We start from the raw sequence: 247,245 nt of genomic DNA, 5'->3' as shown, positions 1-247,245 counted from the left end.
GAGCTGGAGGTGTGATACCGGAGTCTATGACCTGACTGGAGGCTGTAAAAATATTTTACAACCTTGCAGTGATTAATTTTTATAGCTTTGATAAACCCCAGCAATAAGTCAGAGACTTAATTTATGATTTCGATTTTGAGGACATTGGTCAAAGATTTTAAAAGGCTCAAAACATTTGATCAAAACAAGATAATATTCATTGTAAAAATAATAGTTACTCATTTAACCAAACTGATAATTAAAGACTTTAAAGGCAATTCAGAAGGTTACCTGGACATAAAAACCTGAACCCTTTTAAATCTCAGTTTTTCTAGGCAATTAAAAACCCATTAAAGAGAGCGTGGGAATTATCTTGATAAAACATAAAAATCTTGTTTCTTAAGTAAGTTACTACACAGGCAAAAAACCCCGTCTGCTGTGTGACTGCTTCTCCTTATGGGAAGACCATGTAGCTAACCTGAAAAAAGTGCTTGAATTTAATCAGACACAAGAAGAGTGTATTCACGATTATGAGTATAGCAAGGGAATACATCACTCTGAGCAATTGCGTGAGAAGTTTCCTAATTACAATGAAAATCACACATATCAAGAAAAGCTGGGAGTACAGAATCAAGTTATATTGGAGGAAAACACTGCTTTTATAGACTTCTAAGATAAAACATTTCAGCATCAGGCCCCAACAGTTAGAATCAGAGGAAAAAAAATTAGAGGAGCTGATGGAAAAAGTTGAAGGAGAGCATCCTTTTCAAAGGGAGGAAAAAGCTGAAAACAGCCAGACACAACAAAAGTTGAACTTCTGAGATATGAATCTGAGAAGTTTTGAAAAAAAATAGGTGATAGAATTAAAAAGCAAAATTTCCTTTAATTTCATTAAGAGTAAACCAACACCTTAGGAAAACCTTATTTAAACCTAGGGAATCATTCATTATTTTTATTTTTATTTTACTTTAAGTTCTGGGATACATGTACAGAACATGTAGGTTTGTTACATAGGTATACATGTGCCATGGTGGTTTGCTGTACCTATCAACCCATCATCTAGGTTTTAAGCCCCACATGCATTATTTGTCCTAATGCTCTCCCTCCCCCTGCCCCCCACCCCCTGACAGGCCCGGGTATGAGATGTTCCCCTCCCTGTGTCCATGCGTTCTTATTGTTCAACTCCCACTTATGAGTGAGAGCATTTGGTGTTTGGTTTTCTGTTCCTGTGTTAGTTTGCTGAGGGTGATGGTTTCCAGCTTCATCCATGTCCCTGCAAAGGACATGAACTCATTCTTTTTTTTTTTTTTTTTCTTTTTGAGACAGAGTTTCACTCTTGTTGCCCAGGCTGGAGTGCAATGGCGCTATCTTGGCTCACCGCAACCACTGTCTCCTAGGTTCAAGCGATTCTCCTGCCTCAGCCTCCCAAGTAGTTGGGATTACAGGCATGTGCCACCATGCCTGGCTAATTTTGTATTTTTAGTAGAGACGGGGTGTCTCAATGTTAGTCAGGCTTGTCTCGAACTCCCAACCTCAGGTGATCCGCCCGCCTCAGCCTCCCAAAGTCCTGGGATTATAGGCATTAGCCACTGTGCCTGGCTGAACTCATTCTTTTTTATGGCTCCATAGTATTCCATAGTGTATATGTGCCACATTTTCTTTATCCAGTCTATCATTGATGGGCATTTGGGTTGGTTCCAAATTTTTGCTATTGTAAATAGTGCTGCAATAAACATACGTGCGCATGATTTATAATCCTTTGAAATGATTTATAATCCTTTGGGTATATACCCAGTAATGGGATTGCTGGGTCAAATGGAATTTCTGGTTCTAGATCCTTGAGGAATCGCCATACTGTCTTCCAAAATGGTTGAACCAATTTACACTCCCACCAACGGTGTAAAAGCATTCCTATTTCTTCACATCCTCACCAGCATCTGTTGTTTCCTGAGTTTTTAATGATTGCCATTCTAACTGGCATAAAATGGTATCTCATTGTGGTTTTGATTTGCATTTCTCTAATGACCAGTAATGATGAGGGTTTTTTTTTTATACGTTTGTTGGCCCCGTAAATGTCTTCTTTTTTGGGACTGCAGGCGCTCACAACCACACCCGGCTAATTTTTTTTTTTTTTTTTTTTTGTATTTTTAGTAGAGACGAGGTTTCACGGTGTTAGCCAGGATGGTCTTGATCTCCTGACCTCATGATCCGTCCGCCTCAGCCTCCCATAGTGCTGGGATTACAGGCGTAAGCCACCACACCAGGTATAAATGTCTTCTTTTGAGAAGTGTCTGTTCATATCCTTTGCCCACTTTTTGATGGGGTTGTTTTTTTTCTTGTAAATTTGTTTAAGTTCCTTTTAGATTCTGGAGGTTAGCCGTTTGTCAGATGGATAGATTGCAAAAATTTTCTCCCATTCTGTAGGTTGCCTGTTCAAGCTGATGGTAGTTTCTTTTGCTGAGCAGAAGCTCTTAGTTTAATTAGATCCCATTTGTCAATTTTGGCTTCGGTTGAAATTGCTTTTGTTGTTTTAGTCATGAAGTCCTTGCCTATGTCCTGAATGATGTTACCTAGGTTTTCTTCTAGGGTTTTTATGGTTCTAAGTTTTATGTTTAAGTCTTTAATCCACCTTGAGTTAATTTTTGTTTAAGACATAAGGAAGGGGCCCAGTTTCTGTTTTCTGCATATGGCTAGCCAGTTTTCCCGTCACCATTTATTAAGTAGGGAATCCTTTCCCCATTGCTTGTTTTTGTCAGGTTTGCTGAAGGTCAGATGGTTGTAGATGTGTGGTGCTATTTCTGAGGCCTCTGTTCTGTTCCATTGGCCTATATATCTGTGTTGCTATCAGTACCATGCTGTTTTGGTTACTGTAGCCTTGTAGTATAGTTTGAAGTCAGGTAGTGTGATGCCTCCAGCTTTGTTCTTTTGCTTAGGATTGTCTTGGCTATATGGGCTCTTTTTTGGTTCCATATGAAATCTAAAGTAGTTTTTTCTAGTTCTGTGAAGAAAGTCAATGGTAGCTTGATGGGAATAGCACTGAATCTATAAATTACTTTGGATAGTATGGCCATTTTCATGATACCAATTCTTCCTATCCATGAGCATGGAATTTTTTTTTCCATTTGTTTGTGTCCTCCCTTATTTCCTTGAGCAGTGGTTTGTAGTTCTCCTTGAAGAGGTCCTTCACGTCCCTTGTAAGTTGTATTCCTAGGTATTTTATTCTCTTTGTAGCTATTGCTAATGGGAGTTCACTCATGATTTGGCTCTCTGCTGGTCTATTATTGGTGTATAGGAATGCTTGTGATTTTTGCATATTGATTTTGTATGCTGAGACTTTGTTGAAGTTGCTTATAAGCTTAAAGAGTTTTTGAGCTGAGACAATAGGGTTTTGTAGATATACAATCATGTCTTTTGCAGACACAGAAAATTTGACTTCCTCTCTTCCTATTTGAATACCCTGTATTCTTTCTTTTGCCTGATTGCCCTTGCCTGAACTTCCAATACTATGTTGAACAGGAGTAGTGAGAGAGGGCATCCTTGTCTTGTGCCGGTTTTCAAGGGGAATGCTTCCAGCTTTTGCCCATTCAGTACTATATTGAGTATGGGTTTGTCATAAATAGCTCTTATTATTTTGAGATACATTCCATCAATACCTAGCTTATTGAGAGTTTTTAGCATGAAGGGATGTTGAATTTCATTGAAGGCCTTTTCTGCATCTATTGAGATAATCATGTGGTTTTTACATGGTTCTGTTTATGTGATGGATTATGTTTATTGATTTGTGTATGTTGAACCAGGCTTGCATTCCTGGGATGAAGCTGACTTGGTCATGGTGGATAAGCTTTTTGATGTGCTGCTGGATTTGGTTTGCCAGTATTTTATTGAGAATTATCACATCGATGTTCATCAGGGAGATTGGCCTGAAATTTTCTTTTTCTGTGTTGTGTGTCTGCCAAGTTTTGGTATCAGGATGATGCTGGTCTCATAAAATGAGTTAGGGATGAGTCCCTCTTTTTCTATTGTTTGGAATAGTTTCAGAAGGAATGGTATCAGCTCCTCTTTGTACCTCTGGTAGAATTCGGCTGTGAATCCACCTGGTCCTGGACTTTTTTTGGTTGGTAGGCTATTAATTACTGCCTCAATTTCAGAACTTGTTATTGGTCTATTCAGGGATTCAACTTCTTCCTGGTTTAGTCTTGGGAGGTTGTATGTGTCCAAGAATTTATCCATTTCTTTCTAGTTTATGTGCAAAGAGGTGTTTATAGTATTCTCTGATGGTAGTTTGTATTTTTGTGGGATCAGTGGTGATATCCCCTTTATCATTTTTTATTACATCTGTTTGATTCTTCTCTCTTTTCTCCTTTATTAGTCTTGCTAGCCGTCTATCTATTTTGTTAATCTTTTCAAAAAACCAGCTCCTGGATTCGTTGATTTTTTTGATGGGTTTTTTTTTTTTTTTTTTGTCTTGATCTCCTTCTTTTTTGCTCTGGTCTGAGTTATTTCTTGTCTTCTGCTAGTTTTTGAGTTTCTTTGCTTTTGCTTCTCTAGTTCTTTTAATTGTGATATTAGGGTGTCGATTTTAGATCTTTTCCGCTTTCTGATATGGGCATTTAGTGATATAAATTTCCCTCTAAACACTGCTTTAGCTCTGTCCCAGAGATTCTGGCATGTTGTCTCTTTATTCTCCTTGGTTTCAAAGAACTTATTTCTGCCTTAATTTCGTTATTTACCCATTAGTCATTCAGGAACAGGTTGCTCAGTTTCCATGTAGTTGTGCAGTTTTGAGTGAGTTCCTTTTTTTTTTTTAAGTATTTATTGAACATTTCTGGGTGTTTCTCGGAGAGGGGGATGTGGCAGGGTCATAGGATAACAGTGGAGAGAAGGTCAGCAGATAAACACATGAACAAAGGTCTCTGGTTTTCCTAGGCAGAGGTCCCTGTGGCCTTCTGCAGTGTTTGTGTCCCTGGGTACTTGAGATTAGGGAGTGGTGATGACCCTTAACCAGCATGCTGCCTTCAAGTATCTGTTTAACAAAGCACATCTTGCACCGCCCTTAATCCATTTAACCCTGAGTTGACACAGCACATGTTTCAGAGAGCAGGGGGCTGGGGGCAAGGCCATTGATCAAAAGCATCCCAAGGCAGAAGAATTTCTCCTCCCAGACCGGGCGGCCGGGCAGAGGCGCTCCTCACTTCCCAGATGGGGCGGCCGGGCAGAGACGCTCCTCACCTCCCAGACGGGGGTGGTCGGGCAGAGGCACTCACTTCCTAGACGGGGCGGCCGGGCAGAGGTGCTCCTCACCTCCCAGACGAAGGGCGGCCGGGCAGAGGCGCTCATCACCTCCCAGACGAAGGGCGGCCGGGCAGAGGTGCTCCTCACATCCCAGATGAAGGGCAGCCGGGCAGAGGCGCTCCTCACATCCCAGACGATGGGCGGCCGGGCAGAGGCGCTCCTCAATTCCCAGACGGGGCGGCCGGGCAGAGGCGCTCCTCACTTCCCAGACGGGGCGGCCGGGCAGGGGCGGCCGGGCAGAGGCGCTCCACACTTCCCAGACGGGGCGGCTGGGTAGAGGTGCTCCTAAATTCCCAGACGGGGCGGCCAGGTAGAGGAGCTCCTCACTTCCCTTGAGTGAGTTTCTTAATCCTGAGTTCTAGTTTGATTGCACTGTGGTCTGAGAGTCTGTTGTCATGATTTCCATTCTTTTGCATTTGCTGAGGAGTGTTTTACTCCCAATTATGTGGTCGATTTTAGAATAAGCGCTATGTGGTGCTGTGAAGAATGTATATTCTGTTGCTTTGGGGTGGGTGGAGAGTTCTGTAGATGTTTATTAGGTCCGCTTGGTCTAGAGCTGAGTTCAAGTCCTGAATATCTTTGTTAATTTTCTGTGTCATTGATCTATCTAATATTGACAGTGGGGTGTTAAAGTCTCCCACTATTATTGTGTGGGAGTCTAAGTCTCTTTGTAGGTCTTTAGGAACTAGTTTTTATGAATCTGGGTGTTCTTGTATTGGGTGCATATATATTTAGGATAGTTAGCTCTTGTTGTGTTGATCCCTTTGCCATTATGTAATGCCCTTCTTTGTCTTTTTGATCTTTGTTGGTTTAAAGTCTGCTTTATCAGAGACTAGGATTGCAACCCCTGCTTTTTTTTTGCTTTCCATTTGCTTGGTAAATATTCCTCCATCCCTTTATTTTGAGCCTATGTGTGTCTTTGCACGTGGGATGGGTCTTCTGAATACAGCACAGAGAGGTCTTGACTCTTTATCCAATTTTCCAGTCTGTGTCTTTTAATTGGGGCATTTAGCCCATTTACATTAAAGGTTAATATTTTTATGTGTGAATTTGATCCTATAATCATGATGCTAGCTGGTTATTTTGCACATTAGTTGATGTAGTTTCTTGATGATGTTGCTGGTCTTTATATTTTGGTGTGTTTTTGCAGTGGCTGGTACTGGTTTTTCCTTTCCATATTTAGTGCTTCCTTCAGGAGCTCTTGTAAGCAGGTCTGATGGTGACAAAATCTCTCAGCATTTGCTTGTCTGTAAAGGATTTTATTTGTCGTTCGCTTATGAAGCTTAGTTTGGCTGCATATGAAATTCTGGGTTGAAAATTCTTTTCTTTAAGAATGTTGAATACTGGCCTCCACTCTCTTCTGGCTTGTAGGATTTCTGTAGAGAGATCTGCTATTAGTCTGATTGGCTTCCCCTTGTAGGTAACCTGACCTTTCTTTCTGGCTGCTCTTAGCATTTTTTCCTTCATTTCAACCTTGGAGAATCTGACGATTGTGTGTCTTGGAGTTGCTCTTCTCAAGGAGTATGTTAGTGATGTTCTCTGTATTTCCTGAATTGGCATGTTGGTCTGTCTTGCTAGGTTGGGGAAGTTCTCCTGGATAATATCCTGAAGTGTGTTTTGCAACTTTGCTTTATTCTCCCCGTCACTTTCAGGTACCCCAATCAATCATAGGTTTGGTCTTTTCACCTAGTCCCATATTTCTTGGAGGCTTTGTTCCTTTTCTTTCTTTTCTTTTTTTTTTTTTTGAGATGGAGTTTTGCTCTTGTTGCCCAAGCTGGAGTGCAATGGCATGATCTTGGCTCACCACAACCTCTGCCTTCTGGGTTTAAGCGATTCTCCTGCCTCAGCCTCCTGAGTAGCTGGGATTATAGGCATGTGCCACCACACCCAGATAATTTTTGTATTTTCAGTAGAGATGGGGTTTCTCCATATTGGTCAGGCTGGTTTCAAACTCCCGACCTCAGGTGATCTGCCTGCCTTGGCCTCCCAAAGTGCTAGGATTACAGGCGTGAGCCACCACGCCCAGCTGTTTGTTCCTTTTCTTTCTTTTTTTTTTTTTTTCTAATCTTGTCTTCAAGCCTTATTTCAGTAGTTGATCTTTAATCTCTGATATCCTTTCTTCTGCTTGATTGATACTTGTGTATGCTTCGCGAAGTTCTTGTGCTGTGTTTTTCAGCTCCATCAGATCATTTATGTTCTTCTCTAAACTGGTCATTCTAGTTAGCAGTTTCTATAACCTTTTATCAAGGTTCTGAGTTTCCTTGCTTTGGGTTAGAGCTTGCTCCTTTATCTCAGAGGAGTTATTACTCACCTTCTGAAGCCTACTTCTGTCAATTCATCAAACTCATTCTCCATCCAGTTTTGCACCCTTGCTGGAGAGGAGTTGCAATCATTTGGAGGAGAAGAGGCATTCTGTTTTTTGGAATTTTAAGCATTTTTGCGCTGTTTTCTCCTCATCTCCGTGGATTTATCTACTTTTGATCTTTGAGGCTGATGACCTTTGGATGGGGTATTTGTGTGGAGGTCCTTTTGTTGATGTTGATGTTGTTGCTTTCTGTTTGTTAGTTTTTCTTCTAATAGGCCCCTCTTCTGCAGGTCTGCTGCAGTTTGCTGGAGGTCCTCTCCAGACCCTGTTTGCTTGTGTATCACCAGCGGAGGCTGCAGAACAGCAAAGGTTGCTGCCTGTCCTTCGTCTGGCAGCTTCATCCCAGAGGGGCACTGGCCTGATGCCAGCTGGAGCTCTCCTGTATGAGGTGTCTGTCAACCCCTGTTGGGAGGTCTCTCCCAGTCACGAGGCACGGGGGTCAGGGACCCACTTGAGGAGGCAGTCTGTCCCTTAGCAGAGCTTAAGCGCTGTGCTGGGAGAATGCTCCTTGTCAGGATCTGCTGCACTCTTCAGAGCTGGCAGGCAGGAATATTTAAGTCTGCTGAAGCTGTGCCCACAGCCTCCCCTTCCCCCAGGTGCTCTGTCCCAGGGAGATGGGAGTTTTATCTATAAGCCCCGATGGGGCTGCTGCCTTTCTTTCAGAGATTCCCTGCCTAGTGAGGAAGAATCTAGAGAGGCAGTCTGGCTACAGCTGCTTTGCCACACTGTGGTGCGTTCTGCCTAATCTGAACTTCCTGGCCTCCTTAGCACTGTTGGGGGAAAACCGCCTACTCAAGCCTCAGTAATGGTGGATGCCCCTCCCCACACCAAGCTTGATCATCCCAGGTTGACATCAGACTGCTGGACTGGCAGTGAGAATTCCAAGCCAGTGGTTCTTAGCTTGCTGGGCTCTGTGGGAGTGGGACCTGCTGAGCGAGAACACTTGCCTCCCTGGCTTCCACCCTCTTTCCAGGTGAGTGAAACGTTCTGTCTCGCTGGGGTTCCAGGCACCACTGAGGTAAGAAAAAAAAAAAAAACTCCTGCAGCTAGCTTGGTGTGTGCCCAAACAGCCACCCAGTTTTGTGGTTGAAACCCAGGGCCCTGGTGGTGTAGGCACACGAGGGAATCTCCTGGTCTGGGGATTGGATTGCAAAAACCGTAGGAAAAGCATAGTATCTGAGCCAGATAGCACAGTCCCTCACGGCTTCTCATGGCTCAGGGAGGGAGGCCCCTGGCTGCTTGCGCTTCCTGGATGGGGTGATGCCCCACCCTACTTTTGCTCGCCCTCTGTGGGCCGTCCCCACTGCCTAACCAGTCCCAATGAGATGAACAGGATACCTCAGTTGGAAATGCGGAAATCGCCCGCCTTCTGTGTTGGTCTTGCTGGGAGCTACAGACTGTAACTCTTCCTATTTGGCCCTCTTGCCAATCTCTGGGGATCATTCTTTAGAAAGACTATTGTAAACACTTCCTTTTAAATTATAGCTAACTTGGCCGGGCGCAGTGGCTCACGCCTGTAATCCCAGCAATTTGGGAGGCTGAGATGGGTGGATCACGAGGTCAGGAGATTGAGACCATCCTGGCTAACACGGTGAAACCTGTCTCTACTAAAAATACAAAAAATTAGCTGGGCGTGGTGGTGGGCACCTGTAGTCCCAGCTACTCGGGAGGTTGAGGCAGGAGAATGGCGTGTACCTGGGAGGTGGAGCTTGCAGTGAGCCAAGATTGTGCCACTGCACTCCAGCCTGGGCGACAGAGCCAGACTCTGTCTCAAAAAAAAAAAAAAAAAAAAAAAAAATTATAGCTAACTTAATCACACACAAAATTCCTTTGATAAATTCTCCTTCACTAACCTGTCATAACTTACACGTAACTACGACATGCTTGGGGTTCCTAATTTGTCCTCTTTCCTAAATAATCAGTCATTTTGCTTTAGGACAAAAATTTACCATACAAGATCCTTTTTCATAAAAACTATTCTCTTTTCTTTATAGCATTCCTTACCAAAAATATGCCATAACTTTTTTCACATCTCGCTCCCCTACTTACTGATTTTTTAAACTTCTTCCATAAATAACTTTCAAATAACCTCCAAATGACACAATTTTTTTCAATAAGAACACAACTTACAGAAGTGTATATCAGCTAGAATACTTATCCTTTGAAACCTTAAATTTTAGTGCAGAAAACCCTGAACTGTCTGATGGATGTTAGCATTTTATAGATGAGACCATTCCACAGTTTTAGAAATATGTTTTTCTATATCATAACCTTTTCTTAATTGAAATTACCCAGACATTTAATGAGAATTTATTACTTAATTCAAAATAATTTAAAAATTTAAAATTATACATAAAGTCCACTTATAAGCATTTATCTTACTTACATGTACTCAATTTTTTCATTTTAACAGTTTCTCTAGATTACTTGTGAAAACCGAGATATTATACAAAACTAATTATTATTTAAAGTTATTTCCCAGTTAATCATTTTTAAAGTCGGAATAGCAGGTGAACACTTAAGTAAGAACCTTAAAGTTAAATGCCTTTTGCTGTTAACTCAGAAGATTCAGCTATTTTCATTGAACCAACAATATTAAATTAGTCTTCTTTGACAAAAAAAATCACACAAAGATTATTCTGTTTTTGGCTGGGTTTATAGTCTCACAACCTTTGTGACAAACCCTGACATCTTAATATAGAGACAGAGACAAATATAAAATCATTTGTTCAATAAACTCAGACAAAAATGTATGCTGACAATTCTGATGACATTTCTATTTTTACCAATAATTTTTTTTGAGACAGAGTCTCACTGTTGCTCAGTATGGAGTGCAGCGGTGCAATCACAGCTCGCTGCAGCCTTGACCTCCCTGGGCTCAGGTAATCCTTCCAGTTCAGCCTCCCGAATAGCTGGGACTATAGGCATGTGCCACCACACCTGGCTAATTTTTCTATTTTTTGCAGAGACTGGGTCTTGCTGTATTGCTCAGGCTTGTCTAAACTCCTGGGCTCAAGCTGTCTTCCTGCCTTGACCTCCCGAAGTGTTGGGATTATGGATGTGAGCCACCATGCCTAGCCTATTTTTGTCAATAATTTTAAAGCCAGTTTTATTTACCAAAGATTCATGTAAATTTGAAAAGCATTTGGAGTTAATTTATGAGTACCCATTTACTTTTAAGCCTATTTTGTAGCATGCTAGACACAACATATAACATAATACATGTACATACCCATAAACTTATCAAAACATATATACATACATGCACAAAGATCCAATAGCTTTTACCTCAGAACTCTAGCCATAAGACAGCAATACAAACTCACCACTTTATAAAAGATAGCTGAATCCAAATTATTTTTCTGATGAGATTGGAACCTGTTCACATGGCTAAAACCTGATAGGTAATCTAAGGAAAGCTGTGGACCAGAATTTGGGTAAAGTAGTTTTCATGGCAGTTTTGATTTTAAAAACATCTTTTACCTCTTTTTTCTCTGTCAGTTTCAAACGAGTTTCTAATGTTTCCATTTTAGCCAGAACTGGCTGATGTGTATAAGAAAAATGAAATCTCCAAGTAACCTTGAAACAGTAAGTTTTATTTCAACACCAGTAGCTTAATAACAGGTTCAAAGTAGGCCGAAAAGAAAATAAATTGATAGCTTTAGAAGACTTCTTAACTTTATAGTTGCAGGCTAACCATTTGAACTCTGAATTTTCCTTAGTATAATTTGCCCATTAGTTAAAAATGTGCACAAAAACTGGCAATAATATATAACCAGCTGGAGTCCCAGATAGTCTAGGAAAAAGTTCACATGCTTCCCCACTACATCCCCCAAAGCTTGACACAGTTACAGGAAATACTCTGGATTCCCAAAAAGGATGACAATGTCAGGGGCCAGGAAATTGAAAACTGTTTCTCCCCAAGTGAGGACAGAAGCAGCCTATCTTGCTGCCTTCTGACAAGCAGATGAGACTGGTCTTATTGGGTGGGACAGAGACTGCTAAAGTACTCTTGGAGGGAGGGGTAACAGTAAACAGAGACACAAACACAAACAGATCTGATGTAGACCCAGCATTCCAAATTGATCCTAAAGAGGGAAGACTGGAGAAAAGTCCTGAGATCTTGTCTGAAACCCAGGTGGCACCACAGAGTGACCTGCATTCAGTCCAGATGTCACAGAGGCCTACACAGCACCACAGATGACCTATACCAGGTCCAGTATAAGGGACACACGAAGGCGAGAGAAGGGAAAATCCCCAAGACAAAAGTAGTCTTGGCAACTGCTGGGAATTCCCTAAGGTCCCAGCTGTGAGGTCAGCTAGCCATGAGAAGCTGGAGTTTGTAAGTGGACTCTATCCTGCCTGGTAGCGTGGGTGGGTAAGCCCTGGTGCACGCCACAGCCAGTTGCTCCACTCATTGGAAACCTGGTGTACAGGTTGAGTCAATCAAAATATACAGTTCCTCACCTGGGGCACCAGATTTGTAACCAGAATGCCCTTTGGCCATTCCCCAACTTCTAGCATTAGTTGCTAATGCTAAAGTTGCTCTTCTTTCACCACACCTTGCTTCTCCTGTATTTGGCCACTGAGTGCTGAGCAGTGGGACTTAAGCCAGTCACACTATGACCATGAGTGTACAAATATTCTTTTATTCCCTGCCTTCAGTTCTTCTGGGTAGATGCACAGAAGTATAACTGGGGAGGCATGAAGTTGAAGGGAGTTCTAAATTTCAAGATAATCCAACACTTCCACCTCACCCATCAATAAACCAATCTTTAGTGTTGTTTTGTGGAAATTATACAAATTACCCAAGACCTCTTTTACTTGTTCTGAATTATTTTTGTTCTGGTCTAGTTTCCGTCTGTCTCTTGTTTCTTGGCTACATTTGCTCCTTATTATTTCACTCTTGCTCTTTGGGCCAGAAAGCAATTGTGGGTCTCCCTAACTTTATGCTCAACTCTCAGACTACCCTATTTACAATTCCACTTCTGCTTCTTTTTGGGTGTATACCTTGCCCCAGTGATCCTTTGAGGATCGAAATGCCAAATCTGACCCACAAGGCCATGTTCCTGCCACACCTGAACTCTAGTGAGGGAGGGACTTGTACATTTTATTGCAAATTCCTCTTCCAATACCATGCCCATTGCTATAGCCATACCACACAGACAGGATAACAGCCTTACTTTTGTCACTGAACATGAGAAATGCTGCAGAAGTATGGGAGTACAGGGCTCTGCAAGAAGGTGACCCCATTGGTCCAATAATAGAGGCAAGGGCAGAGCTACTGTACTTTATCTGGCCAGTACCACTCACATAGCTCCTTTGAGTCATGTCCACACATCCATACCATACCTGTTAATGCCACCTCTGGAAAAAATTTTCAATAATTCAAAATGCAAATCTTTATAGAAACTTATAATCTATGGTGGGAAACATAGATGGAAAGCATTTCATGTCCTGTACTGAATTTATTAAGTATCCTATTTTACTCCTTTCTCTTTTCCCGTATGGTCAGTTTTGAGCTCTCAGAGCTGGTTTTTTTCCCCTATTGCTGCCAATGAATGGCTGGTTTTCTAGGACTTAGGCTTGAAAAACCACAGGCCTTCATAATTATGGTGAAAAAAATACTAACAAGATAAGGAGAAATGTTTAGTCTTCTCCAAGAAGGTCAGTAAATAGATACTAGTTTGTATCATAAAATTCTCCTTGTAAATATTAATTTTAATTAAGAGTTTTGTAAGACACTGTGACTTCAGAGATTGTTGCTGTGGCCTCTGAAAGTAACCTTTAATATCTAAAATTCTGTAATTCTGGTTGGTTGTCTTAATAATTTCTTGTCCTGGTAATAATATTTTAATTGAGTTCCCTATTTTCTAGAAGGTTTAAATACACATTATAGTAGATTGAATTGTGTTTCCCTAAAAGATGTGTCCAAACTATAACTCCCAGTACCTGTGAATGTGGCCTTATTTGGAAAAAAGGTCTTTGAAAATATAATTAAGGAAGAGATCTTGAAATGAACTCATCCTGGATTAGAGTGGGCTGTAAATCCAATGACAGATGTTCTTATGAAACAAAAGAAGAAGACATACAGGGACACACAGGAGAGAATGTCATGTAAAGATGGAGGCAGAGACTGGAGTGGTGTCTATAAGCCAAAGAATGTGAAGGATTTCCTCTAGCCATCAGAAGCTAGAAGAGAGGCATGGAATGAATTCTGTCAGAAACTCCAAAGTAACCAACCCTGCTGACACCCTGATTTCAGACTTTTGGTCTCTATAACTGTGAGAGAATAAATTTTTGTTGTTTTAAGCCACACAGTGGTAATTTGTTACAGCAATCCTAGGAAACTAATATATACATATAAGGTTGATTTCTCTAAATGAAATGACAGGGAGTATATGGGAACTTTCTATTCTTTCTACTCAATTTTGCTGTGAACTTAAAACTTTTCTTAAAAAATAAAGTTTTTTAATGGTTAAAAGTCATCTACATCTTTCATTGATTGCTTAATGATAATAACATTATATTCGCCTAAGTAAAAATGATATAATTATTACTCAAAAAAGGTATTATAGCATTTCTTTTTCAAACCAAAAGAAGACTGTTGGCTCTTCCTGCTTCTTTCACATACCTTGGGGGAAAACTAAAACCAACGACTCAGCTAGATTTCTTTTTAAACAAAAAGTCTGCTATCTGTGTCTAATTCTAATGAAAAGAGAAAGACTCCTTGCCAGCTACCCCCATGACCATCACTGCTGCTGCCACCACATAAAAGGAAAAATGGTGATAGCAACATGGTAGACACCCAGAGGGTCTCACAGGCTTTACAGAGATGAGAATGAGAATTTGGCTAGGGATCTTACCAGAGGAGTTCACTGCAACTTCAGGAAGTGCCAAAGTGGTCCTGGAGCTGAGGACTCCAAGGAGCATTGTCTAAACATGGGACAACATGGGTGGTACAGCTCTGGGGAGGTATGAGATCTTTATCACCACCATCACCAGTATGATGAGGGAGGTTTGCCAGATCCTCAGTGAGCCTAGAGAGGATGGAGCAAACTAGCCCAAGAATGGATTCGGACCAGCAACACCTCCACAAGGCTAGGGTTGGGTTGAGACAGAGGGGCACTCTTCACCCCCAACACCAAACATCCACACTCCATCACAGATTAAAGCAGGGAAAAGAGAGGGAAATCTGAAAGACTAAATCATACATAAGAATCCTATTCACCTTAAGAGACTGTTCAATTACTTAATCAGTCCAAATTTATCAGACTCAATTAAAAGCTAGGGGTTTTTTCCCCATATCACCTAATGGAGTGGGTATGGGGGCTCACAAGAAAAAGCAAATTTGTTATAGAAAATCAGCTAAAGTTTCTTTGCACATCCATGTGCTGAAAGTAAATTTGTGACTCCACTGCACACATTTTTACATATTGATCAAAATTTTTCAGTATGCTTGTGAAAGATTTGGAGCAAAATAGATGAGAACCAGTGGAGTGAATGAAGAAATGTTAGAGATTAAAGTAGAATTTCTCAACCCCAGCACTATTGACACTTTAGACATAACAATTCCTTGTTGTGGAGTCTGTTCTGTGCATTTAAAGATGTTTAACACCATCTCTAACCTCTACTCACTAGATGCTAGTGGCATTTTCTTCCAGCCATCACAATAAACATGTCTCACAAAATTACCAAATATTTTGTAGTGGGCAAACAAGCCCCCATTTGAAAACCCCTAGGCTAAATGTTACTTTCTGAGAGTCTTATAGTTTTAGTTTGTACATTTAGGCTTCTTATCCATTTTGAGTTAATTTTTGTATATAATATGAGGTAGTCAGTTTGCTGCCAAATGAGTTATAAAAAAGCTTGAATTTTAATATATTTTTTGGATTTTGGAAGTATATTTAAGGGACTGTGAGCTTGTATTATCCTGTCCTCTGGTCACAGCTGGTGAAAGCAGACATGGACAAATCACCTGAGCTAGAAAGATTGTCATTTTAAGGACTGTAGGTTATATCTATATTGAATAATGATGCTTGGAATTGTATATAGGTATTTTAGTCTTCTGTTTTAGTCTTGGAGATGTTGAGTGTATTAGTCTGTTCTCACATTGCTATAAAGAACTACCTGAGACTGGATAATTTATAAAGAAAAGAGGTTTAATTGGCTCATGGTTCTGCTGGCTGTACAGGAAGCATGGCTGGGGAGGCCTCAGGAAACTTACAGTCATGGCAGAAGGCAAAGAGGAAGGAGGCATGTCTTTCATGGCTGGAGCAGGAGGAAGGGAGAGAAGGGAAGTTGTTACACACTTTTGAAAAATGAGATTTTGTAAGGGATGGGCCAAAACAAAGGGATGATCTCTGGCTAGTTATCTGCAGCAGGAACATGTCCTTAAGGCACAGATCGCTCATGCTATTGTTAGTGGTTTAGGAATGCCTTAAGTGGTTTTCTGCCCTGGGTAGGCCAGGTGTTCCTTGTCCTCATTTCAGTAAACCCACAACCTTCAGCGTGGACATCATGGCCATCACGAGCATGTCACAGTGCTGCAGAGATTTTGTTTATGGCCAGTTTTGGGGCCAGTTTATGGCCAGACTTGGGGGCCTGTTCCCAACATGTTCCCCCTTTTGATTTTTGCAAGATGATAAAAGCAAAGGCGGCTTAAAAAAAAAAAAAAAAAAAAAAAAGAAAAAAAAAGAAAATGAGATTTTGTGAGAACTCACTCACTAGCATGAGAACAGCAAGAAGAAAATCTGCCCCCATGATACAGTCACCTCCCACCAGGCCCCTCCTCCAATACTGAGGATTACAATTTGACCTAAGATTTGGGCGGGGATGCAAATCCCAACCATATCATTGAGTGATGAATAATACTATTTAATGTTTTGGGGAGGGCCCTGACAGTGATAGAAAACAAATTAATATGCCTCCATTTTAGATACATGTTTGGGTTAGTAGTATGAATTATGTGCATCTTTTGCCTGCAATTTCATCTTTTACAGAACTGGCTGCCTACAAAGTTGATTGTTTTCTTCAAATTCCAGACTTAGGCTGCTCTATGATAGACTATAATCATTATTTTCTTTGGGAATTGTGTGTATCTTTGGTTTAAATATTTGCTCAGGATGGGCGCAGTGGCTCATGCCTGTAATCTCAGCACTTTGGGAGGCTGAGTGAGGCAGGTAGATCACTTGAGGCCAGGAGTTCAAGACCAGCCTGGCCAACATGGCAAAACCCCATCTCTACCAAAAATACAAAAATTACCTGGACGTGGTGGCGCACACCTGTAGTCCCAGCTACTTGGGAGGCTGAGGCAGGAGAATTGCTTGAATCTGGGAGGCGGAGTGAGCCAAGATTGCACCACTGTACTCTAGCCTGGGTGACAGAATGGGACTTTGTCTAAAAAGAAACAAACAAACAAAAAATCACTCAAAAGAGATTGGAAGAACAGACCAGAAGAGAAGCATGCAGATCTGAAGTCCTTTTCACTGTAACCTGGAGGACAGTGTGCGAAAAGGAACTATACTGTGTCTGTCATAACAGTGCCTAAGCAGGACAGTCAGTGAACAACATGGTCCTAGTTAAGGATGAATAAATCAGACTTTGGGAACTGTACTGTCAACTATAATGTATTGGCTTCCTGGAGCCAGGGTCCATATCATACTTTGCATTGCAGGAAATAGGAGTGCTTTCCTGAATACAATGCACATCCCCACTGTCAATCATCCTCAAGGAAGAAATGTGGCCCATAGGTAGAGAAGGACAGACTTTTCTCTGGCTGGGTCTGTGAGAAAGATAAACTATGGTTTGGGGAGGAAAAGGCAGCCTTGAAGGGACTTCTGCTGCTGTAGTCCTGACCTTGAGAGGGAAGCTGTATTCTATAATTCTGTGACCAACTGAAGGGTAAAGGGAAAGATGACTGCTGAGAAACCCTCTGGAGTCAAGTATGGCCAGTAGATTCTAGAGTAATGATAGCTGTGTTTTGTTTTAAATAATCATCTTTCCTGTGTTATTGTAGTTCTTTTATCTTGAAGTCAGCAGTTAAATTTATAACACTATAGCCTAACATTTCCTGCACTTTGGGATTTTAGGGAGATGTCTATGTCTATACTTGGGATAAGGTATTAAGGGGATACTTCTGTCAGGATGGAGAAATGACTTTGAGAGAGTAGGAAGAGATATTGTGAGAAACAAAGAGGTAGTCTGGAGTAAGAGATTGCAGGAAACAGTAAGAGTATGTCTGTGGAAGATGTAAACATTTCCCAGGGAATCTTAGAAATGATTCTTAGAATCTTAGAATCTTGGGGAGTAGACAAGACTCCCCGAAGTTACATAAGATGAGGGCTTAGACTGTGTTAACAGAACCTGGGCAACATAGAGAGACTCTGTCTCTACAAAATATTTAACAATTAGCTGGGTGTGGTGGTGTGTGCTTGTGGTCCCAGCTACTAGGGAGGCTGAGGTGGGAGGATCGCTTGAGCCCAGGAAATTGAGGCTGCAGTGAACTGTGATCATGCCACTGCACTCTAGCCTGGGTGGCAGAGTGAGACCCTGACTCAAAAAACAAAACAACAACAACAAAAAGACTATGTTAATAGAACATTAAAGAGAAAAGCAATCCCCTTGATTCTGAACTTGTGGGATGCTTGAAGGTTATACTTGTAACCCAAAGAAATTTGACTAAGGTATACCAAGATATGTTAGGACCTTTTAGAGGGCAAAGATCTGGGGAAAACCCTTGATTTGCCAGCCTTGGCAGGGTAGACCTGAATGTGGGGAGTGAGGAGCTTCCCCTGATTCCACATCTTTAAGCTAGTCTGGCATACATGATAATGTTAGCTGTAGACAGTCTAATGCTGCTTGTGTCCTATCCTCTCCCACTTTTCACTATTAGTTAAAATACATCTAACCATATTCCCATTTGACTCTGATTCTTGGCTTCATCTCTTGTTTACAGTTCTGCTGCTGTTCATTGGATCAGCATTCATATTTGATCTTCCCTGTTGTATTCTTGGTCTTTTCCCAAGGAGTTGTCTCAGATCCACCTTAGGACTTCAGGTCTCAAAATCAAGTTGTGTTTGGGTTGATAAAAATTCTCTAAAATTAGATAGTGGTGATGGTTGTACAACTCTGAATATACTAAAAAACACTGAAACATATATTTTATCATATACTTTATTTTATTTATTTACATATATTTTTTGAGACCATCTCACTCTATTGCCCAGGCTGGAGTGCAGTGGTGTGAACTTGGCTCACTGCAACCTCCACCTCCTGGGTTCAAGCAATTCTCCTGGCTCAGCCTCCCAAGTAGCTGGGACTACAGGCGTGTGCTGCTATGCCTGGCTAATTTTTTGTATTTTTAGTAGAGATGAAATTTCACCATGTTGGCCAGGCTGGTCTCGAACTCCTGATCTCAGATGATCCATGTGCCTCGGCCTCCCAAATTGCTGGGATTACAGGCATGAGCCACTGCGTCTGGTCTGAAACATATAGTTTAAATGTGTGAATTTCATAATATGTGAATATATAAGTATGGTATGTAAGTAAAACTGTTAAAAACATTAAGCTCTGGATCACTGGCCAGTGTACAATAAAAATAATAGTAGTTTACATAGCATTCACTGTACACAATATAATGATCTAAACTCTTCATTTATAATTCTCGCAACAGCTCTATGAGGTAGATATTATCATTATCCCTACTTTTACAGAGAAGAAACATGAGATGCAGTGAAGTTGTGTAATTTTCTCTAGGTCTTACAGCTTATATGTGCTCAGAGCCAAGAGAAGAGCAGGGAATCTGGCTTCAAAACCAGTTCTGTTTACCACTATGCTATAGCGTGCTGTTAGGAAAGTGTGGGAAGTTAAGTGTGTCTGTTTTACCCATCAAAAAAGGAGATAAAGTTAGGTGCTAAGAATGAGAGTAGGAGCAGTCACTGAACGATGCAAATGTTTAGAATAATTACTGAAGTGAGTCAGAGGGTGTATCATTAATCTATTGTTGCATAATAAACTACTCCAAAACGTAGTGGCTTAAAACAAAAACCATTTATTTTGTTCATGAACCTGCTGGATAGTTTTGGTCTGGGTCAGGTTCATCTGATTCTGGTTTGTGATTGGTTGGTTGGCTGAGTCTAGTTGGTCCTGGAAGGATTCACTCACGTCTGTCTGGTGGTAGGCTGGCTGTCAACTGTGGTGATGAGGGTGACTGAATCATGTGTCTCTCATCCTGTATCAGGCTAGCCCTGGCTTGTTCACATGGCTACAGGATTACAAGATCATTCTAAGTTCCAACATGCAAGTGTTTTTAAATCTCTGCTTGCTCATGTATGCCAACATGTCTCATTGGCCAAAGCAAATCTTGTGGTCAACCTGCATTCAAAAAGTAGTGAAATATTTATTATTATTATTATTTCAAATCCCCTACTTTAAGAAGCATGGTGTGGAGAAATAAATCCCACTTCTTTAGGGCAGGGAAAGAATGCATGGCCATTTTTGCAATCTGCTTTAGAAGGAGAGGTAACAATGGTTAAAGATTAATGAGGGGTGTTAAAGGTCTAACTAAAATTAGAAATTATACTTTTGCCATAGCACAGTCCCTATGATTTTACATTTTCTATAGCATGGCTCAGCTTCTTAAAGGCAGATTGTGGTACTAGAGGTGGAAGAGAGTGAGACCTTTGGGAATTAGTCATGGTGACCATTCAAAGAAGGTGGCAGTGGACCTAGGGATATGGTATTTCGTGGATAGGGTGATACCCACCTGATGTGGCACTGGTGCTTAACAAAGGCAGTCCCATGCAGTAGAAGGTAGCGAATAGAGATCACTATTTTAGTGAGATAGACGAGGCTAAACAACAAGAATTCCAGATAATTTTTGACCAGTCATTTTTGTTGTCACATGTTATGCATTCCTTAGAACATCCGTAAATATGAGTGTGGAAGACAGGTGACTTGAAGAGAGAGTGAAGGCAAAAGCCAGAGATACACTAAATCTTAAAATTCTGTACACAATATAAACCACAATTCCCAGGAAGAGAGTGGCTTCAATTTTTAATAAATTGGAAAGTTGGGTTAGATAAGCATGCTTACTTTATTTTTTTTCCTTTCTTTTTAAAAATTTGTGAGTTATTTGTGTATGTGTGAGAAGTACCGGCAGGGTTATACTTTAGCTTTGTTACTCCTGAATGGGTTCATAGTGATGGTATAGTCAAATTTCTCTACTGGACTGATGCCAAGGCTTCTGCTTTTCCATTTGCAAGGTTGTATATGTTTTTAATAAAGGTTTATAATTGTAATTTCTAAACAATGTGAACATTTTTCAGATATCACTAGACATTTTTTTCCCTGTAAAACATGCTGTAAGGTGAGGTGCAGTGGCTCATGCCTGTAATCCCAATCTGCCTCTGGAAGCCAAGGCAGAAGAATTGCTTGAGGCCAGGAATTTGAGACCAGCTTGGGCAATATAGCAAAGGCCCTGCCTCTGCAAAAAAAATATACGTAAGAATAACTGGGCGTGGTGGTGTGGTAGCTACTGGGAAGGCTGACGCAGGAGGATTGCTTGAGCCTAGGAGTTCCAGGTTGCAGTGAGCTATGATTGCACCACTGCACACTTACCTGGGTGACACAGCAAGACTCTCTAAAATAAGTAAATAAAATAAAACATAAAATGTGCTATAGGGATTCTTTGGTGAATTTGATTTGATGACACATCTTTGTTAAATAAGATGAAAGTAGTAAGTAGTAACAAAACTTAAACCTACTATCTCTACCCAAAAAGCACAAAAATGTCTTAAATAATAACAATCACAACAATAATGAACATTTATTGAACACTTTATATGTTTTAGGCATCTGATAAGCATTTACAGGTATTTGCTCATTTATTCTTCACAACATTTTATGAAATGACTACTAGTAAAGGGTATTGGTGTGTTTTAAAACTTTCTAAAATGTTCTTCAAATGTAATAATGGTAAGTTCACTCATACTAATCAACTATTAAATTAGTATGAATTTAAAACAGAGAAGCCATCCTTGACCAAAAGGGATTCAAATTTTTCAGTTTAGATATTCCTTAAAAACTATATGATAAAAATCTGTTGTTATGCCATCTTATCAGTAATATTACTCATATTAAAATAACAGAACTTCTTTGAATTGATTTTATTCTTGATTTCCTGTCAGAAGATTCCCCTGGTATTTACTTTTTAAAAATGTCCAATTAAGCTTTACTTTCAGAACATTAACCATTTAAGTAATTAATTTACACAGTTTTATTAAAAGTTTAAAGTATTACTAATTTCATTCAACATTATTGTTTAGTATATTCATTGAAATTTAAATGACCATTGACATACAGAATACTTAATCAGATTTTCTTAGCCATTTAAAATTCACTCAAGGAATAATATATAATATAATTGATGGAAACATAGTGGAAATTCTATTCAATTGTTAAACAATTATTTTGGGCCAGGTGTAGTGGCACATGCCAGTAATCCTAACACTTTGGGAGGCCAAGTGGGGGGATCACTTGAGACTAGGAGTTTGAGACCAGTCTGGCCAAGGTAGGAAGACCACCATCTCTAAGGGGGAAAAAAAAAAAGCCGGGCATGGTGGCACACACCTGTGGTCCCCAGCTACTCGAGAGGCTGAGATGAGGATTGCTTGAGCCCTAGAGGTCAGGGCTGCAGTTAGCCGTGATCACTCCAGGCTGGGTGATAGAGCAAGACTCTGTCTCAAAAAAGAAAAAAAAAATTCTGAATTATCTAGGAGAAAGAAATACAATGTATGCTTAAGCTGTAGACAACACAACTGAGCCATTTACTTAGATTATTTATGTTAGTGTTTCCTTGGGACTTCAGTGCAATCTCAGAGAATTTCTTCAGAGAATCTAAAGACCTTTTATCTTCCTATGTTTAGTTATTGAAGAAATGCTTTTTCTAGCATATCTTGGATAAGCAAGTATCCTCTGAAACTCTATCACTCTCATGGAACAGAGATTCATTCTAGGTTTAAACCCCTCTAACTCAGTTAGTAGTTTTGAATAACTACTTTATGAAACTTGACTTGGTTTATCGAGCTAAAAATTAATGGGGCAGTTCCTTGGCCTTTTGGGATTTGCAAGATACACATGGAATTCTGTCTCTAGCTACTCCTTTTTGCCCATTTTCATGGTCTTCTCCCTGATGGATGGTTGCATGTCCCAGTAGATGAGACCTAAATGCTAGTCTTACATTTATGCCATAGTTCTGCCCTGGTAGCACTCACTCTGCCAGTTCTTTCGATGGTCTTGTATGAGATGGGCCATGTTCAAGGACAAGTCAAGAAGTCCCAACAGGTTACTCCTAGAACATGAGGATTATGATTTCTATGTTAGGCCCCTTTCTTTCCTGTGGTCATCTGGCCATACATATTGTGATCAGTGTTTTGAGAAGAATAGTCCAGTTCATCTCCCGTGTAAATTTATTTCTTCTTGAACCATTACATGAGGTTAGAAGTGTATACATTTTAATTGTATACACACCTACCAGCTATGTGATGATGGAAAAGTCATTTAACCTTTCTGAGCCTCAGTTTCCTCATCTGTAAAATGAGAATAACACAGTACCTGTGTAATGTGGTGCTTGTGAAAACTAAAGAGGCAATATGTAGAAAAAAACAATTATAGTGCCTGGACCATAAATAGATTGTACCAGTCTGTTTGGGATGATTGCAAAATTAAACAGCACAGAAAATTAAGCTGTGGAACATGTCAGTTTATTAAGAAATGACGGCTGGGTGCAGTGGCTCATGCCTGTAATCTCAGCACTTTGGGAGGCCGAGGCGGGGTGGATCATCTGTGGTCAGGAGTTCAAGACCAGCCTGACCAACATGGTGAAACCCTGTCTCTATGAAAACTACAAAAATTAGCCAGGCATGGTGGTGCATGCCTGTAGTGTCAGTGACTCGGGAGGCTGAGGCAGGAGAATCGATGGAACCCTGGAGGTGGAGGTTGCAGTGAGCTGAGATCACACCACTGCACTCCAGTCTGGGTGACAGAGCGAGCCTCCATCTCAAAAAAAAAGGGAAATGACTCAGTCGGGCACAGTGGCTCATGCCTGTAATCCTGGCACTTTAGGAGGCCAAGGCAGGCAGATCACTTGAGGTCAGGAGTTCAAGACCAGCCTGGCCAACATGGCAAAACCGTGTCTCTACTAAAAATACAAAAATTAGCTGGGTGTGGTGATGCGTGCCTGTAGTCCCAGCTATTCAGGAGGCTGAGTCATGAGAATCACTTGAACCCAGGAGGCAGAGTTTGCAGTGAGCTGAGATCATGCCACTGCATTCCAGCCTGGGCAACAGAATGAGACTCTGTCTCAAAAAAAAAAAAAAAAAAAACCTCAATGAAAACAATCCTATGGTGAGGCAGAAGTAGAAAAACTGACCATAGTACTGGAAGCATGAGTCCTGCTATGATACTCTTCAGGCATTGCCACAGATATCACCTTACTCTGTACAGTTATCCGTTCAGATTCCTGGGAAGTCTCTGCCCAAAGTGCCATGTAGCAACTGCACCTCTTAAAGGCAGTTCATCTGTCTGAGATTGTTAGAGCCTTATGCTTTGGACAGCCCAAGTACCAGCATCCACTAAACATCTTTTGTGCCTTAAAATGGATAGTAGGCCAGGTGCAGTGGTGGGTACCTGTAGTCCCAGCTACTCAGGAGACTGAGAAGGGAGGATCACTTGAGCCTAGGAGTTTGCTACTGCAGAGCTATGATCTTGCCACTGCACTCCAGCCTAGGTGACAGAGTGAGACCCTGTCTCAGAAAGAGAGAGAGAGAGAGAGAGAGAGAGAAAAGGACAGCAAAACATGCCATCAAAACATAAGACTTCTGCTTCCAACCTTCAGCCAAAATGGGGTAACCAGGACTTGATTTATCCTCCTGCCTGCTTGATTGTTTTGAACCAACTAAAAAATTGCACAAAATATATGTGCAACAATGATTTTCAAGACAGTGTGCATCAGGTAGCACTGCAAAGTGATCCTGAGAGGGTAAACAAACAAGGTGAGGCCTGTGATTGCCCAACTGACAACCTAGAGAGAGATTCCAGGCACGGCACGGAGAGGAGCTACACAGGCAGAGCCTAGTGGTCTCCCTGAGTTGAGAAGAAACTGGGGGTCTGAGGGAGTCCCAGGTATCCCAGAGTTCACAAGTCAGAGTACCAGAGAGGAAAAAGCTTCAGTGAGACCAAGACAGAAAGCAAGAATGAGTGAGAGAGAGAGAGTGAGCTCTGGAGATATTGACAGAGCTGAGTTTAGGGTGAGGCAAGGGAGATACTTAGACAACAAACTGTAAGGAGACACTTATATTTGAGTACTTGCTTGAGCACAAGCAGGTGAGAAAACTGCATGAGGCTGGACAAAGACCACTTAAAAAGATTAGAGGGAACCATATTTGAAACTCTTGAAGCAGAGACTAAGGGAAATGTATTACTCTTGTAAACCAAAAATAAAATTCGAAGCCCCCCACCATCTGAATGGACCCTCCTTTTAGCAAGGGTATTCCAAAGTTAACCTGAAAAACTAGTTCAGGCCATGATTGTAATGGGGAGCCAGACATGCCTCATTATACTCCTTTTCCTTTTGAAATTACTGATAGAACACACTCTTTAAGTTTGATAAGAAATATTTACAGTTTATTCTCTTTGAAGCTTGCTGTCTGGACGCCTCATCTGCATGATAAGCCTTGGTTTTCAGAACCCCTTAGCATAACCCAGACATTCCTTTCTATTGATAATAACTCTTTCAACCAATTGCCAATCAGAAAATCTTTAAATCTACCTGTGACCTGGAAGCCCCTGCTTCAAGTTGTTCCACCTTTCTGGACCAAACCAATGTACATCTTACATGTATTGATTGCTGTCTCATGCATTTCTAAAAAATATAAAAGCAAGCTGTACCCTGACCATCTTGGGCACTTGTCATTAGGATCTCCTGAGGCTGTCATGGGTGTGTCCTTAACCTTGGCAAAATAAACTTCCTAAATTGATTGAGACCCATCTTAGATACTTTTGGTTTACACTCTCTACAGTAGCAATAGCCAGAGTATCAGCACTTTTGCACTGGTTCCCCAATCCATAATTACCAGAGGATGATGTAAAGTGGGGCTAGGTGACACAAGAACATGTAGTGGGTTTGTGACAGGAGAGAAATCCAGAGCTTAGGAAACCTGAATCTTTTTCCTAAGGCTAGTGAGCATGTCTCCCTTTTGGTATGGAGGGAGACACTATGTCATCTTTGAGGGCTGTTTGCTATTCAAACATCTTTGAAAAGATAGTATGAATAAAGGGAAGTAAGTGCAGAAATGTGTAAGATACTTGGAGAATTGTCTCTCAACAATTACCTTCCTCTATTATTACAAAGGCACACTATTCCCTTATGGGAATTGTAAACTCAAAGGACCAAGGTGAGGGGTGGGGTGCATACAGGTATTATAAATAAGTTTATTGAGCTAAGTGCTAATAATAGGGAGTGGCAGGCTCTGTGGTGAAGATAAATTCAAGAAAGCATGCTCCTCCCTATCCCCATTTCCTGAAGACATTTAGATTAAACAAACTTTAAATAATAGTGCTTGTCAAATAAAACTATTGTCACTGTTCACACTCAGTGATGAGCGTGACCGCTTCCTTACACATTTGTATTTGTGTACCCTCTACAAGAATCTTGAAAAAGTATGTATCTACATATATATGTGTATATATATGTGTATATATGTATATATGTATATGTATGTGTATATATGTATATATGTGTATATATGTGTGCATATATATGTATATATACGTGTGTGTGTATATATACATATATGTGTGTGTGTGTGTGTGTGTGTATATATATGTATATACATAGTTTTTTTAGACAGGGCCTCGCTGTGTTGCCCAGGCTGGAGTGCAGTGGTGTGATTATAGCTCATTGCAGCCTCAACGTCCTGGGCTCAAGTGATCCTCCCTCCTCAACTTTCTGAGTAGTTGAGAGTATAGACACATGCCACCATGTCTGGCTAATTTTTAAAATTTTCTTGTAGAGATGAGATCTCACTATGTTGACCAGCCTGTTCTTGAACTGCTGACCTCAAGTGAACCTTCTACCCCAGCCTCCCAAAGTGCTGGGATTACAGGCATTAGCCACTGTACCTGACATCTACTGATAATTTTTAAGTTGTCCTCAATGATTTTTCAGCAGACATTTAAATAATTTTAATTTTCGTTAATATTAAGTAGAAAATAAACATTTTATAAGATGAGAATTGACTAACTGGAATAAACATTTAATTATATGATTTGATAAATTTGGTTTTAATGCCTAATTGAATAAAGCACACCATGTATTTACAGATTTTAGTCAGTGCATCTGAAAAAATTCGGGAGTCCCACAAAATATTCCATTTATATTGAAAAGAATAATCCTGACAAATATACTTGCTTTATCTGTTCTGAATTCATGTGCAATGTGGACCAAAATGCCCAATCTCTAATGCCAAGCCTTATAAAAAAGATAGAAAGCCCTAGGGATTAGGTGCTTTGGTTCATTGTTAAGAGAGATTTCTTCCAAACCAGTATTTTCAGGTATGCTCTTGTCTGATACTCTGGAGGCATAACCTAGGAGAAAGCAGCATGTTAAGATTTGGGTTGGATGAGAGGTATGCATTTATTTTGGAAAGTAGGAGAAAGACTTTTATGAATATAAGCATGTTATCAGGAAGATCAATTGTAGAAAAATGTTTCCTGTGGATCTAGAGGTTGATTTCTCAAAAACATCATTGGATGATATAAGAAAGTTTTCATGTGTGTCCAGGGGTACCAGTATCCGAGTTTGGAGACTGCTGCCTTACATTTTGTCCCCAAGAACATGCTTTCTTTTGTGAACAAATTCACTGGCTGTCTGGATTCTTCAAACATATTTTCCACCTTCCCTTTTCTGAAGCTTGACTTTCCTTTGATGATAGTCCTTTTGAACACTCTCAAGAGGACGTTGCTGTCTTTTGGTCTCGTACTGTCTCATAGTTCCAGGAGATGAGACAATCTAATTTAGTCACTGATCTGGCATTTTCATTCTTGCATTTCAGTCTGAGATCCCTTAAAGGCCAACTCAAATGTCTCTCATTCTTCAGATCTCAACTCAAGCATCCTTCACGAGGGAAGCCTTCTGCAACCCTTCAGTTTTGGTTAGATTCCTTTATTACATGCTGTCACAAAGTTGTGTTTTTTAAAAATATTTATTTCATTTATAATTACATATTCATCAGGGTGCTTGGGAGATTACTTTCTCTTTTCCCACAAGGCAGTCATTTCCAGTAGAGACAACAATTTTTTTTTTTTTTTTAACCATTGCTCCCTAGCACCTGCAGAGTGCCTAAAAATAAGCAGGAACTCAATAAATAAATAGAAGCAATGAATGGTGCTCTTTGGGCCCCTTGATCAAATACTCTTATTTTGAATTTGAAAGCTTCAAATTTGATTCTGATGTCCAACCAGGTTTGGGGATCATTGCTGTCATATGTGATAGAGGATTCTGCTTAATACTCTGGGCTGGGTCAACATGTGGAAATATAACAGAAGAAAAGCCAAGTACTTATTAGTTATTAGTTGCTGTGTCTTCCAACATTGTTTGTTGCTAGCTGTAGAAATAAATTCTGGTGGGTTTGAGTGACGGATTATTTATTTTAAGGATATTGGGTTTCCTACAGAATTATTAGGAAGACTGGAGAATCAGGTTACACTTGTGCAACTAGGAGCAACATTCAAAATCATGTTGCAGGCCAGTGTAGTGGCTCAAGCCTGTAATCCCAGCACTTTGGGAGGCTGAGGCAGGTGGATTACCTGAGGTCAGGAGTTCAAGACCAGCCTGGCCAACACTAAAAATACAAAAATTAGCCAGGCATGGTGCCACACACCTGTTATCCCAGCTACTTGGGAGGCTGAGGCAGGAGAATCGCTTGAGCCCAGGAGACGGGGGTTGCAGTGAGCTGAGATCATGCCACTGCACCCCAGCCTGGCCAAAAGAGTGAGACTCTGCCTAAAAAAAAAAATTATGTTGCAGAGCTGGTCTAGTGAGGACATTGCAACCACTATTCTCATCACTAGATGCTTCAGCTTGCTCTGCAAGCATTGTTTGAAAACAACTGCTGTAGTTGCTTCAGGAACTTTATTTGTAATTGTAGTTACTACCACAGAGAGAGTTTTGTGGAAGTTTTTACTACTGGGCAGAGTTGGGGGTGCAGTTTGGTCAGTTGAGCTTAAATCATGGGATGGGACTATGCTGTAGCTTCAAGAGAGGATGGAGGCTGGGCGCAGTGGCTCACGCCTGTAATCCCAGCACTTTGGGAGGCCAAGGCGGGTGGATCACAAAGTCAGGAGATCGAGACCATCCTGGCTAACACGGTGAAACCCCGTCTCTACTAAAAATACAAAATATTAGCCGGGCGCAGTGGCAAGTGCCTGTAGTCCCAGCTACTTGGGAGGCTGAGGCAGGAGAATGGCGTGAACCTGGGAGGCAGTGAGCCGAGATCGCGCCACTGTACTCTAGCCTGGGCGACAGAGTGAAAACTCTGTCTCAAAAAAAAAAAAAAGAGAGGATGGGAAAAATCACATTTTTAGTTTTCATAGTGGAGGCCGGGCTCTGCCTTACCAAGAATCACAAGGTGAGGGAATTTTACAAACAATGAAGTTTCAGATACTAGGTATCTAGAAAGTATGATTGATGTCAATTACAAATGTTTATTGTGGCCATACTAATTATTTCTCCTTTCGCTATGTCCTCATAGTTCTTTGTTTGCATAGTACTTATCATGTTCTATCCCGTGTAGTATTCCTTGTATACATGTCTTCCCACCTGGAAAGGACTTACATTGCATTCATCTCTGTGTTCCTTTAGTGGCCAGTGAAGTGCCTGGGGTGTAGTCATGTGGCAAGAGGTTTGGGGTAGCCATTAGTAGTTGTTGAGAATCTACTATTGAGGTGTGTTGTGAATAGCTGTAAATTGAACTAAATTAAATTTGTCATTGGGGGTCTGCTATCTCAATACTCTGATCTGAAAATTCATGAATCTAGAGTTCTTATGTAATGCATAATAAATCAGTTATTGGTACTACAAATTCTTTAAACTTTGTTCTTATTTTCTTTCTTTCTTTTTTCTTTTTTTTGAGATGGGGGTGCCACTCTGTTACCTAGGTTGAAGTGCAGTGGCATGATCTCAGCTCATTGCAGCCTCTGCCTCCCAAGCTCAAGTGACCCTCCTACTTCAGCTTCCTGAGTAGCTGAGACCACAGGTGCATGCCACCATGCCTGGCTAATTTTTTGTGTTCTATAATCTTGAAATACTGATGACTAAATGATAATTGTAGTGAATATTTCTAAAATAATTCCCTGACACTTAAGTTACACCAACCATAAGTGAATAGGATTACATTAATTGACACTAAAACAACTATGAACACCCTCTTTATACTAATGCCCTTACTCTTGATCACATTTATTCTTTTCAGGCTAAAGAGAATGGGTCAATTTTTCACTCTAGTTTTTAGTGTTTGGTTTCAGCTTGATAAAATACTGAAATGTGTATTCCATGAAAAATGAAGTTGTTAAAGGTTAATGCTTTGGTGCTTTTAATAACTATCAGTGCCACTTCTGCATCTTGTCAAAATGATAAAAGTTTATTCTGGCAGGATCCAGAAGAGTTCCTAACAAAGAATTACTTGATTTAATTAAAAAACAAGAAAGAGCAACCATCCTTCTCCATAGATAGTCTTTAAAATACCCATTCTAATTCTAGAACTAATATAAGGAGAAGTGCCAAATAGTCATAAACACTGCATTAAAAATGTGAATAACTTTTTACCCTTACAATTAGAGCCCGAGCTGGTCTGTCAGTGCCCCATTACACAAAACAGACTGACAACGACAATGAAACGGTCTCCACATATGATGTGTATTTCTATAATATTATATCAAACATATGATTGTTTGAAGAAAGGGGGATATAATGAAAAAAAGTCTTAGAGTATTTAATTCTACATTTTAAAGTGCATTTATACAAAATAACTGACAGTCCAAAATCAATGGTGAAATTTCCAGGTGAAAGTTGTCAGGGTCATAAATGGTGAAACCACAAGTTCTCCTTTATATTGTTCAGTTCTTTAATTCATACAAGGGTGATTCACCTGGCCATTTGACCAGGTGTTTCTTCTCCCTACTCCCCATTCTCCAGAATAAGATCCTTAACAGGTGCTCATATACCTTGACACTTTGGAGAAAAAGTACTATTTCCCCAGAAGATTTTGACTGGCATTATGGAAATATATTGGGCAGTATTGTTTTCCAAATTATCTAGATAGGAAAACTGTAACTAGAACACTTTAGAAAATTTTCTTGCCCTTGAAATTGAGATTGTCATGAGATTTTATTTATTCATTGGTGATTTTATTAATATGATTTTTAAAATGTAGTGCTAATCAGTAAGATTTAGAAAATATATTAAAGTTATACATGGATAGAAATGCCTCTGTCATTTTCTATAGATTTCTGAATTCTGAAGTCTGTACTACACTAGAGTACTAGAAACAACATAAAATGAAGAGAATATTTTAGAAAAAGTATCAACCTTGGACTCAATAAACATCTATTAAGTGTCTCTTACATGCAAGTGACCATATTAAGTACCAGAGAAATAAAAGTAAAAATGACCACTGCTTGTAAGCTATACACAATCAATTGGTTATATACATATGAATGAAAGCAATTACAGCCCAGCAAGATAAAGTACTAGTAGATGCATAAACAAATTGTAAACTACTAGTGCTCAGTTTTTCTTCTACAAAATGAGAATAAGTCTTGAATTCAAAATAGAAGGTGTAAGATAAAGAACGCCTTGAGTGTTCTGACTTTCTTGAATCCTAGAGGCATCTCAGTTGATTAACATAGCCATTCATTCTTGATCATTTATTCACTTATACAATAAATACTTATTGAGTACCTATTGTGAGCCAGGCCCTGTGATGGCCCTGGAGACACAACAGTAAAGAAGATAGTCACAGACCAAGAGTCTAATGGAATGATAATGAAAAAAAGATCATGAATTGGATCATCAATCACAGATTAGAGCCTTTTCCTGTTTCACAGCTACAGATTGATCCCTTTAGCTAGCAAAGTGCAGCTGTGAATTGCAAAAAGTGCTAGAAAAGCAGCTCAAAGAACATATTCAATTGATGACCAGTCATTGGTATCATATGTATATAAAGTTGGCATCCCATGATTATTCTTTATATTCTGATTAACATTCTAGTTTTTTCCCTCATCTTCCTAAATTGATAATACTCTCAACTCCATAAAATGTGAAACTTTGGAAAGAAAGAATTACAACAGTGCAATATATTTTTCTATAAACCATTTAAAACTTTCTGGCATTCTCATTAAATCTCGGTAAATAATCTTTTAAAATTGGAAATTTAAATCTAATTTTGTTTTGGGGTACACAAATTGATAATTTTGCTTGTATCATCTTACACCATGTATTTTTTTTTAAGACAGGAGTTTTTCTATGTTGCTCAGGCTCGACTAGAACTCCTGGGCTCAAACAATCCTCCTGCCTTAGTTGCTTGAGTAGCTGGGACTTCACGTGTCTGGCACAGTAGTGTGGAAAGAAATATATCTTATTTATTTATTTATTTATTTATTTATTTTTGAGACAGAATCTCTCTCTGTTGCTCAGGCTTGAGCGCTGTGGTGCCATCTTGGCTTGCTGCAACCTCCGCCTCCCCGGTTCAAGTGATTCTCCCACCTCAGCCTCCCTAGTAGCTGGGATTGCAGGCACCCGCCACCGTGCCCAGCTAATTTTTGTATTTTTAGTAGAGATGGGGTTTTACCATGTTGGCCAGGCTAGTCTTGAACTTTTGGCCTCAAGTGATCTGCCCATCTCGGCCTCCCAAAGTGCTAGGATTACAGGTGTGAGCCACTGTGCACGGCTGCAAGAGATATATCTTAAACTGAGAAATGTATCTTAAACTCTGTCCCATGCCTTTTCACTCAGTCAATTAAAAATTAAGTAGAATAGAAAAAAAAAGTCTCTAAGGGTGTCTTGATTAATAGGAAACTTTAAAAAATAACTTAATAGACATAAATAAGCAGCTGAAAACTCAGCTTTTCACATTAGTGGATAAAAGTACTATTAAAATAATTACCCTTGTATAAAAGAATTCAGATAGATTCTAGAAGAGCTATGCCAAGAGAAATGCTGTAGGTCTCTAGGATTTTATCACAATAAATGGAAAACAACAGCAAAATAACTTGAATAATCTTATAATTAGTGGTAGTAGCTTTTAAAGGGTGGTCACTTTGCCCAGATCCTGTTTTTTGTTTAGACTTTGTGTGACAAGTGTTTCATAAATGATTAGAAGAGGTGGTTTCTGTGTCATTAATGAGGATGATAATGGTTAATTACTAAACTGGAATAAACAGTCCCAAACCAGAACACAAATGAAAAGCCAATTATGTAGAAATCCAGCTGTATTAAATATTATTTACCTTTCCTGTTATGAACCTTAAATATGTTTTAAACTACTTGAGAAAAAAACCACTCAACCATCTATCTTGTAACTATAATTTATACTGCTTTTTTGGGGGACTGAAAGCTATATCTAGTTTAGTTTTTAAATTCAGTGAAATAACTCCAAAATATGAAATAGAATTCACTTGATCTAAACATAAAGTGAAAATCAGTACTTTAGGAGACATTATTTCTGGTTGCATAATATGAGTTCCATCTGTAGGGCCTAGCATAAAAAAAATCAAGTGAGAGTCATATGACATAGAATTACCATTTCAAAGTGAACAATTCAGTAGCATTTAGTACATTCACCATACCGTGCAATTACCATCTCCATGTAGTTCTAAACATTTCATCACCCCAACAGGAAAGCCCATACCCAATAAGCTGTGTACTCTCCATCCTCAAGTCCTGGCAACTACCAATGTGTGTTATGTCTCTATAGATTTACCTATTCTAGATATTTCATACAAATAGAATAATATAATATGTATCCTTTTGTTTCTGGCTTTTTTCACTCAATGTAATGTTTGTGAGGTTCATCCACATGTATCAGTACTTCATTTCTTTTTATGGCTGAGTAATATTCCATTTGATGTATATACCACAGTTTATTTATCCATTAATTTCTTTTCTTCTTCTTCTTCTTCTTTTTTTTTTTTTTTTTTTTTTTGAGATAGAGTCTCACTCTATAACCCAGGTTGGAGTACAGTAGCTCGATCTTGACTCTTTGCAACCTCAGCCTCCCAGGTTCAAGCGATTCTTGTGCCTTGGCCTCTTGAGTAACTGGAATTACAGGAATGCACCACCAGGCCCACCTAATTTTTGTATTTTTAGTAGAGACAGGGTTTTGTCATGTTGGCGAGGCTGGTCTCAAACTCCTGACCTCAAGTGATCCGCCTGCCTCGGCCTCCCAAAGTGCTGGGATTACAGGTGTGAGCTGCCATGACGGCCTCCATTCATTTCTTGATGGGCATTTTATTGTTTCTGTCTTTTGACTACAGTAAATAGTGCTGCTATGAACATGTGTTTCTTTGAATACCTGTTTTAAATTCTTTTTATTATGGACCTGGGAGTGGAATTGCTTGATCATATGGTAAATTCTATGTTTAACTTTTTGAGTAGTCATGAAACTTGTTTCTACTGCATTGAACCATTTTACATTCCCACCAGGAGTGCGTGAGGTTTATATCTTTTCTACATGCTCACCAGTACTTATTTTCTGTTTTTTTTATAGTCATGCTAGTGGGTGTGAAGTGGTACTTCATTATTGTTTTGATTTGCATTTCCCTGATGGCTAATGATGTTGAGCATCTTTTCATGTGCTTTTGGTTATCTGTATATCTTTGGAGAAATGTCTGTACAAGTCCTTTACCCATTTTTAAATTTAGTCTTTTTGTTGTTGGGTTATAAGAGTTCTTTGTGTATTCTGGACACTAGACCCTTATAAATATATTATTTGCAAATATATTTTTCCCATTTTATAGATTGTAGATTATCTTTCTACTTTCTTGGTAATGTTCTTTGATGCACAAAAGTTTTTAATATTGATGAAGTCTAATTTATCTATTTTTGTATTACTTGTGCTCTTTTAATGTCATATCTAAGAAACCATTCCCATATCCAAACTTGTGAAGGTTTACCCCTATATTTTCTTCTAATAGTTTTATGATTTTAGTTCTCATTGACACATTTTGAGTTTACTTTTTTCATATGGTGTGAGGTAGGCGTCCAACTTCATTCTTTTGCAGGTAGAGATCTATTTGTCCTAGCACCATTTGTTGAGACTATTCTTTCCCAATTGAATGATCTTGGTACCCTTGCCTAAAATCAATTAGCCATAGATGTATGAGTTAGAATCTGACTTTTAAATTATTGCAAAACTAACTTGACTTTTTTTGTTTTGTTTTGTTTTTAGAGACAGGGTCTTGCTATGTTGCCCAGGCTGCTCTGGGCCTCCTGGCCTCAAGAGATCCTCCCATCTTGACCTTCCAAAGTCCTGGGATTACAGATCCACTGTAATCCAGGGCATTCAATGTGCCCTGACACCAAGTGGACATTTTCATCTTACTACAGAGATGCTCAAAAATTTGACTCCAGTGAAGGGGTGGGTCGTCCCTCCAAACCTGTGGGTGTTTCTCGTTAGGTGGAACGAGAGACTTGGAAAAGAAAAAGACACAGAGACAAAGTATAGAGAAAGAAATAAGGGGACCTAGGGGACCAGCATTCAGCATATGGAGGATCCCCCTGGCTTCTGAGTTCCCTTAGTATTTATTGATTATTTGTCGGTGTTTCTCAGAGAGGGGGATGTGTCATGGTCACAAGACAATAGTGGGGAGAGGGTCAGCAGACAAACACGTGAACAAAGGTCTTTGCATCATAGACAATGTAAAGAATCAAGTGCTGTGCTTTAGATATGCATACACATAAACATCTCAATGCTTTGCTAAGCAGTATTGCTGCCCGCATGTCTCACCTCCAGCCCTAAGGCGGTTTTTCCCTATCTCAGTAGATGGAACGTACAATTGGGTTTTATACCGAGACATTCCATTGCCCAGGGACGGGCAGGAGACAGATGCCTTCCTCTTGTCTCAACTGCAAGAGGCATGCCTTCCTCTTATACTAATCCTCCTCAGCACAGACCCTTTATGGGTGTCGGGCTGGGGGACGGTCAGGTCTTTCCCTTCCCACGAGGCCATATTTCAGACTATCACATGGGGAGAAACCTTGGACAATACCTGGCTTTCCTAGGCAGAGGTCCCTCCGACCTTCCACAGTTTTTGTGTCCCTGGGTACTTGAGATTAGGGAGTGGTTATGACTCTTAAGGAGCATGCTGCCTTCAAGCATTTGTTTAACAAAGCACATCTTGCACAACCCTTAATCCATTTAACCCTGAGTTTGACACAGCACATGTTTCAGAGAGCACGGGGCTGGGGGTAAGGTCACAGATTAACAGCATCTCGAGGCAGAAGAATTTTTCTTAGTACAGAACAAAATGGAGTCTCTTATGTCTACTTCTTTCTACACAGACATAGTAACAATCTGATCTCTCTTGCTTTTCCCCACACTCCAGATTAATAGGGTATGTAAGAATTTTCCAGATACATATTTTGGTCTCTTGACTTTGTTCTTATGATAGGATACAGTAGGGAAGAAGCATTCTATAGTTGAAATAGCATTCTCTCTAGGGTGCCTAGAATCACATCTGTGAGTTTGCTAGTCATTGACCCCAGCCAAACAATAATATCTGCCTTTATAAGAAAATGTCTAGGAGTTTCTTGTTTGAATTAATCATCATGGTGCTCATTATTACGTGTTGTCAAAAACCTCAGGCATGCTTCTGAGTTTTGCTTTTTACTGCAATGACAACTGGGTGAAGATGGATGTCCACTAGATTATTTTCTCCATGATAAAGCATATTGTGGAAGAAAGAAGTTTGGTGTTTACTTTTCTATTGTACATAATGTTCCCCCTACGCCCTTCTAATCAGTGACGCAAACTCATACCAGTTGTGAAAGCTGATTGTGTACACTTTTTTCCAACTCTATATTCTGTGACATTACACTGGTAGCTTGAAATTGGGCATGGTGGGAGTATATATAGCAGGAAATTATCAAATGCTACAGATAAAGTTTGATTTTTTCCAGTGAGCTGTTTTGCCAGCACACCACTGCTTCTCTTCCTTCCTTGTCTTACTCATTTTTAATAATTCTTTAAGACTTAGTTTAAATAAAACTACATTTCAGAAGCCTTCATTCACCTCTATAGGCAAGTGTCCCTCTTTTCTGCTTTCATAGAAAACAGGACATAACTTTATTGCCTTTTCAAGGACTTTTCAGGGACCAAATTCTGTTATCAGTTAGGGATCAATTGGAGAAGCCAAACCAGGGATTTTAAGAGATTTATTACAAGGCATTGGCTTATGCAATTGTGGAGGCTGTTTAAGCAAGTTGAAAGTCCATAGGCTGGGGGTCAGGAAGGGATCACAACTGAAACCCACAGGCATGAACCGTTTGGAGTCTTCTTTTTCATTCTGTTGCCTCCCTGCATCATTAGTCTTTCCCCCTCTTCGCTACAAAACAATTTCCATCATCTTACAAACACAGCCTACTGCTTCATGTGAAGAGAGGCAGAGAAGTGGAATGCTATCTAGATTGAGTTGTGGGGTCTGGGGAGATTTTTTGCTTATTTTTTTCACAAACTTCTGGTCAGATAGATAGAAAACATTTCTACCCATTGTGTTTCACTACTTCACCTCGCAATTACTCTTATTAATCCTTAGAATCTGATTTCATTCTCACCACACCAGTAAAGCTGCTGTGATCAAGGTCATCAAAGAAGGCACTTTTGGTTGTTCAAATCATCCAATTCCAGTGCATTTTTCCCTTGTCCATTTTCATTGTAGAGACTGGAAAAATTAAATGGTCTCTTTCCCAGAGCTTCCCTTGCAGTTCAGGGTGGTCATGTGACATAGTTCTGACTAATGAGATGTAAAAGCATTCTGGGGGTAAGGGCTTCTTGGAAAGTTGTTCTGTTTTCTTTTATTAGTTTATTTATTTTAGTTTATTTTACTTTAGATGTTTATAGATAACTAACTTTACAAATAATTACCATATCAAGGTTCTAAGTTTTAAAAAATTTCTTCCATTCAAGAATAGGTTTAGAAAACTTATTCTTAGACCAAGATTCGGTTCATCTTTAATGTGTCCATGGATGAAGAACCTAGTGAAGGATGTAATGTAACTTCACTTGTGTATGATGTTGTTCAATTTACCTAACACTTTATGGGACAAGCTAGGCCTGAGTATTAAAGGTTATCATTCCCATGTATTACCAAACAGGCTGGTGCTACTTCAGCTGCCAAAACAATCTCGGCATCCCCTCATTCAGGACATGATCACCCTTGGGGTCACTGTACTGATCTGAGAGGGCAGACCCTCACACACGGGGCTAAAACTGTACTGATCTGAGAGGGCAGACCCTCACACACGGGGCTAAAGCCTCAGAAAAGAAGAGCTCTGGACTTTCCTTCTCCTACTACTCAGGATTAGTTCCATGTGGATTCATGTCAAGTTTTTCTATTCTTGATAAAGGACATATGTTGCTGATACCACACCTTTGCCTTTTTTTCCTGCCTTGCACATAGATGTGAGTCCAGAGCAATGACACCCACCTTGCAACTAGTAGAGAAAGTCCAAGGAAATCCCAGAGAAGCAGGCCCTGACATTCAGCTGCCAACCAACGTCTTTAGCTGCTTACATACAGACGTTTTGTTGTGTGGGGATAAAACAGCAGAGCCCTATTTGGGTTTAACTGGATTTTTGTTTCTTGCTTCTGAAATAAGTTCTAATGAATACAATCATCAGTAACTTTCATTTTGCCAAATCCAATAGGAAATTTTTTTCTTCATTTTATTTAGCTTCTCAGTAGCATTCCATACTGTTGAGTACCTTCTCCATGAAACATATGTCCCTTTTGATTTCTCTGATACCACTCTATTGTTTTTTTCTTTTACTTTTTTAGCTATGCAATGTATTTTGTGAGTTTACTCTCAGACTAACATTTAAATATTGAAGTTCCTCAAGGCCATGTCCTACTACTTCATTTTAATCTCAACATGTCCAAAATTGAATTATTGATTTCCATTAAAAATCCATTGTTATTCAAATCTTATTTATCCTTACTAAACTGTAAATTGATCCAATAATCCATCAATGCGAAATCTGGAAGTCATCCATGATTCATTACTCTGCATCATTCCTACTGTGATAGATACTATGAACTGGCTCACCTGATGTTATTGTAATAAACTTTCTAGGGGCTGGAAAATGAAATACTAATTTTCTAGCCTCCCTTGAATCTGAGTGGTTAATAACATACTTTTGATCAAGGAGCTATTGATGGATGTTTCTAGAAGTGCTTATGTTTCTGGATAAAATCTCACCAAAAGAAAATCTTTGTAACTCTCCCTCTATCTTCCTCACTGGAACTCAGCAGTGGTGCCTGAAAGTATGGCATTTATCTTGTGACCATATGTTTGAAAGCCATACCTAATGATGAGAGAGCAAAAGATAGAAAGATCTTATGACATTGATGACATCATAGAACTACTATACCAGCCCTGGACTACTCAGATTCAGACTCTTTGTTAAATGGGAGAAACACTTCTCTATTTATTCTTAACATTTCTCTATTTATTCCCTATTTATTTCTACATTGTAGTAGAATTTTCTATTATTTGCTGCCAAATGCCATTTCTCATTCTAATCATCCAATCATTAGAAAAACCTACAGATTCTACAGCAAAATGTATCTTGAATCTGTCAACTTATCTCCATGCCCTACTTCAAGTCACAGCCATCATCCTAGTTTTATACACCGTGATAGTCACCTAACTAGTCACCTCACTTTCTCTCTTTCTCTCCTTCATTCTAGTCCCCATATAACATCCTGAGTTATTTGGAAATTAAATTCACTCAGCAAGTTAGGAGTAGAGGAGAATTATCTCAATTTGATAAAGAGCATGTATAAAAATCCTACAGCTAACATCACTGAATGAAAAACTGAATGCTTTCTCTCTAAGACTAGGAACAAAGCAAGGATGTCTTGTCACACCATTCTTATTCAATATAGTTCTGGAAATTCTAGCCATTGCAATAAGTCAAGAAAAAGAAATAGAAGGCATATAGATTGGAAGGAAAGAAAACTGTTCCCATTTGCCAATGAGATGATGGTCTGTATAAAAAATTCCAAGGAATTAAAAATTATCTCTGGAAATAACAAGTAGGTTCAGTAATGTTGCAGGATATAAGACAATACAGATATAGATATAGAAAATCACATTTCTATATACTAACAATGAACATGAAGAAACTGAAATTAAAAGCAGTACCATTTACAATCACTCCAAAGAAAATGAAATACATAGTATGTACTTAACAAAACATATACAGGATTTGTATTCTAACAACTATGAAAAAATAACTCAAAGACGACCTAAATAAATGGAGAGATATATCACGTTCATGGGCTGGAGGACTCAACAGAGTAAAGATGTTAATGTTCCTCAAACTAATCAATAGATTTGTGAAAGGAAGATAAATCTTAGGGCCCCAAAATCACTAAGCTAAAGAGAAAAGTCAAGCTGGAAACTGCTTAGGACAAACTTGCCTCTTATTCAATTCAAAGTCACCTCTTTGCTCACTGAGATAAATGCATATCTTATTGCCTCATTTGGACAGGCTAATAAGAAACTCGAAAGACTGCAACCATTTGTCTCTTATCCATCTATGACCTGGAAGCTCCCTCCCCACTTCAAGTTGTCTCACCTTTGCTTTGAATTGCCCCACTTTTTCTGGACCAAACCAATGTTCATCTTACATATGTTTGTCGTGGGAAGTCAGACACCCCAAATGGAGGGATTTGCTGAAGTCATGGCAGAAGAACATAAATTGTGAAGATTTCATGGACATTTATTAGTTCCCCAAATTAATACTTTTATAATTTCTTACACCTGTCTTTATTGCAATCTCTGAATATAAATTGTGAAGATTTCATGGACACTTATCACTTCCCCAATCAATACCCTTGTGATTTCCTATGCCTGTCTTTACTTTAATCTCTCAATCCCGTCATCTTTGTAAGCTGAGGAGGATGTATGTCGCCTCAGGACCCTGTGACGATTGTGATGATTGCGTTAACTGCACAAATTGTTTGTAGAGCATGTGTGTTTGAACAATATGAAATCTGGGCACCTTGAAAAAAGAACAGGATAACAGCAATGTTCAGGGAACAAGAGAGATAACCTTAAACTCTGACTGCCAGTGAGCCAGGTGGAACAGAGCTATATTTCTCTTCTTTCAAAAGCAAATGGGAGAAATATCAGTGAATTCTTTTTCTCAGCAAGGAATATCCCTGAGAAACAGAATGCGTCCCTGAGGGTAGGCCTCTGAAATGGCTGCTTCAGGGGAGGCCATCTCTTATGGTCGCAGCTGTAGGGATGAAATAAGCCCCAGTCTCCTGTAGCACTCCCAGGTTTATTAGGATGAGGAAATTCCCACCTAATAAATTTTGGTCAGACCAGTTGTCTGCTCTCAAACCCCGTCTCCTGATAAGATGTTATCAATGACAATGTGTGCCCGAAACTTCATTAGCAATTTTAATTTTGCCCCAGTTCTGTGGTCCTGTGATCTCACCCTGCCTCCATTTACCTTGTGATATTTTATTACCTTGTGAAGCATGTGATCTCTGTGACCCACTTCCTATTCGTACACTCCCTCCCCCTTTGAAAATCGCTAATAAAAACTTGCTGGTTTTGCATCTGTGGGGCATTACAGAACCTACCGACATGTGATGTCTGCCCCGGACACCCAGCTTTAAAATTTCTCTCTTTTGTACTCTTTCCCTTTATTTCTCAGACCAGCCAACACTTAGGGAAAATAGAAAAGAGCCTACATGAAATATCAGGGGTGAATTTCGCCCGATATCTGGCTGAATTTCCCCCGATATATGTTGATTGATGTCTTACGTCTCCCTAAAATGCACAAAACCAAACTGTGTGCTGACCACTTTGGGCGCATGTCATCAGGACCTCCTGAGGCTGTGTCATGGGTGCATGTCCTCAGCCTTGGCAAAATAAACTTTCTAAATTAACTGAGACCTGTCTCAGGTATTTGGGGTTCACAGATTTAATACAATTCCTATAAAAATCCCAGTGAATTTTTTTAGCAATAGATAACCTTATATTGAAAGTTACATGAAAAAACACAAGTCCCAGAAAAATTAAAATAATCATGACAAAGAAGAATAAAGTGAGAGAAATCCCTCTACTTAATGCTATGGCTTACCATATAGCTATAGTAATCAAAACAGCAAAACAGTATAGTGCTGGTGGAGAGACAGACACATAGAACAATGGAAGAGAATAGAGAATCCAAAAATTGGCCCACATGAATATTTCCAACTGAATTTTGACAAGGGTGCAAAAGCAATTCAATGGAGGAATGATCACCTTTTCGATCAATGATGCTGGAGCAATTGGTTGGATACCAATAGGTGAAAAAAAATAAGAAAGGAAAAAGAAACTTAAGACTCACTCTCACTCTTTATAAAAATATTAACTAAAAATGAATCATAGACTTAAATGTAAAATTTAATATATAAAGCTTTTGGAAAAAAAATCAGAGAAAATCTTCAGGATTTGGACTAGGGAAAGAGTTCTTAGATTAAACATCAAAAGTAGAATCCATAAAAGAATAAATTGATACATTAGACTCCATAAAAATGAAAAACTTTCATTTTGCAAAAGACCCTTTGAAGAAGATGAATAGATAAGCTACAGACTGGGAAAAATATTTGCAAATCATATATGCAACAAAAGACTAGGAACTAGAATATATAAAAAGGCAACAGTAAAAAGATAACCAATTAGAAAATGAGAAAAAGACATGAATAGATATTTCCCCACAGAGGATATATAAATGGCAAATAAACACATTAAAAAATGTTTAGCATTATTAGCCATGAGAAAAATGCAAATTAAAACCACAACCTATCAGAATGGCCAAAATAAAAAATAGTGATAATACTGAGTTCTGGTAAAGATGCAAAGAAACTGGATCACTCATACATTGTTGGTAGAAAGGTAAAATGGCACAGCTATTCAGGAAAAGTTTAGAAGCTTTTTATAAAATAAAATTTCCAATTACCAATAAAACCCAGCAATTGCACTCTTGGGCATTCATCCTAGAGAAATGAAAACATGTATTAACACAAAAACCTGTACATGAATGTTCATAGCAACTTTATTTGCGATAGCCAGAAACTAGAATGAAATAACAAGTCCTTCAATGGGTGAATTTTAAACAAACTGTGGCAAACCCATACAATGGAATATTAATCAGTAATGAAAAGGAGTGAGCTCTTGATATATACAACTTGGATGACTCTCCAGGGAATTATGCGGAGTTAAAAAACCCAATCCTATTTGCACTGAAAGGGCTCCTAGTTAATAAAAAAAAAGCCATTCATAAAAGATTACGTAATGTACTAACTTGGAAATAACAAAATTTTAGAAATGGAGGACTGTTAGTGGTTTCCAGAGGCTGGAAATGGGAAGATGTTGGAGGAAGAAAGGTGTGGTTTAAAACGGTACAACATGAGGGATCCTTGTGGTGTTGCAACTGTTCAGTACCTGAACTGTGGCGATGGACACATAAACTTGCAAGTGACAAAAATCTTATAGAACTTACACACATACATAACTGCAAGTAAAACTGGGGAAATTTGAATAAGATAGGTGGTTTGTACCAATGTCAAAGTCTTGCTTGTGGTATTGTACTATAGTTTTGCAAAATATTACCATTGAAGGAAACTGGATAAAGTGTAAGAGAGATCTCTCTGTATTACTTCTTATAACTGCAAGTGAATCTACAATGATCTCAATGAAAATTTCAATTAAACAAAACAACAAGAGAAAACAAAACAAAAAATACGCTTCAGATTGTGTGCCTTCTTTACTTAAAACCCTTCAATGATTTTCTATTACATTCAGAATAAAATTCAGACTCGTCTGTAAGGCCCTATACAGTCTGGTTCCTATTTTCTCTCCAGTCTCATTTTGTTATCCTGTCTTTTCTCATTATTCACCACACTGGACTTCTTTTGGTGTTCACACAGGCCAAACTCTTTCCATACTTACGAACTTTGTGTGTGTTGTTCCCACTAAAACATTCATCCCTCAGTTTTTATTATGCCTGTTTTTTCTCATCTTTTAGATCTTGGCTTGGATGTTTACCTCCTCAAAGTCCCTTCCCTAATGACAGTCAGTCAGTCAAGAAAAAATAATAAATATTAAACATAAATAAATAAAACAAGTGGATTAGATCTGTAACTCTTTATATCATTACTGATAAGGCAATAATGTTAGTATTTTTAAAATTTTAAATGGCATATATCTATCTATGTAGGCTACCTGTGTATTGAATGACATTATAAAAATGATAAACTGTAAGAGATTTCCCCATTCATGCTTGTTAAGGAACGCCAGTGAAATGTGTGATTACAAATAAAATGCTCAGGTGATAGTAGCCTGTGCAAAACTTAAAAATATGTTCTATTGGCCAGACGCGGTGGCTCATGCCTGTAATCCTAGCACTTTGGGAGGCCAAGGTGGGTGGATCACAAGGTCAAGAGATGGAGACCATCCTGGCCAACATAGTGAAACCCAGTCTCTACTAAAAATACAAAAATTAGCCGGGCATGGTGTCACATGCCTGTAACCTCAGCCACTCAGGAGGCTGAGGCAGAAGAATTGCTTGAACCTGGGAGGCGGAGGTTGCAGTGAGCTGGGATTGTGCCACTGCATTCCAGCCTGGCAACAGACCGAGACTCTGTCTCAAAAAACAAAACAAAACAAAACAAAACAAAACAAAACATGGTGAGGCTCCATCTCTGCAAAAACTGAACAATACAAAATATTTTTTTAAAAAAGAAACAAATTTTTTTAAAAAAGAAACAAATGTTTCTGATAAGTACTTTAGAAATTAAGCATTGCTTTAAAAAAATCAAGTATTTTGATAAAAAATATCAATAGCAAAAGAATGAATTCTTTTGCTATTCTTCAATGTGAGGTTGCCAGTAGAGTGTCACTTCTTTTAAGGCATAATTTGGAGCCTATTTTTGGAATATTTTTTAATCAACACAAATGAATTGTAATGCTATGATTTTTTTTTTTGGCTCACTGACTAAAATTCACAGGCACAGGCCCTATTATTTTAAAAAGCAAACAAAACTCCATGTAACATGACTTACAGGTTTTATCATAAATTCTACCCTGTGTAGATGAGGACCCTTGAAAAATTCAACATGAATATAGTCGTTGGGAAACCAGAAACAGGATGAGGGCTAAGATCATATGCCAGGGAAAGTCGAGGCATATACTGAAGCAGTGTGTTGTTCCTATAAACGTAGAATTGGGCAGGACTGAGACCAAACTCTAGAGTCAGATAAAAAAGGTGAGTTGGCCGGGCATGGTGGCTCATGCCTGTAATCCCAGCACTTTGGGAGGCTGAGGCGGATGGATCACGAGGTCAGGAGTTAGAGACCAGTCTCAAAAAAAAAAAAATGGTGAGTCATCAGATCAGAGAAGATGTAACCAGGAGAGTCAGAGTTTACTGGCTGAACCTGTTTGAAACTTTGCCTCTTAAAGGGATGAGACTATGAGCTTAGTATCTAACACACTTTGTATTGTAAGTGATATTAAAAAGAAATCATGATCAAGTTATTTATATATTCTGTACAACTGCTTGGATTTTCATTGATTCTCATTTCTGCTACTAATTAGCTATGAGAACTTGAACAAGTAGTAACATCTATTCGTGTTGCAATTTTTCTTAGCCAAAAAAAGAGCAAGTTGGATTAGAATGTACATATCTAACATTGTATCAATCTATGGATTATTCATATTTCTCTTTTTTCTTCTTCATCTTCTTTTTTAAAATTTTTTTGAGACAGGGTCTCACTCTGTTGCCCAGGCTGGAGCACAGTGGCCCAATGGTGGCTCACTGCAGCCTTGATCTCCTGGGCTCAAACGATCCTCCTCCCAGCTCAGTCTCCTGAGTAGCTGTGACCAGGCACATGCCACCATGCCCGACTAATTGTTTTTTTATTTTTTGTAGAGACAGGGTCTTGCCATATTGTCCAGGCTGGTCTCAACCTCCTGGGCTCAAGCAATCCTCCCACCTTGGCCTCCCAAAGTGCTAGGATTACAGCCATGGCGCTAGCCAAGAGATTAATTTTTTTTTTTTTTTTTTAAGACAGGGTCTCTCTCTGTCACCCAGGCTGGAGTGCAGTGGTGCGATCTTGCCTCACTTCAACCCCCGGCTCCGAGGTTCAAGCGATCCTCCCACTTCAGCTCCATGAATAGCTGGGATTACAGGCCTTACCACCACAGCCGCGCTAATTTTTGTGTTTTTTTTGTAGAGATGGCATTTCGCCATGTTGGCTAGGCTGGTCTCGAATTACTGGGCTCAAGTGATCCACCAGTCTCAGTCTCACCAAATGCTGGGATTACAGGTGTGCACCATATATTTCTAATTGGTTGAAAACTTTATTTGTAGGTAATGCAAAGATAAACATCAAGATGAATCATTTTAGCATCTGTACTAATGAAGTTTGAATTAATCAGGGTTTGTTTCCCCTTCCTTTGTATTTTACTCATCAGTTTGTAGAGATCTACTGTTTTGTAACCAAAGTGGAAGAATGTCAAATTCAATAAAGAAAACAAAGTATTTGCATTTCTCTGATGGCCAGTGATGGTGAGCATTTTTTCATGTGTTTTTTGGCTGCATAAATGTCTTCTTTTGAGAAGTGTCTGTTCATGTCCTTTGCCCACTTTTTGATGGGGTTGTTTGTTTTTTTCTTGTAAATTTGTTTGAGTTCATTGTAGATTCTGGATATTAGCCCTTTGTCAGATGAGTAGGTTGTGAAAATTTTCTCCCATTCTGTAGGTTGCCTGTTCACTCTGATGGTAGTTTCTTTTGCTGTGCAGAAGCTCTTTAGTTTAATGAGATCCCATTTGTCAATTTTGGCTTTTGTTGCCACTGCTTTTGGTGTTTTAGACATGAAGTCCTTGCCCATGCCTATGTCCTGAATGGTAATGCCTAGGTTTTCTTCTAGGGTTTTTATGGTTTTAGGTCTAAGGTTTAAGTCTTTAATCCATCTTGAATTGATTTTTGTATAAGGTGTAAGGAAGGGATCCAGTTTCAGCTTTCTACATATGGCTAGCCAGTTTTCCCAGCACCATTTATTAAATAGGGAATCCTTTCCCCATTGCTTGTTTTTCTCAGGTTTGTCAAAGATCAGATAGTTGTAGATATGTGGCGTTATTTCTGAGGGCTCTGTTCTGTTCCATTGATCTATATCTCTGTTTTGGTACCAGTACCATGCTGTTTTGGTTACTGTAGCCTTGTAGTATAGTTTGAAGTCAGGTAGTGTGATGCTTCCAGCTTTGTTCTTTTGGCTTAGGATTGACTTGGCAATGCAGGCTCTTTTTTGGTTCCATATGAAATTTAAAGTAGTTTTTTCCAATTCTGTGAAGAAAGTCATTGGTAGCTTGATGGGGATGGCATTGAATCTATAAATTACCTTGGGCAGTATGGCCATTTTCACGATATTGATTCTTCCTACCGATGAGGATGGAATGTTCTTCCATTTGTTTGTATCCTCTTTTATTTCATTGAGCAGTAGTTTGTAGTTCTCCTTGAAGAGGTCCTTCGCGTCCCTTGTAAGTTGGATTTCTAGTTATTTTATTCTCTTTGAAGCAATTGTGAATGGGAGTTCACTCATGATTTGGCTCTCTGTTTGTCTGTTGTTGGTGCAAATCAAAACCACAATGAGATACCATCTCACACCAGTTAGAATGGCGATCATTAAAAATTCACAACAGGTGCTGGAGAGGATGTGGAGAAATAGGAACACTTTTACATTGTTGGTGGGACTGTAAACTAGTTCAACCATTGTGGAATTCAGTGTGGCGATTCCTCAGGGATCTAGAACTAGAAATACCATTTGACCCAGCCATCCCATTACTGGGTATATACCCAAAGGACTATAAATCATGCTGCTCTAAAGACACATGCACACGTATGTTTATTGCAGCATTATTCACAATAGCAAAGACTTCGAACCAACCCAAATGTCCAACAATGATAGACTGGATTAAGAAAATGTGGCACATATACACCGTGGAATACTATGCAGCCATAAAAAACGATGAGTTCATGTCCTTTGTAAGGACATGGATGAAATTGGAAATCATCATTCTCAGTAAACTATCACAAGAACAAAAAACCAAACATCACATATTCTCACTTGTAGGTGGGAACTGAACAATGAGAACACATGGACACAGGAAGGGGAACATCACACTCTGGGGACTGTTGTGGGGTGGGGGGAGGGGGGAGGGATAGCATTGGGAGATATACCTAATGCTAGATGACGAGTTAGTGGGTGCAGCGCACCAGCATGGCACATGTATACATATGTAACTAACCTGCACATTGCGCACATGTACCCTAAAACCTAAAGTATAATAATAATAAATAAATAAATAAATAAAAAGAAAACAAAATATTTATTAAGTAAGCAACAAGGAACTCTGGGAGAGTGTAACCTGGAGACTCCAAAGGCCTCTATTCCTGATGATCTGGTTATCTGATTTACGTCAGCTTGTAATTGTCCTTGTTTTGACCCAAGAGATGATTGTGTGGGAAGTTTGTCTCTGAGAGCTAATGCATGGCTCTGCAGTGTGTCTGGAGTGTATGAAGAGTGCTACCTCTCCATGCCTTCTAAAGAGAGAAGGACTTGTCTCCTCTAGCTGGAGAGTGACATTCTTTGCTGACCACTGGTCAGGAACCCTGTACAGGGACAAGGGTATGAGGCCACTCTCCCCACTGCGCTTTTATTGACTATGCAAGTTGAGCTTGACTCCTTAAAGGGAAGAATACTCTTCCAGTCAAAGCCTTGATAGAACAACCAGTTTCTCTAATTGGGTTTTGTTGCAAAAGAAAAATAGATTCTTACTGCACTGATGCAAACAACTATGTTGCCACAAGTTAAGAACACTCACAGATAGTTTCTGAATTAGAGGAAACAGGCAGAGAGAAACAAACATGTTCCAAATTTTGTTCACAGAAGTATACCTTACTCAATTATTAAAGGCTGTACATAGTTCAAAATAAGTTTCCTTGACTCTGAAAAAAACATGGATCAGCAATATTCCAAGCAAAGGTGAAAAAGATTTGCTTCAGTTTCTTGAGTTCAGTCCATTTAGTTAACTCTTGTTTTCTTGATATTTGTGAACATTTTAGCTCTTCATGAGTCTTGTACATTTCCCTTTATTCCAATGTTATAATCTCCAAAAATTATCAAAAACCAAACCTGTATTTGAGAGTACCTGTTACAGTTCTATAGCCTATTATAAACCATCTTTGGAAAAGGATTACAACAAGACAACAATTGTCTGTGAATTACAAAATGTCCAGGGTAGTTACAGTTAGAAACCCAATTGACAAAGAAGTTTGGTTATCTCTGTGGTTTACAACAACTTAATGTAACAACCTTAATTATGATTGATAGCATATACTCAGACATTAAAATTTTAGAAATCCCATATAATTTTGGGACATATATTAGTATTTTTCACCAAAATATGACCTAAATAAAATTGAACATCATTTTGGCAATCTCATGTAACTAAATATGTCAAAAAATCCTTTTTACTTCTTTTCTGGATGTTTCAGGGGCCCTCTAATCCACCCAAAAAGCCAGACAATCAGGAAAGACAATTCTGAAACTGAAGTTTCATTTTGGGAAGGCTGTTAAAGATGTTTGATTTTTAAAATACTTAATGTTATGAAATAGAATTTAGATTATAATAAGTTATTTATTTTGCCAAAATGATGACTCAGAAATTGTAAAGAGACAAAAACCTTTTATAACCCTTTACAAGTTTTGCTAAAGAGCAGATTCATGCCTAAAGAGTACCTTTTTGTGCTTTCATTTTAATGCTCAATTTACGGAAAAACCATATAATAACTTTTTTGAATTTACTCAATATGTTCACACAGAGGACCACTTCTGCAAGATTAATTTCCACAATCCTTACACTACTTTTGTTTGAACCTTCAGCTTTATCATATCTGATGTAAAACAATCTTTTAACCCTAGGCAAGAATTTATATTTCCATGCCTTCTTATAACCTTTTATAGAAAAACACATTTTACTGTTCTTACACATCTCACATGTAAATCTATTTTCAGTAGTTTCAGTTACATGTTATAACGGTAATTCCTGGCAATTTTTAACCTTAATGTAAAACCTGGTAACTTGTTTAATTGTGTGCTATGTGCAGCCAGGGTTTGACTCCTTCCAGCATAATTAAGGGCCTGTTTAGTTCTACATGTCCCCAGGCCTCACCAATTATGAAGCCAGCAAGTCAAATAGTTCTTAAAACCCAGAAAGTAGTTTGTAACACTTAGCAAACCTTGCATATGACCTGCATAATTTAGTCCACCTATTTACATATATTTGACCTGCATAATTTAGTACACCTATTTACATTTACATTACAATTTAGTACACCTATTACACCTATGACATCTGCTTTTTACCAATAATCTTAAAGGCTGCTTTTATTTCTCAAAGATTAAAGTCATGTGAACCGAAGGGTACCACAGCTTTTATATTCCCTTTAAAAAGTACTTGATCCAATTGCTTGTCTTCTTTTAGGCCAATGAATTAGAGCTCTTTTTACAGACATCACACACAGCACACATATTGCTACACAAACAGGCAGAAGAAAACCCAGTCCCCAGGTAGAGCCCTTTAAGAGACAGGGCTAGGAGAATATGCAGATATCAAACCAGAAAGGATTTATTTCCTAAAGCAAGATTGCTAAAGAAAGCCTTGCCACGGGTTACAGGCCACAACCGCAGGATGTAAAACAAGATGAAGGCCTGCAGTGAAGTTTGCTATGACCCATACAGACATGCAAAGCACACCAGATTGTCTACAGCTTAAGACCAGCCTCACAAAGCCTTTTTCACAATTAAAACTTTGCAGAGAATATAAACAGTGATCCTTATCATTCCAGCTGAGTAAAACACCTTCTAAAAGGAAAAAAACTTTAACTGCTGATGGCGTAGGGAAAAGGATTCCTGGGGGGAACAACCTCTTATTCTTATGCAAGTGGTTTCCCCACTGGGGAGAGAAGCTTAATTACTGTCCAATGGAGTTGAACCCCTTGGCCAGGGAAGGAGAAAGTCTCTGGCAGTGAGTGGCAGGGAATGCCAGGTAGCTGGTCGTTCAGGGCCCTTGGGCCATGGGTTTCAGCCCTGGCAGGGAGGGGAAGGTGAGGGGAGGAGGAAGTAGCTGCTGGCCTGTCCATCCCAAAAAACGAAGGAAAAGACCCTGGAGACTGAAGATGACCTTCTCAACCCCCCAGGAGTGATGGGGGTGGGGTCACAGTTTCCCCTACCCTCAGAAGTCCGAGGATGAAAAGGCTTAGAAACAAGAGGGAAAAAGATTTTTTTTTTGGTTTGCATCTCCTTCACCACTTCTCGAGCCCCAAGTTGGGTGCCAAAGATGTTGTAGGACTCTCTCCTTAGTTTAGCTAAGAACTGGGTCCTTGTCAACACGGCCATGAAAAATTAGGCTTGCAGACAATTTGAAGGTTGAGACTAATGGAGTTTTTTGGACAAAAAGGAAAAAAGGGAAACAGGGACTCTCCGCAAAGCCAGAGTCCCTGCTAGTGTGCTTCCCACCTCACAGATTGAACCCTGGGTTTCACCCAGGTAGAGGTGGGGCCAGGCTCCTCCCCACTGCAAATGGTGTGAAATTCTGTGGCTCCACCCCAGTGCGCACTCCTCCCAGTGCACGGGCCAGTTGGATTTCTGGAGACCCCCTTACACTTGGCTGTTTCAGTAAGTCATAAGGAGCTGTCAGAGCAGGGGTTCCAATTAGTGTATGTCCCAGCAATGTTGCCAGCAGACAGGGGAAGGTTTGGAGGTCATGCAAACTGGTAGGGTAAAAACAAGTATAAATCTCAGGGGATACCTGCAAGGGAGCCTGTGTCTTTGCTGCCACATAAACACAGTAAGAGCTGCGGGACACAAATAACAGGGAGTGTGTGTTTAAGAAGCCATGTGGCATGCAAAGTGAAAGCAAAAGAGGCAAACTTGCCCCTGTGGTGGATGGTCTGGTGGGTGTGTAAGGTCATTTCTGAAAACACACAGAGAAAATACGAAAATAGGCAGTATGGGTTCTTGGAAAGAGCTGATTTTAGTTGAAAAGGCAGAAGAAACCCCAGACATTGCCCTGTTTTAGGCTTTAGCCCTCTCACTCTTGAGAGTTTCCTGTCCAGAAGGGCCGTTAGTGCCTCAGTTCTACTTGGTGTGGACCCCAAGTTCCTTCCCATACCCATGAGCCACCCCATGAGCCAGGGTGAACTGAGAGATCAGCACGGGGAGCAGACCACTGTGGCTGAGAGGTACAATTCTGGGTGTTAATTAGTAAGCAGGAGAGGGAAAGGAGAGAAGAAAACAATGTATGGGGGTTAAATGCCTCCAGGTGAAGAAGGCAAGGCATAGAGGTGTCTTACCACTGGGGAATGTACCCAAGTCACGTGGCACCAAATGTGTTAGCAACAGATCATATCCGAGTCACACAGCACCAAAGCATACCAGTGGCGGTGAATTTGCATGGGTCTGCAGCAACCTCAGTTCTTGCCTCCTCAGAAGAAGGAATTCAGCTGAAGGGCATAGGGTGGAGGAGAGTCTGAGGCAAATTTTAGAGCAGGAGTGAAAGTTCATTAAAGAGCTTTAGAGCAGGAATGAAAAGAAGTAAAGTACACTTAGAAGAGGGCCAAGCAGGCAACTTGAGAGATGCTGTTTGACCTTTGACATGGGGTCTTATACATTGGCATCCTTCTGGGTTCTTGCATCCCTTCTCCTCGATTCTTCCCTTGGGGTTGGCTGTTTGCATGTGTAGTGGCCTGCTAGCAGTTGGGAGGGGAGCATATGCAGTGTGTTTACCAGAGTTGTATGAATGCTCAATTGAGGTGTTCTTTCCTTACCAGTTGAATGTCCCTAGAAGGTCATATACCAGTTAAACTCTGCCATTTTGCCTCTTAATTGCATATGCTTGAGCCCACTCACCTAACTCCTGAGACCTTATTGGAAAGCTGCTGATCAGTAGATTCTCCTGCCCTGCTCATATCCGCCTGACTATCTACTGTAACAGAATTAAATAAATTGGTGTTTAGAGATGAAAAATTCAACATTTTCCCAATTAAAGTGTAAATATGAATGTCTTGTATAAATTCTGCTAAATCCTTAGTTTAAAAAATAGCATTGTACTTTCATCAAACCATACTGATTTAATAACCATACTTTCAAATAGTCTGCAAAAATTTTATTTCCTTCATGTTTTACTCTGAAAAGCCCAGCATTGACTGAAATGAATGAAGCAGTGAGAACTGGACCACAGAATGGTAAATACTTATGTCACTGCATCTGATAGGTATTGTCTTGCTGAACCAGTCAGTGCATTGCTATGATATGTGACAAAAAACTACAGTAAAAAATTGTTAATAAGACTTTTTTGTGAGAATTATGGTTAATTACAGAGATTTAAAAAATAAATTAACAAATGAACAAAAGACTATAAATTATTCTCTATGAAAGAAAATAATTAACTTCAAAAATCAATAATACTAAAATATTGTAAGCCAGAATGAAAGGTAAGGAAGGAAAAGCACAATAGTCTAAAATTGTATTCAGTTTTAAAAAAGAGAATTAACATGCAAATTTGAAGTTTTTTTATGGGTTGGCTCAAACTAGTTTTCATGCAATTTAGTAAATGCAGTTCGCAATAGCTTTTCACATGCTTGACATTTTAATCTTAACATAAGATTCTTATGAAAGGTAAAGAGAAAGAAAACAGAATACAAGAGAAACAGCAATTTTTTTGCAAAAAGACTAAGATTCTAATATAAATTTAATCTTAAATGCAGCTTTCTTTTATAGTTTGAACTCTGATTTCCATGCCAACAGAACATCAGCCAGTTTTCTACTGTAGTGAAAAAGAGACAGTCTTTTTTGACAGTCATCCAAGAAAGGTCCTCTTCTTTTTTTTTTTTTTTTTTTTTTAAAGAAAGCTACATTGTTTTACTGTTAACCTTTTTTCTTATATAAGGCTGTCATTTGGTATTCATTCAACATTTAGCATTGCTTTGGGTACTGTAAGATTGTAAATGATTTAAGTAAATTAATTAAAATTATGATGTTTACCAATCTTGGTGGCAGAATTTTGAGGATAAGAATAAGTCTAATCATCTAATGATTCAGCACCAGGGGAAGCACACATATTAAAGACATTGAACAATTAAGTATTCCTGGATCCTTCTACAGCCAATTTTTAAATTTTAAATTTAGTAATTCTCCTGAAAGCAGGAAGTAAGTTGGTGTTTGGGAGCTTCTGATAATAATAATATACATTATGTATCATTTTATAGTATATAAATGCTTTTAATTACATATAGTCATGTGTCACTTAATAATAGGTGCTGCTTACATACGTTCTGAGAAATGCATTGTTAGGCAATTTCATCATTGTGTGAATATCATGGAATGTACTTACACAAACCTAGAGAGTATAGCTTACTACATACCTGGGCTCTATGGCCTAGCCTATTGCTCCTGGGCTAAAACCTGTATAGCATATTACTGTACTTAATACTGTAGGCAATGATAACACAATGGTAAGTATTTGGTAGATTATTCTAAACACAGAAAAGGTTCAGTAAAAATACGGTACAAAGGATAACAAATGATACACTTGTATAGGGTACTTATGAATAGAGCTTGCAGGACTGGAAGTTGTTCTGGGTGAATCAGTGAATAAATGGTGAGTGAATGTGAAGGCCTAGGACATCACTGTACATTACTATAGAACTTATAAATACTGTATACTTAGGCTACCCTAAAGTTATAAAAAATTATTTTCTTTCTTCAATAATAAACTAATTCTAGCTTACTGTAACTTTTTTACTTTATTAACTTAATTTTTTTAGCTTTTTGACTCTTTGGCAATAATACTTTTCTTAAAACACCAATACATTGTACAGCTGTATGAAAATATTTTCCTTATATCCTTTTCCTATTCTTAACTTTTTTCTATTAAAATTTTTTAAAACCTTTAAAACTTTTTTGTTAAGGACAAGACACAAACACATACATTAACCTAGATTTACACTGGGTCAGAATCATCAGTCATCTTCCATCTCCATATCGTTGTCCCTCTGGCAGGTCTTCAAGGGCAATAATGCACATGGAGCTGTCATCTCCTATGATAACCATGCCTTCCCTGGAATACCTCTTGAAGGACCTGCCTGAGGTTGTTTTACAGTTAACCCTTTTTTTTTTTTTTAAATAAATAGGAGCACACACTAAAATAATGATAAAAACTATAGTATAGTAAATACATAAACCAGTAACATGGTTGTTTATTATCATTATCAGGTATTATGTACTGTACATAATTGTATGTGCTATACTTTTACATGACTGGCAGCATAGTAGGTTTGTTTACACCAGCAGCACCACAAACATGTGAGGATGGTTATGTTATGACATCACTAGGTGACAGGAATTTTTCAGCCCCTTTATAATATTATTGGACCACTGTTGTATGTGTGGTCCATTATTTACCCAAATGTCTTTATGCAGTGCATGACTATATTTCATTTCATTCTTACAGTGACCCTGTGAATTAGGTAAATTTACTCAGATAAACAACAAAATTAAAAAGAAACTAGTAATTTAAATCTGGCTACAAATGGCAATGAAGGGCATTGAGATATAGCAAATGAAGAGTTCAAACAAAATTTTTCTTTTGTTTGAAATAAGCAGATAACTGGTAAAAGTGTATTTTAGTTTGATTTTTTTTGCGAGGTAGTGAAATAATTTATTAATTCATATTGTTCTTGACCAGAATACACTGAAACTAATTGTATCCACAAGGGAAATGCAGAAGGTGGGGAAAACCTTCTGTTCCAAACTCTAGGACATATTATTTTTCACTTGAGGGAGAATGGATTGGTATGTAAGCTATGAGCAATGATTACCCCTTCTCATAGCTCCTGAGCAACCTCTGTGTACCCCTGGGATGGTAGCATTTATCATGTATCAGTTGTTTACTGTCTGTCCATCATGCTGGACAGAAAGCTTCTGGGATGTAGTGGATATGTTGAACTAACTTTGCTTTTTGAGCATTAAACACTTTGAAATTTGAAAACAATTAGGAAATTTTGACTTTTTACCATTTGTTCTTTTTCATGTTTTAAAAACTAGATATTTTACCAGAACAAATTAGTTATCAGCTGCATGACACTCATTTTCAAAAATCACCTTATTGCCAGTATTCTACTGCTCAGTTTCCTCCAGTTTTACAGTCTGAATCTTTACAAAGTCATTTCAACACTTATAGATTGGATCCACAGGACAGTGATGGTGGACAGTGTGGATTTAGTTCCTGTGAATTAAATAAACCACTTATGTGGTTGCTCGTGGTGCTGAAGATGGATACCCTGGAATAAAAAGGTCCAGACCAACCTATTCTTCCTCGAGAAATAAGGGACAGGAAGAATTCTGTGTAGTTTGTGGTGATAAAGCATCAGGATATCATTATAATGCACTTACTTGTGAAGGTTGCAAAGGTAAGGATAAGATTAAAATAAAATTGAAATCTTAGTACAAAATTTTAGGCATGTAGGAATACTCTTACTTTTTAAAGTATGAGAGTTAAAACCAGGGAGAGCCATGCTGTGTTTAAATGGATCAATCTGTGGGATCAAAGACATGAAAATGGAATGAATGTAAAGTTTATATGTAGTGTTTTTTTCATTTTTCATGAGGACTTTTACATTTAATTGTATAATTTGATATTTATAGAGTAGAAGGTTTCCATATTCCTAGATCAGTCTCATGTTGGAAGAGAAAATGATGTTTTAAAAGATCTGAATGTTTACTGTCACATCTTTTTATGTGGTTGCTATAATTCATGCATTTGGAGGAAATTTGAATTGAATGACTTATAAGATTCTATATTTTTTAATACTTTGCAAAAACAAATTAAAGGTCTGAAAGTGAAGACCATTGCATTTTCCAAGAATGAAACAGTCCTTGATAAAATTTGAGGTTTTGAAATACTCCTGCATGGCTTTTATTAAAAAATGCAGTTTGGGGACAGAACTTGCGAATGATTAGGTCAATATAGTAGGAAAACATGTCTTGTAGAGGTTCAGAGTGAAGTTTCACTGTTAGAATCTTACAATTCACCCCTTACAAAGAATAGCTAAATGAAGACTATAGGAAATGAAGTAACAGCTTTGTGAATAGAATAGCTGGGCACATGTTTGCTTACTCTTGAAATGCAGGGCCTTGCTATTAAAACTAGATTGACAAATGAGACATAGTTCTGGAAAGCAAAGTTGAACTTTTTACTCTTTTTGTTGAATCTAAATCATGAAACTCCCACTCTCAAGTGTCTATGGAAAAAGATGATATGGCTGGACTTTAAGAGGGATATTGACTAAGTTTATTGACTTCACTGCTTGGAATGGAAGAAAAAGATAGCAGGGATTATTGCATAAGAACAGGAATTGAAGGAGAAAATATGAAGAGGAACAACTATGCATGGATTTAGAAAGTGAGAGAGAGAATGTAGACCTCCCCCTCCCCCTGCCAAACATAGCACCCTCAATGTCTCAGTCCAAATAAACTAACAACACTTTCTCATCTGGGAAAGTGCTAAAAAAGAGACATACGTAGGGAAGTAAGTTTGGAAGAATACTTCTTTTGTGGATTGAGTGGAAATGTGAGAGAAGAAAAAGATTTTCTTTACAGTTTTATTTTACATGACCACCTATTCTTTAAAGGAAGTCTTGAGAGTTGCTTCATGAAATCTTGATATTCTGTAAAACATGGTTTTAAAAATGCTTTTAGCTGATATAACCACAGTAAAATAGAGAGTTGACTTTATGTAATAGAGCTATTGATTTTAATTTTCAGCTGTGATTACTGAAAGGAATAACCTTGGAATAGAATACATGAATCAGGAGATGATTAAGACAACTATCCAGATAAATGTATATCAAACGATCTTATTGAGAGAAAAAACATTTTATTGAAATAATTTAGTTAACTTGATTAATATGAAGACATATATTAATAAAAATAATTAACTAGAAATACCTATGGTAAAAAATTTTAAAACTTTTTAATTAGGTTTTTTTCAACGTAGCATCAACAAAAATGCAGTATATAGTTGCAGGAATGGTAGTCACTGTGAAATGGACATGTACATGCGTAGAAAATGTCAAGCGTGCAGACTGAAAAAGTGTAAGGCAGTAGGAATGTTGGCAGAATGTAAGTGCCATGTGTTTTGCTTTTTTCTGAGGCGGATTTTGATTTTTTTTTACCTTACTGAGAACTTAATGGATTCTTCAGGTTGTCATTTTGAATGTCTACTTATTTGTTTGGATTTAAGCTATTTCTCTAGCAGACTACTCAATTTGGATGGCCAGTTACGAATGTAAGTAATTATTTCCATAGACCCTGCTCCATACTATCTTGCTCTAATTTTGGAAATAATCACATTTTCTTCTCAATTGAAAATCCTTGTATTTTCATGTTACTTAACCTAAAGTCATGTATTACACCTAGAAAGAGCACAATTTTAAGTCAGTAGTTTCCAAAAGCTTACAAGATACCTAGTTATGTAGCATCTGCTGGTAATTAACACACAAGTGTTAAAACTCAACTCTATAGGCAGAAGAGTATGTAATCTTTTTGAATCCCTTCTATGTTCACTGTGTTTTTTGCTTAGATTATATGATGTTATTTAATCCTTACAGTAGTACTACAATTTTGACATAATTTCCTCAATTTCTCCTATTCCTTGTGGCTTAATTTTTAAATTAATTTTTTTCTTCTTTCCCTCCTTCCCTCTTTTTTTTTTTTTTTTTTTTGAGACAAGGCTTGCTCTGTTACCTAGGCTGTGAGTGCAATGGTGCAATCACAGCTCACTGCAGCTTCCACCTCAGGCCTTAGCTTCTCGAGTAGCTGGGACCACAGGCACATGCCACCATATCTGGCTAATTAAAATAAAATTCTTGTGTAGAGATGAGATCTTGCTTTATTGCCCAAACTGGTTTCAAACTCCTGGGCTCAGTGATCCTCCCACCTCAGCCTTCCAAAGTGCTGGGATTACAGGCATCCCATCATGCCCAGCTAATTTTTCTTTAAAGAGTACTATTAACGTTTTCTTTTCATGTCTAATCTAGCCTTGTTCTAACTCTTATTATTTTGCATTTATGCTATTATATTAGTTTCCTGGCCATTTCTTCATTCTCTCTTTTTGGTCAATCTATCTTTAGCTGTCATAATAATCTTCATTTTTTTATTAAGCTATACTCTTGTTCAATAAATGCCCATGCAATATTCCTCTTATTTCATACTGATTATTATTGCAAAACCCAATCTCTTTTGTCAAAGTTCTTCATCAAAAGGATTCCTATTACTTAAAATTTCAGATATGTTATAGATCTTAAGGTTTTCCTGTCCAACTAGCCTGAATCCTTTACTTTAGCCCTGTTTTAGTTAGCTTGAGCTGCCATAAGAAATACCATAAACTGGGTGGTTTAAAAAGAAATTTATTGTCTTGCGATTCTGGAGGCAGAAGTCTGAGATCAGGATGCCAGCACAGTTTGGTTCTGATGAGGACTCCCTTCCTAGCTTGCAGATGTCTGTCTTCTCTGTGTGTCCTTACACAGTGGAGAGAAGAAAGAGCAAGCTCACCAGTGTCTTTTCTTAGAAGGGCACAAATCCCATCACCAGAGCTCCACCCCTCATGACCTTATCTAAACATAATTACTTCCCAAAGGCTCCATCTCCAAGTTCCATCACATTGGGGGTTAGGGCTTCAATATATGAAATTTGAAGGATACAATTCAGTTCCTAGCAATCCCTGGTAAGTTGTCTTTTAACCTATACCTGAAAACCTATGTGAAACGGAACTCATTTTCTTCCAGGACAATCCATAAATGAAATCAGTCCTCCTTTCCTCTAAACTTGAAGGAATTATTCCAAAATTGAAAAAAGAGAATCTATATGAGTGTGGCTGTCATGGAATAGGAATATAAACATTATTCAAATGTTATTTATATGCTTTCCAGTCTCCCACTGCATCTTTCTATGCCTCTCTCTCTCTCTCTCATTTATCCTTCTACATTTGAATTCCTGGCTGTCTGACCCCATATTCTAGGTAAAAGGAGTTTTCATCAGGAAAGCCCTGGATTTTTATGTGGCTTGGTTTCATTCCATAAGCATACAACTGAAATGATGGAACTGGAAAAAGATGAACCAAAAGTATTAAATACACAGTACATTCCTATCTTCATAGAATACAGGAGTCCCAGTAAAGTAATCGGCATATCATTAAAACTTTGTGATTCTTATGGAGTATACCAAGCTAGTACACTTGCTTCTCAAGCATTTGGTGCCTATTTATCTGAGAGATGTGTTCACCGAACAATGTGCATATCTCTCTAGACTTAGGTCTGCTTAAATCTATATGTGTCAAATAAAACACAGAACAATGGAGATATTTTATTTGACAGGTGCACTGCAAGGGGGGAAGGGACTTTTGCAATAGGGCAAGCGGGACTACTGCAATAGGAAGAATGCTGTAGTTAAAAGATATACAAGCAATTCAAGAGTTAGGCAAAAAAGTTTTATAGAAAGGAATAAATAAAGCTAGAAAGAACTGATTACAGAGTAGGATAAAAAGGTGATATGATCAGATAATGTATCAGAGAATGTTTTACTCTGAGTCTAGCCTAGTCTCAGAAAGCTATGTTTGCTGGCTCAGGCTTAGGGTGGATCAAAGTTTCAGGGCCTGGAGCAAGAAATGAAGGTTAGCCGAAGTTTGATTAATACATATTTTGTTTTGATTGATCAGTGGGGATAAAACAGTTAAGATAATCATTCAGGTAGCAGAGAATGTGAATTTGCATGGTCTGTGTCTGGCTTTGTCATAGGTAAACAAAGGGGCATCCATGAGTCTTACCTAAGTCAGATTGGGAAAGGTAGTTCTTTGCAGGAAGCCATTTTCCAGAACATAAAAGGATGGGAAGATTCCTTTAGCTTTCGCTATTTTATAGGAGCATGGGACTCAGGTAAAATTTGAAATTGTCAAGACCTAGTGATTTGAGGGTTGCCCCATGTTTGCCCTAAAGTAATGCGTGACTTTGTTTTTATGATCCTGCCACCATTACCATAGATATTCGTACTACACTCACCATTAAATTGAACTAATATACTTTTTTTTTGTCAGTTTCATAAGTAGTTATAGAAGCCTGTACAAACAGAGCCTGTACAACATTACTTTCTTTCCTTTGGAGTCCTAATTCCCTTGCCATATGATGATACTTTAACTATCTGAATATAGCTATCTTGTTCCTCATGAATTCCTTTCTCTCATTTTAAAGTATCATGTCCACTACCAAACATGGTAATCAAACATATGCAAAGCAGAGTGGAAATCAGTCTTTCTAGGTACTATGGGTTAGGTATATTAATATAGTTTAAGAACACATTGGCTTTTAAAGGTGGCTGCACTATAGATCTCTTTTTCTCTGTTTTAATCTCAGCTCAATCTTATTGGCTGCTAGTAAGTCTGGACCCTGAAACTATCATCTCATATTGAGCTAAGAGCTGACACCTCCTTTTGCTTGTACATGTATTGCTATTAATTTACTGTTATTAACCAGTTCACTCTACAAAGTTCAAAAGTTGTATGCCAAGGACAAATGTGATTTATTAGCAAGAGTGTGCCCTAACCACACTCTGAGGTATGATTACCGTAGGATATCCCAGGTAGTGGAAGTCATTTGAAGTCAGACGAGTTGTAATGTCATGGTTCCAGATTATTAGTGAATTAAGATCTCAGCCAAAGGTTGCAGACATAGGAGACCAAGTCCTCTACTTTCAGGGGAGCTGGTGAGATCTAAGAATGTTTATAGACCACTAGAAAAATAGGTTAGGGCTCAAGAGAAGGTTTCACTCTCACTGGGGAGCTGAACAGAAAGCTAATAAAAATAAAAAATAGAACCTACCATTTTCCACATGTCTTACTTAATTCTCACTATAACCACAATGAAATACGCATTTTATCATTCCATTTTATGGATGAGGAAAGCAAGTCATAGAGTCACATAGCTAACTAGGTGGTAGAGCCAACATTCAAACCCAGGCATGCTGACCAACTCCAGTATTGGTTATGTTAAACATTATGTGGTGCTACAGTCAGAAATACAATGTGTGTGACTGTGTCCCCCTTCATGTTACTCAAGATTGGTTCAAAAACATTGCAAAGCCGACCTTGCAGGTTAAAGATACTAGCACTTCCTGCTAAAGAGCATTGGAAAAGTCAGGGACTGACATCACGTGCAGGTCTTAATACCTATCCTCAGTAAACTTTTCCTTTGTTACATTTCAGCATAATATTCAGTCTGAAGAGCTTTTAAAATTATTTTTTGTCATATGATGTTTGGGTTATTTCTTTAAGATAACATTGACAATTTGATCCACATTGTGGTTTAAAATATTGTCTAGAACTAGATGAAATATGAAACCTTATGACTTACCATTAAAAATATTCTTATAGACTGGCATTCATCTATTTATCAACTTTCTTTGAATATGGTTCCTCAAGTAGTTATTACTTTACACTAACAATCTTGAATCCAACCTACATCTCAATTCTGGCTCTAAGCATATATTAAGAGGACTTGTGAAATGATGTGTTAAATTCCGTATATACTTTGTCTGAAGTATTTCCTTGATCTTCCATTCTAAGAATCCTGTCCAAGACAGAATTGAAATTAAGCTGACATGATTAGTTGTTCTGTTAATTTATATTGGGTTTCACTGATTATTGCTTTTCCTTTTGAGTTTCCATAAACAAATTGTTCAGGTGTAGTTTGTATGAAATTTATCTTTCTGCCTCTTTTTGAAAATCATTATGAAGCCTTCTGACTTCTAATGACATTTCCCTTATTATCTGCTATTCCTCCAATATCAGACTATAGTTCAATTCTATAGAAACTAATGTTTTTCATTGTTCAATTCCCATCTGTTGTGCACATGTACCCTAAAACTTAAAGTATAATAATAATTAAAAAAAAGAAACTAATGTTTTTCAGTTGAAGAGATATAAATGCATTAAGAACACTTGCTTTTAAAGAATGTTTTCACCAATTTAGATGACCATTTTATTTTGTGCTGTCCAAAAAGGTTGACTTGTTTCCTTTAAGTTGTCATCAGTATTACATACAGACACCAAGCTGTGAGTCTCACTTCTTGCTTTGAATGTAACTAAAAACATGCCCTTTTCCCATATATCACGGACTCCATTTTGACATGGCTCCTTATTTTTTTTCTTTTTTCTTTTTCCTTTTTTTTGAAACAGGATCTCACGCTGTTGCTCAGTCTGTGGAGTGCAGTGGTGTTATTACAGCTCACTGAAGACCCGACCTCCTGGGCTCAGGTGATCCTCCCACCTCAGCCTCCCGAGTAGCTGGGACTACAGACACACACACCACGTCTGGCTAATTTTTATATTTTTTGCAGAGATGGGGTTTCTCCATGTTGCCCAGGCTGTTCTCAAACTCCTGCATGGTTCCTGTCTTTAAAGGAGTCTATAATTTCTCTTTCCAAACAGTTAATTCTTGTTAATTTGAAATCTTTCTGTAGTTGAAATTCTTTACCACCATTTCTTCTTCTGCCTGTGTAAGATTTTATGAATTTATTTTACACCCTTTCATGACTTATCTTCACTTCTCGGCCATTCCCTTTTCCTTTAGGGTACTCTTCTTTCTCATAACTAAAACCTCTTTCAAATATACCCCTTTAGTAAGCCTCCCCACAATTAATTCCCTCTAATTCTAATGACTCCTTTTCTTTATATAATTTTTGTATTTGTGTATTCAGTTCTAATTGTTTTAATATTTGATATTCTTTAAATGGCTTCATATTTTGATATATTCTCGTTTCCCAACAAAATAATGAAATAATTTAGAAAGAGGCTAAGGCTTTTGTTTTTTTTTTCTACCTCAGCTCCTGATATACTTTTTATGTGATTGGTATGTTTTAAACACTTATGAAAAAAAGACGAACATAATAAATGATAAAGATTAATATTTGGTTAGTTTTAGTAGTTATTTACAACAACTGTTGCTCTTCAGGTAGAAGTTCTAGCTGAAGATTCAAAGATATGTAAAGGTGGCAAGCCAAAAATAAAAATTGTTCACTTTATAAAGAGAGTCCACTGCCTTGACTTGATTATAAGAAAAAAATTGACTGAGCTGATTTTGAACATCACAAGATACTCTCTTGACCGTATGATGTAAAAATCAAAGATAAAAGCCTGTAGCTAAGGTAGTTCAACGGCTTTATGAGTTGATATTTTATGTTGTTTCCAAAATATAATACATGTGAAAATTGTTCTAATATTAAAGATTCTAAATTTATAATTTGGAGATGCAAAATTAATGTATAATTTATGTCTAGGATCACTGTGTACTTTTAAGTAGACAAGATAGTTGTGGAATGAAAAGGAGAAAGTAATGTAGTAAATGTAATTGTTATGTACATACTTGCCCAAAAGAAGGATTCTTTGTAAAAAGACAAGTCTATGATGATATATGTATATATACGTGTACAATATAAGAGAATTTTAATCCTATCATGTTATCTGTCATACCAAAAACATTTTATATGAATTTTGTAATAACACAGGTTTGCTCACAGAAATCCAATGTAAATCAAAGAGACTTCAAAAGAACTTTAAGCAGAAGAATCATTTTTACTCTAACATCAAAGTGGAAGAGGAAGGAGTAGACAACACATTTCTATCATCCACCACTAGATCCGGAAAAGTGGCAAGGCTTTTCTTATAAAATTTGTTTCTTTAATTATGGTGTTTTGTTTAATAACTATGAATTCCATATTTATAATTTTCCTCCTATATTTTCTTATAGATTCAGGAAAGCATGGAACTATCTCAAGAGGAACATCAGCTCATTAATAACATTGTGGCTGCTCATCAAAAATATACCATTCCTTTAGAAGAAACAAATTTGTATGTGTTCATTACTGAAAGAAATAATGTATAATTATGTTAGGAAACAAAGGCACAAGCATAACAGTTTAAAATTTCAAAAGATACTTGAAAAAATAAAATTCATTATTGAATAAGATGAATAAAATTCATCTTATTGCTTTTTTATGGGTTAGCTGCAGGAACATGCAAATCCTGAACTGAGCTTTTTGCGACTCTCAGAGACAGCAGTCCTACACATACGTGGGCTAATGAATTTTACCAAGGGGCTCCCAGGTAATTAATTACCTTTTGGAAAAATTAATTTAATATTTGTTAATTTTATAAAAAGTTCCCTGTTTTAAGGGAAGTGGATATTTAAGGAAAAGGAAAAAACCCTCTATTTTTTCACCAATGTTTTGTTTCTTTTTTCTTTTTCTTTTTTTTTTTTTTTTGAGATGGGGTCTTACTCTATTGCCCAGGCTGGAGTGCAGTGGCATGATGACGGCTCACTGCAGCCTTGACTTCTCAGGCTCATGTGATCCTCCCACCTCAGCCTGCTGAGTAGCTGGGACTGTAGGCATGCACACCATGCTCGGCTAATTTTTGCATTTTTTGTAGACAGAGGGTTTCACCGTTTTGCCCAAGCTGATCTTAAACTCCTGGGCTCACAAAGCTGCCTCTCAATGCAAAAACGTGTTTATTTTGTCTGCTTTAATCAGATGGGTGAAAATCTAAATATTAAAAAATACTGCTCAGAGAGTAGAATTCAGATAAAAGAGGCTAGGAAGAGTAGTGTGGTGAGGGGAGTAAGGATGGTTAATGGGTACAAAAATATAGTTAGAATTAATAAGATCTAGTATTTGATATCACAACATGTTGATTACAGTCAACAATAATTTATTGTACATTTAAAAATAACTAAAAGAGGCTAGTGCAGTGGCTCACACCTGTAATTCCAGCACTTTGGGAGGCCCAGGCAGGAGAATTACTTGAGCCCAGGAGTTTGAGACAAGTCTGGTCAACACAGCAAGACCCCATTTCATCAAAAAATTTAAAAAATCTCAGGCCTGGTGGTGTGTGCCTGTGGTCCCAGCTACTCAGAAGGCTGAGGCTAGAGGATTGCTTGAGCCCAGGAGTTCGAGGTTACAGTGAGCTGTGATCACACCACTGCATTCTAGGGCGAGAGAGTGAGAGCTTTGTCTCTAAACAACAACAACAAAAAACCCCACAAAACTATAACTAGAATATTTGTAACACAAAGAAATGATAAATGCTTGAGGTGGTGGATACCCATTTTCCCTGATGTGATTATTACACGTTGTATACCTGTATCGAAATATCTTATGTACCCCATAAATATATATACCTATGATATACCCATAAGAATTAAAAATAAAAAAGTGAAATTATTCAAATGACTTCAAAGACTTGAGAGTTAAGACAAACAAAAGGTTAATTGTTTATTTTTGGAAAATGACTTTTGTTTGTTTCTATAAAGCATGTAACAAAGAAAATTCCCTGTACAATACTGAAAAATCAAACCACTGTTGGCCAAAACTTAGCTATCTATTTACATGTACAGATATCTCATTGTAAACATAAATTCTTCAAGGCTAAATCAACTACGTTTAATTTGCTCTTGCCATAGGAAGAATATTATTCAGTTCTGATAAAAGTGCCCCAAAATATTACCATGTGGAATCAAGAATTTATTTCAAATTTGAAATAACATATTATGATTATTCTAAGGGAGCATTTAGGATTCATACTATTATATGAATAATTTAAAATGTTAAAATACTACATCTGAAAATTATCTTTTGATTATAGATTTCAAACAATTATGTGATCTTCTCTTTAAAGGATTTGAAAATTTGACCAATGAGGATCAAACTGCACTAGAGAAGGGATCAAAAACTGAAGTGATATTTCTCGATGGGGCCCAACTTTACAGTCAGAAAGAATCAGCCTCTGAAAGTAAAAATGGATTTCTTTCTAACTTTAATGTTAATAGTTACTGTTAAATTTAGCAACAAATTGTATAACATTGAGCTATTTTTTATATTAATTTTGCCAGTTACTATAGGCAAAAATACTTCATAATAGCTCTTCGTAAGTAGTTTTATAAAAAGCTATTTTTTATTATATAGTGTCATGGAAAACACATTTTTGGAGGGTCTCTTATACAATCTTTCTATAAACTAAAAACTATTAATTTAACTTCACGTTTCAGTAATAAAAATTATAAATCTATCATTTGCTGGGAGTATTTCTGATCTAACAACTATGCTGGATTCTGAAAGATTGAGTTTAAAGATTAGAAAAAAAATCAGACTTTATATTTTTCCTTTTTACTAGGTTTGTGAGAATATTAAATCATTCAGATTATACAACAAATTGTCACAATAGGAGTGGTGATAGAAGTCTTATTTGTTCTATGGAAAAATTTTACAATGAAGAATGTCCTTCTATTACTCTAATAGGTAATATGACTCAATATGAAATATTATATTGGATGGAAAAATTAGTATATAATGTTTCACTTTCTTATACTGCTTTGAGATACAATGATAATTTCCATATGTTTGATTCTACCTTATGTTTGGATGAAAATACATTTTCGTATCAGTTTTTTGGGTGTTACTGAAGAATTTATTACACACTGTTTTACTTCTACAAAAGAATGAGCAAACTTGATATAACTAATACTGAATATGCTCTGCTTGCAGCAACAATTGTTTTTTCAGGTAAAAACTTTTTTTCAGGTAAAAACCATTCAGTGGTAAAAATCTGTATTAAATTTGGCATGAAATGATGAGGTTTGAGGTTACTAAATTATTAATTACAGCCAAATGTGCCAATTTTGTCTTATCACAATTTCCTTCTCTACAGGAGCATTCCTTTAAGCTTATATACATCTATAACTTTTTGCAACTTAAAAAAATGCTTTCTTGACCTCATATCCACTTTCATCTACTCTTATTTCTCTGTTCCAGTTTACAGAAAAAAAATTCTTTAAAGGGTTGTGTATACTCCCTTCTCCATTCCTTTTGTTAACTCCTAAACCCTCTACAGTAAGATTATGTCCTCTCCTCTCCACATCACCATAACTAGTCAATATCTTTAGGATTTTGGCATTGCTGATTCCGGTGGTCAATTCCTAGTCTTCAGCTTACTTGACCCATGAGCTACATTTGACAGAACAGATCACGTTCCCTCTCTTAGAAGACTTTCATCACTTGGCTTCAGTTGATCACTTCTTCCTTCTTGACATGCATTTTTTTTCTTGATTTCCAAGACCCCACACACTCTTGATTTTTCTCCTTAGTGGTTGCACTTTCAGTTTATTTTGTTAATTCCTCTTCATCTCCCACAGTGACAAATGACAAGAATATTCCAGGGCTCAGTTCTCTTTTTTCTGTACTCACTTTCTTTGCAATTTCATCCTATCTCATGGCTTTGAAGGCCATGTATATGCTGACCACCCCTAAATTTATTATATATACCAACCTGGAGTGCTCTCTCAAACCCCATTAAATGGCCTATTCAAGATTTTAACTTGTATATCTAGTAGGCATATCAAATTTAACATGCTTGAAAGTGAATTCCTAGTTGCCTCCCCCTCCATCCTTCTATATTTGTTCTCCATCTCTGCTAAATGGTATTTTCCATCCTTGAAGTTGTATAAGCTAAAATTTTTTTCATCCTTAACTTCTTTCTTTCTCTTATACCCATATCAAATATACAACAAATCCCACTGGCTCTGCTCTCAAAATATTTCCGGAACTTAACCAGAACTTACTATTTCTATCCTTACCATCCTAATTTAAACTACTCTCCTAACTGGCTTTTTCTGTTTCTGCCCTTGCCTCTCTACAGTCTATTCTCTATACAGGAGCCAGAGTAATTCTTCGAAAATGTAAGTCAGATCATGTGATACACCTCAGCTCATAACCCTTAAATGGCTTCCTATTTTACACAGATTAAAGCCAAAGTTCTTTTCATCATTGCCTATTACTATTCCTTTTGCTTATTCCATTCCAGCCATGCTGTTTTTGATGCAGATATTCCTAGAAAATTTCAAGCAGGCTCCTGGTTAGTGTATTTGATAAGTCTTCTGCCTAGAAACCTCTTTCCCCAGATAGTCACATGACTCCCTCATTCACCATCTTAGATTTCTGCTAAATGCCATTTTATCTCTGATTCGCCTTTGAAAAATTAGTTACCACCCCTTACCCTAAATTCTTATCCTCCTCCCTGTTTTTTTTCCTCTATAACACACCACTCTGCTATATTACGTTATTACTTTAAAAAATGTGTATATGTCTCTTTCCTCCCCGACTCCTCTCAGACCCAGAATATAAACTCAGTGAGGGGAGAAAATTTTGTCTGTTATGTTCACTGCTGTATCGCTAGCACAATGACTGGATGGATGAATGAATGCTGCCTAAACATTAATAAATTATTGATTGGCTCTTATATTTTACAGCTGGATACTTGAACAGCTTTGCCTTTTATTTACTGTTGACCTTGGGAAAATTACTGAATTCTTTTAAGTTTCAAGTAAGCTCTTGGCTGCTTTTATATTCTTTTTTTTTTTTGAGTCAGAGTTTCGATCTTGTTACCCAGGCTGGAGTGCAGTGGTGCAATCTCGGCTCACTGCAACCTCTGCCTCCTGGGTTCAAGTGATTCTCCCGCCTCAGGCTCCTGAGTAGCTGGGATTACAGGCATCCACCACCACACGTGGCGGCATCCACCACCACACGTGGCGGCGTCCACCACCACACGTGGCTAATTTTTCGTATTTTTAGTAGAGATGGGGTTTCACCATGTTGGCCAGGCCGGTCTCAAACTCCTGACCTCAGGTGATCCACCAGCCTCGGCCTCCCAAAGTGCTAGGATTACAGGTGTGAGTTACAGTGCCTGGCCCGGCTGCTTTTATATTCTTATAACTACTCACTGACCCTTCCTTCCTATGTAACTTAGTGGAAATTACTTAATTTTCTAAGTTTCAAGAAGCTCATCTGGAAAATGGTGGTAATAATAGAACTTACCTCATACAGTATTGTGACTACTCCATAAAATAATAGAGGCAAGTCACTTAGCATAATGTTTAGCATATTTTAAGGGCTCAGTAAATATTTGTTTTTTGTTATTTAAAAGCTGCATTGTTTTAAAAGATTATTTATCTTTTGCTACTTTCCAATATACATTAAGATAAATATGATGATATTTTTCAGATCGTCCATGCCTTAAAAATAAGCAATATATGGAAAATTTACAAGAACCAGTTTTACAAATATTGTATAAATATTCAAAAATGTATCATCCAGAAGATCCACAGCATTTTGCTCATCTCATATGGAAGCATACTGAACTGAGAACTCTGAATTATAACCATTCAGAAATACTTAGCACTTGGAAAACAAAGGACCCCAAATTGGCTACTTTACTCTCTGAGAAGTGAAATTTGTATTCTTGCTGAAATTTTAGAATGTTGTAGTTTGTTTTAAACTTCCTAAATCTGAATTGTTTACTTTATCATATAGGATGACTGATTTGGACAACATGAACGGTATTGCTGTGTTACCAATATATCACCGTAAAATGGACATCATCAATGCTCATCGAAATTTTATGAAAATTTTGTGGAATATAGAACTATCACTGAGGGATATCTAGGATTCTTTTTATGATTGGACTCAAAAGAAGCAAAAGTTGTTTCCTCATGGTTCCTTCAAAAGGAGCCAGAGAGTTATTACTTGAAGAAGCTTCACTTTTTTCATTCAGTAAAACATTGAATGAAAATACATAAATTTATGGATATAAGAAAGGCTAGCTAGTGCAAACAGTTGTAATAGAAATAAAGAGAGTTTGGTCGGGCATGGTGGCTCACACCTGTAATCCAAACACTTTGGGAGGCTGAGGCAAGTGGATCACCTCAGGTCAGAAGTTCAAGACCAGCTTGACCAACATGGGGAAACCCCGTCTCTACTAAAAATACAAAACAAAATACAAAAATTAACCAGGCATGGTGATGCGTGCCTGTAATCCCAGCTACTCCAGAGGCTGAGGCAAGAGAATGGCTTGAACCCGGGAGGTGGAGATTGCAATGAGCCGAGATCACGCCATTGCACTCCAGCCTGGGCGACAAGATCGAAACTCCATCTCAACCACAACAGCGACAACAACAACAACAGAATAAAGAGAGTTTGTGACCTTCATTAACTAAAGCCAGACTGGTGGAATAAGGAAGTAACATTTTAAACCTATTCCTGTTACAGCATTTTATGAATTATTAAAGACAAGCAAAACGGTTCAAATCTTATCGTTTCTTAATGCCTTAAAAAAAGAGATGCTTTATAAAAACAAAGTAGGAATTTTGTGATGGCAAGAATAATGAAAAATTAAAATACAAATTATTAAAATATTTTAACATATATTAGGAAATTAAACATAATTTCCTTCTCATTCTGGCACAGAATATTTTAACATTTTTGCCAACATCTTTTGTGGAAAAAACCGAAGTTCTTAAAACCAGAAATCTTTCTACAAATTTTTAAGTCCTTATATGGACAGGATGTTAATATGTTAAATTAAATTTCATGTGAAATACATGGAAGTGAGAAATTCTATGGTGGCACTATTGCTTTGAAAGACTGATTTTAAGTAAATAAAATATGGTAAATTTAATATAACACTAGAAGTAGCATTTTGGTTTTCAATAAAGAAAAAAGTGACCATAATTGAAATTTTCACTGTTGTACAACTTTTAAAAATATTGGGATATTAGATTTATAGCCTCAATTGAATGAAAATTTTTAATTAGATCAATTATTGCCTCTGGTGGTACTTTGTGTATATTCTTAGTATCATCTCTCTGAGGGAGTATCTTATCTTTTTCAGAGTATCTAGACTCACTTTCCTTAAATAGTAAAATGAAGGAGTTAAACTGGATCATCCTGTACTGCTCAAAAATTTTATTTTATCGGGAATGATTGTTTCTGATTACTTTATACAAAATGAGCTATTAAAAATATTGCTAAAGTCCTTAGAAAAAGCATCAATTATATTATGATGCCCAGAGAAAGTTGGAAAACAAAGTCAATGATATATTCAAAATGGAGCTCATTATTTTATTGCTCAAAATTAAGTAACTTAGCACTAGGATAATGATAATAGCTAGTTACTCAAGCCTGAAACCAGGTAGTCATCTTAGACTGCTCCCTTTCTTTCACTGCTTACTATTAAAAAGTTATCAAATTCTACTAATTTTACTTCTTAAATATCTTTTACATTTGACGCCTCCTCTTCACTCCACTGTCCGTGTCATAGCTCAGGTCCTCATGTCTCACCCAGGCTATTAAAACTGCCTCGCTACTCTGGTCTCTTAAGCCTAAACCATTCTTCATACTACAAGTTTTCTTCTGAACTCGATCGTGTAATCCTTCCTGCTCAAAATTCTTCAGGATCTCTGTCCACAAAGTCAAAAATCCAGACACTTTTCCGAGGCCTTTCTATAATACTTGCTCTTTCTTTTTTTTTTTTCTTTTTTTTTTTTTTGAGACGGAGTCTCACTCTGTGGCCCAGGCTGGAATGCAAAATGGGGCGATCTCGGCTCACTGCGACGTCTGCCTCCCCGGGGGTTCAGGCGATTCTCCTGGCTCAGCCTCCCGAGTCGCTGGGACTACAGGCGTGTGCCACGTGCCTGGCTAATTTTGTATGTTTACTGGAGACAGGGTTTCGTCATGTTGGCCAGGCTAGTCTCAAACTCTTGATCCCAAGTGATCCGCCCTCCCTGGCCTCCCAAAGTGCTGGGATTACCAGAGTGAGCCACCGCGCCCGGCTAATACTTGCTCTTGAAATCTCTAGTGTCATCTCTTGCCATTTTCCCCACTTAATCCTCACACAGAACGCTTCTTGGACTTAGTTGTACTAATCTCTCAAACAACTCCAATGCCTTTGCTCGCCTTCCGTCAGCCAGCAAAACTCTTTCCCCATTCCCTCTCCCTCTCCCCCTTCTCCCCGCTCTCCCCTCTCTCCCGTCTCTCCCCTCTCTCCCCTCTTTCCCTACTCTCCCCCGTTTCCTCCCTCTGCCTCCTTTCTCTCCTCTCTCTCTCTTTGAGACAGAATCTGGCTCTGTTGCCCAGACTGGAGCCAGTGGCAGGATTATTAGCTCACTGCAGCCTCTATCTCCAAGACTCAAGCGATCTTCCCGCCTCAGCCTTTTAAGTAGCTGGGGACACAGGTGCGCGCCACCACACCCGGCTATTTTAGGAGAGGCGGGGTCTTACTACGTTGCCCAGACTGGTCTTGAACTCCTTCCTGGGCTCAAGCAGTCCTCCCGCCTTGGCCTCCCAAAGTGTTGGGATTACAGGTGTGAGCCACCGGCCCACCTAGCCAACTCTCCATTCACTCATTCTTATGTGAAGCAGTAACAGAACCATACCACATCTGTGGAGCTTCTCCTGACTCCCGAAGCCACCCTAAGAGCCACTTTGCCTACGTCCTTATCATAGGAATTACCCTAAATGATTATACGACATTGTGATTGTTTGCCCATCTGTTTCCTTCCTAAGATTGTGACCTCTTGGAAGGCAGAAATGGATTTTTCACTGTCAGCTTCAGTCTGTCATAGCGCCTGACAGTTTCCCTAGCATTCTTTGACAATAGCAGAAGCCTAAAGAACTTCCACTCCAAGGAAATACAGAATCCGGGAAAGAATTGTTCCTAGCGATTAGGGAAATCTCGCGAGATTCAGGTCCTGGGAGCCTGGCAAGCCTACGCAGCGACGGTTATTTAGCCGTTGAACTGCCAGCCACCCGGGGCCCACGCGCTCCGGGGCGCTCAGGCTGAGCGATTTCCCGCCTTTTCTGAGGTTCTGAGGCGGGAGCTATTGGTTCTTTCTGTTGCCCTCATAGACCGTATGTAGCAGTTCGCGTGGGCACAGAGCCCATGGTTTCCCGCTAGTTCTTCAAAGGTGAGGGCAGGTGCCCCGAGTTCTTTTCCTGGGGACTGATCCCAGAGCGGGGCGATATTGTGCTACTGCACCACCCCGCCGCTGCCCTCCGCCGTTTTCTTTTGGGGAGTGGTCCAGGAACTTAAGACAGTTCCTCCTGGCGATGTGATGGAATTTAATGGGACAGGAGAAGGGAACGGGCTTTTTTTTCAGGCCAGCGTGGCAGCGGGCGGTGGGGCGAAAGGGAGAAGGAAACGAGGGTTTATCCCGTTGCCCACTCCGCGGTAAGCGACGTTGTAGGGCTCCACTGTAGCGAGAGCCCCGTGGATTCCTTTTTTTTAGCCATTTAGTTTGTAAACATCGCTTTAAAGAATACATAGTGTATTCATGACACACGGTGAAAAAAACTTTCCTTCCCCTCCCGTCCCCCGGGGCGGTAGATATTTACAACCGTAACAGAGAAAATGGAAAAGCAAAAGCCCTTTGCATTGTTCGTACCACCGAGATTAAGCAGCAGTCAGGTGTCTGCGGTGAAACCTCAGACCCTGGGAGGAGATTCCACTTTCTTCAAGGTAAATTTCCATGTGACTCTTAATTGGACTCTTCTTAACTTTAGGGAAATGAAGAAAAGTGTACTTTCTTCCTGGTGGTGTTTTATAATTATTTCTTCTCAATAAATGGTCTCATTTACCCAAGAATTTTGAATCCCATTGCTTTAAATGAACAGTGAGCATTATTGTGTAGGCATCATTCATTTAAATAATGACTGCTGCCATAGAACTCTGCATACATAGTAGAACCTGCTTATTTTAATCCTCCTTCTTTCCGTATTTGATTCGTGGCAACTTACAGGACAGATACTACGAGATAGTAGAATATGTTAGGAGAAAATTAGGAAAATTATCAAGAAAAATGAGGACTATTTGGACAAATGCCTATATATGAGTAATAATTCGTGTTGTGACTGAGCTTCAGATTTGGCTCTGAGCTTCCTAGTGGATAGGGCAAAGAGGGAAATTCATTTATGTAATGGTGTTATCATTGGATAGCAGGAATTATACCAAGTTTCTCAGGTGAAACAGAGCTTTAAAAAAATTATTTAAAAAAACTTATCATGTGGATCCTTATATTGGAGATGCGATGAAGCAATAAATATTTTACTTGTATATGCTGTAAAACAATTCTTGTGGCTGCTATAGGCAATAATATATTATTAAATGCTATTCAATAAAGACAATCTTTAATTCTATCAAGGGAAATCATAAACTGAAGAAATCTACTAATATTATTCTATACTACTAGTTAGATTTACTATTATTCTTGAATACCTACAAACCCATATATTGCGTAATTTATAGTTTAGCTTCATCTTACAAGTGGATATATCTAATTAGAATTTTTTCTTTGTTTATATAGAAAAGGCATTTTATATTTTAAACATTGTATGTACATAAAAGGATTTGCAATTATAGTAACCTCTTTAAGCAGATGTATATTACATATGTATATATTACACTATTAGTATATCAGAGTGGTATGAAACAGCATATTTAAGAACTTCTTTGTGTCTCTAGAGTTTCAACAAATGTACTGAAGATGATTTTGAGTTTCCATTTGCAAAGACTAATCTCTCCAAAAATGGGGAAAACATTGATTCAGGTAGGAGCCTGGAAAAGCAGTGTATCAGCTTATATAGAAACATTGTGTTATATACATCGATAGTTATTGAAAATGTAACATAAGTATTATATTAGTATTCTTGACACAAAAGCTAGATATAATACTTAATATAAAAAATAAGGCTGGACACGATGGCTAACACCTGTAATTCCAGCACTTTGGGAAGGAGGCTGATGGAGGGGGATCACTTGAGGCCAGGAGTTTGAGACCAGCCTGGGCAACATAAGGAGACCCTGTCTGTACAAAAAAAAAACCAACAAACAAACCCCACCACCCCCAAAACTAGCTGCACATGGTGGCATGTGCCTGCAGTCCCGCTACTTGGGAGGCTAAGGTGGGAGGATCATTTGAGCCCTAGAGATGGAGGCTTTGAGGCTGCAGTGAGTCATGATGGGCTCACTAGTCCTCTAGTCTAGGCAAAAGAGCCAGATGCCCTCTCTCTCTCAAAAAAAAAAAAAAAAAAAAAGAAAAAAAAAAGAAAGAGAAAAAGATGTTGGCATATTTAATACCTGTTGTCTTTTATCTTGCAGATCCTGCTTTACAAAAAGTTAATTTCTTGCCCATGCTTGAGCAGGTCAGTTAAGCATAGTATGTGTAGATATAATCTGTTTAGGTAATGAACTGCTTATCTGAAGAAGAAAAAAGTCTTTAGTTACTGCATTACTAGTCTTCTGTATTTAATTGTTATTATTTAGAAGCTCTTATCAGAAGTATTTTCTTATAGAAACATCTATCTTTTTAGGTTGGTAATTCTGACTGTCACTATCAGGAAGGACTAAGAGACTCTGATTTGGAGGTCAGAAGATTTCCCATTCATATTAAATTTCTTGTAATTGGAATATAACTTATTACCTATATGTATATTTCTTTTGAAGCTTCAAAAGGATTATTATTTGATTAATGTTTTAAGATATATCCTTTAAAACCTTCTTTTCTCCTTCTGTATTTTTTGGGTTATGAAAGTTCCATTTATGTAGAGGCAATTTAATTTTAAACCATGAAATCAAGAAGAGGGGAAATGGGTACTATATGTGAAAAGTATAGTATCAAGAGAGTATTTTACAAAATCATCCTTTAATTAATAGATGAAATTGACTGGTTGACTGGTTTATTGTATAAGGAATTTGTAGGACATGCTATATACTTTTGATTTTAGTTATAAAAATATTTCTTATTTATGGCATATAGATGTCTTTAAAATGAAGAGAAATTCCATAGCCTGGTAAGGTACTGTATGTTTGTTGCTGTGATTATGGTATCACAGAATTTAAAATATATATAACTTATTTGTGTATTTTTATAAGAAAAAGTTGTCAACCCACAAAAATTGATGTGATTAAAAATCTCTGATATTTACAATATAATGTGGATTTTAAAAAGGCAGGAAATCTATATAAAAATCAGACTTGATGAAAATTATGTCTTGTGTTCACTTTTATTTTTCTTGTCATTATATTTTAAACTTCATGTCCCTTAGTGAATCTTCAAACTGTTTGTATAATCAAAGTGTTTCAAAACCATTGTTAAGATTTATAGATTTCTTATAGGGTGATTTATTTTAGCTTTTAACCAGCCAGATTCTCTCACTAACTAAAATATTTTTATGGAGCCATTTCATTTTATTCAGCAAGGTATAATTTAGTCAAGTGACCAATAACTTTAATGAAGTAGTTAATATTGCCTTCGTAGTTTAAAAGAGTTAATGTGGCTTTCAGTATGCTATTAGTGCTTAAATTGAGGAGACATTTGGTCTCAACTATTAGTATATGGATATTTTCAGTAGGCAGCCGTAGTTTGGTTATATTAGAATTTTGAACAATTAATTTTTGAAAACCTATTTTAATAGAATTCAGAGGGATTGAGCAGAGTGTATTCAAAACTGTTTAAGGAGGCTGAAAAGATAAAAAAATGGAAAGTAAGTACAGAAGCTGAACTGAGACAGAAAGAAAGTAAGTTACAAGAAAACAGAAAGATAATTGAAGCACAGCGAAAAGCCATTCAGGAACTGCAGGTATGACACAATTTTGAATTGTAAACATAGTATAGTAAATCTTATCATAATACTGTTGAAAGTAGAGTATTATTTGGGATAAATTGGATTGATCTTGTTTTTGTGATGAATATTTTAAGGATAATGCTTTTTAAAAGTTACATCAATACTGGATACATTTTAACTTTAAGAATGAGCATAGAGGACAAGTTGTATAACGCTTAATGCAAATGATTAGGGAAATAATAAATCACTTTATATAAAAATTGATTTAAAGATTCTAATTTATTATAAAGAGTTTCAATTTTTATTCCTATCGATGTTTTATATAAATATATTCCCTTAGAATACAATAATTGTAGGTAACACTTTAAATTTGAAACTGTGTAACTTTATTTTTTTTATTTATTTTTTTGAGACATAGTCTTGCTCTGTCACCCAGGCTGGAGTGCAGTGGCACCATCTCGGCTCACTGCAACCTTTGCCTCCCTGGTTCAAGCGATTCTTCTGCCTCAGCCTCCCAAGTAGCTGGGACTGCAGGCGTGAGCCACCTTGCCCAGCTAATTTTTATATTTTTAGTAGAGATGGGATGCCACTATATTTACCAGGCTGGTCTCGAACTCCTAGACCTCGTGACCCGCCCGCCTCGGCCTCCCAGAGTGCTGGGATTACAGGCGTGAGCCACCGCGCCCAGCCGAAACTGTGTAACTTTATGTGTAGCATAAAGTGAAAAAAATGTTGAGAAAATGTGACATTGTGTTAGGACAAAGAGAAAAACACTACTTCAAAAATATTTAGAGAAGATAATATTGCATTAAAATATTGTTGAATGTTTTTTGGAGATGATTTAGCCATCTTTATTTTAGATTGTTGAAGGCCATATTCTTAAGGGAAATCATAAGCTATTACAAAAATGTTTCCTTTTTATATGGAAAGAAAATAATTCTTTTAGATTATTGTGCATTAGTAAAGAAATACTGCTTAATGATTATATTCATGTTTATTTTTGCTAATAAGCAAAATGTGATGAACTGTTCTGTTTTATAAATTAGTTTGGAAATGAAAAAGTAAGTTTGAAATTAGAAGAAGGAATTCAAGAAAATAAAGATTTAATAAAAGAGTAAGTAGTAATTTAATGAATTTGTTCTTTTTCACATTTTTTATTCCAAATTTACTACTAAAATAATTTTCAAAAACGTATTGAGCACTTTCTGTATGTTATATCATATGAATTTATAAGTAGAATTATATCTGAGTGCTATGGAAAAAGGAAGACATACATTCTTGTGTTTGGCAAACTGTGGTCACTGACTAATAGCTTCACTTTTTAAAATGTCAGGCATCAGGAATAAACATTCCTTGGTATCAAAAAAGATGCCTGATAATTCTGTATCTACAACTACCTATGTATGTTGTCTGTTTCACTGCTGCCTTGAGTACAGTACTTATAAAATAGGGCTTAACTTAGTTCCAAGTTAATTCTTACTCAAATTCCTGTTTTTGAAAATGTAACAGTTTATTTCTACAGAAAAATGATAAGTTAGAAAATTAAGTCTGACTGCCATATGTGTTAGTAACTTCAAGATAGCCACAGGTCTCATCATTCATATAATGAATGCCTAATCAGAAAGTTACCTTATTTTGTGTTTTGAAAGTTAGACATATATTAATTTGTTAATGAATGGCCCAACCTATTCTCATTATTTTTCCTTAGGCAAATCTAGACCTGTTTACTGAAAGTTTATTGATAGCAACTTGGGTAGAAACTTGTTAAGGAGCTGTCACTTTTATTTGTTTATTTATTTTAGTGGCCAGTTACTAGAACTTTTAACTTTTAAAGGGAGGCAATTACTAAATCATCTTTGCTAGTAGTACAGTTAACCCACTGTTTCTTCGTATAGTCATTTATGAATAATGTGATATATGCCAAATATTATATTTTTAAAATTTCTTAAAAATTGTAACAATATATTTCATAACTTATATATTGTGATTTTGCTTTGAGATCAGATTACACACAGGCAAACTCTTTCCTTTGTTTCAGGAATAATGCCACAAGGCATTTATGTAATCTACTCAAAGAAACCTGTGCTAGATCTGCAGAAAAGACAAAGAAATGTAAATATCTTTTTTGTTTTATGTGATTTTATCAATTTATTTTACTGGTAGAGGTGGAGAGGGGAAGAAATTGTCTTTTTAATTTTTCTAACCAATTTGATTTGAACAAATTACATGTGCCTCAGACTATTTTTATATAAGTAATAAGGGGAGTCACAGTTCTTTGACTTTTGAAAGCTCAAAATTTTTTGAAAGGTAATATATGTCAAAAGGTATATTCTTGATATTTATAGTTAATCCTGCTTTCAAGTAAGGTATGATTTTGAGACTAACCTCTATCTGGAACAACTAGGAAATTCAATCAAGAATAAGATACATAGCCATGCTCGTAATAGAAAATACCAGGAGAGGCTTTGCTAAAGCCATTGTATTTATGAATAGTGGTGCAATGTTTATTTTCAATCTAAATAGAATTCTCAAATTTTTCCTAAAGAAACATTCTTTTAAAATATTCTAATATGGTTGTGTTGTATATGTGAAAGAACAGTTTAAAAAAATTTAAGCATGTTTTCGTTTTTTTAAATTGTAAAGTAGGATTTTTTCCCATTTTGATGAAAAATAAAAATGTGTGATTATAAAATATAACTCTTTATTTTTGCTGTAATTTGACACTGGCTTTACTTTGTTTCTGCCAAGAATCCACTGGGAAATACTGTCTACCTGCTTTTTCAGGATATTCTCTATTTTTCTTAGCTAAAAATTTTAATTTGTATCATGCAGCTTACTACTTAACAACTTGGGCTTAAGGATTAGATAGCCTATGCTCAAATTTAGACTTTCAGTTTCTGTCCACCTAGGGAGCTTGAATAATTTGAGTAAATTATGTAGTCTCTTTGTCACTCTGTTTATTAATTAAATGCCTCTTAGTATTGTCCTGAGAATTAAATGTTAATAAATATGCTTAGAACAATGCAAAGTGCTCAATAAATGTTGGGTATTTTATTATTATTATTGTCATTATTTCTAACATTGACTGTTAGGATTTTTTATTCTTTTTTTTTTTTTTTTGAGATGTGGTTTCACTCTTGTTGCCCAAGCTGGAGTGTAATGGTGTGATCTCGGCTCTCTGCAACTGCCGCCTCCTGGGTTCAGGCAATTCTCCTTCCTCAGCCTCCCGAGTAGCTGCGATTACAGGCGTGCGCCACCACACCCAGCTAATTTTTTGTATTTTTAGTAGAAAAGGGGTTTCACCATGTTAGTCAGGCTGGTCTCGACCTCCTGACCTCAGGTGATCCTCCCACTTTGGCCTCTCAAAATGCCGGGGTTACAGGCGTGAGCCACTGTGCCCGGCCAGGTTTTTTATTCTTAGTCCCTGCCTGTAGTACCTTGCTTTTCAAAACTATATATATCTTCCAGAATGTACCATACCACTACCAGCTCCTCTACTATATCCTGTGTATTCAACATTCAAGATTAATTTTTCTGCCTAGACATAAAAAGTGGTAAAAAGTACAGTGATAGGGTAGAAGGACAGTACATTGGCTGTCTTGCAGAAAATAACTTGGGTTAGAGAGACAAGTCTGATAGTTCTTTTTTGTTCTTTTTTTTTTTTTAGACGGAGTCTCACTCTGTGGCCAGGCTGGAGTGCAGTGGCGCAATCTTGGCTCACTGCAACCTCCCGCCTCCAGGGTTCAAGTGATTCTCCTGCCTCAGCCTCCTGAGTAGCTGTGACTACAGGTGCCCGCCACCATGTCGGCTAATTTTTTGTATTTTTAGTAGAGATGGGATTTTACCATGTTGGCCAGGATGGTCTTGATCTCTTGACCACCTGCCTCGGCCTCCCAAAGTGCTGGGATTACAGGCGTGAGCCACTGCGCTGGGTGATAGTTCTTTCTTACATTTAATTTTTAGCTAAGTTAGAAATCAGATGGTGAGGAATGTTTAGAGAACCCAACATTTTTCAAGGTGGTCTCTTTAATAAACTAAAGTTGAGGTATGTCTTGATGTGACATGTAGATCGTTTTTTTTTTTAAAGTCTTGATACTTGCCTTATTGTTAGTGTAAACTCTATGCAGATTCTTGCCTTAAGTTGTTGACCAGTCTTTTTGTTATTGTGCTTTTTTCTTTCTTTTATTCATTCATTCAATATTTTTTTTAGTGCCTGCTATGTCATGAAATCTTCTAGATGCTGATGAAAAACAGCAGTGAACAAAGTCTGTACTCTTACAAGAGTATATATTCCATGGTGTATATGTGCCACATTTTCTTTATCCAGTCTGTCATTGATGGGCATTTGGGTTGGTTCCAAGTCTTTGCTGTTGTAAATAGTGCTGCAATAAACATACATGTGCATGTGTCTTTATAGTAGAATGATTTATAATCCTTTGGGTATACACCCAGTAATGGGATTGCTGGGTCAAATGGTATTTCTGGTTCTATTTCCTTGAGGAACCAACACACTGTCTTCCACAATGGTTGAACTAATTTACACTCCCACCAATAGTGTAAAAGTGTTCCTAGGCCAGGCGCAGGGGCTCACGCCTGTAATCCCAGCACTTTGGGAGGCCGAAGCAGGCAAATCACGAGGTCCAGAGATCAAGACCAGCCTGGCCAACACGGTGAAATCCCATCTCTACTAAAATACAAAAAAATTAGCTGGGTGTGGTGGCACGCACCTGTAGTCCCAGCTACTCAAGAGGCTGAGGCAGGAGAATCGCTTGAACCCGGGAGGCGGAGGTTGCAGTGAGCTGAGATCATGCCACTGCACTCCAGCCTGGCAACAGAGCAAGAGCCCGTCTCAAAAAAAAAAAAGTTCCTATTTCTCCACAGCCTCGCTAGCATCTGTTGTTTCCTGACATTTTAATAATTGCCATTCCAACTGGCGTGAGATGGTATCTCACTGTGGTCTGGATTTGCATTTCTCTAATGACCAATGATGATGAGCTTTTTTTCACGTTTGTTGGTGGCATAAATGTCTTCTTTTGAGAAGTGTCTGTTTATAGCCTTTGCCTACTTTTTGAATGGGGTTCTTTTTTGTCTGTAAAAGAATGAGTTCATGTCCTTTGCAGGGACATGGATGAAGCTGGAAACCATCATTCTCAGCAAACTAATACAGGAACAGAAAACCAAACACCAAATGTTCTCACTCATAAGTGGGAGTTGAACAATGCAAACACATGGACACAGGGAGAGGAACGTCACACACCGGGGCCTGTTGGGGGGTGGGTGGCAAGGGGAGGGAGAGCATTAGGACAAATACCTAATGCATGTGGGGCTTAAAACCTAGATGATGGGTTGATAGGTGCAGCAAACCACCATGGCACATGTATACCTATTTAACAAACCTACACATTCTGCACATGTATCCCAGAACTTAAGAAAAAAGAGTACACAGTCTAGTGAGGGGGGAGGATACAGATCATTAATGAATAAATAAAATATATGTTAGGTGATAACTGCTTAAGGAGGGAATATTTTGGGACAGGGTGATTGGGAAGTTTTTTCTCGTTAAGTGACATTGGGTAGAGACCTGAATAAGGGAGTGGGCCATCTATTTTAGGAAAGAATATTTCAGGCAGAGGAAGCAGTTAAGTGCAAAGTCCCTGAGATGAGAGCCTGTTCAATCTTTTCAGGTCACAATAATGAGGCCACTGTTCTGTATTTCTGACTCTGTATTTTTCATCTTTTTTCTCACTGTACTCCACTCAGGATACTTTTTTCTTTTTCTTTTTCTTTCTTTTTTTTTTTTTTTTTGGCAGAGGGTGGGGTGGTCTCACACTGTTGCCCAGGCTGGAATACAGTGGTTCCATCTTGGCTCACCATAACCCCCGCATCCCAAGCTCAAGCAATCTTCCTACCTCAGCTTCCCAAGTAGCTGGGACTACAGCTGCACACCACCAGGCCTGTCTAATTTTTGTATTTTTTTAGAGACAGGGTTTCACCATGTTGCCCAGGATAGTCTCAAACTCCTGGGCTCAAGTGATCTTCCCACCTTGGCCTCCCAAAATGTTGGGATTATAGGTGTTAGCCACTGCCCTGGCCCACATAATTTCTTCTAACCTCTCTTCCAGTTTACTGATTTTCTATTTAGTTAATTCTTGTCTGTTTTAAAATTTATCAGTTGGTGTCTTAATTTCTGTTATTGTATTTACTGGTTGAGTATTAGCTGGTTCTTTAAAAATTTGTAGTGTCACTTTCCAGAATTTTAAGTTCTTTGCTGACTTTTTAAAGCTCTACTTTTTATCTCTATGAACATAATAAACATAGTTGTATCCAATAATGCCAATGTCTGCAATACCTTGGGGTCCATTTCTGTGATTTTTTTGCCATAGATCCTAGTTTTATTGGTTATCTCATCAGCTATCTTAGATAATAATTAATAATTTGAGACTTAGAATGGCTTAATTTTCCTAGTTCATTGAATGTTCAGCAATTCTGGATTATATCCTGGATTATGTTGTGAGAATCTGAGTCTGCTTCAGATTTCCTAGAGAATGTTTATTTGTTTATTTTCTAACAGGGAGTCAGCTCACTTAGGTTTAGAATAGGTTCTGTCTTGCCTTTTCAGTGTGGGTGTTCCAATATCAGTTCAAATTTCAATTCCTTTGCTGTGCTGCCCTGGGTCTATTTCATGTATGCTGTACTCAAGGATAGTTCTGGGACTTGGGTAGTGTTTTATGCAGAGTCCAGTTTGCAAAGCTTTTGCCCCATGCATGTATAGCCTCTCCGATTATCAACATACCTCACCAGAGTGGCATGTTTGTTACAATTGATGAACCTACATTGGCACATCATAATTGTCCAAAGTTCATAGTTTACATTAGTGTTCACTCTTGGCATTGTACACTCTATGGATTTGGACAAATATGTCCGCCATTATAGTGTAATACAGAATAGTTTCATTGCCCTAAAATTCTGTGTTCTGCCTGTTGATTCTCTACACCCTACCCTGGTAACCACTGATCTTCTAACTGTCTCCATAATTTTGCCTTTTCCAGAATGTTATGTAGTTCGAATCCTATAGTATGTAGGCTTTTCAGATTGGCTTCTTTCACTTAATAATATGCATTCAAGTTTCCTCCATGTCTTTTCATCACTTGATAGCTCATTTTTTAAGCACTGAATAGTATTCCATTCATTGTTTGCACATACCACAGCTTATTTATCCATTCACCTACTAAAGGACATCTTGGTTGCTTCCAAGTTTTGGCAGTTATGAATAAAGCTGCTATAAATATCCATGTGCAGGCTTTTGTGTGGACATTTTAAACTCCTTTGGGTAAATACCAAGGAGCACAATTCCTGGATCACATGGTAAAAGTATGTTTAGTTTTGTAAGAAATTGCCAAACTGTCTTCCAAAGTGGGTGTACAATTTTTTATTTCCACCAGCAGTGAATGAGAGTTTCTGTTGTTCTATACTCTCACCAGCATTTGGTGTTGTCAAAGTTCTGGATTTTGGCCATTCGAATAGGGGTGTGTATTGGTATCTCTTTGTTGTTCTAAATTGCATTTCTCTGATGACATATGATGGGAATCTTTCCAAGTGATTATTTGCCATCTGTATGTCTCCTTTGGTAAGGTGTCTGTTAAGGTCTTTGTCCCATTTTTTAATCAGTTTGCGTGTTTTCTTATTGTTGAGTTTTAATCAACAATAAGAAAAAAGACTTAACAATTTTGAGTCTTTGTATATTATAGAAAACAGTCCTTTATCAGATGTTTCTTTTGCAGACATTTTCTCCCAGTCTGCGGCTTGTATTCTCATTCTCTTGACATTATCTTTTGGAGAGCAGAAGTTTTTAATTTTAATGAAGTCCAGCTCATTAATTATTTCTTTCATGGATTGTATCTAAAAAAAAAAGTCATCGTGATACCCAAGATCATCCAGGTTTTCTCCTATTTATCTTGGAGTTTTATGGTTTGTATTTTACATTTAGGTCTATGATACATTTTGAGTTAATTTTTGTTAAGGGTGTAAGATCTGTGTCCAGATTCTTTTTTTTTTTTTTTTTGCACGTAGATGTCCACTTGTTTCAGCATCATTTGTTGAAAAGACCATCTTTTCTCTATTTTATAGCTGTTACTCCTTTGTCAAATATCAGTTGACTATATTTGTTTGGGTCTATTTGTTACTCCTTTGTCAAAGATCAGTTGACTATATATATTGGGTCTATTTCTGGACTCTCTATTTTGTTCCCTTGATTTCTTTGTCCTTTTTCCCCACCAATCCCTCACTATGTTGATTACTGTAGCTTTATAGTAAGTCTTGAATTTGAGTAGTATCAGTTCTCCAACTTCGTTCTTCTCCTTTAATATTGTGTTGGCTCTTCTGAGTCTTTTGCCTCACCATATAAACTTTAGAATCAGTTTGTAGATATCCACAATATAACTTGCTGAGATTTTTATTGGGATTGCATTGAATCCGTAGATCAAGTGGGGAAAGATTGACATCCTGACAATATTAAATCTTCCTATCCATGATCATGGAATCGTTCTCTATTGATTTAATTGTTATTTGATTGTTTTCATCAAAATTTTATAGTTTTCCTCATATAGATCTTGCACATGTTTTGTTAGATTTGTACCTAAGTATTTCATTTTTTTTGTATACTAATGTAAATGGTATTGTGTTTTCAATTTCAAATTCCACTTATTCATTGCTGGTGTATAGGAAAATGATTGACTTTTGTATAGTATATTAATCTTGTATCGTGCAACCTTGCTGTAATTGCTTATTAGTTCCAGGATTTTTTTTGTTAATTCTTTCAAATTCTCTGTATAGACAGTTATGTTATCTGTGAATAAAATAGTTTTTATTTCTTTTTTCTCAATCTGATTCCATTTGTTTCCTTTTTTTGTTTTATTGTATTAATTAAAACTTTAAGTACAATGTTCAAAAAGAATGGCGAGAGGGGACATCCTTGCCTTGTTCCTGATCTTAGTGGGAAAGCTTCTAGTTTCTCACCATTAAGTATGATATTAGCTATAGGTTTCTGTAGATATTCTTTACTAGGTTGAGCAAGTTCCCTTCTATTCCTAGTTTACTAAGAGTTTTTATCATGAATGGGTGTTGGATTTTGTCAAATAATTTTTCCATATCTATTGATATGATCATGTGATTTTTTAGCCTGTTATGTGATGGATTACAATAAGTGATTTAAAATGCTGAGCCAGCCTTGCATACCTTGACTGCATCCCATTTGGTTGTGTTGTATAATTCTTTTTGTACTTTTTTTTTTTTGAGACAGAATCTTGCTCTGTCACCCAGGCTGGAGTACAGTGGCTATTCACAGGCGTGATCATAGCTCACTATAGCCTTGAACTCCTGGGCTCAAGTGATCCTCCTGCCTCAGCCTCCTCAGTGACTGAGACTATAGGTGTGTGCCACTGCACCCAGATAATTTTTAAAATTTCTTTTTAGAGATGGGATCTTGCTATGTTGCCCAGGCTAGTCTCAAACTTTTGGCCTCAAGCAATCCTTTCACTTCAGTCTCCTGAGTAGCTGGAATTGGGATTATAGGTGTGGGCCACTGTGTTATACATTGTTGGATTTGATTTGCTAATGTTTTGTTGAGTATTTTTGCATCTAAGTTCACGAGAGATATTTGTCTGTAATTTTCTTATAATGTCTTTGTCTGATTTTGGTATTAGGGTACTGCTGGCATCATAGAATTAGTTAGAAAATAGTCCCTCTGCTTCTATCTTCTGAAAGAGATAGTAGAGAATTGGTATAGTTTCTTCCTTAAATGTTTGTAGAATTCACCAGTGAAGCTGGCAGGCCTGGTGCTTTCTGTTCTGGAGGGTTATTAATTATTGACTTAATTTCTTTAATAGATATAGGCTTATTCAGATTGCCTGTTTTTAATTCCATGAGTTTTGGCAGTTGTGTCTTTTGACAGTTGGCCCATTCCATTTAGGTTAGCAAATCTGTGGGCATAGAATTGTTCATAATATTTCTTCATTTTAACATCCATGAGGTTTGTAGTGATGTCTCCTTTTTCATTTATGGATTAGTAATTTGAATCCTCTCTCTCTTTTTCTTAGCCTGGCTAGAATTTATTGATTTTATTGATCTTTTCAAACAACGAGCTTTTGGTTTCATTGATTTTTTAAAATATTGATTTTCTGTTTCCACTTTCATGGTTTTTACTCTAATTTTTATTACTTCTTTTCTCCTTCTTACTTTGGATTTAATTTGCTCTTCTCTTTCTAGTTGCCTACAGTGGAAACTTAGATGATGGATTTCAGATCATCTTTTCCAATTTATGCATTCAATGCTATAAATTTCCCTCTCAGTTTTTCCTGTATCCCACGGATTTTGATAATATGTGTTTTAATTTTCATTTAGTTCAAAATATTTTTGAATTTCTCTTGAGATTTCTTCTTTGACTCAGGTGGTATTTAGAAGTGTCTTGGTTGATCTCCAGGCATTTTGTGATTTTCCAGCTATCTTTCTGTTATTTATTTCTGATTTAATTCCATTGTGATCTGAGAGCAGATACTGTACAATTTATAATCTTTTAAATTTGTTAAGGTGTGTTTTATGGCCCAGAATATGGTCTATCTTGATGAATGTTCCATGTGAGCTTCAATGGACTATGCATTCTGTTATTGTTGGATTAAGCAGTCTGTAAATGTCAAGGTGATTGATGGTTTTATTGAATCCAACTACAGGTTAAGCAGCCCTAATCCAAAAATCCCAAATCTAAAATACTCCAAAATCCAATTGAGTGCCAAAATGATGCTCAAAGGAAATGCTCATTGGAGCGTTTCAAATTTTGGATTTTCAGATTGGGGATGCTCAACTGGTAAAGACAATGCAAATATTCCAAAATCTAAAAAAAAAAATCTGAAATCTGATATATTAATTGTTCTGGTCCCAAATATTTTGGATAAGGGACACTCAACCTACATGTCTTACTGATTTTCTTCCTGCTGGATCTGTCCATTTCTGATAGAGATGTTGAAATCTTCAACTATAATAGTGGATTAATTTATTTCTCTTTGCAGTTCTACCAGTTTCTGCTTCACGTATTTTGACACCATATTGTTAGGACTATACATGTTAAAAATTGTTATATCTTCTTGGAGAATTGACCCAAAAGCATTTTATTTTTATTTATTTATTTATTTTTTGAGACAGGGTCTTGGTCTGTTACCTAGACTGCAGTGCAATGATGTGATCATAGTTCACTGCAGCCTTGAAATCCTGGGCTCAAGTGATCTTCTTACCTCAGCCTCTTGAGTAGTGGGGACTATAGGTGTGTACCACCACTCCTGGCTAATTTTTCTATTTTTTGTAGAGATGGGGTTTGCTACGTTGCCTAGGGTGGTCTCGAACTCTTGGGCTCAAGTGATCCTCCATCCTCAGCCTCTCAAAGTACTGGGATTACAGGCATGAGCCACTGTGCCCAGCTCTAAAAGCATTTTGAAATGGCCCTCTTTATATCTGACAACTTTCCTTGCTTTGAAGTTGGCTGTGTCTGAAATTAATATAGCTACTCTTTTTATATGATTATTTGCCATCCATATGTCTCCTTTTGTAAGGTGTCTGTTCAGGTCTTTGGCCCATTTTTTAATCAAGTTGCTTGTTTTCTTAATGTTGAATTTTAATCAACAATAAGAGAAAAGACTTAACAATATTTGAGTCTTTGTATATTATAGATAACAGTCCTTTATCAGATGTTTCTTTTGCAGACATTTTCTCCCAGTCTGTGGCTTGTATTCTCATTCTCTTGACATTCTCTTTTGTAGAGTAGAAGTTTTTAATTTTCTTTTGATTAGTGTTAATATGCTTTCTTGTGCTTAGTGTTAATATGGTATGTCTTTATCCATTTACTTTTATTCTAGATGTGATTTTACATTTAAAGTGAGTTTCTTATAGACAGCATGTAGTTGGGTATTTTTTTTTGATCCACTCTGACAATCTCTTAGTTGGTCATTTAGACTATTGTCACTCAAAGTGATTATTGATATAGTTGGATTATTATCTACCACATTTATTACTGTTTTTCTATTTGTTGTCCTGTTCTTTGTTCCTATTTTTGTCTTTTACTCTTTTTATGCTATTTGTGGTTTTAATTGAGCATTTTATGTGATTCCATTTTCTCTCCTTTCTTAGAAATATTAGTTATACTTCTATTTTTACTTTTTAAAGTGATTTCACTAGAGTTTGCAATATATATTTACAGTAATCCAAGTCGACTTTCAAATAACCCTCTGCTGCTTCAAGGTTACAATGAGTACCTTATAATTCTTTTCTCCCATCTTTTTTTTTTTCTTTTTTTTTGGATACAGAGTCTTGTTCTATTGCCCAGATTGGAGTGCAGTGGTGCCATCTCAGTTCACCACAACCTCCACCTTCTAGGGTCAAGTGATTCTCGTGCTTCAGCCTCCTGAGTAGCTGAAATTACAGGTGCCCACCACCAAGCCCGGCTAATTTTTGTATTTTCAGTAGTGACGGGGTTTTGTCATGTTGGCCAGGCTGGTCTTGAACTCTTGACCTCAAGTGATTCACCCTCCTCTGCCTCCCAAAGTGCTGGGATTATAGGCTTGAGCCACCAGGCCCGGCTGGCCTCCTCCCATCTTTTGTATCATTGCTGTCATTAATTTCTTTTATGTAAAGCATAAATAAGCATTTATAATCTAATACATTGATGTTATTTTTTTGGTTTGTTTTTTTGTTTTTTGAGGCAGAGTCTCATTCTGTTGCCCAGGCTGGAGTGCAGTGGCATGATCCTGGCTCACTGCAACCTCCGCCTCCTGGGTTCAAGTGATTCTCCTGCCTCAGCCTCCTGAGTAGCTGGTATTACAGGCATGTGCAATGACACCCTGCTAATTTTTGTATGTTTAGTAGAGATTGAGTTTCGCCATGTTGGCCAGACTGGTCTTGAACTCCTGACCTCAAGTGATCCAACTGCCTTGGCCTCCCAAAGTGCTGGGATTACAGGTGTGAGCCACTGCGCCTGGCCCATTATTGGTATTACTATTTTTGACAAACTTGTATGTTAGATCAATTAAGAATGAGAAAAATAAGTTATTTAGCCTTCACTTCTTTCTGCATTGATGCTCTTTTTTTCTTTCTTTTTCTTTTTTTTTGGTAGAGATGGGGTCTTGCTATGTTATCCAGGCTGGTTTTGAACTTCTGGCCTCAAGTGATCCTCCCACTTTGGCCTCCCAAAGCACTGGGATTACAGATGTGAGCCACTGAGACCAGCTGTTGCTCTTTTTTTTCTTTGTAGAGATCTGAATTTCTTACATAAATCATTTTCTTTCTCTTTAAATAATTTCTTTTAACATTTCTTGGAAGGCAGGTCTGCTGGCAACACATTCTGTCAACTTTTGTCAGAGAAAGTATTTCTTCACTTTTGAAGGATAGTTTCTCAAATTACAGAATTCTGTGTTGCTGGTTTTTTCTCTCAACATTTTAAATATTTTACTCCATTCTATTCTTGCCTGCGTGGTTTCTGAGGAGGAGTCAGATGTAATCTTTCTTTTTGCTCCTCTGTAGGTAAAATGTTTTTTTCCTCTAGCTTTATCTTTGATTTTCTGTAGTTTGAATGTAATATGCATAGGTGTAGTGTTTTTGGCATTTATCCTGCTTTCTGTTCTCTGAGCTTCCTGGATCTGTGACTTGGTGTCTGAAATTAATTTAGGGAAAATTCTCAGTCATTATTGTTACAAATTTTTTTAATGTTCCTTTTTCTCTTTCTTCTCCTTCTGGTATTCCCATTATACTTTTTGTAGTTGTCTCACAGTTCTTGGATATTCTGTTCTGTTCTTTCTAGTCTTTTTTCTCTTTGCCTTTGAGTTTTTGAGGTTTCTGTTGAAATATCTTCAACTTCAAAGATTTCTTTCCTCAGCTGTGTCTAGTCTACTAATAAGCCCTTCATTTCTTCGTTTTATTTTTTTTAGAGACAGCATCTTTCTATGTTATCTAGGCTGGTCTCCAACTCCTGGCCTCAAGTAATCATCTTGCCTGAGCCTTCTGAGTGGCTGGGATTATGGGAATGAGCCCCCACCACCCACAAGCCCTTCATTTCTGTTACAGTGGTTTTGATCTGTAGCATTTTTGTTTTGAGTCATTCTTAGAATTTTCACCTATCTCTTTAAATTGCTTATCTATTCTTGTGTGATATCTACTTTATCTAATAGAGCCCTTAGTATATCAATCATAGTTTTTCTAAATTACTGGTCTGGGATAATTCTGACATCCTTAACTGTATCGGAGTCTGGTTCTGACGCTTGTCTTGTCTTGTCAAAGTGTATTTTTTGCCTTTTAGTATGCTTGTATTTTTATTGTTTTGGATAGCTACACATGATGTACTGGGTAAAGGAATTGTTGTAATGTGCTGGTAAAGTATAGGGGGACGAGTGTTCTGTAGACCTGTGGTTAGGTCTCAGTTTTTTAGCAAATTTTTGCCTCCAGATTATGAACTTCATACATACTTCTCAGCCCTTGCATCCTTCTCCTCCTTAGATGGGACAAGGTGGTAGAGTGGGCTGCAGTTGGGAATTTCCCATTTTCCATCTGGATGGCTAGAGGGGGATGGAGTTGGATATTTTCCTTACTTCACATGGAAGGCTAGAGCTGTCTGGAATTGGGTATTTCCCTTCCCCCAGGTTAGTTAGGCTTTGACAAATTCCCAGCAGATTTTGCTCTCCCAAGGGAGGCCTTGTTAAGAACGGGACACATTGGTGTAGTTCAAAACGGCTTTTCCTGTCAGAAGCACAAGGGGATGTTTTTCCTATGTTCATTGTGAGAAACCTGGTAGTGCTCCAGAAGGTTAAACTCACAAGAATCTGGGGCCTCTCTGATGACTGGGTCTCCACAGAGGTTTTTTTATTTTTATTTTTTGAGATAGAGTCTCGCTCTGTCGCCCAGCTCACTGCAACCTCTGCCTTCTGGGTTCAAGTGATTCTCATGTCTCAGCCTTCTGAGTAGCTGGGACTATAGGCCTGTGATACCATGCTTGGAGAATTTTTGTATTTTTAGTAGAGATGGGGTTTTACCACGTTGGCCAGGGTGGTCTTGAACTCCTGGCATCAAGCAACCTGCCAACCTCTGCCTCCCAAAGTGCTAGGATTACAGGCGTGAGCCACCACACCTAGCCTCCACAGAGTGTATCTCTCAGATTTGTTTACACTGAATTTCCAGCAATGTGTCAATTATAGTTCAGGTTTTCTTTCCCTGACTCTGGTTCCCACAGAGTTTTCTGCTTATGGGTTTCTGCCCTGGTAAGTTGTAATTCTCTCTGTGTTTGCCTGTCTCTCCAATTTTGGGGTAGTAGTTTGCCCTGCGACTTTACTTCTCTTAAGGATCTGAGAAGAGTTGTTAATTTTTTAGTTTGTTCAGCTTTTTACCTGTCATTAGGATGGAGCAGTGACTTCTAAGCTTCTTCACAACAGGCTGGACCCAAACAGCTTTTGATGCAACTTAAAAAGACCTAGTAATGATTTAGATAACCCAATGTTCATCATTAACACAGAATTTTAAATATTTTAATGTTTTCTGGAGGCATTTTGAGTATCGTCTTGTTGACATCTTATTTTAAAATTTAATCTTGAAATTTTTATATTAACAATAGATGAATATGAACGGGAAGAAACCAGGCAAGTTTATATGGATCTAAATAATAACATTGAGGTGAGTGTTAATGAAATCTGAGTATTTTAAACATAGGAATTTCTGAGCAAATTAGAGGGATTGCTACAAAGATATGGACAACTATTCTTACTAAAAAGATTATTATTTATTTGTTGATATATTATTGTATCACTAATAAAATTCCTAAGGTTCTACACTATAAGCATTAATGTTTTGTTATGTAGGAGCTTTTTGATTTACATGTTAGTGACATCGCTTAATTTATCAAATATTTACTGACTCTTGTCAGAAATCAGCACATTGTGACACATAACCATTAATTTGAAAACATATAAAGTATTATTCATCTGTGTCTGGCTTCTGTTTACCTTTGTTTTCTCATCTCCTGTCATTGTCCACTTTGCTTTTCTGCTATAGTCACTCTTTTATGTTTCTCAAATTTGCCAAGGTCTTTCTGATTGTGGTTCTTTGAATTCGTACCCTTTTCAGAACTTTTATGTCTAAGATCTTATGCACATTTCTAAACTTCATTCTGCTTTTTTGTTATTCTCGCCTTAATACTTTATCTAAAATTTCTATTTGATTATTCTATATATATCCACCTCATTTAACTTTTCTGAAGAGCACGTAAAGCTACATGGCATTTATTTGATATATGTATGTGTGTGTGTTTGTGTATTTGTATTCTTTTTTACACTTTATTGTAAGTTCCAGTAGGGTAGAGACTTTGTCTTCTTTTTGTTTTTTTTTTTTTTTTTTTTTGAGACAGACTCTCGCTCTGTCGCCCAGGCTGGAGTGCAGTGGCGCAATCTCGGCTCACTGCAAGCTCCGCCTCCCGGGTTCACGCCATTCTCCTGCCTCAGCCTCCGGAGTAGCTGGGACTACAGGGGCCCGCCACTACGCCCGGATAATTTTTTGTATTTTTAGTGGAGACGGGGTTTCACCGTGTTAGCCAGGATGGTGTCGATCTCCTGACCTCGTGATCCGCCCGCCTCGGCCTCCCAAAGTGCTGGGATTACAGGCGTGAGCCACCGCGCCCGGCCGAGACTTTGTCTTCTATCCCTATTGCCTAAAACAGTTCCTGGCACATAATAGGCACTCAGTAATTAATTAATTAATTAACCTGATTTTACAAAGCAAGATTTGTTGAATGCTGAATGAACACATGCTGCCAGATGATGGAAGTGTAACTTTGGATTCATGGGGAGAGGCCTCACATTAGTGGAGAAGACATAAATAAATAAGCACAAATAAATATAAAATTACAGATTTTGATGCATGCTATTAAGTAAATGGCTGGTGTACCAACAATCCATTTGCTGCTATTTTGTATTGTATAACATGTTGCCAGTGCATTTAAGCATCTGGGAAACTAACATAAGGCCCTCTTAATACATTTTTAGTAAGTAATTCAAATTACAGTGTTTTAGTTATTCCAAATTGTGTGGTTTTAAATTTAATGATCACATTATACAAATTCACATGATATAATGTTTTCATAGTTTGAAGAAAGCTATTTAAAAAAATTTAAGTATGATTCTTAAAAGTTAAACTTTATATTTCAGAAAATGATAACAGCTTTCGAGGAACTTCGTGTGCAAGCTGAGAATTCCAGACTGGAAATGCATTTTAAGTGTAGGTATAGGCATCTTACTTAATTTTTATATTACTGTTTTGCTATTTATATTTTTATCAGATTCCATTAATGTTTTCATCTCTTTAGCCTGATGCTCTCAATTATTTTCTATTTTCTTTATTTCTGTAAGCCCCTCTAAATCTTGTGGAATGTGGCAGGGAATTAATATTTGTTAAAAATGGTTTTGGGCTTTAAAACTACATCTTTCATGAAATCAAACTAATTTTATTTTTTTTTTAGAAATGTGATTTGGTCTCTTTTTACATATCTTGGCATAGTATGCATGTTAAAATAATTGTATATGTATCATATTATATATATTTAAAACCTGTTGTTTCAGATTAGTGTGTTTTAGAGAATAAACTTTTATATATAAGAATTGTAGAATTTTAGGTTGTTAAAACTGGTATTATTTATATTTACTATTTTACTAAACAGAAAGGAAGAAAACAGCAATATTAGCTCATTACAAACTTTTAGTTTAATATAATTTAGAGATAAATAAGGAGGTGAAATAAACTTTAAATTTTGTTTGTAATAGAAATGTTATACAATTATGTTATGACATTACAGTATATTTGTTTTATTTTTAAAGTAAAGGAAGATTATGAAAAAATCCAACACCTTGAACAAGAATACAAGAAGGAAATAAATGACAAGGAAAAGCAGGTGTTTTAAAAAACCAACTCTTTGTATTCTTTATATTTGCTAATTCATTAAAAACTTAAAATTTCAAAGGAAGTTTATATTTGCTGAATGTATGATAAATTCCTATGAGAGAATTTTAATATTATACATATATAAATATTTAGCCTTTAGACTCACTTAATTTTCATTGACTCAAATATGTACTCACTCTAGCTTTTTTGTGTTTTAATCAATTATTCTTCTATAATATTTATATCAGTGGGTAATAGGATATTGCCTCAAAATATATTATTTTGTGAGGACTTTTGTTCAGACAAAAACTTCATGAAATGTATAGGTGATCATTGACTACTCAACTTACATTTTGCAGTTTGTTTTGAAATGTGCTATTCATAATACCAATGAAGAGGAACTAAAACATTCTGTTGCGTCTTTCTTTTTTCTTTTTTAGCCTAAGAAAACAAGACACAGATGTTTTTTATATTAATGTCATGTAGTGGAAGACTTGAAAATGTTAACTCTATATCCTTAGGCATTCACAAGAGTGTTTCAGATTATTATTATGCCATCTCTATCAGTTTCAAGTCTTCTGCTTCCCAAATGGAAAGCAATATATATAATAGAATCCTCTTCTATTTCTCACTATATTTGCAGTTTTTCTTGTCTAATTTGCCACAAGATGTCTTCTAATATGGTTAACAGGGATATCTACTTAATAATTTAAAAAATTAATTCACAGTACAGAGAGGATAATAAAAACCACAAAAATAGAGTGAAGTACTGAAGTGCTTTTTGGAGTCCTAGGTGCATGGGCAGAGCTTACAGATTGTTGGGCTTCCTTGTAAAATGATGGCATGGCCAGCTAGTGTTTTTGCTGAGGACTTCTAAATGTCGTTATTTGTAACACTTTTTTTGCTGGGGGTTTCTAAATTCTTGCTTGTGGATATAAACTTGGCTGATGGCATTCTGGAGCTGAATTGGGCAGGATAGCAAAGACAGACTGAATCTTACCATTATATATGTTGACTTTTCCATTATATATACCCCCACCCATCCCTGTGCCTGGAATACCCATGTTTAGAGATTGCCTTTTTCAATTTGATATGCCACTGTCTCTTACAAAGGTAATAGGGCCAGTTCTCTGACTACATTGGCTGCCAGGGAGTAGAGACCAGGGTGGGAGGGTTAAGTGGACCAGCTGACAAGTACATAAAATAATTGTAGGTATTATAAATGTTAAGGTGTCATATTTAACTTTTTATATTGATAATGTATTATTTAAATATTTTAGGTATCACTACTATTGATCCAAATCACTGAGAAAGAAAATAAAATGAAAGATTTAACATTTCTGCTAGAGGAATCCAGAGATAAAGTTAATCAATTAGAGGAAAAGACAAGTAAGAGTTTATATAAGATAATACAATGTGCCTTATGTATTCCTCTTGTTATGTTCTAAATGTTGACTTTCATTACAAGTTTGTTGTAATGCTTTCTAGTACTGTACTTCTCAATCTGAGTTGGTTTGGTTGGAGGAGGGCATAATAGATTAACCTGGGGAGCTTTTGTAAAATACACGTACTCTTCTTTTCCCTTTTCCATGCTCTTATCTTTTTCAAATGTTTCAACTATATGCTCCACAGAGACAGAGACCTTGTCTTTTTTGTTCACTGACTTGGAACTGTTGCATTCCAAGTGCCGAGAACAGTGCCTGGCACATATAAGGCACTCAAAATTAATAATATTATTATTTTTTTGAGATGGAGTCTCACTCTATCACCCAGGCTGGAGTGCAGTGGCACGATCTTGGCTCACTGCAACCTCTGCCTCCCGAGTTCAAGCGATTCTCCTGCTTGAGCCTCCCTAGTAGCTGGGACTATAGGTGTATACCACCACGCCCGGCTAATTTTTGTATTTTCCTGGAGACAAGGTTTCGCCTTGTTGGCCAGGCTGATCTCGAACTCCTGACCTCAGGTGGTCCACTCGCCTCAGCCTCCCAAAGTTCTGGGATTACAGGCGTGAGCCACTGCGCCTAGCAAAAATTATTTTTTGAATGAACAAATCATATGAGAGCACGATGGAGAGAGTTACTAATTTTTCCCAGAGAGAGACCTTTAGAAAGGCATTAGGGAAAAACTGTTGAACTGTTTAAAAGTTTACTAGACAGTGAACTGGAGGAGACAATACAGGTGGAATAAATGGCTTGTGCAAGTCATGGAAGTAGGAATGTTAGGGTATATTTTTAGTAAACTGACTGGTGTGGCAATATCTTATTGAACTCAGACAGATGAAATTGTAAAAGATTTGGATCCCTTTATGAAGGATCCTGAGTGTTATGTCATGTTTAGACTGTCTTATTAGGGAATATTTTTCAAACTTTTTTAACGACAGGACACTTAGAAGGCATAGCGTTTGTGAAACACCATGCACCTTCCAGAGCATTATAGGGATATTATGGCATTTGTTGTTTTTCTATTGTTCAAAACATTCTCTTGTCTTCACATGGCAAATAATTATCTGGTTTCTGCCAATCTATACCTGCTAATTTCATCTTACTGTCATTACTATATGATATACTCCAGATACATTGAAATAATTTAACTTCACCTATATTTTATGCTCTTTTGATCCCACCCCATGCTTTTGGCTACTTCCTGTACTCAAAATGAATCTCTTCTCTCCATCCCAAGTCTGTTGGCTAAATTCTTAGTAAGGGCATAAACATTACCTGTTTGTCCCCTGTGACTAGGAGTGTCTTGAGGAGGGATTGGGTCTTAAATATCTTTGTACCTGTAGTGCCCAGTATATGGTTTTGCACATAATACGAGTTCAATAGTTGGATGAATGAAATAATATTTAATCTTATCATATAAACTGAAAAAAGTAATAAATAACTGTAATTCTATATGATTTCTGTAGACTCATACCCACTGAAGTGTGTTCATTTAAGTGACTTTTCATTGTTTTCCATAGGTATGTATCTTCCACTTGTTTTTCTCTGTGTTCAGTGTGGATATTTTTTACTGATCTGTTATCTAATCCTGGCTGTGATGTGTCTAATTTGCTTTAAACCTATCTACTGAATTTTTTTTTTTTTGAATTCTTAACTTTAAATGAATCATGTATTTTTCATTTTGAAGTTTCCATTTGATTACTTAAGAGTCCAATTTTGTGGTTAAGTTTTCTCCTCTTTTAAAAGTCTCATTTTTTACCTCTTAAATATATATTCATCATTGATATTTTATAGCTATTCTCTGTTTATTTCAATATATGTCTCATCTGTTGGTTTATTTCTATTGTTTCTTTTTTAAAACTATGGTAAAATACGTGTAACATAAAATTTACCATCTTAATCATATTTAAGTGTCCAGTTCTATAGCATTAAGTATGTTCACATTGTTATGCAACCATAACCACCATCTGTCTTCTCCAAGAACTCACCATCCAAGAACTCTTTTCATCTTGCAAAATGGAAACTCTGTACCCAATGAAAAATAACATTCCATTCCCTTCTTCCTGCAGCTTCTGGCAACCACTATTTGATTTTCTTTCTTTTTACTTTTTCTTTTTTATTTTGCTATTTGGGCATTTGTTCTTATCCTTTGGTGTGCCCAGTAATTTTTAAAATTAAATTCTGTACATTGTAATAAGAAAAATCTTGGAGCTTCCCGATGATATTGTCTTTTCTCTGCTGGAGAGAAATTAGGGGTGTGTTGGGCTGATTATCTGATTCCAGTTAGAGACTGAGCTAAATGAAAGGAAACTGGCCAAGTATATAAGGTTTTTCAAGTCTTCAATTTTGTTTCTTCAGCTCTTTGAGACCTCTCAAAAGTAAGCTGGCTTTTCTGTACCTTAGCAACAGGCCTCTGCCTGGTTTAAGACAGCATCTTAGTCTTTTGCTTATGCCCAGATCGGCAGATGTCAGTTGTACTTTGTCAGTTCACTTTCAGCAGTTTTAAGAATCTTAGCCCATTTAGTCCTTTTATGTCATTCTGTCTTTTCTGGTTGTTTCCAGCGTGAGAGTTGGTATGCTACTAACTACTCCACCCTGCCTAGAAATATTCATTTAAATTAATTACGATCAACTAATTTTTGTTTTCCTTTTTAATGTTTGCTTATTACCTAATTTATTTTGTCACTTGCTAATAATGGTTCCTAAAGAGTATTAATTATCAAAAATTTAAGTAGATAACAATCATATTTTACATGATTTCATTATTTCTTATGGCTGAACAGTACTCCAATTTGTATATATTTCTTTATCCAGTCATCTGTTGATGAACACTGGTTGATTCCATATTGCTATTGTGAATAGTGCTACAATATGTGTGTTTTAGTTCTATAGACAGGACATTATTATTACTGTTTTATACAGGCAATATTTATTTCATTTTACCCATGTATTTTTTTCAATTTCTTTGCTCTTTTTTTCGTATCTTAAACTTTTCATTCAGACCATTTTCTTTCTGTTTTAAAGAGGAATATTTAGAATCTCCTTTAGTGAGAATATGTTTGTGATTAGCTGTCATAAATTCCATTTGTCTGAAAATTTGTTTATTCATTCTCATCCATAAAGGATATGTTTGCGTGATATGTCTTTCTAGGTTGGCACACTACATTATTTCTAGATATTTCTTTTAGCCCATGGAAGGTATTCTTCCTTCCTTCCTTCCTTCCTTCCTTTCTAGATGGAGTCTTGCTTTGTTGCCCAGGCTGGAGTGCAGTGGCACAATCATGCCTTCAAGTGATCCTCCCAACCCAACCTCCTGAGTAGCTGGGATACAGGCAGATGCCACCACACCTGGCTAATTTTAACATTTTTTGTAGAGACAGGGTTTCACTGTGTTGCCCAGGATGGTCTCAAACTCCTGGGCTCTAGCGATCTTTCTGCCTTGGCTTCCCAAAGTCCTGGGATTACAGATGTGAACCACCACGCCTGGCTTACTTTGTTGATTTTAAGAAGTCAGTAATATCTTTTCCCTCTCTTATGGATTTTCAGGTTTTCTTCATGTTCGATTTTTAGCATTTACAGTATAATATGTTAACTCATACGCTTAGTTTTGTTTAATAGCTTCTTCAATCTGTAAATTACTGTCTGTTACTATTGTTTCTTGGAAATTCTCAACAATAATCTCTTCAGATATTGTATTTGCTCTACTTCTGTTTCCTCATTTTCTGAGTAAGAAAAAAATGTTGAGGAAAAACCCGTGTTGCATCTTGGGAGGCTGAGGTGGAAGGATCACTTGAGCCCAGGAGTTCGAGGTTACAGTGAGCTATGATTGCTCCATTGCACTCCAGCCTGGGTGGCAGAGTGAGACCCTATCTCAAAACAAACAAACAAACAAACAAACCAAACAAAACCAAACCCAAAACCAAAATAAAAACCTACATTAATTTTTGAACACTTCTTTGACTCAATCTTTTTTCTGTTTCAACAGTTTTGCCTTTCTATACCTTATCCTAATTTCTTTTTACCTATATTGTAATTCACTAATTTTCTTCTCTTTTATTTCTCACACATTATGAAATTCCTCCATTTTATTTTTAGTTACTAAGATGTTTATTTTAAGATGTTATTCTTCTTTTTCTAATCTGCCATTCTACTTTGTCTAGTTGTCTATTTCTTCTTATTTTCAAGATTGTCTTTTCTTTAAATATACAAACCATAGCTGTTTTATAGTCCTTTTCTGATTTTTTAATTTTAAATGTTTGTAATTCTCATTCTGTCTTGTTTAAGATAGTTTTTAGTCAAAGTGCCTTGTTTGCTTGTGTGCCTTTTTTTTTTTGACTTTGTGCTCATTTTTTTTATTTGAAAAAAAAGATTACTTGTAGGAATAAGTTAAGGCCTGCTTAACATCCCCCTGGGAGGATTTGCTTTTTTTCCCCCCATGTACATGATATTTCTATCCATTTGGGACAAACTTAAGGCAGCTTGAAGGCTTGGGGTGTCCTGAACTACTCAGGTGATTTGAATCTGAGCTGCAAATCTGCCTGTGAGTTGGTTTACTTTTGCTTGCTCCTGACATCAAAACTGTCCCAACTTATTGTACAGAAGTTTACTTCTTAGACACCCTCTACCTTCTGTAATCTTTGGGTTTTCATATATCTTAAATTCTCTATCCCATCATATTTCAAACCAAAAGTCCAACTTTGCCAGGGTCTGCAAATGCCCTCTGGGCACAAACAAGTTTTGTGGTTACCTTACTTCTGTAGGTTTCTATTTTCTCTTCATTTTTGGCCTGGCAAATTCCTATTTTGTCAGGAGCTTAATGCTTTAATATTCTTAATATTTGATCTTGAATTTTTATTCCCTTTTACAGGAGTGTTTAAATGACAAAGCTCATCATTATCCCTTTGGAGTTTTCAGTTTCGATTTTATGTATTACTTCTAGTAGTTTTATTGATTTACTGATATCTTCCTTTAGTTTACAAAGTATGTGATAATACCTACTTTTAAATTTCATAGCCAATAATTCTAAAATATGAAATCTTTGCAGATCTAAGTTGGCCTTTTGTTCATTTTGCTGACTGTTCATGGTGCTTTGTTTCCCGTTGTGTTTGTTGATTGTGAGGTCATGTAACTTTATTTGTGGAAATTCTTTAAGGCCTGGATTAGCAGTATATTAGGCCTGGAGAAAATTTGCATATTCCATTTTCTAGGATCCTGGGGAAACTTAGGAGCACTTCAAATTAAATTTTGGCTTGGAGATCTTTGGAAAATTCTGGCAGTATATTCCGTTCCCATACATGCCTAAGGGCTAGTTTGTGCTTATGATTTTTCAGAGGAGATATTTATCACCAGACCATAAGAAATAGTATCATAATGGACACCACAATCATTAGTCAACATTTCCCTCACCAGGCTGGAGTGCAGTGGTACAATCTTGGCTCACTGCAACCTCCGCCTTCCTGGTTCAGGTGATTCTCCTGCCTCAGCCTCCCCAGTAGCTGGGACTACAGGTGCGCACCACCATGCCCACCTAATTTTTGTATTTTTAGTAGAGACGGGGTTTCACCATGTTGGCCAGGATGGTCTCGAACTCCTGACCTCATAATCCGCCTGCCTCGGCCTCCCAAAGTGCTGGGATCACAGGCATGGCCTCTGGGCCCGGCCCAGATTTACTTTTTCTATTTTTTCCCCAGAGTTGGACCAATGACCCTTTCATCCTATGTAGTTTTTTCAGAGTGGAATTTAAAAAATATAAACTTGGCACGTACTTCTGTTGCTTAACATCCTTTATTGTTTTGCGTGGTCTTCATGAATTATGAACCAGAAGACTCTGAACAAGTTATATAAGTCCTGTTATGATCATGTCCTTGTTATGCTTCCAATCATATCTCCTGTGACTTATTCATTATAGTTCAAGCCTTATGCTCCTAAAATACATTTTCTTTAGACGCCAGAACATGTCATTCTATCTCTTCTGTGTTTTCCTTTGTACGTGCTCTTACACTTGCCCGTGACCTTTTCTCTCCTAACTCCCATTACCTTTGCTAATTTAATTCTTACTGTCTTTCAAATGTTTCAACTCAGCAGCTACTTTCTTGAAGTCTTTAAACTTTTTCTGTCTCCCTGTACCTCTAACCCTGACTGATCTTATTTGGCTTAGGTATCCCCTCTATGTAAACTCCCAGAACTTCTAGTGAGTACCCATCAGCACAATCATTGTTTATTTGCCTGCCTGACCAATATATTGTAAATTATCATGAATATTAGGGTCCAGTTTCTACCATATATCACCATTATCGTCATCTTAATAGCAGTTATCATTTATTGATTATAGATTAGACACTGTGTTTAAGCATTTTAAGTTGCATTATCTTGTTTAATTCTAACAGCAGGTGACTCTTCATAATATGAATAATTATCATTATTCTAATATGCCAGGTGGGAAAAGTAGTCAGACTGGTTAAGTATCATGCCCGAGGCCAGGTAGCTTAGTAAAAGGAAATCATATAATTTGAATTCAGAGAATATAATGAACTTCTTTTTTCTCCTATTGTTTTTATGATGTTTAAAAATGAGTGCACAAATATAAAACATATAGACTAGTACCTGAGACTTAGTATTTATTAAAAATGGGCTCTTAAGTGGAGTCGAAAGCTTTTATTTATAATTTAATAAATGGAGTATTTTGAAAAATAAAAAAATCAAGATAATCAATAATGAAAATAAAATCGTGAATAATTTTACCATCGGGAGATAAATTACTTTTCATATTTTAGTGTGTATCTTTTCCTTTTGCATGCAGTGTTTAAATATTGTTTTAAACTCACTCTTTTTATTCTATATTTTATGATATCCAAATTAATAATCAATCAATAAAATTTGTATTACACTTTCAGTGGCTACATGGTATACCATCCCATATATGTCTACTTTTGGATATTTAGGTTGTTTCTAGTGTTTTGCTATTATAAAAAATGTAAATCCTTAAATATTTATTTTTGAGTTATTGGGAGATAACAGTCTTGAAAAGTCAATAAAGCTTGATGGTGACCAATATTTGTGTGTCTATATTTGCATATTTCCCCCTCATTTTGGACTATTATCTAATGGAGGAAAAAGACTAATTGTCACAAATAATAGTTTTCTTGGTATATATCTTCTGCTAAGTACTAGCTATTTATAACTTTCTCTTTTAGAATTACAGAGTGAAAACTTAAAACAATCAATTGAGAAGCAGCATCATTTGACTAAAGAACTAGAAGATATTAAAGTGTCATTACAAAGAAGTGTGGTATGATTTAAAAACTCATTAGTGTGTAATAAGTCTCACACTATCAATCAGTCAACAAATATTATTAAATACTAATACAATGTACAAGGACCTGGAGTTTCAAATAGTTAGAGAAGACACAATCCTAGTCTGCAAAATGCTATAGTTTAGAGACATTGCATAAAAACACATCAAAAGTATAATTAAAATACAAGACCCTGGACAGGTGACAACAGGGTGGTTTAGGTAATAAATTAATAGTTCTAAGAATTGAAAGAACAGTATGGCTGGGTTGGCTAGGAAGGCTCCCTGGAGGAGCTGGAACTATAGGTGGGATTTGGAGAACAGAGAATTGAAATAAGAGTAGTGGGTGGGCATTCCAGGATAGGGAGGAGGAATAATAGTTAGGAAAATATGAGGGTGGGAAAGGGGCAGTAAATGTATAGAAGCAGATGAGTTCAGCTTTTTTGGTTAAGGCCTTTGGATCATTGCTCTTATTTTATACTTTATTTCATTTAGGGTACTCAAAAGGCTTTAGAGGAAGATTTACAGATAGCAACAAAAACAATTTGTCAGCTAACTGAAGAAAAAGAAGCTCAAATGGAAGAATCTAATAAAGCTAGAGCTGCTCATTCGTTTGTGGTTACTGAATTTGAAACTACTGTCTGCAGCTTGAAAGAATTATTGAGAACAGAACAGCAAAGGTAAAATATTTATTATTTTTAATACTAAAATAAGTGAATAAAAAAGTTTACTTTTAATATTCAATGCCATTTTCTTTGCATAGCCAACTGATGTGTAATTCATATAACAACTGTAGTCAGGTCTCTTATGTATAAAGTGGGAATACATTTTAAAAGTTTCTTTGGATAGACAGATATCTTAGGAAAAGATGTAAAAGAAGATGTTCTCTAGGATAGTTCTCATGTATGCTTTGCCATAGAATTTAGTTTATATACAGAAACTCATGGATGGTTGATGCAGTGATATGATATATTTAATGACTCTGTAGATTATTATTAGCTTCCTAGAAGTACTTCCAGGCTGTAGGGTTTATCTTACTGAGGTCTGTAGACCTTTCTGATTTATAAATTTAGCAGCTAGCCTGGCATAGGTAAGTACTACTCTATGTTTATTAAATTAACTAATTAATCAGTATCAATTTAATTAATATAATTAATTATCATTAACTTATTAAATAAATGGTTTAACAAATGTGATTACATAAAAAATAAACTAGTATTTTCATTTCATCTGAATAGCAGTTTTTCTAACACTTGAGTGTTAAAGACTCTATTTTTTACTACTCTATATTAAGGAAATATTTATATAAAGCTGTGTTAAGAGGCCTAGATAATTATTTTTTGTTTCATTAGCATTAGGGTTAATTAACTTTGGTAGGATAAAGGAGAACAGGTTTCTCTCTGAAGCCATAGCCAGGGCCTAGCAATATTTTTTGTCTGTTGCTTGTGCATGGTGAGGGAAAAGCTAGCCTTTCCAGCTCCCCTAATTTATATAATTTTGATTGACCTATCCAGTGATTTTTCATTTTTAAAATGGTAGGTTACCTAAGATTCCTCTATCCCTATTACCTCAGTTTTATACTTTGAGGAAACAGAAAGCCAGAGAAGTTAACCAAATTATACATGTTCTCATAATTATATTGTTCCTAAGGCAGAATTCAGTATAATAGTAGTTACATACTCAATTTCTTTCAGAGTTCTAGGATGCGTTAATCTGATTATCATCAACAGCTAAGAGAAAACTTATACCATAAGCTTTAAGGTATATCTATGTATATTACATAAATGTAATATACAATTATGTATTTCTAATAGTAATATCTTATTTTAAAATGTTACACTATATGGTGCAGAGTAGGTACTTAATAACTGTTTAACAATCCAGTGGGTGAATCTATTCTAAGATATATCGTTGCTAAATTGTACCAATTTTAGTTATGAGATGAATTCTGACTAAAATAATATTTTGTATTGAAAATTATATATTTTACAAGATTGGAAAAAAATGAAGATCGGTTGAAAATACTTACCATGGAGCTTCAAAAGAAATCAAGTGAACTGGGTAAGACCTAGAGAATAATGTGTGTACTTTAATAATATTAACTTATTATAGAATCATAAACACTCTTTTGAAATAAAATATAATTTCCCCTCTGTCATTTGCCAGTAGAGATTGCTTGATAATATTTTTATTTCCATATTTGAAGGTAGAAAATTTAAACCTTAAGAAAGACTATTTTATTCAGTTTTATTATGCAGTTAATAGCTATTTAGAAGTGTGGGGAGCCTAAGAGAGGTCTGAGGCTCCTAACAGAATACAACTAAGAGAAGTTGATATTCTGTTTTCTCTATTTTAGGATTCAGAGACCTTAATAATTCTTAGTGAGAAATGTCTGTTATTGTTTAATTGAATTTTGAAATTTCATTGCTTTGTTGTGTTACATTATGTACTATTCACAGGAAAATGTGATCCTATTTTATCGTAAGGTGTTATTAAAATTAAACAACTTTCATGGCCATGAGAGAGACATTCTCTACAGTAGTTATTTTATAATTTATGGCCATGTAATTAGATAATTCTAATAACCTATGCTTCATATTCATAAATCTTCATATCTATAAATGTGGAAAATTACAAAGAATAAAATATTTTCCAATTTTAGTGAAAAAATATTTTTTATAAATGAAAAATATTCATGAATTGGCAAATATTTTATAAAATATTTTCATAACTTTATGTAAGCTTTATTATTAGATTTAAATACTTGTATAATTAAAATAATTGTCAACTAAAATATTATCTAGTATCTGAAATGTGTGCTTTACATTTCACAAGTAGTTAGGTTGTTTGGTTGAACTTTTGGACCATATTTATACTTTGTTTTTTTGTGAGGCTTAATTTTCCACTATAGATTAACCCTTTATCATCTAAAATTGTACTATCAAATGCAAATAATTTTATCTTCTTAGGATAACTTTAAATTAGAATGGTTATAATATAGACCATTCCATTTTTTATTCTTCCTTTGAGCATAAAGTACTGTTTTAAATCATTATATATACCTATACTTACTTTTTAAAAAATTATTATTATACTTTAAATTCTAGGGTACATGTGCACAATGTGTAGTTTTGTTGTATAGGTATACATGTGCCACGTTGGTTTGCTGCACCCCTCAACTCGTCATTAACATTAGGTATTTTCCCTAATGCTATCCCTCCCCTAGCCCCCCATCCCCCAACAGGTCCTGGTGTGTGAGGTTCCCCTCCCTGTGTCCATGTGTTCTCATTGTTCAACTCCCACTTATGAGTGAGAACATATGGTGTTTGGTTTTCTGTCCTTGTGATATTTTTGCTGAGAATGATGGTTACCACCTTCATCCATGTCCTTGCAAAGCACATGAATTCATCCTTTTTTGTGGCTGCATAGTATTCCATGGTGTATATGTGCCACATTTTCTTTATCCAGTCTATCATTGATGGACATTTGGGTTGGTTCCAAGTCTTTGCTATTGTGAATAGTGCTGCAATAAACATACGTGTGCATGTGTCTTTATAATAGCATGATTTATAATCCTTTGGGTATATACCCAGTAGTGGGATTGCTGGGTCAAATGGTATTTCTAGTTCTAGATCCTTGAGGAATCTCCTCACTGTCTTCCACAATGGTTGAACTAATTTACACTCCCACCAACGGTGTAAAAGCGTTCCTATTTCTCCACATCCTTTCCAGCATCTGTTGTTTCCTGACTTTTTAATGATCGCCATTCTAACTGGTGTGAGATGGTATCTCATTGTAGTTTTGATTTGCATTTCTCTGATGACCAGTGATGATGAGCATTTTTTCATGTGTCTTTTGGCTGCATAAATGTCTTCTTTTAAGAAGTGTCTGTTCGTATCCTCTGCTCACTTTTTGGTGGGGTTTTTGTTTTTTTCTTGTAAACTTGTTTAAGCTCTTTATAGATTCTGGATATTAGCCCTTTGTCAGATGAGTAGATTGAAAAAATTTTCTCCCATTCTGTAGGTTGCCTGTTCACTCTGATGGTAGTTTCTTTTGCTGTGCAGAAGCTCTTTCATTTAATTAGATCCCATTTGTCAATTTTGGCTTTTGTTGCCATTGCTTTGGTGTTTTAGTCATGAAGTCTTTGCCCATGCCTATGTCCTGAATGGTATTACCTAGGTTTTCTTCTAGGGTTTTTATGGTATTAGGTCTTACCTTTAAGTCTTTAATCCATCTGAGTTAATTTTTGTATACCTATACTTATTTTCTTTAGAATTGTTTAATTTAATGTCTTAGGCTAAGGAATAATTTTGTTTCTTAAAATGTCTTTAATGGATATTTATTTGTAATAATTCAGTCTAATATTGAAATTAAGTGGCTGCTAGTTGTCATATTAAAAATGCAATTGTATTATACGATTTTCTCATAGTAGAGCAATATATTTTGACAAATTTGAAAAAAGTATTCTAGAATTGTGAAATAGAACCATGTGTGTTTTTTAGCATTGCCTTAGATGTTGTAGGAATGTATAGAAGTAAAATACCATCCTTTTGAGAAATCTCTGATTATTGTTGGAGAAAGCTGAAATACATAAAACCTTTAGAGTAATGGTGTCCAAAATGAAGGGGTGAGCAAAATTTCCTTTAGGGAAAGGGAAGAAAATATTAGAATTTCTATTTTTATTTATTTTTGTGTTTTGAATATGTTTTATAATGAATACTATAATACATATTTATATTTTATAAATTTATATTTATAAACATTAATTTATAACATTGATTATACATTTATGTAAATATAAATATGCATTTGTATTTTATACATACTTATATATTTTGGGTGAATGCTCACAGATTTCTTATTGACGGAGATATGTTAATACTGACACCAAGAGGAAGCCTAAGATAGCAATGTGTACTGCATAGTTGGAAAAGGCTTTATGGAAAAGGTAGATTTAAATTTAAAAGTAGACTTTAAGGCTTTGGATAGTTGTAGAGGATGAAGGAGTGTAGGAAACATCATGTGTAGGAAGGTAGTATTAACAATGACATAGGTACTCAACTTCTTTGGGTGACAATATAGTCTCAAAACCAGAAATCTTGAAGGATATTCTGTACTATTTATTCTCTTTCCCTTATGCTTTACTGCTAATTGGTTATCTGGTGCTCCTTAACACCTAACTCATAAAATATAACTAACTTAAAAGTTCCTCTTAACTATCATTTGAATCTTTTCCTTTTCTTGATTTCCACGGACCTAGAACAGTTCAATTCCTCATTTTCTCTTTCTTGGTTTTAGAGTTTCAGGATGCATGTAAAGAACATAATGGTACAAAAATTGTATTTGTAAGATTAATCATCAAACTGTGCTTCAGATTACCCCCATTTGTCCTAATCTTTATTCATCCCTTGCTATATTTAACTAAGCTTCTGTTTGCTTTGCCTTTCTTTAATAATCTTTTTTCTTAACCCAACAGCTCTCATTCCTCTTTGTTTCCTGGCTACACTTTACATTCTTCCTTGATGGTATTTTCTTAGGCTTACATCTTGGTTAAAGTGGTCTTCCATCATTTCCTCAGCAGTCTCAATCCTGAAAACACTTTTAACCTATGTACTGCTCAGATACAGCCTGCTCTATTCCTTGTATCTTTTAGGTCAGACATCTTTGACCAGTGCTATTACAGTTATAATAGCTTGAGAATCAGTCCTTTTCTTTCTAGGATAGCCACCTTTTGCTCATTTTCTACATTGCTGCTAGAGTGTTTCTTTAAATATACAAATCTGATTGTTTTATGTGGCAAATTTAAGAGGCATCTCATTGCCTAAGTTCAAACTACTTAGATATCAGTTATCTTTTCATTGTTCATTTAAAGAGCGGGAGTACCGCATACCAAGTGAGTTGAAGTCAACTGCAATAGGAAATCTTTGGCAAGTAATTTTTTCCCAGTTTCTTAACTTGTTACAGTTTTCTTTGCTGCTTCATGTGTTGCCCATCTTCAATTCAGTCTAATATTGCTGTAAATGTGTCTTATTCTTGTACTCATTTTTCCATATCTGGATCTATCTTTGCTTTCAATTTGGTATGTAACAGATTCCCCTCCTAGTATGTTCTATTGCTTCTGCTTTGATTAGATATATAATCTAATAACTATTGAACTAAGGCTTAGATGTTTATTCCTTATTTGGCCTTGGATATGTAATGAGGAATGTAACAGACATGGTCTTTGTTCTCATGAGGTTTGCACTCTTCTTGGAGAGACATACAAAACGAATAATCACAAATAAATATTTAATTATAAATTGGGATAAGTGCTATGAAGAAAATAAAAATGATGCAATGCGGTGGCTGCAATGGACTTTGTGGGCCAGTCCGCAGGCCTACAGGCAAGCGCATATGGGTGAGTGCCAGCTGTGGTGGTAGTGGCAGGCCTGGCTGACCCTTCATCAGGCACCCAGGAGGAGTGATTAGGTGCTAATGGTGGTGGATGGGGCAGTGTGATCCTTAGGCTCTTGGACAGTGTACTCAGGCACTTGAGGGAGCAGAGATAGTCCTGGTGGGCCTATCTTCAGGCTTGCCAGTTGTGTTTATAGGTGCTGGCTCTGGTGGGCAGGGGTGGGGTGATTCCTACGCCCCTGGTGGAGCACTCAGGTGAGTGCTGCAGCAGTTGTGGTGAGCTGGGGGAGCCTGCCCTTAGAGCATGTGCAAGTGTGCTGCGGCCCTGCTGCCAGGGAGGGTGGGATTGTTGTAGGTGGCAGCAGCTATAGGCAGGCCTCTGAGGAGTGTGCGCTTCAGCCCCAGGCATCAGCTGTCTGTGAGCCTGTACTCAGGGCATGTGACCCTGCTGCTGGGGGCAATGAGGTTGCTGCTAGTGGCTCTGGCTTCACCTGGTAGCTGGCAGTGGCAGTGGTTGTGGCTGTGAGCAAGGTAGCTTGTCCTTGGGGTGTTTGCAAATGTGTGATGGCCCTGCTGCTGGGGTGACATGGTATTGATGCCTTGGCTTATGCTTTGGCTCCAGCAGCAGCAGCCAGTAGTAGCAGCTGCGGGACGGGGAGCCTTTTCCTGGGGCACGGGAAGATGTGCTGCAGTCCTGCTGTTGGTAGGGGTCAGGGTTGCTGCCAGTGGGGTGCACTTCGGTCTTGGTGGCAGTAGTCAGCAGTGAGTATTGGCAGGGGGGGATGTCAGTGGGGCTCCAGGGATATGGAGATGCAGGGGTTGTTGGGCCCCAGAGCAGGATGTAGTCTCCTGGGGGCTGGGCTCTCAAAATGGCACTGGGCTATAGCTGCTTAGAACTCAGAGGGTGGGTGGGACCCTGCATAAATTCCCTCTATGGAACAATGCCTTCGTGAGATCTCTAGGCAGCTACCTATGTTAATCTCAGGGTCCAAAGGAGTCTACAGTGGCTGGGATTGCAGGAGTCTGCAGTGGGACTGTGGATGGTTGGGGCTTTCTCACTTACCCTTTCCCTGCATTAGGGAGCCTTTGCAGGCTCCCAGCCCATCCTGAGCAGGCTGCCTAGCTTTCTTCTCCTTCCTTGCCTTAGATGTTTCCTGACACATCTCTTTTGAATTCCAGTGTTCTTTCTTAGAGGATCTATTTGAAGTGTAATTATCTACTCACTAATTTAGTTATTCTTTGTGGAGGAGGTGAGTGGGCAGATGCCTCTAGTCAGCCGTCTTGAAGCCTTTCTTGTTTTTAAACTTTCGTCTTACATTTTCTACCTCTTTGTTCTTTTTCCTGAATTGGGAGGTATCTCTATCCTATCTCTGTATCTCTATCTTTATCTGTATCTCCATCTGTATCTGTATCTGTATCTCTATCTATTTCATCTCTATCTCTATCTCTCTATCTAAATTTGTTTCTCCCTTGCTAATTCAATCTTTAAATATGTCTGTTTTGCTATTTTCAAAATCTCAGTTGTCAAATTTTAAATTTCTAAGAGCTCTAGGTAATCTATTTCAGGGATCTAGTATCCTGTTGGAACACTATACTTAGTCAAATATCTGTTTCTGTTCACTCTATTAACTCTTTTTCTTTGAGTTTTAGTTTTTTTCTCAGTTTAATTTGGAGCTTTCTTTTTCATTGTTTTGCTTTTCTTCACGAATTGTTGGTACCTGATTGTTGACTCTCTAAGTATAAGTATTCTTCTTTTCCCACTTGTGTATTACAATCTAATTCTCTGGTTATGGGAGTGAGTGGGAGCTGCTGTGGGGAAAGGTGGGCATAGCGGCTTGTCTTTTACTATAGAGGATGTTTATCCTGCTTAAGAATAATAAGCTATTTGTAACACTACCTCATCTGCCACCCAAATTTCTAGGATCCTTACTTTATCCTGAGGTAGGCTTTGTGGTGAGAGGTATGGTCACTTGGTCTTGTTCCACATAGCCTTCATTGAATTAGTGTGAGGTTTTTTTTTTTTTCTCCAAGGATTCTTTAATTTTCTGGTTTGTAAATGATAGTCTCTTATTTTGTTAATGTTGTTCTTTTATATATATTTTTTCTTGTACTTTTTTTTCTAATTTTGTGGGATTGGGGTGAGAGAACATATATAGAGACATGCTCAGTCCACTGTCTTTAATCAATTTTTGAGTTTTTAAAAATTAAGTATTTTTACCTGAAATAACACTTTCTAGTTAAATAAGCTATGTATACATCCGGTTTTTCTTTTGGATTCTATATTGACATTTTATATTTTGTTAATTTTCTTTAAAGACTGTGGACAATTATTACAAGTGTTTTAAAAAATGTACAGAGTTTGAGAAATTTTCAGTAAGTCTATTACATCTCCAGTAATCAATAACGACCCTTAACAGTGAGGAAGGACAATATTTCAGACACAATAAATTTTTAGCTGACAGCTGGACATATTAGGGAACTCTGTAGGCAGTTTCTTTTTTGGTTTAATTTTTTGTGAGCAGGTTAAAAATATAAGAAAGTTGAAAAATGCAGGAGGCTTGGGCTGGAAAGATTTTTCAATTTATTAGCATAATGAACTCATGGAAGTGTAGAAAGAAAAACATTGGGCTTTATTTTTTAGGATGGCAAGAAAGAAGGCTGTCAGCAAAGAAAACAAGAACAGGAGGTAGAGAGGAAACAGGACATATGAATAGTGCAAAATCAAAGAGGAAAAAATTGGGAGAAGTTAATAGTATCAAATAGTACAAACCTCCACAGTGATGAAGACTTAAGAATTGTATCACAAAATGGTTATTGGTGATCCTTAAGATGATAATTTTATTATTATGGTGATAAGCATTAGTTTTACTTGGAGTTCAAAATGAAATGTGTAGGTAACAAATAAGAATTTGTTGGAAAAACAAACTAAGAAATTTGATAGCTGCTTGAAAGAGCAGAAAGGTCAGATATTGTTTTATATTCAAATAGAATGTTTAGACGAGATAGGGGAAATTAAAGATTCCTATACATAGAATCTGTGTATATTGGTAGTGTAAGAGCAAAGTCTCAGAGGAGGTGGGAATGTTGAAATCTAAAGTACAATGCTCAGAGTTAGCTTGAGAAAAGAGGATCACTTCTTTTAAGTTTGGAGTGAAGATTAAAAGGTCAGATGTTTAGATAGTGATGAGTTGAAGGTAAATGTACATTCTGACCTCATTTCAAATATATTTTATATGGATTTATTGCTTATTTTGCTTTATGAACTTTGGGTTATTTGGCAATGGCATTAACTTTAGAGAAACATTACTATTAATATTTATCTTTTATTAGCTTTGCATACTTAGATTTGGACTCCCTCTATGCTTTACATTGCTCTAGTTGCATTTATCTCCCCTGATTTTTCCCTTTTGTGTAGTATTATGCTTGTTTCTTCTGTCTCTTTTCCTATTCTTTTAATCCAGCTTTTTAAGACATTTTTTTTTGCTCATTTTAGAAGAGATGACTAAGCTTACAAATAACAAAGAAGTAGAACTTGAAGAATTGAAAAAAGTCTTGGTAAGTATAGTCTTTCCTATTAATATATAGCAATTACTTTTCAGAAGAATATTGAATCCCTTGACTTATAGACTCTCACACTATAGAAGTTTTATACTAATTTTTTCAGCTAAAATGTAAAAATTATATTTGGTTTTAAGATGCATTTTTTATATCAATTTTTATATACCTTGTTAACTGTCTTCATCAAGCTGTTTATATCATTTGAATATGTGTTGATAGCACACTAAGATCAAATTTGCATGTTATGTAGCTGATTGTAAATTTGGTAATTTTGGATGTTGTACCCTTTGAACAATAAAGATGCAATTTTGAAAAAGGTGTATGATATATATTCAGTACCTATATTTAATGTTCAGGTAAAATCATGTTTAGTGAAGATGTAGGGTAAAATTTCATTATATTTTAATTGATTACAGTGTATAGAACATGGGTCAGCACACTTTCTGTAGAGGACTAGATAGTAAATTATTTTACAGTCTGTGGGCCATACATGGTCTCTCTTCTCTCCTTCTCTGCCTTTGCCTCCTCTGCCTTCTCTCTTTTATTTTTAAGAACCTTGTAAAAATATAAAAACCATTCCTAGCTTAAGGGTCTAGGAAAAGAGACTGCAGGCTGAATTTGTCTTGCATACTGCAGTTTTCTGGCCCCTGATGTAGAATATAATATTGTTTATGATGACTGATAATTGATTTTGTGTTTACTTATCACATCTCTACCTGATTTTGCAGCTCCTAGTTCTTCTGTCCCTTGGGAAGCATTATTTTAAAATATTTTTCTTTTCTCCATTTAATTGCTCTGGGACAAACTCTTTGTAACTAATAATAATGTTTTCGGTGCTTTCAGATTTATTAATGCATACTTATACAGGTCTTAGCTTAAATGTCACTGCTTTGTGAAACCTCTCTTGGTACTCTAGGCTAGGTTTAGGTCTTTGTATGGCTTATTTCCATAGCACCCTGAATTTTTCCTTTATAACACTTATCACAAATGAAATTCATTTATTTTTGGTATTATTATTTAAGGCTTTATTCACCCTTTAGATTCCTTACTTAGCATAGTGGCTGGCACATAGTAGGTGCTCAATAAATAAATAGTGGAATGAATGTATGCTTCAATAAGGGTTAGGAGCCTTTGTCTTGTTTACCTTGTAACTTTAGTACTTAGCACAGAAAGTGACACTTTGTAACACTTTATAAATATTTGTTGAATGAATACTAAAGCATTGGCTTTTATATAACGATTCACTTCTGCATGGACAAGGACTGGTTTGGAGGTTTTGTTATTGTTGTAGGAAAAAACTGGGTTCTTGTCACATGACAAGGAAAGATTAGGCTCGCAGACATTTTGAAGGGTGTGTAAGGCAGGCTTTATTTGGTGAAAAGTGAAAAAAGGGGAACAGGGACTGTCAGCAAAGTGAGAGTGCTGCTATCAAGCTTTCTGCCTCACAGATTGAAACCCCAGTTACCACACAGGAATAGGAGGGGTCAGGCTCCTCTTTCTTGCAAATGGCATGAACTTCCCAAGGCCCCACCCTGTCCTCCCAGTGCACAGGCTGGTCGGAGGTTCTCCGGGGAGACCTTTTTACTTGGAGACCTTTTTACATTCTCCATTCTAAAGAAGTACATCTAACTGCCATTAGAATAAGGATAAGGATAAGGACAAAGATCAATCTTAATTGCTTCCTGCTGACAGGAGGTGCTGTTTTGGGAAAACAGCAGTCAGATCTCCCTCAGAGACCTATCTAAGGATTCCTGGCAAAAGGGGCCAATGTCTGAGGCTCTGGTTGCATGACCGTTTTGGAGTTTGTTTGATGGCCTACAGGTGAGAAGACACAAACAGGGTTATTAGAAACTATGTATCAAAATAAAATGTGGGGTGGGCGGTAAGGACAGCTCAAAAATCCCAAGGCCTTTTACCAGTTTGCACGGGGAAGGGAGGGCCAAAAGCCTGACTGGTAAGAAAAACTTTTACCCTTTTGCTGGTATGTCAGGCTTCTGGGTTCCCTTCCCCTGAGCCCAATCCTAAGCTGACCAGTTTAAGGTTTGAGAAATTAACTCTTTCCAGTTTGGAGGATGCATCTGAGGGGAGTCTCCCATAGTACAGAGACACAATTACCTATCAGTGAAGAGAGGAGATAGGAGGAAAAAGGAAAAAAGAAGGTTTTTTTCCAAAGGAGTCCCAGGAGTTCAGGATGCATTTGAAAGGGGTACAGACTGAAGATGAATGGCTACTCATCTAGAAAAAGGAGAGCAGGCATTACTAGCGAATACCAGGGATATGTGAGGGAGGGAAAGTGAGGCATTCCTCTTTGCTTCCTCTGTTCTTGCATCCCTGAGTCCTGGCAACCATGACAGGGTACCACCCATTGGTGTTTTAGTGGCTTTCACTCATGTTAACAGGGGAGCCTAGAGGGTGGAAGTATCTGCTCTTACCCACATATGCGATATCTCCCCTGCTGTCAGTAGCCTTTGAATTCCTTAGACCTCATTTATGTCATGGATATGAGCATAGACTTTATCCATGAAATGGGAAGCTTGGCTTAATTGGCAGGAATCAGCCACACTCACCTGCACTGTGCCTTTTAACTTCCATTATTGTCAGCCTCTGGATCCAGTTTTCTTTCCTAGTGCTTTGACCCAAAGCTTGGAATTGAGTTTGGGAACAAAATGTGTCTCAGGGGTGTTGCATGGACTCCTTATCGTAAGCTGAATGCTAAGGTAACACTGTGGAACTGAGTTTTCCTCCAACAAGGGAGAGAAAAGGATGTCTTGTGACATGCCCAGATAACTGGTGGCTATCATTATGCTTGCTAAGATTTGGGTGCATTGTGCTTGGCTTTGGCTAGCTCCCTTGGTCTCACTTTCCCAAAAAAGAAACCTCAAGGTGATGGGCACCTTTATTTATTTATTTATTCCCATCATCTGTCCGGATTTGCAAGATAATTGCTCAGAACTAGAATATTGATCCAGATTTTTACATTACCCATCCCCTTGTCTTCCTTCTGAGCCACATCTGGAGAATGCTGGTTGGTTCATAGGAACAAGCAGGGTTAGTCTAAAATGTAGGCAAAAACTTAAAAACAACTAATGAGTTTAGAATGTAATGACAAATGTATGATAAGTTTTGAAACATAATTTCTCTCTCTCCAGTCCTCATTTTTGTTAAAAAAACAAATCATGATAGGACTGAGTTGTTTGCAAAATAGACTTTAGTCTTATACTTGGCCTGATTTTTTGCATACAGTACAGCAAGAATAACTATTTCTACATAGGACTTCTAGATTGGCTTTGATGGTACTCTGTTCCACAAGGAATCTCAGATAAGACCTTTTAAAGCTAAGCCCAGCCATGGATTTGTATCCTCAGATACCTCTGAGTTGGGTAATCCTCTCCTCCTAAGGTCCCAAGATATACTTGGAACTCCTGGCCTGTTAGAAAGTGACATTCTTCACTGACCACAGGTCAGGAACCCTGTACAGGGCTGTGCAGTCAAGGGTGTGAGGCCAGTTTTTTCCCAAGGGGCTTTTATTGGCTGTGCAAGTCAAGTTTGACTCCTTAAAGGGAAGCATACCCTTCCAGTCAAAGCCTTGGTAAAACAACCAGTTTCTTTAATTGCGTCCTGTTGCAAAAGAAAATGGATTCTTATTGCACTGATGCAAACAACTATATTGCCGTAAGTTAACAATACTCACAGATAGTTTCCAAATTCTAGAGGAACCAGGCAGAGAGAAACAAACATGCTCTAAATTTTGTTCACAAGAGTATACCTTACTCAATTATTAAAGGCTGTAAATAGTCCAAAATGTTTCCTTTACTCTGAAAAACAAAACAAGGATCAGCAATATTCCAAGCAAAAGTCAAAAAGATTGCTTCAGTTTTCTGAATTCACTCAGTTAGCTCTTCTTTTCCTTGATATTCGTGAACATTTTAGCTCTTCATGAATTCTGTACATTTCCCTTTATTCCGGTGTCATAATCTTCAAAGTTATCACACCTGTATGTGAGAGCACCTGTCAAAGTTCTATAGCTTATTATAAACCATCTTTTGAAAAGAATTAAAACAAGACAACAATTGTCTGTGAATAACGAAATGTCCAGGGTAGTTACAATTAGAAACGCAATTGACAAAGAAGTTTGGTACCTCCGTGGTTTACAATAACTTAACCTTAATTGTGATTGATAGCATACTCAGACATCAGAATTGTAGAAATCCCATACAATTTGGGAACATATATTAGTATTATTCACCAAAATAAAACCTAAAGAATATTGAACTAAACATGTAACTAAACATTTATGTCACATAATCCTGTTTACCTCTTTTCTGGATACTCCAGAGGCCCTTCTGAAGCATCGGAAAATCCTGGCGTCAGGAAAGGCAATTTCGAAACTGAAGTTTGATTTTGGGAAGCCTGTTAAATATGTTAGAGGTTGAAAACAATGTTATGAAATAGAATTCCAGATGACATAAATCATTTATTTTGCCAAAATCGTGATTCAGAAACTTTTATAACCTGTTACAGATTTTGCTTAAGAGCAGATTAGTGCCTTATGAATACCTTGTTGTGCTTTTATTTTAATGCTCAATTTACAGAAAAACCCTATAATGCCTTTTTGAATTTAGTCAATATATGCACACACAGAGTTTTTGCAAGATTAATTTTTACAATCCTTCCACCACTTGTTTGAACTTTTAACTTTATTTTATCCAATTTGAAACAATTCTTTAACCTTAGGCAAGAATTTACATTTTTAATGCCTTCTTATAACCTTTTTTTTTTGAGATGGAATTTTGCTCTGTCACCCAGGCTGGAGTGTGGTGGCGTGTGCAACCTCTGCCTCCCAGGTTCAAGTGATTTTCCTGCCTGAGCCTCCCAAGTAGCTGGGATTATAGGTGCCCACCACCATGCCTGGCTAATTTTTGTATTTTTTATAGAGATAGGGTTTTGCCATGTTGGCCAGGCTGGTCTCAAACTCCTGACCACAAGTGATCCACCTCCCTCGGCCTCCCGAAGTGTTGGGATTACAGGCATGAGCCACTGCGCCTAGCCTCTTATAACCTTTTATTAAAAACACATTTTACTGTTCTTATACACCTCACATGTAAATCTATTTCCAGTAGTCTCAATTACATGTCATGTTGGTAATTTTTAGCAATTTTTAACTTCAATGTAAAATCTGGTAAGTTGTTTTGAGTATGTGCTACGAGCAGCTAAGGTTTGACTCCTTCCTGCATAATTAAGGGTGTGATTAGTTCCATATGTCCCCATGCCTTACCAAGTTGAACAGTTCTCAAAAACCAAAAAGCAGTTTATAACCTTAAAACACTTAACAAACCTTGCATCTGACCTGCATAATTTAGTCCATCTATTTATATTTTGATGATATCTGCTTTTTACCAATAATCTTTAAGTCAGTCTTTATTTTACAAAGATTAAAGTTACATGAACTGAAAGGTACCACAGTTTTTATCTTCCCTTTAAAAAATATTTGATCCAAGCACTTATCTTCCTTTAAGCCAATTAATTAGAGCTCTTTTTAGAGACATCACACATATGTAACTACATAGACAGGCAGAAGAAACCCCAGCTGTCATAAGATCTTTTCAAATGGGGAGAGGGATCTATCTGCTTTTAATTCCTGGGGTTCCATGAGGATAACAGAGGTCTCTCCCCACTCAGATGTGCATTAAAAGTGGCAAGGCAAAATCGAGAAAAATAATTCAGTCAACTGAAAAAAACCTTTTCCCAGAAAAATAAGGTCCAATAAAAGGAAAACATAAAGGCCTTATAAATAGAACTATAACTTGGATATCCATTTTAATTAAGCTGAAGGCTCCTCAAGAAAATCCTTTTAACTCCATTATTAGCCAACTTTAGTTGGGCCAAGCTACCAATACTTCTGACTTTCAAACTTTACTAAAGGCTCAGAGAAAGGAAAATCCAAGGCAGTGCGTGGAGGGGAAGAGAGTCAATAAGCAGCAAAAGGTTATGCAGATATGAAACCATAAAGGACTCATTCGCTAAGCTAGGATTGAACCTGGGGCCACCATTGTAAAATGGCAAAGGCTAGAATAAAACATTGCTACGTGGTTACAGGTCTTGCTCCCAAGGACAGCAAGATGGAGGCCTGCAGCAAAGTTTGCTGAGGACTATACAGAAAGTCATGCAAAGCATGCTCGATTGGTTGCAGCTTAAGACGAACCTCACAAATCCTTTCTCACAACTAAAACTACAGAAAATATAAATAGTGATCCCCATCATTCCTGGCCCAGCAAAATGTCTTCCAAAAAGAAAAAAACCTGGTTTAAAAGTTACCTGCTGACAAGGTAGAGAAAAGGATGAGACAGCTCAGATGCTGGGCTGTGTTAACTGCTGACAGGGTGAAGACAAAAGGATGCCTGGGGGAAGAACTTATTATTCTTATGCAAGTTGTTCCTCCACTAGGGAGAGAAGCATAATTGCTGTGGGATGGAGCTGGACTACCTGGTTGGGGGTGGGGGGGGGAGACTCCACGGGTTCTTGGCAGGGAATGCCAGCCAGCCTCGTGGGGCCCTTGGGTCATGCGTCCCAGCAGGGAGGGGAGGACGACGGGGAACTGCTGCTCGCCCATCTGTACCAAAAAAAGAAAGAAAAGGCCATGGAAAGGCTGGGTTGGACTGAGGCCGACATTCCAGATCTCCGGGAGCAATGGGAGTGGGGGCACAGTTTCCTCTATCCTCAGAAGAAATCCGAAGGAAAAAAGGCTTAGAAGCGAAAGAGAAAAAGATTTTTTTTTTGGTTTGCATCTCACTCACCCTTTCTCAAGCCTTATGTTTCGCAAACAATATGTAGGAAAAAACCGGGTTCTTGTTGCAGGATCAGGAAAGATTAGACTTGCAGACACTTTAAAGGGTGAGTAGGGCAGGGTTTATTGGGTGAAAAGGACAAAAAGGGCCACAGGGACTCTCAGCAAAGAAAGAGTCCTGCTAGCAGGCTTTCTGCATGACAGATTGAATCTCTGGTTACCACATAAGAGCAGGAGGGATCAAGTTCATCCCCCACCCCGCAAACGGCAGGAGCTTCCTGAGGCCCCGCCCTGTCCTCCCAGTGGGCAGGCTTATCCGAGGTTCTCCAGGGTGCTCTTTTTACTTGGCCGTCTCATTATATATGAACAACAATCAATATCTGGATTCTCAGGATCAGAATGTCTTGATTGGTGTGCAGCTCTTTACTTGCTAGTTAGCTATATGATCAAGAGCAGTTTACCTAAACTCTTGATGCCTCAGTTTTTCCATCTATGAAATGGAAAAAATAATTGTACATATTTCATAGGGTGATTGTGAGGAATAAACAAGATAATTCACTTACTCATTTAACAAACGTTTGTTGAGTTTTTCAGCTGGGCATGGTGGCTCACACGTGTAATCTCAGCACTTTGGGAGGCTGAGGTGAGCAGATCACTTGAGGCCAGGAGTTTGAGATCGGCCTAGACAGTATGGCAAAACCCTGTCTCTACTAAAAATACAAAAATTAGCTGGGCGTGGTGGCAGTGTGTCTGTAATCCCAGCTACTCAGGAGGCTGAGACAGAATCGCTTGAGCCCGGGAGGCGGAGGTTGCAGTGAGCCGAGGTCGAACCACTGCACTCCAGCCTGGGCAACAGAGTGGACCCTGTCTGAAAAACAGAAACAAACATTTGTTGAGTTTTAATTATGCTAAAACTCTGGGGATACAGTGGGGAGCAAATGGACGCATATACTGCCTTCATGGAACGACAGCCATCAAGTAGTCACACTTAAATTCAATCACTCATTGAAATGTAACATTACAATGGTGACAAGGGCATTAAAGGATTAGTTCATAGTATGATGAGGCCTATGATAAAAGGATTTGAAATAGGTTAGGATAGGCTTTTTTGAAGAAGTAAGGATTGAACTGAAATCTGGAGAAAAAATACAGCATATCAGATAGAGAAAACATGCTAAGATTTTTTTCATAGGAGGCAGTATGGTGAGTACAAGATGAAGTGAAAGATGCTGCTGGAGAGTTAGATAGGAGCCTTACAATTCATGGCCTTGTAAATCATATCAAAGGAATTTTGTATTTATCCTGAGAGGAATGGGACACTCCAGATAATTTTAGCAGGGAATGACTTGATCAGATTTGCATTTCAAAAAGCACATTTGGCCTGAAGGAGAATATTTATTAAGGTAGAACTGTTAAGAGTAGACAGACAATCACAGTAGCCAGAGGACAGATGATGGTGGCTTAGTCTGGGAGGTCATAGCAGTAGTGAGAAAAAGTGATGTAGGATGACATTACCATTTGTTAAAAATACTCTCCTTTCTCCATTGAATTGCTTTTGCACATTTATTAAAAAAATCAATTAGCCGTGTTTGTATGGGTCTATTCTGGACTCTCTTATGTTTTCTTGGTGTATTTGTCTATTCATTTGCCAATATTGCAGTGTCTTGATTACTGTAGATTTAATACTAAGTCTTAGAATTGGGTAATGTGATTCCTCTAACTTTATTATTCATTTTCAAAATTGTTGTAGCTATTCTAGTTCCTTTACATTTCCATATGAATTTTATAATTAGCTTTTCTTTCTTTCTTTTTTTTTTTTGAGATGGAGTCTCGCTCTGTTGCCCAGGCTGGAGTGCAGTGGTGCGATCTCGGCTCACTGCAAGCTCTGCCTCCCGGATTCATGCCATTTTCCTGCCTCAGCCTCCTGAGTAGCTGGGACTACAGGCACCCACCACCACGCCTGGCTACTTTTTTGTATTTTTAGTAGAGATGGGGTTTCACCGTGTTAGCCAGGATGGTCTCGATCTCCTGACCTTGTGATCTGCCTGCCTCAGCCTCCCAAAGTGCTGGGATTACAGGCGTGAACCACTATGCCCGGCCTAGAATTAGCTTTTCTATACCTTAAAAAACCCTTGCTGAAATTGTTATTGGAATTATGTGAAATATATAGATTAATTCGGGTTGAACTGACATCATTAGTATGTTGAATCTTCTAGTACATGAACATAGTGTCTGTTTCTATTTTTATAGATCTTCTTTATAATGATTTATTTCATTAGCATTTTGCAGTATTCAGCATACAGTACTGTAAATGTTATATTAGGTTTATCCCTAAGTATTTCTCTTTTTGCAGGTATTTTAAATAACTACCAAATAGGCATTTGATTTCTTTTTCTTGCCTTATTGCGTGGCCTCAGACTTCCAGTATGCTGAATAACAGTGGTGAGCTTGTAAATCTTTGATATCCTAAGCTTAAGAGAAAAACATTCAGTGTTTTACCATTAAGTTATGATGTTACTTGCAGGTTTTTTGTATAAAGTTCTCTTGTATTTCTAGTTCACTGAAAGTTCATATTATGAATTGATGTTGAACTGTGTCAAATGCTTTTTCTGTGTCAATTTCTATGATCATGTGGTTTTTCTTCTTTAGACCATTAATGTGGTGTATTCATTGATTTACAAATATTGAATGAGCCTTGCATTTCCAGGATAAACCCCATTTGGTGTTGAGTATTGTACTTTCTTTTTCTATATTACTGAATTTTATTTGTTAATATTTTGCTGAGGATTTTTACATTTGAGTTCATAAGAGATGTTGGTCTGTAGATTTCTTTTCTTTTGCTATCTGTGTCTGGTTTTGGAGATAAAGTAATGCTGGCTTTGTAAAATGAACTGAGAAGCTGTTTCACAGTTCTCAGTGAACTATCCCAAAGTTCAAAGAAGCTTAGAGGCTGAAGAAAGAGGCTTATAAATCCGGTTTCTTGGAAACATTTAATAGGGACTTACAAACAGAAGCCATGTGTGTCTCAAGTAGTGGTAAGACAAGATGATGAATCCCTGCATCGTTAACCCCCAGACCCAAGGATTATATACCTTAGAGGAGGGGCACATGTGCTTCAGAGGCAATACTAGGAATATGTCTTAAGGGCAGGATTTACTGAAAGTACCTTCTTGTACACAAGGAACAATAGATAAACTGGAAATCTTAGAGGCCTTTCTGGAACAGGGGTTAAGCAGAAGCCAACGTGGTAGATTTGCTTCCAAGATAGAGTTGTTTTAGGCTCCATAGAAGCTTTTGTTTCTTTTCTGTTTTCTGGAAGAGATTGTGTAGAATTGGTATAATTTCTTCTTTAAGTGTTTGGTAGAATTCTCTAGTGAAACCACTTGGGCCTAGAGATTTCTTTTTGGCAAGGTCTTCACTATGGATTTAATTTTTTTTATTGCTACAGAACTATGCAGTTTACCTGTTTAATCTTGAATGATTTTGGTAGTTTTTGGTTTTAAAGAAATTAGTCCATTTCCCCCAAGTTGTCAAATTTCTGTGCATAGAATTTTTTGTAGCATTTCCTGTTATCCTTTTTAATATCTGTACGGTCTGTAGGATTACCTTCTTTCTGTTACTGATATTGGTTGTTGTGTCATTTCTCTTTTTTGTCTCTCTCTTTTTTTTTTGGAGATGGAGTCTTGTTCTATCACCCAGGCTGGAGTGTCGTGGCATGATCTAGGCTCACTGCAACCTACACCTCCTGGGTTCAAGTGATTCTCCTGCTTCAGCCTCCTGAGTAGCTGGGATTACAGACATGCACTACCACACCCTACTAATTTTTTGTATTTTTAGTAGAGATGGGGTTTCATTGTATTGGCCAGGCTGGTCTCGAACTCCTGACCTCAAGTGATGCACCCGCCTTGACCTCCCAAAGTGCTGGGATTACAACTGTGAGCCACCGTGCCTGGCCCCTTTTTTATTAGTCTTGGTAGAGGTTTCTTAATTTCATAGATCTTTTCAAATAATTAGTTTATATTTCATTGATTCTTTCTATTGTTTTTCTGTTTTCAATCTCATTGTTTTCTGCTCATATCTTTATTATTTCCTTCCTTCTGCTACTTTGAGTTTATTTTGCTCTCTTTCTAGATTCCTAAGGTGGAAGTTTAGATTGTTTTGAGACCTTTCTTTTCTATAAGCATTTGCATGCTATAAATTTCCTCTAGTCACCTTTTCAGCTGCATTTCACAAATTTTTATATGTTGTATTCTCATTTAGGTTAAAATAGTTTTAAATCTCTCTTGAGGATTTTCCTTTGATCCCATTTAGAAGTCTATTGTTTAATTTCCATGTATTTGGAGAATTTCCTGTTATTTTTTGTTATTCTTTTCTAGTTTAACTTTGTTATGGTCAGAGAATGTACTTTTTAAAAAATTTGTTAAGGTTTGTTTTATATATCAGATATGATATATCTTAGTGAATGTTCCATGTGCACTGAAAATAATATGTATTCTGCTATTGTTAGGTAGAGTGTTCTATAATTGTCAGTTAGGCTCAGTTGGCTGATGGTGTTGTACAAATATATGTTTTTAATTGAATTTTTGGGTCTAATTCTATTATTTATTGAGAGAAGAGTGTTAAAACTAGTACGATTTTGGAATTGTTTATTTATCTCTTTAATTCTATCAGTGATTGCTTCATGTGTTTTGAACTTCTGCTATAAACTTCACATTTATATATAACTACCATATCTCCTTGATGAATTGACCCTTTGGTTATAATTAAATGCCCTCAATTTATGATAATACTTCTTTGTTTTAAAGTCTATTTTAACATATTATAGCCACTCCATGTTTCTTATGCTTGTTGTTTGCATGATATATCTTTCAACCTACATTTGACTTTATATTTGTACATATGTGCTTATATGTAGCTTGCATATAATTGGGTCTTCTTTCTTTATGCACTCTGACAATCACTGCTAATTGGAGAATTTAGACCATTGATACCTTTAAAAATTGTTGTTTAAGTGTTGATGTGGCTTAGATTAGATTCACCATTTAAAAGTTGTTTTCCGTTTGCTCCTTTTGTTTTGTTCCTCTTTTAAACTCTCTGCCTTCTTTTGGGTTATGTGAATATTTTTTGGCATTCCATTTTAATGTATCTACTGGTATTTTGTCTATACTTCTCTGCATTTATTTTTGTGGCTGTTCTAAGGATTACGACATGTATCCATTACCTTGTCTATATTGAGTTAATATTGTACCACTTCATGTTACATGTTGAAACTTTTTTTTTTTTTTTAGATGGAGTCTTGCTCTGTTGCCCAGGCTGGAGTGCAGTGGCGTGATCTCGGCTCATTGCAAGCTCCGCCTCCTGGGTTCACGCCATTCTCCTGCCTCAGCCTCCCGAGTAGCTGGGACTACAGGCGCCCGCCACGACTCCTGGCTAATTTTTTGTATTTTTAGTAGAGATGGGGTTTCACTGTGTTAGCCAGGATAGTCTTGATGTCCTGACCTCGTGATCCACCCGCCTCGGCCTCCCTATTTATGTCCTTTTCCCACTTTGTCCTTTATGCTAGAGTTGTCATATATATTACACCTACATGCATTTACATCTTCCAAGACAGTGCTATAATTTTTGCTTTAGTAGTCATATGTTTTTTAAATAACTTGAGGAAGAATGATCTTTTATATTTACTGCAATATTTACCAGTTGTGATATTCTTTATTTTTTCCTGAAGATCCACGTTTACCTCTAATATTGTTCTCCTTCAGCCTAAAGAACTTCCTTTAGTATTTCTTGTAGTGCAGTTTTGCTGCTGACAAATTTTCTTAGTTTTTCTTTTTGAATATATTATTTATTTACTCTTCATTCTGGAAGGATTTTTTTTTTTTTTTTTTTTTTTTTTGCTATAGGATTGTGGGTTGACAGTTTTGTTTCTTTCAGCACCTTAAAGATGAAGTCTTATTGTCTTTGGTCCTCCATGTTTTCTAATTGGAGACCCACATGCTTTCAAGATTTTCTCCTTAACTTTGATTTTCAGCAGTACAGAAGTGAAGTTGAATTATTATATTTGAGATTCACTGCACTTCATAAATCTGTACATTTTTAACTTTCTTCAAATATGGGAAGTTTTGGCCATTTAAATACTTTTCTGCCCTATTTTTGCTGTCTTCTCCTTCTAAGATTACAATTATACATTGATTTGATCTTTTTATATTGTTCCACAGGTTCCTGAGGTGCTATTCATTTTATTTCAACGTTTTTTCTCTGTATTCTTCAGACTATAGTTTCTGTTGTTCTGATAGTCAAATTCACTGTCTCTTTCCTTGTAATCTCCATTGTGCTCCTATGAGCATTCAATGAATTTTTTTTACCAGCTCTAAAATTTCCATTTGTTCTTATTTTCTATTTCTTTCCTTAGATTTTCTTTTTATTCATTTTAAGAGTATTTCCTATACCTGACTGAGCATAATTGAATTAGCTGCATTAAAGTTCTCGTCTGATAAAGTTCTCTCATCTTGGTTATACTGGTGTTAGCATATATTTGTTGCCTTTTCCCTTGAGAATGTTGACATTTTACCAGTTCTTTGTATGTTGAATAATTTTGGATTATATTCAGGACATTGTGAAGGTTATATTATGTAGATTCTATTATATTCTTCTGAATAATGTAAATGTTTTTGTTTTATCAATTAGCTTGCTAGATTCAAAAATAAACTTTATCTCACCTTCTATAAATAGTGCTTCAAATCTTAGTTTAATTCTCTGAGCCTTTGGTGTACTACTTTTGACTCTGTATAGGAATGTATGCTTCATGGGTTGTTTTTAAATTTGTGTAGTATTCATACATTGAATCAAGAGATTACTTTCGGTGGTTCTTTGTTCTGTATGATTTCTCCTTTATATTCTGGCAGCTGGTTGTGGTTCCCAGGGCTCCTTTCCCTGGTTCTACCAGGTTCCTCTAGCAAGAGAGATGGTGGGGTTTCTATTGTAGTTTTAGCTGCCTATACCACACTGCTTAGCAGTGCCTTTTCACCATTGGGACAAAGCTACCAAAACTGACAAACTCACTCCTCTTCCAGCCACTTGTGTTAATTTTTTTTTACTTGTTAAAATCCTTAGGTTATATATTGTCTCTCTCTCTCTCTCTCTCTCTCTCTCTCTCCCCCTCCCTCCCTCCCTCCTTCTTTCTCTCCCTCTCTCTCTCCCTTGCTGTACACACACACACACACACACACACACACACACACACACACATATTTATATGTATTTATGTATTTTGTCCAGAGTTTATAGAAGTTTTCAGTGGGAGAGCTGGTCTCTGGCATGAGATGATAGTGACATACTAAAAGCTAAAAGACTGCTTCTATTTTTTGATCTGTCAAATGGAGACATAAAAATCTGTCTTTACATTTCCATAGAGTAGTGTAAAGAATGAAAATATATTTTAAGCATCTAGTGAGGGCTGGTCATACAGAAGTCATTTGAAAGCATGAAACCATGGTTATTGTTATCAATCTGTCTCCACAGTCCTTGATATAATTTAAACACTTTTCATCTTGCATTTGTTTTGGCACAGTAGTCTCATTACTGGCTTTCTTGTTTTTAGGTTCACCCTACTTAAGCTTTCTTCTGCACTATTGCTAGTGTTATCTTTTAAAATCACAAATATGATGATATATTGTTACAGTAAAATTTTTTTTTCTTTTTTAAAATTTTTTAATTTTTTTTTTAATTTTTATTTATTTTTTTTCTAAAACTTCTTATTTATTTATTTATTATTATTATACTTTAGGTTTTATGGTACATGTGTGCAATGTGCAGGTTAGTTACATATGTATACATGTGCCATGCTGGTGCACTGCACCCACTAACTCGTCATCTAGCATTAGGTATATCTCCCAATGCTATCCCTCCCCCTTCCCTGTTACAGTAAAATTTATGATGATTCCACATTGCCTATAGATAAAATTCAGACTCCTTAACTATAATTAGTCGTTTTTATGGTTAATAATATAGGACCTTTTATTGCGAGGCCTTTTATAAAACTGTTGTGATGTTGTGCTTGGGAAGACAAAGTAAAAAGTGAGTTCATAAATATATGCTGTGTTGGATAGTAGAAGGAATGATGAGAAATTAATCATCTGTAACTAAAGAATTAATTATTGTGTTCCAGGGCTGTGTCTACTGAATTGTCTGTCATCATGTTTAGTCTTTGAATTTACTTAATATTGACTAATTTTCTCCTTTTAAAGAATTTTAGCCAGGGGGAAGCTCATAGTTCTTTCCACAGCTCCATTTGGGCAGTTTGATTACTTTCAATATGTGTATGGTTTGGCATTCCTGATTTGTTAATGTTTATAAATAGGGAGAAAAGGAAAAGCTTTTATATGAAAATAAACAATTTGAGAAGATTGCTGAAGAATTAAAAGGAACAGAACAAGAACTAATTGGTCTTCTCCAAGCCAGAGAGGTTTGTTTAAGGAAACATTTTTATTTTAAATATTTTGTTAATAGAATATAGATTTATGGATTATGGTGTAAGTATTTGTTTTGTTAAAGATTTCTTCACAAAATTCCTTTCCAAGCATTTATTATTACATTAATATGTTTATGATTGGTTTAAAACACATCTAGACAACCTCCATATTATAATGTGAGAAAGATCAGCATTTAAAAGATCAATATGATGCATTATGCTATGGTTTATAATAGTTATATTTCTTGATGTCTTGAGTATTTTTTCTTTTGAGACAGAGTCTCGCTATGTTGCCCAGGCTGGAGTGAAGTAGCTAATTCAAATGCACAATCATTGCACACTGCAGCTTTGAACTTCTGTGCTTCCTGGCTCATCCCCTCAAGTAGCTAGGATTATAGGGGCACACCACCATGCCTAGCCAAGTATTTCTTAATTGGTACTTTTGAAATTTAGCCTTCATTAAGTTAGGTTCTTAGTTTATAGTACTTTTTATAGTGCTCATGTTATAGTTTTAGAATTTGTATTTTAAAGTATGTTTCCAGTCCATGACAGTATTACATCTTGTCTTTTTATAATAATAAGAACATTTTAGTTTTTAAGACACTACCTGATTTCATCAATTAATATATTTCTCCTTGATAATATAACATTTTAATAGAAATTAATTACTTGGCAGAGTGATAAGAATATTTTATAGCATATAAATGTTTTTCTGGTTGAATTTTACAATATGAAGATAGAATTTACTTATATTGAATATGTCATTGTTCATTGTTTTAAAATTATAGTGATTATTCACTTTAAATTTACTTGTTTAAAATATTTGACATAACCTGCCAAATTTTTGCCAAATATATGACTTAATTACACAGTGACTATACCTTTGAAATGAGAAAATTCGAAAAACACTTGCCATAGTTATGTATGTTTATTTTGCAGAAAGAAGTACATGATTTGGAAATACAGTTAACTGCCGTTACCACAAGTGAACAGTATTATTCAAAAGAGGTTAAAGATCTGAAAACTCAGCTTGAAAATGAGAAGTATGTTTTCCATTTATCTAAAAATAGCTTATGTACTCAATTCCTAAGCTTTCTGGTAATAAATAATAATTTAGTAAATTATATTTAATATTTATTTGAATGGATTTGAAATTGTATTTTATTCTTAAGGATCTAAATAATGTGCTAATTTCATTGCTAAGGAAAGTACATATCACTGACATAAAAAAAGAGTACATCCCAAAGTTGAGAACTACTTTAGATCAATGTGTTACTTTTCTTAGAGGTATTTAGTTCCCCATAAAAATAATCATTTTCATTCTAACTAGTTGTTTTGGTTGTTTTGCTAAATTATTTTATAGGTTTTTGCTGATAAAGTGTCAAAATAAAAATTTATTTCTTACATTATCCAAATAAAATATTGAATTGGATGATTTTACCTACTCAGTAAGTTTAATTTGGAGAGAAATCAGGGGAAATTATTATTGTATTATTACTCAGAGAAAAGTAAATTCAAGTAGCCAGTATAGTGGTGGTTAGCATGATTTTCCCCTTTTGGTGGCTTCTCAGTGCTAGATTAAATATGAGAAGTAAACAGTTTATGCAGCATCCTCTCCTTTCCTTTTTATCTAATTCTCTATTTCTGGTACCTTTTCAATAGTACTTTTTTAAGGGCCCTAGGTTAAACTCATCTATTAACTAATATCCCTTTTAATGAATGGACTGGTTAGTTATTTGCACTTTAATGTAAATTTGTTATCCTTAGTATATTTGCTTTTCAACTTTTCATGGCTTAGTGAAACACTTTATCTCCTTTTTGATGAATTTCCAGTATCATTAAGTAGAAATAGACAATAGATAATAGATGCTCCTAAAATCACTCTGTAGAGCCACATACTCCTCTGCCTTCATTTAAAATTGATATTGGATGTAAGCAATACAGCAAGAATCTCTCTTCCAATGTAGAACATTTGAGATCTTTTAAGAGCAAGTTAGGTGTTGTGCACAAAAGTTAAACTTAGTTTTTTTTTTTTAATACTTTAAGTTTTAGGGTACATGTGCACAACGTGCAGGTAAAAATATCTTAATTAAACACAGCTCATGCCTCATGTACTACTTTAATCAAGTTATAGGAAGTTTGAAATAACTTCTAAGAGACAGTCTAATGGAGAGGAAAAAATTATTGAAGAAAATAATGTACTCTTCAAAATTTGTGGAAAGTATGAAAGGATGAGCAAACAGGGAATATGCAAGGAAATATATTGTATGACATTTGAAAATTTAGTAAATAAAAATTTCAAAAATATAAAAATTAGAGGCAATAATGTAATGATCAACCTATCACCCAGCTTCAGGAATTATAAACCAATAGTCAATTTCGTTTCATGTTTTTCCCCCAGCCCTTCATCCCTTTCCCCTATCATTATGTTGAATTAAATTCCATATTATGTCATTACATTTGTAAATATTTTGGTATGACTTTTTTTAAAAAATAGGCTTAAGAATACTGAATTAACTTCACACTGCAACAAGCTTTCACTAGAAAACAAAGAGCTCACACAGGAAACAAGTGATATGACCCTAGAACTCAAGAATCAGCAAGAAGATATTAATGTGAGTTGAAAAAGAAAGTGCTGGTGACTTAGTTTTCTTCCAATTAGTAGGTTAGAATAGATGACCTCTAAAGACCCTTTGACCTTTAAAGTCTGATTGCTTTAGAGCTAAAACTTTGTTTTAGAAGAAAAATATGCATGTTGGTCTTATAGGGTGGTAATAGGCAACAGAGGCTACCCTCTGATTAAAATTAAAATGGAGGCCACTCCTAGAAAAAGTTAATTTAATTTTAGGCATCAAGATTTTAAAAAAGTATTTAGTCAATAGGTATTTATTAAGTCATATAAGATTGTGGAGGATACAATGATGAATAAAATGTCACCCTTTCTCTTTAAGAACTTATGACTTAATAAAAAATAGTAATTTCTCACATAACTTAAGCAAAATAGTATGTCATATATGTTGTTAGTGGGACAAGGTGCTATCAGAGTTTGCAGGATCACTTCTGCTTTGGATAAAGAGAAGGCTTCCGAGAGAATATAGCATTGATTTTGGTCTTAAAAGATGAATTATGAGTTCAGTAGGTAACAATGAATGGAAAACATTACTTGAAGTGACAATATGAACAAAGGATACAGTCTCAAAGTAACACTGGAAAACCAAATGATACTTGTTTTGTTAACTGTTATATAGAGATTGTTGGGAGAATAATTAAAGTAAGGCTTAAAAAGTAGTATGGACCTATACAAGTTGAAAAGCCCATTTTTTTGCTTTACATATAACTAAATAAATTTTATGCTGATAGATAAAGGTCTTAAATAGTAGTTTAAATTTTATTTTTGTTTAAACAAAATAATTGATATAAACAACATTATTTCTTTAGAATAACAAAAAGCAAGAAGAAAGGATGTTGAAACAAATAGAAAATCTGGAAGAAACAGAAACCCAATTAAGGCAAGACTAACAAATTGGCCTTTTTTTGTCTGGCAAAAGATTTTGATATTTCTTTTCTATTAACTTGTTATCATTAATTTAAATTGGACTGCTGTTGAATATTTTATAAAGTAAAAATTAGACATAAATCACTGTTGTGGAATCCTGCTTAAAAATAAAATTATAATAATGTCTACTTTATACTTAGTGTTAAAAGTTAGTGAGATTAGACATAAATTTTAAAGCATCATAAACCTTCTAATTCTTTAATATTTAAGAAAATATATTAATCACATTTCATAAAATATAGAAATCTTAAAAATAACTTCTAATCATATGAACTGTTATAATACTGGAGTATTTATACCCACTCTCTCCATATATTTTTTTACATTTAAAAAAATTATCTTTATTTAGGTTTCTGATTCAGCACATGTGTCAAAGACTAATCAACATAAAGGAGTAAATAAGACATTAATTGAAAGTCTTACATCTCTCTAAACTCTGGCCAAGAATGTCAAGATTGCCACTATTACCAGAACTCCAACCTAGTCAAGTTGTAGACAAGCTATCATGAACAACATACAGTGTGCACAGATATGCAGAGGCAAAAGGCATGCTAGCACCTGGCTCTCCTCTTTTCCTTGTTGACATCTTTCTGTTGGACAGTCCACTTTTGCTTTCCAGGCTAAGTTCCAAATCAAGTCCAAAGAAGGCTGAGGGTCAACCTGACCAGATACTCTTCTGGAGGAATGCATTCTTAAACTATTGTGCCTGCAACTTCGTTTTTCCCAGGATGAAGTTCAGACCGAGATGTACAATACAGTCTAGATGACGGTTCAGACTAAGTCAAGAACTAAAGTTGAGCAGTAACCCGAGTTAAGGCATGAATGCAGACACAGACATGCACACACACAGCACCCATGCTATCAAGACACAGGATTTTTTCAGTTGCCTCACAAGAGGCAACCTGGGCTTGGCAGTTAATCAGAACTGCTGAGCATTCCAGAAAATGCCCCCCACGACTTTATGCTAACAGCTGTGCGTATGTTTTAATCAAAAAATTAAAGAAAGAAGAAAAAAAACTAAAAAAAAAAACCCTAAAAAACAAAGAAAAAAACAAACAAAAAATCACCAAAAATCTAGAAACCCCTTAATCTCTTACAATGGCTCTCGAGCATGGAACTTATGGAGCAGCATCAATGGCTGGCTCTTTAACAATTTGGAAATAAAAGGTTGTTTTACTATGTATTTCTTTGGTAGTCATCACTACAAAGTTTTCAGTGTTGGTTACCTATAAGACAAATACTAGACAGAAGATCAAGTTACACAGAAATATTTCTTCTGTACTGGTAAGATACAAATATTGAGCTCTCAAAGCACAAGTTACTATGCTTTTTCTTGCCTTATTGGGCATTCTCTAAAAGCAAGGCTTTGTGCAGGAAAAGTTCATGTCTACCTAACAAAGGGTGATACATGTTCTATTTTCCTACAAGTGAACAATTAACACAAATTCACATTATCAATTATTTCTGGTTGAATCCATTAGAAGCCAATTACAAAGGGACAGCAGCACTTGGTGTGAAAGCCACTTTCTGGTCACACATTCATTCCATGGTTGCTAGTCAGTAGCTCAGGAGCTCAGAATTTAAAACTCCTTTCAGTCAAATAAGGAGTAAGTTCAATTAAAGACTTCCACTATCTGCCAAATTTCTAGAATTCTGTCTAGAGTGCTAGCATGCTTGATGAGAGAAAGCAGTTCAGAGCCCAAAGAAGTGTCAGGTATTAGGTAAGTTAATTTGGTTTTGTATAAAAGGCATGGTAATCTGGCAACAGAGTACTTATCCTATTAGCAGCACAGTGGTAACCAAGGGTCTCTGCAAGACAGGAAAATGAAGCTGCTGAAGCCCCTGTTGCTCCCACCTGCCTGCAGGAAGGCTACTGATTTTACAAAGGCCTTCTGGGAGCCAATCCATGGCTCACCTGGGAGAGTGGGTAATAGAATGGCGGGAACCATGTTCAGCCCCCATGAGAAGTGCCGGACTGAGGGAAGTCAGCTTCCCATAGGTGTACCCACTCTATATTTTAAAGAATGTATTTGGTCATTGCTTATAATCATACATATATAATTTTATATGTGGTTTTTCCTTTTAATGTTATTTTTAGCATTATTAATGTTTTTATGTGTTTTCACAGTCATCTATTTTAATGCCCATCTACCAGTCATTTAAGTGGATGTAATGACATTATTTTAGTCATTTTTACTTTTGGATATTTATGTTTTTTAGTTTTTCATTTTCATAAATAATACTAGTAAACATGTTGGCACATAAATACTTTTTCCTTATTTTGAATTAGATCATAGTAATAATGATTTCTGTGTCTTGATGGTTAGTTTCCAATAGGTTGTATCATTGTAAACCATGCAATACAACAAATATTATATGAAAATGCTGGTCCTAAAATGTTTTAATTGATATTGGGTATTATTAATTTATTGATAATTTAAAAGATAAGGATAAGTCATTTTTGATATGATTTGTGATTTTTATTTTTTGGATAAGCTTTGGAAGCTTTCAAGTTTGATTTTGGAATTTCTTCTTTTTAAAATTGTCTGCTTATACCTGTTGCCCTCTAATCTTTTGAGGGTTTTTTTTTTTTATTGATTTGCTTAAGCTTCTAAAAATATATTAATCTTTTACCTGGTTTATTTATAGCAGATATTTTCCCTAACCTGTTGTTTTCCTTTAACTTCAGAGAACTTTTTATTATATGAAAGGTTTCAATTTTTTATTAAACTTGATTGTCTTTTGTGATTTTACCATTGCTTCTTTTAAGGTTTCTTTTTAATTTCCAATTTTTAATTTTTGTGGGTGCGTAGTAGGTATATATACGTATGGGGTATATAAGACATTTTGATACAGGCATACAATGTATAATAATCATATCAGAGTAAATGGGGTATGCATCACTTTAAGCATTTATCCTTTGTGTTACGAATAACCCAATTATACTTTTACTTTTTAAAAAAAGTACATGTAAATTATTATTGATTATAATCACCTTGTGCTATTAAATACTAGATGTGATTCACTTTCTATTTTTGTACTCATTAACCATCTCCATTTCCCTCTATCACCACTACTCTTCCTAGCCCCTGGAAACCCTCTTTCTACTCTCTATCTTAATGAGTTCAATTGTTGTAATTTTAGCTCCTTCAAATAAGTGAACATGCGAAGTTTGTCTGTCTGTACCTGTCTTATTTCAGTTAACCTAATGACCTCCAGTTCCATCTATGCTGTTGCAAATGACAAGATCTCATTCTTTATTATGGCTGAATAGTACTCCGTGGTGTATATGCATCACATTTTTGTTATCCATTCACCTGCTGATGGACACTTACGTAGCTTCCAAATATTGGCCATTGTGAACAGTGCTTCAATTAACAGAGTGCAAATGTCTCTTAGATATACTGATTTCCTTTGTTTTGGGTGTATACACAGGAGTGGGATTGCTGGGTGATACGGTAGCTCCATTTTTGAGGAACCTCCAAGCCATTCTCCATAGTGGTTGTACGAATTTACATTCCCACCAGCAGTGTATGAGGGTTTCCTTTTCTCCGCATCCTTGCCAGTATTTGTTATTGCCTGACTTTTGGGTAAAAGCCATTTTAACTGGGGTAAGATGATATCTCATTGTAGTTTTGATTTGCATTTCTCTGACGATCAATGATGTTGAGCACCTTTTCATATACCCGTTTGCCATTGGTATGTCTTCTTTTGAAAAATGCCTATTTAGATCTTTTGCCCATTTTTTCCCGTAGGATTATTAGATTTGTTCCCATAGAGTTTTTTGAGCCCTTTATATATTGTGTGTATTAATCCCTTGTCAGATGGATAGTTTACAAATATTTTCTCCCATGCTGTGGGTTGTGTCCTCCCTTTGTTGATTTTTTTTTTTTTTTTTTGCTGTGCAGAAGCTTTTTAACTTGATGTGATCTGACTTACCTATTTTTGCTTCAGTTGTCTGTACTTGTGGGATATTACTCAAGAAATCTTTGCCCAGTCCAATGTCCTGGAGAGTTTCCTTGATGGTTTCTTTTAGTAATTTCATAGCTTGAGATCTTGGATTTAAGTCGTTGATCCATTTTGATTTGATTTTTATATGTGGCAAGAGATAGGGGTCTAGTTTCATTCTTCTGCATATGGATATATGGATATCCAGTTTTCCCAGCACTGTGTATTGAGACTATCCTTTCCCTAATGTGTGATCTTGGCACCTTTGTCAAAAATGAGTTCATTGCAGATGTGTGGATTTATTTCTGAGTTCTCTGTTCTGTTTCATTGGTCTATATTTTTGTTTTTATGCTAGTGCCATGCTGTTTTGGGTACTATAGCTAGGTAGCAGATTTTGAAATCAGGTAATGTGATTCCTCTAGTTTTGTTCTTTTTGCCCAGAATATCTTGGGCTATTCTGGGTCTTTTGTGGTTCTATATAAATTTTAGGATTGTTTCTTCTATTTCTGTGAAGAATGTCATTGGTATTTTGATAGAGATTGCATTGAATCTGTAGATTGCTTTGGGTAGTACAGATATTTTAACAATATTGATTGTTCCAGTCCATGAACATGGAATGTCTTTCCTTTTTTTGTGTGTCCTCTTAAATTTCATTAATCAGTGTTTTATAGTTTGCATTTAAAGATTTTTCACTTTTTTGGTTGGGTTAATTTCTGGATGTTTAATTTTATTTATAGCTATTGTAAATGGGAGTACTTTCTTGATTTATTTTTCAGATTGTTTGCTGTTGGCATATAGAAATGCTACTGATTCTTTTATCCTGAAACTTTCCTGAATTTGCTTATTAGTTCTAATAGTTTTTTGGTGAGATTATTAGGCTTTTCCAAGTATAAGAAATATACATCTGCAAGCAAGGATAATTTGACTTGTTTTCCAATTTGAATGCCCTGTATTTCTTCCTTTTGTCTAATTCCTGTAGCTAGGACCTTCAGTACTATGTTGAATAACAGTGGTGAAAGTGGGCATCCTTGCTGTGTTCCAGGTCTAAGAGGAAAAGCCTTCAGTGTTTCCCCATTCAGTATGATACTTACTGTGGGTCAGTCATATATGCTTTTATTATGTTGAGCTATGTTCCTTCCGTACCCAGTTTTTTGAGGGTTTTTATCAGGAACAGATGTTGAATTTTATCAAATGCTTTTCAGCATCAATTGAAATGATCATATGGTTTTTGTCCTATAGCATGTTGATATAATGTATCACATTGATTTATTTGTATATGTTGAATTATCCTTACATTTGTGGGATAAATCTCACTTGGTTATGATTAATGATCTTTTTAATGTATTGTTGAATTTGGTTTGCTAGTATGTTGAAGATTTTTGCATCAATGTTCATCAGGGATATTGGCCTTTAGTTTCCTTTTTTTATGTGTCTTTATTTGGCTTTGGTATCAGGGTAATACTTGCCTCACAGAATGAGTTTAGCTGTATTCCCTCCTCCTTTATTTTTTGGAGTAGTTTGTGTAGGATTGATATTAATTCTTCTTTAAATGTTTTGAAAAATTCAGCAGTGAAGCCATCAGGTCCTGGGTTTTTCTTTGCTGGAAGACTTTTTATTATAGCTTTGATCTCATTACTTGTTTTTGGTCTGTTCAGGTTTTAGATTTCTTCATGGTTCAATTTTGGTAGGTTGTATGTGTCTAGGTATTTATCCATTTCTTCTAGGTTTTCCAATTTATTGATGTGTAGTTGCTTAGAGTAGCCTCTTATGATCCTTTGAATTTCTGTGATATTGGTTATAATGTCTCCTTTTTCATCTCCTTTTTTTAAATTTATTTTGGTCTTCTCTCTTTTTTTCGTAGTTCGTCTTCCTAAAGTTTTGTCAATTTTATCTTTTCAAAAAACCAACTTTTTGTTTTGTTGATGTTTTGTATTGTTTTCTTTAATTTCATTTATTTTTGCTTTGATCTTTATTATTTCTTCTATTCTACTAATTTGGGTTTGGTTTGCTCTGCTTTTTCTAGTTTTTTAAGATGCATCGTTAGATTATTTGACTTTTTAAAACTTTTTTGATGTAGGCACTTATAAACACACCTCTTAATACTCCTTTTGCTGTGTCCCATAGGTTTTGGTATGTTGTCTTTCTATTATCCTTTGTTTCAAGACATTTTTCAGTTTTCTTCTTAATCTCTTTATTGACCCACTAACCACTCAGGAGCATATTTTTAAATTTTCATGTACTTTTACAGTTTTCAACATTCTTCTTGTTATTAACTTTCAGTTCAATTTCATTGTAGTCAGAGTAGGTACTTGATATGATTTCAGTTTTTTAAATGTTTTAAGACTTGTTTTGTGGCTTAACATATGGTCTGTCCTTGAGAATGTTCCATGTGCTTAGGAGAAGGATGTTTATTCTGCAATTGTTGGATGAAATGTTCTGTAAATATATATTAGGTTCATTTGGTCTAAAGTGCAGATTGCTTGATGTTTCTTTGGATGATCAAAGTCTGGGTGATCTGTCCAGTGCTGAAAGTGGGGTGTTTAAGTTACCAGCTATTATTTTACTGGAACCTATCTCTCTTTAGCTCTAATAATATTTGTTTTATATATCTGTGTGCTCCAGTGTTGGGTACATATATCTTTATAATTGTTATATTCTCTAGCTGAATTCATCCCTTTATCATTATAGAATGACCTTTTTTGTCTCTTTTTATAGTTTTTGTATTGAAATCCATAATGTCTGGCATAAGTATAGCTATTTCTGCTCTTTTTTAGTTTCCATTTGCATGGAGTTTCTTTTACCATTCCTATATTTTCAGTCTATGTGTATCTTTACAGGTGAAGAGGTGTTTCTTGTTAGGCAACTGCCCGTTGGGTCTTGTTTTTCTATCCATTCAGTTGCTCTATGTCTTTTGATTGAAGAGTTTAGTCCATTTACATTCAATGTTATTATTGATAAGTAAGGACTTACTCTAGCCATATCGTTATTTGTTTTCTGGTTGTTTTGTGGTCTCTTCTTTCTTCTTTCTTTCCTTCATGTTTTCCTTTTAGTGAAGACAATTTTCTTTGGTGGTATATTTTAATTTCTTACTTTTTCATTTTTGTTTATTTGTTGTATTTTTTTTATTTGAAGTTACCATTAGGCTTGCAAATAATGTCTTATAACCCATTATTTTAAACTGATGACAAGTTAACTGATTGCATAAGCAAATAAACAAAGAGAAAACTAATAAAAACTCTATACTTTAACTTTGTTTCCCTGATTTTAAACTTTTTGTTGTTTTTATTTGTATTTTATTATTGTGTTTATGTCTGGAAAAATTGTTATTATTTTTCATCAGTTCATCTTTTTGTCTTCCTACTTAAGATACGAGGCCAGGTATGGTGGCTCACTCCTGTAATCCCAGCACTTTGGGAGGCCAAGGCGGGCAGATCACTGAGGTCAGGAGTTTGAGACCAGCCAGGCCAACATGCTGAAACGCTGTCTCTACTAAAAATACAAAAATTAGCCAGGCGTGGTGGCGGGTGCCTGTAATCCCAGCTACTGGGGAGGCTGAGGCAGGAGAATTGCTTGAATCTGGGAGGTGAAGTTTGCAGTGAGTGACAAGAGTGAGACTCTGTCTCAAAAAAAAAAAAAAAAAAATATGAGTAGTTACATTCCACAATTACAGTTTTATAATGTTCTATGTATTTACTGTTACCAGTGAGTTGTGTATCTTCAGATGATTTCTTATTGCTCATTAACATTCTTTTCTTTCAGATGGAAGAACTCTCTTTACCATTTTTTGTAGGACAGGTCTGGTGTTAATGAAATTTCTTAGCTTATGTTTGTCTGAGAAAGTCTTTATTTCTCCTTCATGTTTGAAGGATATTTTCACTGGATATACTATTCTAGGGTAAAAGTTTTTTCCTTCAGCACTTTAAATATGTCATGACCCTCTCTGGGCCTGTAAGGTTTCCATTGAAAAGTCTGCTGCCAGACATACTATATGTTATTTATTTCTTTTCTCTTGCTGCTTTTAGGATTCTTTCTTTATCCTTGACCTTTGTGAGTTTGATTTTTAAGTGCCTTAAGGCAGCCTTCTTTGGTTTAAATATACTTGGTGTTCTAATAACCTTCTTGTCCTTGAATATTTAGATCTTTCTCTAGGTTGGGAAGTTCTCTGTTATTATCCCCTTGAATCAACTTTCTACCCTTATCTCTGTCTCTACTTCCTCTTTAAGGCCAATGACCCTTAGATTTGCCCTTTTGAGGTTGTTTTCTAGATCTTATAGGCATGTCTACCAGGCATTCTTGTATTGCTATAAAGAAATAGCTGAGACTGGGTAATTTCTAAAGAAAAGAGGTTAATTGGCTCATAGTTCCTTAGGCCATACAGAAAGCATGGTGATGGCATCTGCTCAGCTTCTTGGAAGGCCTTAGGGAACTTTTACTCATGGTAGAAAGCAAAGGAGGCACTTCACATGGCAAAAGCAGGAGCAAGAGTGGTGGGGAGGACACACTTTTAAACATCCAAATGTTGCAAGAGTTCGCTATTGCAGACATCACCAAGCCATGAGGGATCCTCTCCCATGACCCAAACACCTCCCACCAGGCCCCACCTCCAATATTGGCGATTACATTTCAATATGAAATTTGGGTGAGAGCAAATATCCAAACTGTATCATTGCACTTCCCCGCACCCAAATCTCATGTACTTTTCACATTCCTAAATACAATCATGCCTTCCAAATAGTCCCCCAGAGTCTAACTCATTCCACCATTAACTCAAAAGTCCAAAAGCCAAAATCTCATCTGAGACAAGGCAAGTCCCCTCCACCTGTAAAATCAAAACAAGTTAATTACTTCCAAGATACAATGGATAAATTCTCCCATTCCAAAATGGAGAAATCAGCCAGAAGAATTTAGTTTATGTTCCATGCAAATCTAAAACCCAGCAGGGCAGTCATTAAATCTTAAAGCTCCAAAATAATCTCCTTTGACTCTATATGCCACATCCAGGGAACACTGCTGTAAAGGGTGGACTCCTAAGGCCTTGGGCAGCTCTGCCCCTTTTGCTTTGTATTTTGATATTTAGTTTCTCTTTTTTAAAACTATAAAAACATTTTAAGCCATCAATTTACTTCTGAACACAATGATGAATTTATGATACAGTGTTTGATATGTAGTGTTTCCATGTTCATTATTTTCTAAACAACTTGTTTTTATATTTTAAGTTTCTGTTTAATCCATTAGTAGCTTAGATGAATTCCACATATTTGGGGGCTCTTGTTTGTACTTATATTCTGAAGTATTCAGTTTTGGTTTTTTACATTTGGTTAGAGAATGTGGTCTTTAAGACTTCCTTATTTCGAGTTATTTGAGATCTTTAGGCCTAATAATTTTTAGTATAATGTCACTCTTCCATTTTCTTTTAGAAATGAACTGGAATATGTGAGAGAAGAGCTAAAACAGAAAAGAGATGAAGTTAAATGTAAATTGGACAAGAGTGAAGAAAATGTATGTTATATTTAATAATGGATTGTATCACAAAATTTCAAATCATAAAAGCAACACCATATGTCTAAACTAAAATAAAGGGAAGTATACTGTTGTATAAATAATAGTGATCTAGAGACTGTCATCAGCCATCAACCTTAAATATCTAGGAAAAGTTGGATTATTTTACTATTAATCTATTATCTATATCTAGAAGAAATAGTGGCATAATTCTGATTTTCTTTTAACATGTGTTCAATATTTAATGTAGACTTAACATTTTTTAGGCTAAATAAAAGGCTCATACTTCAGTAATATAAAATATATGGATGACAAATTGTTTAATAAGTTTGTGTCATGCTTTGGTGAATATGATATCAAATTAAGATAATAAGGTTTTTAGGGAAGAGTGTCATGAAAATGGAATAGTACAAGATATGTGACATGATTATGGTATATATTATACAGAGTGGAAGAAAATTATGCCAAAGTGGAAGATTGATCTAGATTTTGAGGTCTTTGATTGTGTTTTTTCGTTCATTCAACAAATATTATTGACCATCTGCTATGTGCCAGGCAGTGTTCTGGGTGTTACGTTTGGATTTCATTTATTTGGTAGAGAGTAGTGATCTAATTAAAGTTTTTTATTGAGGAGGTGACACCTTTTAATATTTGAGAATGGAATGGGGAGAGATAAAAGGCATTGGAATCAGTTGGAAAGCTATTAAAAGTCATCTTGAAAGTTCTAAAAAAATCTTGGAGAGGACTCTGGCCTAGTTCAGTTCATACTTATTCCTGAGTCAATCACTGTGGCTAGGTGATAGAGTAACCTGGCTAAGCCTGAGCTGCATGTCGACTCATAGAGATAGAGTTAGCCCCCGTCAAATTACATGAACAGAGCAGGGCTACTGTGGATTTTATAGTAGAGGAATTCTTGCAGGAAAGGGTGCTGGCCAGACCAAAACATAGGTTCTCTATTATTAGAGTCTATAGAAAGGACATCTAATCCAAACTTGAGCTAGGGCGTGCTTCCTGAAAGAAGTCACATTCAATGTGAAGCCTTAGATTAATAGGAATTAGTGGAGGACAGGTGGTGGACACAAGTATAGCAGGGAGGATAATATTCTAAGTTAAAAAAACATAAACATTATATGGGTAAGCCTGAAAGTATCAGAGCATGGCATATTTAAGTAACTACAAAAAATTCATTGTGACTAAAAGATGGAGTTTAAGGTAGTGGTGGTAGAGGGCAGAGTGAGGAAAGATGAGGGTAGGGAGAGGTAAGCATGGAGAAATGAAGGTGGGGAAAAATGAGAGTGGATCATTTAAGGCCACCTAAGCTACATTTAGGAGTTTGAGGTCATTGAAGAATTTTGACATGAGGATTGTTAAAATTATATTTACACTTTTGAGAGCTGTAAAACTATTGGAATAGTTCAAGGAGATGAGATAAGGTACCATTTTAAAGGGCTTACAATAGACCAAGTGCATTCTAGGTTCTTTCTATGTATTATCTTACTTAACTAGAAGTCATTTGCTCTTATTTTATAAATTGGGAAATCAGACCTCCAAAGGATAAAAACCTTCAAAAGGTTACATGACTAAGAAGTAGTAGAGGTGGTCTTCTACATTCTTTAAGTTATACCACATTTTTCTCCCTGAAAAGCTATTTTTCTTTTAGTTCATATTTATTAGTTAAATTCAACCTGAAAAAAATGAACTTAATATGCTAAATACTTGGTATGTAATTCACTACTTTAAAATTTGTATCAGAGGCCACTGCAGATCATTAAGCCTGTTGTTTGTTAATGGAGAAAAACATGAACTTAATTTTTAATGTAAAATAAAATCCTCCATTAAGAATTTAAAACATAATTTATTTTGCCAATATAGAAAATATTAGTGATGATTTAAGGAAAAAAATGAAATGCATGACAAATTTTTAGCATATTTCAGTTTTCCATATTTGGATTTCAACTTACCTGTTAAAACAGTTTCCCAGAAAGAATCCAGCTTGTAAATATTTCCCAGATATTTTGTGTGACCTTGAATTTCATTACACTTTTCTTCCCCCAATCTGCTACCTTAGTTCAGACATTTTTTATTTTATATATATTTTATCTATCTGAGCCTTAGTTTCCTCATCTCTCAAATGGAGATAATACCTATCCTTTCTATCTCATTGGATCGTTGCAAAGTTCAGAGTTAATAAATGTTTGTGAAAGCTATATTTAAGGGATTATAAATGTTTATATACAAGACAATTTAAAAAATTTGAGATAAACTGGGAAAGCTGATAAAACATTGCAAAGATAAGAATGATGAATGTTGACATATAAGCAATAACATGAAAATGATTTTTTTAACTGAGAGAAATTATATATATTTATGGTATACAAAGTGATGTTTTGATATATGTATACATTGTGAAATGATTAAATCATGCTAGTTAACATATTAATCACTTCACATACAAAGATAATTTTTTTTTAAAAAAAGAGATACTGAGGCTGAGCATAGTGGCTCACACCTGTAATCCCAGCACTTTGGGAGGCCGGGGTGAGAGGATCACTTGAACCCAGGAGTTGGAAGTTGCAGTGAGCTATGATTGCATTTGTATTTAGATGATCTTTATTGAAATTTGTGATTTTAGTATAATTTTTATATTAATGGAATTACCATGATTTTGAAGTGACCTTTATCAGTACTTTATGCAATATTTTTATTAGTCTGAAATTGCCTGTTTTGACTGGTATACTGAATAAAATAGCTATAATTTCTCACAATTTTTTAGTGTAACAATTTAAGGAAACAAGTTGAAAATAAAAACAAGTATATTGAAGAACTTCAGCAGGAGGTATGTATTTTTATAAATATTCTCAAAATCAAACTGATATTTTCACCACAGTTTTAGAGGATAATGCTTTCCCTTCCTTTAGTAATTTAAGTCTAAGTCAGTGGCAAGGTAAGTTTGAATAACTTTAGTACTAAATATAATTATTTTTACTTTTAACAGAATAAGGCCTTGAAAAAAAAAGGTACAGCAGAAAGCAAGCAACTGAATGTTTATGAGATAAAGGTATTTGGCATCTTTATTTTTGTTTTTTAAATACTAATAGATGAGAATTTAGACATTTTATTCCACTTGTTTATACAGTATAAATTGAAAAGTTGAAAGGTTGTTATCTTTTTAAATAGAGGAGATCAATTCTTTTGTTGTAATAGAGTACACATCTGTGATTTAGCATGCATATATATTCTTAAGCTTGGATTCAAGCAGCTTAAGAATATATGTGCATGCATGAGCTCTTTGTGTGTAGTCATATTCCCTATTTCCATATTAAAAAGTGAAATTGAATAAGTGGAATGGATTCTTGGAATCTACATTTTAAAAAGCTCTATGTGTGATTATCCTGCTGCAGAAGGGGATTGAGAACCATTTACTTGTATAAAACAAATTAAAGCCTTACAGTGTAAGCTTCTGATATTAGAGCCATATTTTGTAATCTTATTCCTATGTCTTTGAACAATGACTGACAGTAAGTATTCAATAAATAGTTTTTGAATTATGAATGGAAAACAGCAGTTCTCGTTGTATTAATTATGTGCTTTTTGGGAGGAAACATAAAAATCTTATACCTTCCTTTAATAGTATTTGAAATTAAAAATATGTAAATGTGATTAAAAATTAAGTCAAGTAAGGATTTTCATAAACGGTTGATATTCTATATAAAAGTAGCAGATTCATATATCTTATAATTCAGCTCTTCTACTCCTAGGTAGAGTAAGGAGAAAGGTACGAAAATATTCATAGCAACATTCTTTGTATTAGCCCCAAACAGAAGACAACAAAAATGTCAATCAATAGTATAAAAATCAGTCAATAAAAAATAACACCAAAATAACGCAGATGTTAGAATTAGCAGATAAAGTCTTTTATGCAGCTATTACAAACATCTTCAAAGACAGAAAGGAAAATATGGTCATAATGAAAGATCGGATGGGGAATGTCAGTGAAGAAATGGAAACTGAAAATAATCAAATGGAAGTTCTAGAACTGAAAAGTAAAATGTCTTTAAAAACCAAAACCAAAACCAAAACCAAATGGTCCTAATAGTAGATTGAAGACAAATGAATCAAGTGTCAGTAAACTGGAAGCTGGGTAAGTAGAAATTATCTAGTCAGAAGTACACAGAAGAGTTTTTAAAAGAAAGGAATAGTGCCTCAGTGGCCTGTAGAACAATAACAAGTGTTTTTAAGTGTGTAATTGGAGTCCCCAAGTAAGAAGAGAGAGAGAATAGGGCAAATAAAATTTTTGTTTTTGAGACAGAGTCTCACTCTGGCACCCAGGCTGGAGTGTGCAGTGCAGCGATCATAGCTCACCGCAACCTCAACCTCCTGGACTCAGGTGATCCTCCTACCTCAGCCTCCTGAGTAGCTGAGACTACAGGAGTATGCCATCACATCTGGCTAATTTTTGTATTTTTGGTAGAGATAGGGTTTTGCCACGTTTCCCAGGCTGATCTTGAACTCATAGGCTCAAGTGATCCACCTGCCTCAGCCTCCCAAATTGCTAGGATTACAGGTGTGAGTGACCGTGCCTGACCTGGGCAAATAAAATTAATTGAGAAATTTCTCAAAAATTTATCACACTTAAAACAAACTCACAGATCCATGGCCCTCAGCAAATCCAAAGCAAGATAGGCACAAAACCATATGTAGGCAGTCATATCTTAGTCAAAGTGCTAAAACCAAAGATAAAAAAAAACTTTTAAAAGCAGACAGAAAAAAATGTCACATTGCACAACAGTGACACAGATGATGGCTGACCTTGTATCAGGACAGTGAAGGTCAGATGACAAAGGAATGACATTTATAAAATGCTAACAAAAATAAACCATCAACCCAGAATTCTGTATGCAGCAAAAATCTTTATTAAATGAAGACAACATGACTTCAAAAGCTGTACCCTGAGCAATACTTAAGGAATTTCTTCAAGCTGAAGGAAAATGGCATTAGATGGAAACTTTGATCAATGAAAAGCACTGGAAATGGTAAATATTGAGATGAATTAAAAAGGCGATATATTTTTCTTTTAATTTTAAAAGGGTATATATGGCTGCTTAAAGGAAAACAAATTGCTATTATAGAGTTTATAATCTCTATAATACAGGGGAGTAAATATAACTATTTTGTTGTAACATTTTTACATTACATATGAAATAGTACAATATTAACACTTAAATAGAGTTTGGTAAGTTAGTGATACATACTATCCTCCTTAGAGCAACCCCTACAAAATAATGCAACAAAGTATAGCTGTCTTAGTTTAGGTTTCTAAAACAAAGTACCACAGACTGGGTGGCATATAAACAATGAACATTTATTTCTTTTTTTTTTCTTTTTTTTATTATTATTATTATTATTATTATACTTTAGGCTCTATGGTACATGTGCGCAATGTGCAGGTAAGTTACATATGTATACATGTGCCATGCTGGTGCGCTGCACCCACCAACTCGTCATCTAGCATTAGGTATATCTCCCAATGCTATCCCTCCCCCCTCCCCCAACCCCATGACAGTCCCTGAAGTGTGATGTTCCCCTTCCTGTGACCATGTGTTCTCATTGTTCAATTCCCACCTATGAGTGAGAATATGCGGTGTTTGGTTTTTTGTTCTTGCGATAGTTTACTGAGAATGATGATTTCCAGTTTCATCCATGTCCCTACAAAGGACATGAACTCATCATTTTTTATGGCTGCATAGTATTCCATGGTGTATATGTGCCACATTTTCTTAATCCAGTCTATCATTGTTGGACATTTGGGTTGGTTCCAAGTCTTTGCTATTGTGAATAATGCTGCAATAAACATACGTGTGCATGTGTCTTTATAGCAGCATGATTTATAGTCCTTTGGGTATATACCCAGTAATGGGATGGCTGGGTCAAATGGAATTTCTAGTTCTAGATCCCTGAGGAATCGCCACACTGACTTCCACAAGGGTTGAACTAGTTTACAGTCCCACCAACAGTGTAAAAGTGTTCCTATTTCTCCACATCCACTCCAGCACCTGTTGTTTCCTGACTTTTTAATGATTGCCATTCTAACTGGTGTGAGATGGTATCTCATTGTGGTTTTGATTTGCAGTTCTCTGATGGCCAGTGATGGTGAGCATTTTTTCATGTGTTTTTTGGCTCATAAATGTCTTCTTTTGAGAAGTGTCTGTTCATGTCCTTCGCCCACTTTTTGATGGGGTTGTTTGTTTTTTTCTTGTAAATTTGTTGGAGTTCATTGTAGATTCTGGATATTAGCCCTTTGTCAGATGAGTAGGTTGCAAAAATTTTCTCCCATTTTGTAGGTTGCCTGTTCACTCTGATGGTAGTTTCCTTTGCTGTGCAGAAGCTCTTTAGTTTAATTAGATCCCATTTGTCAATTTTGGCTTTTGTTGCCATTGCTTTTGGTGTTTTAGACATGAAGTCCTTGCCCATGCCTATGTCCTGAATGGTAATGCCTAGGTTTTCTTCTAGGGTTTTTATGGTTTTAGGTCTAACATTTAAGTCTTTAATCCATCTTGAATTGATTTTTGTATAAGGTGTAAGGAAAGGATCCAGTTTCAGCTTTCTACATATGGCTAGCCAGTTTTCCCAGCACCATTTATTAAATAGGGAATCCTTTCCCCATTTCTTGTTTTTGTCAGGTTTGTCAAAGATCAGATAGTTGTAGATATGTGGCATTATTTCTGACGGCTCTGTTCTGTTCCATTGATCTATATCTCTGTTTTGGTACCAGTACCATGCTGTTTTGGTTACTGTAGCCTTGTAGTATAGTTTGAAGTCAGGTAGTGTGATGCCTCCAGCTTTGTTCTTTTGGCTTAGGATTGACTTGGCGATGTGGGCTCTTTTTTGGTTCCATATGAACTTTAAAGTAGTTTTTTCCAATTCTGTGAAGTCATTGGTAACTTGATGGGGATGGCATTGAATCTGTAAATTACCTTGGGAGGATGGCCATTTTCATGATATTGATTCTTCCTACCCATGAGCATGGAATGTTCTTCCATTTGTTTGTATCCTCTTTTATTTCCTTGAGCAGTGATTTGTAGTTCTCCTTGAAGAGGTCCTTCACATCCCTTGTAAGTTGGATTCCTAGGTATTTTATTGTCTTTGAAGCAATTGTGAATGGGAGTTCACTCATGATTTGGCTCTCTGTTTGTCTGTTATTGATGTATAAGAATGCTTGTGATTTTTGTACATTGATTTTGTATCCTGAGACTTTGCTGAAGTTGCTTATCAGCTCAAGGAGATTTTGGGCTGAGACAATGGGGTTTTCTAGATATACTATCATGTCATCTGCAAACAGGGACAATTTGACTTCCTCTTTTCCTACTTGAATACCCTTGATTTCCTTCTCCTGCCTAATTGCCCTGGCCAGAACTTCCAACACTATGTTGAATAGAAGTGGTGAGAGAGGGCATCCCTGTCTTGTGCCAGTTTTCAAAGGGAATGCTTCCAGTTTTTGCCCATTCAGTATGATATTGGCTGTGGGTTTGTCATAGATAGCTCTTATTATTTTGAGATACGTCCCATCAATACCTAATTTATTGAGAGTTTTTAGCATGAAGGGTTGTTGAATTTTGTCAAAGGCCTTTTCTGCATCTATTGAGATAATCATGTGGTTTTTGTCTTTGGTTCTGTTTATATGCTGGATTACATTTATTGATTTGCGTATATTGAACCAGCCTTGCATCCCAGGGATGAAGCCAACTTGATCATGGTGGATAAGCTTTTTGATGTGCTGCTGGATTCTGTTTGCCAGTATTTTATTGAGGATTTTTGCATCAATGTTCATCAAGGATATTGGTCTAAAATTGTCTTTTTTTGTTGTGTCTCTGCCAGGCTTTGGTATCAGGATGATGCTAGCCTCATAAAATGAGTTAGGGAGGATTCCCTCTTTTTCTATTGATTGGAATAGTTTCAGAAGGAATGGTACCAGCTCCTCCTTGTACCTCTGGTAGAATTCGGCTGTGAACCCATCTGGTCCTGGACTTTTTTTGGTTGGTAAGCTATTGATTATTGCCACAATTTCAGCTCCTGTTATTGGTCTATTCAGAGATTCAACTTCTTCCTGGTTTAGTCTTGGGAGGGTGTATGTGTTGAGGAATTTATCCATTTCTTCTAGATTTTCTAGTTTATTTGCGTAGAGGTGTTTGTAGTATTCTCTGATGGTAGTTTGTATTTCTGTGGGATCGGTGGTGATATCCCCTTTATCATTTTTTATTGCATCTATTTGATTCTTCTCTCTTTTTTTCTTTATTAATCTTGCTAGCGGTCTATCAATTTTGTTGATCCTTTCAAAAAACCAGCTCCTGGATTCATTTATTTTTTGAAGGGTTTTTTGTGTCTCTATTTCCTTCAGTTCTGCTCTGATTTTAGTTATTTCTTGCCTTCTGCTAGCTTTTGAATGTGTTTGCTCTTGCTTTTCTAGTTCTTTTAATTGTGATGTTAGGGTGTCAATTTTGGATCTTTCCTGCTTTCTCTTGTGGGCATTTAGTGCTATAAATTTCCCTCTACACACTGCTTTGAATGCATCCCAGAGATTCTGGTATGTTGTGTCTTTGTTCTCATTGGTTTCAAAGAACATCTTTATTTCTGCCTTCATTTCGTTATGTACCCAGTAGTCATTCAGGAGCAGGTTGTTCAGTTTCCATGTAGATGAGCGGTTTTGAGTGAGATTCTTAATCCTGAGTTCTAGCTTGATTGCACTGTGATCTGAGAGATAGTTTGTTATAATTTCTGTTCTTTTACATTTATTGAGGAGAGCTTTACTTCCAAGTATGTGGTCAATTTTGGAATAGGTGTGGTGTGGTGCTGAAAAAAATGTATATTCTGTTGATTTGGGGTGGAGAGTTCTGTAGATGTCTATTAGGTCTGCTTGGTGCAGAGCTGAGTTCAATTCCTGGGTATCCTTGTTGACTTTCTGTCTTGTTGATCTGTCTAATGTTGACAGTGGGGTGTTAAAGTCTCCCATTATTAATGTGTGGGAGTCTAAGTCTCTTTGTAGGTCACTCAGGACTTGCTTTATGAATCTGGGTGCTCCTCTATTGGGTGCATATATATTTAGGAGAGTTAGCTCTTCTTGTTGAATTAATCCCTTTACCATTACGTAATGGCCTTCTTTGTCTCTTTTGATCTTTGTTGGTTTAAAGTCTGTTTTATCAGAGACTAGGATTGCAACCCCTGCCTTTTTTTGTTTTTCATTTGCTTGGTAGATCTTCCTCCATCCTTTTATTTTGAGCCTATGTGTGTCTCTGCACGTGAGATGGGTTTCCTGAATACAGCACACTGATGGGTCTTGAGTCTTTATCCAATTTGCCAGTCTGTGTCTTTTAATTGGAGCATTTAGTCCATTTACACTTAAAGTTAATATTGTTATGAGTGAATCTGATCCTGTCATTATGATGTTAGCTGGTTATTTTGCTCGTTAGTTGATGCAGTCTCTTCCTAGTCTTGATGGTCTTTACATTTCGGTATGATTTTGCAGTGGCTGGTACCGGTTGTGCCTTTCCATGTTTAGTGCTTCCTTCAGGAGCTCTTTTAGGGCAGGCCTGGTGGTGACAAAATCTCTCAGCATTTGCTTGTCTGTAAAGTATTTTATTTCTCCTTCACTTATGAAGCTTAGTTTGGCTGGATATGAAATTCTGGGTTGAAAATTCTTTTCTTTAAGAATGTTGAATATTGGCCCCCACTCTCTTCTGGCTTGTAGGGTTTCTGCCGAGAGATCAGCTGTTAGTCTGATGGGCTTCCCTTTGATGGTAACCCGACCTTTCTCTCTGGCTGCCCTTAACATTTTTTCCTTCATTTCAACTTTGGTGAATCTGACAATTATGTGTCTTGGAGTTGCTCTTCTCGAGGAGTATCTTTGTGACGTTCTCTGTATTTCCTGAATCTGAATGTTGGCCTGCCTTGCTAGATTGGGGAAGTTCTCCTGGATAATATCCTGCAGAGTGTTTTCCAACTTGTTTCCATTCTCCCCGTCACTTTCAGGTACACCAATCAGACGTAGATTTGGTCTTTTCACATGGTCCCACATTTCTTGGAGGCTTTGCTCGTTTCTTTTTATTCTTTTTTCTCTAAACTTCCCTTCTCGCTTCATTTCATTCATTTCATCTTCCAGGGCTGATACCCTTTCTTCCATTTGATCGCATTGGCTCCTGAGGCTTCTGCATTCTTCATGTAGTTCTTGAGCCTTGGTTTTCAGCTCCATCAGGTCCTTTAAGCACTTCTCTGTATTGGTTATTCTAGTTATACATTCTTCTAAATTTTTTTCAAAGTTTTCAACTTCTTTGCCTTTGGTTTGAATATCCTCCCGTAGCTCGGAGTAATTTGATCGTCTGAAGCCTTCTTCTCTCAGCTCGTCGAAGTCATTCTCCATCCAGCTTTGTTCCGTTGCTGGTGAGGAACTGCGTTCCTTTGGAGGAGGAGAGGTACTCTGCTTTTTAGAGTTTCCAGTTTTTCTGCTCTGTTTTTTCCCCATCTTTGTGGTTTTATCTACTTTTGGTCTTTGATGATGGTGATGTACAGATGGGTTTTTGATGTGGGTGTCCTTTCTGTTAGTTTTCCTTCTAACAGACAGGACCCTCAGCTGCAGGTCTGTTGGAGTACCTGGCCGGCCGTGTGAGGTGTCAGTCTGCCCCTGCTGGGGGGTGCCTCCCAGTTAGGCTGCTCGGGGGTCAGGGGTCAGGGACCCACTTGAGGAGGCAGTCAGCCCGTTCTCAGATCTCCAGCTGCGTGCTGGGAGAACCACTGCTCTCCTCAAAGCTGTCAGACAGGGCCATTTAAGTCTGCAGAGGTTACTGCTGTCTTTTTGTTTGTCTGTGCCCTGCCCCCAGAGGTGGAGCCTACAGAGGCAGGCAGGCCTCCTTGAGCTGTGGTGGGCTCCACCCAGTTCAAGCTTCCAGGCTGCTTTGTTTACCTAAGCGAGCCTGGGCAATGGCGGGCGCCCCTCCCCCAGCCTCGCTGCCGACTTGCTGTTTGATCTCAGACTGCTGTGCTAGCAATCAGCGAGACTCCGTGGGCGTAGGACCCTCTGAGCCAGGGGTGGGCTATATTCTCCTGGGGCACCGTTTCCTAAGCCCGTCGGAAAAGCACAGTATTCGGGTGGGAGTGGCCCGATTTTCCAGGTGCCGTTTGTCACCCCTGGAAAGGGAACTCCCTGACCCCTTGCGCTTCTCGAGAGAGGCAATGCCTCGCCCCTGCTTCGGCTGGCGCACGGTGCACTCACCCACTGACCTGCGCCCACTCTCTGGCACTCCCTAGTGAGATGAACACGGTACCTCAGATGGAAATGCAGAAATCACCCGTCTTCTGCGTCGCTCGCGCTGGGAGCTGTAGACCGGAGCTATTCCTATTCGGCCATCTTGGCTCCTCCCCCCCCATTTATTTGTTATAGTACTGGAGACCGGGAATTAAAAAATCAAGGCACAGGCAGATTCAGTGTCTGGTGGGACCCTGATTCCTGTTTGATCAGGGTCAAACAGCCAACTTCTCATTGTGTCCTCAAATGGCAGAAGGGACAAGAGAGCTCTCTGGGATGCTTTTTACAATGTGACACTAATCCCATTAATGAACGCTCCACCTTTATGACCTAATCACTTCCCACAACGCCGTACCTTCTAATACTATCACACTGGAGGTAGGATTTCAACATATGAATTTTGGGGGAATACAAATATCTAGTCCATAACAATAGCAAAAAAGTCAGTAGAGGAATTGAAATGAAGTGGAATATGAAAAAACTGTGATAAACTCCAAAGGAAGGGCAGAGAAACAAAAAAACAGATATGAATAGAAGACAAATAACATAATGATCTGAACTCAAGCATATCAATAATTACATTAAATGTCAATGGATAAATGTTTTAATAAAAAGGCAGAAATGGTCATGCTATATTAAAAAAATCAAGGGCAAACCATATGCTACTACAAGAGACACATTGTATTTAGTATAAAGACACAAAGAGGTTTAAAGGAAAAAGATGAAAGAAAGAAATACTATCACACCAATAGTAAGCATAAGAAGTGGAGTGACAATTTTAATAAGAAATGACAATTTTGATAACAAATATAAGACAAGTAGTATTAAAGATCAGTAGGGGCATTTTATAATAAAGGTGTCAATTCATTAAAAAGATATAACAATTAGCTATACTAATAATAGAGCTTCAAAATAAATGAAGCGAAAACTTGATAAAATGAGCAATAGAAAATGCTATACTTATAATATCCCCCTTGCAACAACTGATAGAACAACTATTAAAACATCTGTAAGGATGTGGAAAATCTGAACATCACTATTAACTACCTTGATTTAATTGATATTTATAGAACACTATATCTGCAACTATAAATTCTGTTGAAATTCACATAGAATGTTTACCAAAATAGACTACATGCTGAGCCATAAACAAGTCTCCATACATTTCAGAAGACTGAAGTCTTACAGAATATGTTCTCTCACTCCAGTAGAATTGAATCAGGAGCAGGTAAGTATAAGATATCTGGAAAAGCCTGGCTATCTGGGAATTAAACATCAGACTAGTAAATAATTCATGGGCCAAAGAAGAAATCACAAGGAAAATGATAAATTATTTTAAATGGAATGATGATAGACATAAAACATAAAAATTTGTAGGGTACAAATAAAGCAGCTCTTAGAGGGAAATTTAGAGTTTTAAATGTTTATTTTAGAAAAGAAGAAGTGACCTAGGTTTTTATCTAGAAACTGAAAAAGTGAGCAAATTAAATTCACAGAAAGTAGACAAAAGGAAATAATTAGAATAAGACATATCAAATAAATAGGAGAAACAATTAAATGAAGTCAAAAGTTGATTATTTGAAAATATCAATAAAGCTGATAAGCCCTAGCAGAACTGACCACAAAAAAAGGGAGAGAAAGTAAAATTCACTGCAGGCAAGAATGAAAGAGTACATCATTAGTGTAGATAATACAAGCATTAAAAAGATAAGGAAGGAGGGACTGTGATGGATTACTTCATGCCAGTAAATTTGAAATGTAGATAAAATGGGCAAATTTCTTATATATCTTTTAGGGAAGTTGAATTTGTCATTAAAATATCTCCTAGAGAAAAATCCAGATCTGGATGATTTCACTGGTAAATTCTGTCAAACACTTTAGGAAGACATAATACCAGTCTTCCACAAAAAATAGAAGAGTGAAAACAATTTTCAAGTAGGTTTTTGATACCAAATCCTACCAAAGACATTATAATAAAAGAAAATTACAGACCAATATCCCTATGAATATGAGTATAAATATAAAATTCTTAATAAAGTATTAGTAAATCTAATCTAGATTTTAATACATGATAAAAACCATATTACATCAAACAATTTATCAGGAATGGGATTTATCAGAAATGTAAGGTTGGTTTAAAATTTGAGGCTATCAGTGTAATTTACTGTATCAACTAATAAAGGAGAAAAATAATATAATTATCTCAATAGTTGCAGAAAGGCATTTGACAGAATGGAACACTCATTCATGATTAAAAAAAAAACTTTCAGCAAACTAGGAATAGTTGAGGACTTCTCCAATCTGATAAAAAACATCTACAAAATACCTACAGTTAGCATCCTATTTACTGATGAAAGGCAGTGTCGCAAGCAATGTCTGCTCTTACCACACCTATTCAACATTGTACTGGAGGTTCTGGCAACAAAAATAAATATATACAAATGAGAAAGGAATACATAAAACTGTCTTTTCATAAATGACATAACTATCTACATGGAAATTTCTGAGGTTTCTACAAAGTCACTACAAGATTAGTAAATGAATTTCACAAAGTCACTGGATACAAGGTCAATGGCCAAAAATCAATTTTATTTATATGTGCTAACAGCTAGTAATTGAAAAATTAATTTTAAAACATGATACCATTTACAGTAGCATAAAAATCCATTAAATAGGGATAAATTTTACAAAATGTGTGCAAGACCCATACAGAGAACAGTACTGAACATTACTGAGACCAGTGAAAGAAGACCTAAGTAAATACATATGTACCATATTCACTGATTGGATGTTTTAATGCTTTTAAAATGTCAGATTTCACCAAATTCATCTAGAGATTCAGTCACCATCATAATTCCAGCAGTATTTTTTAGTAGACTTTTACATACTGCTTGTAAAATGCATGTGAACATCAAAATACCCAACAATTTTGAGAAAGTAGAACAAAATTGGAAGATTTAGAATGCCTGATTTCAAGATTTGCTGTAAAGCTATAGTAATTAAGACAATGAGGTATTATTTTTAAGATAGACAAAGAGATCAGTGGAATCTAATAGATAGTTTAGAAATAGACTAAATGTACAGACTGTTAATTTTCAACAAAGATGCCAAAAAATTCAATGGAGAGAAATGAAAGTTTTTCAACAAATGATTTGGAATAACCAGATATTCATATGGGAAAGAAAAAAAACAAACCTTGACCCTTACATCAGATCATATACAAACATTAATTTTAAATGGGTTATAGGCATACAATCTTGAAATCTGAAGCCTTTAGAAGAAAACGTAGGAGGGTACTTTCATGGCCTGAAGGTCAGCAAAGATTTCTTAGGGCAAAGAAAGCAATATTCTTAACATGTCTAACAAGTTAGACTACATCAAAACTTGAAAGATCTGTTTATCAAAAGGCATTATTAAGCAAATGAATAGGCAAGGTACAAAGAAAAAGAAAACACTGACTAAACATTTATTTGACAGATGACATATATCCAGAATATATAAATAACTCTTGAAACTCAATAATAAAAAAATAAATATCTCAACTAAAAATAGGCAAAAGACTGTAAAATAAACTGGTTAAAATATTGGCAAAGTGGGGAAACTGGGTTCCAAGATGGCTGAATAGGAACAGCTCCAGTCTACAGCTCCCAGCATGAGCGACGCAGAAGACGGGTGATTACTGCATTTCCAACTGAAGTACAGGGTTCATCTCACTGGGGCTTCTTGGACAGTGGGTGCAGCCCACAGAGTGTGAGCTGAAGCAGGGTGGGGCATCGCCTCACCCAGGAAGCACAAGGGGTTGGGGAATTCCCTTTCCTAACCAAGAGAAGCTGTGACTGATGGTACCTGGAAAATCGGGACACTCCCACCCTAATACTGCACTTTTCCAACGGTCTTAGCAAACGGCACACCAGGAGATTATATCCCACGCCTGGCTGGGAGGGTCTCACGCCCAAGGAGCCTCCCTCACTGCTAGTGCAGCAGTCTGAGATCAAACTGCAAGAAGGCAGCGAAACTGGGGCAGGGGCGTCTGCCATTGTTGAGGCTTGAGTAGGTAAACAAAGAAAAGCTTGATCTGGGTGGAACCCACTGCAGCTCAAGGAGGCCTGCCTGCCTCTGTAGACTCCACCTCTGGGGGCAGGGCACAGCTGAACAAAAGGCAGCAGAAACTTCAGCAGATTTAATTCTCCCTGTCTGACAGCTTTGAAGAGAGTAGTGGTCCTCTCAGCATGGAGTTTGAGATCTGAGAACGGACAGACTGCCTCCTCAAGTGGGTCACTGACTCCCAACTAGCCTAACTGGGAGGCACCTCCCAGTAGGGGCAGACTGACACCTCACATGGCCGGGTACCCCTCTGAGACGAAGCTTCCAGAGGAACGATCAGGCAGCAACATTTGCTGTTCAGCAATATTCGCTGTTCTGCAGCCTCTGCTGGTGATACCCAGGCAAACAGGGTCTGGAATGGGCCTCCTTCAAACTCCAACAGACCTGCAGCTGAGAGTCCTGACTGTTAGAAGGAAAGCTAACAAACAGAAAGGACATCCACACCAAAACCCCATCTGGACGTCACCTTCCTCAAAGACCAAAGGTAGATAAAATCACAAAGATGGGGAGAAACCAGAGCAGAAAAGCTGAAAATTCTAAAAATCAGAGCACCTCTTCTCCTCCAAAGGAATGCAGCTCCTTGCCAGCAATGGAACAAAGCTGGATGGAGAATGACTTTGATGAGCTGAGAGAAGAAGGCTTCAGATGATCAGTAATAACAAACTTTTCTGAGCTAAAGGAGGATGTTTGAACCCATTGCAAAGAAGCTAAAAACCTTGAGAAAAGATTAGACAGATGGCTAACTAGAATAAACAGCATAGAGAAGACCTTAAATGACCAGATGGAGCTGAAAACCATGGCATGAGAACTACGTGATGCATGCACAAGCTTCAGTAGCTGATTCGATCAAGTGGAAGAAAGGGTATCAGTGATTGAAGATCAAATGAATGAAATGAAGCGAGAAGAGAAGTTTAGAGAAAAAAGAGTAAAAAGAAATGAATAAAGCCTCCAAGAAATATGGGACTATGTGAAAAGACAAAATCTACATCTGATTGGTGTACCTGAAAGTGACGGGGAGAATGGAACCAAGTTGGAAAACACTCTGCAGGATATTAGCCAGGAGAACTTCCCCAACCTAGCAAGGCAGGCCAACATTCTAATTCAGGAAATACAGAAAACACCACAAAGATACTCCTCGAGAAGAGCAACTCCAAGACACATAATTGTCAGATTCACCAAACTTGAAATGAAGGAAAAAATGTTAAGGGCAGCCAGAGAGAAAGGTCGGGTTACCTACAAAGGGAAGCCCATCAGACTAACAGCTGATCTCTCAGCAGAAACTCTACAGGCCAGAAGAAAGTGGGGGCCAATATTCAACATTCTTAAAGAAAAGAATTTTCAACCCAGAATTTCATATCCAGCCAAACTAAGCTTCATAAGTGAAGCAGAAATAAAATACTTTACAGACAAGCAAATGCTGAGAGATTTTGTCACCACCAGGCCTGCCTTACAAGAGCTCCTGAAGGAAGCACTAAACATGGAAAAGAACAATCGGTACCAGCCACTGCAAAAACATGCCAAATTATAAAGACCATCGATGCTAGGAAGAAACTGCATCAACTAATGAGCAAAATAACCAGCTAACATCATAATGACAAGATCAAATTCACACATAACAATATTAACCTTAAATGTAAATGGGCTAAATGCTCCAATTAAAAGACACAGACTGGCAAATTGGATAAAGAGTCAAGACTCATCAGCGTGCTGTATTCAGGAGACCCATCTCATGTGCAGAGACACACATAGGCTCAAAATAAAGGGATGGAGGAAGATCTACCAAGCAAATGGAAAACAAAAAAAAGCAGGGGTTGCAATCCCAGTCTCTGATAAAACAGACTTTAAACCAACAAAGATCAAAAGAGACAAAGAAGACCATAACATAATGGTAAAGGGATCAATTCAACAAGAAGAGCTAACTCTTCTAAATATATATGCACCCAATAGAGGAGCACCCAGATTCATAAAGCAAGTCCTTAGAGACCTACAAAGGTACTTTGACTCCCACACAATAATAATGGGAGACTTTAACACCCCACTGTCAACATTAGACAGATCAATGAGACAGAAAGTTAACAAGGATATCCAGGAATTGAACTCAGCTCTGCACCAAGCCGACCTAATAGACATCTACAGAACTCTCCACCCCAAATCAACAGAATATACATTATTTTTAGCACCACACCACACCTATTCCAAAATTGACCACATAGTTGGAAGTAAAGCACTCCTCAGCAAATGTAAAAGAACAGAAATTATAACAAACTGTCTCTCAGACCACAGTGCAATCAAACTAGAACTCAAGATTAAGAAACTCACTCAAAACTGCTCAACTACATGGAAACTGAACAACCTGCTCCTGAATGACTACTGGTACATAACGAAATGAAGGCAGAAATAAATACGTTCTTTGAAACCAATGAGAAGAAAGACACAACATACCAGAATCTCTGGGACACATTTAAAGTAGTGTGTGGAGGGAAATTTATAGCACTAAATGCCCACAAAAGAAAGCAGGAAAGATCTAAAATTGACACCCTAAGATCACAATTAAAAGAACTAGAGAAGCAAGAGCAAACACATTCAAAAGCTCGCAGAAGGCAAGAAATAATTAAGATCAGAGCAGAACTGAAGGAGATGGAGACACAAAAAACCCTTCCAAAAAATCAATGAATCCAGGAGCTGGTTTTTTGAAAAGATCAACAAAATTGACAGACTGCTAGCAAGACTAATACAGAAGAAAAGAGAGAAGAATCAAATAGATGCAATAAAAAATGATAAAGGGGATGTCACCATTGATCCCACAGAAATACAAACTACCATCAGAGAATACTATAAACATCTCTATGCAAATAAACTAGAAAATCTAGAAGAAATGGATAAATTCCTGGACACATACACCCTCCTAAGACTAAACCAGGAAGAAGTTGAATCCCTGAGTAGACCAATAAGGCTCTGAAATTGAGGCAATAATTAATGGCCTACCAACCAAAAAAAGTCCAGGACCAGACGGATTCACAGCCGAATTCTACCAGAGGTACAAAGAGGAGCTGAAACCATTCCTTCTGAAACTATTCCAATCAGTAGAAAAAGAGGGAATCCTCCCTAACTCATTTTATGAGGCCAGCATCATCCTGATACCAAAGCCTGGCAGAGACACAACAAAAAAAGACAATTTTAGACCAATATCCTTGATGAACATCGATGCAAAAATCCTCAATAAAATACTGGCAAACCAAATCCAGCAGCACATCACAAAGCTTATCCACCATGATCAAGTTGGCTTCATCCCTGGGATGCAAGGCTGGTTCAACATACGTAAATCAATAAGCGTAATCCATCACATAAACAGAACCAAAGACAAAAACCACATGATTATCTCAATAGATGTAGAAAAGGCCTTTGACAAAATTCAGCAGTCCTTCATGCTAAAAACTCTCAATAAACTAGGTATTGATGGAACATATCTCAAAATAATAAGATCTATTTATGACAAACCCATAGCCAATAGCATACTGAGTGGGCAAAAACTGGAAGCATTCCCTTTGAAAACTGGCACAAGACAGGGATGCCCTCTCTCACCACTCGTGTTCAACATAGTGTTGGAAGTTCTGGCCAGGGCAATCAGGCAGGAGAAAGAAATAAAGGGTATTCAGTTAGGAAAAGAAGAAGTCAAATTGTCCCTGTTTGCAGATGACATGATTGTATATCTAGAGAACCCCATCATCTCAGCCCAAAATCTCCTTAAGCTGATAAGCAACTTCCCCAAAGTCTCAGAATACAAAATCAATGTGCAAAAATCACAAGCATTCCTATACACCAATAACAGACAGAGAGCCAAATCATGAGTGAACTCCCATTCACAATTGCTTCAAAGAGAATAAAATACCTAGGAATCCAACTTATAAGGGATGTGAAGGACCTCTTCAAGGAGAACTACAGACCACTGCTCAACGAAATAAAAGAGGACACAGCAAATGGAAGAACATTCTATGCTCATGGATAGGAAGAATCAATATCATGAAAATGGCCATACTGCCCAAGGTAATTTATAGATTCAAGGCCATCCCCATCAAGCTACCAATCACTTTATTCACAGAATTGGAAAAAACTACTTTAAAGTTCATATGGAACCAAAAAAGAGCCCACATTGCCAAGACAATTCTAAGCCAAAAGAACAAAGCTGGAGGCATCATGCTACCTGACTTCAAACTATACTACAAGGCTACAGTAACCAAAACAGCATGGTACTTGTACCAAAACAGAGATATAGACCGATGGAACAGAACAGAGCCCTCAGAAATAATACCACACATCTACAACCATCTGATCTTCAACAAACCTGACAAAAACAAGAAATGGGGAAAGGATTCCCTATTTAACAAATGGTGCTGGGAAAACTGGCTAGCCATATATAGAAAGCTGAAACTGGATCCCTTCCTTACACCTTATACAAAAATTAATTCAAGATGGATTAAAGACTTAAATGTTAGACCTAAAATCATAAAAACCCTAGAAGAAAACCTAGGTGATACCATTCAGGACGTAGGCATGGGCAAGGACTTCATGACTAAAACACCAAAAGCAATGGCAACAAAAGCCAAAATTGACAAATGGGATCTAATTAAACTCAAGAGCTTCTGCACAGCAAAAGAAACTACCATCAGAGTGAACAGGCAACCTACAGAATGGGAGAAAATTTTTACAATCTACCCATCTGACAAATAGCTAATATCCAGAATCTACAAAGAACTTAAACAAATTTACAAGAAAAAAATCAAACCACCCCATCAAAAAGTGGGTGAAGGATATGAACAGACACTTCTCAAAAGAAGACATTTATGCAGCCAACAGACACATGAAAAATGCTCATCATCACTGGCCATCAGAGAAATGCAAATCAAAACCACAATGAGATACCACCTCACGCCAGTTAGAATGGCAGTCATTAAAAAGTCAGGAAACAACAGATGCTGGAGAGGATGTGGAGAAATAGGAACACTTTTACACTGTTGGTGGGACTATAAACTAGTTCAACCATTGTGGAAGACAGTGTGGTGATTCCTCAGGGACCTAGAACTGGAAACACCATTTGACCCAGAGATCTCATTACTGGGTATATACCCAAAGGATTATAAATCATGCTACTATAAAGACACATGCACACGTATGTTTATTGTGGCACTATTCACAATAGCAAAGACTTGGAACCAACCCAAATGTCCATCAGTGATAGACTGGATTAAGAAAATGTGGCACATATACACCATGGAATACTATGCAGCCATAAAAAAGGATGAGTTCATGTCCTTTGTAGGGACATGGATGAAGCTGGAAACCGTTATTCTGAGCAAACTATTGCAAGGACAGAAAACCAAACACCTCATGTTCTCACTCACAGGTGTGAATTGAAGAATGAGAACACTTGGACACAGGATGGGGAACATCACACACCAGGGCCTGTTGTGGGGTGGGGGGAGTGGGGAGGGATAGCATTAGGAGATATACCTAATGTAAATGATGAGTTAATGGGTACAGCACACCAACATGGCACATGTATATGTATGTAAGAAACCTGCACATTGTGCACATGTACCCTAGAACTTAAGGTATAGTTAAAAAAAAAAATAAAAAATAAATAAGTAAATACATAAATAAATTTGATAAAGGAAAAAAAAAGAATGAGTGGAAACTATACCCTCCTCTTCAATATTCTGGAACCATTTGTTTAGAATTGGTATTATTTTTTCCTCAATAGCTTTGTAGGATTCATCAATAAATTCATCTTGGCCTGGAAAATAAAATAAAATATGGGCAAAGGACTTGAATAGATATTTCTCCAAAGATACACAAATGGCCAATAAGCACATAAAAATGAAAATATGCTTAATATCACTAATCATTGCAAATCAAAATCTCATGAGATATTTCCTCATACCCATTAGAATGGGTACTAATGAAAGAACAGAAAATAACATGTTAATGAGGTTGTGGAGAAATTGGAATTCTCAAGCACTGTTGGTGGGAATGTCAGATGGTACAGTCACTGTGGAGAACAATTTTGTGGTTCCCCAAAAAAATAAAACTAGAATAACTATATGATCCACTGATTTCACTTCTAGATATACACCTAAAAGAATTGAAAGCATAGTCTCAAAGAGATATATGTTCACCTATGTTCATAGCAACATTATTCACAATAGCCAAGAGTTGGAAGCAACCCATGTGTCCATTGACAGATGAATGGTAGACTAAATGTAGCCTCTACATACAGTATTCCATACAGTATGGAAAATGTTTTGGTGGTTTCTTCTAAAACTAAACATGCATCTACTGTGTGATCCAACAATTATTTTCCTAGATATTTACTTAAAATAAATGGAAACATGTCCACTAAAAATCTTGTAGAAGAATATTCATGGTAGCTTTATCCACAATGATAAAAAATGGAAACACATAAAATGTTCATTAAGAAGAGACTGGATAAACAAATTTGGTATATTCATACAATGGAATACTACTCAGAAGTAAAAAAGACCTACTGATACTCACAGGAACATGGATGAATCTTGTAATATGCTGAATGAATAACCTATATACAAGAGAGTATGTTTGTCATGATTTCATTTAAGTGAAGTTTTTGAATCGACAAAACCAATTTATGGAGACAGAAAGAACAATGGTTGCCTCAGTGGGGTACTATTAGTTTGTTAAGGGATATGAGGGAACTTTCTGGGATTATGGAAATTATGTCTTGATTGGTATTGCCATTACATGGTTTTAAAAACAATTTGTCAAAGCTTATTAAATTTTACACTTAAAACCATGCATTTTATTATATGTAAATTATGACTCATTGAAGTTGAACTCATCGATGAAAGCTACTGGGCCTAGAGTTCTCTTTATGCAAAGGCTTTTAATTTCTGAAGCAATTTAATCATAGTTACAGTATAACTTAGTTGTCCTATTTCTTCAAGTTTGATAAATAATATTTTTCTGGGTTTCATCCAGTTCATCTACATTTTCTACAGTTTCAGAATTGTCTGTAGCATTTACTGTTAAAAACAGTAATAGCCTGTTTTTAATCTGATGTTGGTTATTTGTTCCTTCTTTTGTTTTTTTCTTTATCAGTGTCACCAGGAGTTTGTCAATTTGGGAAGTTTTTTCCTTTTTTTTTTGAGATGGAGTCTGCCTCTGTCACCCACGCTATAGTGCAGTGGCTGTGATCTCGGCTCACTGCAACCTCTACCTCCTGGGTTCAAGCAACTCTCCTGCCTCAGCTTCCTGAGTAGTTGGGATTACAGGCGTGTGCATCCACGCCGGCTAATTTTTGTATTTTTAGTAGAGACGGGGTTTCATTATGTTGGCCAGACTGGTCTCAAACTCCTGGCCTCAAGTGATCCGCCCATGTCAGTCTCCCAAAGTGCTGAGGTTACAGGTGTGAGCCACTGCACCCGGACCTATCTTAAGATGAATTCTTAGATCATTAATTTTCAGTCTTTCTAATGTACACATTTCAAGGCTATAAATTTCCCACTAAGTATTGCTGTATCTGTGTCCTATAGGTTTTGATATATAGTAAATTAGTATTGTTTAGCCCAATGCCCTCCTGTATCTCTTAATTTCTAAATTTAAGGGGACATGTTGTGTTTTTGTTACTGATTTCTAGCATAACTGAATTGTTACTAGAGAGCACACTCTGGTATGACTTTAGTACTTTGAAATTTATTGATATTTGCCTGATGGCCCAATATATGGGGTCACTTTTTATAAACATCCCTTACATACATGAAAATAATGTATATTGTATAGTTGTTGGGTGAAGTGTTCCTTTACGTAAAGATGACCAGTTATATTCTTTATATTTGTGTATCTTTTTTTTATTCTGTACCTCTGCTTTTTTTTAATTTGTGTTTTATTAAGTAGTTGACTGAGATAGATGTGTTTAAAAATTTTACACAGTGTGGATTTCTGTTCTCCAATTTCAGTTCTGTTAACTTGTCTTTATTTCAAGGCCATATTATTGAGTGTACATTATTTGGAATATGTGCAACTTTTTATTACAATACGATAGAACTTTATATGTATAGTTGTTCCTTTGGTTTATACATGGGAGGTTGGTTCCAGAAGCCCCCAAGAATACCAAAATCTGCACATACTCATATCCCCTAGTCAGCCCTGTGGAACCCATGCAAACTAGAAGTTGGCCCTCCATATATGTGAGTTTCGTATCCTGTGGATACTGTATTGTCCATTTAAATTTGGTTGAAAAAAAATCCACATATAAGTGGATGCAGTTCAAACCCATGTTGTTCAAAGTTCAACTATATACTTAATGTGTATCTTACATATTTATATATAATGGAAATTGTTGTTAAAACAAGATACCTCCTTTATCTCTAGTAGAGATAAGCTTGCCTCAGAGCAAGTTTTTATGTTATTATTATAACTATACCATTTTTATTCTGTTTCGTGTTTGCTTGTTATATCTTTTAAATCTATTTACTTTTATCCTCTATCTTTATGTTTTAAATGACTTTTATAAATAGCATGTAGCCAGAGTTTATAATTTTATGCACTCTGACAATCTTTGTCTCTTTTACTGGTATATTTGGCATTAGACTACATTATCTCCTTTATCTCTTATGTCTTACTTATATGTTAGTATACTATTATTGTTGTCATGTACTTTGATGATTTTTTTTCTAAGGGTTTTGTATTGTCCAAGAAGAAAGAAAAAATAGAGTGAATTGGGGATAAGCAGTAATTACAGGCTGAATATTTCTAATCTGAAAATCCAAAATCTAAAATGCTCCCAAATCCAAAACTTTATAGCACAGACATAACGCCACAAGTGGAGAAGTCCATGCATAAGTACTTAACACATACTTTTTCATGTACAAAATTATTAAAATATTGTATTAAATTACCTTCAGGCTATGTGTAAGGTATATACAAAATATAAATGAGTTTTGTGTTTAGACATAGGTCCTATCCTTAGGATATCTCATTAAATAAATCTGAAACATTTTTGGTCCCAGGCATTTTGGAAAAGGAATACTCAACCTCTGCTGAGTATATTTAGAATTGATGAACGACGTGAATTCACAGATATAGAAAGATAAATTTATACCAAGCAAGAAAAATGAAAAGAAATCCACATCTAGACTTGGTATAACTAAAGAATATTGGACATATAGAAGTATTAAAAGTAGCTGGAGAGAAATGAAAGATGAAAGTGAAGGAATGTCAGATTGGCCATGAACATCTCAACCAACAACAATAGAAGTCAGAAAACAATGAGAAAGTATTTTCATGGGCAAAGAAGATTACTGTCAACATTAAATTTTGTCCACAACATACCTATCTCTTAAGAATGTTGGAGAAATAAGGATAATTTTATATTAAAAAGTGAGGAAAACATGCTTTTCAAGAACACTCGGACTATTTAACAAAAATGATCATATAGGCCAAGAATAACTAAAGCAATCTTTAAGAACAAAGTAGGAAAATGTGCCCTACCAGATATAAAGATTAATTGTATAGCTAAGGTAATTAAGACAGTATGACATTGGCACAGAAGGTGTCAAGTCAATTAAACAAAAGAGAAGCCTAGAAAAAGATCCAGGGGTACATGGTAACTGGACACAATACAGAAGTGATATTGCAGATATGTAGTGCTAGAACATTTGACTATCTATATGGAAAAATATGAAAGTCTACCTCTACACTACATACAAACACAAATTCCTTAAGGATATAAATAAATGTGAAGGGCAGGGCTTCAAAACATTTGAAGAAGATGTGGGACAATGTCTTTGTGACCTGGTAGTAAAGGAAGATTTCCTAAATAAGATTTAAAAACACAACCATATTTGAAAATATTGATACATTCATATATACTGTAATAATTTCTGGTTACTTGGAAAGTAAACAACAAACCTCAAAGTTGGAGAAATAGCCCAACTTTACATATATAAAGAACAAAAGATTAGAACCCATTAAATGTAATTAAGAAGAAAATGAAGCACCAAGTAGATAAATGAGTAAAATATATGAACAGAGATGGTCACAGAACAGAAAACATGAAGAGTTAAACATGTTACATAATTTTCTGGAAAATGCAAATAATACAGCAAAACTTCAGTCAAATACTTTTGTCTGACTATCAATTCTTGGTGAGGTTGTGAAGCCGGAAAAGTCATAACCTTGTTGCTGAGAATTTAAATTGGTATAAATGCATATGGAAAATAATGTCATCTTTAAAGTTGAATACGTAACCTGCCCTATGACCCGGCAATTCCAATCCTAGGTACATATTGTAGAGAAATTCTACATTTGCACCAGGAGATGTTTACAAGAACATTCATAGCACTATTGTGTGTGTACCAGTCCCAAAATGGAGACAACGCAGTGCCCTGAATAATTGATTACATAAATAAACAGTGTTATATTCATACAATAGAACACTACTCAGCAGTGAAAATGAAAGAACTGTATTTTTACACATAAATACCTCAAACATAACTGTTCAATGAGAAAAGCAAGCCAGAAAAATAATGTACTATGAAAACATTTATATGAAGTTCAAAAAAAATCTTGAAATATTGTTTAGGGACACATAATTATGCAATGAATCTATAAAGAAGAATAAGGGAATATAAATTAAGAATGTTTTTTATGCTTGAAAGGGCAGTAGGGGAAAACTAATGAAGAGGGAGGGGCATTTAACAGCTTTTATCAATATTGGTAATGGTCTATATTTTAAAGTCGATGATTGACTCATGGATACAAAATACAGTCTGATTCATCATTATATTACCCATAAGCCTCCTCCCAATTCCTGTCCCTGCTGTATAACACCTTTCCAGTATTAATTTAGCCCTAAGATAAAAGTGAATATAAAGGTTGCTAATTCAGGGCTTTCCTTCCCTCTTGATAATTTCTATATTTGAATTATATCTACACAACTCAGTAAATATTTATACAAAGTATGTAAAAATAATATAAATGGAAGTTGTTGCTTCTTTATAGAAAATTAATCTCGTTAAGAATATGCCTTTTCTTTGAATCACATGAGTTTTCTGTATAATGGAAATACTTATTCTAATAAAGCATATTAAACTGAATGAGAGTAACCAATGTAAATATTGTTGAGAAATTCATTAAAAATAAATGCATGGGTGTTTATTTTATATTACTTGTCAAGACAAAATACGTATTTTAGGGGAGAAGATAGAGTTTGTGAAAACAAAACACTTCTCACCATATGAAAATGTAAGGAAAGTGATCCAACCTAATTTCCATGAATAAGTAATCTTTTAAGATTCACAAAACCACAAAATGAATATGGAATGTTTTCAAGTAATCCATAGCATTTACTAATATTCACGCTATTTTTCTTTACTTAAAGGTCAATAAATTAGAGTTAGAACTAGAAAGTGCCAAACAGAAATGTGGAGAAATCACGGACACTTATCAGAAAGAAATTGAGGACAAAAAGATATCAGAAGAAAATCTTTTGGAAGAGGTGGGGAAAACAATGTATTAAGAACTTATTATACTAAAAATCTATATTTTTATTAGGATTTTAAGAGAAAAGTAAAAAAACTTAATTTTTAAATTATGATTTTAAAAAAGGGTTAGTAAATTTATATAAAGGTCAGTTTATCAGTTTTTATAGAAGCTAAAAGTATCCTTGCTATTCTAAGTATTTGAGTATATAATTATTTTGAAAGGATTAAATGATTGCCACAGTGGTATACTGTCATCTTACTTCATAGAACACCCTGAAAAAACCCCAAATAGTGCATTTTATACTTGTTTTTCCAGTTTCCTGGTGTTTGAGGTTTGCTTTTATTTAAGTAGAACATATACTTTTTACACTTGTTTGTTTTTTGTGCATTTATTTTAAGAAACTTTTTTTTTGCTTATTTGATAGGTTGAGAAAGCAAAAGTAATAGCTGATGAAGCAGTAAAATTACAGAAAGAAATTGATAAACGATGTCAACATAAAATAGCTGAAATGGTAGCACTTATGGAAAAACATAAGGTAATTTTTTTCTTCTTATATAATGAAAATTATTAATTGGAGCCATATTTCTGTTAAATAATGGTGAAATCAAGATAGTATTCTTATTTGTCAGAGAAGATTATTGTCTATGCAACAGTGACTGACTATAGCTAGAATACCCTTGATGCCCATTTCTTCAAGTTCAGATCTTAGCCATACAAAGTTGAGCCTGTGTGTCACATCCTTGAGGAAATCTCTCTTTGTTATCTGTGATGAATGGAAGTAATCACTCTTTTTCTGGATTCTGCGAATAGTCTCTTACAGCACTTTCTACCTTATATATTTTTAAGTACATAACCAGGATAAGTATCTCATTGATATCTAACATATAATAGGCTAAATCAATTTTTATCAAAGGCATAAATAGATGAAATACTTAGTGTTTGATGTGTTTGTGTCTTATATTTTTAATTGTTGTTTTAGAGTATCCATCTGTTAAGGAATTAAGCCTCATTCCCCTTAAGATTTGGAGAAGATGTAGGGTATACCTACCTATTCATTTAACAAAAAAAGCTGCTGGAATATGAGATTATTATGAGGGAACCGGTGAGGATTTAACAAATAGTTTAAATAACATTGTGAACTCATAGATTTAAACACATTTTGTATGTTTCAATCCAGTGCAGCATCTGTCCTTATTGATAGCTCATTTTCCCACCCTTGGCTAGCAGGAGCCTCTTTAAGCTGACTGGCAAGTCCTTTTGACTTAACTGTAATTTTCTCTGATAACTTTCTTTGAGTTATGACAAAATGTTTAAGGCTTCTTTTTTTGATGTAACAATTTTTTTATTATTATACTTTAAGTTCTAGGGTACATGTGCAGAACGTGCAGGTTTGTCACATATGTATACATGTGCCATGTTGGTGTGCTGCACCCATTAACTCGTCATTTACATTAGATATATCTCCTAATACTAGTTTAAGGCTTATATTTCCTGTCCCAGATTTGAAATCAGTCGGTTTTGTAGAAGTCCTGGTGTTTCTGGCATATTTTTAAATGTTAAAATTCAATGTTTCCAATAAAAGAATTATCTTTTGCTCTTAGGTTATTTCCAAGACTGTTGTGTGTTTCACTGTTGAGGTTGTTTGAATGAAAAAATATAATTGAAACATTAAAAATATATACCCATATATATTACTGAATTTATAAACATAAGCTTCTGCAAAATTAAATACTAAATAATTAATTAAATACTAAATTAAATATTAAAATATGTTAAGATACCAATCTTATAATCTATTCAGTTTTAATATATCTAAAATGTCTTCTTTGTTTAATATAGCACCAATATGATAAGATCATTGAAGAAAGAGACTCAGAATTAGGACTTTATAAGAGCAAAGAACAAGAACAGTCATCACTGAGAGCATCTTTGGTGAGATACAGAAAAAATAGCAGTAACGGCAAGTTTTCATAATGTCAGCAGTGACTGGTGGTAAAGAATAATATTAAGTAAAACGAATTTTTGAGCTATAGAATCAGAGTCTTAAATCTGAAAGGGATCTTATAGATCTTCTAGTTACATGTTTTTTTCTAATTTAGTTTTTGAAATAGTGGAACAAACTATTTTTTCAAGTGAAATTTTATAAACTCCAGTAAACAAATAAGTTTGGAGCTCTGATTGAAATTGGGAGAGGAGGGTGGGATAAATTGGGAGAGAACGAGGAGAGATATACTTTGTGTTAAATTTTTATTTAAAGAAAACTATAAAAAACTTGATTTTTGTTTTGTTTTGTTTTTGTTTTTTGAGATGGAGTCTTTCTCTGTCCCCCAGGCTGGAGTGCACTGGCACGATCTTGGCTCACTGCAACCTCCACCTCCCAGGTTCAAGCAATTCTCTGGCCTCAGCCTCCCGAGTAGCTGGGACTACAGGTGTGCATCACCACACCCGGCTAATTTTTGTATTAATATTTTTAGTAGAGACGGGGTTTCACCATGTTGGCCAGGCTTGCCTCAAACTCCTGACCTCGAGTGATATGCCTGCCTCTGCCTCCCAGGGAAGTGCTGGGATTACAGGCGTGAGCCACTGTACCCAGCCCAAAAAGTTGTTTAAATGAGGTTTTTAGCTATGTTAAGCTAGCAGCCTTTATATCAGTTGACTTTAAAAGTATCTATATTTTATGAGTGAATTTATTTCTCTACAATATTAAATTTACTCGGAGCACTAGTTTATATTTTCATTGTCTTAAGAAATACATGGAAGCTCTTCTAAACTTCATGTTTCTTTTTCTTTAGGAGATTGAACTATCCAATCTCAAAACTGAACTTTTGTCTGTTAAGAAGCAACTTGAAATAGAAAGAGAAGAGAAGGTAGGTTTTATGGCATTATAGATAAAGTGATTGTAAGGTTTAGGGGCAACTTTGCATTTTTAGAATTATGTCATATTATAAAATAATTTGATAAATTTCAGTAACAGGATGAGAAAATAGTTTTCCCCCAGAAGCTTTTTTCTAGAAACATTTAGAATATTTCCTAATGTAAATGCAAAACACACGTAAATATAATTGTACTTTTAAGAAAAGAACACTTTTGTGGCTCATGCCTGTAATCCCAGCACTTTGGGAGGCCTAGGCGGGCGGATCATGAGGTCAGGAGATTGAGACCATCCTGGCTAACATGGTGAAACCCCGTCTCTACCAAAAATACAAAAAATTAGCCAGGCACGGTGGCGGGCGCCTGTAGTCCCAGCTACTCGGGAGGCTGAGGCAGGAGAATGGCGCAAACCCGGGAGGCGGAGCTTGCAGTAGCTGAGATGGCGCCACTGCACTCTAGCCTGGGAGACAGAGTGAGACTCCGTCTCAAAAAAAAAAAAAAAAAAGAAAAGGAACCCTTTTTTTTTCCTGCAAATACTGTTAACATTTTTAATGTATATCCTTCTAGGATGTTTCCTTTTTTTTTTATTATACTTTTAGGGTACATGTGCACAATGTGCAGGTTTGTTACATAGGTATACATGTGCCATGTTGGTGTGCTGCACCCATTAACTCGTCGTTTAACATTAGGTATATCTCCTAATGCTATCCCTCCCCCCTGGAACATTTTTAAATATACTGTATATGAGTAATATTATCTTGTATTAAAATGCTTATATATTTAGATATGCTTTTTTTGAAGCTATTCATCATGTTTCAGAAAAAAAGGCTATCTCTGTAGTGCTTTACAGTTTGCAAAGTGAATTGATTCACACTGTAAATGACAAATACTATTTTTTTTGGTTTCTATGAGATAGGAACTGTGTTTAGTACCCTACTTACATTTAATTTAATCTTTACAGCAATGTTATATGCCATACTTTATTATTATCTTTATTTTGACAGAGGTTACATTATTTATTCAGGATTACATAGTAAGAGAGCAGAATGACTAGAATTCAAACCTAGGTCTATTTTTGCATGGCTTCAAACCTATTCTCTTAATCACTCTGCAACAGCTTAGGTAACATACACTTTCAATTTCAAGCCTCTGAGAATTTGTTTACTTTGTTTCCTGCATTTAATTCCTTTCATCTTTTTCTATCTTGGAAAATCTCACACATCTTTCATCTTATAGTTGTGAGCTTACTATATATGTGTGTATTCTCATAGCACTTTGTTTTTAATGTTAAAATGGTTATTTCACTCTGTGCCCCCTGTTATATTGCAAGCTCTGCAAGGGCTAATTATGCCTTATTTATCTTTGTTTTCCGTTTTATCTGAGTACAGGGCTTTGAAATTTTTGTATTTGCTGTTAAAGGACTAACAAAATGGCTTTCCCTTCATCTGCAATAATAAGATTCATGCTTACCTTTATCCTACTGTTTCAGTAGAAGAGGAATTCTTCTATGGCTTAACTCTCGATGCTATTAAACCCTCAGCAATCTTTACTTTTTTACTCTAGTCAGTAAACATAAATAAGAATTCTGTTACTGTAGCTTGTATCTCAAGTTCTTTGGCTCTCACATAAGTAGAAATTAACACCAGGCCAAAGAGACATTTTTCTCAGGGAGGGTTTAATAGGCTTGTGGCTCAGTCAAAGCAAGGGAGCAGTTTACGGCAAAGGGATCTCGGTGCTAGCTCCCTGAGGCTCAGCTTCTGTCATTTTAGAAGCTAAGGCAGAAAATGAAATGATGTACAAGCATGTTTAGGCGAGATTTTCTTTGCGTTTGTGCAATGGGACATCATGCTCTGACATACATTGCATGATCAGAAAATGGTGGATAAGCCCTGCCTTGGGTGGTTTTAGTATTAAAATGATATTATAATGAGGAAAAAATCAGTGAAAGGTCAGTGTTGGAGTCTGTCTTGTCTTCAGCAGACTGGATCTGGTCCAGTTCTTATCGGGAATGCCAGAGCCTCACTAACCTTGAAAGATGGTCAGGTTCTTATCAGGAATGCTAGAGTCCCACTTTTAGTAACCTTGGGAGACATCACTTCAAGGAGATAATTAGTTTCTTCTTTTGATAGTTAAGAATTCAGCCTAGTCAGCTAAGTTAGGAGAGGTTCTCCTTCTGCTATGTGACTTGGGTCAGCTTATTAAGGGAGATAGGAAGGTAAGGGAGAGAATATGCCTTGATATATGAGGCCCAAGTGGTCTTGATTACCGTGTCTGTGGTCTACCAGGGCTGAATCCCTTCCCTATACTGTCTCATTCTATCATCTTATAAAAACTTAAACCATTAAACTGCTTAAGCTGCCATACTATTCTGTTCTTTTCTTAAGTATTAGTCTGTTTTTTCAGTTCTTATCTCCCCACCTATTACAATTTAGCTATTGGCCTAACTGCTTTCTTGTCTTGGGTCACACTGAACTCCTTATTAACAAATTTAAGGGCTTCTTTTTTATTTGCCTATCAAAAATAATTTAGGACCTCCATTTACATCGTATTGTGTTTCTTTCTGATCATTTATCTATGAAAAAATATGTAAACACACACATGTGCACACATGCACACACACAAATATGCCTGTACATAGATATAGATAAACAATTTGGGCTTGTGATAGATTGTTTTATTCAAAATGTATGCTGCCCTTTTCTATTAGGGTCCCTCCCAAAGGAAGAATTACATATTTCCACCTCGCTGACTTCAGATTTGACCAAATGTTTTGTTTTGCCCAGTGGAATGTGAGCAAAAGTGGCTTTTCTGAGAGGATGCTTTAAGAGACACCACATTGTCTTCCCAGCCTCTCTTTTCCTTTGGCCTTGAGACCGACGTAGAAGTTGCTTCTTCAGCCTAGATTCCTGGAGATAACAAAGAGTAGGGTAGAAACCAGTCTATAATTGACATGTAATGTGGTTGAGAAATAAACTTCTCTTGTAATCCACTAAGATCTGGGGTTGTTACTACAGTATAATTTAGTCTAAGCTCGTTGATATAAGGATTTATTGTATACATAAATTTATATGGTTTAATAAAAACACATTATGTTTCTATTTTATAAAATATTAATACAGAAAAGTACAAAAAGGGTAAGAATAGCCTACAAACCCATGTCTCAGAGTTTACTGTTTTTCCATCTGCTTTCCAACTTTCTATATACTCAGATTGGACTAACTGTTATAGAGATAATACCTTTAGGTGTTCTTCTTCTATTTAAAAAATGTCCATTTTTATTGCATTGTCTATACTATTGTTACTTTTTGGAAATTACTTTGACATTTTCTTTATGCTATAAAATATAGTCAGTATTTATGAATGTACATGAGGACATAAAATGAAGGTATAATTATAATCTATAGACTGATTATCTAGCTAACGATGAATGCTAATTATACATACATATATACATAATTATGTTAAATTACACTTTTTTTTTTTTTTTTGAGACGGAGTCTCACTCTGTCTCCCAGGCTGGAGTGCAGTGGTGCAATCTCAGCTCACTGCAAGCTCCGCCTCCCGGGTTCACGCCATTCTCCTACCTCAGCCTCCCCAGTAGCTGGGACTACAGGCGCCTGCCACCACGCATGGCTAATTTTTTGTATTTTTAGTAGAGATGGGGTTTCACTGTGTTATCCAGGATGGTCTCGATCTCCTGACCTTGTGATCCGCCTGCCTCAGCCTCCCAAAGTGCTGGGATTACAGGTGTGAGCCACCACGCCCGGCCTAAATTAGACTTTTATACACATTTTAAGAATGTAAGTAATACATACAAATGTAAATGAAAATGTTGATGGAATTCTAGAGCTTACATCCCAGAATAACTTTTATCTATTTTGGGCATGTATCACTTCATATGGCTCCTTTATGAAAAAACAAAAACAAAAAGAACCATAGTCAGATACACTTACACATATCAAGAAAGATAAAGAATACCTTTGAAAAAAATGCCATATTAGTTACTTTAAACTAAAATATACATATTATATTTGAATTTATTGGAAAAAATAATTTGAAATTGGAATTGCAGAATTATTATTAAACTTAAGATAGATATTTCTTTACAAAATATTTAATAGTTCTTGAAAGAGCTTAGATTCTAAGGTGAAGAAAACAGACTGAAAAACATTTTGAAGAGGGAGGAAAGTTGTAGGTGCCAGTGTAGTTTCTTTTAATTAAGCTTTTTATTTTGAGATAATTATAGATTCACATGCAGTTGTAAGAAATAATATAGACAGATCGCATGTATCCTTTATTAAGTTTCCCCCCATGGTCACATCTTACAAATTGTAGGACAATATCACAACCAGGATTTTGACATTGACACAATTAAGATACAGAACAGTTCCATCTCCATAAAGATTCCTCATATTGCCCTTTTATAGCCACATCCACCTCCCTCCTCCACCCCTGGAAATCACTAACATGTTCTCCATTTCTTTAATTTTGCCATTTCAAGAATGTTATCTAGATGGATTCATACACTATGTAACCTTTTGTTATCAGCTTTGTTCCTTGGAGATTTATCCAAGTTGTTAGTCCAACCTGAGTATATAGAAAGTTGGAAAGCAGATAGAAAAATGTAAATAAGTTTTTTTTAGTTTTTATTGCCAAGTGGTATTCTGTGGTATGGCTGTACCACAGTTTAAGAGTTTGCCCAGTCAAGGGTACCTAGTTGTTTCTAGTTTTGAGCTATTATAAATAAAGCTGTTATGAACACCTGTGTACAGGTTTTGGTGTGAACTTGTTTTCATTTTTCTGAAACAGCTACCTAAGAATACAATTGCTAAATTGTATGGCAGTTGCATATTAGTTTCATAAGCAACTGCCAAACTATTTTCCAAAGTGGTGGTACCATTTTACATTACCATAAGCACTGTATAAATGATCCAGTGTCTCTGCATCCTTACCAGCAGCAACTTGCTGTTTTTTATTTTAGGTATTCTTGTAGGTTTGCAGTCATAATTCATTGTGGTTCTAATTTGCATTTTTCTGCTGTTGAACAGTGTATTAGTCTATTCTCATGCTGCTAATAAAGACATACCCGAGACTGGGTAATTTATAAAGAAAAGAGGTTTAATTTACTCACAGTTCCACAGGGCTGGGGAGGCCTCAGGAAACTTACAATTATGGTGGCAGGGGAAGCAAACATGTCTTTCACATGGCAGCAGGAAGGATAATGAATGCCAAGCAAAGGGAGAAAAGCCCCTTATAAAACTATTAGATCTTGTGAGAACTCACTATCACGAGAACAGCAGCATGGGGGTAACCAACCTCATGATTCAATTACCTCCCACTGGGTACCCTCCCACAACATGTGCGGATAATGGGAACTACAATTCAAGATGAGATTTGTATCTGTGTTTTTATTTTTAACTAATTTTCTAATTAGACTTGTTTTTACCTGTTAAATTTTAAGAATTCTTTATATAATGTAATTATTAGTCCTCTTTCAGAGGGCTTAGTCCATTTGTGTTGCTATAACAGAATACTTGAGACTGGGTAATTTATGAAGAATAGAAATGTATTTTTCTCACAGTCCTGGAAAATGGGAAGTTCAAGATCAAGGTGCCAGCATCTGGTGAGGGCATTTTGTGGCATCCTCCAGAGAGAGAAATGCCCTGTCTTCATATGGTGGAAGGCAAAAAGGCAAAGAATAAAAAGAGGGCCAAACATGCCTTTTTATGATGGGATTCCTGCCACCCATAAGGGCAGAGTCTTCATGGCCCTATCACCTTCCAAATGTCCTACCTCCTAACACTGCCACAATGACAACCAAATTTCAACATGAGTTTTGGAGGGTACAAACATTCAAACCACAGCATCAGATATGTGGTTTGCCAGTGTATGCTCCCAGTCTATAGCTTGTCTTTTTATTCTAACAGTTTTTTTGCAGAACAAGTTTTTAGTCTTGATAAATTTTAATTTCTCAGTTTTTCCTTTTATGGATTGTGCTTTTGACCCCAAGTCTAAGAACTCTTTGCCTAGCCCTAGATCCCAAAGACTTTGTCCTGTGTCTTTTTGTAAAAGCTTTAGAATTTTATTTTTTATACTTACATCTGTGATCCATTTTGAGTTAATTGTTATATAAAGCATGAAGTTCAGTTTTTGCCTATGGATCTCAGATTGCTCTATCACCAGCTGTTGAAAAGACTACTTTATCTCCATTGAATTACTTTCAAACTTTTGTCAAAAACTAGTTAGGCATGTTCTTATGGATCTATTTCTATGGTCTTTATTCTGTTCCATTGATCTATGTGTCTCTTCACCAACATAACTGCCATGATTACTTTATAGTAAGCCTTAATATCAAGTAAAATGATTTTCCTAGTTTATTTTTCTCTGTCAAGATTGTTTTAGATGTTTTAGTACCTGTTACTTTCCATATATTTTAGAATAAATTTGTTTATTTTTACAAAAACCTTGCTGGGATTTTGATAGAAAATTTATTAAACCTATAGATCACAGTTTGAGGAAAATTGACATCTTTACTTTGTTGAGTTCTCAAATCTATAGCATGGTATTTTTCTCCATTTATTAGATATTTGATTTCTTTCATAATAATTTCATAATTTTCATTATATAGCCTCTAAACCTGTTTTGTTAAATGTATATCTATTTCATTTCCTTTCATGCAATCAAAAAAATAGACATTTGTTCTTATTTTTATTAATTTTTAATTGACAAATAGTAATTGTGTACATTTATGAGGTGCAATGTGACATGTTGATATACGTACGTGTACGTTATAGAAGATTCAGTCAAACTAATTAACATGTCTGTGACCTTGCCAGCTTATCATTTTTTTGACATGAGAACATTAAAAATATTTTAGCAATTTTATAATATGCAATATCTTATTATTAGTGGTGGTCATCATGCAGTGCAATAGATTGTGTTTTTAATTTTGTTTCCTATATGCTCATCATTAGTGTATAGAAACATGATTGATTTTTGTGTTTATTTTGTATCCCGTGCCTATGCTAAACTTATTTATTAGCTCTATAATGCTTATTTTTATTCTTTGTGATTTTCTGTGCAGACACTTGTCATCTGCAGGATGATTGGAAAGGATAAAACACTAATATTAATAAATACAATAATAATTATTATATTTTATTTTATCCTTTCCAAACAGTCAGTATGCTTTTTATTTTTTTAAATTTATTTTTGAGATGGAGTCTTGCTCTGTCACCAGGCTGGAGTGCAGTGGCGTGATCTCGGCTCACTGCAACCTCCCCCATCCGGGTTCAAGAGATTCTCCTGCCTCAGCCTCCTGAGTAGCTGGGACTACAGGCACACGCCGCCATGCCCAGCTAATTTTTGTCTTTGTAGTAGAGACGGGGTTTCACCATGTTGTCCAGGATGGTCTCAATCTCTTGACCTCATGATCCGCCTGCCTCTGCCTCTCAAAGTGCTGGCATTACAGACATGAGCCACCGTGCCTGGCCTTTATTTCTTTTTCTTGACTTATTGCAGTGAGTGACTAGAACTTCCAGTGCCATGTGGTAGACTAATAAGTGGCGAGAGCATACATGCTTACAGTATTGATAAATGTAGGGAGAAAAGCATCCAATTTTTTAACCAATAAATAGATGTTAGCTATAGATTTTTTCTAGATTTAAAAAATCAAGTTGATGTAATCTCCCTGTAGTAATTTAATTAGAGTTTTTAAAAATCATGAATTGGTATTGGATTTTATCAGATGCTTTTTCTGCATTTATTGATATTATCATATGATTTTTCTTTTTATCTTGTTGATATGGTGGATTACCTTGGTTGATTTTTGAATGCTATTCCCTAGAATAAATCCCATTTGGTGTATGACATATACATATGGAGAGTGAGAAACAGAGAGAGAGAGAGAGGGCACTTGCTAGAGTTAATCTGCTAATATTTTGTTGAGGATTTTAAAATCTAAGTTCATGAGAAATATTGGTCTGTAGTTTTCTTCTTTATATTATCTTGTCTGGTTATGATATCATGAGTCTGGAAGTGTTTTCCTTGCTTCTGTTTTCAGGAAGAGATTGTATAAAATTGGTGTTAATTTTTCTTTCTGTTTGGTAGACTGATAGCCTTCTCCAGTGAAACTATCCAGGCTTGTAGATTTCTGAAAAGGACTTTTAAACAATAAATTCAATTTCTGTAATGGTTAATTAGGCTGTTTCAGGGTCACCATTAACCCACTCATATCTCCTCAAAACAACAAAAATTCTGCACCTATCCAGTCAAAATCTCACTTTGGGAGCCTCAGGACTCAAGTGGGAGTCTCTGAAACCCTCATGGAACCAAAGACCTTGGAGGGTCATTTTGAGAGTGCAGACTGACAGCACTTGGAGGGTCATTTTGAGAGTGAAGACTGACAGTAGGTTACAGGTGGCTGACCTACTGAGCTTGCTCCCAGGTTCAAGCCTAGGAATGGCCCAGTCCTCTAAGTGGCTTGGCTATAGCCCTGTTTGTCCTTGAGCTTGCAATCAAAACCATCTGCCAAAGAGTCCAGGGGGAATCACACTATTAGTGCCTTGATAGAGAGGCTTGTCTGCTTGCTAATATTGGTTTTGGCAGAGAACGTAATAGTTGCTTTGTGGCACTTCTCTAGCCCACTTTATCTGAGGTCCCAGCTGAGAGCTGCTAACACAAGGACCCAGAGGGAGACTCACCCATACCTCACAGCTGAGGAGTCTAAGCCATCCTGAATAGGATCACCAACCTCTTTCCTTGTGCTGTCTCTGAGATCTGTCTTGTCTGGGAGATGTGTACCTGTTTGGGCTAACAAGATGGGCTCTCCAGCCTGTGTCCCCCAGCAGATCTTGGATGGATGGTGGGGGGACAGTCACAGGTCTGGCCCTTCCTGCTGCAATCAGGGAACTATCCTGTCTGTGCAGGGCCGTGCTGAGAGATGTACACTCCTCTAATCCAATGGGATGGGCATTCCAACCTCTATCTCACAGTAATCCTGAGGGAGCTAATTCTCAGCTCCAATCCATCCTGCTACACTTAGGAAACTCTTCTGTCTGTGCAGGGTTCTCCTAGGAGACATGTGCTCTCTCAGCCACCAAGACTAGGCTCTCCAGCCTCCAACCCACAGCAGATCCTGAGGGGAACTATGGTCAACTCCAGCCCCTCAAGCTGCACTTGACATCCTATCTTGCCCATGCAGAGACCTGCTGGGAGGCATGTCCATCTCAGCCACTGGGCCAATCTTCTGAACTCAGGTCCCTGGTCAGCATTCCCATACAGTTCTAGTACCCTCCTTGGATCTTTCCCAGGCTTATCTGGGCTGGAACAGCATGTCAACCTTGGAGTCCTTGCTAGACTCATGGCAAGTGTGGACTTAGAGCATCCTCTAGTGCCGAGATGGCTGCAGTGGTCACAGGCTCAGAAAACCAACAACCAGACTTCTTAGAATCACTAGAATCACTGAGAAGCACAAACCAAGGCAGACTGTGCAGACAATTAAATACTTAATCTCTCAGTGTGCAGACATTGTCATACATCCACAAGCATCAAGAACATTAAGGGAAATATAACCTCACCAAACAGACAAAATAAGGTGCCAGAGACTGACCCTAAATTGATGGAAATGTGTGATCTCTCAAAGAATTAGAAATGGCCAGGTTTTGTTGTTGTTGTTCTTGTTTGTTTGTTTTGTAGAAACAGGGTTTCTCTCTCTTGCCCAGGATGAAGTGCAATGGTACAATCATAGCTCACTGGAATCTCCAACTCCTGGGTTCAAGAGATCCTCTGGTCTCAGCCTACTAAGTAGCTGGGACTACAAGTGACCACCACCCCACCCAGCTAATTTTTAAATTTTTTGCAGGGTTCTTGCTGTGTTGCCTAAACTGGTCTTGAACTCCTTAAGTAAACATTAAGTTTACTTAGATGTAAGACCTGAAACTATGAAATTACTGAAAGAAAACACTGGGTAAGTGCTACAGGGCATTGGTCCGGTCAAAGATTCTTTGAGTAAGACCTCAAAAAGCATAGGCAATGAAAGCAAAAATGGGTAAAATAGGATTATATCAAGCTACAAAGTTTCTGTACTGCAAAGGAAACAGCAAAGTGAGAAAAATCAGCCCTTGGAATGGGAGAACATATTTGGAAACTATCCATCCAACAAGAGATTAATAACCAGAATATATAAGAAACTCAAACAATTCAATAGCAAAAAATCCCAAATCATCTGATTAAAAATTGGACAAAATCTTGAATCAAAATTTCTCAAAAGAAGACATACAGATGGAAACAGATATATGAAAACATGCTCAACATCACTAATCATCAGGGAAACGCAAATCAACACCACCACAATGAGATACAACCTCACACCTATTAGGATGGCTGTTGTTAAAAGTCAAAAGATAGTAAGTGTTGATGAGGATGTGGAGCAAAGGGAACCCTTGTTTACTGTTGCTGGGAGTGTAAATTGGTACAGCCATTATGGAAAACAGTCTAGAGGTTCCTCAAAAAACTAAAAATAGAGCTACCTTATGACCCAGCAATCCCACTACTGAGTATATATCCAAAAGAAAGGAAATCAGCATATTGAAGAAAGATCTACATTCCCATGTTTACTGTAGCACTATTCACAATTGCCAAAGTATGGAATCAACTAAGTGTTCATTAACAAGTGATTGGATAAAGAAAATGTGGTGTACATTCCATATGCAATGGAATATTAATCAGCCATAAAAAAGAAGGAAATTTTGTCATTTGCAACTACATGGATGGAGCTGGAGGATATTAGGTTATGTGAAATAAGCTAGGCACAGAAAAACAACTGTTAAATATTCTCACTCATATGTGGGAGCTTAAAAAATTATTTCATGGAGGTAGTAAGTACAGTGGTAGTTACTGGAGGCTGGGAAGGGTAGAGGGGAGGGAGGGATGAAGAGGGATTGATTAATGGGTACAAATATACAATTAGATAAAAGATATAAGTTCCAGTGTTTGGTAGCACAATAGGGCTAGTGTAGGTTTCAAAATATTGAATACTTCAAAATAGCTATAGGAGAAGAATTGGAGTATTCCCAACACAAAGAAATGATAAATGTTTGAGATGATAGATATCCTAATTACTCTGATTTTGATCATTATGTATCATATACAGATATCAAAATATCACATGTACTCCCAAAATATGTACAACTATTATATATCAATAAAAATTATTTAGTAATTTATTTTTTTATTATTCAGTTTTAAGAGTTCTTTATTTCAGGCCGGGTGCGGTGGCTCATGCCTGTAATCCCAGCACTTTGGGAGGCTGAGGCGGGCGGATCACAAGGTCAGGAGATTGAGTCCATCCTGGCTAACATGGTGAAACCCCGTCTCTACTAAAAATACAAAAAAAAAAAAAAATTAGCCGGGCATGGTGGTGAGTTCCTGTAGTCCCAGCTACTCGGGAGGCTGAGGCAGGAGAATGGCGTGAACCCGGGAGGCTGAGCTTGCAGTGAGCCGAGATTGCACCACTGCACTCCAGCCTGGGTGACAGAGTGAGACTCCGTCTCAAAAATAAAAAATAAAATAAAAAAGAAAAGAGTTCTTTATTTCAGATACATGTTCTTTATATGATGTACTATTTGCAGATATTTTCTCTCATTCTGTGGGTTGTTTTTTCAGTTTCTTGTTGGTATCTTTTGCAACACAAAAGTTTTCATTTTGATGAAATTCAGTTTATCTAGATGCCCTTTATCAAACTGAGAAAGTTCTCTTCTATTCCTAATTAGTTTAAAGGTTGCTTTGTTCTCTTTTGTTTTACCATAAAAGGGTGTTAGATTTGTGAAATGCTTTTTCCATGTCTGTTGAGGTGATCATGTGGGTTTTTCCCTTTATTCCATTAATATTATGTATTACAGTAATTGATTTTCAGATGTGAAACCAACTTTACATTCTTGGCAGGAATTCTACTTGGTCATGGTATATAATCCTCATTTTATTTTGCTGGATTTGGTTTGCTAGCTTTTTGAGCTGAGAATTTTTTGCATCTACATTTATGAGAGCTATTGAGCTATAGTTTTCTTTCTTTTAATTTTTAATTTTTGTGGGTACATTGTAGGTGTGTATATTTATGGGGTGTATGGGATATTTTGATAGAAGCATACATTGTGTAACAATTTTATCAGAGTGAATGAGGTATCCATCACCTCAAGCATTTATCCTTTGTATTACAAACAATCCAGTTATACTCTTTTAGTTATTTTAAAAAGTCCAATTAAATTATTGGCCATAATCACCCTATTGTGCTATCAAATGCTATATCTTATTCATTCTTTCTATTTTTTATATGCATTAACCATTCCCCTTTCCCCACACACCCCCTCCCCTCCTCCCTACTACCCTTCCCAGCCTCTGATAATCATTCTTCTATTCTCTATCTCCATGAGTTCAATGGCTATAATTTTTAGTAACCACAGACAAGTGAGAACATGCAAAGTTTGTCTTTCTGTGCCTGGCTTATTTCACTTAACATAATGACCTCCAGTTCCACCCATGCTGTTGCAAATCACAGGATCTTATTCTTTTTATGGCTGAATAGTACTTCATGGTGTGTATGCGCCACATTTTCTTTATCCATTTATCAGTTGATCGACATTTGTGTTGCTTCCAAATCTTGGCTATTGTGAACAGTGTTACAGTAAACATGGGAGTGCAGATATTTCTTAGGTATGTGGATTTCTTTTCTTTTGGGTATATACCTAGCAGTGGGATGGCTGGATCGTATCGTCTATAGCAGCTGATTATTTTTAGTTTGCTTGTTTTTCTTTTTTTTTTGAGATAGAGTCTTGCTCTGTTGCCCATGCTGGAGTGCAGTGGTGTGATCTCGGCTCACTGCAATCTCCACCTCCTGGATTCAAGCAATTCTCCTGCCTCAGCCTCCTGAGTAGCTGGGATCACAGGCATGCACCATCACCCCTGGCTAATTTTTGTATTTTTAGTAGAGATGGGGTTTTGCCATGTTGGCCAGGCTGGTCTCGAACTCCTGACCTCAGGTGATCCACTCGCCTTGGCCTCCCTAAGTGCTGGGATTACAGGTGTGAGCCACCACGCCCGGCCTATTTTTAGTTTTTTGAGGAACCTCCAAACTGTTCTCCATAGTGGTTGTACTAATTTACATTCCCACCAGCAATGTATGAGGGTTCCCTTTTCTCCATGTCCTCGTCAGCATTTGTTATTGCCTGACTTTTGGATAAAAGCCATTTTAACTGGGTAAGATGATATCTCATTGTAGTTTTGATTTGCATTTCTCTGATGATCAGTGATGTTGAGCACCTTTTCATATACCTGTTTGCCATTGGTATATCTTCTTTTGAGAAATATATTATCTTTTTGATATGCTGTTAGACTCGGTTAGCTAGTATTTTGTTGAGGATTTGTGCATCTGTGTTCATCAGGGATATTGGTCTGTAGTTTTCTTTTTCCGTTTTGTCCTCTCCTGGTTTTAGTATTAGGGTGATACTGGCTTCATAGAATGATTTAGGGGGGATTTTCTCTTACTCTATCTTTTGGAATAGTTTCAGTAGGATTGGTACCAATTCTCTGAATGTCTGACAGAATTCAACTGTGAATCCATCTGGTCCTGGACTTCTTTTATTGGCAGTTTTTTAAAATTACCATTTCAATCTTGCTGCTTGTTATTGGTCTGTTCAGAGTTTCTCTTGCTTCCTGGTTTAATCTAGGAAGGTTGTATATTTCCAGGAATTTATCCATCTCTTCTAGGTTTTCTAGTTTGTGCATGTTAAGGTGTTCATAGTAGCCTTGATCTTTTTTATTTCTCTGGTATCAGTTGTAATATCTCTTGTTTCATTTCTAATTGGGCTTATTTGAATCTTCTCTTTTCTTGGTTAATCTCACAAATGGTCTATCAATTTTGTTTATGTTTTCGAAGAACTAGCTTTTTGTTTCATTTATCTTTTGTATTTTTTGTTTCAATTTCATTTAGTTATGCTCTGATCTTTGTAATTTCTTTTCCTCTGCTGAATTTGGGTTTGGTTTGTTCTTGTTCCTCTAGCTCCTTGAGATGTGACCTTAGATTGTCTATTTGTGCTCTTTCAGACTTTTTGATGTGGGCATTTAATGCTATGAACTTTCCTCTTAGCACTGCTTTTGCTGTATCTCAGAGGCATTGATAGGCTGTGTCACCATTATTGTTTAGTTCAAAGAATTTAAAAATTGCCATCTTGATTTCATTGTTGACCCAAAGATCATTCAGGAGAAGATTATTTAATTTCCACGTATTTGCCTGGTTTTGAGAGTTCCTTTTGGAGTTGATTTCCAATTTTATTCCACTGTGGTCTGAGAGAGTACTTGATATAATTTTGATGTTCTTAATTCATTGAGACTTGTTTTGTGGCCTTTCATATGGTCTGTCTTGGAGAATGTTACATGTGGTGATGAATAGAATGTATATTCTACAGTTGTTAGGTAGAATGTTCTGTAAATACCTGTTAAGTGCATCTGTTCCAGGGTATAGTTTAAGTCCATTTTTTCTTTGTTGATTTTCTGTCTTGATGACCTATCTAGTGCTGCCAGTGAAGTATTGAAGTCCCCCACTATTATTTGTGTTGCCATCTATCTCTCTTTTTTTTTTTTTTTTTTTCTGAGCTGGAGTCTTACCTTTTTGCCCAGGCTGGAGTGCAGTGGCACAATTTTGGCTCACTGAAACCTTCACCTCCCAGGTTCAAGTGATTCTCCCGCATCAGCCTCCAGAGGAGAGTAGCTGAGATTACAGGCACCTGGAACAACACCCAGCTAATTTTTGTATTTTTTTAGTAGAGACAGGGTTTCGCTGTGTTGGCCAGGCTGGTCTCGAACTCCTGACCTCAGGTGATCCAGCCCGCCTCAGCCTCCCAAAGTGCTGGGATTATAGGTGTGAGCCACTGCGCCCAGCATGTCTATCTCATTTTTAAGGTCTAGTAGTCATTGTTTTATACATTTGGGAGAACCAGTGTTAGGTGCATATATTTTTAGGTCTGTGATATTTTCCTGTTAAACAAGTCCTTTTATCATTATGTAATGTCTCTTTTTGTCTTTTTAAACTGTTGTTGCTTTAAAGTCTGTTTTGTCTGATGTAAGAATAACTACTCTTGCCTGCTTTTGGTGTCCATTTGCATGGAATATATTTTTCCACCCCTTTACCTTAAGTTTATGTGAGTCCTTATGTGTTATGTTAGGTGAGTCCCTTAAAGACAGCACATAATTGGGTTGGTGAATTCTTATACATTCTGCCATTCTGTATCTTTTAAGTGGAGCATTTAGGCCATTTACATTCAACATTAGTATTGAGATGTGAGGTACTCTTCCATTCATTGTGCTATTTGTTGCCTGAATACCTTGATTTTTTTTCATTGTGTTATTGTTTTATAGGCCTTGTAAGATTTATGCTTTAAGGAAATTCTATTTTGGTGTATTTTTAGGTTTTGTTTCAAGATGTAGAGCTCCTTTTAGCAGTTATTGTAGTGCTAGCTTGGTAGTGACGAATTGTCTTAGCATTTGTTTGTCTGAAAAAGACTTTATCTTTTCTTCATTTTTGAAGCTTAGTTACACTGGATACAAAATTCTTGGCTGATAATTATTTTGTTTAAGGAGCCTAAAGATAAGACCCCAGTCCCTACGAGCTTGTAAGGTTTCTGCTGAGAAGTCTGCTGTTAATCCAATAGGTTTTCCTTTATTGGTTAGCTTGATGCTTTTGCCTCACAGCTCTTAAGATTCTTTCCTTCATCTTGACTTTAGATAATTTGATGACTATGTGCCTAGATTATGATCTTTTGCGATGAATTTCCTGGGTATTCTTTGAGCCTCTTGTATTTGGATGTCTAGATCTCTAGCAAGGTCAAGGAAGTTTTCCTTGATTACTCCCTCAAATAAATTTTCCAAAGTCTTAGATTTCTCTTCTTCCTCAGGAACACCAATTTTCTTAGGTTGGTTTGTTTAACATAATCCTAAGCTTCTTGGAGGCTTTGTTCATTTTTTAAAAGTATTTTTTCTTTTTTATTATACTTTAAATTCTGGGATACATGTGCAGAACATGCAGGTTTGTTATGTAGGTATACATGTGCCATGGTGGTTTGCTGAACCCACCAAGCCGTCATCTACATTAGGTATTTCTCCTAATGCTATCCCTCCCCTTGCCCCCCACCCCCGACAGACCCCAGTGTGTGATGTTCCCATCCCTGTGCCTGTATGTTCTCATTGTTCAGCTTCCACTTACAATTGAGAACATGCAGTGTTTGGTTTTCTGTTTCTGTGTTAGTTTGCTGAGAGTGATGGTTTCCAGCTTCATCCATGTCCCTGTAAAGGACATGAACTAATTCTTTTTTATGGCTGCATAGTATTCCATGGTGTATATATGCCACATTTTCTTTATCCAATCTATCATTGATGGGCATTTGGGTTGGTTCCAAGTCTTTGCTATTGTGAATAATGCTGCAATAAACATATGTGTGCACGTGTCTTTATAGTAGAATGATTTATAATCCTTTGGGTACATACCCAGTAATGGGATTGCTGGGTCAAATGGTATTTCTGGTTCTAGATCCTTGAGGAATCACCACACTGTCTTCCACAATGGTTGAACTAATTTACACTCCCACCAACTGTGTAAAAGCATTCCTATTTCTCCACATTCTCTCCAGCATCTGTTGTTTCCTGACTTTTTAATGATCACCATTCTAACTCATATGAGATGGTATCTTCTTGTGGTTTTGATTTGCATTTCTCTAATGATCAGTGATGATGAGCTTTTTTTCATGTTTGTTGGCTGCATAAATGTCTTCTTTTGAGAAGTGTCTGTTCATATCCTTTGCCCACTTTTTGATGGAGTTGTTTGTTATTTTCTTGTAAATTTGTTTAAGTTCCTTGTAGATTCTGGATACTAGCCTTTTGTCAGATGGATAGATTGCAAAAATTTTCTCCCATTCTGTAGGTTGCCTGTTCACTCTGATGATAGTTTCTTTGGCTGTGCAGAAGCTCTTTCATTTAATTAGATCCCATTTGTCTATTTTGGCTTTTGTTGCAATTGTTTTTGGTGTTTTAGTTATGAAGTCTTTGCCCATGCCTGTGTCCTGAATGGTATTGCCTAAGTTTTTTTTCTGGGGTTTTTAATGGGTTTAGGTCTTAAGTTTAAGTCTTTAATCTATCTTGAGTTAATTTTTGTATAAGATGTAAGGAAGGAGTCCAGTTTCAGTTTTCTGCATATGGCTAGCCAGTTTTCCCAACACCATTTATTAAATAGGGAATCCTTTCCGCATTTCTTGTTTTTGTCAGGTTTGTCAAAGATCAGATGGTTGTAGATGTGTGGTGTTATTTCTGAGGGCTCTGTTCTGTTCCATTCTGTGTTGGTACCAATACCATGCTGTTTTAGTTACTGTAGCCTTGTAGTATAGTTTGAAGTCAGGTAGCATGATGCCTCCAGCTTTGTTCTTTTGGCTTAGGATTGTCTTGGATATATGGGCTCTTTTTTTGTTCCATATGAAATTTAAAGTAGTTTTTTCTAATTCTGTGAAGAAAGTCAATGGTAGCTTGATGGGGATAGCATTGAATCTGTAAATTACTTTGGGCAGTATGGCCATTTTCATGATATTGATTCTTCCTATCCATGAGCATGGAATGTTTTTCCATTTGTTTGTGTCCTCTCTTATTTCCTTGAGCAGTGGTTTGTAGTTCTCCTTGAAGAGGTCCTTCACATCCCTTGTAAGTTGTATTCCTAGGTATTTTATTCTCTTTGTAGCAATTGTGAATGAGAGTTCACTCATGATTTGGCTGTTTGTCTGTTATTGGTGTATAGGAATGCTTGTGATTTTTGCACATTGATTTTGTATCCTGAGTTTGCTGAAGTTGCTTATCAGCTTAAGGAGTTTTTGGGCTGAGATGATAGGGTTTTCTAAATATACAATCATGTCTTCTGCAAACTGAGACAATTTGACTTCCTCTCTTCCTATTTGAATGCCTTTTATTTGTTTCTCTTGCCTGATTGCCCTGGCCAGAACTTCCCACACTATGTTGGACAGGAGTGGTGAGAGAGGGCATCCTTGTCTTGTGCTGGTTTTCAAAGGGAATACTTCCAGGTTTGGCCCATTCAGTATGATATTGGCTATGGGTTTGTCATAATTAGCTCTTATTTTTTTGAGATATGTTCCATCAATACCTAGTTTATTGAGTGTTTTTAGCATGAAGGGGTATTGAATTTTATCGAAGGCCTTTTCTGCATCTATTGAGATAATCTTGTGGCTTTTACATGGTTCTGTTTATGTGATGGATTATGTTTATTGATGTGCATATGTTGAACCAGCCTTGCATCCCAGGGATGAAGCCAACTTGATCGTGGTGGATAAGCTTTGTGATGTGCTGCTGGATTCGGTTTGCCAGTATTTTATTGAGGATTATCACATCGATATTCATCAGGGATATTGGCCTGAAATTTTCCTTTTTTTTGTGTCTCTCCCAGGTTTTGGTATAAGGATGATGCTGGCCTCATAAACTGAGTTAGGGAGGAGTCCCTCTTTTTCTGTTTGGAATAGTTTCGGAAGGAATGGTACCGGCTCCTCTTTGTACCTCTGGTAGAATTTGGCTGTGAATCCATCTGGTCCTGGGCTTTTTTTGGTTGGTAGGCTATTAATTACTGCCTCAGTTTCAGAACTTGTTATTGGTCTATTCAGGGATTTGACTTCTCAAATCTTAGTTTAGTCTTGGGAGGGTGTATGTGTCCAGAAAGTTATTCATTTCTTCTAGATTTTCTAGTTTATTTGTGTAGAGGTGTTTATAGTATTCTCTGATGGTAGTTTCTATTTCTGTGGGATCAGTGGTGATATACCCTTTATCATTTTTTATTGTGTCTATTTGATTTTTCTCTCTTTTCCTCTTTATTAGTCTGGCTAGCAGTCTATCTATTTTGTTAATCTTTTCAAAAAACCAGCTCCTGGATTCATTGATTTTTTTTGAAGGGTTTTTCATGTCTCAGTGTCCTTCAGTTCTGCTCTGATCTTAATTATTTCTTGTCTTCTGCCAGCTTTTGAATTTGTTTGTTTTTGCTTCTCTAGTTCTTTTAATTGTGATGTTAGGGTGTTGATTTTAGATCTTTCCCACTTTCTGATGTGGGCATTTAGTGCTATAAATTTCCCTATAAACACTGCTTTAGTTGTGTCCCAGAGATTCTGGTACGTTGTGTCATTGTTCTCATTGGTTTTAAAGAACTTATTTAGTTCTGCCTTAATTTTGTTACTTACCCAGTAGTCATTCAGGAACAGGTTGTTTAGTTTTCACGTAGTTGTGTGGTTTTGAGTGAGTTCTTGTTTTCTTTTTTTCTTTCTTTCTTTCTTTTTTTTTTGATGGAGTCTTGCTCTGCTACTGAGGCTGGAGTGCAGTAGTGCCATCTTGACTCACTGCAACCTCTGCCTCCCAGGTTCAAGTGATTCTCCTGTCTCAGCCTCCCAAGTAGCTGGGACTACAGGCATGTGCCAGCATACCTGGCTAATTTTTGTACTTTTTGTAGAGATGGGATTTCACCACGTTGGCTAGGCTGTTGTTGAACTTCTGACCTCAGGTGATTGGCCTTCCTTGGCCTCCCAAAGTGCTGGGATTATAGGTGTGAGCCACTTCACTCGGCCTTGAGTGAGTTTCTTAATCCTGAGTTCTAATTTCATTGCACTGTGGTCTGAGAGACTGTTTGTAATGATTTCCATTCTTTTGCATTTGCTGAGGGTGTTTTATTTCCAATTACATGTTCAATTTTAGAATAAGTGCTATGTGGTGCTGAGAAGAATGTATATTCTGTTGCTTTGGGGTGGAGAGTTCTGTAGATGTCTATTAGGTCTGTTTGGTCCAGAGCTGAGTTCAAGTCGTGAATATCCTTGTTAATTTTCTGTCTCATTGTTCTGTCTAATATTGACAGTGGAGTGTTAAAGTTTCCCACTATTATTGTGTGGGAGTCTAAGTCTGTTTGTAGGTCTCTTAAAACTTGCTTTATGAATCTGGGTGCTCTTGTATTGGGTGCATGTATTTAGGGTAGTTAGCTCTTCTTGTTGCATTGATCCCTTTACCATTATGTAATGCCGTTCTTTGTCTTTTTTGATCTTTGTTGGTTCAAAGTCTGTTTTATCAGAGACTAGGATTGCAATCTCTGCTTTTTTTTTATTTGTTTGCTTTCCACTTGCTTGGTAAATATTCCTCCATCCCTTTATTTTGAGTCTATATGTGTCTTTGCACGTGAGATGGGTCTCCTGAATACAGCACACCGATGGGTCTTGACTCTTCATCTACTGTGCCAGTCTGTGTCTTTTAATTGGGGCATTTAGCTTGTTTACATTTAAGGTTAATATTGTTGTGTGTGAATTTGATCCTGTCTTTATGATGCTAGCTGGTTATTTTGCCCATTAGTTGATGCAGTTTCTTCATAGGGTTGATGGTCTTTACATTTTGGTATGTTTTTTTCAGTGGCTGGTACCAGTTTTTCCTTTCCATATTTAGTGCTTCCTTCAGGAGCTCTTGTAAGGCAGGCCTGGTGGTGACAAAATCCCTTAGCATTGCTTGTCTGTAAAGGATTTTATTTTCCTTCACTTATAAAGGTTAGTTTGGCTGGATATGAAATTCTGGGTTGAAAATTCTTTTCTTTAAGAATGTTGAATATTGGCCCCTACTCTCTTCTGGCTTGTAGGGTTTCTGCAGAGAGATCCACTGTTAATCTGATGAGCTTCCCTTTGTGGGTAACCCGACCTTTTTCTCTGGCTGCCCTTAAGATTTTTTCCTTCATTTCAACCTTGGTGAATGTGACAATTATGTGTCTTGGGGTTGTTCTTCTGTAGGAGTATCTTTGTGGTGTTCTCTGTATTTCCTGAATTTGAATGTTGGCCTGTCTTGCTAGATTGGGGAATTTCTCCTGGATAATATCCTGAAGTGTGTTTTCCAACTTGGTTCCGTTCTCCCTGTCACTTGCAGGTACACCAATCAAATGTTGGTTTGGTCTTTTCACATAGTCCCATATTTCTTGGAGGCTTTGTTCATTCCTTTTCATTCTGTTTCCTCTAATCTTGTCTTCACACTTTATTTCATTAAGTTGATCTTCAGTCTCTGATATCCTTTCTTCCTCTTGGTTGATTCAGCTATTGATACTTGTGTATGTTTCACGAAGTTCTCATGCTGTGTTTTTCAGCTCCATCAGGTCTTTTCTGTTCTCTAAACTGGTTATTCTAGTTAGCAGTTCCTGTAACCTTTTATCAAGGTTCTTAGCTTCTTTGCATTGGGTTAGAACATGCTTTTTTAGCTTGGAGGAAGTTGTTATTACCCACCTTCTGAAGCCTACTTCTGTCAATTTATCAAACTCATTCTCCATCCAGTTTTGTTTCCTTGCTGGCGAGTTGTCATCCTTTGCAGGAGAAGAGGCATTCTGGTTTTTGGAATTTTCGCCTTTTTGCACTGGTTTTTCCTCATCTTCATGGATTTATCTACTTTTGGTCTCTGTTGTTGGAGACCTTCAGTTGGGGTTTTTGCATGGGCATCCTTTTGGTTGATGTTGATGATACTGCTTTCTGTTTGTTTAAAACTAACAAACGGGAGTGTTATTACTTCTAATAGTAAGGGTCCTCTTCTGTAGGGCTGCTGGAGTTTGCTGGGGTTGTACTCCAGACCCTGTTTACCTGGGTATCACCAGCAAAGGCTGCAGAACAGCAAATATTGCTGCCTGCTCCTTCCTCTGGAAGCTTCATCCCAGAGGGGCACTCGCCAGATACCAGCTGGAGTTTTCCTATATGAGGTGTATGTTGGCCCCTGCTGGGAGGTGTCTCCCAGACAGGAGGCACGGGGGTCAGGGACCCACTTGAGGAGGCAGTCTGTCCCTTAGCAAAGCTCGAGCACTGTGCTGGGAGATTCTCTGCTCTCTTCAGAGCTGGCAGGCAGGAACATTTAAGTCTGCTGAAGCTGCATCCACAGGTGCCCCTTCCCCCAGGTGCTTTGTTCCAGGGCATTTCTTTCAGAGATGCCCTGCCCAGAGAGGAGGAATCTAGAGAGGTGGTCTGGCTACAGTGGCTTTGCCATGCTATGGTGGGCTCTGCTCAGATTGAACTTCCCAGTGGCTTTGTTTACACTGTGAAGGGAAAACCACCTACTGAAGCCTCAGTAATGGTGGACTCCCCTCCACCTCCCCAAACAAGCTCAAGCATCCCAGGTTGATGTCAGACTGCTGTACTGGCAGTGAGAATTTCAAGCCAGTGGATCTTAGCTTGTTGGGCTCCATGGGGGTGGGATCTACTGAGCAAGACTACTTGGCTCCCTGGCTTCAGCCCGTTTTCCAGGGGAGTGAAGAGTTCTGTCTCATTGGAGTTTCAGTGCAACTGGGGTACAAAAACAAACACCTTCAGCTAGCTAGGTGTCTTCCCAAACACCCACCCAGTTTTGTGCTTGAAACCCAGGGCCCTGGTTGTGTAGGCACCCAATGGAATCTCCTGATCTGCGGGTTGCAGAAACCATAAGAAAAGCACAGTATCTGGGCCAGATAGCACCATCCTTCATGGCGCGGTTCCTCATGGCTTCCCTTGGCTAGGAGATGGAGTTCCCCCGTCCCTTGTGCTTCCCGGGTGAGGCAACACCCCACCCTGCTTCTGCTCGCCCTCTGTGGGCTGCACCCACTGTCTAACCAGTCCCAATGAGATGAACTGGGTATCTCAGTTGGAAATGCAGAAATCACCCACCTTCTGCGTTGGTCCCACTGGGAGCTGCAGACCAGATCTGTTCTATATGACCATCTTGCCAGCCCCCTGCTCCCATATTTTCTTTGTCTTTGTTGGATAGGATTAATTTGAAAGCCTTGTCTTTGAGCTCTAAAGTCCTTTCCTTTACTTGTTCGGTTCTATTGTTGAAACTTTCCAGTGTATTTTGCATTTCTGTAAGTGTGTCTTTCATTTCTAGAAGCTGTGATTTTTTTTAATGATATCTATTTCTTCAGAGATTTTTTCATTCATATCCTGTATTATTTTTTAAGTTTCTTTGTTTGTTTTCACCTTTCTCTGGTGCCTCCTTGAGTAGCTTAATAATCAACCTTCTGAATTCTCTTTCTGGCAATTCAGAGATTTATTCTTGGTTTTGATCCATCGCTGGTGGGCTAGTGTGATCTTTTGGTGGTGTTATAGAACCTTGTTTTGTCATACTACCAGAATTGTTTTTCTGTTTTTTTTTTTTTTTTTTTCTAGTTTGGATAGACTATGTCAGAGGAAAGATCTGGGACTCAAGGGCTGCCGTTCGGATTCTTTTGTCCCATGGGGTGATCCCTTGATGTGGTGCTCTCCCTCTTCCCCTAGGGATGGGGCTTCCTGAGAGCATGACTGCAGTGATTGTTATTGCTCTTCTGGATCTAGCTACCTAGTGGTGCTATCAGGCTCCAGGCTGGTAGTGGGGAGTGTCTGCGAAGAGTACTATGATGTGATTCATCTTCAGGTCTCTCAGCCATGGCTACCAGCACCTTCTCCAGTGGAGGTAGCAGGGCAGTGAAGTAGACTCTGTGAGAGTCCTTGGTTGTAGTTTTGTTTAGTATGCTGGTTTTCTCAAATGCTGGTTATGCTGGCAGTGAAGTTGTGATGTGAACAAGTTCAGGACCTCTGGTTAGCCAGGGTGTTACAGCTGGTGGAATTAGCTGTTGTTTTCCCCTTCCTTGGAGTAGGGTTGGTCTGTTATGAGTTGCTGTAATGCCTTGAGTTGGTTGGCTTCCAGCCACGTGGTGTTGTCTTTAAGAGAGCATCATCTATGGTAGTGTGGAGGGATACAAGCTTGGCCTAATGTCACCTGGATAAGTATTCAGGTTTCTCAGGTAATGGGCAGAACCATAGAGCTCCCGTGAGTTTATGTCTTTTGTCTTCGGTTACTACATCAGGTAGAGAAAGACCATCAGGTGGGGGCAGGGTTAGGCGTTTCTGAGCTCAGACTTTCCTTGGGCGGGGCTTGCTGCTGCCACTGTGAGGGGTGGGGTAGTGGTTCTCAGGCCAATGGAGTTATGTTCCAAGGGGGATTATTGCTCCCTCTGATGCTTTGTACAGGTAGCCAGGGAAGTAGGGGGAAAGTTGGCATTGACAGGCCTCACCTAACTCCCACACAGCCAGCAAAGCCAGTTTCACTCCCTCTGTATTCCCACAACAGCCAACAGAGCCAAATTTATATCCAGACCTCCAGTGCATAGGGCTAAGATCTTGCTCTAGCAGCTTTCAGTACTTCCCCATTCAGTATGATACTAGGTGTGAGTCTGTCATATATGGCTTTTATTATGTTGAGATACATTCCTTCTATACCCAGCTTTTTTGAGGGTTTTTACCATGAAGGGATGTTAAATTTTATCAAAAGCTTTCTCAGCATCAATTGAAATGATCATATGGTTTGATATGATATATCACACTGATTTATTTGTGTATGTTGAATCATTCTTGCATCCATGGGATAAATCACACAGCCATGATGAATGATCTTTCAATGTGTTGTTGAATTTGGTTTGCTCGTATTTTTTTGAGGATTTTTGCATCCATGTTCATCAGTGATATGGACCTTTAGTTTTCTTTTTTTGATGTGTCTTTGTGTCTGGTTTTGGTTTAGGTACTACTGGCCTCATAGAATGAGTTTGGAAGTATCCCCCTCTCCTCTATTTTTCAGAATAGTTTGAGCAGGGGTGGTATTAATTTTTCTTTAAATGTTTGGTAAAATTTTGCAGTAAAGCCATTGGGTCCTAGGTTTTTCTTCTTGGAGACTTTTTATTATAGCTTCGATCTTGCTAGTTGTTATTGATTTATTCAAGTTTTGGATTTCTTCATGGTTCAATCTTTGTAGATTGTATGTGTCTAGGAATTTATTTATTTTTAGGTTTTAAAATTTATTGGCATATATTTACTTCATAGTAACCTCTGACGATCCTTTGAATTTCTGTGGTATTGATTGTAATGTCTCCTTTTCCATCTCTCATTTTATTTATTTGAGGCTTCCCTGTTTTTTTTCTTAGTTTGCCTGGCTAACAGTTTGTCATTCTGTTTATCTTTTCAAAAAAATAAACTTTTTGTTTCATTGATCTTTTGTATCATTTTCTTCAATTTCATTTATTTCTGCTCTGATCTTTATTGTTTCTTTTCTTCTACTAACTTTGGATTTGGTTTGCTCATGCTTTTCTGGTTCTTTAAGATGCATCATTAGGTTATTTGAAGTTTTTCTTCTTTTTTGATGTAGGTGTTTATAGCTATATACATCCCTCTTAGTACTGCCTTTGCTGTATCCCATAGATTTTGTTGTGTTGTATTCCAATTATTTGTTTCAAGAAATTTTTTGATTGCCGTTTTAATCTCCTCGTTGACCCACTGGTCATTCTGGAGCATATTGTTTAAATTCCATGTGATTTTATAGTTTCCAAAATTCCCTTTGTTATTGATTTCTGGTTTATTTCATTGTCGTCAGAGAAGATACTTGATGTGATTTCCATTTTTGAATGTTTAAGACTTGTTTTGTGGCTAGCATATGGTCTGTCCTTAAGACTGATTCATGTGCTTAGGAGAAGAATGTTTATTTTGCAACTGTTGGATGAAATATTTATAAATATCTATTAGATCCATTTGGTCTATAGTGCAGATTAAGTCCAGTGTTTCGTAGTTTTCATGTTATGTATTTCCCTTAGGCTTCAGATCTTTTTACCAGTTCAGTGTAGAGCCCTGGGGCCTGTGTGTCTATCTGATAGGATAAGCCGTGGTTATTTATTTTTGCCATTTTACCAGTCTCTTCAAGCTCTGTTATGTCACTTGCACAGCTTTGTGAGTGAAAAGATATAAATATCATTATTTGGGATATTCTGCTTACAGGGTGATGAGAGGAGCCCAGAGAAAAAGATAAAATTTACCTGGTGCTCTTAGTGAGTCTCTTTTTGTGCTTTGTATTCTTTTGGGGGAATCTTCTGTTTAAGAAGTTTATCTTTTGACTTTATGTCAAGTATGTTCTGTTTATTGGCAAGGATAACTAATTCTTTATGGTTGTGGTTGTACTTCCTTTCTCCAATCGAGAGAGACCAAAATATAAACTTCAGTGGTTTTTTCCTGCTGATCACTCGTTATGCATTTTCTAGGCATCTTTTTCCTGGATTGCCTATTTATGTCCTCAAATCTCTTCTTACAAAATTCAGGTATATTAGTGACCTTTACTTTCATTATTATATGTTTTCATTTTCTTTCACCAATACTATACAAGTAGTAATAGGGTGAGGAGCCACAGTGAGTAGGGTGAAATGAGCACAATTGTATATTGTGGCTCTCTTACTGAGCCTCACTAGTATTATAGATTATAGCATGAGATTGTATGTTTTTGTTGTTGAATGTATTTTTGCCAGTTTTTAACTACTTTTGTTTCTTTCCTCTCTTCCTCTCTTGCTTTTTTGTTGTTGTTGTTAGTTTAGGAGAAGGAAGATTTTGTAATCTGGCTTTACCGTCTTTACCAAGAAGTTTGATTTACTGTATTATTTCAATTATGTATACTTTAAATGTCTTATATATTTTTTCTGTTTGATCAGTCATGAGCTAAAAGGAGTTAAGGGTTCTATTACTATTATCTTTCTCTTCCTTTTGAATTCTCTACTAATTTTGCATTGTATATTTTGATGAATACTATTTGTTGTATAAAAGTTTATACTAATTCATTGTTTTTTTTGGAAATAGTATACTTTATTTTTGTATTTTTGCCCCAAAGTCAGCTTTATCTAGTATTCATATTGTGACCCTCACTTTCTTGTTGTATTTGTCTTCTGTGTTTTTGTCTATTTTTTATTAACCTTGATTGAATCTGTAACCCAAGAGTCTTTTTTTGACTAATAGGTTAGTTTTCCTGATTGTATTTGTTGATACGATATGTATCAGTTTTGAATTATTCTTGTGTTTCTGTAATAAACTCTATTTGGTCATGATGTATTTTTAAAATGTGATGTTAGATTATGCTGGCCAATATTCTATTTAGCACTTTTATGTTGATATGCATAAGTTGAATGGTTTGTACTTTAACTTTGTTGTTGTGATAAAAACATATAACATTAAGTGCACCGTCTTAACACTTTTTAAATGTACAGTTCAGAAGTGTTAAGTATATTCACCTTGTTGTGCAACAGATCTCTAGTAGTTTTCCATCTTGTAAAACTAAAAGTCTATACCCATTCAACACGAATTCCCTTTTCCACTTCCTCCCAGTCCTTGGCAACCACCTTTGCACATCCTGTTTCTGATTTTGAATACTTTATATGAGTGGAATCATACAGTATTTGTGTTTACGTGACTGGCTTATTTCACTTAGCATAATGTCCTTGAGGTTTATCTATGTTGTAGTATGTAACAGGATGCCCTTTTTAAAGGCTGCATAATATTCTATTATATGTATATACCATCTTTTCCTTATTATTTTTCTCTTGATGGACATTTGGGTTGCTTCTACCTCTTGCTATTGTGAATAATGCTGTAATGAATGTGAGTGTGCAACTATCTCTGTAAGATCTTGCTTTGAATACTTTTGGATGTATTTCCGGAAGTGGGATTCTTGGATCATATGGCAACTGTATCATTAATTTTTTGAGAACCTCTATATTGGCTGTAGTGACTGTACCATTTGACATTCCCACACAACAGTGCATAAGGATTCTAATTTCTCCACATCCACATCAGCATTTGTTATTTCCTATTCATTTGATAGTGGCCATCCTAATGTGTGTAGGCAATCTCTCGTGTGGCTATGATTTGCATTTCTCATATGATTAGCAATGGTGACTATTTTTAATATGCCTGTTGGACATTGTATATCTTCTTTGGTGGTTTGATTATTCAAGTGTTTTGCCCATTTTTGAATTGGGTTAATAATAATTTTAATCCAATTTTTTTGTTGTTGAGTTGTAGGAGTTGCTTATGATTCTGGATATTAACTCTTCGTTGATTATATATTTTAATAAGGTTTTTGTCATCTTATTTTTCACTACATAGTAATACTTATTTTCTTTCTTATTCTCTAAAGTGTGTGTGTGTGTGTGTGTGTGTGTGTCTTACTTTGGTTGATTTGGAAGGTATATGTAGTCTTTTAAATTAGTTTATTGATTCCCTTTATATTTTAAAATAATGTATCTAATACTGTCTCCTGTTTCATATTCCCCTGCATATACAATTTTAGTATTTATTATTTTACATCGTCAAGATTGATAAAAATGTATATTCTATTATTTCACTATGATTCCTGTATCTCTTTAACTTGAGCTTTATATTTACATAGATTCAGCTCATCTTTTTTATGCAACTTTTTTCTAAGTTCTCAGTCAATATGACAATCCCCACTTTACCTATAAACCCATTGGTATAGTAAACTGTTACTAGATGACCATCTTAACTTCTAATTAAAATAGATTGGCTTTTTGGGATTATGATAAATCATCTTTCCTATATCTTTCATGAATTTGATGGGGCCTTAATCTCTGCCTAGCAATGTGAAATTTGTTTACTATCTTGATATGGAGAGAGAGATTTAAAGTTGGTCCTTTCAACCTTAAAATCTCTTACTCTGTGACTCTGTGGTCAGGACCAGTATGGGGATTATTCCTTTTATTGAGTTCGTTCAAACTATATTCTTAGAATCTAAAAAAATGAGCACAAGATAGGTTTATGGTTCCATGGGCTCACCATGAAGTAGACTCTGATAAAATTCTAATTATTGCTTGACGCTGATATGCTTGCACTCTGACCAGTGAAAAAATAGTAGCATTATAGATTCCCAAGAATTAATGTTAGTTGATGTGCAATTACCCATGTCTTAATATTTTAATCCTTGGTGCACAAGATAGTAGGAAGGATGCAGTATGTATTTGTGATATTATTTCAGGACTTTTCCACTAGAGTACCAGGCTTCCTTTTTATTCAAAAGGCTATAGGCTGATACATTTATTTAGATCTAAAATTTGGTTACAAGGCTGTCATTCTCTACTCTGGTGATCAAGTCAACTCTCTGTTTGCCAGGCCATATTATAGGAATATCTTACTTATTCAGATTAAATAGGAACCTTAGTGGTCCGGCCATCTCTTTGGTCTAAGGGAACTGATGATTATTTAGCTACCACTAAAGATACACATTCTTGTATGAGCTGTTTCGCACCTTGGAAACATATATTATATTAGAACAGACTTTACCAAGAACTCCAGACCAGGAAAAGTCAGAATTGCAGAGACAGTGCAGTTGTAGGCGATGGTTTCTCCCGTCTGTCTTCTAGAAGCCAAGATACATATTCTGAGAGTCATTACGATATTGCTGGTTTAGAAAATGTGCTTTGTCTTAAAAGACAGCATTCCAGCCCCTTAGAGTAGACTCCAATTGTCACTATAACTGAAGATCAACCATTGGTAGGTGATAGGATACATAATAAGAAGAGTAAATACTATTACATCAGTTTACAGCCAGCTTCTTTCATAGTGAAGTGCGTTCTGTGATTAGGAGCAATGCTATGGGAGAGATAACATGGTGTATGCAAGGTATTCAGTGAGGATAGATACTGGCAGAGACATCATGGGCAAGTTCTGCACACATGTGCCTAAAGTTCTGCACACTTGGAGATTTTTACTTTCTAAGAACTCTAATACTCCCTGGAGTTGTAAAAATTTTGTTCTTCAGATGGTTGTCATGTTACAGGCATCCTACATATTCATTTATGTAGGCCAGGCTTTTCTTTTATCTTACTGAATAAATTCTATCTAGTGATATTAGCATATCACTCCTTCCACTCTGACCACAGCTTTCGTTTCCATTTTTATCTTGACTATACACATACCCAAAGTCTAACTGAACTGCACCTTTTCTCAACATGCATGGAAAAATCTAATTTTGCCTGTAAAAAGGCTCACAGTATTTTAGATCTTTTTGCAACTTTTCACAGCTTAGTTACTTGTGTGTATCTCTCATTCTGTAATTTGTTCCATTAGCTTTATTTTACAAATAAGAAAGCTGAGATTCAGAATTTTAAGAGACTTATTCAGAAGTCCACAGATATACACTAGAGACTGATTAGAATAAAGGAAAAGATAATCAAAACCAAATAATACCTCTGTAGAAAGGAACTAACTGTTCTTTTTTTTCTTTTTATTACTTTATAAGATTGAGAGGTTAGTCATCTTACTTTGTTAATACTTACTAGGAAAGATTTTGATAATATTCATTTGTGATCATAGTGATGTTTATGTTATTTGTACTTGATATTTATTTTTAATAGGAAAAACTCAAAAGAGAGGCAAAAGAAAACACAGCTACTCTTAAAGAAAAAAAGGACAAGGTAAGAGCATATAATTCTCATAGTTTTAAAATACAAATTCATTTTCTAACATCTACTTAGAAATGATTTTTCTTGTTTATAAGTAGGAAAAGAACATTTTACATATATCATACAATTTCATTTTCTAAATTGTTTTTTGCTATTTATTAATTCAAAAGCATTTTAGCTAAAAATTTCAAAATTTTGTCATTTGGAGATTTGGAGAAGGTTTCAGTCTAATGCAGAAACAAAAAAGAAGAAAAAAGGAAGGTTTCAGTCTTTCTCTACAATTCTTATTATAGTTTTAATTTAATTAGGTACCTCTGTGTTTCTCCCTTAAGAATTTTTTAATGTTAGAGGCAAAATATTTTCATAAAAAATTCTAAAGTTTATTTAGATTGTATCTAATTTTGGGTTTTGAGGGGGCTTAATAAATGACAACCTGTTTTGCTCACTTATGTTCTGAACCAATTGAGAAAGACAAGGTAGAATAAAAATAATATTTTTATTATTGAAGACTTTATTAAAAAGTATCAATATTTTAAATACTGGAGAATGCAGTTTATGTTTGAAGGCAATAGGATCTCTTAATCTTGAAATCCCAAATTAGACAAATTTATCTTCTGCCACAAGTAGAGCTTGACTAGCATAGGTCTACCCACTCGATCATCTGCTCTTGTAAAACTTAGGGTATAAAGGAGAAGAGCAGAATTTGTGTGTAATTCTAATAGTTCTCAAGGGGAGGAATAAGGAAGAGGCTGAGCTGTATGTGTCCAGCTTCTCCTTTTCTTTAAATTCACCAATCACATTAAGTAATTTTTTCTCCCCTAAGGAATCAGGAAGAGGTTTGGAATGTTACCCTAGTGGTACTCCCTGCATATGGAAGGAAACATCAGTCATAGAGAAGAAGAATACCCCTCAGCTTCTAACCTATTTGATAATATAGGATCGTTGCAGAAGAATTTTGATTTAGCAAATTTTTGGTTAAAATGATTAAGAATTTTCTTTGCATGTAGTGATATAATCTCCTAAGTTCCCAGAGGTTTCTCTGATTATAGTTAAACTGGAAGGAAATGACACTCAGAGTAGTTTGAGAACAGTTCATTACATTTTATTACATTTGGGTTAAAAGAGAATAAAGGAAAGATGTACTGAACCTGTGAGTGAATACTGAGTGCTTCATATGTTCCAGACACTGTGCTAGACACTTGAAAACATTATATTTGGAGAAATTATAATCATAATGAAATTATCCAGAATGGTTAGATATAGACTTAAGGAAGTATCTAATGAATATAAGCAAATTGGTTAATCTCCAATATTGTTTTTAAAATTAGAATGTGTTCATATTATGAAAGTATGTATCACATATTCTTATAGAGATGTTTTGATTCATGTATAATTCTGTATGTTTCCATTATCAAGTAGATTAGTAAATGCCATATATTTTATCTGAGAGTCTAGATATGTATGTTGGAAAATGAACCATATATATGTTGCAAAATGAAAAAAATGATAAATGAAGAAATTTAACTAGGCCTTTTTTTTTTTTTTTTTTTGCTATGCTTTATTCCAACACTACTGAAACATAAGCCTTGTTAAATTTACCAAACATTTCTGAGTTTGGACAAGTTACTTCTTCCTGTTTCAATTTTCTCATCTATAAAGGGATAATAATAATACCTATTTCCTAAAGTTGTTATGAGGATTAAATGAGATGGTATTTGTAAAACATTTAAAGTAGTGCTTGGCACATAGCACATGCCTTATAAATGTTTGTTTGAAAAATACAACAGAGAAAATTGTGAATTTTCTGTCTACATGCATAACTATAAATGTAACATCCTTCCAAAAAAGAATGTAACTTGTAAGGAAGTACATGTTTCCATCTTGTGTTCTGGAAAGGGATAGTTCAGTATTGTCACATGCAGAATTTTCTTTAGGCTACCAGGGAAATGTCAAATTCCAGATATGGCCACAAGGTGGTGCAGTGACCTTAAATTGTCATTCTCCTACCTGTAGAGAGGAATAATTTGTCCATTAAAGCAGTTACATTTTGGCGGTTCCAAAGTTTACCCCTGATGAATCCAGATAGCAGTAAAAAAATTGCTTTCATCAAAATTTTGTCATCAACTATGATGTATAAATATGTAGGGAAAAGGATACAGAAATGCAATTCTGAAAAAATTCATACTTGCTAGAAAAAGGATTATGAAATGACAGATCACTAGAACTGGGCAGGAAAGATATAAGCCATCGCATTTAGCCCCTTGATTTATAGCTGAATAAATTTAAGCTTGGAGATACTTGAAGATTTACTTAAATAATCTGGAAAGATAGGAAAGATCTAGGAGAAAAGACCATATGAGGTACTTGGCTCCTAGTTCAATGATTTTTTTATAGTACATGTAGTTGCCTCTTTATCCTATACCCTAATTTAAACGCACTGAAAGTTCAGCCACCATGCTTTCAAATTTTGTCCTTGTATTCCCTTTTTGTGTGTGTGTGCTCTAGAGAATTCAGAGAAAGGAGAGATGATCTCAGAAGAACACGGTCCTGTAAAGGAGGGCTCTACAATGAAAGGCAGTAGGAGAACTGAAAGAACACAATTCTAGAAAAAGGGGAATTTGAGTTTCACAGCTAACTAGCTGTGGAATTGAGTAAATTAACATGCTTCAACTTCCTTACAATTTCCTTATGAATAATTGCCACGATTGTATTCGTGGAGATGGTGGCGACCAGAGAAAGTGTAAAATAGAAAGTGATGAGCATGAGTTTCATGTAGAATCACACTAAAGCAACTATTACTAGCTTTTACTAGAAAGTTAGGTCAGGTGCTAAAAGAAGCTGTATACAAAGGTAGAGTGAAAGAGAACTGAGGAAACTGAGTTGAAAAAATGTCAAGTATTTAGAGTAAACTTGCAATTTATTTATTTAGAATTGAAGCAAACAGCCATTTTCTCAGTTTTTTCCCTTAAAATTTTTCTCATTCTTTACTTTCATAATTATTCTCCTTGCTTTTGGAGGCAAGTTAGGCTGGTGGATAGGAAAAGGCTGATATTTTTATAGGTGAAAAAGAAGAAGTATCAATGTATGAAAGGGAATGAATGAAAATTAGAATAGATTTCCTTCTGACTTTTAGGCTATTGTAATGAACCATAGATTAGGGCTTTTTGCCACCAGGAGTAAAGATTTTTTATTTTTATTTTTTAAAGAGAATCCTCAACTTTTGGTCAGAGAGTTGAGATATCTTATTTGTTTTCATTTTTAAAAATTTAACTTTTATTTTAAGTTCAGGGGTACATGTACAGATTTATTATATAGGTAAACTTCTGTCATGGGGGTTTGTTGTACAGATTATTTTGTCACCCAGGTATTAAACCTATACCCATTAGTTGTTTTTCCTGATCCTGTCCCTCCTCCCATCCTGCATGCTCCGATAGTCCCCTGTGTGTTTTGTTGTCTCCCTCTATGTCTCCATGTGTTCTCATGATTTAGCTCCCACTTATAAATAAGCCCATGTGGTATTTGGCTTTCTGTTCCTGCATTACTTTGCTAAGAATAACGACCTCCAAGATATCTTATTTGTTTTCGTAGAGGCTCTGTGAAGACAGGCAGGGGCAGATAACATTTGCATCTTAAATGGGCAAGTAAAGTGACAAAGAAGATAACTGTAATTTATTCAAACTTATCTAGTCAGTGATAAATTTAGGAATAAATTTACTTATTTTGTTGTTAATTCTACTAGTTGCTGCACTTTAATTAAAGAAGTAAATAATTAATATGACATTTGGCGATGGTTTTATTCATTCTTGTTGTTCAACGCAGAAAACACAGACATCTTTATTGGAAACACCTGAAATTTATTGGAAATTTGATTCTAAAGCAGTGCCTTCACAAACTATATCTCGAAATTTCACATCAGTTGATCATGGCATATCCAAAGATAAAAGAGACTATCTGTGGACATCTGCCAAAAATACTTTATCTACACCATTACCAAAGGTTTGTGTCTAAACTTTCCATGTTAGTAGTAATTTTTTAAATAAATAAATAAAGTTCTGTTATCACCATATACCTGGCATCACGCACACATATATAACTAGTTTCTTGAAAGTTTCAATTTTTTTTGTGGTATCAGCATGAAATGTAAAGACAAGGTTGTGCTGTGTTGCCTAGGATGGTCTTGAACTCCTGGCCTTAACTCATCCTCCTGTCTTGGCCTCCCAAAGTATTGGGATTATAGGTGTGAGCCACGTGCCTGGCCTTCAACATGAAATTGTTTCATTTTTTTCAATCACTGTCCACAACTTAATGTCATCTTGGGCAGATTTCATAACTTACTAGTTATTTATCAGTGTTTAAGGCCCTGACACAGGAAATCTGATTCTGACTTGACATTTTATAGCATCACCACAGTTACTACTTCCCTTTGCTGTTTACCCCACATCATCTTGCATCTGTAGTCCTTAGCAGTCATCTTGGAGCAGATGCCTCTAGCAAACTGGCTCAATTCTGACTGTCTTTCATATATCCACTTAATCCATGGGGAATTCATACAACTTTGCCATGCTAAATGGCAGTGCAGATGCTCTACTTTTGATCTCTGTTTCCTCCCTCTCATTTCCTTTTCCTCTCCTCGGCTAGATACAAAGACAAAAAAATTTGCTGCCTGCATTCATATCTAACTAGGGAATGAGATGCCAGTCTTTCTTTCTTGGGAGCACTCCTAGTATTCTTTATAAAGATGCTCTTGGAGTTCCTGCCTCACTTGTCTTGGGAGTTGAAAAGAAAAGTATCTCAATTGTCTCCATCCCACTAAGCTTAAATGTTATGCCTTTTCCTTCTCAGTTTCCCAGTTGTGTTTGATGGTGTCTGCAAGTCTCTGAGACTTTGTTTTTCTTCATTTTTTTTTTCTATTCCATATCAGTTGAATTATATTCAGGCTCATGGATTCTTCTTCTGCTTGCCCAAATCTGCTATTGAGCCCTTCTAGTAAATTTTTCATTTCAGCTATTGTATTTTTTAATTCCAGAATTTCTATTTGGTTCTTTTGATAATTTATTTCTCTTTATTGATATTCCATTTAGTGTGATGTTGTTTTCATGCTTTTCTTCATTTCTTTAGACATAATTTTCTTTAGCTCTTTGAACATATTTAAAATAGCTGACTTTAAATCTTTGTCTAGTTAAGTCCAATGTCAAGACTTCCTCAGGGAGAGTTTCTGTTGTTTGTTCTTTTACTGTTCTATTTGGGCCATATTTTCTTCTTTCTTTGCATGTCTCATAATTTTTGTTTAAAACTAGCCATTTAAAAATATAACAATTCTGGAAATCAGATTCTCTCCTATTCCCATGATTTGTTGTTGCTACTTGTTGTAGTTATTGTTTGTTTTGTGACTTTTCTAGACTAATTCTGTAAAGTTTGTATTTTTTGTTGTGAGTGCCACTAAAGGTTCTCCTTGATTAGCTTAGTTTTTAGCTAATGTTTGGACACAAATTTCTTCAAATGCCTAGAATCAATAAATTTCCCAATCTTTGTGAAAGGTCTCTATTATATGTGTGTAAGGGCATGCTTTCAACACTTAGCCAGGTAGTTGACAACTCTGCCTTAGCTTTCCATTCCTGCTTGTACAGAACCTCAAGATTAGCCAGTGGTGAAAACTTAGGGCCTTTTCAGGCCCTTCCTGAGCCTGTAGATAGCCCTACGCATATGCCTGGCCTTCTATATTTCCAGGAATATGTCAGAGCTTTTCAAAGCTTCCCCATGGATATTTCATTTCCTAGCTTTTCTTTTAAGGTTTTTGGTTAGTCTTTTGTTTGTCCCAACTATTCATCACTGCTTCACGTTGCTGCAAAGTTAAAATGTTTGTTGTTGTTTTTGACAAATTCAGCCCCCTACTTCACACACACACCAAGGAGAAGGCATTTTTTCACTAGTGAGTGCTCGGGTTGAATGTAATCAGCCATCAGCCTTGTAAGTGGGATCTTGCAGAGACCCACCAGACAAATCAAATAATGACAATTCTTTGGGAATAAAGCTTTGAAAGAGCTTCAGTTCTGTTCTGTTCTGTCTGGTGGTTGCCAGGTTGCATCAGGAATGTGGGCTGTTATTCTTTAAGGATAACATAGAGCTAGAGCAGGGGATGGGACCGGGGAAGTTAAGACACCACAAAATTTGGGGTTCCTAAAGAGGTTTAGCCATTTTATTTTATTTTTTTAAAGAATAAGCACTCTCCAGGTGGCTGCAAGCCTTTGGTTAACTTCCAGAGTTCTGAAAATAACTGATTCTGACAAGTTTTTACCAGTATTTTTATGACTTTTATGGAGGAGTGAATTTTTAGAGCTCATTACTCTGCCATTTTTACTGATGTCTCTGACCTTAACTTTTTAAATTAAATTTAATTTAATTTTTGTTTTTGCTCTGTTGCCTGGGCTGGGCTGCAGTGGCATGATCATGGCCCACTGCTACCTTGAACTCCTGGCTCAAGCAATTCTCCTGCTTCAGCCTCCTGAGTAGCTGAGGCTATAGGGATGGGCCACCATACCTGGCTATGTTTTTTTAATTTAAAAAAATTTTAGAGATGGGGTCTTGCTATGTTGCTCAGACTAGTTTTGAACTGGCCTCAAGCAATCCTCCTGCCGTGGTCTTCCAAAGTGCTGGGATTACAGGCATGAGCCACTGTACTTGGCTTTTGACCTTACTTTTTAAAGATACTTTTACAAATTATAAAAATTACAAGATAGTATAGAATGTGAAACATTGACTAATGTGAATTACTTTACCAATATAAAAATAAGCAAGCATATTTTCTCACAAAGTAATAAGGAGTTTTGTGGAGAGAGCAAAGCTCACTCAGTTATTTTTTGCGATCATGATTAGAAATATTAAGGCCCTTAAGACTGTTGATTGCTGAATCTGGAGTGTGTCTGTCTGTTTCACTTTTTCTCTTTCTTATTTTCTTCAGCAAGTTAAAGGAAGGGCAGAGAAAGTCTACCATTGTAAAATTTTTGAAGAAAGACAACTTATAATATCAAAAACATCTGAATTAAATTCTTATCCAAAATTTTTGCCTCATATACTTGCCAATAATAATGGAGGTTTCTGATTGCTAAGGACTCAAATTGCCTTAAAATTATTTGTGAAACCCTTTATTAATAATGCATATTTTATTTGATTTGATAATGTATTGTTTTTTATTTTTGGATAGGCATATACAGTGAAGACACCAACAAAACCAAAACTACAGCAAAGAGAAAACTTGAATATACTCATTGAAGAAAGTAATAAAAAGAGAAAAATGGCCTTTGAATTTGATATTAATTCAGATAGTTCAGAAACTACTGATCTTTTGGTAAAAATTTTACAAATAATATTTAGTATTTATTTATATTACTTATTTGTATACAATTTTCCTTGATATACATGTATAATATATTTACATAGTACCTACCATTGCAATACTGATATACAGTGGAGCTCTGCTAAAATGCAGATCCTTGTGCTTTTGCAGCATTTTAGAGAAATTAGGGTTCAAATAATTTCCCTGTAAATTTCAGAAAACCTGGCATTTTGAAAATACTTGATGTAGCACAATGGGCATATGATATGATTAATCATTGTCTTGTTTTCTAGAAGAATGTCATAAAGGACTTCTTACTATATTTTTAAAAAGAGAGATGGAGTGAATATTTTACTGTAGCCAAATCTGTTATTTAGGCGTCCCCTCTATTTTGCATATTATACATGCTCCTTTTACATCACTGGTTGATATATATATCAAGGTATTGGTTGACAACTATAACATTTCCATCACTCTAAAGAAGTCAATGTATTAAGGACAGCATGTTTAAGCAGGCTATTTCCTCTAGCACTTTGTATCACTAATTACTCTCATTCACATATACCACTGTTTTCTGAAGGCATAATAATGGTTTATTGAGAATAATGAAGCTTAGATTCATTTAATTTTTTAAAAGAGGTGAACCATACCAGAGTAAATGGAGCAATGCACCAAAAATTCTTAATGACAAAATCCCAGTTAAATTCATTTGTTTTATTATTCCCACTTATAACTAGAAGATCCTTCAAGCTTTTCTACTGCTTTGGGACCCTCTATTTTCATTTTTTTCTGGAATAATGAGTAGTTGAAGTCTTAAAACCCTAACTATTGAAGTTAACATACAGAGTCCCTACTTCAGAACCCCTTTGTTTTATAGATAATTATTAACATCTTAACAATTAAAACTGTGAACCAGGTACTATTGTAAACACTTTATACAATGAGGATTACTTTAATTATTTCTTATAACAATTCCAGCCTTTAGAAATACAGTTGGCCTTCTGTATTCACAGGTTCTACATCTGTGTATTCAACCAACTGCAGGCCAAAAAATTTGAAAAAAATAAAAAATAACAATTCAATAGAAAATAATATAAATAAGAAAGCAATACAACATAACTATTTATATAGTGTTTACATTGTATTGGGTATTATAAGTAACCTAGAGATGATTAAAGTATACAGGAGGAAGTACATAGGTTACATGCAAATATTATATCATTTTACATAAACATCCACAGATTTTGGCATACATGGAGGGATCCTGGATCCAATCCCCCATGGATACTAAGAGATCACAGTATATACTGTTCTTTCCAGTTTACAGATAAGGAAACTGAGTCACAGAAGTATATTTGTCAAGATCACATAGTTAGTAAGACATGGAACCAAAATTTGAACACAGTCTGGCTTCATAGACTATGTAAGTCATTGCACATGATAACTGCCAATTCAAACTGTAGTCTAGATACATAAAAATGTAATGAGAATTAGAAAGAAAATGAGCTTTAGAATTAAACATTCTAGGGTTGTAATCCCTGTTATTATTCTAGCAGTTTGAGTTTAGGCCAAGTTCTTAGCCGATCTGAGATTCGGAATGATTCAACATGATTTCATTTCATTTCTAAAAGGAGCATCACAAACTTGCAACACAATAAACATATTACAGTATTATAGAATTGCACACAATTGTTCAAACTAGTCTAAAAACACATTTCGCAATCGGTTTCCTGGTTATAATTATTATATGAACCTATTAGTCATTTTGTAATTTTGTTAGCTCATGTAGTTAAATTTTGAACATTCAAATTATAAAAATTAAGATTTAAAAATGGGTTGTTGAGCATGACCTCAGGAAGATGGTGGAGTAGGAAGTGCCAGGAATCCATCTCTCTACCTAGACAAAAAGTATACTGGCAGAAACTGTCTGAGCTAACTATTTTATAAATATACAGTCTTATTTGAATGTTTATAGCTTCCAAGGGAAAGGTTAGCTGGTAAATTGCAGTTAATTTAGGTTGATTTCAGCCTAAAGTATGATAGCAGCCACCAGTCTCCCCAGCCTACAGTCCTGTGTCAGGAAGCCATGCTCATGTTCCTTGAGTGACTTGCTGGTGCCAGAGGGGGCAATAGGACTTGTCCTTCAAACATCATAGTTCAGTGTTTCAACCCCCACTGGCTGAAGCAACTTCCAGGAATTTACATGAAGCACATCTGTCTTTTTTATTTTTTTCCTTTTCTCTTTTTTCATCTTTACCCTTTGGGAAGCCAGGCATTTAAGGATTAGGATATTCAAAAGCAAAGCAAAAAGGAATTTAGCTACAGCACATGTTCAAGCAAAGAGGCTTAAAAAGACTGGAGAAGACCATAAGCTTTTATCTCAGGCTGATCCCTGGCACAGAGAGACTTTCAACAGTAAAACAAAAGAAAACAGAACACAAACAAAAACAGAAAATCCTGGGGAAGAGGGAAAATCTTATTTCCAGAGTTACCAAAGTATAATATTCAAATGTCCAGTTTTCAACAACAAGGGCCAGGCACAATAGCTCATGCCTGTAATTTCACCACTTTGGGAGGCCAAGGTAGGAAGTTCTTGAGGCTAAGAGTTTGAGATTAAGTTGGGCAACAGTGAGACCCTCTCTATACAAAAATTTAAAAAATTAGCCAGGTGTGGTGGCACATGGCCTGTAGTCTAACTACTCAGGAGGCTGAGGTAGAAGGATCACTTGAACCCAGGAGTTCAAGGTTATAGTCAGCTATGATCATGTCACTGCACTCCAGCCTAGGTGACAGAGTGAGACTTTGTCTCTAAAAATGTTTTTAAACCAAAAGACCAATAGTAACAAATCATAAGGCATACAAATAAATAGGAAAATATGATCCATTCAAAGGAGCAAAACAAACCAACAGAAATTATCCTTGAGGAAGCTCAGACATTGGAATTACTAGACAAAGACTTCAAAACAGCTGTCTTAAAGTAGCTCAAATTGCTAAAGGAAGACATGGACAAAGAAAAAAAATCCCTAATTGTGTATGAATAAAATGAGAATATTGATAGAGAGTTAGAAATTATAAAAAGAACCAGAAAAAAACTCTGGAACTGAAAGTACAATAACCGAAATGAGAAACCCACTAGAGGGATTCAAAAGCAGATTTGAGTAAGCAGAAAAAAGAATTGGTGAATGTAAAGATAGACAATTGAAGTTACTGAGTCTGATAAAGGGCAAAAAAAAAAAAAAAAAAAGAAAAAGAAAAGAAAAGAAAAGTGAACAGAGCCTCAGAGTCTTGTAGGACACCATCAGCTGGGCCAATATATACATTGTAGGAGTTCCAGAAGGAGAAGAGGGAGAGAGGAAGAGGTGGAGGGAGGAGGTAGGGGGGTAGACAGAGAGAGAAAAAGAGAGAGAGAGGTAGAAAGAGTTATATGAAGAAATAAATGGTAAAAACTTCCCAAATTTTGATGAAAGACATGAATATACAAATCCACAAAGCTTAACAAACTCCAGTAAGCCCACATCAAGACATTTTATAATCAAACTGTTGGGAGAAAAAATGAATCTTGAAAGCAGCAAGAGAGATGCAACTCATTACGTGCAAGTTATTCCCAACAAAATTATCAGCTGATTTCTCATCAGAAATGTTAGAGGCCAGAAGACAGCGAATTTATATATTCAAAGTGCTGAAAGACCAAAATTATCAACTGATAATTTTATATCCAGCAAAACTGTCATTCAAAATGAAGTAGAAATTGAGATATTTCCAGATAAACAAAAGCCATAAAGAGTCTGTTTCCACTAAACCTGCTCTTCAAAGAGTACTAAAGGGACAGCTTCAGATGGAAAGGCTGCTAGACAGTGAAACTGTATGAATAAATAAATATCTCTGGTAAACGTAAATACATGGGCAATTTATAAAAGCTAGTAGTATTGTTATTTTGGTTTGTAACTTCAGTTTTTATTTTCTATATGATTTTAAAGACAAATGCATATAAATGGTTAATTTATGTTACTAGGCACACAATGTATAAAGATGTAGTTTGTGACATCAATAACAGAAAACGGGCTGGGCACAGTGGCTCACACCTGTAAACCCAGCATTTTGGGAGGCTGAGGCAGGTGGAAGTTTGAGACCAGCCTGGGTAACACAATGAGACCCTGTCTCTACAAAAAATATGGAAATTAGTCAGGCATTGTGGTGCACATCTGTAGACCCAGGTACTTAGGAGGCAGAGGTGTAAGGATCATTTGAGCCTGAGAGGTCAGGGATGCAGTGAGTCATAATCACACCACTGCCCTCCAGCCTGGGTGACAGAATGAGATCCTGTCAAAACAAAACAAAACAAAAAACCAAAAAAAACCCCCAAAAACAAAACAGGGAAAATGGAGCTGTGTAGGAGCAGAGTTTGTATAGGCTATTGAAGTTAAGTTGGTATTAATTTGAATTAGATAGTTATAACATTAGGAAGTTAAATGTAATCTCCATGGTAACTACAATGAAATTATATAATATACACAAAAAGAAATGAGAATGGAATCAGAATGTTTAAGCACAAAAATCACCTAAATAGAAAATAAGGAAGTAATGGAGGAGACAAAACCCTTTAATAATGGAGACAAAACCCTATAAGACATATTGAAAACAAATAGCAAAATTCAGAGCTATGTGCTTCCTTACAGATCATTACTTTAAATGTAAATAGATTATACTCTCCTATCAAAAGATATAGATTGGCAGAATATATTTTAAAAACATGAAAACTATATGCTGTTTTCAAGACACTCATTTTAGATCCAAAGCCACGAATTGATTAAACGTGAAAGAATGGAAAAAGATATTCTGTGCATATAGTAACTAAAAAATAGCTGAAGTGTCTATACTACTATCAGACACAATAGACTTTAAATTAAAAAGTGCAAGAGACACAAAGAACATTATATAATAATAAAAAGTTTAATAGAGCAAGAAGATATGACAATTTTAAAAATGTCCACGCCTAATAACAGACCTTCTAAATATATGAAGCAAAACTTCATAGAATTGAAGAGAGAAATAGACAGTTCTACAATAATTGTTGGACACTTCAGTAACCCACTTTCAATAATGACTAGAACAACCAGACAGAAGATAAGGAAATAGAGGACTTGAACAACACAATAAGCTAATTAGGTCTAACACACATGTATAGAACATTCTACCCAACAACAACAGCATACATATTCTTTTCAGGAGCACATGAGACATTCCCCAGGATAGATCATATGTTAGGTCACAAATCTCATAGGTTTTAAAGGATAGACATTACACAAGGTATTTTATTTGACCACAATGGGATGCAGTTAGAAATCAATAAGATAAGGAAAACTGGAATATTTACAAATTTGTGGAAATTAAACAACATACTCTTAGCCAATCAGTGGGTCAAAGAAGAATTCACAAGGGAAATTAGAAAATACTTAGAGATTAATGAAAAGGACAACACAATATACCTAAACTTATGGGATACAGCAAAAACAGTGCTCAGAGGGGAATTTGTAGTTATAAGTGCCTATTAAGAAAGATCTCAAATCAATAACCTAACTTTATACCTTAATAAAGAACTAGAAAAAAAGAGCAAACTAAACTCAAACCTAGTAGATTGAGGGAAATAATAAAGATTAGAACAGAGCTAAGTTAGAGAATAGAAAACAATAAAGTCAATGGAACCAAAAATAGTTGGTTCTTTGAAAAGATCAACAAAATAGGCACACCTTTAGCTAGAGAGAGAGAACAAAATTAAAAATGAAAGTGGAGATACTACTGACATTTCAGAGATAAAATGAATCATAAGACAATACTATAAATAATTGTATGCCAACAAATTAGATAACCCAGAAGAAATGGAAATATTCCCTGTAAGTCACAAATTCCTTAGATGAACTCAAAAAGAAATAGAAAAACTCTATAGACCTGTAACAAGTAGTTTAAATTGGTAATCAAGAACCTCAACAAAGAAAAGTTCTGGACCAGTTGGCTTCATTGATAAATTCTACCAAATATTTAAAGAATTAACACTAGAGCTTCTGGATAGCTGAACACAGGGAGTTTCCTGCAGGGTGGCACACCCAAGGAAGGCATGAAAGTGCCATGCACCTTCCCCCATATCTTGCCCTACACATTTCTTTATCTGTATCCCTTGCATGCAGATAATATTAGTAATCACCTCACAGGCTTTTTGAGAATAAGTTGAATGATGCTTATAAAATGTTTAACAGATCTTCTGGCACACAGCAAATGATCAATTAATATTAAAATTGTGATTATTATTATTGGAAGCTTGAATCCAAATACACTGATAGAACAGTATAAATTGGTAAAAACTTCTCAGAATAAAAATTTGACATATATGTTAAGACTTTAAAAATAATTAACATCAATTCTTCTTAAATTCTTCCAAAAAGTTGAAGAAGGAACACCTCCTAACTCATTGTATGAGGCCAGCATTAATTACCCTGATACCAAAGCAGATAAAGACACCACAAGAAAGGAAAATTACAGACCAATATCTCTTATGAATTAGATGTAAAACTACTCAACAAAATATTGGCAAATCAAATTCAATAGCATATTAAAAATTATTTGCCATGGCCAAGTGGAATTTATCCCAGGAATGCCAGGGAGGTTCATCATAAGAAAATAAAGCAGTGTAATAAAACACATTAATAGAGCAAAGGAGAAAATAGCCATATCATCATCCTGATGCAAAAAAAGGTACCTGACAAAATCCAACACTCATGGTAGAAAACCTCTCAGAAAATTAGGAATAGAGGGAAATCTCCTCAATATGATAAAGGGTATTTATGGAAACCCCTTGCTAACATCATACTCAATGGTGACAGACCGATAGACTTACCCCCTAAGATTAAGAATGAGGCAGGGTGCCCACTTTCACTGCTGCTATTCAACATTGTACTGTAAATTCTAACTAGAGATACTATAAAAGAAAAAGCAATAGAAGGCATTCAGATGGAAAGGAAGAGGTAAAACTGCCTCTCTTCACAGATGACATGATCCTATGCACAGAAAATTGTGAAGACTCTTTAAGAAAGCTATTAGAACTAATAAATAAATTCAGCAAAGTTGTAGGGTACAATATCAACATACAAAAATTGATTATGTTTTTATATACCAGCGATGAACAATCAAAAAATGAAATTAAGAAAGCAATTCTATTCACAATAGCATCTAAAAGAATTTAAATACTTAGGAACAAATCTAACCAAGGAAGTAAAAGACTTGTACACTGAAAATTACAAAACACTGGTGAGAGAAATTTTGAAAGACCTAAATAAATGGAAAGACATCCTAGGTTTATTGATAGAAAGACTAAATATTGTTAAGATGTCAGTAGTACCCAAATCTCCAGATTCAATGCAATTTCTATAAAAATTCCAACAACTTTTTTGCATAAATGGAAAAAATACTCAAATTAATGTGGAATTGCAAAGGGCCCCAAAAGGCTAAAACAATCTTGAAAAATAAGGATAAAGTTGGAGGACTCACAGTTCCTAACTTTGAAACTTACTACAAAGCTAGTAATTAAAACAGCATAGTACTTGTATAAGGTCAGACATGAAGACCAATGGAATAGAATAGAGAGCCTAGAGATAAACCCTTACATATATAGCCAGTTGATTTTTGACAAGAGTGCCAAGACCATTCAATGGGGAAGGAACATTTTTTTCAACATATGGTGCTGGGAAAACTGTCCACATGTAAAAAGAATTAAGTTGGACCCTTTATATCATATAAAAAATGACCAAAAATGGATGAAAGACCCAAACTTAAGAGCTAAAACTATAAAACTGTAGAAGAAAACAATGTCAAAATCTTCAGGACATTGGATTTGGCAGCAACTTTTATGGATGACACCAAAAGCACAGGTAATGAAAGAAAAAAAAGATATATTGGACTGCATCAAAATTAAGAACTGTTGTGAATTAAAGGAGACTATCAAGAAAGTGAAAAGACAAGGTAAATAGTGAGAGGAAATATTTAAAAATCATATATATGACAAGGGATTGATATCTAGGATATATAAAGAACTCCTACAATTAACAACCACAAAAAGTCCCAATTGAAAAATGGGGAGAAAAGATTTGAATAGCCATTTCTCCAGAGATGAAACATAAATGGCCTATAAACACATGAAGAGATGAATGCTGCAAAGAGTCATGAGGACAGATGATAAGGTTTTGTTATTTTAAATTGGATTAACTTATTAATCATTTTTACATGGAGATTCATGATGAATAATCAATTACCTTGCACTAAGTAAAATTGTAATGATAGTTTAAACAACATGATTTTAAAGATAATTTGTCTTGTTTAAGCTGGTCAGTTGGTACACACTGATTCTATCTGCAAAGGTAGCTCTATGACTTATTTATTGAATTCTGTTGAAATCTTAGATTTATAAAAATCTGTTTGAAATTTCTCATCCACAAAGCTTCTGAAGTTTTTGTTAAATGTGGCTTTAATGAGCATGAAAAAATTGTGTGAACTGACTGCTTACATGACTAAATTGTGTTTCATATTCATTAAGAGAAGGGATTCTGGAGCCAGATCACCTGAATTTGAATTTCCTTCCACCTCTTCCTAGCTATATAATCTAGGGTACATTACTTAATATTTGTGTGCCTGAGTTTTCTCACTTGTAAAATGGGGATAATGGTATACCTACTATATAAAATTGTCATGAAGATTAAAAGGAATTAAAATATGCAAAGTGATTTCTAGTGATTGGCACTAGAAAGTACTAAATAAGTGTTAGCTATCATTATTTGGGAGAATTACAATAATTGTAATTCTATATTATTGTAATTACAATAATTGTAAATTAAGTGACAACATTATATTTATTTGTTATTTTGGTATAATACACATAAAACTTACCATCTTAACTATTTTTAATTATATAGTTCAATGTTATTAAATACATTTATAATGTTGTGTAACCATCACCACCATCCATCTCCATAACTCTTCATCACAACTAAAACCTTCTACCCACTAAACAATAACTTTTTATTCCACCTTCCCCCAGGCCCTGGCAGCCACCATTCTACTTTCTGTCTCTATGATTTTCCCTATGCTAAATATCTCATATAAGTAGAATCACACAGGATTTGTTCTTTTGTGACTAGTTTTTTTTTCATTTATGTCCTCAAGGTTTATCTATGTTGTAGCATATATCAGAATTTTCTTCCTTTTTGAGGCTGAATAATATTCCATTGTATGTATACACCACATTTTGCTTATTTATTCATCCATGGATGGATACTTGGGTTGCTTCCATGTTTTAACTATTGTGAATAATGCTGCTATGAACATAGGTGTACAATTATCTCTTCAAGGCTCTGCTTTCAATTCTATTGAGTGCATATCCAGAAGTGGAATTGCTGGATCATAGATAATATTATAATTTTTTATAGAATTGTAAATACTTGTTATAAGTTATAAATGTGAGTTTGAATAAACAGGGTCAGGGAAGGAGGACAAGATGGTATTATAAAGACTCTGAAACTGAAATAGAAATCAGTAGAGAAATTCTAGTCGCTATACATGTCTTGTATTTCACATAGCCTTTCAGTAATATAGTTAATAGAATAAAAATCTAGGTCCTTTCTTGGCCAATTGATTTATTTTGATATTGTTTTCTTTGTTTGGTCTTCTTTCTTCTCTCTATAATCTTCTTTCTCTTTCCTCCTCTCTTTGCCCTTCTCTCTTCTACATCCTTCCTCTTTCTACTCTTTGTTCTCCTTACATGTGATATGTTGACAAAATGTTAATAATATAATATTAATGATGGTAAACCCAACATCATATTTTTTTATTTTTCTTCAAGAGCATTGTTTCAGAAGAAGAGACATCGAAAACACTATATAGAAACAATAATCCACCAGCTTCTCATCTTTGTGTCAAAACACCAAAAAAGGTAGCTTTTAAATTTTATTTCAGAAAGCAAATTTTAAAAGCTGCACTTAAAAAAATTAAACATGTTATGATTTTTAAATTTTATTTTGTATTCAGGCCCCTTCATCTCTAACAACCCCTGGATCTACACTGAAGTTTGGAGCTATAAGAAAAATGCGGGAGGACCGTTGGGCTGTAATTGCTAAAATGGATAGGAAAAAAAAACTAAAAGAAGCTGAAAAGTTATTTGTTTAATTTCAGAGAATCAGTGTAGTTAAGGAGCCTAATAACATGAAACTTATAGTTAATGTTTTGTTTTTATTTGCCAGAGCCAAATTTTATCTGGAAGTTGAGACTTTTAAAAAATACTTGCATGAATGATTTGTGTTTCTTTATATTTTTAGCCTAAATGTTAACTACATATTGTCTGGAAACCTGTCATTATATTCAGATAATTAGATGATTACATATTGTTGTTACTTTTTCTTGTATTCATGAAAACTGTTTTTACTAAGTTTTCAAATTTGTAAAGCTAGCCTTTGAATGCAGGAATGCATTATTGCGGGTCATTCTTTATTCTTTACTATTAAAATATTTTGGATGCAAATAAGTGCTTCTTATTGATTCTGTTAGGTTGTATAAACAGCTCATCATTATAATTTTGAGAGAATATTATTCATTTTAAAGTCTTGAGAGCATTGTAGAGGAGTTTTTTACTTCTGAGGCAGGTTTGACTTTTTTATTTTATGAAATTGAGAAATGGCTTTTAGTGGCAGGAAAAAGTGGCTATACCAGTATGACATCCTGAAATATTTCATTTATACAAAATTTATTAAGCAAATATTTATTAATGTTTACTAAGAGTCAAACAGAGTTCTAGATACTGGGGATGTAATAGTGAACAAAACAGAAAAATAACTTGTGTTTCCCTAGAGCTTACATTCTAGTGAGGGAAATAGACAATTAACAAAATAAATAAAACACAGTATATTAGTTAATGATAACTGCTAAGAAGAAAAATAAAACAGGGAAGAGTATTAAGGAATATAAAGAAGGCTACTTTTAGGTATGATATCCCTTACTGAAGTGACATTTGAGTGAGGATATGATTAAAACAGCAACTGAGCCTGGGGTTACCTAAGGGAATAACATTTCTCACAGAAGGAATAGGAAATACAAAGGCCAGAGGTGGGAGTGTGCCTAGCATATCTGAGAAGCAGGAAGAGCCCAGTATTGGGAAGGATAGTGAGCAAAAGGAAGAGTAGAAGGAAGAGAAGGCCTAATAGTTAATGGGATGAGGATTTTGAGCGGGCAGATTATGTAGCACTTTAGGCCACTGTAAGAGCTTTGGCTTCTCTGAATATGATGTGATATTAGTAGATGATTTTGAGCAAGGAAGAACCATGATCTGACTTATCTTTTAACAATATCTTTCTGGCTGCTATATTGGGAACAGATTGAAAAGGGGACATAAATAAACAGGAGATTATTTTAGTAATGCCTGTGAAAGATGGTAATGGCTTAAACAGGAGCAAGAACAGCAGAGGAGTAAAGTAGTTAACTTTTGGATATATTTTGAAGATATAGGTAGAATATGAAAGAAAGAGAATGGGCAATATTTTTGGCCTGAATAGCGTAGTTTTGCACATGTTAGGTTTGAAATACCTGTTAGACATCCAAATAGAAATGGTAAGCAGGCTTAGAGACAAGTACAGACTAGTGATATAAATTTGGGAGTCAACATTATATTTAAAGCTATCAGACTGGATGAGAACATTTACAGTCATGGGAGTGAGTGTACCTAGGAAAGAGAACAGGTCAGAGAGATGAGAAGGGGCCATCAAAGGACTGGCCAGAGTAGTAGTAAAAAAAGTAGGCTATGGTTACTTGGAAGCCAAGCAAGAAAATATTTCAAAGAAGAGGGAGTGAAAAATTGTGTTAAATGCTAATCAAAGGTAAAGTAAAATTGATTAATGTGTTATTAATATGAAGGTCATTGGTAATCTTAATGTCAGTTTTAGTAAAGTGGAGCTTGATTGGAAGGGCTTAAAGGAAAAAGAGGGAGAGTAAGCAGAGACAGCTATTTCTATCAGGTGTAATAAACTCAAGATGTTGTACTTCACATGAAGATGATAAATAGGGAAGTTACTGGAAAGGGAAATGGATCAACAGAAGGTTTTTTTGTTAAGACATAAGAATTAATAGCATATCTAAATAATTAGAGGAAGATTCAGAATGGGGAAAATGATGATGTGGGAGACAAAGGGAAATTTTTTGTAGAATGTCATAACAGGGAAGAGGGATGGAATTTAGTGGATAATTAAAACTGTTGGGCCTTCGGTAGGAGAATACACACTTCTGCCATAGCAATACGAAAAAAGGAAGAGTATATGGCACAAGATGATGGTAAGTGTGTGGGAGTTTGTAGAAGTTTTGGTTCCATAATTTCAGTTTTCTCAGCGAAGCTGGAATTAAGATCATGCACTGAGAATGAGGATAGGGAAGACAGTGTTGGAGGTTGTGGAAAGAAAAGTAAGTATGAAAGACTCAGAGTAGGAAAGTAAATGGGCTTTATGAAAACAATGAATACATGAATAAAAATGGTTTTAGAGTTATCTGTAAATAACTATAGTGAAGTAAAATTAGAATCCTCTTATGGTATATATTATGTTTGTAGGAAAGGTTAACCAAGAAAAAATGGAAATGCAATAACATTACAGAAATTATTTTGTTCCTCCTTTAATTTGTGTGACTACAACTATACTCTCTTAACTGGCCATGGTCTTGGGATTTCTAGCTTTTGATCTCTTAATTGAAACTTTATAATAAGTCTCCTGAGCAAGCATTTTTGGAGAATTATTGGTCTTGAAAATGTGAAATTTCACATTTGAAGCTATATATTTTCAAATATTATAAATAATAATACAAATAAATATATTTTCAAATTAAAATAACTAATATATTAATCTATACATTTAATGTAGTTTTAATTTAAATATTTACAATAAGACTAGTCTGTTAAGCTATATATTTTCAAGTATTTAGGATAAGACTAGCTGCTCTGGCTAACTATTGATTTACTTCTAACTTACCTAAACTCCAACATAATGTTTCTGTTTAGTGAGAACCATTCCTCTAGGCAGTAATTCAGGAACCCTGGCTCCTTTCAACTTCTAATTCTGCCAAGTTCAGGAGCTGGCTTCCAGGTTTATGCTAAAAGGGAAACACCATGGAGTATCCATGTGGGAAGTTTCTAATGACCTAGCATGAAAGAGATTATATAGCACTTCTACCCACATTTCACTTTCTAGAACCAAGTCAATATGGCCACACCTAACTTCAGGGGAGACTGTGACCCATGTTCCAGTTATCTCTCAGGAGATTAGGGAAAAGGGTAAACAACTAGCCAGTCTGCCACAATTGTGCCAGTGTGCCACAAGTTCACAGTCTTTAAATTTTCAAATATTGTTCTTCCTTGCTTTTAGTTAAAACAAAATGAGTTAGTTAAGCTTCCTAAGTTTTGGAAGATTGCTTCTCCTTGCTGTTCCTTGAACATGCTGGGTATGTTCCTGCTTTATAACCCCGCTCCTTCCTCCAGCATTTCTTATTTCCCTTATATCTTCTAACATACTGTGTACCTTATTTGGTATGTTTATTATTCATTGTCTCTCCTCACAAGAATGTAAACTTCACAAGCGATTTTTGTTTCCTTTGCTTTGGCTTTCCTTTCCAAGTGGCTAGAATCATGCCTAGCCCATAGTAGGTACTCAATATTTGTTGAATAAGTAAAATATTAATACATATTTAAGAAAAACATACATATACCATATTAGTGATTCTTACAATAAGTAAAACCTTACAACCTAAATGTTGAGTGTCTGATTTAAAAATAAGATTAGATATTGGAAACTAGAAAAATCATGAAATTTTCTAAAAGCATATTATTATAGTATCCTATATTTGACTCTTCTTTGCAATCTGGAGAGTTCAGTTTTGACAATAAAGTCCCCCACAAAAATTTATAACTAATGTTATTGTTTTTACTTTTAAACTACTCCTTTAAAAACCACTAGTCTTAATGAACAATTGGCAAATTCATAATTTGATTATTTAATTATGAAAATTTTGTAAGCTAACTACAAGATTATTAACTAATGCCTTTTTAAACGTAGAATGCATTTTGGAGGTTATTATAGGAAGAAGCTTTTGAAAAAGCCTATTTTTAAGTTGGTAGGAAACTCCTCCTGCCTTTTAGCCACTCTTTGTGGGATTGACTTAATCTGATGCATTTAGGATCAATCAGATGTGTTTAGGAGTAGGCATATGGGATACACACTATTCTCTGTCTCTCTCTTGGGTGTGGAGCTTCCTACAGGAATCACATGATCTTCTCTATGCTACAAGTTTTATAGGGCAGGTGGAAGAGTGGTCCTGTTGTGAGGGGATAAGTTCAATAAAATAAAAATTCAGAAGAATATTTGCAAGTTCCAGTATTTTGATGAATAGGCTGGGCACTTTGAGAAGGAAATAGAGTGGCGTTCAGAGGAATTAACATACCAATATTGAAACTCTGATGTGGCTTTGGTGGCACTAATCTGGAAAATAGCCACATAGGAATTTTCACTTTTTGGGTCATTATAGCTTATGGTAGCCTTATCTTTACATGAGTTACTGTTTTTACAGAAACAGGCTGCAAGTTCTGGGTCTTAAGTGAATAGCGCATAAGCTTTATCTGAAGCAAAAATGAGCATTTAATATGTCTGCAGGCCATAAACTTTGGAAGATGCATGGCCTGAAGGGGCCTCAGCCAAATTATTGGCTATTAAAAAACAAATATTAGCCATACTAGACTGGGCAAAGAGGTGAGACTCAGTCAGAGATAATACTTTGTGTATATTTTGATGATGGAACCAAAAAGATTTCTGGAGATAAGGATTAAGTGAGCGCAAGAGAAGGTACAAGGTTTGGTTTTGAAGTACAGTTTTGGACATACGTAATATCTGAGATATTTTAGATACCCAAGTGGAGATATTGAGTAGACCATTGGATAAATGAATCTAGAATTCTCCAGAAGGGTAAGTATTTAGTAATCATTGACATATAGTTTCTATTTAAAGTACAGAACTGAATGCACTGTTTTTACAGTGATAAATGTTAGTTATAAAACAGAAAGGAATTAGTACCAAGCCTCGAGGTAAAGGAATATTTGAAAGTGAAGCAATAAAGGAAGAGCCACAAAGAAGCTAAGAAGGAGGGACTGCTGCAGGAGGGAAAAAGCGAGTGTAAGGGATGATGGAAGCCTAAAGAACAAAGTGATTCAAGAAGAGGGGACTATTCCCCTGTGTAAAATCCTAATGAACATGAAAGCAGAAAATAAATAATTGGACCTGTGGCTATCTGTATGATATAATCTTTGCTCTCAATGACTCACAGTCAAGGAGCAAAATTTTATATGTAAACAAATCAATCAATTATAATTAATTTGACTGTACACACACATAAGAGCTACAGAGAAGTGAATGATAATTTCATGACATAAATGCAGGCACCAGAGAAGGACTTCTGGGTTTTGGACATAAATATGCTATAGGTGTATAAGGAGGACAAGAGAAAACCAAGACATAAGAAATCGCAATATAAAGGATGAAGTGAAGAATAGTTAGGAGAAGCAAGCCATGGTGTCTTCATGTAGGATCTTATGTGTTATATTGCAAAGCTTGGACTTTTCTGGTGTGGGAAATGGAATAGAGTATAAGCAAAGAAAATCAGACTTTATTATTTAAATATGGTATTAAAATGTTTTTATTTCAATAAGCTTTGGGGAACAGGTGGTATTTGGTTACATGGATAAGTTCTTTAGTGGTGATTTGTGAGATTTTGGTGCACCCATCACCTCAGCAGTGTACACTGTACCCAATGAGTAGTCTTTTATCCCTCACCCCCTCCTATCTTTCCTCCGTGAGCCCCCAAAATCCATTGTATCATTCTTATGCCTTTGTGTTGTCATAGCTTAGCTCCCACTTATTAGTGGGAATATACAATATTTGGTTTTTCATTCCTGAGTTACATCACTTAGAATAATGGTCTCCAATTCTATCCAGGTTGCTGCAAATGCCATTATTTCATTCCTTTTTACGGCTGAATAGTGTTCCATGGGGCTGGTTCCATGTTTTTGCAATTGTAAATTGTGCTTTAAACATGCATGTGCAAGTGTCTTTTTCCTATAATGACTTCTTTTCCTCTGGGTAGATACCTGGTAGTGGGATTGCTGGATCAAATGGTAGATCTACTTTTAGTTCTTTAAGGAATCTCCACACTGTTTTTCATAGTGATTGTACTAGTTTACATTCCCACCAGCAGTGTAAAAGTGTCCCCTTTTCACCATATTCATGCCAATATCTATTGTATTTTGATTTTTTGATTATGGTCATTCTTGTAGGAGTGAGGTAGTATCACATTGTGGTTTTGATTTGCATTTCTTTGATAATTAGTAATGTTGAGCATTTTTTTCATGTTGGTTGGCCATTTGTATATCTTCTTTTGAGAATTGGCTATTCATGTCGTTAGCCCACTTTTTGATGAAGTTGGTTTTTTTTTTCTGGCTGATTTGATCGAGCTTCTTGTAGATTCTTGATATTAGCCCTTTGTCAGATGCATAGTTTGCGAATATTTTCTCCCACTCTGTGGGTTGTCTGTTTACTCTGCTGATTATTTCTTTTGCTGTGCAGAAGCTTTTTAGTTTAATTAAGTCCCATCTATTTACCTTTGTTTGTGTTGCATTTGCTTTTGGGTTTTTCTTCATGAACTCTCTGCCTAAGTCAACGTCTAGAAGGGTTTTCCTGATGTTATCTTCTAGACTTTTTATGGTTTCAGGTCTTTGATCCATGTTGAGTTGATTTTTGCATAATGTGAGAGATGAGAATCCAGTTTCATTCTTCTACATGTGGCTTGCCAATTATCTCAGAACCATTTGTTGAATAGGATGTCTTTCCCCACTCTATGTTTTTATTTTATTTGTCAAAGATCAGTTGGGTGTAAGTATTTGGGTTTATTTCTGGGTTCTCTATTCTGTTCCATGGGTCTATGTGCCTATTTTTATTACCAGTCGCATGCTCTTTTCATGACTATAACCTTGTAGTATAGTTTGAAGTCAGGTAATGTGATGCCTCCAGATTTGTTCTTTTTGCTCAGTCTTGCTTTGGCTATGCGGGCTCTTTTTTGCAGTCTACATATTTAATGCAATTCCTATCAAAATACCATCATTCTTCACAGAACTAGAAAAAATAATCCTAAAATTCATATGGAACAAAAGATATAGTATTTTTAAATTTAAATTTTACAAAAGGTTATAAAGTATAAGGTCTCCTAACTCTATCATCAATGCCCCAAATTGAGGAAAATACTTTTCTTTTGGAAGACAACTAAGGATAATTGGAACTGGATAAAGCAATTGCAGCTATTGAAATAGTCCAGGTAAGAGATAATGTAACCAAAATGCAGTTTAGTTGCTTGCTGCATGCAGAGTCCAAATAACAAATGGGAGGTCTGATGCATATGTCTTGCCATACTGCTTCACTTTGGGAGTAGAAATCAGGCACTTTCATAAGGTAAGGGAGGAAATGAGCAAGGGCAAGGGTCCCCCTGCTAGCTCAGTGCCTTATCTATCCGGTAGTTGAATTGGTGCCATCCTGGGAAGAACTAAGTTGTAAAAGTGGCCAAGTGGGCATGCTTTTGACATGCCCTCCTGAGGTGACCTCCTGGAGGTGAGAATTCCATAGTGGGGTGCAAGGGGCAGGCTTTGGTCTGCAAATTGACTGTCAACTCTCAAGGAGAGATCCATCTAAGAGCACATACATGAACTTCTCCTGTAGGGAATGTCTGGTGAGTGGGAGATGAAAGGTTATATTTGTGTTTCTAAAGGGCTAAGTAGGAAGTAGGGAACAGGGGAAATGAGAAGAGAGGAAAAAAATTAAACCACCTCTTAGGAAAATGGGGGTACTTGATTACAATGGGAAAATTTCTTAGGTTGAAAGCTTAAGTTCCAAACTTTTGGATTAGATCTAATACCTGTCCTGAGAAAAATATTCATAACTTTATCACTCTAACAGTAATAAAATGTCTTCTACTTCATGTAAATTTAAATTAATGATGTCAAAGAGCAAGTTGCTTTGGTTGATATAAAGGTTAGAAATAAATTATTAATAATTTAGGTAACCTGAATTCAGTGTAATTAATACTCCACAGGCTACTGTAGTACATCAGGAACTTTAATCAGTGACAGGTCAACCATGGGTTAGAAATACAAAATGACTAACAAGAGACAGATAAGGCAACATTATTTAAGTTACAAAATCGGAGTTTAGAGATGAAGGGAACCAAAAGGATCATTTAATTTCAGAAGATCAGTCATTTGAGTCCTATAAAAGCAATAAAAATGAAAAGGAAAGGATAGTTTAAAAAAATGACTCTAAATTTCAGTATACATATACATAATTTACACTAATGCATAAATATGAGCATATAAAATCTTAGTGTCCTCCTTTTTTTCCTTTGGCTTTCTCCCTCAACCTCTCTCTTCCCCACTCCACACACTTGAGTCCCCCTCTGTTAACTTCTCCTCTCTTAGGTAACCCTCGACAAGAACCTACTGTATAAACTCTCTTATTTTTCTCCATGACAGAAAGACAGTTATAATGTATTTAGTAGTTTGTCATATTTTTACACATATATACATGTACATAGGATTTTCTGGTTACAGTTAAATTACAAACGTGGGATAATATGTATACTTTTCAGAGTCTTGCTTTACTCAGTGTCATGGAAATCTTTCTAAAACGTGGTAAATCTCTCTAAACATGTGGTATGGTTACAGTTTATTCTTTTTAGTGGCTGTATAATATTTCATGGCTGTATAATAATTCACTATTTCTCTATTAAAAGGTGTGGTAGAGACCTTGATCACTTATATCTAATCTTCTCTTCTCCCAGGGACATGAAAAGATTATACTTCCCTCCCTCCTTGGTGATGCTATGTTTTAGCAAATGAATTTTAAGTAGAAGTGATGTGTGTTAATTACTTCTGTGGTGTGAGACCCTCTATCACACTCTTCTTCTGTTGCAGCAATTTGTAGTATTATAGATGACAAAGTCTCTGTCATCCTCAGTTCCTGAAGTGAAAATTGCATGGAACAAAGTTCCCCCATTAACCCATTGTGGTTATGTAGTAATGAATTTGATTCACCATATAAAACTGAAAATTCAACAGGGGCAGTGAAATAGGAGGACTGGTGCTCCAGAAGTTCCCTAGCTACAAATTGATCCTGTGTGCTCTCCCCATCCTCAGAAACCTCTCTCCTGTCCTGGAAGGACCTGCAATGTAAGTAGAACCCATATTACCAGATTGGTGTCTTTTTTTCTTTTTTTTTTAGGTTGGTGTCTTAAAGCAGCCATTATTATTACCTACTTGCTTCTCCCAGGTTCTTTAAAAATTGAAGTACAGAGCCCAGCACTGTCCCAGCCACTCCAGAGGCTGAGGTAAGAGGATCACCTGAGCCCAGGAGTTCGAGGCCATCCTGGGTAACATAATGGAAACTTCATCTCTAAAAAAACACAAAAGGAATATTGGCATACCTGGAGGATTGGTTCCAGGACCCTCTGTTCCCTGCTGATATACCAAAAATCCATGCCTCACAATTCAACCTGCAAAACCCATGTATACAAGTCTCAGTATATGTGGTTGTTGCAGAATTCATGGGATACAGAAACCCACAAATTATATTTTTTCTTTTCTTTCTTCTTTCTTTCTTTTTTTTTGAGATGGAGTCTCACTTCTGTCACCCAGGCTGGAGTGCAGTGGCACGGTTTCAGCTCGCTGCAACCTCCACCTCCCAGGTTCAAGCGATTCTCCTGCCTCAGCCTCTGGAGCAGCTGGGATTACAAGCATGTGCCACCACGCCCCGCTAAATTTTGTATTTTTACTAGAGACAGAGTTTTGCCATGTTGGCCAGCCTGGTCTTGAACCCCTGACCTCAAGTGATCCACCCACCTCGGCCTCCCAAAGTATTAGGATTACAGGCATGAGCCACTGCACTCAGCTGAATTATGTATTTTCAATCCATGTTTGGTTGGAAAAAAATCTGCCTATAAATGGACCCATGCAGTTCAAACCTGTGTTGTCAAAGATCAACTGTAGATTGCAGGGTGTAGTTCCCATGAATTAACACATGAGGGCTACCACAGGGAGGCTCTGGCCAGTGATAGGTAGCTACAGTATATGACATGCCAGATGGGCATGATGGGCTGAGAAAGTAGATGGGTCATCCTTGGACCCATCTACTTTCTTGGCCTGTCAGGTTCATTTGGCCTGTCATGGATCTTGAGATTCATGTTTGGGTCTCAAGATCCAAAAAAAGGTTATGAATGTGGCATGGTCTCACCCTTCAGATACCCTGTGGCAGGGAGAAGTCAGTAATGAGATTTTTGTCTAGTGAATTTGTATCCTCCAACTTTGATAAAATCAATGTATTAGTCAGGGTTCTCTAGAGGGGCAGAACTAATAGGGTAGATGTATATATAAAGGGGAGTTTGTTAAGGAGTATTGACTCATATGATCATAAGATGGGGTCCCACAATAGGCCATCTGCAAGCTGAGGAGCAAGGAAGCCAGCCTGTGTCCCAAAGCTGAAGACCTCGGAGTCTGATGTTTGAGGGCAGGAAACATCCAGCACAGGAGAAAGATATAGGCCAGAAGACTAAACCAGTCTACCCTTTTCACATTCTTCTGCCTGCTTTTATTTTGGCTGCACTTGCAGCTGATTAGATTGTGCCCATCCAGACTGAGGGTGGGTCTGCCTTTCCCAACCCACTGACTCAGATGTTAATCTCCTTTGTCAACATCTTCACAGACACACCCAGGAATGATACTTGGCATCCTTCAATCCAACCATGTTGACAATTTTTTTTTTTTGAGACAGAGTCTCACTCTGTACCCAGGCTGGAGTACAGTGGTGCAATCTTGCCTCACTGCAACATCCACCCCCTGAACAATTCTCCTGTCTCAGCCTCCTGAATAGCTGGGACCACAGGCGCACACCACCATGCCCAGCTAATTTTTGTATTTTTAGTAGAGACAGCATTTCACCATGTTGGCCAGGCTGGTCTCGAACTGCTAATCTCCAGTGATCCACCTATCTCGGCCTCCCAAAGTGCTGGGATTATAGGCATGAGCCACCGTGCCCAGCCTGACACTCAATATTAACCATCACAAGTCCACCCTTTGTCAACTTGAACCCATACACATCTCCTGAAATCACACATAATCTTCAAATAAAGGCAGTAATAAGGTCATAATTACACCTAACATAATACAACTATCCTTCATACAATGGGAAATGCACAATCCCCAACCCAAATATTATTACATAAAGTTAACACTTAAATGCTGACGTGAAGTCAATAAATCTTATGTCACATGATAAAGGAAAAAGGAAATAAAATGATCTTTTCTTAGTACAAGTGTATGCATGCACAAACGTTCTTAACAAAAGAAGGAGGAAATATTCATGACAATTACAGTCATTGTTTCTGCAACTGGTCACGTGGTCATAGCTGATATTGATGACTACCTTCTTTTACTACCCATGCTGTATTCCCTTTGCCTTCAGCAAGCACCTCAGCTGGTTGTGGTTTTTTTCCTGGTGGAGTGACACAAACCTTCATTCCTGAAGGGTCTGTCCCATTCGTAGTCCTGCCTGGATCGGGCTATTGTAGCTTCCCATTGACCTTAATCACAGAGCATGGGAATACTAAGAGACACCCTAAGGGGTCTCCTGTATTACAGACATACTCTTCCTTACCTCCATTGTGGAGTAGTAGACTGATTTCATCTTGATAGTCCAGGTCAATCACCCCAGCCAACACTTTAACTCCCTTCTTAGGCTGTTGACTTAAAGGTAGGAAGAACCCAAAGTGTTTACGTGGCAATCTTAACTTCCAGTTTAGTGGAATCATTGTTGTGTCTCCTGGTGGCAGCATTCCTCCCTCTGGAATCTAAGACATCTAGGCCAGCAGAACATAATGTTGCAGGAACAAGAAGCAAAAATTTTGCTAGTGGGTCACTAGGGGTGATGGTGAGTGGTGCCACTTCTACTTCCACCCATTGATTTCTGGACCCGTGAATCCTGGCTATGGGAGAAACAGTACCATATATTGGATGCTAATTCAGAGTATACACAGCCTTCTGGAGAACTTTGCCGCAGCCGTGCAAAGTATTGTTACATAGTTGGTGTTGTAATTGTGACTTCAAAAGCCCATTCCACCATTCTATCAATCCAGCTGCTTAAAGATAATGGGGAACATAGTAAGACCAGTAAATTCCATAAGCATGAGCCCACTGCTGTACTTCTTTAGCCATAAAGTGAGTGCCTTGGTTAGAGGCAATGCTTTGTAGAATACCATGATGGTGGATAAGGCATTCTGTGTGTCCATGGATGGTAGTCTTGGCAGAAGCATTGTGTGCAGGATAGGCAAACCCATATCCAGAGTAAGTATCTATTCCAGTGAGGACAAACTGCTGCCCTTTCCATGATGGAAGAGGTCCAACATAATCAACCTGCCACCAAGTAGCTGGCTAATCACCCCAAAGAATGGTGTCATATCAAGGGCTCAGTGTTGGTCTCTGCTTCTGGCAAATTGGGCACTCACCAGTGGGTGTAGCCAGGTCAGCCTTGGTGAGTGGAAGTCCATGTTGCTGAGCCCATGTGCAACCTTCATCCCTGCCACCATGGCCACTTTGTTCATGGGCTCATTGGGCAATGACAGGGGTGGCTGGGGAAAGAGGCTGAGTGGTGTCCACCGAAAGAATCTTCCTATCCATTTGATTATTAAAATCCTCCTCTACTGAGGTCACCCGTTGGTGAGCACTCACATGGGATACAAATATCTTCACAATATTTGACCACTCAGAGAGGTCCATCCATATACCTCTTCCCCAAGTTTCTTTGTCACCAATTTTCCAACAATGCTTCTTCCAAGTCTCTGACCATCCAGCCAAGCCATTAGCTACAGCCCATGAATCCATATATAATCGCATATCTGACCATTTCTCCTTCCATGCAAAGTGCACAACCAGGTGCACTACTCAAAGTTCTGCCCACTGGGAAGATTTCCCTTCACCGCTGTCCTTCAGGAATGACCTGGAAAGGGGCTGCAGTGCTGCAGCTGTCCACTTTTGGGTGAAGCCTGCATATTATGCAGAACCATCTGTGAGCCAGGCCCTAGTCTTCTCTTCCTCTGTCAGCTGATCATAGGGAACTCCCCATGAGGCCATTGGTGAAGGCTAGGAGAGAGAAGGCAGGGTGGCAGGAGTGGAGACCATGAGCATTTGAGCCATTTCCTCATGCAACTTGTGCCTTCAGGACCTGCTCAAGCCTGATCATGTATATAACACTTCCATTTGATGATGGAGTGCTGCTGTGCACACCCCACTTTATGGCTAGATGGGTAAAAAAGCACAATTCATGATGGGCAGTTCAGGTTGCATGGCGACTTGACCCATAGTAAAATGTTCAGTTTCCACCAAAGCCCAGTAACAGGCCAAGAGCTGTCTCTCAAAAGGAGAGTAGTTATCTACAGAAGATAGCAGGGCCTTGCTCCAAAATCCTAGAGGCCTCCGCAGTGATTCACCTATGGGAGCCTGCCAAAGGCTCCAAACAGCATCCCTATCTGCTGCCACTGACGTCTCAAGCACCATTGGATCTGCTGGGTCATATGGCCCAAGTGGCAGAGCAGCTTGCACAGCAGCCTGGACCTGTTGCAGACCCTTCTCCTGTTCTAGACTCCACTCAAAACTGGCAGCCTTTTAAGTCCCTTGATAAATGGGCCAGAGTAACACACCCAGATGAGGAATGTGTTGCCTCAAAAATCCTAATAGGCCCACTTGGCATTGTGCCTCATTCTTGGTTGTAGGAGGGGCCAAATGCAGCAACTTATCCTTCACCTTAGAAGAAATATCTCCACAGGCTGCATACCACTGGACCCCTAGGAATTTTACTGAGGTAGAAGGTCCCAGAATTTTAGTCAGGTTTATTTCTCGTCCTCTGGCATGCAAATGTCTCACTAATAAGTCCAGTGTGTTTGCTACTTCTTGCTCACTGGATCCAATCAGCCCAATGTCATCAATGTAATGGACCAGTGTGATATCTTGTGGAGTGGAAAAGTGATCAAGGTCTCTCTGAACAAGATTGTGACGCAAAGCTGAAGAGTTGATATACCCTGAGCTATGACAGTAAAGGTATATTGCTGGCCTTGCTACCTGAAGGCAAATTGCTTCTGGTGGGCCTTATGGACAGGAATGCAGAAAAAGATATTTGCCAAATCAATGGCTGCATATCAAGTACCAGGAGATGTCTTAATTTGCTCAAGCAATGAAACCACATCTGGTACAGCAGCTGCATTTGGAGTCAACACTTGGTTAAGCTTACAATAATCCACTGTCATTCTCCAAGATTTATCTGTCTTCTGCACAGGCCAACTAGGAGAGTTGAACAGGGGTGTGGTGGACATCACCACTCCTGCGTCTTTCAAGTCCTTGATGGTGGCACTAATCTCCACAATCCCTCCAGGGATGTGATATTGTTTTTTATTTACTATTTTCCTAGGTAGAGGCAGCTCTATTGGCTTCCATTTGGCCCTTACCACCATAATAGCTTTCACCCTACCAGTCAGGGAGCCAATGTGGGGGTTCTGCAAGGTGCTAAGTATATCTATGCCAATTATGCATACTGACATGGAGGAAATGACCACAGGATGAGCCCAGGGATGCACTGCACCCACTGTAAGTCAGACCTAAGCTAAAACTCCATTAACTGCTTCAATTTTTAAATTTATATAAGCAGAAATCTGGAGAACAGACAAAGGAATGGATATTAAGGGTTTGGGATAACGATAAAAGGAACATAGGATTGAATCAGGCTGAATGTATTGATTTGGGCCCACTAAGTGGGATTCTGCATTTAATGTTGCAACTTGGGGAGTTGAAAAAGGTTCTAATAGTTTATTTGCTTGGTTAGCTAAAATATGGATTAAAAGAAAGCCCACTGTGTGCAAGCTGGAAAAGCCTGATCTCTTTTGGTTGAATGTAGAGGATCCAAAGGCTTAGGGAGATTGGGATGCTGGAGTAGATTAGTCACTTTAGATCCCCTCATCCCAGCTGGGAGGGTCTAGAAGATATACCCTTGACCAATACTTTGTGAAACAGGTTTGTGAGGGGAGCACTTGCATCCTTGAAGAGCTCTGTAATTGCTCTTCTCTGTGTGCCAGATGTTACAGTAGGAACTGCAGTCATTCAACTACAAAATTTAAATGCAATGAGAACACTTGGATCCCAAGGTGGCAGAGGCTAAGTGGCAGCAGTCAACCACCAAAGGTAAGGTGGGCGTAGCTACCATAATGGACAGCAGAGGCAAAGTAGGAATCAGAATAGTCTGATGCATGTAGAGCTCTGGCATTGGCTAACTAATCATGATGTAGCTAGAAGTGAAATTTATAGGAAGCCTACTGCATCCTTACTTAATTTATATAAGCAGAAAACTTCCAGGTCAAATGGACAAAAGACCAATTTGAATTATAAAAACAGAGAATCACAGCCCCTCAGTCAATTTTCAGACTTGAACCAGTTTACAGACCCAGAACCCCTTGAGGAAGGACCCCACTACACTACCAACAATTTATGCTGTTAATCTTTCTCCCATCCTTCCCCAAGGAGAGCTTCAACCTTTTTTTTTTTTTTTTTTTTTTGAGACAGAGTCTCACTCTGTAGCCCAGGCTGGAGTGCAGTGGCACAATCTTGGCTCACTGCAACCTCTGCCTCCTGGGTCCTGGTTCAAGCAATTCTCCTGCCTTAGCCTCCCCAGTAGCTAGGATTACAGGCACATGCCACCATGCCCATCTAATTTCTGTATTTTTAGTAGAGACAGGGTTTCACCTTGTTGGCCAGGCTGGTCTTGAACTCCTGACCTCATGATCTGCCTGCCTTGGCCTCCAAAAGTGCTGGGATTACAGGCGTGAGCCACCATGCCCGGCCTGACCTTCAACCTTTTACCAGGGTGATTGTGCATTAAGGAAAGGGAAATGATCAGACCTTTCAGGGAATACTGGACACTGGCTCTGAGCTGACATTGATTCCAAGGGACCCAAAACATCATTGTGGTCCTCCAGTTAAAGTAGTGGCTTATGGAGGTCAGGTAATTAATGGAGTAAATTAAGCCTCTTTTCTTCATAAATTACTCACTCTCAGGTGGTTCTTTCTAGCAATGTGAGAATGGACTAATACAGAAAATTGGTACTAGAAGAGTGGGACACTGCTATAAAGATATTTGAAAATGTGAAAGTAACTTTGGAACTGGGTAATGAGCAGAGGTTGGAACAGTTTGGAGGACTCAGAAGAAGACAGGAAGATATGTGAAAGCTTGGAACTTCCTAGAGATTTGGTGAATGCTTTTGACCAAAATGCTGATAGTGATATGGACAATGAAGTCCAGGCTGAGGATGACATGCTTGTCCATGTGAAGAGACCACCAAACAGGCTTTGTGTGAGCAATAAAGCTTTTTAATCACCTGGGTGCAGGTGGACTGAGTCTGAAAAAGGAGTCAGCAAAGGGAGATAGGGGTGGGGCAATTTTATAGGATTTGGGTAGATAGTGGAAAATTACAGTCAAATGGGGGTTTCTTTTGTGGGCAGGGGCGGGGGTTATAGGGTGCTCAGTGGGGAGCTTCTGAGACTCATTGTCCAGGAGAAGGAATGTCACAAGGTCAATTGATCAGTTAGAGTGGGGCAGGAACAAATCACAATGGTGGAATGTCATCAGTTAAGGTGGGAACTGGCTATTTTCAATTCTTTTGTGGTTCTTCAGTTGCTTTGGGCCATCTGGATGTATACATGCAGGTCACAGGGGATATGATGGCTTAGCTTGGGCTCAGAGGCTTGACAGAGTGTGTCTCAAATGGAGATGAGGAACTTATTAGAAACTGGAGTAAAGGTTACTCTTGCTATGCTTTAGCAGAGACTGGCAGCATTTTGCCCCAGCCCTAGAGATCTGTGTAAGTTTGAACCTGAGCGAGATGATTTAGGGTATCTGGTAGAAGAAATTTCTAAGCAGCAAAGCCTTGAAAATGTGACCTGGATGCTCCTAAAAGCCTATGCTCATTTGCATAAAGAAAGAGATGGTCTGAAATTGGAACTTATATTTAAAAGGGAAGCAGAGCGTAAAAGTTTGGAAAATTTGCAACCTGACCATTTGATGGAATAGAAAAATCCATTTTCTGGAGAGGAATTCAAGCTCAAGCTGGCTGTAGAAATTTAAGTAAGTAAAGAGGAGTTGAATGTTAATAGTCAAGACAATGGGGAAATGTCTCCGGGGTATTTCAGAGACCTTCGAGGTAGCACCTCCCATCACCCAGGAGGCCTAGGAGGGAAAAATGGTTTCCTGGGCCAGGCACAAGACCCTGCTGCTCTCTGCAGCCTCAGGTTATGGTGCCTTGCATCCCAGCCATTCCAGCTCCAGCCATGGCTAAATGTGGCCAAGGTACAGCTCAGGCCATTGCTTCAGGGAGTGCAAGCCCCAAGCCTTGGTGACTTCCATGTGGTGCTGCAGGGGCGGAGCCCTCATGAAGAACCTCTACTAGGGCAATGTGGAAAGGAAATGTAGGATTGGAACCCCCACACAGAGTCTTCACTGGGGCACTGCATAGCAGAGCTGTGAGAAGAGGGCCACCATCCTCCAGACCCCAGAATGGTAGATCCACTGACAGCTTGCACTTTGGTCCTGGAAAAGCTACCGGCACTCAGTGCCATCCTGTGCAGAGCTATGGGGTGGAGCTGCCTGAGGCCATGGGCGCCCACCCCTTGCTTGCATCAGTGTGTCCTGGATGTAAGACATGGAGTCAAATGAAATTATTTCAAAGCTTTAAGATTTAATGGCTGCCCTGCTGAGTTTCAGACTTGCATGAAGCATGTAGCCCATTTGTTTGGCCAATTTCTCCTTTTTGGAATGGGAAAATTTACCCAATGCCTGCACCCCCAGTATATCTTGAAGTAACTAACTTGTTTTTTATTTTGCAGGCTCATAGATGGAAGAGACTTGCCTTGTCTCAGATGAAACTTTGGACTTGGACTTTCAAGTTAATGCTGGCATGACTTAAGACTTTGGGGGACTGTTGGGAAGGCATAATTGGTATTGAAACGTGAGAAGGACATGAGATTTGGGAGGGGCCAGGGGTGGAATGATATGGTTTGGATTTATGTTCTCACCCAAATCTCACATTGAAGCGAAAGAGGAACCTAGTGGGAAGTAATTGGATCTTGGGGGCAGAATTCCCCCTTGCTGTTCTTGTGATCGTAAGTTCTCAGAAGACCTGATGGTTTAATAGTGTGTGGCACTTACCTCTTCTCTTTCTCACTCTCTCTGCTGCCACCATATGAAGAAGGTGCTTGCTTCCCCTTCACCTTCTGCCATGATTGTAGGTTTCATGAGGGCTCCCAGTCATGCTTTCTGGTACAGTCTGTGGAACTGTGAGTCAACTAAACCTCTTTTCTTCACAAATTACCAAGTCTCAGGTAGTTCTTTCTAGCAGTGTGAGAATGGACTAATATATAGTGTAAGAAACTTACAGAAATGTATTTCTATTTCTTATTCCTATCCTCTCTTTTATTCTTGACATACTATTTACTTCTACAAACACCACAATAATTATTAATTTTGCTTTAAGCTGTCAATTGTCTAAGAAAATTTAGGTAAATTTTACACAAGGAAAGTAACCATTTTAAAATGAAGAGCTCAGTGGTATTTAATGCATTCACAATGTTATGCAACCACCACCTCTCTCTAGTTCCAAAACATTTTTATCACCCCAAAAGAAAACTCTGTACTCATTAAGCTGTTATTTTCCATTCCCTACTCTCTCCAGCCTCTAGTAACCACCAGTCAGCTTTTTGTCTCCATGCATTTACCTATTATACATATGTCATATAAATGCACTCATACAATGTGTGACATTTTGTATCTGGCTTCTTTCACTTCAGTCATCTTTTGCCAATATTAGAAATGATAACAATTTTATTTTCTCACATATTTACTCATCTCTTCATTGAGTAGTATCACATTTTCTCCTGTTTATTTTTTTCTCAAAGAATCTCCTTTAACATTTCTTGTAATACAGATCTGCTGATGATGCAATCTGTCACCTTTGTTTTATTTATTTTATTATTTTTAAAATTTTATTATTATTATACTTTAAGTTTTAGGGTACATGTGCACAACGTGCAGGTTTGTTACATATGTATACATGTGCCATGTTGGTGTGCTGCACCCATTAACTCGTCATTTAGCATTAGGTATATCTCCTAATGCTATCCCTCCCCCCACCCCACAACAGTCCTCGGTGTGTGATGTTCCCCTTCCTGTGTCCAAGTGTTCTCATTGTTCAATTCCCACCTATGAATGAGAACATGTGGCATTTGGTTTTTTGTCCTTGTGATAGTTTGCTGAGAATGATGGTTTCCAATTTCATCCATGTCCCTACAAAGGACATGAACTCATCATTTTTTATGGCTGCATAGTATTCCATGGTGTATATGTGCCACATTTTCTTAATCCAGTCTATCATTGTTGGACATTTAGGTTGGTTCCAAGTCTTTGCTATTGTGAATAGTGCCACAATAAACATATGTGTGCATGTGTCTTTATAGCAGCATGATTTATAATCCTTTGGGTATATACCCAGTAATGGGATGGCTGGGTCAAATGGTATTTCTAGTTCTAGATCCCTGAGGAATCGCCACACTGACTTCCACAAGGGTTGAACTAGTTTACAGTCCCACCAACAGTGTAAAAGTGTTCCTATTTCTCCACATCCTCTCCAGCACCTGTTGTTTCCTGACTTTTTAATGATCGCCATTCTAACTGGTGTGAGATGGTATCTCATTGTGGTTTTGATTTGCATTTCTGTGATGGCCAGTGATGATGAGCATTTTTTCATGTGTCTTTTGGCTGCATAAATGTCTTCTTTTGAGAAGTGTCTGTTCATATCCTTTGCCCACTTGTTGATGGGGTTGTTTGTTTTTTTCTTGTAAATTTGAGTTCATCGTAGATTCTGGATATTAGCCCTTTGTCAGATGAGCAGGTTGCAAAAATTTTCTCCCATTCTGTAGGTTGCCTGTTCACTCTGATGGTAGTTTCTTTTGCTGTGCAGAAGCTCTTGAGTTTAATTAGATCCAATTTGTCAATTTTGGCTTTTGTTGCCATTGCTTTTGGTATTTTAGACATGAAGTCCTTGCCCATGCCTATGTCCTGAATGGTATTGCCTAGGTTTTCTTCTAGAGTTTTTATGGTTTTAGGTCTAACATTTAAGTCTTTAATCCATCTTGAATTAATTTTTGTATAAGGTATAACGAAGGGATCCAGTTTCAGCTTTCTACATATGGCTAGCCAGTTTTCCCAGCACCATTTATTAAATAGGGAATCCTTTCCCCATTTCTTGTTTTTGCCATGTTTGTCAAAGATCAGATAGTTGTAGATACACGGCATTATTTCTGAGGGCTCTGTTCTGTTCCTTTGGTCTATATCTCTGTTTTGGTACCAATACCATGCTGTTTTGGTTACTGTAGCCTTGTAGTGTAGTTTGAAGTCAGGTAGCGTGATGCCTCCAGTTTTGTTCTTTTGGCTTAGGATTGACTTGGTGATGCGGGCTCTTTTTTGGTTCCATATGAACTTTAAAGTGTTTTTTTCCAATTCTGTGAAGAAAGTCATTGGTGGCTTGATGGGGATGGCATTGAATCTATAAATTACCTTGGGCAGTATGGCCCTTTTCACGATATTGATTCTTCCTACCGATGAGGATGGAATGTTCTTCCATTTTTTGTATCCTTTTTTATTTCATTGAGCAGTGGTTTGTAGTTCTCCTTGAAGAGGCCCTTCACATCCCTTGTAAGTTGGATTCCTAGGTATTTTATTCTCTTTGAAGCAATAGTGAATGGGAATTCACTCATGATTTGGCTCTCTGTTTGTCTGTTATTGGTGTATAAGAATGCTTATGATTTTTGTACATTGATTTTGTATCCTGAGACTTTGCTGAAGTTGCTTATCAGCTTGAGGAGATTTTGGGGTGAGATGATGGGGTTTTCTAGATATATAATCATGTCATCTGCAAACAGGGACAATTTGACTTCCTCTTTTCCTAATTGAATACCATTTATTTCCTTCTCCTGCCTAATTGCCCTGGCCAGAACTTCCAACACTATGTTGAATAGGAGTGGTGAGAGAGGGCATCCCTGTCTTGTGCCCATTTTCAAAGGGAATGCTTCCAGTTTTTGCCCATTCAGTATGATATTGGCTGTGGGTTTGTCATAGATAGCTCTTATTATTTTGAGATACATCCCATCAATACCTAATTTATTGAGAGTTTTTAGCATGAAGGGTTGTTGAATTTTGTCAAAGGCCTTTTCTGCATCTATTGAGATATTCATGTGGTTTTTGTCTTTGATTCTGTTTATATGCTGGATTACATTTATTGATTTGTGTATGTTGAACCAGTCTTGCATCCCAGGGATGAAGCCCACTTAATCATGGTGGATAAGCTTTTTGATGTGCTGCTGGATTTGGTTTGCCAGCAGTTTATTGAGGATTTTTGCATCGATTTTCATCAAGGATATTGGTCTAAAGTTCTCTTTTTTGGTTGTGTCTCTGCTCAGCTTTGGTATCAGGATGATGCTAGCCTCATAAAATGAGTTAGGGAGGATTCCCTCTCTTTCTATTGATTGGAATAGTTTCAGAAGGAATGGTACCATCTCCTCTTTGTACCTCTGGTAGAATTCAGCTATGAATCCATCTGGTCCTGGACTTTTTTTGGTTGGTCAGCTATTGATTATTGCCTCAATTTCAGAGCCTGTTATTGGTATATTCAGAGATCCAACTTCTTCCTGTTTTAGTCTTGGGAGGATGTATGTGTCAAAGAATTTATCCATGTCTTCCAGATTTTCTAGTTTATTTGCATAGAGGTGTTTATAGTATCCTCTGATGGTAGTTTGTATTTCTGTGGGATTCGTGATGATATCCCCATTATCATTTTTTATTGCATCTATTTGATTCTTCTCTCTTTTCTTCTTTATTAGTCTTGCTAGCGGTCTATCAATTTTGTTGATCTTTCCAAAAAACCAGCTCCTGGGTTCATTAATTTTTTGGAAGGGTTTTTTGTGTCTCTATTTCCTTCAGTTCTGCTCTGATCTTAGTTATTTCTTGCCTTCTGCTAGCTTTTGAATGTGTTTGCTCTTGCTTTTCTAGTTCTTTTCATTGTGACATTAGGGTGTCAATTTTAGATCTTTCCTGCTTTCTCTTGGGGGCATTTAGTGGTATAAATTTCCCTCTACACACTGATTTGAATGTGTCCCAGAGATTCTGGTATGTTGTGTCTTTGTTCTCGTGCATTTCAAAGAACATCTTTATTTCTTCCTTCATTTCATTATTTACCCAGTAGTGATTCAGGAGCAGGTTGTTCAGTTTCCATGTAGTTGTGTAGTTTTGAGTGAGTTTCTTAATCCTGAGTTCTAGTTTGATTGCACTGTGGTCTGAGAGACAGTTTGTTATAATTTCTGTTCTTTTACATTTGCTGAGGAGTGCTTTACTTCCAACTATGTGGTCAATTTTGGAATAGGTGTGGTGTGGTGCTGAAAATAATGTATATTCTGTTGATTTGGGGTGGAGAGTTCTGTAGATGTCTATTAGGTCGGCTTGGTGCAGAGCTGAGTTCAATTCCTGGATATCCTTGTTAACTTTCTGTCTCATTGATCTGTCTAATGTTGACAGTGGGGTGTTAAAGTCTCCCATTATTATTGTGTGGGAGTCAAAGTACCTTTGTAGGTCTCTAAGGACTTGCTTTATGAATCTGGGTGCTCCTCTATTGGGTGCATATATATTTAAGATAGTTAGCTCTTCTTGTTGAATTGATCCCTTTACCATTATGTTATGGTCTTCTTTGTCTCTTTTGATCTTTGTTGGTTTAAAGTCTGTTTTATCGGAGACTGGGATTGCAACCCCTGCTTTTTTTTGTTTTCCATTTGCTTGGTAGATCTTCCTCCATCCCTTTATTTTGAGCCTATGTGTGTCTCTGCACATGAGATGGGTCTCCTGAATACAGCACACTGATGGGTCTTGACTCTTTATCCAATTTGCCAGTCTGTGTCTTTTAATTGGAGCATTTAGCCCATTTACATTTAAAGTTAATATTGTTATGTGTGAATTTGATCCTGTCATTATGATGTTAGTTGGTTATTTTGCTCATTAGTTGATGCAGTTTCTTCCTAGCCTTGAAGGTCTTTACAATTTGGCATGTTTTTGCAGTGGCTGGTACCGGTTGTTCCTTTCCATGTTTAGTGCTTCCTTCAGGAGCTCTTGTAAGGCAGGCCTGGTGGTGACAAAATCTCTCAGCATTTGCTTGTCTGTAAAGGATTTTATTTCTGCCTCACTTTTGAAGCTTAGTTTGGCTGGATATGAAATTCTGGGTTGAAAATTCTTTTCTTTAAGAATGTTGAATATTGGTCCCCACTCTCTTCTGGCTTGTAGAGTTTCTGCTGAGAGATCAGCTGTTAGTCTGATGGGTTTCCCTTTGTGGGTAACCCAACCTTTCTCTCTGGCTGCCCTTAACATTTTTTCCTTCATTTCAACTTTGGTGAATCTGACAATTATGTGTCTTGGAGTTGCTTTTCTTGAGGAGTATGTTTGTGGCATTCTCCATATTTCCTGAATTTGAATGTTGGCCTGCCTTGCTAGATTGGGGAAGTTCTCCTGGATAATATCCTGCAGAGTGTTTTCCAACTGGTTCCATTCTCCCCGTCACTTTCAGGTACACCAATCAGACATAGATTTGGTCTTTTCACATAGTCCCATATTTCTTGGAGGCTTTGTTCATTTCTTTTTATTCTTTTTTCTCTAAACTTCTCTTCTTGCTTCATTTAATTCATTTTGTCTTCCATCACTGATACCCTTTCTTCCAGTTGATTGCATCGGCTACTGAGGTTTCTGCATTTGTCACATAGCTCTCGTGCCTTGGTTTTCAGCTCCATCAGGTCCTTTAAGGACTTCTCTGCATTGGCTATTCTAGTTATCCATTCGTCTAATTTTTTTTCAAAGCTTTTAACTTCTTTGCCATTGGTTCAAATTTCCTCCTGTAGCTCAGAGTAGTTTGATCGTCTGAAGCCTTCTTCTCTCAAATCGTCAAAGTCATTCTCTGTCCAGCTTTGTTCCATTGCTGGTGAGGAGATGCGTTCCTTTGGAGGAGGAGAGGCACTCTGCTTTTTAGAGTTTCCAGTTTTTCTGCTCTGTTTTTTCCCCATCTTTGTGGTTTTATCTACTTTTGGTCTTTGACAATGGTGATGTACAGATGGGTTTTTGGTGTGGATGTCCTTTCTGTTTGTTAGTTTTCCTTCTAACAGACAGGACCCTCAGCTGCAAGTTTGTTGGAGTTTGCTAGAGGTCCACTCCAGACCCTGTTTGCCTGGGTATCAGCAGCGGTGGCTGCAGAACAGTGTATATTGGTGAACCGCAAATGCTGCTGCGTGATCGTTCCTCTGGAAGTTTTGTCTCAGAGGAGTATCCAGCCGTGTGAGGTGTCAGTCTGCCACTACTGGGGGGTGCCTCCCAGTTAGGCTACTTGGGGGTCAGGGACCCACTTGAGGAGGCAGTCTGCCTGTTCTCAGATCTCAAGCTGCATGCTGGGAGAACCACTACTCTCTTCAAAGCTCTGTTGGAAATGCAGAAATCACCCATCTTCTGCATCGCTCATACTGGGAGCTGTAGACCAGAGCTATTCCTATTTGGCCATCTTGGCTCCTCCCTCCCCATCACCTTTGTTTTAATCTTAAAATTTTGCCTTCATTGTTAAAAGCCTTTTTTTGGTGGGAAATCGCATTTCTAGGTTGACAGATTTTTCTCTTTCAACACTCTAAGTGGGGATTTTCTATTGAATTCTGGATTGCATAGTTTCTAATGAGAAGTTTGTTGAAATTCTCACCTCTGTTTGTCTATTCTTAATGTGTCCTTTTTCTCTAGTTGCCTTTAAGATTTTTATTAACAATAATATTCAGCCAGGTGATTATGATAATTTGGAATAATTTTTTACTTGTATAAATGTAAGGGGTAAAAGTACAGTTTTGTTTCAAGGGTATATTTCATACTGATGAAGTCTGGGCTTTTAATGTAACTATCACTCAAAGAGTATACATTGTACTCTTAAAAGCCTTACCCAAATTAAATTTAAAAGAGTTTAATTGAGCAAAGAATGACTCATGAATTGGGCAGTCTTCTAAGCCAGAGTAGGCTCAGAGACTCCAGTGCAGCCACGTGGTAAAAGATTTATGGATAGAAAATGGAAGTGAGGTTCAGAAGTAGCCAGAATGGCTACAGGTTGGTGTTTTAATTGTACACAGTTTGAGCAAGTGGCCCCTTTTGATTAGTCAAAACTTGGTGATTGGCACAAGAGTAGACTATAGTCTGTATACAACTCCATTTAGGTTATAGTTCACAATGTACAGAGATACCTTTAGGCCAAACTTAATATGTAAGGGGGCAGCTTTAAGGTAGACTTGATTTAGCAGTACCCACTAAATAATTTATCATTTCTCACTTCCCTTTTACCCTTCCAAGTCTCCCTCCAATGTTTATTATTCCATACTCTATGTCTATGTGTACACATTACTTAGTGGTGAGAACATGTGGTATTTGCCTTTCTATCTCTGAGTTATTTCACTTAGGATAATTGCCTCCAGTTCCCTCTATGTTGCTGCAAAAGACATGATGTCATTCTTTTTTTTTCCTAACTTTTATTTTAAGTTCAGGGGTACATGTGCACATTTGATATATAGGTAAACTTGTATCACAGGGGTTTGTCTTACAGATTATTTCATCAGCCAGGTACTAAAATTAGCACCTGATAGTTATTTTTTCTAATCACCTCCTTCCTCCCATCCTCCACCCTCAAGTAGGCCCCAGTATCTGTTGTTCCCTCTTTGTTTCCATGTGTTCTCATGATTTAGCTCCCATTTATAAGGGAGAACATGTGGTATTTGGTTTTCTGTTCCTGCATTAATTTGCTAAGGATGATGGCCTGCAGTTTCCATTCATGTTCCTGCAAAAGACATGATTTCATTCTTTTTATGGCTGCATAGTATTCCATTGTGTATATGTACCAGATTTTCTTTATCCAATCTGCCATTGATGGGCATTTAGGTTGTTACCATGTCTTTGCTATTGTGAATAGTGCTGCAATCAACATACACATGCATGTGCCTATATGGTAGAACAATTTATATTCTTTCGGGTATGTATCCAGTAATGGGATTAGTGGGTGGAATCATCATTCTGTTCTTAGCTCTATGAAGAACTGCCACACTGCTTTCCCCAAAGTTTGAACTAATTTACACTCTCACCAACAGTGTATAAGCATTCCCTTTTCTCTGTTATTTTTTACCTTTTTTTTTTTTTTTTTGAGACAGGGTCTCACTCTGTCACCTAGGCTGAAATGCAGTGGTGCTCACTACACCCTCCACCTCCCAAGCTCAAGTGATTCTTGCACTTCTGCCTCCCAAGTACCTGGGACTATAGACAAAGGCCACCATAGCTGGCTAATTTTTTTTTAACATTTTGTAGAGACACTGTCTTATTATATTGCCCAGGCTTGTTTCAAACTCCTGGGCTCAAGTGATCTTCCTGCCTTGGCCTCCCAGAGTGCTGGGATTACAGACATGAGCCACTGACTTTTTAATGATAGCCATTTTGACTGGTGTGAGATGGTATTGGAGTTTTGATTTGCATTTCTCTAATGATCAGTGATATTCAGCTTTTTTCATATGCTTGTTGGCTGCATGTATGTCTTCTTTTGAAAAGTGTCTGTTCATGTCCTTTGCTCACTTTTCAATGGGGGTTTTTTTTCCTTCTAAATTTGTTTAAGTTATTTATAGTGCTGGATATTAGACCTTTGTCACATGCATAGTTGGCAAATATTTTCTCCCATTATGTAGGTTGTCTGTTTACTCTGTTGATAGTTTCTTTTGCTGTGCAGAAGCTCTTAAGTTTAATTAGATCCCATTTGTCAATTTTTGCTTTTGTTGCAATTGCTTTTAGTATCTTCATCATGAAATCTTTGCCAGTTTCTATGCCCAGAATGGCATTGCCTAGGTTTTTTTTCAGGGTTTTTATAGTTTCAGCTTTACATTTTAGTCTTTAATCCATCTTGAGTTGATTTTTGTATATGGTGTAAGGAAAAGATTCAGTTTCAATCTTCTGCATATGGCTAGCCTGTTATCCCAGCACCATGTATTGAACAGGGTGTCCTTTCCCTATTGCTTGT

At 36.9% G+C, this 247,245-nt stretch overlaps 1 protein-coding gene across 5 annotated transcripts; it reads left to right on the top strand.

Moving 5' to 3' along the window:
• Positions 1–73,701: 73,701 nt before the first annotated feature.
• On the top strand, positions 73,702–220,462 carry SYCP1 (synaptonemal complex protein 1). 5 transcript variants are annotated; one of them, XM_002810393.3, is made up of 32 exons: positions 73,702–73,928; positions 74,348–74,479; positions 75,482–75,566; positions 76,118–76,161; positions 76,330–76,383; positions 77,434–77,598; positions 78,630–78,697; positions 79,622–79,695; positions 93,221–93,279; positions 94,806–94,875; positions 95,472–95,545; positions 96,816–96,924; positions 104,171–104,265; positions 104,764–104,948; positions 106,262–106,329; positions 114,155–114,216; positions 129,360–129,464; positions 130,410–130,513; positions 131,968–132,085; positions 132,909–132,979; positions 142,392–142,473; positions 145,247–145,309; positions 145,469–145,531; positions 169,284–169,400; positions 169,812–169,922; positions 171,227–171,319; positions 172,180–172,254; positions 202,521–202,580; positions 206,388–206,564; positions 209,770–209,913; positions 219,785–219,874; positions 219,970–220,462. In XM_002810393.3, exons 2-32 carry the CDS (start codon positions 74,372–74,374, stop codon positions 220,105–220,107), a joined length of 2,931 nt encoding a protein of 976 aa, XP_002810439.1. In that variant the 5' UTR covers positions 73,702–73,928; positions 74,348–74,371; the 3' UTR covers positions 220,108–220,462. The 5 variants fall into 5 exon arrangements, 4 of the variants coding, with proteins under 4 accessions (XP_002810439.1, XP_054385154.1, XP_054385148.1 ...); XM_054529173.1 differs by lacking the exon at positions 73,702–73,928 and adding an exon at positions 73,948–74,191; XR_008512809.1 differs by lacking the exons at positions 209,770–209,913; positions 219,785–219,874; positions 219,970–220,462 and adding an exon at positions 182,121–182,225 and having other exon boundaries at positions 206,388–206,554.
• The last annotated feature ends 26,783 nt before the right edge of the window (positions 220,463–247,245 follow it).

The sequence above is a fragment of the Pongo abelii genome, chromosome 1, assembly GCF_028885655.2.
Source record: "Pongo abelii isolate AG06213 chromosome 1, NHGRI_mPonAbe1-v2.0_pri, whole genome shotgun sequence".
Lineage (NCBI taxonomy): Eukaryota > Metazoa > Chordata > Mammalia > Primates > Hominidae > Pongo > Pongo abelii.
Note: the sequence above shows the minus strand (reverse complement) of the source record. Positions and strands in the feature narration are given on the sequence as shown.

What these genes read in the sequence shown, in the direction of transcription:
- SYCP1 (XM_002810393.3), top strand. Translation starts at nt 74,372, where the DNA reads ATGGAAAAGCAAAAGCCCTTTGCATTGTTCGTACCACCGAGATTAAGC. An exon ending in TGGGGAAAACATTGATTCAG is followed by an intron (nt 75,567 to 76,117) that starts GTAGGAGCCTGG and finishes TTTATCTTGCAG; the next exon opens with ATCCTGCTTTACAAAAAGTT. An exon ending in GTGTCAAAACACCAAAAAAG is followed by an intron (nt 219,875 to 219,969) that starts GTAGCTTTTAAA and finishes TTTTGTATTCAG; the next exon opens with GCCCCTTCATCTCTAACAAC.